The sequence below is a fragment of the Pocillopora damicornis genome, chromosome 10 (assembly GCF_964200805.1).
Source record: "Pocillopora damicornis chromosome 10, jaPocDami1.2, whole genome shotgun sequence".
Lineage (NCBI taxonomy): Eukaryota > Metazoa > Cnidaria > Anthozoa > Scleractinia > Pocilloporidae > Pocillopora > Pocillopora damicornis.
The window spans coordinates 14,206,377-14,491,633 of NC_142679.1; the positions used below are offsets into that span (position 1 = coordinate 14,206,377).

A 285,257-nucleotide genomic window follows, 5' to 3' on the forward strand; every position below is an offset into this window, starting at 1 on the left:
GCCTGGTCTGCGAAGGCAAACGACAAGGGACAATGGATTCAAGTAAATCTTGGAAAAATTACCACGGTGACCAAGATAGGGATCCAGGGTCGTCAAGATCACGCTCAGTGGGTCACAAACTACAAGGTGTCGTACAGCCAGGACGGTCAACACTTTGCAATTCAGAATCAGGTAAATTGTTCTTTCATAGAAATTAAACATCATTCCCTTACACTCGACATCAAATAAGTACCAAACTATGTTACCGGAAATGTAAAGGTATTTGTGAAAAAGGTAGTCATCTACAAGAATGACTGAAGTGAAAACATTTTATTTTGAGTAGCTTTTGCCTACCACTGTTGGGAACCTGATCAGGTCACTTTTAGTGGCATTCTTTGCCAAAAAGTTACGCTCAGGGCGCTCCTTCACATCCGACAGTACACACCGGGAGGGTAGCAAATCTTCAGGAAAAAGATTTCAGACGCGTTAAGTGCCCTTAACAAACAGAGATCCTTACTGACAGGAGAAGAGACGCTTTCACTCTCTACTTGCCAAAGAAAATAGTGCTCAAGGAAGCAGCCAATCAACCCACCATTAACAGGTCGTATCAATATAATTTCGTTTCGTTTAATTGCAATTTTAGGAATACGTTGCGAGTAAAGATCAGAATACCCTCGTTATCAACGACTTGATAAAATCAATCAAGGCACAGTACGTCCGCATCCTTCCACAGGGATGGCATGGACACATCTCCATGAGAATAGAGCTCTACGGTTGTGTCTCAAGTAAGATAAAACCCTTTAACCTAAGCAGCGGATCAAAACTTATTTTAAGGCTGGCATGAACTCAAAAGACATTTTGCTTTACAAAGGAACAGTTTATGGCGGATACTAGCTCTTTTGAGTTCTAGGCGGTTTGTTTATTCTTGCTTTGAGTTCTTCTCGCTTAGGAACAGTTTGGTAAATGCAGTAAGTCATATGCTAGCGCACAACGTGTCGAGCACTAAGGCGAAGAAAAGAGGATACCGCGAGAAGAACTCAAAGAAAAAAGAAACAAACCGCTTAGAGTTCAAAGGGGCTAGATGAACCAAACTAAAGCGAACTAAAGGATTGCTTTCGAACCCCAACCCTCAAGTCCTCTTATTGATTATGCTATTATAACCACAGTAATTGATGGTGGTTTTACTGAATGGAGTGAGTGGAGCGCTTGCTCGGCAAAATGCGGTTATGGAATACAAGAACGAGTGCGTACATGCACCAGCCCCCCTCCGTCAAATGGTGGAAAAGACTGTGAAGGAGCAAACAAGCAGCTTCAGACATGCACCAGCGGTGAATACTCCGAATCTAGTAAGTGATGATTGATTTCGTTGTCATATGAAGAAAGCTTTCATTAGCGAGCTCGAGAAAAAAACAAAAAGTGAAAAAATTGTATTTCTCTTCCTGTCGGAATTCTCTTTCTGATTGCCGAGTGTTATTTACATTAGTTTATCTGTTCAAGTTTTTTTGTACAATTTGATTTTCAGGAAATCCGTGGCAGAAATGAGTTGAACAACCATGAAGAGTACTAAACATCGACAAATGGACTGATATTACTTGTAGAACAAAAATGATGATTATCAAGAGTAAAGGGATTAGAAAATTTTAGGTTATATCAAAATTGACAAAGCTGAATAAAAAAATCTTCATGCTGCAAATTGAGACTTACGGTTTATCAGATTTTATTGTATTTTATGGCTGGATATTTTAGGCAGAGGGGACGTGTTTTCATGCAGAGAAGACGTGTTTTAAACGTGTTTTCCGTTGTAAGGTGTACGTATTGAAAATAATACAAAGAGAATTCCTATTAACGTACCGAGAGGACGATTTTGACGGGGAGGGGAAGACTTCAATAGAAACGCATTTTTAACGCACATAGAGCCATGATGAACCAGTTAAAAACCTCGTAGGAGCCAACATATAAATAAACTGGATTTGCGTAAGATATGATCCTGGTAGATCCTGGTAGAACCATCTATTTTAAGCGGTGTAGGCACTAAACGAAGCGGAATAATGGTATTGTCTGCTGAAGGTCATACCAAAAAAAAATTAGACAAAAAGTTTTGCTTTGCAACGTTCTTTAATATACCTATTAAGTGCACTAAACCCTGTTCCCATGGCCAAGACCCACACATAGGCGCTAGACTACTGTTTCATTCTTCCATTATATGTGTCGTCCGTTCCTGAATTTGATTTCCTCTGTCTGCAAAAGATGAAAATTGATGATTAATTTAAAGCATTCTCATCAGCACTTGTCAATTGAATTCAGTTGCCCAGTTCTGTAAAGTGACCCAAAGACAGCATATCAGACTGACTTGCATAGTGGAAGGTTCTTACGCAATGCTAGTCTAAAACAGGTCATCCTTAGTTTTATTTACAATTTTTTTCAATTATTTAGGCCTATCTAGGCCTGTTTAGGCCATCAGCAGGAGACCCCTACGGCAACCGCAACCACAAACGAAACCTGATCCGAAGATGCACCAATCTCAGCCGTAAAATTTTATTCAATCTAAGCTGAGCACTTCAGCATATAGGTAATGCGTACTCAGTCGACCTCATCGCCTGAAGTAGACCAGCAGTATGCAGTCAAAATGTCGCGATCCACATTTAAATTGACCACATCGTGAGACGAACGATTAAATTTCTCTTTTGAAAGTGTTATGTACACGATCACCAACCGAAACCTATTTTACGATATATAGGCCTAGTTGGAGGGTTGCCTGAGATGCAAATGTCCCTAATAAAGTTACGCAAATGCCTCGTCTTGATTTTGGCCCAAGATTGACTTTTCTGATGAAAAATACCACCGAAAATGCTTAAAAGAGCATTTCTGAGCCTCCAGATTTCAAAATTCTCTGGGGAGGCATGCCTCCAGACCCACCTAGCGGCTCGCGCCTTCGGCGCTCAAAACTTGCCTCGTCTTGTTCCGAAGTCTGGCCACGGCCCTGAGAATAGAATGATTCTCAAGAAGTCGAGATCAGAAACGCGAACCACATGACCCTGAGACCAAACTGCCAGCCATTTTCTTATCTCTTTCACGAGAACTAATTTATTTATCGTTAAATATGACAGTACAACCTACCTTAACAATTATTACTCAAAACGGTAAACAAACATGTCACCGTCAATTTCACTGCCGGATCCTTTGCGGCATTCTGAGGATTCCCCGTAAACGTCGTACTTGTTTTTGCCACTCTTATCTGCCCAGCAATTCTTGTCGTCAACACCAAATACCTTGTAGCCAGAATTCTCAGCCTTCTTTGTGCACGCTTCAAGGATGTTTTCTTTTCCTTGATAGTTTTCAACAGTGTCATCGAATGAGTCTGGTAAAGCTAGTATAGGTCCTTTGTTGATGTAACAGCCCTTTTTGTTCCATTCGCCTTTGTGAAAGATAAGGAGACGAATTAGCCGATCTACGTTACAAAATACTTTAGTACATCAACAATATACTCATCCTTTTAAATGAATAAAGGATAAAGGAATAAAGTTTTTAAAGAAACCATGATGCTGCGTCGGTGGGAGGGTACTTTAGTATTATTATTTGACAATGAGTTGATAACGTAAATTGGCCACCATAAACAGTTTCAAAGTTGATATCCCGAGCGTTAACCCTTCGCCATTCGCTCTGACGAAGGGCTAACGCTCGGGACACCAGCTTTGAAACTCTTTACGGTGGTCAATTTACGTTATTAACTCAGTTAATAATACTAAATTAATTATCCTTAAGTCTTTTGTAAGTAACCGTTTCAAACGTTTTACGATTTCGAGGCTATGACGTTATCGCATTAATAACTCACTATAAATCTATCACAGGAACAAGAAGGAAAAAAATAAATATTTTTAATGAGTATAAAATGCGCAATGAAAATATCGCACCAACACATATTAAAAATATCTCGAAAAAATAGTTCATGAATAAATGTCAAAAGCTTGATTTTGTTGCTGTAACGCCGTATACAGGAAAAATAAGTCATTCAAAATGGTAACAGAATGGATTGTCAACCATTACTTCATACTTAAAGTGGTCAATACTAAGTTCACTTGCCATTCAGTATTAAATATAGTGATTCGCACACTCGAGGCCAGAAAGATTGCAAAGCGCACTTGTTATGACGGACTGAGAAGAGATTTTAATTTACTTCATTTCCAGCTTTGCTTTTGGTAATCACGGAAATGATTCCTCATGGAAGCCATTGTACTTTTAATTTGAAAACGTGTTCTATACCTGATATAATCTTTCACTTTTACAAGTTAGTCTCCCGAAAAAAGAAAAGATGAATTGTTATTATATGATTGGAGAAAGAAAAAAGAATTTCTCACCGCTGGCGTCTTTCTCGTAGACAAACATTGTTCCCGACTCTGACAGACCACCACTTAATGGTACCTTCCTTGCGTCTAGGCATTGGTCTGAGGTTCCATATTTGGTAAATGTGCTTTCTGCCTTTTCACCAGTCCAGCATCTCCTGTCGTCCATACCGAACAAGGTCACACCTTCATTGTCAGCCGCTGACGTGCATGCTGCATAGCGGGCGCTTATTGATGACTTGCTCCCGACTCTTTCAAGGATCTGTCCGAGGGCGCGAACGGTATTCATGAAGCAGCCAACCGGCCTCCATTCAGCTTTTGAAGGAATGAAAAAAAATTATCTTGTGACATAAAATGACCCTAAATTAATACTACTTTCCTTGCAAAGAGTTGTGGTCCAATGCAGGTTACCTTTGGCAAACTTCTTTAAGAAAGAGTCAGCGGTTTACACCCTCAGGATGAAGGTAAAAATAGTTGGGGTTAAATATAACAACAATATAGCGTGGACTGCTTAATAATGACTACTAAGTCCACAGCGGTTTCCTAGAAAAAAAAATGATGTTGACATTTAATAGTTATTTTGGTGCGTTTATGCAGATTTACAAATAAAGCTGTGCTTAAGATCAGCATAATTTTCAAAAGCGTATTTTCTGTCATTTCGACCGCTGTGCTTACTCAAGCTTAACTTTGAGCCGGGTTGGCGGTTTCCGTCGTTATACTCATAAAAGAAGATGGAGTTATAGTGACTAGAGATGAGTTCGCTGAATTCGTTTCTTTCTCAAGCCTCATGACCCACATTGTCAGTGTGTATCTCGGCTTCCGAAACGCGCAGCTTATCTGATCGGGAGAATTGCGACTCCCTGTGTTTCAGGAGCTAGTTGTTAGACGCAGGGTACCCGGATACCCTGCTGGAGTTTTTCAGGTTCCCTTGACAGTTTGCATCATCTTTTAATACTCCTGACTAGAATGGCAATGAACATTATGCAAACTAGTGTGAGAAGAAAACGAGAAGTGGATAAATGTACGTCTTGACGGGCAGAAAAATAGTTTTGCACGTGCGTTTTAAAACTTTGTATGTTTTCGCACAGTTCTCTCGTAAACAATTACCTTAAATTACCAAATGCTTTGTTGTCTGTGAACGAATACTTCGACAGGAAATTTTGTGTCTTTTCATGACATTAATGGCTCCATTTCAATTTTCGCCGAAAAGGAGATTCGATGCGCCGTTTTGGACGGTAAAAAACAATATGCCACGTGGAAAACTCTTCCGCCGAATGCATGGACATTTTTGAGACGAAGTTTCCATGGCGTCGCCGTCGTGATTGCTGATGGTACTTTGTACACAGTGAATTTGCGAAAGCCACTGCGTCCCCAACACTGATAATAAAAGGACAAGGTTAAAAATCTCCCATTACTTACGTTCACACTTATTGGTGTTGCATTCTCTGGTCTCTTGTTGGTCTCCTTCACACTTTTTCCCATCACCTTCAGGCTTGGGATTGTTACAGTATCGTTTTCTGATCTGTTCTCCTCCTCCACATGTAACCGGGCACTTACTCCACTCACCAAATTCTCCCCATCCGCCGTCCACTGAGGAAAATGAGAATCGCAACATATTACGTATTAGAACTGATGGAGCGAAAATAATTGACGGTTAATACCATGAAGGGACCAGGCTAGAGAACTGAATACATCATACATATATAAGCTGTTAGGACCGTCACGATTGCTCCTTACTAATGATCTCAGGATCTTTTAGACTTATTCTGTCGGGTCTTTAGTTTAACATCGTACTATGTTGTTGATTTCCAGCTGGTGGAAAATGAATAATTGTTGATTTTAGAATGTAAAAGATGCTTGCCCTTCGTCGGGGCTAACGCTCGAAACGGTAGCTTTGAATCTCTTTGCATTATTTTATTGAATCGAATATTCTAAAAAAATTTCTGTGTAATGGCAGCATAATTTGAATTTGCCCAAATTAGGAGGGACGTGATATTTGCTGAAATTATAATTAATATCAAAACGCAGTTAACAATAATGGAAATGATAATGATGATTCCATAAACATATGTGAAAAAAATCTACAATTAGCATTTTTTGGCCGCACGCGAATAATTGTCATAAAAATTTATCTACTCTTAGACCCTTAGCTCAGTGTTCCCCCTCTCCCCTGCCCCTTGTAGACTTGCAAAATAAGTTTAAACATTTCCATCTCTTACTTGGCCTATTTACGTTATCAACTCAGTTGATTATACTAAATTACTCAAAAAGTACTCTGTTGTACTCTCCCACCGACGCAGTACCACAGTTTCTTACCAGCTTCATTCGTTTGTCTCTGACAGATAGATGGCCTGTCTTCGTTTTATAAACTCTTTGAAGATAATTCTTTATGTATGCATACCTGGACATTTCTTTAATAGTGGTACACACGGCTTTGTCTCGCTATCTGGTCCAAGACCTGAACAGTCCTTTCCGCCATTTTCTGGTGCTGGGTTATCGCACAACTTGACGCGTGTCCTTATGCCCCTCTCTTTTCCACAAGTTATGGAGCATTCGCCCCAAGACTCCCATGGTCCGTACCCTCCATTCACTGGAAATATTCAATGCAATAATTAAGAAACATCATAATTTTTTCTTTAGATCATTGCTAAACTCTTTCACCACGTTGTAATTTGATTACGGTTTTCATTACCCTGTGAGCCAAAGGCTCTCTTGGCGTTAGGGCCTTAAGAAATCCAATATTATCGTCTATATAGGTTAGGAGTATTCCTTGGTCCACAGCGTTTACATGAGCTAATTAACAACACGCTAGTAATATAAAGTACGTAACGTATAAGTGCGTGTAGGAAACGGATCCTTTCTTTCAGTAGCAATCATGGGAGTGAATTAGACTGCATGGAACGAAAATTTAAGTTGAAGATTAAAAATAATAAATAGCCATTTGAATTAAAGTAAACTGTGTCAACCTGCACATCCATCCTTATTACAATCCTCTTCCTGTGTCTTCGGTCCCAGATCTGAACAATCTTTCCCACCGTATTGTGGTGTTGGATTTGTGCATTCCCGGCTACGACTGCGTGTTCCTCCTCCACATTTGGCAGAACACTCGCTCCACTTACTCCAAGTCGTGTAACCTCCGTTGACTTAAAGAAACAACGAAATAATATGGATTAAGTGACTTACAGTGCTTATATATGTACATATGATTGGTGTATAAATGATAAATAGTTTGAAAAAGGTTAAAAATTACACGATTTTTCATTCTTTGGTGTGTATGAGCATTTATTTTGTTGAATAATGTTTTAATATAGAATTCAATCAGTAGGAACAGAAGTATTTCACCTCTATACACTTCTGACACAAATGAAAACACTTCTCAGTCCTTAAAACGTTTTTAAATATTTTTTAGAAGCTTTTAAAACCCTTTTCGATAAGGCTAACATCAAATATAATTTAATCTTTCATAATTCTGTTCATCATTTAAATATTACCGTTGGTTATTATGTTTCAATTTAACAAAAACTCACCAGGGCAGTCCTGATTATTACATTCTCTACTTGTTGTACTCGGTCCAAGTCCGTCACAATCCTTTCCTCCTGCACTTGGAGGTGGATTGGTGCACGTTCGCTCTCGATATTGCTTTCCACCTCCACACGTTTTTGTACATTCACCATATGGTCCCCATGCAGAATAACCGCCATTCGCTACAAAAAAATTACAGCTATAATAGTGCGCTTTAACCTGTCATTGAAAATTACAAGTTGGCATGTAGTACGTTCATGCAGAAGCCACTTCTCAGAAGGTTCCACATTCAATATTTTACACAGAGCTATTCCGGAGAAAAAAATAAAGTAATGAAACGGATCTCTCTCTACTGATTATAACGAAAGCAAACCAAACACGTAAAGACCCGTATTAAATGGCTGATCAGGCAATGTTTCATAAATTGTAATAAAATGAGAAAATAACGCGCGTCTGATCGGCTGAAATGTGTGCATTGTTCATGTAGTACGAGTGCAAATTACAAATAGCGCGCGCGCTGCCAAAATCTCGTTCGTCTTGACTTACTGTAGTGTCTTTTTCATGTAAATTATTTATAATAACCAACAAGATTTCTCGTGAAATTTGGTATAAATAAGCCTTTTTAAATTTTTTAAAGACTACAAATTGCAGTTGCCCAACGGGCTCGCGTAGTTTTGCTCTCTTTGTAAAATTTACTCTTGCTTATTAACACCAAATTTGCACTCAAAATCCTGTTGTTATCAATACTAATATTATAAAAGTAGTAATGATAATAATGATATATCAAGTATAAGTGAGAAACACCAACTGGGGCATTCTTCCTCATTGCAATCCTCTGTTTCCAGTGAGAGTCCGACGCAATTCTTTCCTTGGTACTGTGGAACAGGGTTATCACATTTCCTGCTGCGCGCTCTGCTGCCTCCACCACAGGTGGCGGAACAATCGCTCCATTCGAGCCAATTACCAAAACCGCCATCAACTGGGAATGAAATAAGAGGAAGTGTAATGTTATTGAACCACACACAATTCGAATGCAACATATGAATTTCTAATGCCGAAAGAAGCCTTAATTCAGAAGAAAAGAAATTTGGTCAACCTGTAAGTGCTAGTCATAGTTAAAAAAAAATGTCCTAAAAATTCTTGGCAGTGTTAAGTTAAAACCGAGGCCAGTTAGCCTCTATCCGTAGCTCTTGAAAGTAAAAGCGCTCACTTGGACAGTTTTGAGTGTTGCATTCTCTGGTTGAAAAGTCTGGTCCCAGACCGGCGCAATTTTTGCCACCGTGTGCCGGTGGTGGGTTGGTACAAGTGCGCCTTCGAGTTTGTTCTCCTCCGCCACATTGTTTACTGCATTCACCGTACAGTCCCCAAGCGGAGTATCCGCCATCTACAGGTTCTTCGCCAAAAAAAAAACAAAAAAAAAACCACAGTTAGTTCGCAGTCACCTCAAACTAAGCTGTGATTTGTACTTCGCTAAAAGTGTTTATTTTCTCTATCTTACTTGAAACACAGCCATACAATTCCACTCTCATCGAAGCAACCTGAAACCATTCTTGTGGAAGGATTCGGACATACTGTGCCTTGATTGACTGGATTAAATCGTTGATGACGAGGGTATTCTGGTCTTTATTCCCAAAGTATTCCTGGAATCGTAGTTTAACTCAAGGTAGTTATGATAGTTTGGTATAGGACTGTTGTGAATTAAGCAAATCTAAAGAGGGAATGCTACCGATTTGTCGGCCAGGTTAATGAAACACTTTCATGTAGTCGTTAAAGCTCTTTACAACTTGTCAAGATACTCGCGTTAATTCAATAATAACTCTTTGTATAATGTCGCCTAAATTATGGGTAATTGGATCTTGGAAGGGATTGACGTTTCACCTGATTCTGAGATGTGAAGTGATGACCGTCCGTGCTGTAAGACACCTTGTATCTAGTGACCCACTGAGCGGCTTCTTGACGACCTTGGCTCCCTATTTTGGTCACCTCCACAATTTTACCAAGATTGATTTGAATCCATGGTTCTTTGTCGCTTCTCCGCGCTGACCACGCCCCTTTTCTTGAACCTCCAGCCATGTGGTAGATTCTCGCATTGTTCGCTCCATGGTTGATGTCCCACTTGTGAAAAGATAAATTTGAATTAGACAGGAATGAAGAAATTCATGTTTATCTTCAATTTCTTTTTAAATCAAATTCTAGCTTGACAAAGCCACGATAGCTAACTGTGGACTGGATAGCGTGTAGAAAAGTAAAAAAAAAAAAAAAAAAAAACGGGATAAGGCGGACACTAGATAACCTGTGTATCATCACTTAATGAAATCTTCCTAATATTTTATTCATTCAATGAAGAAACAAGACGAGATAAACAAACATGGCTGAGGGGAAACATTTATTTTCAACGAGGCAAAACGTAGATACGTAACAGGCAGGCTGAGGCTTAGGTTAAGCCTGTAGCTTTGGACTGATCTACCTCTGATGATGCTGTTATAGCTGAGTCTAGTATGCTTTTGTCCTCCATTCCCAGTGGTGAAGAACATCCTACCGAGATATAAATATCATGGTTCCTTCACCTCAATTCGTGGAATCGGTTAAATGCGAACGCTTAGTAATCGTTTACAGCATTCTCATGAGTCTGACTAAATTTGACGTCTTTTGAGACCCAAACTTTCAGTGTTTGTTGCTAACGAAGCCATCTCAGTGGTTTCTATTCAGAGTCGTAAAGGCTTTTTCAACTTGAATGATCATAGAAAAGATAGAGCCTGACACATACAGCATACCTGAGGAGATTTCACAACCATACAGCTCCATTCTCATGGAAATATGCCCACTCCAACTCTCAGGATAGAGGCGAACGAAACGTGCTTTGATTGGTTGAATCAACTTATTGACGATAACGGTGTTCCTGTCTGCATTGCCATCATAAACCTGAATCGTGAGGCAATTTTTATTAGAGTAATTCCTGAAGCGTTTAAATTTTTTTTCAGTGAAACTAAAGCACTGCAAACGCTCTATCTTTGACCTCAATGAATTATAAAATGGGCACTTGTCTAAAAAGACTCGGCAAAAGTAATGAGACGCCACAGAACTCGGGCCGAGAGCAGTTCCATTCGTCCCTTTGGTAATACAAAATTTTACACGTATAAAGTCCTTTAAAGAGATAAAATCAACACAAGATATTTAAATCCCAATATGGGCCAAACTCCTTGGTTAATCCGTCTGTGTCAGAGCACCCAGAAGGTCATGAATTTTGTCATCTTGGACGTTCCATGAAGTTTTTTCTTCATTTTAGCTATTACAAAATGGCATACTCATATCATTTAACTAGGTAACAGATACCCTCATACAAAAAGGTCTGAGAAAGAATTATACTTAAAGAAACAGATAGATCCGTTCCAGGCCTTTACCGAGATCAGAATGATTGAGAACTCTTGAGGTCGTCTATTTGATTATGTCAGTATTTACCTTGTCTTGAAATTCAAAATGACTTCCATACTTGCTGTAAGCCACTTTAAAGCTCTTTACCCACTGATCATAGTCGTACCGTCCCTGAGTTGCCACCATAGTGACAGTGGTCGTCTCGCCTAGATCTGCTTCTAACCACTGCCTTTTATTGCTAACTTGGGCAGACCAGCCCCCATTCCTCCTATCAGTTGATACATAGTAGAGTCTTCCAGTACTGGCCCCACGGTTTCCATTCCACTGACAACATAAAAGGGAATAAGCGTAAGAGCCTCTCATATGCATCACACTTCCTACATATTTCTCATCTCTGCATGACAAAGACGAGAAAATTACCAATGTAGCGTGGCATGGGACACCGGTCGCAACTAGTCGATCACAACTCTTTCTCTCTTTCTCTATCTAAACTCACTCTGACAGCTGTAAACGTCTAAATATGAATTACAGACTGAATGAATTACAGCTACTGTGATAAAGTATGAAAAGACAGAGGAACTCTTTCTGGGCCCCTATCTGTTCCCATCACGTTGTGGGTAACAGATACGCGACGGAGAATTTTCCTGCTATTGAAGTTATCATTTGAAAATCATAAATCATAAAGCAAAATTATAGAAAAGACATGCTCAACTTATGCTCCCAAGGTTAATGATGTACGGAAAAAAGGAACTCTCTGTCAAATTCCTTTTGGATATATCAGAGAGAAATATAACTTAAAATTGGCGCGTTGATAATGAGGATTTTTTGCAAGGGAGTGGAATAGTGTAGGCTATACTTACCTCGGAAGAGGCTGTTATTGCCGAGTTGGGTAATTTCTTACTGGTCAGTCCGAGTGGCGTCACACATTCTGCAGACATGAAGATCAATACGTCATGTTTTCAACACTAGTTGTTTGATAAACAAATCAAAGGGGGATTTCATAAATGTATGATGACTGAAAAAATGAAATTTCACCTTCAGAGACGTCGCATCCATATACTTCAAACCTCATCGAACAGTGGTTACTCCATTCCTCAGGTTTTATCCTAACGAAACGAGCCTCGATGGGTTTCACGAGAGAATTGACAACGACGCTGTTCTGGTCACTGTTAGCTTGGTAAACCTATAAGGATCCAAATCAATTGTACCGGCGGACTTGCAAAAATTCTGATGTGGGAAAGGCAAAACTTCGCCCATCGACAGGAAGATGTTACTGTAACTTAGTGATGAGAGTCATTTCAGGTTATAATGTTCATATGGTGTTCTAAATTATCAAAAAATGATCGCGTTAAGTTTGTTGGGCATACTTTTTGGGTATGAATTTCAATGAAAACACCAACAAATTGCAAATCTGTGATCTACGATAAATTGGTGTTTCAAAATAACGGACCCATTTTGAACAACTTTGAAGAAAGGAGTCTTTTGGAAATAATGGTATATGTTTTTTTCTCTCCCATCGCAGATATTTTTATAAATGTTGATCGATGTCCAAAAGATTGACGGCATTTTAATATCTTGAAATAAAACAAAACAAAAAAAAATGGGTTGTATTCGAGTTTTCTTCTGCATTAAGGGGTGGTTAGAATTAAAACTAAGAGATCATCAAGCCTAGAATAATACAGCACAAGGAACTAAAGTAGCATGTATTTTTAAAACCCTATCAAAATGCAAAATATATGTATGTTATCTAAGCGTAGCTTACGCGATCTTGAAGCGTAAACGTTTTTCCAAATGTACTGTACGAGACCCTGTATTTGGTCACCCACTGGGCGTAGTCTGAGCGGCCTTGACTGGCAATTTTCGTCACTCTCTTGATCTTCCCAAAGTCCACCTGAACCCATGGTGATTTGTCATCTGATCTTGCAGACCATGCACCAGTCGTTCCGTGACCCGCTTTGATAAGGTGCAGCCTGGCATTTGAGGCTCTATACGCCGAACCAAACTAAAGAAAAATAGCCAAGATAAGTTAAGCACTCGAAAGTGCGCGATAAATGTTACCCAACCAGTAGTACCGCCAGTCTTTCCATTAGCAGCCATATTTTTTGCATCCCACAATGAATTATTTCATACATGAAATGCAATTGGTGGTAAATAGGCTACAGTCAGGCTATAGTGTTGACGACAACGGCTCTTTCAACAAACCGTTCATAAAATGTTGAGGCAAATGTGTATCTATTGCCACTAGCATGATTCTAAGAAAAAGCTAAATGATCTCCCTTTCAGCACTCGTTAAGCACAGCCATAAGGTACGTCCTATTCTTGAAATTATGATTTCTTCCCAGCACTGCAATATAAATATCGTTTGCCAAAGGAAATGGAGAGTCCTCTATCTGTAAAAGCAGTTTTTTCTCCGTAGCTCTTACCTCAGTTGAAGCTGTTATGGCATAGTCAGGGATGACCTTTTTTTCCATACCCAAAGGTGTTGCGCACTCTGAAGGAAAAGTTATCATTTTCTCTTTTTCAAAACTTTTGGTCCAAGATATATATAAGAGCACCGTAAAATCCAAACCATGTACCCCCTTCTCACCCTCTATGATAATCTTCGGGTAAATAATTTTCAACTTATTTCATAACATGAGCACCAAGTGAGCTTTCGTGATACATAATACCAAACTCCGTTAACCCCTTAAATCTCAAGATCTAATTGTCGATTCTCCCCTCTAGCTGCTACAAAATTTCTTGTAAATAAGTGATGAGAATTTGGTGTTAGATCAGGAGAACAACTGTAACCTGATAAGTTTGAGTATTCTCATAACTTGTTTACTGGATGTGGTATAGATATTATAGGGAGAGATTACATGTGAATCACTTCTGGGATTTAAAGGGTTAAAAGGGACTCTCCCTGCTGATAATCATAGGCCTCCTTGACCTCTGAGCAAATTTCATAACGGTGAGAAAAAGTAAGAAGTCACACTCTCCCTGTCCGTATCTGTACCCTAAAGCCAAAGACAATGAAGACGCTACGAAGATTACAGAAAAAATTAAGAGCGAGAATAAATATTATGATAATCACCTGATGGTAAACCTGGTTTTAAACTACAGCCATAGAGCTCCATTCTCAAGGAGATGTGTACATGCCAGGCGTATGGGTAAAGACGGACGAAGCGAGCCTCGATCGGTGTTATGAAAGTGTTTACCACAACACCGTTTTGGTCGTTGTTGCCGTAATATATCTAAAGGGAGACCAAAATATATTGAAGTATGATCATGAGCGATTTTCTTAGCCTGGATAATGGGCAGTCAAGTAGTTTTTTATCAACTGAATATTTGATTGTATTACTTTTTGTCTTATTGTCTAAGTATAAATGATTCATACAAGTGAAAGTTAGGTCATAACTATTTGAATAGTTGTAGTATTTAGTGCACTTCAAACGGAAGAATAGACGTGTGTATGTACAGTAATCAATTTCTTTCGACGATGACTGTATCGTTATTGGCAGGTGCGTTTGTGCGCCATATCGACAGCATCGTTTATGATAGCTGCGTAGTTGTACTAATTGCTCAAGCAAAATTAATTTGAACAAATACGTTTTATCCTTTTTTATCTGCACAGTTATATACCATGGTCAATCAGGTATACGCTTATTTAAGCAATAGACAATAATTTCTTTCGGTAAACGATAAAAAGTGTAATCTATTGCTTTAGTGAATTATCAAGGGGTTACCTATGTAATAAACGATAGGCTTTGGACCAATAAAGGCGCTCGTATTATTTCGTTAATTTCTAAAAAGCGTTAAGGCAAGTAATTGATTCGTTAAAGCCATCTATTTAGCAGTCACACTCTGCCTTATCCACAGAGCAAGTCCTTATCATTTCTTTTCTTATCTCATTCAAATACCTTTTCTAGAAATTGAAAGTCTTTTCCATCCAGACTGTAAGATATTTTAAATGCAGTAACCCACTGGAGTCGGTCTTGTCTTCCTTGGATTGCCACCTTAGTCACACGAGTTAGTTGACGAAAGTCCACCTGGATCCACTGTCCCTTTTCGTTTTTTCTGGCAGACCAGGCTCCAGTCTTACCTCCACCAGCTGGACGATTGAGCCTTGCATTGCTGGGCCCATGGTTTGCAGCCCACTGCAGACAAGTATGACATTTAAATTATTGTTAGTTATATAGTCAAACAGCGTTTAGATACATGACAAGCCTGATTTTTCGTTGTAAATCATTTAATTATTAACAGTGTTGCAAACTGATAAAATATGTCAATTGGTTAGTTCTGAATAATTATTTTTTTTCATAAAAAAGGAAAAAATGTTTTAAGCATTTTGCCGTGAAAATTTGGAAACATTTTGAATTAAAAAATGAGGAGTGGAAGCACAGACCTTGTTTGGAAATAATGTGTAGGAGTCAAGTAATGAAACTTCTCGTGGCTAAACGCCTGTGGTTGGACCAGTAAATATCTTTTTCCGTGTGTCTCTAAGCTGAAGGAAAAATACCCTCTCCGAAAAATTGAATGCCTCAAGTTTGGTTAAGTTCTTTACCTCTGAGGAGGCGGTAATGTCTGAGTCGGGTATATCCCCACTTTGAAGACCAAGTGGTGATTCACATTCTGCAATTTGAAAAAAAGTTTTGATAGGATTGCTGACAAATGATTGGCGTCTTAATTTGTCAAACTACCTCAAATTTACAAGGCATGATCGCAATGAGTATATTCTGATAAATGTTTGTTCCATTGTTTTTCTCTTAGTTGAATAAAAGGATCGAGTCCTCTTCCATTATTTTGCGTCTAAGTGTTCTCAAGTACCCTCCGTTTTTTTCAAAAAGCAGTCCACACTCTAGCAATAAAAATTATCCTGGTATTTTCTTTGACTTTAAACGGTTGTTAAATATTGTATGACATACCTCCATGCGTATATCCTGTGATAAATATAATAAAAGAAGAATGTTAACTCATTATGTGATACGACGGTTTACCATTGTAATTTATCTCTGAACTATTTTAGGGCTTGATTTAAGTAATTTTTAAATTTCTCTAACTGATCGTGATCGCTACAAAGAGCAGAAAAAAGAACAAATTCCATTCCTATTTACGAGTTATATAGGCATGTAGTGTGAATACAAGTGGTCAGATTAATATTCTCTTTTATTGGAACCAATTGATGGGAGTTTTATTTAGCACTTAACTCAGAAAAATTTACTGCTGAAAGGAAATATTTTGATTTAGTTTCCACCTTGAAGTAAGATCAGTGTGTTGGTTTTGTCTTACTTCGTGATTTGATTGTTCAAGAAAACTTGCACCACTTTCTAAACCAATTATTTCTAAAAGCGAAATCAATTGAGACCGTTAGCTGCGATATTTTCTGGCTAATCAATGTGAATTTTGAGTGCTGTTTTACAGATCATGAGTAATTTGCAAAGCCGGCTCCATGTACCTCCCGCCAGAAGTTTCTCTTAAAACATTCTTTTAGCAGATCACTTGGTTCCTAGCAACGCTCAAGCTACCTGCATCTTGCTAGTTTTAACATCCTCTAAAATAGCTTCTTATTACGAGAACCCTCCAGCGCTTTATTCAACAATGACCTGCGGCAACAGGTGATGATACGTTAAGGCATTTACCTGATGAATTTCAACATGATTTTTACACCTTTGAGTAAAATCAAACCCTCCCATTTCCCATTTTTAACTTGTCATTGTTCTGTTTATTCCCACAATAAAGTAATGTTACTGTGACATTTTTGAAAAGAGGATAATTCAGACAACTCAAAGTACCGTGACTAAAATAGGGTTTCCAAAGTCAGCGCTGGACTAAGCAAGGCCGGTCTGTTCCGAGTTGACTTAATAAATAATCCCTATTGGTTTCAATGGGTCACATATATCTTGCTTAGTTCATTTTTTATTAGTGGGAGTGTAAGTGTGACAAAACTGATAGAATCAAAATGAAACCGTAACTAATGAAGATGATTCGTCTGAGTAACGGAACCAGCCGATAACATAATTTAAAGTTAAGAAAATGAGTCAGACACTCCCGAAAGATGATATTTTCCGTGAAAACCAAGAACACTCATGCATCACACTGACTTTAGACAGCTCGAGAGAGAGGAGGACCAGAATTTAACGAGAAACGAATACGAACGAGGCATTTTTATGGTGACGACCACGAAGGCGTAAGTCGTTTGATACACCTCAAGTTAATATCGAACGGACATTTGATGATTTTGTTATGGGCTAAACAGCACTTAGCACATAGGCTTATATGACCGGCACTCAGCAATCAGATTCTGACCCCTTTGACCGTCAAAATGGTATGATTGTTTTTTGACAACCCTTTGGCCTCTCCTTTGCTGGTGAAGAGAGAAAAAAAACCCTAATACACTTTCGTTGTTGTTGGATTGACTCAATCTGGTACTTACCAAATAGAAGAATAGCCTCTAAAAGAGCGATGAGGTTGGCGCTCAAGGCCATTGTGACAACTCTGAAGAAAGACCCGATGATAATGTGAGGTGTGAGGCTGTAGTTCATGTTATAACATAAATTTTTTAAACCCTGCATTACTAATTAAATAGCAATTAAAAATGTTTTAATTTGTTATATAAACCACGAGAATGCTGCGGCAAAAATCGTTTCATTTATCACTTTAAAAAGAGGTCCAGGACTTTTCTTGTAAAAATGAAGAGAAAAAATGTTGAGTGGTATGTTGTTTCTTGTCACGAAAAAACGTTTTTTTCCGATGAAAAATATATTCAGAAATTTAATAAAAAAAAAACTTGCTTGGTGATTTGCTATGTCGTTAAATATCCTTTGTTTGATTTAAGAACACACAATACTCACAGTTAAAATGATAATGAATCGTCAGCCTTTTCACGCGCTGTTTATTTGTAAGTTATATTGTAGGATTAAAAAACAAATGGAAATATTTGCCACAGTGTCAAACTTAAATTTCATTAGGAGGGTCTGTAATTGCACTTTCCTTTGTGATAAACCGCCGACTACACTGCACAATTTGCTTTAACTTTGACTCATTAGCAAACCACGCTAATTTTAAAACCCCAAAAGAAAGTATCTGTCAACATTCTCTTGAGTATTGGCGTTAAAAAAAAGTACCAATCAGGTATCCTTATGCCCAGAGTTAGTAATATAGCAAGCTTCTTCAAAGCTCTGCACGTGAGTTCTCCTTTATAGATATGTTTCAAAATAAATCTTATTTGATCTGGTAATTTAATTTTTTTTTATTGCGGTTTTTCTCCGTGGGGTCCCGCTCGAAACATCCCTATAACACGTGGAACACCATGGTAATTAGAGGTGATAAGCAAACTTCTTTACTCTCTGGATGGATAAGGTTGGACAAATTTCAACGCTACAGGAAGGGGTCACTTTTGTGTGATAATTTTTTTCAGGTTTTTTTTTTTGCTAGAAAAAGGAAGGGCCAGTATGTGCCCCCTTAAAGACCCCCCATAGAAAACAAATTAAATGGGTCATAGACCCTATTGAAATTTGCTCTGTATTTGACATGGGTGAGTAAGTAAGGAAATTGGTGATTTGGGCAAATTGGATATAGAAATATTCGAGGAAAAGCCTTTCAAAATGTTTACCAAGTACTCTGGTCATATGCGGGAAAAGCGAGATTAGTCTAAAAATCTGTGATTGCTTTCTTCAGATGCCTAAATTTAAATATTCAAAGAAAAAAAGTGGCCTTGATCGAATTAAAACTCCACAGAAATTACTTGGTTATTGTACCGGATACAGAGTATAATTACGAAGTTCAATATTTAATTTTAGTATCCATTAAAACAGTAAATAACGTTGAAGGCGCGCTTTGATTGGCTACCCAATCACCGATTATCCTTCACTATTCACCTCCGAGCAAAGCGCGCGGTATTTGCGCATGAGAATATTGTAATCGTTGCAGGAATAAATGAGTCGAAATAATATTTTTTGCTTTCTTACCTCACTGATTTACTATCTATCAAAATAGCCGTTCACCTCAGTGTCGGTGATTAGCGGTGGATAGAGAGCACGCCGCCTCGTGGCCGGTCGTTAATTATCCACCACTGGGCATTTGTACCTCCACTTCGTTAAATATTTGTTAGTAATTATTTCTTAGAATTCAAAGGAAAAGAAGAAAGAATCCGAATTTATGATGCGTATTTAAAGATAATATCTCGTAAAAGTTCTGTAAAACAGAGGGAATAGAGTAAAACTACAATTGAGTAGCACAGTTTGTGAATTAACGACAAAAGAGATTTTGCCTTTGGGTTTTATTTAGGGGTTCTAGAGGATCTTTTCAGGTATCTTAACCTGGGATGGGCTTGAAAACTTGACTGTTTATGTACGGCATTTATAACGTAAACTTTAGAACATGCCGACCGCCTTATCGAAGGCTAACTCTTGTGTAGAGGAGGGAGGGGGGGGGGGTAGAGGAAGGGAGGTGGAGGGGGGAGAAGTCATCAGTAACATGTTAATTTCGTTGCCTGTTTAAAAAGTTGAATGATGACGAATGATGGGCACTCTCATGAGAAGTTTTGTTCGTTCCACTCTAGTTTGTGGATATTTTTTTTGCTGTGACAAATTGAGTTCCGGATGATAAACGGTATGATAATGGCATGGAAAGAAAAATAATGCAATCAATATTTTTTCATTGCTTTTTTATTAACCCATTAAGCGCGCTAAACTTTTTCCCCAATATCCTTACAATTTATAAACCAGAGAGTAGCTAGACTACTGTTTTGTGTTATGATATTTCCCTTTTGTTTCCGCGTACATTCCAGTTCTGTGGTTAATCCACTTTTGAGTTGCATAACTCTGGCCTTTGATCTGTGAAAGATAATATATATGCGACTTGAGTTTCGCATTTTGAAAAGTTGTAAACTGCCTACATTGTACTTGAAGTCTTGAACAAACGTGAATAGCTACTTTTGGTCATGCAGGGTAATTTCGTTTATAAACTGAGTTGACGACGTAAATTGTCTACCGTAAGGAGTTTTTAAGCTGACGTTGCGAGCGTTAGCCCTTCGTCAGAAATTGATGACGAAGGGCTAACGCTCCCTCACCGACGCGGCACCACAGTCTCTTTAGAAACTTACCCCCTTTATTATAATTTTGCTCTTGATTTGGTTAACTGGCTGATGGCTTGTATTACCCACTAACTCAATTTCTCTAACTTCTAAGGTGTCGTTTTCTTTTATTTTGGTTTTAGCTTCAAATGAAAATGGATTGCGAGACTTGAATTCGGCTAAGGGTCCGAAATGTCAAGGTTTTCTACTCGATACCCAAGAGGTGAACTCAGCAGAATATCGTTCGTGTTCCCCGAAAAAAGTTTACAAGCTCAACTTGACTATCATGGGGTGATCATACGCAGGTAATAAACCACACAAGTTAAATCCGCCAGCTGCATAGCTGAGGTGGGAAAGTTTTAGCAATTTGAAAACAAACTCCGAACTTACCTGAATCACTATTCATACTTATAGACAAACATGTCACCATTAATTTCCTTGCCGGACCCGTTGCCACTTTTGCTGACAGAACATGTTGAGGATTTCCCGTACCTATCGTACTTGTTCTCCCCATCGTTATCCGCCCAGCAGATCTTGTCGTCAACTCCGAATAGCTCGTGGCCTAAAGACTCAGCCTTCTCCTTGCAGTACAAGAAGACATTGTCATTACCTTGTATTTTATCGACACCGTCGTCCAAAGAGTCTGGTAAAGCCAATTTCGATGCCTTGTTGACGTAGCATCCTTTTTGTGCCCAGTCCCCTTTGTGAAAAATAGTAAGAAGAATTAGGAATCAGATCTCTCTAAACGCCCTTTGTGTACCTCCATGATTTCAAGAAAAATATGCGTTATATTCAGTCTCTTTCCAAATTTCTAACGGTCTATGTCTAACAGTTACACTGGTGGTTATCATTCTCGCTTTTCATGTAATTCCGTGGTCAGAACGTTCGTCCCACCTCAAGGCTCTCTTATTTTCTATGTGGGTGCTTTACAGCGGGGGAATTATCAGTTATGACTTCATATTTCCCAGAGTTCAAACAATAATTGCGTTCTCTCACCCTTTTTTTTTTTTTTTTCGGCAATTCTAGTGGTTACACGACTGGCTTTTAGCTTTAAGTTTACAACTGATAAATTGTTAAGTCACGCCTATTTTGTATTTTGTATCTCATTCTCTAATTTAGATTTCATTGTTGTTATCATTATTACTGTTAGCACTATTTAATTTTGCATCGATAATTATTGATGATTATGGTATCGATAATTATTCCTCGTTTTGATTTTATCATCATACTCGTTACGAAAATGATGAACATGCACTTATGGAGATCACGTTTTACTTACTGCAATTACATGAACAACGTGAACAAACGATATAAAGGCTCCAGTAAATAGATAAAATACTTAATCAATCATACAGATTTCCCAATACGTATAAGCAATAGATTAGAAATAAGACTTCGGTCATTATCTGTTTTAAACACAATGAAGCATTTTTCCTATAATTATGATCATTTTTATTGTTTTATTGCTCTCATCAGTACATCATTACCCAGTTTCCTTTTCACCAGAAAACAGAATGGGGTACAAAAAAAAGTTTTCTTACCATCTGCGTCTTTCTCGTAGACAAACATTGTTTCCGACTCTGACAGACCACTACCTAATCCATTCTTTGTCTTGCACTGCCCTGAGGTTCCATATTTGCTGAATGTGCTTTCTGCATTTTCACCGGTCCAGCATCTCCTGTCGTCCATACCAAACAAGGCCACATCTGCACTGTTAGCCGCTGACGTGCACGCGGCATAGCGGGCGCTTATTGATTTCTTGCTTCCCACTCTCTCAAGAACCACGTCGAGAGCGCGATCGCTATTCTTGAAGCAACCCACTGGCTTCCATTCAGCTTTTGAGAAAACGAAGAAAAAATATTGTGAGTATTCCTCCAGTGAGCGGGAAACTTGCGCATTGCAGGAGACCCTTCCCACACCCTCTCCGGTCATTTGTCCAACTACTTCCCATCAGTGTAATCGTTTAGAGGCTTGGAAAATTTACCTTGGATCAAATTATACAGCTTTTAAAAAAAATCATAAATCTCGTAAAAGAAAGTTGCAGTTGTTCAACATTGTTAATGATGCATAAGAATAACTGTATGCAGTTTAAACGTCGTGATTCACATAGGAAGCGATTAATGCTTTATTACTAAATACGGTGGCCAATCGAAGGCTTGACCTCGGAGTCCACGATCGGGAGTCCAGCGTGACAAACATAGTTTCCATCTGTAGTACACATTTTACGGCATGTAAAGAAAGGAGAATGCAAACGTCCATTACTTACGTCCACACACTTGAGGGTTACACTCTTTCGTCTCTGCCTCGTCTCCTTCACAATCCTTACCATCAGCTGCAGGCTTAGGATTGTTACACTTTCTTTCTCTGATCAGTTCTCCTCCTCCACATGTAACTGAACACTTACTCCAATCGCTCCAGTCTCCCCATCCGCCGTCCACTGGGAGTAAAAATGATGCGCTTAATGACATGTTCGTAATCAAAAGAAGAATCATAAACTATGCATAACAGGAGACGATCAAGCTGAGGGTCTCAACATGTTTTATGAGACCTCTTCAAAGATAATCCGACTTGAGTAATTTCTAAATTCTTGCATCTAGTCGTCTGGGAATAATCTTGTGCGCCTAGTGAGTGGCTTAAAAATCTCGAGGTAGAGGAGTGGAAACCACTCAGTGTTTCCACACGAGCAGAGGTTGGATCACGGTATTGATAAATAAAACATCCTCCAGGGATTATGGGAAAACGATAGTAATACAGAAATTGAAATCGGTGAGCAAGCTCAACTGAACTTGATTTTTTCGTGGTTATTATTATCGGTAAACTTACCGGGACATTTCTTTATTGGTGGTGTGCACGACTTTGTCTCGCTATCCTTTCCAAGACCTGAACAGTCCTTCCCACCATCCTTTGGTTCTGGGTTATTACACAAGCGATCACGTGTATGTTTGCCCTTTTGCTTGCCACAAGTAATAGAGCAGTCGCCCCAGGAACCCCAAGGTCCATAACCTCCATCAACTAAAAATATTGATTTGACTCAGATCAAAAATTTGGTCGTAAAAACTAGGATTCTTTCACCTCAAAATTACTGGCAGTGGTTTATCTGACTATTGATCTTATGAACTAAGCATACGGATAAAAATTAGTAAAGAAGGTCAGAAGCAGAAGAAAATGTCGTAAATGAAGAGAAGTTAGTGGGGCTCAACGGCAAGAAGTTTAAGCCAAATTAATTAATGGCGAGAGATGTTAAAAAATCTCAACATGAAATGATCTGGTTAATGTCAGTGTGAGCAGCTGCGCACCAACCCCTCCCCTAATGTGAAAGTACGCTGGGTAAGGGGTAGCTGCGCGGTTGCTGAGATACTGACATCGATCCAAATTATACACAGAATATGTGAACCTGGACATCCAGCTGTATTACAAACTTCTGTCTGACGGATGGGCCCCAGTTCCGAACAATCTTTTCCACCATGTTGCGGTTTGGGATTGGTGCACTGCCGATCACGTTGGCGTGTTCCTCCTCCACAGCTAGCAGAACATTTGCTCCACCCGTTCCAGTTAGTGTAACCTCCGTCAACTGCGTAAACGTGACAATAATGGATTCGTACATAATAAAGACCGTTTACGTTTCGGTATGCAAAGGTAACAATTAAGGAACTAGAGTTGAAGTTGGGGATTGTTATGTTATTCAATGTCGTCCAAACAGTTACACGTAAAACATAAAAAACTTTTTACTGTGCATCCCGAACCGATATTGGCAACTTTAGAGATTACTTTTAATTGGATGTAACCAGCTTTCTTAAAGAGAGTAATAAACCTTCTAGAGAAGAATTTGCCTCGCTCCCAACATTGCGCTTTGTTGCTCAGTTGATAGAAAAGTCCAACTTATAGAATAAGGTTGGTACGAATTCGAATCCCGTTAAAGCTCAAATTTTTCAGGCTTCCTTTTCCTAAATCTTTTGAATGCAGATCACTTGCGAGGATCATATCTTCCATTGCGTTTCTTTCCGCAGGTCGAAATGGTACTTTCTTTCTTTTGATTCAGACCTAAGCGTTGTAGTTGGCACCTGATGCCTTTTTTATTTTCCTCTGTGCACTGGGAAAATAAAGCTTTCTGTATGGTACACTTCAGTCTTTAAATAAACACATACTCACTGGGGCAATTTTGATTGCTGCATTCTCTGCTTGATTTACTCGGTCCAAGTCCCGAGCAATCCTTTCCTCCGGCACTTGGAGGTGGATTTGTGCACGTTCGCTCTCGATATTGCTTTCCACCTCCACACGTTTTAGTGCATTTGCCATATGGCCCCCAAGCAGAGTACCCACCATTCCCTACAAATAAATGAGGTTTTATGAGTTTCTTTATCATGACATCAACAATTGAAAGTTATTTCTTTACTTCTTGATACACAGCGGGTAAAAAACAAATGTATCACTGGCCCCCAGGTGATATAGATGTGAAAGGTACGACCCTGACCTTTGGATTTGATTCCTAACGGAATCAATCAATGAACTAATACAGTTTTGGAGGTTTTCAATAAATGTGATGATAAATCCCTAGGCTAATAGATTGAAAATTCACTTTACACAAATAATCCTACCTACATATAGTTTGACGAACCGTGCACCGTTAAACCTTCTTTGGGAGAGTATAGAATGTTTCGCTATTATAGCTTTAGAAACACTAGAATTTTCAATTCGAACTGCAATTTCCATGGGGTTTGATTTTTTTCAATTGCCTTTAAAATTCAAAATAAATGAACATGTAGCGCGCTCACTCGGGCATTCTTCGTTATTGCACTGCTCTGTTTCCAATGAGGGTCCGACGCAGTTCTTTCCATCATGCTGTGGAACAGGGTTGTCACATTTCCTGCTGCGCGCTCTTCTTCCTCCACCACATGAAGCAGAACAAGCACTCCATTCGAGCCAATTGCTATAACCACCATCAACTGGAAAGAAAGAAGAAGTCAACTGTTGCCTTGTGTAGTGCTAAACGGTTCATAAGCCAAGTGACCTGCACCTTTAGGGCTTTCCAAAGCGACCAGGGATGTGGCTACTTCCTCTGGAGGAAATACCTATCTATTCCACTCCCTGGAATTTCATAAACTTTTGCTAACAGTTTGTTTGTCACTATTAATACTTCAGAATATCTAGAAGAGGACACTGAGTGCAAATTGTGTCTTGGCCAAGAAAATAACTACATAACCTTGGCCAAGAATAGAATTCGAACCGATCCAAATCTAGCATGTCATGTCCGTCACCAATATTCATTATTAACCAATATTCACTATGGTATAATTAACGTTGAAAAAAAGCCTTAAATAAATTGTCTATTTAATTATGAATATTCTGAAATTCCCACAAAAATGCAAAATCAATACAAAACATTGATCATCATGGTTATCACAGTCATCATCCTTTTACCACCAGCGAAATAAACTCAAAGCTACCACGTTCCGTTACTGGATCCAAGTAATGCACAAGGTGACATGAAATAAACCAGGTATGCTTCTCCTTCAAAACAATCGCTATTTTAATTGATATTCAAGGGGAAGAATACATATTTGCCTTATCTAAAGTTCGTTAAAGTAAGTTAACAGTTTCTCACTTGGACAGTTGCGTGTGTTACATTCTCTGGTTGAAATGTCTGGTCCCAGACTATCGCAGTCTTTGCCTCCGTTCGCAGGTGGTGGATTGGTACAAGTGCGCTTGCGTGTTTCTACTCCGCCACCACACGTCTTGGTACATTTGCCGTATTGTGACCAAGCAGAGTATCCGCCATTCACTTCAAAACGAAAATAAAAATTATTGTCAGCATAATCATGCTAGTGTCCTCTAGAAATTCCTGCTCCATTTAAGGGCGATAATCTTTGACAGAAAATTTGATTGTTTGATAGACAGCTTGGAGCCGAGCACAATTTTTCACTTTGATGTTCTCATCCTTAATAAATGTTACTTTTTTCCAATGAATCTCTCAAGATAAGAAGTGGGATTTTGACTGAAAAATTTTTTTGCGTTTACCTGGGCAGCTTCCATCATTACAATCTTCATATTGTGTTTCAGGTCCCAGGTCAGAGCAGTCCTTTCCACCAGGGCTTGGAGGGGGATTGGTGCATGATCGACGGCGACTCCGACGCCCATCTCCACACGTTTTGGAACACTGAGACCAAGAGCCCCACTCTGAAAACCCTCCATCATCTACGGTGGAAAGTCAAAGATGATGAAGTGTTTGCCATTTTTTTTTTTAGCAGGTGATATCTATTATCTAAAAATACATAAAAAATATTTTTTCCCTGCATATATGACGTAACACAGTGTCTACAAAAGGGTCTTTATGTGGTAAATGGTCTTTATGTGGTAATGGCTTTTACGGCGAACATTTAAAATTTTGGCAATTTAACAGTTAACATTCAACCCAAAATTACTCAAAATTACATGTTATAGAAAAGAAAATTATAACGGTTGACTTCTCTTACGCCTAACGGCTAAATTTTTGACTGTTTTACCCCATAGCGATCCTTATGAAAGTACTTTAAGGTAACTAACAGTTGTTAACAACAAAATCAGAAAAAAGCCAACATAAAACTATTGATACACGCAAGATATTTAATCTCACTTGTCTTGCATCCGTAGAATTCAGCCCTCAGGGCGATGTAGCTGTACCATTCCTCTGGAACAATCCTCAAATAGCGCGTGCGAATAGGTTTGGGTAAATCGTGGCTTACGACTGTGTACCGGTCACTGTTTGCCAAAAATGTCTTTAAAAAAAAAAAAACAATAAAAATAATGATAACAATGATGATGATGATAAAATACTCCATGGTAAATTGAGGGACTTTTTACTCACCAAGGTGTAACCAAATGGTTGATACTGGTTCCAGTAAGATTTATCGAGACTGTATCTCAACGTGTATTTTGTGACATACTGATTTGCATTCTGGCGACCTTGGGTAGCAATTCGTGTGACTTGGGTCTCAACTCCAAAGTCAACCTGGAACCACTGGTTATGGTTCTGAACGCTTGGAATCCAGGCTCCTTGGCGGCCTCCGACGGGATGAAAGTGAAGTCTCGCATTTTCAGGACCATAATTAGCATTCAATTTCGATGAGGCTGACAATGCAGAATTTGGTATCTTGCCATTTTGCATCCCAAGTTGAATCTGGCATGGAGGAACACTGGGAATGGGAAAACCTAGGAAGCAAAAAAAAATCGGTGGCTCAACAAGAAATTATTATTATGGTTTTACATTAGATGAGTTCATGAGATCTACAGGAAACGGGGTTTTGATTTACCTTGCTTGTTACTTCTTATCTCAGAATGAATATCAGACTGCAAGGCTAAGTTTTCCGGCGACCTATTTAATTGACTCTCACATGGCAAACTACTGTATGCATTGTGCCCAATATCAAAATATGCTGTGATAAACATACATTTTATTATTCTTCCCTGGAATTGCTTCTTTTTGCCTTCATAATTGTGATCAATTTTTTTGTAATTTAGTAAAATAGGATTTTTTCGTGGTTTAACAACTGCTGAAGTCCGAATTCACCGGTAAGTTTCCCATAAGATGTAGAAAAAGAGAAGCTCTTTCATTTTTTTTCCCGCAAGGGTTCTTTTCTCAACCTAAAATTCTCGTTTTCAACTGCAGGGAGAATTTTCATGTAAAAACTTTTCTCGAACAAAATTGTACAGATAATATTGAAATGAAGGAAAATAGAAAGGTTGGAGAGTTATTGTATTCTGACACGATTTTGAGTGGCTTTGTGGCAATAGGCCTATGTAGGCTATTGATTAAACCGATTTACTAACCGCTTGTGCATCCGTAAAGCTCGAAACGTAGTGCTATGTAACCTTGCCACTCTTTTGCGTGGATTCTAATATATTGTGATATTATAGGCGGATTGAGAATGTTCCCAACTATTGTATTCTGGTCCGTATTGCCTGGAAGAACCTATAAAACATGAGAGGTGATGGTGAGTTTATTGTTTCTGTCACTTAAGGACTAAAACGTAACAAGGGTGTTTCATGTTTGTCAGAAAAAGGAACACTTCCAAGAGATGAGACTAACGTAGATTGCATCGTTTAAAGATAAGTGACATGTGGAGAGAACCACACTGCACGTAAATAAACAAAGATATCGATGAGGGCTTCCTGATATTTTTGTCTTGCTCTTATCGGAATCAAGAACGCACAGGTTCAAATTGTTCCCCTCGGAGCCAAAACACGGCTGAGCTGCGCGGACACAATTGTCAGTTGACTCACACCATATAAAAAGATCATTTTAGGGGCACAGGTCTCCTATCTGCAGAATTAATACGAACATATATAGTGGCTAGAGGAATGAAACTTAGTTTTGTTACTCAAGGAGGCTTGATAAAAAACGAAACGTCACGTCCACCCTATACCTGGTTGTCATTGTAAGGCAAGAATGGTCCACCTTCAACACTGTAGGTAAGAGAGAAGCTTTTAACCCAGTGACCCGCCTCTTGCCTCCCTCTGGTGGCTATACGCGTTATTTTTGCAATTTTTCCCAAATTAACTTGTATCCATTGACCAAGGTCCTGCGCATTAGGAATCCACGCTCCAGCAAAACTCCCTGACTTCACTGTATTCAGTCTGGCGCGCTCTGGACCATAATACTGATTTAGGCTGGTAGTAGCAGTGATAGCGCTGTTGGGTATTTTCCCGTTGCTCATTCCAAGTTCTGCTTGGCATTCCAGTTTTGGGGGCTCAAATCCTGATAATTTAAGACCAAAGATAGTTAAAGCCAGGAAACTGCGAAGCACCAATTGAAACGAAGGGAGGAAAGGGTGATTCTTATTATGAGCGAATTACACACTCTTCACTATCACCCCTTCAGAAGAGCCGTATCCGTCGATCTTCGTTTTACAAAGCAAAAGCAGCATGTTTCGCTACTTTTTTAACAATTATTTACGGTGCTGGAGGAAAATATTGTTGGATATTTACCAAGCTGCAAAGTGGTGTGGTAAATGTCCACCACTTTCACCGACAATGAGGTGAATAATTGTTTAAATGTAATTAATTCTATCAATGTACCAAAAAGTGGTTGGGACTTTAAATAGCTACTCGCGATTTTACCTGTTCTACTGCTCGCAGGTGAATAGTATTTGCAAATCACTTACGAACGAGCTAATTAGCGCACACAAAAAGTACTATTCATTTGTATGGTATAAAATAAATATTTTTGTCCCACAAATTATTTACAGAACATCATAATCTTACTAGAAAACTTGCTAGTTTATACCACATAAATGGCCTCATATTACGTCGGTAATCACGCGGGAATATTTATTGCTTTCCCTTACCATCTTTGCAACCATAAAACTCTGCTCTCATAGATATGTGACCATACCATTCCACTGGATGAATTCGTATATATCGAGTGATGATGGGATTTTTTAGATCATGATATGCTGGGGTATATCGATCAACACTACCAGTAAAGACCTAAAAGAGAAAGAAGTCAATTACCGTACTTGAGCCTCCACGTTTTCTATTAAATCGTTCCGCAGAGTAAACAAATCTTCTACGTTTCAATACTTCATCTGGATATTACACGTACAAGGCACTAAAAAAAACTGATAGCATTTACGAAAGAGAAGAAAAGTATTCTGGATTTGAACCAAACCCGGCCTTAATTTTGTGTTTTACCCCTTCACAGGATAAAATAAGAAACATTTAATCCAAGGGCATTTATGTCTGTTCAAAAGCTGAGGATTGCTAGAACGCAAGAAGATTATATATCCTTTTCAAATGAAAGGAAAGCTTAAGGTGATTCCTCAGCATTGAACTACGCATACTGAACTGTGCCTAAAAACCACGTAATCAGGCGAAAAAGCGAGCGCATTCCGAGAACAGGGTATTGTTTTTCAGTAATAGACCCAGTAAAGAGGTGCGATTGTCTTTAGCTCTTTAACAAGCACAGTGACCTACATTTTTACTGTCATGATTTTTTTAAACAGACATTGGCAAGGAATATTTATGGAAAGTTTAAGATATATTGTTCTATAACTTTTTTGTTCTAAGGAATCACCTTAAGCCACTCATCTGAACAAAAATTCTCATATTTTTATTAATTCTCCTCCTCTACACCTTTAGCTCATCCTAACCACAAATCTGATGCCATACCCATGCTATGCACATTTTTACTCCAGATCCCTGAGTAAGTGCTTTGACTTCACAAACAGACTATTACAATTCCACTATTACATCATTTTACCAAATTAGGGCAACAGAACGCACAAAATATGCTACGGCACTATACCGTAAAACAAAGAAAAAATACGAAAGGAAAGAAGTGCAACAAATTGTCACCTTAAGGAAAAGAACTTTGCGCTCGATTTTGGTGCTGCTACATAGTTATCTTTCATGGAAAGTATTGTTAAAGTATATCATGAAAAAATTACTCATAAGTATAGAAAGCGACGCTAGGTACCTCTGCACCGTCTTCTAAATAAGCTTTGAAGAACACTGCATCGTAGCCATATGAAAGTTTAAACCTCTTCACCCACTGCTCCGCGTCTGATCTCCCTTGAATGGCAACTCGGGTGATCTTTGTCCAGTCTCCAAAATTTGCTTGTAAAAACTGGAACCTATCATTTTTTTGTGCTATCCAGGCTCCATGTCGGCCTGACCTGTAAAGGAAATGTAATCTGCCGTTGATGGCAGTCCCTGTTGAAGCACTTAAAGCAGAGTCTGGAATTCTTTCATTCTGCATTCCAAGAGCTTCCAAGCACACCAAGGCCTTCGGTTTTTCGAATCCTATAGATATAACAAGGGAGAAAATGAAAGGAAACGCAAGCATTCTGCAGCGGAGAGAATGTACCAAGAAGAAGTTTTGCAATATAAGTGACTTTACAACGATTCTTACTGAGAAAATTATGGAGGGGTTAAGTAAAATTCAGCAAAGTTTTCATTAACATACTCGTCGATTCTTTTTTTTCGTAGTATGTTACGTTAAAAACTTTCTAATTGGCATGTTGACTCTTTCCTTCTTTTCCACCGTAGACCATTGACATTATCTACCGACTGGGTTCCCGTTCTCATCGAAACCTTGTAGGTAACTCCAGAATATATGATAAAAAATTTTTATACGACACTCTGAATTCGTTTTTGAATTGAAACCCATACTGAAGTACCTAAAAATTTTCCTATGGAGATTACCTTCGGTACACCCATAAAATTCGGCTCGCAAGGCTGGATGTCCTTTAGATGTTACCACACGAATCTTAATGAACCGGGCGACTATTGGTGGATCGATGACGCTACCAGCGGGTTCATTTTTATCCTGAGTGTTCCCTGTAAATACCTGATAGGAAGATTTCGAGGTTTGGTTAAAGTCCTCAGTAGGTGTATGAATGAGTGAGAGATGAATAAATCAACGAATGAATGAGTAAGAGTATGAAAGAATAAGTTTGTATACATGCATGAGTGTAAGAATGAATTTAATGATGAAAGATTAATGTGTGGTTAGATTAATAAATGAACGAGTCAATAATAGAATGAGTGAATGAATGTTGAGACTATTCCACAACAGGTCGTTAAGACCATTACGGAGTTCTACACTCTTCTATAGATACGTAAGACCATGATGCCTCAGTAGCTTGTTCTTTTCATTTTCATTTTTTTTTCAATCGCACGCGGTGAAGCTAATTTGCTCTGATATTGTGATTTGTCTTTTGTTTCCCTCCTTTCATCATATGGTAAGTTTAGATAAAGGCTGTTGTGCTAACGATTTGTGACGTCCTCCGCCCGATCAATAAAGAAGTTGCGTTTGGAAGGCTGTTCGTGTTATAAAGCCACGCCCTGAACCGCCTCATATGTCCAGCCCGGGCAATGAATGAATGAATGAAGGAATGTGTTACTATTCTTGAGTCAGAAAAAGTTTTTTCGATAGAGAACTGGAAAAAAAGCTCCCAAAAAAAAGCGCAAATATAGTTTTAGCCTGTGAATAAGTTCATGCATAAAAAATGAAAGAATTTATGAATGAAAAGTAAATTAAAGAATTAATCAGTATTAATGTTCAAAAGACAGAAGGAGTTTCCAAACTCATACTTGTCCATCACCGGCACCGTATGTCGTGAAAGAGACGCCATCAAGACTGTAGGCCAAGATGTAGCTGCTGACCATCCAATTAGCGTCGGAACGCCCTTGAGTTGCCACACCAGTAACCTTGACAAACTTACCAAAGTCGTACTGTATAAACTGGTGAACGTTATTATACTGAGCAGCCCAGCCGCCGTAATAGCTTCCCTCTTTTACGGCGCGAAGCCTGCCACGTTCCGGTCCAAAATACTGGTTGTACATTGAAGAGGCCACTATGGCGCTGCTTGGAATTTTTCCACTTTCGATACCCAGGGGATCTTTGCATTTAGGTTTTGGAGGCGTAAAACCTTTTGAAAAAAAGTTAGAATTGAAATTATTTCTATATTTCTTATTTTATTTTTTACTCAGCTGTAGAAATCTTCAAAAGAGTGCATGTTCAGAGTCTCTCTTTGTTTTCCTGTTTTTTTTTTTTTTTTTGATTGAAAAACCTCCATCAATGTTATTTGGTGAGTTAAATAAGGCCTCACAAACTAATATAGGAGGCAAACGGGAATTGTAGTAATTATAATAATTGTCTGTCGGAAACATAGCTCCCATTACCCGAAACGGTTTAGGTGACCTTGAGCAAATGTCACTAGAAGTCCATCACTGATCTAAAAGAAGCCCATACGTTCTTTAAACTCCTTGTGAGGAACATTAATTTTTATTAGTATTTTACCTTCCCTGCAGCCATAAAACTCTGCTCTAAGCGATATATAGCCTTGCCATGTCTTTGGTTTGATTCGAAGGTAACGAGTGATGATTGGATTCTTTAAAGTATGCTTTACCACCGAGTACTTATCACTGTTTCCAGTAAAAACCTTAAACAAAATGACCAAAAATGTAAGGTTCAATACTTTGTAATGTTACTTAACCAAGAGAAAAATGTTCAGCATAAATAGCTTCGCATGGAGGTGAACCTTACGATATTTAGCGTTTCTGTTTACCAGATTGATTCAGTACTAAACTATGTGTGGGAGGGATGCTTCTGTCTTGTCCAAATATCGACGCAAGTAAAATTGATACCTTACGGAGGTGGGATGGAATTTACCTCATGCTTCACGTGCGCCCCGCGTATTAAAAAAATTCTTTTCTTTCGATGTAAATAGGGTACCTTCACTTCATTGTTTTCTTGATAATCCCTAAAGAACACACCATCGTCACTGCTGGCAAGGATGTAGCTTTTAACCCACCAGGCTCCATCTTGTCTGCCTTGAGTGGCTACTTGAGTTACTTGGGTCCAATCGCCAAAACTGACCTCAAAGTACTGGAATTCGTTATTTGTTGAAGTGGCCCATGCTCCGTACTGTCCTGACTTCGCTTGGAAATGCAATCTTCCATTCCTTGGACCCATAGAGTTTACATTGTAAGACGTGGACGCCCTCAAAGCAGAATCTGGTATCTGGTTATTTTGCATACCAAGAGGTGTTACGCAGGTTGGTGGTTTTGGTGGAGTGAAACCTTTAATCAAGAAGGAAGGAAAAGTAAACTCTAAGAACCGAAGATGTAGAGCAATAATCAAAAGTCACCTAAGAGAATATTTCATTATCACTATAAAAATTTCCGGAGCTATGCTTTTTACAGTTAAAGGTCAGCTTCTGTAATCGTAACCAGAGATAGATACTTTAAATATTGTCGCTATTTTTGATAGAAAGATGAGATCATATAAATAAAACCCTTCCATTTATCCACCTTCTCGTTGCCAAATATGTATTGATCCGTTCATTCATTCATTCATATTTCCACCCATTATTCATTTATTTTTACAGTAACACAGTCTGTCAGTCGCATGATTAGTCACTTTGTCAGTCAGTCACTTCGTCAGTCAGTCAGTCACTTAATGAACCCGCCAGTAAACCAGTCACCAAAAAAGATATTTTCTGGTTCATTTATCCATTTACTTTATCATTTTTAGCACACATACTCGTATCCATATTTGATATCAAAATCACCTTCTCTGCATCCATATAGTTCCACTCGTAAAGAAATGAATCCCTGCCAAGTTTTGGGGTGAATCTTGATGAAGCGTGCAATTATTGGTGGATTAATCATGCTGCCTGCTGGCGTATTTCTGTCTCGACTTCCAAGAAATACCTTGAATGTATTGAATTACATCAGTCGTATAGAGTGAGACCAGATCAAATCATATGGCTAACAATGGTGGCTCTAAATACAGGAGCATGCTCGCATACTGGCTTCAAAACGTGTTTTAAAGATTAAAATCGTTCCTCGCCAACGTAACATACTTTTTGAAGGGTAACCCATTTTTTTTTCACCCAGTGTGGCAATATTTTCACGGTTTCGCTGCCGTTTCGCATTTGACTCGTAAATATCTATAGGCCAACTTAAAAAAAAAATTACCCTTAACTTTTTTTGATGAATTTAGCTGGCTCAGAACTTCTTCCACAAGTCATATTTCTTATTTACTTCTAATAGTTGCTACGTCGAAAAATTTACGTGCGGGGATAGCGTTAGGAAGATGGGATTCACTATAATAGTACCTGGCCATTGTTGTACGACTCAAAGCTTCCTCCATCAAGCTTAGAGGACATGGTAAAACTAGTTGTCCACCAATCCGCGTTGTCGCGACCCTGGATAGCAATCCTGGTCACTTTTGTATTCTCACCAAGGTCAAATTGTACCCATTCCCCTGTGTTGGATGCCTTTGGAGACCATCCCCCGATAAAGCTTCCTGCTGTAACCTTACGCAGCCTTGCTCTTTCCGGTCCATAGTATGCATTGTATTGGGAGGAGGCCACAATAGCAGCGTTTGGAATCTGACCGTTTTCTAATCCAAGCGCTGACACGCAGACAATCTCAGGATCTTTAAAACCTGACCGAGAAAAGCAAATTTGGCTTACATTATAAAAGTATACAGGATACAGTGACTTTATTGATCAGCGATTGCACTATGCCAAAGAGGGTAAGGTAGTGTTCAAACCCTTGTCAAAGCATTTACTTTGTACCAAAGAGCTTGACACCATAATTTCAAAGTGACGTAAATAAAATGAATCAAAAAGAAGCGGAAAAAACTTCTGCTTTGCTTTGTATTTCTCATAATGAAACTTTCACTTTCAAAAAACCCCATTGACTGCTAACTTAAGGTAGGGCACGGTTTGGTATTGTTTGGTGTATTGCAGTATTTGAGACACTACATAATATTTGAATAAAGGGGTAAGTTTCTAAGGAAACTGTGGTGCTGCGTCGGTGGGAGAGTATAGCAGGTAATTTAGTGTTAACAACTAAGTTGAAAAAGTAAATTGGCCACCGTAAAGGGTAAAAAGAACTGACGTTTCGAGCGTTAGCTTTTTTACCCTTTACGGTGGCTAATTTACGTTTTCAACTCAGTTGTTAACACTAAATTACCTGCTAGATAATACTAAGATTGTCAGGTTGATACGCAGTGGTGTATTCATCGATCTCTATATCAGCTAACGGGAGTGACGGAAACAAACGGATTTGAATACACAGACGGAAATGGAAAAGAATAATTAAAGGCTGCCGGAACTAGAGTCAGCTCTTACTAATGGGCCCGGAGACTAAAATTAAGATCACCAACTATTGTATTTGACGTGATTGTTTTAACAAACAAAGTATAGTAACTGTTTAGTAGACTTGAGAATGGCTAAAGATATACTCGATGTCAGCTGTTATGTCTTGTACCTAACTGGTTAAAATTCATCTGTTAACTCATCAAATTGTATGACAAACGTTGTTTGTTTAGTCGTTACCTTCTCTACAGCCATAGAATTCTGCTCGCAGGGAAATGTACCCTTGCCATGTGATTGGGTTTATGCGAACGCACTTTGAAATGTGGGGGATCTTAAGGTCGTGGCTAACGACCGTGAAACGATCAGTGTTCCCATCAAAAACCTGGAAATTGAATATAGATGTCGAAGTTCATTCACCTATTCGATTAATTTTGAAAGCACAACGTAATATGACGAAGCGCATTTTTCCATTTGACATATAAGTAACTTCACACTGAACCCGATAAGTTACGCGGTTCCTTGAATGTACATACAAGTTTGTTTCACAGTTGACAAGTTGACATTGTCCTCAGGAACAGATACACACTAAGTTAACGTTCCTTTGATTTATACTTTGGAAACTTTCAGTCACTGTGTAATCATCTTTCAAAAATTTGGTGTGGGGTTTTTCTATGGGGTCAGGTGAAAACTGTGCTTTCTATTTATAATATCGTTTCTGGCCCTTCTTATGAGCGTATCCTTTTGCAGGTGGCCGCCATTTAAGGTTTTTTTTCCGTAAGCTTCACACCAGGCGTCATTTTTTTAATGTGTTACATTTCACCGATTTTCACGGCTTGTGGACCGTCCATAATTTTTTTCACGCTTTGCAAGTATAGGTGATAATTTCGTCACAACACTCAAAGATCAATGAGAGTAGTTTCTTCTGACAGGTGTTTCTCTGCAAATTTCTTGATATCCTCGATGCTAAAACTTAAATGGGATTCTTATTTATAACTTTGTTAGGTCTCACCTTTTTGGCGTCAGCCTCTTTGTAGTCTTCAAAGAAAACACAATCATTACTGAAGGATAAACTGTACGTCTTCACCCACCAGGAGCCATCTTGTCTCCCTTGAGTTGCCACACCTGTAACCTTTGCGTAGTTACCAAAATCAACTTGAAAATATTGAAATGGATCATTCTTTTTCACGGCCCAGGCACCATACTGGCCACTCTTTGCTTGGAAATGCAACCGTCCGTTTCTCGCACCCATGGAGTTAACATTGTACGATGTGGAGGCACGCAGAGCTGAATCCGGAATTTGGTAGTTCTGCAATCCTAAAATTTTCTTACACTCTTCAGTAGGGCCTTGTTCAAAACCTGTCAGGCGAGTAGAAAATATAGTGAACAGGAGGATAAATTAGTTATTAATCGCATTTTACTCTGCTATTTGCTTCACGGTAAAGTAAATCTAGTTCCTGCTTTTACTCAGCAAAAGGGATTGTTTTCAAATCGAGGGACAATTTCTCTTCTCAGTAATGAAATGTATTGCATTTACGATGTTTAGACAGGCTGGCCCAGTTCAGCTCAAAGAGGTTTTAAATGTGGGCACGTTCCCTACTCTACGTGCGAGAAGTGCATGGGTTCGTAAACGTCCCCTGCTAACCAGTACAGTGAGGGTGCAGACGACGGTACCAGAGAAGACTAGAATGTCCAACCAATTGCGGATGCCCTAGCAAAGAGACTTAAGCCCTTGACCTCTTGTACGGTAGTCCGGCGCTTTATAACGTGAACTAACCAAGCAGGCATGATCGTGGTTAAAAAGCTCTCCGCGGAAAGACACCTAATCTATATGTCCTGTTGGCTTACCACTGAGTTTTAAGTTGCTCTGCTGTCATAGCATCCGGCCTGAATCTGTAGTTTCCTTAGGCTAAAATATTCATTTTTTTTCCTAAGTACACAAGATCACTGAATAATAAGAAAAGGGATCACATCGAAAACAAAATGGTACTTCTGTCGAATTCGTTACGAATTGATGACTCTGCCATATGCCTAGTGTGAATGATATCGTGATGACTAGCATACCTTCCCTGCAGCCAAATAATTCCACTCTCATGCAGATGCGTCCATTCCAGGTCATAGGATGGATTCGCACGTACCGTGCTATTATTGGCTCATCAAGAATTCGACCTTCCGCTGTATTCCTGTCGCTATTTCCAATGATCACCTTTAAATACGACACCTTCATATAAGATTCCTCCATTTTGATTAAACGAAAAACTATCATAAATTTGACCAGCGCAGATTATTGAAGTTTTTTTTTTGTCATGGTATTTTTTCTATTCATTTGTAAATATTTTTTCTGTTTGTCATGTTTTTTTGTTTTGTTTTGTTTGGTTGTTTATATCGCAGGCATCAGAACACGTTTTAGTATGAGAACTTGTGAAGTCGAAGATGCAGCCGGGGGTTGCAGCAAAGGAAGTTAGGATTGGTGCGACTCCACCGTATTTTTCAAGAGGAATATGAGTTGAAATAAAATCAAATGCCTTTGCACTTCTCGGAATAGGTGTAAACAAAATAAACATAACGCTTCATGCCAAACTAATTATCACTCAGAAAAGATATTCAGCATACCTCGCCATTTTTGTAAGACTTATATTTCCCTCCGTCGCTGTAGGTCAGTGTATATTTCGTAACCCACCAGTTAGCATCATATCTTCCCTGGGTCGCGATTCGGGTGACTTTTGTGATTTTTCCTAAGTCTATCTCAAGCCATTGACCAACATCCACGTGCTTTGAGGCCCAACCACCGTAATAGCTTCCCTCTTGCTTCAAGTGTAACCTGCTTCTTTCAGGTCCAAAGTATTGGTTGTAGTCGGACGAAGACTTCAAGGCAGAGTTAGGAATAATTTTGCTTTCCATTCCGAGAGGTTTTGCACAAGCTATTTTTGGAGGATCGAATCCTGTTGGAGAAATGTAAGGGAACAAACATTTCTTTTCCAAGAAAGTAAGCTCCTATTGTTCAAAGGGTCGATCAATTCAATCCCGCCCCCCCCCCCCCCCCCCCGCCCGGGAAAACCCCGAGCATTTGAACTTTTGAAGACTGGTTTGTTCCGTCCGTTTTTTTTTGTTAATTGTAAAATCAGCGACCGTGGCTTCTACACATCATTGAACAAGCTGTAAAGCCTAAACCTTGTAAACCTTATCTTCTGAGCCATTCGCTTGCGAAGGTAAACTTTTTACCTTAACCACCTCCATATTTAAAGATATAACACCGGAAAGACTCGAAACTTCCGATTCAATTTCCCAATCCCAGCCGGACAAGGTTTAAATGCTCCACCTCCCGGGCACGAAAGACGGTCAAATGCCTGTGGGTTGCCGGGGGGGGGATGTTGCGGCTTTGATTGGCGTATAACGTGATGCAACGGATAAATTGCTATGTAGTGGGTGAGTGTCAATAAAGCACACTGACAATAGGACAAAAGAAAGACAGACAATCACACCAATCCTTATAGGATCCCGTTGGATCATTTACCTTTACTGCAGCCATAAAACTCTGTTCTCATTGAGATGTGTCCATTCCATTCTTCAGGATGAATTCGAATATATCGGGTTATAACTGGTTTGTACAAGGTGTTTCTTACCACTGTGTATCGATCAAAGTTCCCTTTAAAAATCTGTGCAAGAAAAATTTTTATGACGAATGTCAAAGTGTTGCTAACCTATTAACGAACGAACGAAAACAAACGTTCATACACCTTTTCAATGAACACCTCCACGTCAATAGATTACAGTGTAGACGGTTAAGAATATATGAAGGTCATATATTTGAACTGCGGATAAAGACATGAATGAAAGTGATCTTCGCAGTGATGTGCACTACTTAGGCAGTAGTGAAAATAAGGCCTGAAAAAAATTCAGGCCTGTACAGTGTGTAATAAAATGCCCGTGATACTGACTAGACAAAAGTGTAAGTACTTCTTTTTGCATTAGCACCTTATCGGACATATAAGCTGGTTTGCTTCCATTTGACTAAAAGATTAGATGCCCCTCAAACTCGCAAAGCTATGCCCTGGTTCGATTACTCGATAGATATAAATATAGTTCGGTGCAGCTCCACGGGTATATCAACAATGTAACAGTACTATCCAGTTTCTCTATGCAAAAAAAAAAAACTAGAAAGAAGCTTCAACAGATGCCGGAGAGGGCATGCTATGTTGCCCTTACGAGGACGTGCGCATGGCTCTACTAACAACATACCTGTTTTGAAGCATGCTCGTTGTTTACAACTTCCCAAAACACAGAATCATAGCTGAAAGAAAGGCTGTACAGTTTAAACCACTGATTAGAGTCCTGTCTTCCCTGTGTAGCAACAGCCGTAATTTTTCTCCAGTCTCCAAAATCAACCTGTAACCATTGCAACAGATTGTTGGTTCCGGCCGCCCAGCTGCCATATTTTCCACTGCCAGACATAAGAAAATGAAGGCGACCAACGGAAGGAGCATGACTGTTAACGTTGGCTGAGGATGATGCAGAGATAGCAGAGTCGGGTATCTCACCGCTTTCCATACCCAAGGCCTCCATGCATTGTGGCGCTTTTGGGACTGAATCACCTGCACGAGCCAAACGTAAAAACTGTGCGTGTTTGATATTTCAATGGAGAGGGGAACAAGTCAAGTTAATACCTATCAGTGGTTATTCATCTAGTAACCGCCTTAAAAAAGGCAGTAAGAACTGATGTAATAAAAGTCTGTTTTACAGCGTCTTTGGAAATTTTAAGTGTTTGAACTAATAGTATTAGTTGTCAAAAGTCAAATAAGAAATCACCCTAGCGGTGGAAAGCGGATTTGATGATTTTTTAACCCTTTAACTCCCAAGATCTCATTATCAATTCTCCTTACTGTCTGCCATACAGTTCTTGTGATGTTAGTTTGGAGAATTTGGTATTGGATCAACTAATTATCCCCTAATTAAGATTTTTCTTTATTCTCATCACTTGTCTGCTTGATATTGTATTGATATTGTAAGGAGAAATTCTCTCTTGGTCATTCATGGGAGTTAAGAGGTTAAGGATAATAAGAATCATTTTTTCCTGTGTTATCCATGCTCAAAGTGACGTTTTCCTAGCTTCTTTCTCTCATTAAAAAAAGTGCCTGAATCGGCAACCTTACATTTCCTCAACAGTAGCTTGAAAAGTGAGTATGTCAGCTCAGTCAGGTCTCAGCCCCTCAATCCCCCAATCCCCTCGCCCACAAATGCCATCTTTCTCGGTCTAACAGGAGAGCTTTCGCATAACTCTCTTTTATTTTTCGTAGCAAGGTTCATTTGGCCTTGTGTGGCGTTGGCGTACCTTACTTTTCTATAATTTGAAGTTCCTCTGAAAAGGCATTTTTTTCTAATATTTTAAACACGAAAGAACATTTACGCTCCATATTGTATGAATCTAGATGAACTTAATGGTGCGTTGGTGACAGAAATTAAGACAATGGTAAGTAGAACGGAAGCCATCACATTACCATCGACAGAGCACCCATATAACTCCACCCTCAGCGAGGGATATCCTTGATATGTTTTGACGTTGATTTTGATGTAGCGAGCCACGATGGGTGGGTCAATAATCCGGCCAACGGCAGTTTTGTAGTCGTAATTGCCTTGGAAAACCTTAAAAACAATGACACGTGAAATTGGAAGTTATATCATGTACATCGAAGCAATAAAACCTTACGTCAAATAATTGCTATCATAACCCACCCATTAATTACAGCTCGATTTTATTGGCTACTTTACGTCATGTGGTGCAAAATCACCGGACAGTTTACAGCAATAATCCCTGTCTGCGTCGATATTTATCCTGCAAATGCTTGCGTCCAAAAGAAAAAAAAATGGTAGAAGGAAAGCAGCCCAAAAGTTTCATCTTTTTTACTCTATTATTTTACATGAAAACTACAAAAACTCGTTTTGTAGAGTCTAGTGATAGTGATATTAAAATATGCATCCGCCACTAGATCAACAGTGAAGAGTTTGCTTCTCGGCCAAATATTAATAATAAGTACGTGGAGATGAAGACGGCATATTTTACAAACGTGGCTCCGATCGTAACGAGGACGAAAGAAGTTTATTCAAACGGTGGATAAATGGCAGGATAAAATGGCAGGACAGTAATCCAGCAGTGAACTGTTGTCGTACGAAATCCAGTTAGCATGGCGAAAAAACCACATGATAGATAAATAGCCAATCAGGAAGTTGCTGTGATGCTAAGCTACTAGCTTTTAAATTACAGTTTGCATCAACATGAGCGGCAGCAAAGAATAATAACGCACCTCATTCCCACTAATGTATGGTACAAAAGCTTCCCCATGAACACTGTATTCCAAGGTATAGGTCTTTGACCACCAGCCTGCGTCATAGCGCCCTTGTGTAGCAATCCCGGTCACGTTGGTCACTTTTTGCAGGTCAATCTGCAGGAACTGCTTATCGTCCTGGTATTGGGAAGTCCAGCCTCCATTAAAGCTACCTAATTAGCGATATCAATGACTTGTGTTAATCGGTACAGCTGCCTTATACTCGTCTACGTGATAAGTGTTCATGTTCCTCCGTTGTCATCATGCAGCCGGGTTGCCACAAGAATTCATTTGCTGGGAAGCCAGCTATCTTTTTTCCTCTACACTGTACTTTCTGTGTGTGTGTTTTTTTTCTCTTTTGAGTGGGTTTTTCGGTCTATGTTATTTAAGTTTTTAAAGGCTACTAGTGACATAAGGAAACTATAGATCTACAAAAAATTTCTTACCTTCTTTCTTCTCGTTCAGTCTTCCGCGTTCAGGTCCCCACCATTGGTTGTAACGCGATGATGCTACGATGGCCGAATCTGGAATCGCGCCGTTTTCCATTCCCAGAGCCGAAAAACATTCTATCTTAGGAGCTTCGACGCCTGTTTTGAATTTAAAGAGAAAAGGTAGTCATTCTTCTATATGCTGTGTGAAATCTTTAAACTGATTAGTAGATGTTAGAATGTTCCTCAGACGCCTCAGATACCCTTAGACACCTCATGAAGCCATGTTATCTTCAGCTTTTCAGAAATTCAGAGATGATGACGGTAGGTCGTTTTTGATGATAATTGATAGCTACAAACATCCATTATGTAAGTGCGTTACATCCATCTGCATTACATGACATAATATTGCTATTGTAAGGTTTTTCCACTGATTGAGTTCATCATGCAGCCAGTGATTAGTTTCCAACCTCATTACGTACTTTTAAGCAATTATGAAGCAGTCTAAAATTATTTTAAAGCGGCAGAAATACAGAAACGAGATATTGCACTCCTAATCCAAAGTTAGAGTTAAGAATCAGCTTCTTTATCAGAGAATGCATTACTCGTTAGTTGTAAAGGAATGAGATAAGCTCTGCATTTCATGCGAAATGTAATTTATGCAAGCTGGATATATATTTTCCGTGACTGGAAGAACCCTAGCATCAGTGATCTAATCCAATTTGCTTTTCCATAAGTAGATAAAAAAGTAGATTCTGGAACGCTGACGATGTTGTCTTCTCAAACGTTCATTTAAATTGCATTTTTCATCTTTCTGACCCTAGTTGGATTAAATCACGTTTATTTTTCTATACCCTCTCAATTTAGATAAGAAGAACAACCTGCTACCTTCAATGCAACCGTAAAATTCCGTTCTCATGGACACATGTCCATACCACTCTTCAGGATGAATCTGGATGTACCGGGTTACAACTGGTCGTTCCAGCAAGTTCCTCACAACCGTGTATCGGTCGGAGTTGCCATTGAAGACCTGTGGAAATAACAACAAGCCTTTCAAGCGTTTCACAGCAGGGATTTTACGTATACATCATGGATGCACTTGTCAAGCAGTCAATAGCTGTAAGCTCTGATTCAAGTTCGTCTATGGAGATTACTGAGGTCTGAGCTACGTAATTTTTAGATCAACGTCAGTATCTGAGAACTGTGCACGTACCCCTTATCCCCCCCACCCTCAACCCGACAACAGTCAACTGATTACAACTTAGAGTTAATATTGGGTTATGAGAGGTGTAGGAACGCAAATGCTAAGATATGGACATTTATCCTAATTGTTTTTAAGGGAAGTATGATGGCTTACATCAGAAACTTGCTTCAATTTCAAATTACATGTAAGTGTTGTGACAAATGACCGATGGATAATAAGTGAGAAAATCTGAACCACAAATGAAAAATTCCATGAAAGGAACTGCAGAAAGTAAAGCCTTAAATTCGGGCTGGACAGGGGCTAACATCGTATCACCCAAAAATCTTTCTGCGTAAGTTTAATTCTACCGCATTTATTTTATGTCACTGATTTTAACATTTCGAACGGAACAGAACAAATCAACCAAAGTGTAGTCGCCTAATTCTTCATCTAAGATTAACTAACCATTTTAATACCTGTTTTGAGCCTTGTTCGTTTTTAACCGTTGCCCAAAACACTTCATTATAGCTGTACGAAAGGCTGTACTTTTTAACCCATTGATTGGAGTCCTGTCTCCCTTGTGTGGCGACAGCTGTAACTTTTGTCCAACGGCCAAAATCAACCCGAAACCATTGCATTAAATTGTTTGCTCCGGCAGCCCAGCTGCCATATTTTCCACTGCCAGACATAAGAAAATGAAGTCGGCCAACGGAAGGGGCATAGCTGTTAGCGTTAGATGAGCTAAATGCAGAGATAGCGGAGTCAGGTATATTACCGTTTTCCATGCCCAAGGCATTCATGCACTGTGGCGGTTTTGGTACGGAGAAACCTAAATACCAGTGTGTAAAAACACATGTGAGAAAATAGGTGTGTTTTTTATGTGCAAAACTTTGGTCACTTTGGTTAGTTGGTGTGACAAGAAAAAAAATGGCACGGCTACGCCAAACTAAGAAAAATATTACGTAAGATATGTCATCAACGTGCGTCCTCGATTAGGCCTAAAAACATAGCCAGGTGTTCAAGCAACTGAGTAGGAGAGAAACCGTCTGCGAACCGGGACTGGTCTTAAAATATTGGGCCATCGAGAACTGTTAAAACAGATTGCGAGTGTGTCTGTCAAGCTAAAATTCTCTTAAGAAATTTCAAACAATAAGTGCCCTACACTTTTGTGTATGAGAAAGCCAATAAAGCTGTTAAACAGCCAAAAACCAAAATGTAAATTCGAAAGCTAATTAGCAAAAGAAGGCATGTTTCAACCAACGAACATTTTTGAAAACTGAAAACTCGTCTGACATTTAAACCATGATTTATGAGCACGTTGGAAGGGTGGATCACAAAACGGCTTGTAAAAGATAAAAAAATATTGAGAATTTGTCTCTGGTGCGTTCGGAAGCATGCTACCTCGTCACCTTTCCCCTGTACTTCCATGAAAATTCATTTATGATACTACACATACCTTTGGTGCATCCAAATAATTCCACTCTCAATGATGGATATCCAACGAATTCTTTGACGTTGATTTTGATGAAACGAGCTACAATGGGTGGGTTGAGGTTATGGCCAACAGCAGAAGTATAGTCAATATTTCCTTGTAGAACCTTTGGAAGATCAAAGCATTTATTCAAACAATTAAAAACCTACTTTTGTTTAAACCTTGTTTGAATTCATCATGGTAATAGGACCGAATGAAATCCAATTCGCCCTTGAAAAAAACAGCTCGACGATGAGGCAGAAGTCCGACTTTTTGATTAGGATTCTGATAACAGATAGAATTAGACAACGCAAATTCCTGTTGCCCGTAAATCAAAATGACTGTGACAGTAATTGACAAACAAAATATGAACCAGTTAAACGTATACACAAAGAAAAAAAACCACAGCAGTGGACTATTTTCCACAAGTCTTTGTAACAGCGCGAGCAAATAGAGCGCATTGTTTAATCACGTGATGAATTAACTCTCCAATTCAGTTGTCCAGTAACTGAGGAACTAGCGCTTAAATCGTGATGTTGTTACCCCCGCCACGATTGTAAAAGTTGGTATGGTTTAATTGATAGGCTATGTGATGGAGATATAAATTACCTGGCCATCATTATACGATAAAAATTCTCCTCCGTGTACACTGTATTCCAGGGTATAGGCCTTTGTCCACCAGCCGGCGTCATAACGCCCTTGAGTTGCAATCCTGGTCACCCTGGTAACATTCTGTAAGTCAATCTGTAGGAACTGTTTATCATCTTTGTATTGGGAAACCCAGCCTCCTTGGAAACTCCCTAATAGAAATAGAGATTATTCCATGGAAATAGTGCACTTACGATTTTCATTCATGAGTTGCGATGCATCAAAAAAATGAACGAATGAGCGCAGTGAACAAGTGAGGTTTTTTCTTTACGCATCCAAACGCATTTTGATGCATCGCAATATTGCAACGAGAGAATGAAAATCGTTCAAGCAATTTCAATAGTATGATGTATTTATTTCATAAATACTGAGATTTTTTCACATTCCAACTTGAAGATTGGAAGCGAACGACGAACGAATTTGAATGAATCAGATAAATGAGTAAAATGTAAAAGAAAAATCTAGTGATGCGCAAATAAAGGAATGAATTAATTAATCAGTCAATTAAATCAATTTCCAATTCAACGTAAGTAATCTGAGAGAGAGTGCATTCCTTTTTCTTCGCCCTGTGATAGTTCCAGAAACCTCGCACCACTTTCTCAAACAATCAGGTGCCAAACTAAAACAAATCACGACTTCTTTTTTACTGCACTTTAGGTTGTTTGGTTGCTTTTTCACTTTGAGTTCTCATTGGCTCTTAAATATATTTTTCTCTCTTCCGATTGGGCGCTATGGTTACTTTGGTTTTAGTTTTGCGACATTAAATCGTAAAGCGCTCTAATCAATCAATCAATACATACATACATAGATTAAACAATATCTAAACCAGTAACTAAGCCTGCTATCATTTAAAGGAGGGACCACGATACCATCAACTGCCTCGTTGAATCTTCCACGCTCAGGCCCCCACCACTGGTTATAGCGCGACGACGCTACAATGGCTGAATCTTCTATGTCACCGCTTTCCATCCCTAGAGGCGACGCACACTCTATTTTGGGGATATCAAATCCTGGTTGCGAAAAAAAAAAAAAAAAAGGACAGGAAAATTGTATTATTTTAAAAACACCATCATCTTTACTACCTGGAATTATTTGAATTGCTACCTAAAAAGTAAAAACATTTTCCTATTTCTTCATTTATAATAATACCGTAACGATATGATTGCTTGATCAACCAGGTACTCATCGGTAATGTGGCACGATAAGCGAATTTCTTTAATGCCGCAATCCCCTTCGTGAATTTCAGGTACCCTTTTTAAAGAAAATGATTCGACATTGAATAAAAGGATCTCATGTGTTGAGAGAAAAACGTACCAGATTCACAGCCATAAAAACCAGCTCTCAAGGCAATATGCTTATGCCATGACCGAGGAATAATTCGCACATATCGCGCTATCACTTGTCCCCGCTCCAGCAAATGGCAAACTGGCATAAATTGGTCTGTGTTTCCCTTGAATGTCTGACAAGATACAACAAACGTTTAAAGATTAAATTAGCTAGATTTTTATAGTTTTACATCAAAATAATTTAAAACAAAATAATTTAAAACAACTATTCACATCTGTGTCGGTGTCACTGCTTGCCACCGAGACTGAGGTGAACAGTTTTTTTAGTTCATACTAGAACAGTGAGATAAAAGAGCACAAAAGAGATGATTTAAACTCATTTACCCCTGTAAAGATTATAAATCCCGTTCGAATTGCTTAGAGGTGAACAGCAAAGGGTATTCGAAGTTTGACTAGCCACTCAGAGCGCGCCTTTAATACCATCCACGAAGATATACGATCTTAAGTCAGCGAGAGTTTATACATAAATCCATGTTTACTTCCGTAGTGCTTACCGCTAAATATTTGGTGAAAAGGCCGCTATTAGTAATTTTTTTCTTCTGTTTGATTTTACATTTTGCCTCTGGATAACATTAAGAATTACAGACTTTCATTCCTTAGATTGTAAGAGCTGCATCGACTCGAAAATCATTTTATAATATAAAACCACTTGTTTTCTAACTATAAGAACATTTCTTCTTGAGGATACGGAATTTTCATTTCGGCAGCCAGTATTAAGAAAAGTCTATTCATCGCTAAAATAAGTCGTTCATTACCCCTTGGAGCGTTCTGTAAAAGACTCCATCATAACTGAACGCCAGTGAGTAGCTAGTCAGCCACTGTGCCGCATCCAGCCTTCCTTGGGTGCAGAATCTCATCACTTGTCTCCATCCGCCTAAGTTCACTTGAAGCCATTGGTTCTGGTCGTTTGTTTTGGCCAGCCAGCTTCCAGAACCTCCCTGATACTGTTGGTAAAGACGACCTTGGCTCGGCCGGTAGTTGTTGTTATAATAGGAAGAAGCAGTTATGGCTGAATCAGGGATTTCGTTGGGATCTTCCATTCCAAGTCCATCCATGCACGTAGGAAAAACTGGAGGTTGGAAGCCTTGAAAAGCAAAAAATAAAAAGACAGGAGAACAGGGCATAAGTAGTTATATTCTCACATGCAAGCGTGAATACTCGGTAAATGCTAAGAAACAAATCAGCGTATTAGTGTTAATAGGGTGTGCAGTTACCTGATTCACAACCAACAAACTCAAGCCTCATTGAAATATATGCATGCCATTCCACCGGGTGAACACGAAAAATACGGGCGATGATTGGTTCGTCCAGCTTGGTTTCCGCGACAGTCTGATAGTCTCTATTGGCATAGTATTCCTAGAAAGAAAAAAAAACATTCAGTATACTTACAAACGTTTTTTGCTTATTTAACAGATATTGTTGGGTTGTTGTTAGACCCATAGCGGTATCTTTACTCTTTTTTTTTTTTTTTACAAAAAAGATCATTCCATCCAAAACTATACGTGACATTTATTTTTGGATGTACATAAAGTTCGCGATAAGAAAGAAAAGTTAGTTACATAGGTTTCTTGCTTTAAATCTACACGTGGAATCTATATTTAGACTCAGTTTGTGATTTTAGGCAACGCTCAGTGATTGGTCTAGAAAGCTCCCGTCAAACCAATAAGATACAAAGTTTACTACAAACAACGACTTTTACTCCAGTTTGCCTCAGTGATTTCTTTGGTTTTGGTTTATTACAGGAAGCACTCAGTGTTCTCTGCAATGAGGGAAGGCTCCCAGCTCGTAAATAGCTCAAAATTATCTCTATTGGTGGAATTTTAAAGCTCAAATTGTTCAGAGCAGAAAAATAATTTCACTTCATGTATTTTTCTATGAAAACTATTATATATTTTTACCCGTGGAACATTGTAAGGATGGTGAAGTTGAAACGAGAAATATCCTCCATCAAGGCTGTAAGACACTATAAACTTGGTCACCCATTGTGCGGCGTTATGGCGTCCTTGGGTCAAAATCCTCGTTATTTTGACAATCTTTCCAAAATCCACTTGGAACCACTGGCCCTTGTCGTTGCGCTTCGCAATATAAGTGGTCTGGTGGTTGAGCCTTCCTTTATTTGCTGCATAGGATGCGCTATACTGCAAATATAAAAAACGTCAAGTACTGACTTAGTTCTGCGATGTAGCCTCTAGGACAAGCTTGTTTTCAAAGTTCCACCTTGCCGAATGAATTTTCAAAAGTGCAGTATCGAAACTTTCTAAGGGGTGAATAAGCACCCTTCACTTAGATTCCTCTTGAGAAAAACAGTTCATGGTCATGAAACTCAATTTTGCAGCAGAAATTACCTTGATCAAGTTACGAGATACAGTGTGTATTGAGGTGCGACCTTCAGATAGGAAAACCGTGACGCGACATGCCGTGACACGTCGCGTCACCGTGACCGTGACATGCTGGTATTGCGTGACGCGCAATACCAGCATGTTAATAAGAAAGAAGGGTCTGCTCTTAAAGCTGTGGATTAATCGAAATAAGCGAGTTCGGAAATTAATAGGCAAGCCCATTGATCTATTCTCCAGTTTTGATCGTGAAACAACCTCTATAAATAACCAATATATATTGAAAAAAAATAGGAAACGGTCGAACGGTAGAACGGTGGAATGGCTGAACCGAGGAATATCCTTAAACGCGGAATGCTTTGTTGTATGAGACAAAAATCGTGCAAAAATGTATTTGCAATAAAGTAATAATATTAATTATAACTAGGAAGCAAAAGTACTTTCATAAATACCTCACTAGCAGACGATAATGCGGAGTTTGGAATTTTTCCATCTTCCAATCCCATCTTATCCATGCAATCTTATTGAATAAAAAGACAGGAAAGGGATGAATAACGTTGACGCAAAGTATAATCAGAGATTAAGGGCAGTTTATTTTAATGAATTCAAAGATATTTGTTGAATGTTTCTACCAATTGTAAACTTGTACCTGAAAATCATTGTAACAGACATCACAGTGCAGTTCTTCAATTGTTTGAACAAGTATTACTAGTAAATAAAGTTGATCTGGAGCTTCGGTCTGTGTCTGACTTATAGGTTTCTAGTTCTTGATGACCGCAAAATGATAAGAAAAAAGATCGAGTTAAACCAGACAGTTTCAATATGCTCATTCTTTTTTATTTCTCTACTTACACTTTGAATTAGGCTTATATCAAGTAAATAAAACTCACAGCTCACTAATTTTTCCCCTTCACTTCTCTGTAAGTCTATTGGGAAAACTGGTGTTGTATAAGATACTGCATTCATACCCATGCAATTTTTTTTATTTGAGAGACACAATTGAATATACTTTACTCTCCGAACATACCTCCAGCAGCAAAACCTGAAAAATAATTCGAAATTATAGTAAATCGACTGATATTCATTACAAATACTGCATAAAAATTTTGGCCTGACTGAATCAAAATCGTCTCTTAGAATAAAAGATATTAAAGTCTAATTCACGTTGTTTGCAAGATGCAATGTCATCTTTAGGAAAAGTTTGAGGAATTCCGGAACGATATTCTGGATATTCAGGGGAGGCGTGCATGAGTAATTAAGATGAGACCCGCTGAAAGTCACTTTGTAATAACTAGTTAATGATAGTAATAGAAATAAAAATGGAAATAATATTTAAGAATTTAAGTATGGACATTCTACTAGGTGGCTCTTCTTTTCCTGTTTCCAGATCGAATTGGAATGTGAGATTTTGGAGTTAGTGGAAAACCGGAGGATCCAGAGGAAGAACCTCGAAGCAAGGACAAGAACCAACAATAAACTCAACCCACACATGTGACACCAAGTCCGGGAGTGATTGAACCCAGGCCACAGTGGTGGGAGGCGAGCGCTCTCACCGCTGTGCCACTCCCCACTCCCCAGCATAAGTGTGATAAACAGCTACTTTAATTGAACCTGCGCACAGCATGAGTACAAAACAAATAATTTTTGGTTCAATTTAAGCATTTATAACGACTTTGTTGAAACTCATTGCTTATTTCGATATGAATTTTAAAAAGGGGCAGATTCATAAAATAAAACTTATTTGAAGAACTGAGACAGAAAATATCTGACTTATCTGCCAGCCTAGACCAATCAATCAGCTAGTCATCTGAGGTATTTATATGTCTCGCTCTAGAACAAGTGGGGAATTACAGAATTCTAAACTAACCAAAAATTGAAAGTCAAAATGATCGTAACTACTTCAAAATGATAAGCTTTTGCGTCAAAAATAGACGATTCGCCATATCAGAATAACAAGTGTTATTCTGTGTTCTGTTCTGAAACTAGTGTTCTGAAACTAGACGGGAAGAGTGCCAAATGAACTTAAAAATATTTCAGCTTTCGGTCCTTGAAAAAAAACTTAAAAGCTTTATTTTAAAAAGATTTAAAGCTGGACATTGTGAATAGATCAGCGCGCAGTAACACTGGTTTTCGATTTGAATTAGGGGTAGCTCTCATAAAGGTAGCTCCAAACCAAACAGTGGCTCTGATACTGAAATGGCCACGATAAAACCTCGACGAAACACGTGAAAGGCGAGGCGACGAGACTACTCAAATCAGGCTATCTCCTGACGTTTTCTTTTAATTACTGTTAAAGATAGAAAGAGAGACTATGTACCCGACGGAACGTAACCATAATCAGTTTATCCCATAGATTAATAGCTTACCAGTAATTTTATCTGTCACTCCCAGGAGTCAGGGAAGCTGCCTCCCACCAAATAGGAATAAAAAAACATGACTTACCTACTTCAAGAAATAGTCTGAGCAAGATTACAAATTTCACTCCAGCGCCCATTTTGAGTTTACAACGAAATGTTACAACAGTGGTCGCCTCAAGGAAAACTCTATGGTATCTCAGACTTAACGTAAACTTGTAATGACTTAAACGTGTAATGGAACAAAATGGGACTCTAACTTGATGAGAACCAAAGAAAATTCACGGAATACATCAAGACGTGTCACTTTCGGTTAAACGAGCCAATCAGAGTCTACATAGAAAAAAGTCGAATGGTAGTCATTTACGACTGAAAATGTTTTAAGTGACCATCTATGTGGCCATGGTATCAGGGTTGTTGATTAAACTAGGAAACAATTGCTTCTTTCTTCTTTAAAATTTGTTTACACAATTCCGCTGTGTTTGAATTGGTTATTCCTTTGAACATTGAAAAAGAGTAATATTCCTTGCACTGTAACAAATTAAATGAAGAAAAAAAGGTGTTACTAAAATATGTTTATCATAAGTGTAATTCAGAACTTAAAATTTTACACATTATCTTCAAACAGTGAATTCAATTTTACAGCAATATTCTCAAGTAATATTGTAATAGTAAACACGTCTCTTACATCTAGACGCTCAAATATTTGTGTCTTTTTTAAGTGGTACATAACTATTTGTTTTTTCTGAACAACCGTTCGCATGAAAGTTGAAAATGGTCGGAGTATCTTAACTAGTAAACAGAAACATCAATTAATTAGTATCATTACCCTTAAAATACCTATGTTTCCTTTTTTTTTTTAACATTTTGAACGATTTTAGGTTGTTTACGCTTGATTCAAAGAAAATTAAAAGACCCCCACACTCAAACTGTGAAAAGATCCCTCAATAGGAAAATGACATTTACAACATAAATATAAGCACGTTCTCTTGCAGTTCTGATCGCAATTAATTGTGCTTATTTACTTTGATTTGAAAGACAATGGAAAACGTATCGGAGGTTAGCTTTAGGTTAGGAGGTTAGCTTTGCCCCCCAGATTATGATAATGTCGAACTTTGAACATTGCACTTTTTAAATGAAAGCGCTGTATTTCTGATACGTTCATTTCCGTGAAGTTGAAACTAAGTCTTCGTCCCTTTGTCATTTTGTTACTTTTAAATTGCCAAAATTGAAGGACCATTGAAGAAGTTTTGTTTCGCACTTTGCCGCATGTACTATTGTAAACATAGCATAATCACCATATGCAAATAACAATTTTATTTGTATATCTTGGAACTGCTATATGCAATGCCAGTAAGATAATCTTTATCTATCTTAAACATATCTTGTATCAATAAAATTTACAACATAAATGTAAGCACATTTTCCTGCGGCCCTGATAACATTTAGTAATGTTTTATTACCTTGTTTTAAAGAATAATGAAAAAGGTATGGGAGTATAGCTCAGCCCCCTAGATTATGATAATGAATAACTTCGAACAGGTTACTTTTTAAATGAAAGCGCGTATACTATTGTCTTATACGAAGTCTTCATCCCTTTGCCATTTTGTTACTGTTAAACTGTCAAAATTGAAGGGCCATTGAGAAATGTTTTGTTTCAAGTTTTTTTTCAATGTTTTTTGCAGCCACACACTATTGTCAACACAGTATAATTACTTCATGCAATGACAATTCTATTTGTCTATCTTTGAACTGCTATATTTCTCTAACACCAGGTGATACTTAGAACCCGTGCAAAACGTTTTTCATGTACGAGCTGTTTGTCTAAACACACAAGGTACCAAATATTGGTGGGTTTGTAACCACTCAAAGCGTTAGAAGTACAGAAATTCGAAGGTGATCTTCCGTCCTCATCAAATTTAGTTTTGCAAGACTCATGCAAGTGATATTTTAAGTTGTCCTTTAATGGTATGTTGGGTAATTGATTAAATTGACGATTCGATTGAGGCCCCGCACTACTGTATTTCTTTTTCTGTAACAAGCTTTCGCCGATCTACGACATCGTCATTCGTCGTCATTCCCTGACGACGCCGTAGATCGGCGAAAGCTTGGAACAGTAAACGAAATACAGTAGTGCAAGGCCTCAATCGAATCGTCAATTCAATCAATTACTCATACAGTTGAAATGAGCTAAATGTGCCGAATGTGCTTTCCCTTCCCATTTTGCTTGGCGGCGCATCAAAGCGGCCGTCCACGTCAAGAATTCACAAAACCACAAGATTTGGCGGTCAGATCACAGTCAGATACAGAAAACTTGGCAACAGAAAAAATTCTAGTGAGTTAGGCCATATACTCGGTTTACATGTGAAAATTGTCCTTATAATGTTAGATAAACGTCTTCCAAAGCTCTCGGTGTGGAGCGAAATTCTTATATCTGTTACGGAGCGTAAATTATATATTTATCATATAGCTTAGGTTTGTGGCCGATATAACGCGCGCTCTGATTTGCTGAGTGAGATCAACGCAGGGTATTAAGCTCCCGTAAAATTATGGGCTGATTACGGATTTTGCGAAAAGGTAAGAACATAGAATTTCTTTCAAGGATTGCGACTTTTTCTTAGAGGAAAACCGTCAGTGTCAACAACGTAATTTTTCGTCGATTGATATGGGAAGATGTTAACCTTGGGAACTACAGCAAAGGTTTTAATGATATCCACAGAAAATAGGCTTAATGATGACAAAACCTAACAGGCAAACTTGTTTCCAACGATGAGGTTCAAATGGTGAATCCTTCTTCAAAAATTCCTTTAACGACTTTTTCTTTAAAAATTTAATATTTTTCGTTAAGTAAAAATGCTGACGCCAACTCGCAAAAACAAGTGTGACGTTTGAAAAAATATTCAGGGACTGTATTCCGTAGCGTTTACATTTTCATTCACCAAGAGACCTTACATACTTGGGCCAGTGGTTTGAGGGAGACTTCTGTCTTTTCTATATGCACTGACGGAGTTTTGCCCTGAGAATCGGACAAAATTTCCCTTAATAAGTTGTGACACCGCTACACTGAAATAAATTTACGCTTTCGAGAGCAATTTTTTTCTCGAAAATGCATTTGTCTCCTTGACGGAATGCTGAATAGTGCACCGACTTCATTTGCGTTGATGGACCGTGGATTTAAATCGATGAATGAAAAAGTAAGCGCGCGCATCGCCGGATGTAAGGTAACGACTTCTGATTGCATGTATTTCCCTTTTCTTCGGAAAATGTTGTAAACCAACACTTAGGAAGACGTTCATTCAATTCATATTTTTAGGTTGTACTTCGCGAATGGCTGAATGTGAATACCGTCCCCTACAGCATCAAAACTTCAGCATAACGTATGTTCCAGGTGGAACTTCACTATTTTGCCGTGAGGGTTTTCGTTCTCGGACCACGCAAATTGTTTGGATTTTAAGTTGCTCATTTGCAGGGACGACCACGAAATGTACACAGTTTTAAAACGCACGTGCTAAGCTATTGTTCAGGGCCCAGTTATACAAAGAGCGGATTACACTATCCAACGGATAAATCGCTATCTAGCGGATAAGTAATAACAAAACTTATAGCGTTATCCGCCGGATAAAGATTTATCCTGTGGATAGCGTTATCCGATCTTCTTTTGTTTTGCTGCGTCCTCGTTGCCGTCGCCGTCTCGTTTTGCTAAAGTTCCCTCTGACTTGCTGCTATTTTATGACCATTAGTGGTCAGAGAAATAAAGAAAAATAATTTTAAACTCGATTATATTTCTTATTATTTTGGTAACTAGCGCTTCTAAGAAGAACCTCTCATCCCTCTTTGGGACCATGGCGTGGATCCTTAGGATACTTAAGTAAACGATCATCAACTCAACTCCTTTCGCATGAACGCATGAAAGCCTTGGAAATCAATTAGCCACTGGTGGGGGGGAGGGGGGGGGAAGCCAATAAGGTGGTACATCTTGCTTTTTTTTTTAATCGTCATGATAACGCAAAAGAAGTGGAAAATCTACCACAAATCTATGATAATCCGATGATGATGGCGCAGCGTAACTACGCCAAACGCTTCTCCTGTCAAATGACAATGCAGTGTAGAGGTTTATAGCGATAGAAATAAGAGTGGTATAACCAAGGACTGAGTAAAAGATTATCATTTCAAATACTTATGATCTTTACGTGGTAAGGAAAATTTGAAAAAAACAATTTTAAACTTCATTATGTTTCAAATTGGTTGGTTAAATAGTGCACTCTAGAAGAACTTTTAATCTCTCTTTAGGATTGCAGTGGGGATCATTGGGATACTTATGAAAACGATCATCAACTCATGCAAATTCTTGTGATTAAAGATTGGTAAGAGAAATATGAGCAAAGAATCTTAAAATTGGTATAATCGCAAATCCACTTAGTAACCAACGAGGTACGGTGCGAAAGGTACTTAGCTCTCTCTTAAAGGTTGTGGCACGTACAGCTGGATACCTAAGAAGGCAAAGTGTTATCACTGAAGACTGAAATTCCCAAGATTATATCGTGCTGAGAGAAATAAGAGGGGAGAGTTTTAAATTTTATTACAACTCTAATTAATAATCAGCGCAGCATGAATGAAACCGCCTTGAAGTATTAGGACATTTCTTCACGATCAAGTCTGGATAACAAGTATAAATGTATAAAGGGTTTTTATTATAAAAACTTGAGATTATAGGACGGTAAATAAAGCAAGAGAGAGGAATTTTACACCTTAAATATCTAGTTGATGAATAGTGGTAATGTAAGTTGAAAAAAAAGAAAAACCGTCCACTGAGAGGCATTAGTATTCCTCTGTAGAATGGTGACCGAGGTGTCCAGTATAACGAAACGATTTGATTACAAATGCTTACGGATATACCGTGGTAAGTGAGATAAGAGAAAACATTTTTAACTCAGTTGATAATTGATATTGGCAGTGCAGCTTTCAAAAGATCGTCTACGAGGTACAATTGTGTGTATTAGAATTCCTCTCTATTTTCGTGGCATAGGTAATTAGGATAACCAAGTCAAAGATTATCATAACAAATTCCTATAAGATTATACAGTGGTAGGAGAAATGAGAAAAAACAATTTAAAATTTAATTACATGTCTATTTGTTTTTGATCACCAGTGCAACTTTAAACCCCCCCCAAAGGTCTCGGCATCCATATCATCCCTGGCTGCTAGGATAACTGGAATAACTAATTAAAGTGACAGGTACTATTTCAAATACTTATGATTTTGGCGAGGTAAACGAAACCATAAATCATAACTTTGACCAGGGATGGACCATGTTAAAGGTTGGAGACGTTACTATAATCGTGGAGAAAAAGCTAGAAAAGGCGCGTGGTGGACGGCTGACGCCAAACAGGTTTTAATGTAAACAATACTGTCGAGCAAGGAATTCTTTCGTAAGTACCGAAAAACTAAACTCATTAGTACTGAACGGAAGATACTCTTTAGCATGCATTAAGAAAGCTAATAACACCATGGGTTGAAGCTGTTATAGTGCAATAGAGTTTCTACAGAGAGATAAAATGTATTGTTATGTTTGGAGTATTTAAAGTTCTCATGTCTTTATCTAGCTATTTATATAACTGATAAAAGTTATTTGTATGAGTTTTTATCTCTTTTGCACCAAAAAAATGTGCTAATTAGCCTATGCTTCTCGAGACTGACGGAAGTACGGCTTGAGAGAGAAGCAGGCTCAAAATAAACGCCTTCTCTGTTTGCAAGAAGGAACCTTTTTTTCTCAGTACAATAGGCTCTAAATTTATCCGACTGACAAGCAGCGCTACAAATCTAGTGCCACCTGGCAATTGAGGATAGAAAATGGAGAGACGAGAAGGAACAATGTTAAAAAGCAAATCTTGGGGTATTACAACGAGGAAAGTTTTACATTTTTTGACTCCTTTGTAAGGTCAAAGTAATTCATCTTAAATCATAACAAGTGGAAAGCCTAGATACCAAGGTTAATTAGATAGAGTTATGCAAAGTTTAATTTTGGCTGTTTCGGTCTATTTATGGCCGTGAATTGTCTAGTTTTAGCTTCCTTTCTTTATTTTCTACCTCAAACCTGAAAAATATTTGCAGGTGATAATTTGGCGAGGCCGTTATTAAAAGTGGACTGAAAGCTTTAGGTCGTGAAATATTGCACGAAACAAAACTGCCCCTCTCAACTTTCACGGTATGTAGAACGTTGAAAAGAACTTGTACATCAGAGCGAGCTTGCAGCGTATTTTAATCTTGAGTCAATAACTTGTATGTTTTAGTCTTTCGAAAAGTTTTTGTATCTGCTCTGCTAGGCGAGTGTGTTTTGATAACAAGGTATTTTTTCTCCGCAGATAAGACAACCGCAATCTTCATAAAAAGCTGTCGTGCTTTCTGTCACCTGGTAGTAGAAAGTGAGAAAGGATAATGTGAAAGTTATTTCATTGCGAGGCAAAGGTTACAAAGGATTTCCTGTTGAAACGCTTTTTCATTTACATTCCAAAGAAGGTTAATATATGATTAACTCATACAAACAAAGGCAGAAAAAAAAGCTAAATCTCATTAAAGCTTTCTCTTAGAGTGTGAGCCTCTTCTGAAGAAAGTGTCGTTCATGATCACAGCTTTGGGTAATTGTGGCTTTCGAGGAATATTTTCCCATACTTAATTTTCCTGTATAATCTCTCAACAGGAATTTGTGCCCTTGGAATTGGGATGGTTGCCAATCTAAAACGGAAAAGCTTACAATAGGTACGTACGTAATCATGTGTTTAAATAAATCCGATTTCTAGCAATAAAATTCGTGTTTTGCGCTGTCGTTGATCTGAACTCATTAACAAATCATGGAAGTGCTAACCCTCGTAGCCGCTCTGCTTGCTTTGAGCATCACCCCTTACGGTGAGTGGAAATTGCAGTGTTAGTTTACCAAAAAGCTCCTTCACATATTTTCGGCAAAACCTGATCTTAATCAGGGTTTAAGACATACTGGAAATTTTCGAACAAAGCTGGCTAGCACCCTTTTGTGGATAAAACTCTTTAGAGAAATAATGAAAACCTCACATTTCCGGAACAAAATAAAAAGAAGTGCATTTTTCATTGGAATAACAAAGTATGTCCCGTCGTTAACGGCCAAGTGAAGCTATCGTTTCGGTACGGAAAACCATCATTAAAGAGACAACCTGGCTACATTTTTGATACATGTAACTTCGTTTTCTGAGTACACCTTTCTTCGGTATGTAATTAAGAGCTATACTATAAGGTGGAGACCTCGAACAGCGATGCTCCAAGGTAATTCTCTAATTTTTCTCGTGGATTGGTTTTGGATGCGTTTCTTTCTTTTGAATTAATTCTTTTTTTACTCCAAACTTTTTTCCTAATTCTCCCAAACAGCCCACTCCGTGAAGCTCTTGTACGCCAACCGACATGACATAAGGATTATTTCAACAAATCAAAGTGACCAAAAGGAAACTACGATCGTAGACACCCTTGAGGATGCTATTGCGTTGGACTTTGACTATACGGAAGGATTGGTATTTTGGGCCGACGTTGGTCAGCAGAAAATCGAACGCGTTCGTATTTCACAAGAGAAGAGTGGGGAAATCGAAGATGTCATTTCGTTTGGGTTAAAGAAGCCTGAGGGTTTAGCCGTAGATTGGGTAGGAAAAAAGTTGTATTGGACCGATTGTAGCGATTCTGACTGGGAAACGAACAGAATCGAAGTTGCAAATTTCAATGGATCAGATCGCAAAGTTCTTTTTTGGAAAGACTTGGATTTCCCCAGGGCTATTGCCGTGGATCCATTAAAAGGGTACGTAAAACCTGGTTTCCTCATTAAAATGCCGTTCTAACAATTAATTTTCCAACAAATAACTCAATGAAACTAAATTTGAAACACAACGAACGAACTACATTAGTCGGAACAAACACTATTGGACACAAACTTTCAAGAATCTTTCTCTTTGAAGAAGTCTATCGATCAAGATTTATCTCAGTTTATCCTTATTGGCAAACTGATGTCATCTGAAAGAGACTATAACAACGTCAAAGGCATTTTACGGTTTTGATAAATGTCCAAAATTGGCAAAAGCACGATGAACTATATAAATCTTGCCAACTCAAAAATAGTTTTGGCGAATAATTTCCTAAATCAATCCTCAACCCTCTTAACATGGGTGGATCGTCACGCGTCGATTGGAGACACACAAGCAACAAGCCAATTAAACTTCAGGATCATGTGGATATCATGCATATATCTGGCAATGATAATGCACAATGATAACATAATCTAAGTTTGATTTTTGTATCCCTTTGATTTTTTGCTTTTATACTGAGAAAACAAGCACTCATATCATCACGTGTGGAGCATTTGGTTGACAAAAACGCATTCTAAACCATATTCAATTCCGCTGAACGTTGTATCCAAACGTTGGGTTTTGTGAACAAAGTCACGAAAGCTTGTAGCTAACTTTCTCTGGAAAGGTATCTATTCAGTTGTCATAACTGCGGTCTAAGTTAGAATCCATTTAAAGAGGAATAGGCTTAGGGTGTTAGTAACATGGGTAGAACTTGTCAACAATAGTCCTAAACTGGTTTCGTGGAGAAATCTTTATCCATTTTCCGTGCCATTGGCAAACTCCAGCCACGCACAAAAAAAAAGGGGCACGACATCTAGAAAGAACTGGGATAATCTGCTGTAAAACGTGACCTACGGAAAATATCCCAATTTCCATTGCCCTAAAATCTGACATGAAATTTTCCTAATTATCTTGTTTTTTTAAATTCGTCGATCACGTAAGGAGTAGAAATACATGTACGTGCTATAGAATTGTGAGCAACTTATGCGCCCAAACTTTTTTTGCTCTTAGCGAGACTTTTCTCGCAAACATTTCTCCACATTTAAGTGAAATGCTTTTCATGCAGCCACAAAATCTTAACGTTATTTTAAATACTTTTCATTAATTATGAGTTTGGAAGGAATTTCCTGAATTTCATGCTCATGTAGTCTATCGATGAGTCAATTTTAATTTTAAAGTAGCCCAAAAAAAAAATACAGTGCTGGCAACAGTCAAGATATGTTTGATTGTAAAAGCTTTCAGCTAACCCTCTTAGCACTCATCCTATTATTTTAGAGTTCTTCTGGCTTTCTGGTAAGCTGTTAAAACAGATTGGCCACCCCACTTGACCTGTTGAGATTTGAAATAGCAATTGCCAGCGATTACAAGTGTCAGTAACTTGGATGCAAAACAGAACCTACATGGTCGCCGGGGATGATTTGGCAATTGTGAGATCTGTATCGAAAAAAGGGTGTGTAACTCAAAAACCACAATATCCGAAGTTTACAAAGGTGGTAAATCAAATTCCATCAAGATACGAAAAGACAATTTATCGAAAACTTGAAATTATTATGCGACTACGTTTGTTGACCTATTAAGTCCTTGGAATCATCGGAAAGACCTACTGGAAGATAATTAGCATAGGTTTATTAGACATTCTTTCATACCTCAGCATGCCAGGCGTCTACCAGAGGCTTTATTTTTTTGCTGTTGTTTTAGTCACACATTTCTTTACGCGTGTTTTTTCTTTTTTGCATGGTTTCTCTTCATCATTTTTTACATTGTCTACTTTTTTATGTTTCTTTCCTAGCCCTTGCGCCATTTTTTGTCTTTTTGGGTTTTGAACAAACTTTCAGTTTGATAAATAGTAACTATTTTAAATGAACGGCATTATTATTATTAATTTTTTTTTACGGCTAGGTATATGTTTTGGACAGACTGGGGAGAGAACCCCAAAATAGAGCGAGCTGAAATGGACGGCTCCAATCGTCGAGTCATCATTGAAAAAGACGTTCATTGGCCAAATGGGTTAGCAATAGACTACAAAGCTGAGAAAATATACTGGGTGGATGCAAAGTTGTTTCACATAGCGGCTGCCAACTATGATGGTACAAAACGTAAGAACATGTTCAAGTCTTCAACCCAATGCACACTGGCTCATCCATTTGCTATGACACTGTACGAGAACAAAATTTTCTGGACAGATTGGACAACTAAAGGGATACACTGTACGAACAAGAGCTCTCTCGAATGTCGAGAAATCTGGACCACTAGCTATTCGCCCATGGATATTCGTACATACGAGCCACAAAGACAGAGGCAAAAGCCAGGTAACGCACCTATCTGCATCAATCTTCCTCACCCTAAGCAATCAACATTCAATCTTTGTTCATCATTATCTCTTTAATAAATATCTATCTTCGAAGTTGTTATTTTGTGTTTCTCCCCAATGTGATAAAAATTTTTTCGGCTCCTAAAAGAAGAAGAGGGAGATCGCGAGTTATAACCCATCAAAAATTTTTGCTTGCGTGCGATTGTCCTAAATCCATTACATGACTCAATATTCCAAAGATAAAACATCGGAAGATTCGGTGATATTCCCCAAGTGATATTCCCCAATTAAGAACCTTGACGATGGCCCTATGAAAAGCTTATGATGCTGAATTCAAAATTAAATATCATCTTGACGCATTCGAGAGTCCGCATCCTTAGCATTCTTTTGATTCATACTTTAGGTCAAAATCATTGCAACTCCCCCACCAATGGAGGATGCAGTCATTTGTGTTTGTTGAATGCTCGAGGTCATTCCTGCGCATGCCCAACTGGAGTGAAACTGTTGCCAAATGGTAAAACTTGTGCGAAAGGTGAGTTGGATGTAACATGAGAAACTACCTTGTACTGATGATGCTGATAGCTCTTTCCGCTTAACAGGTTTCGAGACAAATTTTAGATAACTCAAAATTGCTGTGAAGGCTCTGATTGCCGTCATACTTAATTACAGAACTCTTTTTGAAAAAGCTGAGGATTTTTCTGAACCGCCAAGAAATGGCGAGCTTTAATATATCGTTGAGGAAAGAAGGATGATTAGATTTGTTCAAATCCGGACACGAGTTTTATTTTCACAGGAAGTGCTAAGTTTTTACCCAAATCTTTCTGTCTTTGCTCCTGTTTGGTAACGTAGAGTGAACGCGTTACAGCACATGAAAATTAAATTGCGAATTCGTTAGGTTTGTACGTCAGAAGAGATCTTCTTACTTTCCTTGAGTAGTGTAAACTGAAAAAGTGGACCAAATCCTGGCACGCAACCAAACAGAGCCAGCTTGTGACATGGACGAAAGATGTGATCCACAACCTGTTCCTCTAAACTGGTAGAATCGACGTCAGTGTGCTTTCCACGGTATTAGGGAGTTTAAGATTTTTGACATGTGGGAAAACGTTGCCGAAAAAACGAACGTTTTTCTTTAATATAAAATCTCGTCAGTAGCCAGATGCGTCTACCGTTTCTGACGATGCGACATTTTCCCTTCGGCAGAACATGCGAATGTAGTGTTGATTTCGATCGAAAACATGACTAAATTGCTGCCGAGGTTACCTCTCTAAGCGGAAGTAGAAGTTGGTGATTTTACGATTCTGTTCTGTACGGAAATGCTATGAAATTTATTAAGTTTAAAACGCACGTGCTGCTCTTGAGATATTTTGTTTGGCTACGTCCTTGTTGCCGCCCGTTGTGATTTCCTTTAAGTCCCTATTTGTCGTTAATCACTTTTGTAAAAATCTTCAAACCGTGGGCGACATTAAGCCAAACCTTACAAATCCGTCAACCCTGTAATTACAAGGACTGATAAATACGTAAAGGAGTTCTGAGAACTGAGAAGCTTATCAGCTTGAGAGTGTTGTTCTCTTAATATTACAACAAATACTTCAGTCAAATTTACAAGGAAATGAATGACAGCCAGAAGGAAGGGTTACTGATCGGATATTGGGGGTTATAGGGTTTACTTATTCAAACCCGCATTATTCTTGCAGGGTTGTGCCAAAAGTGTAATCAAATCCTCCCAAACATGCAATATGGATGCTCTTTTTCCTGACCGTGATATAATTATCAATTGGATTATGATCTCCAGATTTCTATCGCGTGATAGTTGATGAAGGTGAAGCAAAGCTCTCATGAACTTGCGCATAAAGAAATCGAGAGCGAATGATCTAATTGTTTTATCATAAATTTACTAGCTAGTCGTTTGGTACTCAGCTCCACAACGATGAAGGTTCGTGCTATTGTTCTCCTGTTTACAACAGCGTACCATTTTGCCACCAACTCTGTTCTCGCTATTCTCAGCTACCATCAAGACATAATTTACGTTGCCACTCAGATGGCAGCACTTATGATAGCACGGTAGTACTTTCGCGTTAATCTCTAATGTCACAAGATAAATGTCTCGTTGTCATGCGACGACAAACTATGCAAAATATTTGCTTATGCGAACCAATGAAGCTGTCATTTTCACGATAGGTCCTGCTAATTTCCTATTGGTGGCAAGAAAAGTGGACTTGCGCCGTATATCACTCGACACGCATGATCTACATGATGTACTTTTGCCAGTTTCCGGTGTGAGACAAGCTGCGGCCATTGATTTCGATCCAGTGGACAAATTTGTTTATTGGAGTGATAATGAAGCGCTTGAAATAAAGAGATGCAGAATGGATGGGAAAGGTACGTAATTCTCATTGATTATTCTTCGTGTGTTACAGAAACCTTCATGTAATTCTGAGTTATCTCGACAACACAGAGAGCTGCCCTAAGGTTAAAGTAACAATAATACATTGATATAGTTTATTCCTAATTTTATATTAACTTTGGAAGAGAGCATCAAAACTAAACACAGGGAAAATGAGAGCCCGTAAGCGTGTTAAACCACCTTGAAAGATTCTATCACTACACTCTAGGTGTAGACGTTGTTCATAAATTCAACCTATGTTTTGAAAGCACTTAGCGAGCAGGTTGTGCTCTTTTAAAATATTTGTTGCTTTTGAAGGTCCCGTAATTAATTTACATTGTTTTTCTTGGATTAGATGTTGAAGTAATAGTATCAAGTAAACTTGAATATCCCCAAGATGTTGCAGTCGACTGGGTGGCGCGGAATTTGTACTGGTCAGACACAGGAAATGATAGAATTGAAGTTAGCAGACTGAATGGGTCAGCTAGGAAAGTTCTCATCGATGACAATCTTGACGAGCCAAGAGCATTAGCATTGGATCCAGCTCATGGGTACTTTTTTAATAAATACTGGACGAGGTTTAGCAAAATATCGAATTTTCCGGTAGCGACCCGGTGAATTAGTTCCAAATCACGGAATTCTCTGAAAAACCAACTCAATGATTTTTTTGTTATTCGATTGCCGTGTTTCTTTATCATAATTATTTTCGATAATCGCCCTCTGACAGCTTAGCTGCTCAGTCTCCCAGTGGTTTCAATGAAAACAGGTTACCGGCGGTCTACCGCTGTCTGTTGAGCCTGTTGAGGCTCTCGTGTTTGTGTTTCGCCTGATGTCCCCCGTTATGGGCACAGCCCCCTATCACGCTATAGGCCGCTGCGAATTGAAAAAAATTATTGTAACTCCTGGTGATCTGCTATTTTCGCCAAAGATTGCGAGAACAACTACGCATGAGTAGGAACATGGTTTAAAGGCATTGCGCATGACCATACCATCATTAACTTCGGCAGCAATATTTGCAGGTCTCTCGTTGGGCTCTTGGCTAATGGGGAGGAAAGGAATTTTTAAAGATATTAATGATTTAGATGATTAGTACAGTATAAAGTAACCGGCTATGAGTACACATGACTTCCAAAATAAATATAGATTTCATTTTGGAAAAGTCCAAGATGCAAGTTGATACAAATAGAAACTTTTAACATCGTGTAATGTTCCTCAAATTTTCTTAATTCTACCAGATACATCTTCTGGACAGACTGGGGAAAGAAGCCAAAGATTGAACGCGCAGGACTGGATGGGAATCATCGCATTACTTTGGTGAACTCATCTATAGGTTGGCCCAATGGTATCACCATTGATTACCGTGGGGGTAAAATCTACTGGGCAGACGCTAAGTTAGACAAGATAGAGGTCATGAACTTAAATGGGAAAAACCGTAAAGTTATCGTGGATACAGATGTACCACACGTTTTTGGTCTGACAATTCTCCATAATCGTCTTTACTGGACAGATTGGCAAAAAAGATCAATTGAAAGTGTGAATAAACGAAACGGCAGAGGCAGAAGAGTTATCAGAAAAGGTGTAACCAGTCTAATGGGACTCAAGGCAGTCGACCTTCACTTCCGTTATGGTAAAGGTGTTCTTTGTTGTTACTGTTGTTGTTGTTTGTTCCTTCTATCCAAATGTGAATCATTCAATTAGATTGAAGTTAAGACATACGTCTACGTTCACGCTCAATATCTAACTTTCACCTGGCGAAGGAAGTTATATCTCTCCCTACTTCACCAATCTCTTTGGACGATCTCCCCCCCCCCCTTTTTTTTTAATTTCCTCTTCAGGGCTGTCTTTCATTGACCTGCGTTTTTTGGGGTGCGGTAATGCACAAGATCGCTTGGACTTCGTCCGTACCCTCAGATTCACTGAGCAGCAAATTCTTAGGAATACGATGCCCGGTGGGATACCCCCGCACTAAATTTAGGCTCGAAGCCCACGGCAACCAGGTGTGCTGCACCCAAACAACATCGGTGGAAATGAGTCCACATGACTATAAAAACACCTTGCATGGTTCTATGCCCAGCATGACGCTGGTAATAGAACCCTACAGGAAATCGCTCTTATGCATTTAGGAACTCTTGATTAAAGAATGTTCTCAACTTTTTATTAGGTGTTAATCCTTGCCAGAGAAATAATGGGGGCTGTAGTGATTTATGTTTGTTCGGACCGTCAGGAGTTAAATGTGAATGTCCAACGGGAATGAAACTACTTGTTGACAAAAAGAATTGTATTTGTAAGTATTTTATATCTTCATTATTGTTTAGACTCTCTAGTTGTCTTTATTTTTCATTTCATATTTTCGTTATGAATTCCAAAGTGATAATACAGTCGACTCCCGTTATTGCGGACACCCTCGGGGGGAGACTTAGTGTCGGTAACAGCGCGAGTCCGCAATAGCAGGTTGCGAGATGAAATATATAGGTCTTTTTATGATATGTAACTACGCAAGCAAAGTTTCTGACGTGGCCTCACGAACCTGAAAAAGACTCGGTCGCAAGCAAGAAATTCTCATGTTCACACCCAATTGAATAATGGTCTCTTAATTCTCCTTTATCGTAATGTCACCCTATATGATGTGAGTCTGGATTTTGGACGATGTATTTTAAGTGTCCGCTATAGCAAGAGAAAAAACAAGTGAAATGTCGCGCTGGGGGCATGAAAGTGTCCGCAATTCCGTAATGGCGAGAGTTCGTAACAAAAGTTTATTTCAATAGTTTCTTTATGCATTTCGCTTTATGTTCTTGGGTATAAAAATTTTTTGGGCCATTCCAGATCCCATTTTAACCCTCACCTTATGGCTTAAATGAGGGAGAGTGGTACCGAGTATTGTAGTAGAGGTTACCAAACTAGGCGCGGTAGCGAAGTGTGATTTCTTCGAACCGGTTTCTCATAGCGGTTCTTCCGTAGTAACGTCGTTTCCGCGAACATTAACCCTGTATTTTTTTATTTATACTATGGGAAATTAAGTGACATTTCATCTTACGCAAATTTTTAAAATTGCAGGAGTTAATTGACTGCTTGACAATGATGTTGGAGAACAAACGATAAAAGATAAGAAGACGAAAGAACCATTTAAAATATATACTGCCAGATAAATGTAGAACTAATTCGTATAGTCTCACCCATAAAAACTAGGTTACACATTCAAATGAGATTGAAATATTAGAGGTACGTAATTTAGCGGATATGCATATGTAATACCAAAGCATTAATATCTGAGTGATACTTGGTCGTGTTAAGAGGCTTTCACAACTTTTAAACACCTTATCGCAGTTATTATATTTTTTTTCCGTTGACAATTTTCACTTATTCCTTAAACTCCCATAAGGGACCATGACAGAATTTCTCCTTACAATATCAGTGCAACATCGAGCAGACAAGTGATGAGAATAAAGAAAAATATGAGTTGGTGGATTATTAGTTTAATCTATGCCAAATTCTCCAAACTAACATTATGAGAATTGTATGGCAGACAGTAAGGAGAATTTCAGTTGAGATCTTGGGAATGAAAGGGTTAAGAATTTTCTTTTGGGATAGTCAATGGATAAGTTTAGGTACTTATTCCCTAAAACAACTCTTTTGAATAATGACGTTTTGACGAGTAAAGAAGAGAAATTGTCAATAAGTAAAATTGCTTAACTAAATTGTAAGTGACGATATATTTTATATGGCGCAATTTACACGATGTGCCAGAAAGCAGTCAGAAATAAAAAAAGAAAGAGATAGTTTAAACTTTAGTTTTAAGCAAATGTTATATGCTTGAATGCTGCTGGCAGAATGGATATGCCAAACAGTTTTTTAACTTCCCGTGAGAGGCGATGATGCAACCTTCTTTAAAAAAAAATACCCATATATTTGATTCTGTAGATTTTCTGATATTCCATCCAAACTAGTGTTATACTACTCCTGAGCCGGTTAATAGTTAGATTCCTTGCTCCTTCTGAATCTTTTTTCTCACCCCACTCCTTCTCCTTCCACGCGCCTCCTAGCCTCTAAAAGCGTAAGGTTACCACCTCTGGCCCATCGTAAAATCGGCTCGTTGATTCCTAACAAATTTCAGGAGGGGGCCTGTTTTGAGGGTCTTACATTCCTAGCTAAGAGTCTTATCCTCGTTATTAGTTCCAGACCCCCAGCAAATCTCTTCCCGACTCGTCTCATATCTTCTCGCAGGCGGAGAAACAGGCCTCCTACAGCGCAAATGATAAGGGTCTGATCGCAGGTTACATCTGAGATCTGAGAAGAAAGGTTTGGCTTTGCCAACGCACATGGTTTATGATTTGTCTTTAAGCTGTTTAGATCCTCAAAATAAATTTAGCACAAAATCTTGTTAACCGCATAACAATCGTATGCACGCTTCTTCCCGATCGCTAATTCCATCACGCTTATGAATACAAATTGTATTCACTATGGCACATTTGTTCTTATAATCGTAAAACAATGTATCACTCTCCATAATTCACTTTCGTTATCGTTAACGGATAAAAAAGAAACTTTTACAATCGCATTCTTGGAGTAATATCCCTCAGGTAAAGAGAGAGGCTTGTTGGTATGAGGGCTGACCCAAATGTTTACTTTGCTGAAAGGCGGCGATTCTTACGCAAAATGAACCGAAGTGTCGGCACGTGCTGTAAAATTCTGCCATCCGTTAACTATTTGCAAAGATGCTGGCACAAACGTCACTCTTAAAGGGAATTCCTTGAGAGTGTCTTTTCCCAAATCCTGACAGGACTGTTTGTCTGTCAGTCTCGCACATCTGCTAGGGAAGAACGATGAAGTTATTGCTTCGCTTACTGATCGCTATTCTATCACTCTGTATTCCTCTTTCTGGTGAGTTACTAGCGATATATCTTACATGCTTGGTGAAAAAAACTGCAGAAGTACTGACGAAGTGACGTCAATCGGGTATTACACATAAAATATTTCGTGACTGCGGAAAACACTGAGCGAATTCGAAGTGCAAATCAGCTGAGTACTTTTTTAGTCGTTAACTAAGCGTGTCCTTTCATCTTAGTCCAGAGATGAAAGGCTCTTGATCGCTCCGTTCTTTGGAATCCATGAGCAGAGCCATACGAGGAATTAAAAAGGTATCCTCTTTCATGACTGACCTACTCAGCAGTTATTTGAAGTATTCTTTACTTTTCACAGTTACTTCTCCGAAGATATTATATGTAAACCGGAAAGACATCAGAATAATATGACCGAATCAAAAGAGACAAAATGAGACTATTGTAGTTATTGGTCTTTTGGATGCTATTGCTGTGAATTTTAGGCTACCAAGATGGATACATATTTTGGAACGATGTCAGTGTTTATGAAATCAAACTGGATCACACATTAAGGACACGAGAATAAAGGAATGATTACCAACTAAAGAAGCTATCGATTGTTAAACAAATTCTCCAAGTCAGCACTAAAGTGAATGCATAGAGAACAGGATGGAGAATAGGCATAATGATGTGAGGGTGAAGAGTTAAGACCGAGGACATAATAATTGCCATACATGACGTACCTAAAGACCAAGAATTACCGCTGACCAGCTCTTTTCCCACGTGCAGACCTGAAAACGTTTGGGTCGATTGACATAGTCCCAGTAAAATACAGAGAGGCCGTCATTGAATTTCAGCGCAAGCCTAGGATGTATACCTTAAGTCTTGCTGATTCGAAGTCCTTGATCCAGTTAAACCAGAATGATTTTAAACATGCAGTTTCATTTCCATGTTTGGACCTTACGTCTTCACTCGACAGGACCCAGAATAGGACTTTCTGTAAAGTTGACGTCACTTTATCCCACGCGCATGCCCAGAAGGGCTGTCAAACATTTCTGCTGCCGTTGATTGCTTTGTCTTCAAATTATCCAGCGTATTTTCGACGGAAAACATTTCATCCGTTACCCAAAGCAGGCGAAAAATCCTTCTGGCTTTTTTAAAGGGAAAACTTTCTCTTAAAGTTTACACACCGTATCATATATTTGGCCCGAGGGTCTCGATTGTTTTAAAACGCCACTGTTGTGCTAAAACATTAGTGCAACAGGGCTGCACGCAACAAAGAAATAAACGGCGATTCCCCCCCTCTCTCGACCCTGCGGAGGAACATGCGAAGGGAAAGTACACAGCCATACACCGCCATGTATACAAACATCTTTATTAAAAATATATTAATCTAGGAAAATTTAAAAGTCACCAGCAAAACTGCCTGACAATAGATACTCTAGGTTAAATGTAAAGCACCATTTACAAATTATGTACAGTATTTACAATAAATAATTTTGACACCGTTTGAAACTGTTAAAAGCCGTGTTAATGTTTCTACTTGATAGCGCAGAATGGCGCAAATGACCTTATTAATGATCGATGGTACTCTTAATTTCCAGGACCTAACAGGCGCCAAATCGACGCAGCAGGGTCTACGCGACAAACCACATTATGGGCACTGCTTCCGAACCAAGTCGCTGCAACCCATGTCATCACCTTACAAGTTCATACGAGTATGAATTTAGACGACTTGCTCCGGGAGCAGAATTTTGTCGCACGGGCAAAGGTTTTTCAAAAAATCAATCCTGTCATACGAAGAAAAATGTCTCAGTAGTGTGTACCCACTCTTAAAAACGATAAATGATTCAATGACCAGTGATGGTCAACCATTGGCCATTGGAGGTTCACCATTGGCCATTAGTTGTCCACCAAAGGCCATTGGTGACTTGCCAATGAAAATAATGGTCTCTAGTGTTCTAGAAATAATTTGTCGATGCTCGCCAATAATGCTTACTGGTCCGCCATCTATAATTTTTCAATTAAGATGAATGATTCACCAATGACCATCAATTCACAAGGAACTATTCGTGATTCGCCGACTTACTCGGAAAGACGACCCTCCGAGGAAAATTTTCTACTAATTCTGAACTTCAAGTTGGCACAAAATATGGAAACGAAATATGGGAACTTAGCAAAGACCAAAGCAAAAATTCAAAGGAGTACAAAACATTCGTAGACTTTAAACCTCGAGATATTTGAAAATGAACTGCCATTTTCCAGAAATCGCCTTGTGCATTGCAGTGTACAATGGGTCGCCAGTATATACCTGCTTTCACATTTCTTCTGAACCACCAGAAAAAGTCATTTTATTTCCTTTCCACGGAAATTAAGATGTCATTAGGGTCATGTGGATAATCTTGACGAAAATGTGAATTTTTCTTCATTGCGTTAAAATCGCGCATGGTAATCGTGTCTATAGTAACGACCACGGTCACCCAAGACGATAGAATAGCGTCCGGTTTCTTGATCTAAGAAGTGATATCTGTCCAGTACCACATTTGAAACCCTGACGATTGCGTGACAGGGGAACACGCGAAAGAACCCTTTCCTCAACAACTGCGTTACAAAATCACTGACGGCGCATCAGTCACTGGAGAGGGTGGAGGAGGATACGGATGCGCAAAAAAGTGTCTTTCAGTTAAAGCAGGAGAAGGAGGTGGACCCTCCTGATCCGAAAAATGTGTCGCTTCTGAAAGATAGTTCGTGTTTGGCGTCGGAGGCGGTGCGAATAAATCCGAATCATACGCTGCCTCCGTGCAGGACGACGCCGCGTAACGTTTGTGCCTACAACGGTGAACTCTGCGACATTGATGCCGACTCCCAACCGACTCCGCGTCAGTGGAGACAGGCGTCGGGGGTGGAGGCATTCTCGGCCGATGACATCTGTGTGACGTGCATGAAGACGGCGGTAACAGGGACTCACAATATGGACGTGATCGCGAGGTGTAATGAGAACGTTCCGTAACCGGCGACGGCGGCGGGTTCAGGGGCTCATGGAAGTATGCTGTGACAACTGTTGACGCGGTTGACGAGCACGAAGCTCCAGTTAAATTGTTCCGGTCGTAGGCTGTCTGTGAGGCGCTTGAACGGTTGCTTAAGCTCGGCGCCGTTCCGTTTGATTTCGAGCGCTTATGCGATGAGCCCGCTGATCCGGGACCTTTTCGTAAAGGTGCTGTCACAAACATGTCATGCCGAGATGACGTCGACGATGATGACGATGCTGACGAGGAAGGCCTAGGATGGAGAACTGGAGTCACGACTAATCCAATATCGTGAGTTACGTCACAGTCTGGGCCGTGCTTAAGCCTGCGACAGATGAGTACAGCGACGGTGAGGAAAATGACACCCACGATGATTGACGCCACAATGACTGCCACCATTTTACCACTGAGATTTGAATGGTGCAGAGGATTAGGTACCTTGTCTGTGCCATTCACTAGATTAAAAGCAGAAAAAAAAAATGATCCATCATCATCTATGAATACGAAGCACTAAAAACACAATAAAAGCAGAACGCGCAGTTAAATAAATGGTTAGCACGCTTGTCCGACTCAGCTTAGATCGTCGCTTGAAAACAGTAAAAAGGACGTGTCTCAAAGATTCAGACTAGGAAAGAAGTTTTTCGTGAGCTTTACCACTACACCATATAATAAGTATAAATCGCAATATTTACCTGGAGTAACATCGCAATCCATTTCATCTCTATTATTAGGACAGTCTACTGTTCCATCGCATTCCCAGTCCGAAGCGATACACGAACAGTCGTCATCATGGCATCCAAACTCAAGCTTTGAGCATTTCCGTGCTAAAAAGGAAATAAAAGAAAAGGTTCAAGCTCAGAATCACCCAATTCAAAGTCACTACATGTGACTTGTTAATAAAAGCCGGCAAAACTTAAACGTTGCAGACGAAGGAGATGTGGTTTATTTTCGGTGCTCCCTGATCTATAATAGGCTTTAGGGCCGTTTATAGGTGGAAAATAATCCGCGCATCAAAAAAGACGTAATCTCATCCTATAAACGGTACATTACCTCCTCTGCAATCCACGGCGTATGCTAAATTAAAACTGTTTACGACTTTCAATCGAAAAGCGCCTTTTCGCAACAAATAAGAAGTGAGCACTATCTGACGCTTTGCATGACCTACTTCTACAATTTAGTCAGTTTTGCACAAGTTCCTAAGTTTCTATTCCTCCTCTGTGGTTTGTCTGCATCGGTGCAAACCGTGATGAACGCTTTCGGAAGACCGCTATGCGACAACCAAAGGACGGTTATGAAAGACAATAATGGAGGCGACAAATCGTGTTCACTTACAGCAATCAAACTCGTCCGAGTCGTCACGGCAATCCCCCACACCGTCATTCGCCTTCTTCCTATCGATACACTGACCTCCAGTGCGGCAGGCGAATTGGTCATCGCCGCAAGGAGCTACGGATCAGACAAGGAGATTGTGAAGTTGCTTTTGAAAGATCTAAGATTTTTTGAGAATGAAGGTGCAAAACAATAAAGCAAAACAAAATCAACCCAGACAAATGAAACAACTACTTCTACTACGGCAAAACGTTTAACCTTCAGCTCCCAAGTTGCAGCTAGTAATTCTCCCATCTGATAGTCATATATTTCCTTGTTAATTAGAAATACTCATTCAGTGTTCCATGAAGGTAACACTCTGTAGCTCGTGAGTTTGTCTATTCTCATCACCTATCTACAGGATTTTGTATTGAAATCGCGAGGTAAAGTAACACACTAGCCAAACCTGGGAGCTGATTGGTTACAATAAATCCATGAGTTTATGCAAAGGCTCTAAGAGCCTTCACTGGTTTAAAACCTATAAACTCTCAACATAGTAAAATTACAAACACAACTTACGACAATTCTTTTCATCGGCACCATCAGGCTCACAGTCTTGATTACCATCACAAACCCAACTTTCTAATAAGCAAGGTCCGCTTGGACAGGAAAACGCGTTTGGCGGGCATTCCCTTGGAGCTGGTGAAAAACAAACGAACAAAGTTAATACATAATCACTATAAAACTTATAAGTTCCCCTTACTCTGGTCTCTGAGAATTTGTCTTTTCGATGAAACATTTAAATTACGATTACAAGGCGCTCTTTACACAAAAAGTGGCGTTGATCCTAAGTAAAATGGTCATTCTTTCATACTTTCGCTATTCTCCAACATCTATTATACCTCAACCCCTCAATATCAATTTACATATTCTCCGCACTGTTTTCTGTACATTTCCTAAGGTTCCGACTGGGAGAAATTGTTTAACAGTCAAGAGTTTCTTTAGTGGGTGATCATTTCTTTAAATCTCGTGACCTTAATGCGTGATTTACGGGTATTATTGTGAGGAGAAATTAGATGCTGTCACTCTTAAGGATCAAGGGTTTAACGATATGTTTGAATCACACTTACGTCCGCAAGTTGAATTGTCCTCAGTTAGGATCATGTCCATAGGGCAGGAACACTGAGCTTTGTTGTGATCACCGACCAAACAGATGTGTGAACAATGGTTTCTAGTACAAGGATGGTGAGCTAAAAAGACGAAATTTAAAAAAAAATTAACGCGCGCTTCCACTCAATTAATAGTGAAATTTTCCATTAAGGTCGGAAGTAATCCGTGTTTGTTTTGTTTTTGCTTTACCTCGGTCTGTGATTGGTCCAAAGAACTCGCACCATGCTCTCCACCAATCAGATGCAAAACTAAAACCAATCACGAATTGCGCTCTAAGCAGTTTGGTCAGTTTTGCATAAAGTTCTCACTGGCTCTTATGATTGGCTGTTATGATAACTTTAATTTTGGTTCTACGATGCTCAATACAAAAAGGCTCTACTGGTAATAAGCAAGGATTAGTTAAGTGCGTTTGATCTAGCTAAGGAATCGACGTTCGCCGAAGCGAGCCAACCCTAGGGATTCTGCTTAGCCGGCGGGATTTAGAGCTCACGCATAAATCAAGGCGAAAGGTTAGCTAGTCTATGACGGCGCCGAAAACCTCGGTGGAGACTCATACGGAAAAGTGGAATCCCTGCACGACTACAATATCATAATTTTTACAAAGTATGAATCCACTTTGATTGATTGGGAGAAAAAAAACTCTCCTTACTTATACACATTAAAGAAAAGAAATGGTAAAAAGGAAGTTTGGTAACCACGTCCGTACCTGTCGACTTCCTCATATCAACCACAATCATATCTGTCAAACCATCGATAGAGGCTTGCACCGTGCTGCCAAAGTCTTCTTCCATTTCACCGATCTTTTCAATTTTCTTGAGCCAGCGCGACTCCTGGTCGATCCAGTAAACATGATTCCCATAAACTGCCAGGCCAACGGGATCCAAGACATGTCTCTCCACCAGCGTGGCTCTGTTGGTCCCTGTGAGACAACAGACATAACTATAGCTTTGAGAACACAATGGTTTAACGCCTTTACATGTGCAAACATTGTAACCGCTACAAAACATGCTTAAAAATACTATCTCTTTCAAAGAGTATTTTCACATACTTATCAGAAAGGTCGAGAAGCCACACATGAAAAAAAAAAACGCTCGCGCCTTAAGCAGCAGAAGCGGCGTACTTTTTACGTTTTCCAGACGAACGGAGACAAGCGCAAAAAACACGCCCGTTCTATAAGCTACTCTCGCCTGCACTTTGTGACTGAACCGACCCCGAATTGTAATCTCAGACTTCTTGCAGAGCACCCGAGTAAAAACAAACTGAGAAATCTGTCCGGTCCATAACCTTGACAATCACTTTTATGCTTACAATCCGAATGAAACTACACTCGACCACATAACTATTACTGCTGCGGCTTTCAATAGATCGTCTAATAAATTGAGAAGTCCACACCATCACTTTCTTAAACGTTTTGTTCAAAGTTACTGCCAACAATCAGCCAACTTGCAGGCCGCTTATGTTCGTTTTATACCTAGCTGGACAAAAGAATTGGCGCGAGACTGGCAATTACGCTATGACATATCCTTGCACAAAGCAAAATATACCGCGCTGTCACACTTTTCTTTTGGATGCTCGCCCATATCGGTCTAAACAACGTCAGCTCATTTTGGCACTGCAGTTTAAGAATGCTCCTCAGTGACTTACCTTCCAGGTCGCCATATTCAATCTTCTTCAGTTCCGTGTCAGTCCAGTAAAGTTTCTTGCCTTCCTTATCCACTGCTAAGTCTCCCGGAGAGTCAGCACTGAACAGAAGCAGATTGTCAACAGAAAGTTGTACCTTGTCTGCCCCAGCCATTGGCACCTTCATGATACCCTTGGTCTTTGGATTGACATTGGTGAAGTACATAAGCCTGAAAAAGCGACAAAACAGTATCGTTTCATTAAATAATATATAGATTTAGCCAAGCCTAAAAGCGGAGCTCGCATTTTTTTTCCCGCACGTCTCAAGGGCACAACGCCTTGCCCCGGCCAGGACTAGAACCCGGGTCGTCCGACTCGGAACCCAGTGCACTGATCACTGGACTACTGGACAAAGCCGTGGCGTTGGCGTGCCCGCGGTACAGTTGACTACGCATGTTAAAAGTAGCACCTTGTACGGTCGTACATCCAAATTATTTCGGCTTGATGGGTTACTACTAATTTGTATAATTATGGGGCTACGCTCTGCGATCTCCGCTATGACGTAGATTAACTTTTCGCCTTTCAAGTGTCGCGTCAATTCGTAGAATAACTGACCTTGAAAACGTTTTTGGCGCCCGGGTGCCGAAGGAGACTAAATTTTGCGTTTAGAGAGAATAGAGGAAATGATCGCCAAACTAAGAAGTTTAGACTGCTTACTGAATTCCCTCACCAGTAACGAAATAAATGCATAGAGAACAGCGTGGAGAATGTGGATACGGACTTTAGGGGTGTGAATGGTTAAGAGCTGGCTCACATTTCTGAGAGAAGAGCTTTCAAACACCAAGTGACTTTCCTACGAGCACATCTTTGATTATCAAAGAACTACAAGCACTAAAATGAATGGAATAAAATATAAAAGATGCCGTTTGAGGAATAAAGACTCACCCTTTCTCAGGATAGAGCACAATTGACCGAGGAGAAACACCGTCTTTCTTAAACACTTCTCCCAGGTTAGTATTGTTTCTTAAACTGTACACATTGATACTGTTAGTAACAGAGTCCGTCCAAAACAATTGCTTTGCATACGGGTCAATGGCCAAGTCATATGGAGACGCCTCTGGATAAAGGTTTATGACCTTGTCCCCACTGGAGCCGTTTTGATATGCAAATTTAATGCGGGAGTCTTCGATCCAGAAGAGACGATGGCTGTTAATATCAAAATCAACGGCCTGAACATTTGACAGACCACGGACAGGTAAAACTACATCAAGGTTATCGGATGAATCGAACAGGATTCGTCGAATGTCTGTTTTGGTGCTGTACAGCATGAAAACACGGGGGGCTGTAAACAGAAACAAAAAATAATTAACAACCGGCTTAAAAACATTTCGATTGATTAGGGTTCCTAACGATAACTACGTGACATTTGCTAATTTGAGCAACAATCGTTACATCTCTCTTAGACTCTTAACAGAGATCTGAAATCAACTCTCCTTACAATTTTAATGCAATTAAGGAGATACAGGTAATAAGGAATATGAAAATTATCGGCTGGTGAATAGTATTGTTCCAAAACACTACATTCTAGGAAGAAACAAGTAAAGGAATAATTTGCCTTCAATAAAGAAAATTCAAGGCAGGGCTAGTTCGCAAAGAACAAAACTGTAAATTCTCCTGAAAAGCTAATGTATGTTTTAAGCTACAATCAATTCCAAGCTCGAACCTCCCCCTTCCACCTGGGAAAACCCACGGGCATTTGACCGTCGTTCGTACTCGTTGGTTGAGGAATTTGAGCCGGAAGTGTCGATTCTTTCCAGCGGAATACGCGAGCGAATGGATCAGAAGAAAAGGTTTACAAATTCTAGGTTTTAAAGCTTAGTGATGTGTAGAATGTCGCGGTCGCTGATTTTGCCATTTAAAAAAATTGGTTGGCATTGACTTGAAGTTTGTCTAAACTAAATCCAGTCAAATGTAACACCTATTTGTTATCAACAAACCTAAGCAAGTTTTATTGTCAATCATGGATAAGGTATAGTGTGTAGGACAGGAACACTCCTTTCTCTTCCCAGGTTTAGCCAGACACAGGTGACTACATCCTCCATTCCTGAAGGCACAGAGATTGGAACCTAAGAAAATATGCAGATAGGAATAAAGGGTTATTCTTATTTTAGAAAGAAAAAGCTCTCACCCTCTGTAACTGCCATTTGCCGTCACAAGTTCAAATCCCACATACGACGTGGAAGCTCTCGAACCTCACTCTAAAAGGTTGACCCTTTATACCCTTAGATTGAAAAGCGTCTAATTTCTCCTTACAGTAACAATGCTGAAACATTTACTATGATCACGAGAAAAAAGGAAATAATCATCAACCTAAGGAGCGTTAACGGTAAAAAAAATTCTCCTTATCGGCACCAAAGGAAATGTATAGAAAAATGTATGGAGAATTTGGATGCCAATGTTTGGGTGTAAAGGATTTCTATACAGGACAATCAACATGTACTTCATCTGGGTTTAAACCTTCTCTCTCTGGCATGGGGTTGAAGAGACATGGCGGGGCAGGGTAGAAACTCGTGCCCCTGAAACAATCAAATCAATCTTTTAGAAAATTCAAGGAAAAAGTTGCAAGCTTTATATGTTTATCCGAAGCGATCCCAAGTGTTAGTAATTCCGGTCAAAATTTATGGGTGGTACCTTACTTTTTCACGTTGCATGCAATCAGAATTTTTGTGAAGCATCAGCCAGATGACTATTGCTGCACTAACCTTCCTGTCTGCTGCCATGAAAAACCAAGATATCCATGATAGTAAATTCTATGTTGCGCTTGATCTGAGTCCTCTCCATTCCATTCGTTTTGTTGGCGCGGTAGATTGAGCTGAGTCTCTGATCTGTCCAATAGATGTAATCCTTGTACTGGGTCAAAGCAAATGGTTTGGGAAGCTCTGATGCAATCACCTGTCTGTTTGAACCATTTAAATTTGCACACTCAATCACCTTGTTCTCGGTATCAACCCAAAATATCATTTCCGCAGAAAAATCAATTGTCAACCCAGTTGGACGAGTGACATTTGGGACGATAGTCTGTCTGTTAGAACCATCCAGGTCTGCTCTCTCTATCTTTGGGTACCATCCACCGTTTGCCCAGTACATATGCCTATGATAAAGATTTCAAAGATATTTAATTTTCAACCCTTAAAAACCAAAAAGTGACAAGCATCTAATTTCTCTCAACAGGAATACTACTGAATCATTCATTAAGATAACAAGATTAAAGGAAATGATCGCAAACCTAAGAAGCTTTGATTGTTAAACAATTCTCCTTGTCAGCACCAAAGGAAATGTGTAGAGAGGAGTAAGGAGAATGTGGATACAAATATTAAGGTGTTAAGGGTTAACTTTTGTAGCATGTCTGTAAAGTAGCTAATCAGCTAAAAACATTTGACCACGTTAACTAAAGGTTATTATTGTATTGTTGTATAACTAAAATGAAGTCAAAATACTGACTTGTCCAGTTCTGCTTCAAAAGCTACATAGAAAACTTAACCCATAATCACAGTGGAGATGAACCTGCAAGACTTTGAAACTCTAGAGCCAGCAGGAGGGAATATTTTTTTCATAATAGCAAACTATTTTCGAGCAAAAAAGGTAATGAGAAGTGAGAAAAATATCAACTAGGGATCATGTTCCATTTAACACTTCATTCTCAATTAAAATTAAGAAATGTATTGCAGACTGTGTAAACAATTGGCATTTGCATGTAGATCTTGGGAGAGAAAGAGAGCTGTTAGCATTTCTGAATGGGATGCAATGTCCATTTTAGATTATAATCCCTTTTCCATCCTCTCTCTCTCTCTCTCCTCCCCCCCCCACCCCCCCTTCAATTCTTCCAGCATTTCTTCAGCTTTCCCTCAAATCTTCCTAAGACCTACACAACTTCCTGGTGTAGGGCTGTAAGATAGAATACTCTAGAGTAAATTTCCTGGCCCAGGAAAATGCCACAGTCACATTTCAAGCAGAGACCTTCAAAACCATGCACACAATACTTTTCACATTATTGTACCTTGCAAAAATACTATAAATATCAGTTGAGTGTGATGAATGGAAAGTTTTGTCACTGTGATTTGACTGTTTAAATATGGTGTTATTTTGGGAAACCTTCCTTGTTTTACTACTCTTGGATAAAGGGTAGGGCTTTTCCAAGCATGCTAAGAGCATTCAAACAACACATCGCCAACTGAAACAGAGCAAGTTGCCCATGACAACACAATGATTTTGGTTTCCATTGTGGCTCACTTAACCGAAAAAGTGTAGTATGTTCACTTACCCAGACACAGGATCAAGAGTCAGTTCTCGTGGTTCCCACAAATCCTTCCAAATCAGCATTTTCCTATGCCGGCCATCCAGTCGTGACAGCTCTATTCTCTGGAGCTTTGAATCTGTCCAGTAAAGATTCTTGGCAATCCAGTCCACAGCCAAGCCATCAGGGTAGGACAGGTCTACAGCAATCAAGTGCTGTACATTGCTACCATTCAGAAATGCTCGACTAATAGTCTTAAGGGTCAAATCTGACCAATAAATCTGCATGTCATGAACACTGAAATCAAGAGCGTTTGCTTCCTTAATGCCAACCAATGGAATGACAACACCATTATTGGTTTCCAAAGAAATTCTCCTGATATCATCAGCATTTGAAAACAAAAGAAAAGCTTCTGGTACTGCAATAGAAGAAAAAAGAAATACATATTTTTTTGGTTATTGCTATAGTTAAAGCAATTGTTAAGTTTAATACCAATCATAAGTCAAGAATTCTCCATCAAGCTGCCTGCATATAGATGCATAAATGTATATTGCCAAATAACTATGAAAAGATGAAAGGATAAAACTACTATAGATTTCACAGTGGTGTATTTTATGTGACTAGTCACTACATCAAGCCTGATTCTTACCCTTTAATGTCACTTAGGATGTAAAAGTATACCATGAAATTACACACTCCCCTGTTAACACTTTAACTCCCATAAGTGATCAAGACAGAATTTCTCCTTATGCTATCAATACAATATCAAGCAGAAAAGTGATAAGAAAAAAGAAAAATATCAGTTGGAGGATTATTAGTTGATCCAATACCAAATTCTCAAAACTAGCATCACAAGAACTGTATGGTGGATCGTACTGAGAATTACTAATGAGACCTTGGGATTTAAAGGGTTAAAACACTGTCACCGAACAAGCAGGATCCATATACGATGATAGCCGATGGCTGCAGGGGAAATATTATCTTGATCTAACCAATTCTTGCAATTAATTTATTAGGAAATGTGTGGCATGTAGACAGGTACATCTTGGGAGTTAAAGGGCCAACAGCATATGACATTTATGTTGATTTCCATATTTTTGATGGAAAGAAATGGCTGACTGGCTGATTTTAGCTCTCTAGGTGTAACCAGGCGAGCTCAGTAAATTAGCCTAAGTCATCTCTTCCAAATACTTACATATACAAGTCTTCTCGTCAGAAAGAAGCTCCATTCCTGTTGGGCATTCACATTTGGGTCCTGATGGCTTGTATAAACACAAATGACTACAGCCTCCATTTTTTCGCTGACAGGCATTGGAACCTAGAGGCCAAAAAGGTGTTTTAAGTGTAATAAGAAGGAAACATGGAATAGTCAAAACTAATTTAAGTATCAAATAAATAAGGCTTCCTACCATAGGATAGATTAAGGTTTACAGCTTTTAGTCCCATAAGATCAGGTAGGCTGTCAATGATTACTCTTCTGTCTTCACCAGTTCTTTTGTTCACACTCTCTATCGACCTCTTCTGCCAGTCCGTCCAATAAAGATTATCCCCAAGCACAGTAAAACCAAACACATGAGGCAATTTTTTATCTAAAATAACACGGCGGGCACTCCCATCGAAGTTCATGACTTCTATCTTGTCATTCCTTGCATCAGCCCAGTAAATCTTTTGCTTCAGATAATCAATGGCAAGGCCATTTGGCCACGCAACCGAGGAATTCACTAAGATGACTCTATGACTCCCATCAAGCTGTGCTCTCTCAATCTTTGGGTGTCTTCCCCAATCAGTCCAGTACATGTACCTAAGTGAGATCATGTTAGAACATTTCAAACTTATAACAGCCTTTCTAACTGACACATTTGATAACAAAAATTAATTTAGATTTCTTTGCATGCCTTTGCCAACTTTCAGTATGGAAATAAATAAAAATTATATTAAAATCTATTTTCATCTTTTTTTTTTCTTGCATCTCAACAAGGCTCAGTCATGGGCTCCTAACCCATCCTGTCTTTCACAATACCAAACAGAGTTCAGAATTTTTTCCCTGTCATTCCAAAAAAGCAAAATCAGCAGAAAAAAATCAGTTATCCACAGCCTCAGTCAGTTCTTATGGGGAAAACCTGTGCTCTCCATCTTGAGTACAGCCTTCCTTCTTGGCTTCTGGTTGTACTCAATACTTTGTAGATAACAAAATTAAACTCATATATTTACCCTCTTGTAGGATCCAATGCTATTGCTCTTGGTTCATCAAGATTTTCATCAATAAGAACTCTTCTAGCAGAGCCGTTTAGTCTGCTGACTTCAATTTTATTAGTGCCTGTGTCTGTCCAGTACAAGTTCCGTGCTACCCAGTCAACAGCAATACCATCAGGATGTTTCAGCTCACTCCTTACTACTACCTGAACATCTGAAATACAAAGAAAAAGACAGAAAACAGTTCAGAATAAAGATTAACATCCAGACTGGCCCTCATGTTGGTTAGTACTCAATAGAACTGTTTTGGATCCCATGCCAAGCAGGATAATTTCTGGTGACTGAAGTGCAGTTTACTCTTTCCATTCAGCAATATAGATGGTACCAGAAAACAGTTGAAGAAACTTGACAGAACTTTTGTTAAGTTACTATAAATTCGCCAAAATCAGTTATCGTAATTAGTGTATTCAAGTTCAAGGTTGGCTAACCTTCTCCATTCAACCGGCATCTTTTAATCTCAAGTTTTTTATCATCACTCCAGTAAACATATCTATCCACTGGATCAAAATCAATTGCAACTGCATGACTGATTCCCAACACTGGTAAAACAACATCTGTGAGATCAGGTGTATCAAGTGATATACGCCGCAGGTCCCCTTTTCTTGCCAGCAATAGAAAATGGAAAGGACCTAAGATAAAAAAGCCAAACATTATGAATGAGCTTATTACTGGATATTACTACAACCAAATACAGTTGTTGGAGTATATCTCATTTCACAGGTCAACCTTGAAATCAACTACTGGTTCTTAATTCCAATGGCTATACATTTTCACATAAGATACTAATGAGAACAACAGTACTGTAATCACATCAAGAAAGTATGCCTGAACTGATTTTGCCATGTACCTACCCATCTATTAAATAGTGTACATTCAGTGATAGAGGAATCTTTGCAAACATGATTCTGCTCATTAGCACAAGCTTTTTGTTTCCTTACCAGACTACAAAAAGGTGGGTATTGAATAATCAAAATGTAGCACATATCTATCCTTCTCCCACATTTTTAGCTTGATACATTTAAGATTCTCCCAGGCACACATTGTTAAAAATTAAAAATTTTACAGAGAATGTATAGGCACATTTAGCACCCAGAGAGTTTGTGTTGCTCTAAGGCAAGTCACAAACACAATTTGCCTCAAGTGACATGGAGAATTTGTCACTGCCATCAGTTGCACAGATTCAAACCAGTCTGAATTCACACACAGAACTCAGTGACATAATTCAGTAGCAGCAGCAGCAGCAGCAGCAGCAGCAGAGATTTTCAATTGTTTTAACAAGTTGTGTCTCTCCCTTAAAATACCCCACAAATAATATTCTAATTATGCACATCCAGCATACAGAATGTTTTAAATGTATTTCAAACAAAGCCCAAATACAATCAGTACACACACTATTAGCAGTTATTCATAACATTGCACACTCAATCATACCTTTTTCACATGTTCTTCCATCAGACAAAAGCTTCACACCAGTTGGGCACGCACAAGAGCGACCATGCGTATTCAACAGACAAAGATGGGTGCACCCTCCATTGAGAGTAGAATTGCAAGGATTTTGACCTGTTAAAAGATAAGTCAACAACTTGTCAAAAATAAGCCAGGGTCACAATTTAGCATTTCTTTTTATCATTGCACAAGAGGTTTAAAGAAAAACAATGACAAGAGCTATCAATAAAAGCCAATGGCTCACCGAAACACCCCCCCCCCCCCCAACTCAGCTACATGTATCTTTTGGGTTATTAAGTGTTATCAACTGATCAACTGAGTTGATAACACTTGGTCAGCCTGTTACACCCTCCCACCAATGCAGCACCACAGTTTCTTTAGAAACTTACCCCATTTAGAAATGTATCTTTAGCCAGCCACTTTCACTTCATTTTTCTAATAACTCGTTATAAATATATCAACCAATTATTGAAATAAAATCAAAGAAATTTGTACACCTTGCTTGAAGATTTATGCACAGCTCATGGAATGCCTATCTAACCTTTTAACTTTCAAGAGTGACCAAGACTGAATTTCTCTGTGTAATATTGACACAATATCAAGCAGATAAATGATAAGAACAAGGAAAAATATAAATAAGGGGATTATTAGTTACTCCAATAACAAAACATAAAATGATAAAGATTACATGGTGGACAGTAAGGGAAACTACAAATCAGATCTGAGAGTGGAAAATACAATTTCAAAGTGTGAAAAATTTCCAGGCTTGTTCAAAACTGATGACCCAGTCAGGAAGAGTGTTTTCAATAAAAGCAGTTTTAGAAGTTCCACAATGAATCACTGTAGCAGCAATCATCAAATTGACCATCAGGGCATTCCCTTCATGTGATGAAGCCTAAGCAGTCTAACTAATCAACAAATGGAGATCAACACACAGCAGTCAACACATCACACTTGTTATCATGTGACTGACTAACTTGTATGCAGTGTTCTCCTTATTAAGGCGGTAACCGATAAAATTTACTGCCTGTAGCACTACCTTGTATTACTGCCTAAAATCCTGTAGCATTCTTAAAGAATTCAAAGGTTAAAAGGATTCCTCTACCAGCTTGAAAATTTATCTTATCTGTCGTGTTTAAAATAGGGAAGAACACTGCAAGACAATCGATAACCATTTATTAATTCCACTTACCTGGCCTTGGCAACTGTTTTTTTGGTTCATATGCATGTATATCCATGGGTACAGAAGTAGTTGACCAGACCATTTGACACCGCATCCCACTGTTTTTATTTGCAGAATGTATCCCTCTAGAAGTCCAATCTGTCCAATAAATTTTGTTTTCATATAATGTCAAAGCAAATGGATGAGCTTGATTTGCCAAAATACACTGACTTGGAGTTTTAAATATTCTCTCCCGGTTTGAACCATCAAAATTAGCTTTAGCTATATAAAACAATTTTGCATCTGTCCAGTAAATTTTCTCTGCACTGTAGTCTATTGTGAGCCCATTGGGCCAATGAATGTCTTGTCTGACAATTACAGAACGATTAGAGCCATCCATTTCAGCTCTCTCTATCTTGGGTTCTTCACCCCAATCTGTCCAAAACATGAACCTGGAATTATGATTTGAGAGAAAACAATTTGTTAGAAACTTTTAACATCATTGTAATTCTAACAAGCGTCATCTACTGAGATTACACTTCAGGCGAGGTAAAAAAATCAGCGAGTCCTTCAATTTGAAATCATTTATTTTCTTTATAGAGATCTGTTTTTGTTACTCTCAATTTGGTATTAAATCCCTTAAGTACACTTTCTTCTTTAATAGCAAAGAATGAGAGGGCTGTGCACCATGTTGGATTCAGCCCCCAAATGAAGTTCTTTGAAATTATTTGACCTTTCAGCAGCCATAATTGTCTAGTAGTGTACTAGACAATTATATTGCTGGCTCTCAGAAATCCGCCCCCATAGAGATCTTTTCAGTTAAATTCCCAAGGCAATGTTAGGGTCAAAGTTAAGTTGATTCAAGGAGTAAGATTCAAAATCCATAATTTAACCTGAGTGATTTATCATTAGCCAAAATTTTTATCACTAGTTTTGTTACTTCTAATCTTTAAGTCCAGCAATTTATTTAATGCCTGGATTGCGTCAGCACATCCATAAGTTTACCTTAAAAAAAACATGATTGTTTTAATAGATGAAGGACAAAAACACCTTCACAAGTACTGTATAGTGCACTGATTACTCTTCACTTGAAGTAAACAGCTTTCCAGTTTGTTTGATTTAAGTGACACCTGGATGAAACTGCATGGTTTGATTTAAGTGACACATAAATGAAACTTTTTCATTGCATTGTTAACTGCAAGATACTGCATAATTAAAGCATGCTAACAAAAATTACATCACTAACAAAATAACCATGTTTCTTTTCTTCTAGCCCAATCAAATACAGCAATGGCCCATATTTTTTAGAAATGGTCAATAATTTAAAAAAGCCATTGGCCATAAACTCAAAAGCCTATTCTCTGTAACAGTGTTCATTTGTTTGAGAATTTATTTGGCATACATCTGAGTCAACATCTTTCAATAACCATAAGTAACTCAAACTTAACTGAAACAACCATCTCTTTTAAAGTGACCAGCATTTTGTTTTTATTACAATAAACAACATTACTATTCTTATGGTAAAGGAGAAAAAGTAAACTCACAAAATAGGATATAACAAAGATCTTTAGCTTTAAATGCACACTTAAAAAAAGATACTCTTACATAACATTAATGCTGAGTACAATAAATGGTTTCTTCTCATGTGTAAGGGAACCTAATTTTACAGGAAAAATGTTAGCAATAATCAATCAAGAACCAGTATAGCTTAAATTTTTCATAGTTCAGGAACCAATAATTTTATTTCCATGAGGGGAAGTACAGTCTCTAATTGAAAGAAGACTACAATTATTTTGAAACATTTTGCAAATGAGAAAGGAATGTAGAGCTTCGTAAAACACCTACACTTGCTGAAATATAGACTGTCACAAGGAAAAAAAAAAAATTGCAAATCATCACACTATGAAGAAATTGGAAATCATCTTGATGTGAAACAGGATAAGTATAACACATTGGTCTGGAAGGTTAAACTCAAGGCCACACAAACAAGGCAGAGCTTAGCATTTCCTTCTTCCTTCCTCAAGTAGAGAAAATCTACCAGACCGTCAATTTTCCTTTAGGGGATTAAGAGAAAAGAATTGTAACATCCCCCAGGAAAAACAAAATTTAAAAACTTACCCTGACTTAAAATCTCTTAATCAGATAACAGCCTAATCAAGCTTTGCTCTCGATTAAGCTATTTGCTCTGATCAGAGTTCATGCAACCTTTTTCAATACCTAAAATATGTCCTCCACTTCTCACATAATTTATTTATTCTCAAAAGTTGACAGATCTTTTAAAAGAAGGTATCCCAAGTTAAATGCTGTGATTGAATTTTTAACAAATATTTTTAAAGGAATGTAATCCTCTCTGTGATACTGGCAACAAGATATTACATGGAACTTTAAAACACCACTAAAATGAGGCACACCAAGACAAAAAAAGTAACACAAATAGCCATTCACAACAGCCTAAGATTTTGTGAAGAAGATATAAACATTAAACCAACAAGCCTTAACAAACTGCAAGGATAGAAAGTGAAGAAAGGGTTATAATTTAACTCAACGATAACTTATCAATTTAAATTTCCTCACAAGAAATCTTGAAAAACAAGAGTTAAACTTCCTTTGAATTTAACTTAAACTGCTGAAGACTACTATTCATCAAAAGACATGTAGAACAGCAATAAAATTTCCTCAACTCTGTACTAATTCACAAGACCAAATTTACACTATGTTATTACAGAGTGTTAAAAAATCCCATAAAACAATGGATAATTAGTAAAACATTCATTGGGCCACAATTAAAGAAAAAGTCAAATGAAACATTAGGCTGAACTATTGTCCAAGGCCATTAACAAAGCCTTCTTCAAAGCTCTCTTTATATGAGACCATAGATTATTCAAGAATAGATATTGCACATCGACAGATTTTCAACAAAAACCCAAGCCCTTCACTCATGCTCAGGATTTTTACAGAAGACCAGCCCCTCATTAACAACACAGAGAAAAATAAAACTTGCTTCAGAGGACAATGAACACTAAAGTACTAATTAAGTCCACAATTTCAAAATGTTAACTCATTCCACAACTACTGTATTTTTGACAAACAAGAGAATCTTTCAGCTAGGAAAAAAAATCACAAATAAAATATCTTCTCTGAGTGGATCTCTCAGATTGATTCTTTCTCTAAAAAATGACATTCTCCGGCTTTACTCAGTGAATTTCAACAGGGGGCTACAATAACAAAGAAAGCTTAGATTCCAGTAAGATTCACAAGCTTTCTTTGAAAATGGTATTGAGTTCAAATACTGGATGCATGCAACAAATTCTTTGTGGCATATTCATCACTTAAGAGATTGCTTCGAGAGATATTCAAGGTTCGCTAAAAGCAGGCTAACGAAAAAAAATGATAGATAACTGTTTGGCCGCCGAAGTTCAACGCTTAATGTATTTTTAATTGAGCATAGTTCATTAGTCTTTCCTCGTCAAACTTAAAAAGAAGCACTAACTCTAAAAAAGCAAGCTATTTATAAAATATCAAAATCCAAAATAACAAGTTCTCCCAAAGCCAAGCAAAACTTTCGTTGTAGACAAATTGCTGACGATTTTTCTCAAACTCAGCACAAAATAAACTGCAGCTATTGAGTGCAACAAAAAACACAAAGTCTTCAACTTACCCCTTGAGTGGATCCACTGCAATCGCCCTTGGAAGACCCAAGTCTTTCCAGAAAAGAACTTTGCGATAGGATCCATCAAAATTTGCAACTTCGATTCTGTTTGTTTCCCAGTCAGAATCTCCACAATTAGTCCAATACAACTTTTTTCCTACCCAATCTACGGCTAATCCTTCAGGCTTTTTCAAACCCAAAGATATAACATCTTCAACTTTTCTTGAGTTAGAACTTTCCGTCATACGAATTCGTTTGATTTTCTCATCGTTGACATCCGTCCAAAATATGTATCCATCTTCGTAGCTGAAATCTACAGCGATAGCATTCAAAAGACCAACAACTACGATAGTTTCATTTTGGTTCTTTTGATTTGGTCGTACTATTCTGATGTCTCTCCGGTTTGCGTATAAAATCCTTGGAGAAGTCGCTGTGGAAAATAAAGAATTGGATTAGAAGAGTTGCTGGCACGAAACTAGAACTAAAGAGTAAAATACCTGATTCGTCACAAGCAATTTCTTAAAGATCAGTCGAGGATAATCGAGTTAATAACTCCGTTTAGCGAAAGGAAATGTCCGGGAATATTTTATTTTCAACGTAACGGCTAAAGGGTTTACACCTGAAGAAATGTAAGTTAAACATATCGCTTTCAACGGGCGTCATTACTCTGTAGTAATTCATCTCCGATGTTCTCCGAGGATTTGCTAAATGTTCTGTAAATAAACATGATAATAAAAGACTACAACTTTTCATGCAAGACGCACGTAGCCAGAAGCTAGCTTCGGGTTATTAAATCAAATGTGTAACATCGCGTACTTTATTCTTGATCTTCTCTGATTAAAGAGTATATCAATCCTTTGAATCAGTTCGAATTGTAGTGCAAGGGTTAAGGTAAAGATGAATTTAAACTTTGCCTAAAATGCTGCATACCAAACCAAACTCAGAGCGATCGGATCTCGCGTGGGGAGAACAGGTATTCTGCCAACACTTGAAACATAAATCTACGAGTTTAATTCCCTCACGCTAGGAAAATTATACTCAACGATGTCTCATACAGAGCTTTTACTCTCGTCTTGCAGCATTCTTTCATCCTAAGCAGGTATCCTGAACATACAACGACCAAAAATATATTAAGATACCACGTGCAAATGAATTTATGAGAGCAATGTTGTTGTTATTATTAAGTTACTCGGAGAATTTCGATTCGCCCTTTGCGGCTTCTTCAGTTTTCCCATGCATACAAATTGGTGCTTAGATCTTTAAACTATCAATTCGGGGAGGACAAGAAATGAAATCGCCATCTAAAAGCAGCTGTGGGTGAAGCCATCTAACAATCCCCGCTCTTACTTCAATGTCTAATCATAATGGCTCAAAATGGACGACAACTACGGGTGTAAATTACAAGTTTTTAAGCACTAAAGATCTCTAAAAAAGAATCCAAATTCAACTGGTAATGGTCTACGAGTGTTTCTTTGTTTAAATGAATATTTTTTGTTACATGAAAAGCGAATCGACACAAGTAAGATAGAAATTTTGTCCGCCAAGCGAATCAATATCATCAGGCAGAAAGAACACATTCGCATAGATACGCATCGAACGCACTTACCTAAACATATCCTATAGTATAGGCAAACCAAGCAAATTAATGCTTTGAATTTCATCCTACGCTATCGGTCCGGTAGCTTCACCATTAGAGACAGTGGTTGAGTGCTCCAAGGGGTAAATCAAACCACATACATCCATGAATCGATTTTCGAAGCAAACGCAAATCAGATTTTCACAAATAACCTTCTACTCGTTGTTGGCTTACGAAATGCTTCCGACCAATTGCGACGCTCGTTTCGGCTCGGGTCATGTGAGCCGATCATTTGCTGCCATTGGCTCGTAGTTTGACATCGGGCTGGAAACAGGGGGGTGTCATGCGCACCTGATTACCGGCACTGTGCCAAACGTTTAAACCGGAGAATTGACAAGATTGAGGAAAGAGGCTTTCTATAAGGCGTTTAATGATCCTGAGCGCTTAAAGAACACAACCTCCTTGCAGCCAAAGGAAATAACTTTTTGATGTATTTCAATAGGGCATCGACTTAGTCACGTTCGCAAACTCTCTGGTCACGGCTAATAGTTGGCGCCATTGTGCTTACTTGCAAGTATCCTCTTGGGACAACAAAAAAACAATAATGAATTGTGGTAGAACTCAAAAATTAACATTTCCAACCGAGAAACTAGCATTAATTTGGCCCGCGAAATCTTAGCAAGATTAGCCAAACCGCAACTTGTCCAAGCGCAGATCAAATAATTATTGAACAAGAATTTCGAGAAAATCTGCAGTTTTAGAAGTTTAGCGCCTCTCTTTGGAATATGTAATTACGCGCCAAAAATCGGGTCATCAAAAAAAGCAAATTGGATCTGTCAAACTATCGATTAAAACCGTGGCAATATGTAGCATGCCTTTGGCCCGAATCATAAGGTCGGATATTATGGTTAAGAAGCAAAAGCCTATTGCGTTTGGAAAGTTAACATTACCGCATGTGCAGGCTTAACTTGTAAGCACAATGGGCGGGGAAACAGAAGTGTTTATACAAGAGTTTTAAAACCGCCCCCTAATTGTTCGCTAATATCTTTGGCGTTTTGAATAGAATCAGCAATTTATGACGCTGCTATAAGCTATAACTGTAAACTATGCTAAAGAAAATGAGAAGAACAAATGTGTCAGATAATCAGAGAGTAGGGTATTAGGAGAAGTGTGAAAACAATATTCGCCGAGGCGGCTGTTACGAAATCAATAATGATATTTTACTAAAATCAAATATTTCGACCATCAGTTTTTAAGTGAACACCAACCACGTTTAACTTTTTATAAGTAAGACGTTCCAGTTATATATGTTGTCTGGAAGGTCGATAAAAATGGAATTTTACAAAGTGAAGGAAATTATAAGTGGTGAAGCAATATTGAATCCATAGACTACACCCTACAAAAAAAAAACATAACGACGCGGGTTGAACGCAAGCCTTTGAGAACACCAATTAGAGTTATATTTCTTTGTATGACATGGATGTCATTGTCCTAGTTTTTTTTACAAGGATTATGATAAGCGATATTGTCGTCTCCATGCATTTTACGTGTTACATTTGATGAAGATCGCTATCACTTTTACAGCTCTAAAGATAGACAAGATCACGCGCACCATCATGGATTATATCCCGCAAATTGTAAATGAAACGATCGTGGAAACTCTAATGGGTTTATGGAACCAAATTTACAATATATTGAATGAGTATTTGAGGTAAAGTGTACTCGAAATTTTCCAATCACGGTATCCTAGAAGTGGTAAAGGTATAGAGGATTTCATCGCAGCCAAGTGAGTTACTTGTGTGATTCCTTTTCATAGACTGGAATGTATAACTTTCATTCGTTTGATCAAGGGGCCTTCAATGGCCTTTCGCAGACAAATACATTTTTAAGTTTTGAATTTGTTATTTGATTTCTTTGAGGTGTTACGAATGGAAAAAAAATCGTCTCAGACTTACTATACTTAAGGTACCTAACTATCAGTTCCCGCATCGAAAGATCTGTGTTGTCTCTCAAGAATAGTTCTCTATTTTATTGCTAAGACAACCATAAGCTCTACCCGTAGCTAAGCTTTTGGCAACACTTGGACCTACATCAAATCAAAGCAACGGTCTTGCAGTTTTAGCTAAGTATAGTATCATTCAGCCATTAATGTGTTTGAGTCGCAACAACCTCATACCAATCCGAAATATTTTTGGGGGTGTTTCAATTTAAAACTATATCGAATTAAGCTCCTTACGATTATCGAGAGGGCGGAGCTTGCTGTAAATGCACAATTGAATAAATCCTCGACTGAAATTCCTGTGAGCATAAAACCTTCAGCACCAGCATAATTTTTTATCTTTCAGGCTGGCGATTTCGATTTTTGCACAACCCATCTTAACATAAATTTGTATCCGTGTTGCTCAAAGTTAAAACGAACGGCCTAAAATTGGTTCAAATGATGTTTTACGCTAAAATGCAAAGATGTCTTCTCAATGTCACAAGACGCCAAATAAATGATCGTGCATCATACAGTTTTATCATTTGCGGTGAGATTCTGTAGTAATATCGCTATTTGGGTTTAATATCAAAGAAAATATCCAACCTTTATCGTATAAAATCTAGCGAACTATTAAGATGAAATGTTCAATTTTTCTGTTTTCTGCCGCTTACATATCTCTAAATATAAAATGCCGTGCCGATGGGTCTGGATTTATATTCTAATCCGGTTAAATAAAAGATTAGTCGGCCCTTAAATGGCACTCAGGTCCTACTTGCTTCCAGCTTTGATACAGTGATTATAAATCACATGAAAAGATTGTGAAATTCAAAGAATACTGATGACACAAAAATTCCGGTAGTACAAGTCCGTGGGCTAAGATTGTTAAAGTAAGTTAAGTGTTTTACGTACATCCTAACGCTTAAAACAGGAATAGGGAATTTTTTTTTTGTTTCGCGAATGAGAAAGCATAATAGCTGTTAAGTAAGATAATTAAAAAAACCACGACGGCGACGGCAACGAGAAAATAGCGGAAAAAAGAACATGTCATGAACAGAACGATAGTGCTGCCGTAGGTTTTAAAACTTTGTACGTTTCCTTGCTGTTCAACCTAAAATTAAACAACAGCGTAAACAACGTGAAATCAAATTGCGGGTCCGAGAAAGGCGAGATCCCCGACAGCAAATTATTTATGTTTCTACTTCGAAGTCCACGTTGCATTTTCATGTTTTATGTGTTGAAGCAGATATCTTGCGTCGCTAGAAAAGGTCCACACATCGAGCTACTCGCAAAGTTCCTAAAAGAAACGAAAATAAATTTTTAAACCGCCGTCGGCGTCGGTTCGTGGGCACCGCAGTCGTGAAATCTGAATTTTAAAAACTCGTGTCAAACTTGCAAATATAGAGAAGTGCTATAAGCATCAAGCATTGATCAGTCATAACAGCACCCTTCTCGAAAAGAGTTATTTGTACTTTTCGTGACGGTTTTTCTAGAGGGGTGTGAGGACGAAGAAGGCGAATGAGGACGTGGATGGTGGTTGGGCGTGGCGCTGAGGCACTTAGAGCGGAAGTCCACCGCAGAGATGATAATCTCGACCCAGACGAAAAATAATGAGCAAAAATAAAAAAAATACACTTTGAGTGTTCATATATTTGGCCTCATTGTTGATAAGCATCATGAGCTGAGTAAGAGCTTATTCAATGACATTTTCACAACAGAAATAAATTGCCAAGTTAATGCATCCGAGATTGAGTTATTTGATCACCATTGACAACCACGCGCAATGATAGTCTTCAACGGCCCAATTTATAACACAGACATTTTTAAGAACTCCTTCATCATTAGCATATAAGTTACAATATTAAGATAGTTTTTAACATAAATATATACTTCTGAACCTCTTTGTACCTTTATAATATCATGTTTTGTGCTTTTTTATGAATCTTAGCTCACTTGGGTCAGTCACATAGACCCCCAGAAATTGATTTTGAATAAACGAGTTCAACTTCTATCTCTCCTTTCATCATCATTTCTTGTTGTAAGCCAAATTCTTGAATTCCTGTTGATATTATTTTCAGCGACGAAGTAAAGGTCATTAAAAGCATGCGATAATCCAAAAAAAGCAAGTAAACTTTTAATTATATTTGAGGAGTAAAATAAATCAATGTATGGAATGTAACCATTGTGCGTGGATTTCATTGCACATTTTTGAATAATCCTCGAATAAAATCTATAGAAAATATGATAAAAAGCCTATATTGCGTCGTGGGTTATACTCTGATTATTTCAGCTTTAATACACAGGCTACTAAAAGTGCGCAGCATGAAGTTCAATCTTTTCCCGTTTTCCGTGAAAGTTCTGCTTCTGGTATATTAAAGAGCCCTTACTGATGTAATTTTAGAGGAAACCGAAACATTGCCCTCCGCATGTCCTTTAACAAACGCTACACATACTGACATACATACCGCATTAATTCGACTGAGTGCCCTGGGCGCTAATTGAATGTTTGGACCTTGATAGTGGCCGCTTATTCGAGTTGGGCGCCTCTCAAATTTTCATTATTTTCCGCAAGTAGTAAGTTTATTTGGCAAAAATATAATAGATAGTAACAAAACGTTATCTTGTACTATAAACAACGAATTTAGAGATTTGGAAGAAGTAATTATTCAATACCCGTCTTGTGCACTTTTTTATGGGGGGGGGGGAACTGGGTGGATGGGTGCTTTTTCGTTTATGGGGAGGGGGAACTGGGGGGATGGGCGCTTTTTTCGAGACTGGGCGCTCATTAACTTTTCCAACCTACAGGGTGGGCGCTTACAAGAGGTTGGGCACTTAATCAAATAAATGCGGTATGAAAAACTGTACTATTGATAATCATCTCAATCTTCTCAAACAGTAATGTTAATTTGTCGTCTTTTCAATTTTTACTTTTCGAAATCACGCAGTAATCTAATTAACTTAAACAACCGACAAAAGAATATACTCAGTTATTATACACAGGAAACCTAGAGAGATAAAAATAAGTAAAACAATAAAAGCGAGGCCTCAAAGAGAACGGCAGGTTGAGTCATATCACCCTGGGCTCCTCTCTCTCTCCCTCTCTCTCTCTCTCTCTCTCTCTCTCTCTCTCTCTCTCTCTCTCTCTCTCTCTCTCTCTGTCTTCCTTGAGTATGTGTCACTATCAGCCGAAGGTGCTTTTGCTTTTTCAACGGTCATCGTCAACATAAAGGCTTGCGTGCTCCCTCAGAAGAAGATCTAAAGAGTTCCAAGAGAGAGTTTCCTTAATCTGTGACCTTTTTTTTTACTTCAGCTCACCGATTTTGCTATTTCATTCACTCATCTTTGAAGCTCTTCTCCACCAAAGCGCTGTCCAAAAATGTTAGTTTCCACTGTGGAAAATTGTTTAAAGATCTCTCTCTCTCTCTGGAGAGGTGGATGGGAAGTTTTATAATCTTTTCATAATAAGTATCCCTTTTTTTCTGATTATTAGAATTGATGAGATAATGTATAGAGCGAAAATTAACGATACAATAACTCTGCGTCACTGCTAATCTGGTCACCAATTTTGAGGTGTTGATATATTGTTTCAAGACACTGAACACCCAAGGTGTAAAGAGCGGAGAGTTCTTTTCAGATTTTATTTGCTTCTATTTTCAAACAACCGTGAAAAAATATACATGAACTCCAGTATAGAAATAAAAAAAATGCCTAAATTGAAGCCATAAAGGCGTGGCGTCTTCCTCACTCAGTAATTTTGAAGAAAAAAAAGGAAAAAAACTCAAATTACGGAGTGAAGAATGCACCCGGCTAAGATCGAGCAAGTAATTAAGGCAATATTACAGATGAGGTCGTGTCGTCTAGGTGGGAGGGCGGGAAGTGTACAGGTATGTGCCGCTATGAAGTGTATGATATTTGAGCTGTTTAATTTTGGAAATGGATATAGATTTTGACCCATTAGGTCTAAACTTGTGCTAGGTTATCAAGAGAACGTGTAAAACGTATCGGCATCTCCATAATGAATAATAAAGAAAAAGAAGTAGCCAGGGTTATCACTCGGGCTAAAACTTGGAGAATTCTATGAATTCTTGATCTCGGCACCGGTTGTAAAGGTCTAAAGACAAGTATCCATTTAAGAGGTCAAACGGGGTGGATATGGCATGTTCTGATCTGAAATAGGATTAGCATTTAGAGAACTCGCCCGGCACATTCCCAGGCTGTGTTGTCAGTATATAGGTTCTGTATCATGTGTGAGCGACCTCTGATTTTCAACGGGCCCGTCTGTTCTTAGGTTGATTTTGGCTCGCGCTCTCGAAAATACCTTTGTGCCTTCCGGCTGTCGGTAAAAGATATCAATCGAAGGCCTTTCCCAATTCTTTAGAAAGCATATAACCTTAATTTGCGAACAAAAACAAAACAAAACAAAATCTAGTTGATGTTATTTACATGAACTCTTCACATTGTCTGCTTTGATATTAGACACTTAGAGTTCTAATACATCTTCTATATTTTCAAAATGTACTTTCTGTTTGCTTTCTATTGTTATTGATGCGATTTTGGTCAATCTTGGTTTAAGATAAGCTAAGACGGCTTCTCGTCTGGTCTCTCTCTTTTGTGTCGACAAGGAGATTACTAAGAAAGAAAAAGAGGATTGACATTTCTTGCCTTCGAATTACTAGTTACGGGCTTTTCTTTAAAGAACGCTAATTTTTGAAGGAAGACATACGATGATTTTTTTCAAAAACTTCAAAGATTTCTACGGAAAAAAAATTCAGAGTTCATGCAACAGAAGGCTGTCCCAAGATCACTATAAAAAGCCGATTAACCTGAAACGTTTTCCGTGAAAACATTTCCCTGGAAAACTTCAGCTTGATGGTAAAGATGCAAAATATGACAAGAACTTCTGATCCTAATGTTGCCTAAAACTGAAATGCCAGCTTACGTACGGACGCTTTCCAGGAACGACCTTTACTAGTGACGGAGACCTGCCATTTGGATAATTAATTGTCCACGGAAAGACAAGGGAAAAATTTTACTGCAACAAGTTGAAAAAAAGTGGTAAACAAGTTTTCTCTCTCAATGGTGAACATCACTAACTTTTTTTTTTTTTTTTCTGGGGGGTGCAATTCCTAAGCGTCGAAGACCACAGTAGAGTTCCGCTGACTCGAACTCCCAAGGGATATAAAGAGTGGTTCGAGTTTGCGGGGGTTTGAGTATTGACTGAAAAAAAAAAAAATAAGGACAAGGGGAAGCAGATCTTCTCTGGGTTCACGGGGAGTTCGATTTAGTCGAGTTCGATTTAGCGGGTTTCTATTGTAATAAATGACCCCTTGGCGCGAGAATCGCTGCGGCATCCGCTAAGTTAGTCCACTGCCACTTTACGCGATGAAAAAAGAAATGAACCTACTGATGTGGGTTTAGGGTAATAGTCAAGTTTATGTATTTGTTACAGAATCAAAGGAAGTTTTCACTTAAAAATATAGTATTTATGATTGCATTCAGTATTTCTGAGAGACAATTGTTCAAGTACCACTTTTCTTCTCTTTAATCTTCATTCATTTTTGCCACAGTGTATGTTTTATTGTTACATTATGATTTTAGCCGTTAAACAGAAGTGTTCGTATCTAGTCAACGCTTACTCATATAAACTAAAGCATCGCATCGTCAAAGCAATTTCGGAATCAACGTGAGTATTTAAGCAACAGCGCACCTACCCCTCTCCTAACTCAACAATAGTCAACTGATAACAACTTAGGGTTAATGTTGGGTTAGGGGAGGGGTAGGTGCGCAGTCGTTCAGATACTGACAATAGTCCACGGTCGTTTCTCAGAAGGGCGATTCTTAATGCTTCTGTTGGAAATCGAAAACAAATTTTTACTTTTAACTTTTTTTGTGTGCAGTTTATCGCCCAATCAAAGGGGGCGGGGAAAATCTATGTTACGGACGGAAAATTTCACACGCTACTGAATCTTTTTAGTAATCATCTTGAGCTACTTCAAAGTATTCCATTAGCAACGGGATTGGCTTCTCATTCTATTTTGGCCAGTTCCTCGATGTAGGCGGCCAAAACCTTGGTCTGTTGACAAACACAACGAGGATGAATTCAATATTCCATAATACTGTCACAATGGAAGGTAACGTTAAGTTACTTTCGCTTAGCTTCACCTCGAAGATTTTCAAATTCACAAATATTCTTCAAAGGTGTCCAACTAAAAACACTTCTTGTGCACAAAAAACTGTACCAACTTGAAATAGAAATAGGCTCGGTTACATTTCTCAGAGCCCGATCTTCCTTTCGCGCAGAGGAAAACCAGACCAGAGTGAGCGGAAGAAATCGAGCCAAAGGGAATTATATCAATTGTTAAAAACATGATGAAAGGCGATTGTGGGCGATATCTAGCAGGATATTTAGTGGGAGGTGGAGGGTGTTATGCTACCCCTAAACTCCCATGATCATAATTAGGACTTCTTCTCTCTTATTAGTGTACCTTTCCACAGAGATTAGTTATAAGAATTGAAGCTATATCAGAATTTACCAATGTAAAGGAAAAGCACACTAGGCAAGAAGTATTAACAATTTGATAATGTTCACCGAGGGATAGGCACAATGGTCTGCTATGAATGCATGTATCCTGTAAATCAGTCTGTAAATCAGATTGACATCGTCTCTTGGCTGCGTAAAAACGCTTAACATATACGTGAAACTGACGTGCATACATGCCGGAACTGAACCCAATTCGTAAGGCGAAAAGCTCCTGGGATTATTGCAACTCGTCTTCGATGGACTCCTAGTCCATTGTGGAAATCTGGACCTACTTCTTCCTATCATTTCGATGGCGAATTCAATGGAAAAGCTACAATACTTACTCCTTCAATGTAGTTCTTTCGATCCATCTTTTCATTCTAAAAGTGCAGTAATAAGGAAAAAAAAGAAGTTTAGAGTACTTCTGTGAGATATTGACGAAATAAATCTGCATACAGAGCTGACTCTCCTCACAGCCAGAGCTTTTCCCGGGTTCTATGGCATGTAGCCACTAAAAGCATTTCTTCTTCTCTAAGGAAATGTGTGGCATGTAGACGGGAACATTAACAAAAAGATCTTGGGAGTTAAAGGGCCAACAGTATATGACATTTATGTTGATTTCCGTATTTTTGAAGGAAAGAAATGGCTGACTGGCTGATTTTAGCTCTATGGGTCTTACCAGGCAAGCTCAGTATATTATTGCAATTCATCTTTTCCCAATACTTACATATACAAGTCTTCTTTTCAGAAAGAAGCTCCATTCCTGTTGGGCATTCACATTTGGGTCCTGATGGCCTGTATAAACACAAATGACTACAGCCTCCATTTTTGCGCTGACAGGCATTGGAACCTAGAGGCCAAAAAAAAGGTGTTTTAAGTGTAATAAGAAGGAAACATGGAATAGTCAAAACTTATTTAAGTATCAAATAAATAATGCTTCTTACCATAGGAGAGATTAAGGTTTACAGCTTTTAGTCCCATAAGATGGGGTAGGCTGTCAATCAGTACTCTTCTGTCTTCACCAGTTCTTTTGTTCGCACTCTCTATTGACCTCTTCTTCCAGTCCGTCCAATAAAGATTATCCCCAAGCACAGTAAAGCCAAACACATGAGGCAATTTTTTTATCTAAAATAATACGGCGGGCACTCCCATCGAAGTTCATGACTTCTATCTTGTCATACCTTGCATCAGCCCAGTAAATCTTTTGCTTCAGATAATCAATGGTGAGGCCATTTGGCCACGCGACCAAGGAATTCACTAAGATGACTCTATGACTCCCATCAAGCTCTGCTCTCTCAATCTTTGGGTGTTTTCCCCAATCAGTCCAGTACATGTACCTAAGTGAGACCATGTTAGAACATTTCAAATTTATAACAGCCTTTCTCATTGACACATACGTATATACGGGGATAAAACTGTGCCCTCAACATGAGTACGGCCTTCCTTCTTGGCCTCTGGCTGTACTCAAGACCTTGGGTACAGATTTCCCACCCAATAAATATCATAATTATACCCAGATATTTACCCCTTAGTTGGATCCAATGCTATTGATCTTGGTTCATCAAGATTTTCATCAATAAGAACTCTTCTAGCAGAGCCGTTTAGTCTGCTGACTTCAATTATATTAGTGCCTGTGTCTGTCCAGTACAAGTTCCGCGCCACCCAGTCAACAGCAATACCATCAGGATGTTTCAGCTCACTCCTTACTACTACCTGAACATCTGAAATACAAAGAAAAAGACAGAAAACAGTTTAGAAGAAAGATTAACATCCAGACTGGCTCTCATGTTGTTTAGTACTCAATAGAACTTTTTTGAATGCCATGCCAAGCAGGATAAGTTCTGGTGACTGACGTGCAGTTTACTCTTTCCATTCAGCAATATAGATGGTACCAGAAAAACTGTTGAAGAAACTTGACAGAACTTTTGTTAAGTTACCATAAATTTGCCCAAATCAGTTAACGTAATTAGTGTATTCAAGTTCAAGGTTGGCTAACCTTCTCCATTCAACCGGCATCTTTTAATCTCAAGTTTTTTATCATCACTCCAGTAAACATATCTATCCACTGGATCAAAATCAATTGTCACTGCATGACTGATTCCAGACACTGGTAAAACGACATCTGTGAGATCAGGTGTATCGAGTGATATACGCCGCAGGTCCCCTTTTCTTGCCAGCAATAGAAAATGGAAAGGGCCTAAGATAAAAAACAAAACAATACAAACATTATGAGTGAGCTTATTACTGGATATTGATACAACCAATAACAGTTGTTATAGTATATCTGATTTCACCGTTCAGCCTTTAAATTAACTAGTTAGTTCTTTCTTTCCAACTGCTATACATTTCCTAATGAGATATTGGTGAGAACAACAGCACTGTAATCACATCAAGAAAGTATGCCTTCATTGATTTTTGCCATGTAGCTACCTATCTATCAAATAGTGTACATTAAGTGATAGGGGAAGCTTTGCAAACATTATTCTGCGCGTTAGCCCAAGCTTTTCGTTTTCTTACCAAGCTACAAAAAGATAGGTATTAAATATCAAAATATAGGACATACCGATCCTTCTCCTTCATTTTTAGCCCGATACATTTAAAATTGTCTCAGGCAAACATTGTTAAAAATTAAAAATTTTACAGAGAATGTATAGGCACATTTAGCATCAGAGAGTTTGTGTTGCTCTAAGGCAAGTCCCATGAACACAATTTACCTCAAGTGACATGGAGAATTTTCATGAAAATCTTTGTCACTGCCATCAATTGCACAATTTCAACGAGAGAGACATAATTCAAGAGCAGCAGCAGAGATTTTCACGTGTTGTAACAAGTTGTGACTCCCCCTTAAAATACCCCACAAAATAATGTAATGTTTTAAATGTATTTCATAACTGGAGCCATATTACAAACAAAGCCCAAATACAAACAATACACACACTATTTGCAGCTATTCATGACATTGAACACTCAATCATACCTTTTTTACATGTTCTTCCATCAGGCAAAAGCTTCACACCAGTTGGGCAAGCACAAGAGCGGCCATGGGTATTCAACAGACAAAGATGGGTGCACCCTCCATTGAGAGTAGAATTACAAGGATTTTGACCTGTTACAAGATAAGTCGATAACTTTTAAAAAATAAACCAAGGTCATAAAAGCCAATGGCTCACCAAACCCCCCCTATCCCCAACAAACTGCACATTCAAATAGTTCAAAACTCAGTAGGGCATTCCCTTCATCTGATGATGTCAACCAGTCAAACTAATCAACATATGGAGATCAACACACAGCAGTCAACACATCACACTTGTTATCATGTGACTAACTAACTTGTATGCAGTGTTCTACTTTTTAAGGCGGTAAGCCATAAAATTTACTGCCTGTAGCCCTACCTTGTATTACTGCCTAAAATCCTGTAGCATTCTTAAAGAATTCAAAGGTTAAAAGGGTTCCTTTACCAGCTTGAACACTGCAAGACAATCAATAACCATTTATTAATTCCACTTACCTGGCCTTGGCAACTGTTTTTTTGGTTCATATGCATGTATATCCATGGGTACAGAAGTAGTTGACCAGACCATTTGACACCGCATCCCACTGTTTTTATTTGCAGAATGTATCCCTCTAGAAGTCCAATCTGTCCAATAAATTTTGTTTTCATATAATGTCAAAGCAAATGGATGAGCTTGATTTGCCAAAATACATTGACTTGGAGTTTTAAATATTCTCTCCCGGTTTGAACCATCAAAATTAGCTTTAGCTATATAAAACAATTTTGCATCTGTCCAGTAAATTTTCTCTGCACTGTAGTCTATTGTGAGCCCATTGGGCCAATGAATGTTTTGTCTGACAATTACGGAACGTTTAGAGCCATCCATTTCAGCTCTCTCTATCTTGGGTTCTTCACCCCAATCTGTCCAAAACATGAACCTGAAATTATAATTTGAGAGACAACAATTTTTTAGAAACTTTTAACACCATTGTTATTCTAACAAGGACTCGGGACTCGGGACTCGGGGACTTGGGACTCGTGGACTTGGGACTCGCGGACTTGGGACTCGCGGACTTGGGACTCGCGGACTTGGGACTCGCGGACTTGGGATTCGGGGACTTGGGATTCGGGGATTCGGGGATTCGGGGATTCGGGACTCGGGACTCGGGGACTCGGGGCTCAGGGACTTGGGACTCGGAGACTTGGGACTCGGGGACTTGGGATTCGGGGACTTGGGATTCGGGGACTTGGGATTCGGGGACTTGGGATTCGGGGACTTGGGATTCGGGGACTTGGGATTCGGGGACTTGGGATTCGGGGACTTGGGATTCGGGGATTTGGGATTCGGGGACTTGGGACTCGGGGACCTGGGACTTGGAGACGTGGGACTCGGGGACATGGGACTCGGGGACGTGGGACTGGAGGATGCAAGGGACTCGGGGACGTGGGACTGGAGGATGCAAGGGACTCGGGGACGTGATAACCAAACAACACCTGACATTTGCGCTGATTTTGTAGAGTAAAACTTTCGTTGGTCTTGAAAATGCTATTATGTGCTGGAGAGCTTGTTAGCCGGTAGTAGCCGATGGTTTTCAGCGTCCATGGTTCGGCCGGAGATGTTTGCTTGCCTATTTGACCGTGAGAACTCTGGGTACAGAACAGTTTCAATGCAGGGGTCTTAAAACTGTTAAAAACATCATGGGCAGCCATGGTGGCCTTTCCTAGTTAGTAACTGTTTTCTTCTCGATCCATGCCTTATCCTTGCAAAAAAAGAATAAGAAAGAAAACACAGTTACTTACCAGGAAAGTCCTCTAAGGCTGCCCTCGATGTTTAAAACCCCTTGCGTTGAAACTATTTTGAACCCAGAGTTCTCACCGTCAAAGAGGCAAACGAGTTCTCACGTACTCGAGTCCCCACGTCCCACGTCACCGAGTCCCACTGAGAAGTCGGGACTGGGACTCAGGGACGTCCCCACGTCCTAGACCCCACGTACCAGTCCCACTTTTAGTCACAGCCTCGTTGAATTTAATAAGAAGCACCAACTCTAAAAAAGCAAGCTATTTACAAAATATCGAAATCCCAATGCCAAGCAAAACCTTCGTTGTAGACAAATTGCTGACGATTTTTCTCAAACTCAGCACAAAATAAACTGCAGCTATTGAGTGCAACAAAATAACACAAAGTCTTCAATTTACCCCTTGAGTGGATCCACTGCAATCGCCCTTGGAAGACCCAAGTCTTTCCAGAAAAGAACTTTGCGATAGGATCCATCAAAATTTGCAACTTCGATTCTGTTTGTTTCCCAGTCAGAATCTCCACAATTAGTCCAATACAACTTTTTTCCTACCCAATCTACGGCTAATCCTTCAGGCTTTTTCAAACCCAAAGATATAACATCTTCAACTTTTCTTGAGTTAGAACTTTCCGTCATACGAATTCGTTTGATTTTCTCATCGTTGACATCCGTCCAAAATATGTATCCATCTTCGTAGCTGAAATCTACAGCGATAGCATTCAAAAGACCAACAACTACGATAGTTTCATTTTGGTTCTTTTGATTTGGTCGTACTATTCTGATGTCTCTCCGGTTTACGTATAAAATCCTTGGAGAAGTCGCTGTGGAAAATAAAGAATCGGATAAGAAGAGTTGCTGGCACGAAACTAGAAGTAAAAAGTAAAATACCTGATTCGTCACAAGCAATTTCATAAAGACCAATCGAAGATAATTGAGTTAGCTCCGTTCAGCGAAAGGAAACGTCTGGAAATATTTTGTTTTTATCGTAACGGCCAAAGGGTTTACACCTGAAGAAATATAAGTTAAACATATCGCTTTCAACGGGCGTCATTACTCTGTATTAATTCATCTCCGATGTTCTCCGAGGATTTGCTAAATGTTCTGTAAATAAACATGACAATAAAAGACTACAACTGTTCATGCAAGACGCACGTAGCCAGAAGCTAGCTTCGAGTTATTAAATCAAATGTGTAACATCGCGTACTTTATTCTTTATCTTCTTTGAGTAAAGAGTATATCAGTCCTTTGAATCAGTTCGAATTGTAGTGCGAGGGTTAAGGTAAAGACGAACGTAAACTTTGCCTAAAATGCTGCGTACCAAACCAAACTCGGAGCGATCGGATCTCGCGTGGGGAGAACAGGTATTCTGCCAACACTTGAAACAGAAATCTACAAGTTTAATTCCCTCACGCTAGGAAAATTATACTCAACGATGTCTCATACAGAGCTTTTACTCTCGTCCTGCAGCATTCTTTCATCCTAGGCAGGTATTCTGAACATACAACGACCAAAAATATATTAAGATACCACGTGCAAATGAATTCATGAGAGCGATGTTGTTGTTATTATCTTGTTACTCGGAGAATTTCAATTCGCCCTTTGCGGCTTCTTCAGTTTTCCCATGCATACACATTGGTGTTTAGATCTTTAAACTACCAATTCGGGGAGGACAAGAAATGAAACCGCCATCTGAAAGCAGCTGTAGGTGAGGCCACCTAAGAATCTCTGCACTTACTTTAAAGTCCAATCAATAATGGCTCAAAATGGACGACAACTACGAGTGTAAATTACAAGTTTTTAAGCACTAAAGATCTCTAAAAAAGAATCCAAATTCAACTAGTAACGGTCTACGAGTGTTTTTTTGTTTAAAGGAATATTTTTTGTCACATGAAAAGCGAATCGACACAAGCAAGATAGAAATTTTGTCCGCCAAGCGAATCAATATCATCAGGCAGAAAAGAACACATTCGCATAGATACGCATCGAACGCACTTACCTAAACATATCTTATAGTATAGGCAAACCAAGCAAATTAATGCTTTGAATTTCATCCAACGCTATCGGTCCGGTAGCTTCACCATTAGAGACAGTGGTTAAGTGCTCCAAATTCATAGTCATGTCGCCCGAAATCCTAAGTCATGTCGCCCGAAATTTTATCGAGTATTTAAACTTGAAGAAAAGTAACATCTTAAGTAAATCGCAAGGAATAAACTTGTAAAATGTTGACTCGTGAGACTCGGGTTGTTCGTTTCGCTGTCGTTTGATATCAAGGAGATAGTAATCCTAAATCGATGCCGCTAGAGAACATGCAATGCACAACCAATCTATTCTTCCTCTAATTACTGCCAAACGGTAGGTGGCTTGGTCGATACCAGTCCCGCAGATACGATGCTGCCAAAAGCCGCAATCGTCGCACTGAAGGGCTTGCTGGCGTGGTCGAACTTCATTTCTGCACTCGATACAGGGATGAAGGCTCACTGTATAATTCTTTTGCGTACGCGTAACGATCTCGTGTTTCAGCTAGCTGATTATCTCGGAATGAGGTGGCTGTTATTAATTTCCACTCTATATATATGGTTAACCGGATCAAAATTTACATGCAACCGGCCGAGGAAACAAGAATCAACTGAACAAGTCGCGGTAATTTATGCTGCGCCTGATCCTACGGGGTATGATGCTAACACGCTTTGTTCGCGTGGTTAACAATAAACAAAAAAAAACCGCTGTAAAAGTTTCAGGTTGTTTTTTATACGATAAATCAAACTAAGAGAACTGTATTTTCTGATATGTGTGAAAAATTCTGATAACTGAAAGTGTTCCGCTTATAATTACTAGAATCTGTACTGTAGAATGAGCAGTTTAGTTCGTAGCAATGAACAACGCTGAAATGAACAGCAATATTTGAGTCTTTGTTTTACTTCATATTCGCATGGGTTAGCGGACGAAAACATTTTACATACGAGTCAACATTTTACGAGTTTGTTCCTTGCGATTGTTACTTTTCTTCAAGATTAAACACTCGATCAAATTTCGGGTGACATGACTTAGGATTTCGGGCGACATGATATGAATTTCGGGCGACATGACTCTGGTTATGGGCGACATGACTTCGGGCAAGATGACTTTCGGGCGACTTGACCGGTTACCCCTCACAGCCAGAGCTTATCCCGGGTTCTATGGCATGAAGCCACTAAAAGCATTTCTTCTTCTCTAAGGAAATGTGTGGCATGTAGACGGGAACATTAACAAAAAGATCTTGGGAGTTAAAGGGCCAACAGTGTATGACATTTACGTTGATTTCCGTATTTTTGAAGGAAAGAAATGGCTGACTGGCTGATTTTAGCTCTATGGGTCTTACCAGGCAAGCTCAGTATATTATTGCAATTCATCTTTTCCGAATACTTACATCTACAAGTCTTCATGTCAGAAAGAAGCTCCATTCCTGTTGGGCATTCACATTTGGGTCCTGATGGCCTGTATAAACACAAATGACTACAGCCTCCATTTTTGCGCTGACAGGCATTGGAACCTAGAGGCCAAAAAAAGGTGTTTCAAGTGTAATAAGAAGGAAACATGGAATAGTCAAAACTAATTTAAGTATCAAATAAATAATGCTTCTTACCATAGGAGTGATTAAGGGTTACAGCTTTTAGTCCCATAAGATCAGGTAGGCTGTCAATCAGTACTCTTCTGTCTTTACCAGTTCTTTTGTTCACACTTTGTATTGACCTCTTCTGCCAGTCCGTCCAATAAAGATTATCTCCAAGTACAGTAAAGCCAAACACATGAGGCAATTTTTTATCTAAAATAATACGGCGGGCACTCCCATCGAAGTTCATGACTTCTATCTTGTCATACCTTGCATCAGCCCAGTAAATCTTTTGCTTCAGATAATCAATGGTGAGGCCATTTGGCCATGCGACCAAGGAATTCACTAAGATGACTCTATGACTCCCATCAAGCTCTGCTCTCTCAATCTTTGGGTGTTTTCCCCAATCAGTCCAGTACATGTACCTAAGTGAGACCATGTTAGAACATTTCAAACTTATAACAGCCTTTCTCACTGACACATTTGATAACAAAAATTAATTTAAAATTCTTTGCATGCCTTTGCCAACTTTCAGTATGAAAATAAATAAAAATATTAAAATCCATTTTTTTGCTGTTTTTTTTTTTTTTTTTTTTTCACATCTCAGCAAGGCTTAGTCATGGGCTCCTAACCCATCCACTCTTTCCCAATACCAAACGAGGTTCAGAATTTTTTACCTGCCATTCTGAAAAAGCAAAATCAGCAGAAAAAAATATCAGTTATTCACAGCCTCAGTCAGTCCTATTGGGGAAAAACTGTGCCTTCCAACATGAGTATGGCTTTCCTTCTTGGCCTCTGGCTGTACTCAAGACTTTTGGCACAGATTTCCTACCAAGTAAATAACAATTTTACCCAGATATTTACCCTTTAGTTGGATCCAATGCTATTGCTCTTGGTTCATCAAGATTTTCATCAATAAGAACTCTTCTAGCAGAGCCGTTTAGTCTGCTGACTTCAATTCTATTAGTGCCTGTGTCTGTCCAGTACAAGTTCCGCGCCACCCAGTCAACAGCAATACCATCAGGATGTTTCAGCTCACTCCTTACTACTACCTGAACATCTGAAATACAAAGAAAAAGACAGAAAACAGTTTAGAAGAAAGATTAATTTCCAGACCGGCCCTCATGTTGGTTAATACTCCATATAAATATTTTGGATGCCATAGCAAGCAGGACAAGTTCTGGTGACTGAAGCTGTAGTTTACTCTTTCCATTCAGCAATATAAATGGTGCCAGAAAAACTGTCTGAGAGACTTAACAGAACTTTTGTAAAGTTACCATAAATTTGCGCAAAAGAATTAACATAATTAGTGTATTCAAGTTCAAGGTTGGCTAACCGTCTCCATCCAACCGGCATCTTTTAATTTCAAGTTTTTCATCATCACTCCAGTAAACATATCTATCCACTGGATCAAAATCAATTGAGACTGCATGGCTGATTCCAGACACTGGTAAAACGACATCTGTGAGATCAGGTGTATCAAGTGATATACGCCGCAGGTCCCCTTTTCTTACCAGCAATAGAAAATGGAAAGGGCCTAAGATAAAAAAAACAAAACAAAACAAAACAAACATTATAAATGAGCTTATTAATAGATAGAGATAGAACCAAATACAGTTGTTAGAGTATATCTAATTTCGCAGGTCAGCCTTTAAATTAACTAGTTAGTTCTTTCTTTCCAACTGCTACACATTTCTAAATGAGATACTGGTGAGAACAATAGCACTGTAATCACATCAAGAAAGTATGCCTTCATTGATTTTTTCCATGTAGCTACCTATCTATCAAATAGTGTACATTATTCTGCTCGTTAGCCCAAGCTTTTCGTTTTCTTACCAGGCTACAAAAAGATGGGTATTAAATAATCAAAATAAAGGACATACCGATCCTTCTCCCTCATTTTTAGCCCGATACATTTAAAATTCTCTCAGGCACACATTGTTAAAAATTAAAAATTTTACAGAGAATGTATAGGCACATTTAGCATCCAGAGATTTTTTGTTGCTCTAAGCCAAGTCACAAACACAATTTACCTCGAGTGACATGGAGAATTTTCATGAAAATCTTTGTCACTGCCATCAGTTGCACAAATTCAAACCAATATGAATTCACACACCTGAACTCAGAGACATAATTCAATAGCAGCAGCAGGGACTTTCAAGTGTTGTAACAAGTTGTGACTCCCCCTTAAAATACCCCACAAAATAATATAATTCTAATTATGTACATCCAGTATTATAATACAGAATGTTTTAAATGTATTCATAACTGGAGCCACATTTCAAACAAAGCCCAAATACAATCAGTACACACACTATTTGCAGCTATTCATGACATTGAACACTCAATCATACCTTTTTCACATGTTCTTCCATCAGGCAAAAGCTTCACACCAGTTGGGCAAGCACAAGAGCGGCCATGGGTATTCAACAGACAAAGATGGGTGCACCCTCCATTGAGAGTAGAATTACAAGGATTTTGACCTGTTACAAGATAAGTCGATAACTTGTCAAAAATAAACCAAGGTCACAACTTGGCATTTCTTTTTACCATTGCATGAGAGTTTTAAAGAAAAACCATGCCAAGAGCTATCAATAAAAGCCGATGGCTCACCAAAACCCCCTCCCCCCCCCACCCACTCAGCTACATGTATCATTAGGGTAATTAAGTGTTATCAACTGAGTTGATAACACTTAGTTAGCCTGTTATACCCTTCTACTGATGCAGCACCAGTTTCTTTAGAAAATTACCCCATTTAGACAAGTATCTTTAGCCAGCCACTTTCACTTCATTTTTCTAGTAACTCGTTATGAAATTTCAACCAATTATTGAAATAAAATCAAAGAAATTTGTACACCTTGCTTGAAGATTTATGCACAGCTCATGGAATGCCTATCTAACCTTTTAACTTTTAAGAGTGACCAAGACAGAATTTCTCTTTGTAATATTGACACAATATCAAGCAGATAAATGATAAGAACAAAGAAAAATATAAATAAGGGGATTATTAGTTATTCCAATACCAAAACATAAAATGATAAAGATTACATGGTGGACAGTAAGGGAAACTACAAATCAGATCTGAGAGTGGAAAATACAATTTCAAAGTGTAGAAAATTTCCAGGCTTGTTCAAAACTGATTACCCAGTCAGGAAGAGTATTTTCAATAAATGCAGTGTTAGGAGTTCTACAATGAATCACTGTAGCAGCAATCATCAAATTGATCCTCAAAATACACATTCAAATAGTTCAAAACTCAGTAGGGCATTCCCTTCGTGTGATGATGTCTAACCAGTCAAACTAATCAACATATGGAGATCAACACACGGCAGTCAACACATTACACTTGTTATCATGTGACTAACTAACTTGTATGCAGTGTTCTCCTTTTTAAGGTGGTAAGGCATAAAATTTACTGCCTGTATAGTACTGCCTCAAATTACTGCCTAAAATCATGTAGAATTCTTAAAGAATTCAACGGTTTAAAAGATTCCCCCCTAGCTTGAAAATTTATCTAACCTGTAGTGCTTAAAATAGGGGAGAACACTGCAAGACAATCAATGACCATTTATTAATTATGCTTACCTGGCCTTGGTACCAGCTGTTTTTTTGGTTCATATGCATGTATATCCATGGGTTTATAAGTAGTTGACCAGACCATTTGACACCGCATCCCACTGTTTTTATTAGCAGAATGTATCCCTCTAGAAGTCCAATCTGTCCAATAAATTTTGTTTTCATATAACGTCAAAGCAAATGGATGAGCTTGATTTGCCAAAATACATTGACTTGGAGTTTTAAATATTCTCTCCCGGTTTGAACCATCAAAATTAGCTTTAGCTATATAAAACAATTTTGCATCTGTCCAGTAAATTTTCTCTGCACTGTAGTCTATTGTGAGCCCATTGGGCCGACGAATGTTTTGTCTGACAATTATGGAACGATTAGAGCCATCCATTTCAGCTCTCTCTATCTTGGGTTCTTTACCCCAATCTGTCCAAAACATGAACCTGAAATTATAATTTGAGAGACAACAATTTTTCAGAAACTTTTAACACCATTGTTATTCTAACAAGCATCAACTACTGTAATTACACTTAAACTGCAATGAAAAATCGACAAGTCCTTTATTTCAAATCATTTATTTTCTTTACAGAGAACTGTTCTTGTTGCTCTCAATTTGGTATTAAATGCCTTAAGTACATTTTCTTATTCAACAGCAGAGATTGAGAGTGCTGTGTGCCATGTAGGATTCAACCCCCAAATGAAGTTCTTTGAAATTCTTTGACATTTCAGCAGCCACAATTGTCTATTACTGTACGTAGGCCCTTGGAAAAAACGGCCATAAAGAGATCTTTCAAGTTACATTACCAAGGCAATTTCAGGGTCAAAGTTAAGCTGATTCAAGGAGTAAGATTCAAAATCCATAATTTTACCGCAGTGATTTATCAGTGACCAAAAATTTTAACACCAGTTTTGTGACTTCTAATCTTAAAGTCCAGCAATTTGTTTAAAACCTGGATTGAGTCAGCACAGCCATAAGTTTACGGTTAAAAAACATGGTTGTTTTAACAGATGAAGGACAAAAACACCTTCATATTAGTACTGTATAGTGCACTGATTACTCTTCACGTGAAGTAAACAGCTTTTCAGTTTGTTTGAGTTAAGTGACAACTGGGTGAAACTTTTTCACTACGTTGTTTGATTTTAGTGACACATAAATGAAACTTTTTAATTGCATTGTTACCTGCAAGATACTGCATTATTGAGGCACACAATAAAAAGTTATATCACTAACAAAATACCGATATTTCTTTACTTCTAACCCAATCAAATACAACAATGGCCCATAGTTTTTAGAAATGGCCAATAATTTTAAAAAGCCATTGGCCATAAACTCAAATGCCTATTCTCTGTAACAGTGTTCATTTGTTTGAGAATTTACTTGGCATACATCTGAGTAACATCTTTCAATATCCATACGTAACTCAAGCTCTCTTTTAAAGTGATCAGCATTTTGTTGTATAAATTACAACAAACAACATTACTATTCTTATGGTAAAGGAGAAAAAGTAAACTTGCAAAATAGGAAATAACGAAGATCTTCAGATAGGCTGAACTATTGTCCAAGGCCATTAACAAAGCTTTCTTCAAAGCTCTCTTTATATGAGAACATAGATTATTCAAGAATAGATATTGTATATCAACAGATTTTCAACAAAAACCCAAGCCCTTCAGTTATGCTCCGGGATTTATAGAAGACCAGCCCCTCATTAACAACACAGAGAAAAATAAAACTAGCTTCAGAGGACAATGAACACTAAAGAACTAATTAAGTCCATAATTTCAAAATGTTAACTCATTCCACAACTACTGTATTTTGGGCAAACAAGAGAATCTTTCAGCTAGAGTGAAATTCACAAATAAAATATCTTCTCTGAGTGGATCTCTCAGATTGATTCTTTGACATGACACTCTCTGGCTTCACTCGGTGAATTTCAACAGGGGGCTACAATAACAAAGAAAGCTTAGATTCCAGCAAGATTCACAAGCTTTCTTTGAAAAGGGTATTGAGTTCAAATACTGGATGCATGCAACAAATTCTTTAGGGCATATTCATCACTCAAGAGATTGCTCGGAGAGACATTCATGGCAACACTAGTGACCTTCAAGGTTCGCTAGAAGCAGGCTAACAAAAAACAATGATAAATAACTGTTTGCCCGCCGAAGTTCAACGCTTAATGTATTTTTAATTGAGCACAGTTCATTAGTCTTTCCTCGTCGAACGGCTGTGACTAAAAGTTGGATAGCGACGTGGGGACTGGGACTTGGGACTCGAGGACGTGAGACTCAGGGACGTGAGACTCGGAGACGTGAGACTCGGAGACGTGAGACTCAGGGACGTGGGACTCGGGGACGTGGACTTGGAGACGTGGGACTCGGGAAGGTGAGACTTGGAGACGTGGGACTCGAGGACGTGGGACTCGAGGACGTGGACGCGGGAACTCGGGGACGCACGGGACTCGGGGACGTGATAAACAAACAACACCTGACATTTGCGCTGATTTTGTAGAGTATAATTTTCGGTGGTCTCGATAAAGCTACTATATGCTGGAGAGCTTGTTAGCAGTAGCCGATGGTTTTCAGCGTCCATGGTTCGGCCGGAGATGTTTGATTGCCTATTTGACCGTGAGAACTCTGGGTACAGAATACTTTCAACGCAGGGGTCTTGAAACTGTTAAAAACATCGTCAGTAGCTATGGAGGACTTTCCTTGTAAGTGACTGTGTTTTCTTTTCGATCCATGCCTTATCCTTGTTAAAAAGGAATAAGAAAGAAAACACAGTTACTTACCAGGAAAGTCCTCCATGGTTGCCCTCGATGTTTAAAACCCCTTGCGTTGAAATTATTCTATACCCAGAGTTGTCACGGTCAAAGAGGCAAGCAAACATATCCAGCCGAACCATGGACGCTGGAAATCATCGGCTACTACTGACAAGCTCTCCAGCATATTACACCTTTCTCGAGACCACCGAAAATTATACTTTACAATTTCAGCGCAAAAATCAGGTTTGTTTATCACGTCCCCGAGTCTCCACGCGTTCCCGAGTCCCCGCGTCCTGCGTCCCACGTTCTCGAGTCCCACGTCTCCCAGTCTCGCGTCCACGAGTCCTCGCGTCCACGAGTCCCCGCGTCCCACATCTTCGAGTCCCACGTCCTCGAGTCCCACGTCCCAGTCCCACGTCCCAGTCCCTACGTCCCAGTCCCACTTTTAGTCATAACCTCGTCGAATTTAATAAGAAGCACCAACTCTAAAAAAGCAAGCTATTTACAAAATATCGAAATCCAAAATAACAAGTTCTCCCGAAGCCAAGCAAAACCTTCGTTGTAGAAAAATTACTGACGATTTTTCTCAAACTCAGCACAAAATAAGCTGCAGCTATTGAGTGCAACAAAATAACACAAAGTCTTCAACTTACCCCTTGAGTGGATCCACCGCAATCGCCCTTGGAAGACCCAAGTCTTTCCACAAGAGAACTTTGCGATAGGATCCATCAAAATTTGCAACTTCGATTCTGTTCGTTTCCCCGTCAGGATCTCTACGATCAGTCCAATACAACTTTTTTCCTACCCAATCTACGGCTAATCCTTCAGGCTTTTTCAAACCCAAAGATATAACATCTTCAACTTTTCTTGAGTTAGAACTTCCCGTCATACGAATTCGTCTGATTTTCTTAGCCCTGACATCCGTCCAAAATATGTATCCATCTTCGTAGCTGAAATCCACCGCGATAGCATTCAAAAGACCAACAGCTACGATAGTTTCATTTTGGTTCTTTTGATTTGGTCGTACTATTCTGATGTCTTTCCGGTTTGCGTATAAAATCCTTTGAGAAGTCGCTGTAAAAATAAAGAATTGGATTAGAAGAGTTGCTGGCACGAAACTAGAACTAAAGAGTAAAATACCTGATTCATCACAAGCAATTTCTTAAAGACCAATCGAAGATAATTAAGTTAATAACTCCGTTTAGCGAAAAGAAACGTCTGGAAATATTTTGTTTTCATCGTAACGGCCAAAGGGTTTACACCTGAAGAAATATAAGTTAAACATATCGCTTTCAACGGGCGTCATTACTCTGTAGTAATTCATCTCCGATGTTCTCCGAGGATTTGCTAAATGTTTTGTAAATAAACATGACAATAAAAGACTACTACTTTTCATGCAAGACGCACGTAGCCAGAAGCTAGCTTCGGGTTATTAAATCAAATGTGTAACATCGCGTACTTTATTCTTTATCTTCTCTGATTAAAGAGTATATCAGTCCTTTGAATCAGTTCGAATTGTAGTGCGAGGGTTAAGGTAAAGACGAATGTAAACTTTTCCTAAAATGCTCAGTGCATACCAAACCAAACTCAGAGCGATCGGATCTCGCGTGGGGAGAACAGGTATTCTGCCAACACTTGAAACATAAATCTACGAGTTTAATTCCCTCACGCTAGGAAAATTATACTCAACGATGTCTCATACAGAGCTTTTACTCTCGTCTTGCAGCATTCGTTCATCCTAAGCAGGTATTCTGAACATACAACGACCAAAAATATATCAAGATACCACGTGCAAATGAATCAGTCATGAGAGCAATGTTGTTGTTGTTATCTTGTTACTCGGAGAATTTCGATTCGCTCTTTGTGGCTTCTTCAGTTTTCCCATGCATACAAATTGGTGTTTAGATCTTTAAACTACCAATTCGGGGAGGAGAAGAGATCAAATCACCATCTGAAAGCATCTGTGAATAGAGCCATCTAACAATCTATGCACTTACTTCAATGTCCAATCAATAATGGCTCAAAATGGACGACAACTACGGGTGTAAATTACAAGTTTTTAAGCACTAAAGATCTCTAAAAAAGAATCCAAATTCAACTGGTAATGGTCTACGAGTATTTCTTTGTTTAAAGGAATATTTTTTGTCACATGAAAAGCGAATCGACACAAGCAAGATTGAAATTTTGTCCGCCAAGCGAATCAATATCATCAGGCAGAAAATGACACATTCGCATAGGTATCGATCGCACTTACCTAAAGATATCCTATAATATAGGCAAACCAAGCAGATTAATGCTTTGAATTTCATCCTACGCTATCGGTGCGGTAGCTTTACCAGTAGAGACAGTCGTTAAGTGTTCCAAGGGGCAAATCAAACCACATACATCCACGAATCGACTTTCGAAGCAAACGGAAATCAGATCTTCATAAATAGCCTTATACTCGGCATTGTGCCAAACGTTTAAAGCGGAGAATTACCAACATTAATGAAAGAGGCTTTTTTAATAAGGCGTTTAATGATCCTGAGCGCTTAATGAACACAATCTCCTTGCAGCCAAAGGAAAGAACTTTTTGATGTATTTCAATAGAGCATCATAGGACAACGTAAACAACGTGAAATCAAACTGCAGGGTCCGAGAAAGGCGAGATCCCCGACAGCAAATTATTTGTTTCTACTCGAAGTCCACGTTGTATTTTCATGTTTTATGTGCTAAAGCAGATATCTTGCGTCGCCAGAAAAGGTCCACACATCGAGCTACTCGCAAAGTTCCTAAAAGAAACGAAAATAAATTTTTAAAACCGCCGTCGGTTCGTGGGCGTCGCAGTCGTGAAATATTAATTTTAAAAACTCCCGGCAAACTTGCAAATATAGAGAAGTGCTATAACCATCAAGCATTGATCAGTCATGACAGCACCCTTCCTGAAAAAGAGTTATTTGTGCTTTTCGTGAAGGTTTTTTTAGAGGGGTGTGAGGATGAAGAAGGTGAATGTGGATGTGGATGGTGGTTGGGCGTGGCGCTGAGGCACTTAGAGCGGAAGTCCGCCGCAGAGATGATAATCTCGACCCAGACGAAAAATAATGAACAAAAATAGAAAAAATACACTTTGAGTGTTCATATATTTGGCCTCATTGTTGATAAGCATCATGAGCTGAGTAAGAGCTTATTCAATGACATTTTCACAACAGAAATAAATTGCCAAGTTAATGCATCCGAGATTGAGTTACTTGATCACCGTTGACAACCACGCGCAATGATAGTCTTCAACGGCCCAATTAATAACACTGACAGTCTTAAGAACTCCTTCATCATTAGCCATAGTATAGGTTACAGTATTTAGATAGTTTTTAACATAAATATATACTTCTGAACCTCTTTGTACCTTTATAATATCATGTTTTATGCTTTTTTATGAATCTTAGCTCACTTGGGTCAGTCACATAGACCCCCAGAAATTGATTTTGAATAAACGAGTTCTTCTTCTATCTCTCCTTTCATCATCATATCTTGTTGTAAGCCAAATTCTTGAATTCCTGTTGATATTATTTTCAGCGACGATGTAAAGGTCATTGAAAGCATGCGACAATCCACAAGAAGCAAGTAAACTTTTAATTATATTTGAGGAGTAAAATAAATCAATGTATGGAATGTAACCATTGTGCTTAGATTTCATTACTCATTTTTTAATAATCCTCGAATAAAATCTGTAGAAAATATGATAAAAAGCCTATATCGCGTCGTGGGTTATACTCTGATTATTTCAGCTTTAATAAACAAGCTGCTAAAAGGGCGCAGCATGAAGTTCAATTTTTTTCCGTTTTCCGTGAAAGTTCTGCTTCTGAGATATTAAAGAGCCTTTACTGATGTAATTTTAGAGGAAACCGGTTTTATAACCGAAACATTGCCCTCCGCATGTCCTTTAACAAACGGTATACATACACACCGCATTAATTCGACTGAGTGCCCTTGGCGCTAATTGAATGTCTGGACCTCGATAGTGGCCGCTTATTTGTGTTGGGCGCTTCTCAAATTTTCATTATTTTCCGCAAGAAGTAAGTTTATTTCGCAGAAAAATGATAGATAGTAACAAAACGTTATGTTGTACTATAAACAACGAATTTAGAGATTTGGAAGAAGTAATTATTCAATACCCGTCTTGTGCACTTTTTTAACGGGGGGGGGGGGGGGGAGAGTGGTGAACATCACCAACTTTTTTTTTTTGGGTAGGTGCAATTCAAAGCATAAAAGACCACAGTCGAGTTCCGCTGACTCGAACTCCCAAGGGATACAAAGAGTAGTTCGAGTTTGCGGGGGGTTTGAGTATTGACTGAAAAAAAAAAATAAGGACAAGGGGAATCAGATCTTCTCTGGGTTCACGGGGAATTCGATTTAGCGGGTTTCTATTGTAATAAATGTTCCCTTGGTGCGAGAATCGCTGCGGCATCCGCTAAGTTAGTCCACTGCCACTTTACGCGATGAAAAAAGAAATGAACCTACTGATGCGGGTTTAGGGTAATAGTCAAGTTTACGTATTTGTTAAAGAATCAAAGGAAGTTTACACTTAAAAATATAGTATTTATGATTGCATTCAGTATTTCTGAGAGACAATTGTTCAAGCACCACTTTTCTTCTCTTTAATCTTCATTCATTTTTGCCACAGTGTATGTTTTATTGTTACATTATGATTTTAGCGCGTTAAACAGAAGTGTTCGTATCTATTCAATGCTTACTCATATAAATTAAAGCCAAGCTATGCGTCAGCACAACGCATCGTCAAGGCAATTTCGGTATCAACGTCAGTATTTAAGCAACAGCGCACCTACCCTCTCCTAACCTCAACAATAGTCAACTGATAACAAGTTAGGGTTAATGTTGGGTTAGGGGAGGGGTAGGTGCGCAGTTGTTCAGATACTGATAGATATGGTCCACGGGTCGTTTCTCAGAAGAGCGATTCTTTACGTTACTGTTGGAAATTTAAAAAAATTTTTACTTTTAGCTTTTTTTTGGTGCAGTTTATCGCCCAATCAAAGGGGGAAGGGGGAAAATCTATGTTACGGACGGAAAATTTCACACGCTTCTGAATCTTTTTAGCAATCATCTTGAGCTACCTCAAAGTATTCCATTAGCAACGGGATTGGTATCTCATTCTATTTTTGCCACTTCCTCCATGTAGGCGGCCAAAACCTTGGTCTGTTGACAAACACAATGAGGATGAATTCAATATTCCATAATACTGTCACTATGGAAGGTAACGTTAAGTTACTTTCGCTTAGTTTCACCTCGAAGATTTTCAAATTCACAAATATTCTTCAAAGGTGTCCAATTAAAAACACTTCTTGTACACAAAAAACTGTACCAACTTGAAATAGAAATAGGCTCGGTTACATTTCTCAGAGCCCAATCTTCCTTTCGCGCAGAGGAAAACCAGACCAGAGTGAGCGGAAGAAATTGAGCCAAAGGGAATAAAAAAACATGTTAAAAACATGATGAAAGGCGATTGTGGGCGATATCTAGCAGGATATCTAGTGGGAGGTGGAGGGTGTTATGCTACCCCTAAACTCCCATGATCCTCTCTAATATATAGATTTAGCCAAGCCTAAAAGCGGAGCTCGCGTTTTTTTTTCCCGCACGTCCCAAGGGCACAACGCCTTGCCCCGGCCAGGACTAGAACCCGGGTCGTCCGACTCGGAGCCCAGTGCACTGACCACTGGACTACTGGACAAAGCCGTGGCGTTGGCGTGCCCGCAGTACAGTTGACCACACATGTTAAAAGTAGCACTTTGTACGGTCGTACGGTCGTAAGTCCAAATTTTTTCGGCTTGATGGGTTACTACTACCATTTTGTATAATTATGGGGCTACGCTCTGCGAGCTCCGCTATTAGTGTACCTTTCCATACAGATTAGTTATAAGAATTGAAGCTATATCAGAATTTACCAATGTAAAGGAAAAGCATACTAGGCAAGAAGTATTAACAATTTGATAATGTTCACCGAGGGATAGGCCCAATGGTCTGCCATGAATGCATGTATCTGGTAAATCAGTCTGTAAAGCTGACTGACATTGTCTCTTGGCTGCGTAAAAACGCTTAACATACACGTGAAACTGACGTGCATACATGCCGGAACTGAACCCAATTCGTAAGGCGAAAAGCTCCTGGGATTATTGCAACTCATCTTTGATGGACTCCTAGTCCATTGTGGGAATCCGGGCCTACTTCTTCTTATCATTTCGATGGCAAATTTAATGAAAAAGCTAAAATACTTACTCCTTCAATGTAGTTCTTTCGATCCATCTTTTCATTCTGTGAGTGCGCGCCATCATCACACGCTCCAAGTGGCAGCAGCATCACATTCTTTCCAGTGGCTTCCTGCAGGGTTAGGGTCACCGGGATGCTTCCACCTTCACGGGTCATGTCGGGCTCAGAACCAAATACTTTAAAGAAGAAATAAACACGGTACTGACTTGTAATCAAGATGACTGATTGTGTGACTTCCGTTTTCTTCGCCGAGCTCAAAAAATTCGTGGCAGTTTTCTCCGTCGTGCAATGGTCACGTTTAAACGTGACTCCAGTTATTACTGTCATGCATCTATCACGTGACAGAGCAATCAAAACATAGCATTGCCTTACACTAAAAATTGTTGATTGTGTACCTGTCATAAGAGCCTTCTTTGCCGCCTGGTAGTTCCCGTGGTTGAAGTCACTCACCCATGGCCGCCCTCCGTGTCCCATGCTCACACTGGAAGAGCAATAACAAGAAAAAAAAAGAAGTTTAGATTGCATCTGTGAGATCTTGACGAAATAAATCTGCATACAGAGCTGACTCTCCTCACAGCCGGAGTTTATCCCTGTTTCTATAGCATGAAGCCACTAAAAGCATTTCTTCTTCTCTTGGACGGACGCTGGGCCATCAAAAGTTAACCCCCCCCCCCCTTCCCTCCCCATCCCTCCCCTTCTCCCCAATTCATTCAGTTACCCTGTTAGTTCTTTGGCACCCATTTATACGATTGCGGGGAGAGAGGCTCTGTAGGAGTGAGGTGGTATGAGCAATGCTGCTTAAGTTACACAATACCATGATAAAGATTTCTCGTCAAGATTATTTTTGTTACTATATAAGCCATTGCACGTGTAAGAATGGTAAAGAAGAAGTGACGAAGAAGCCCATAACAAAACACAAGGTTCGTACTAACAAGAACTAAATCTCAAATAGTAACAAACGCATTACCAAAGCAAATTATCTAGTTTTATTTTTCAATTCTTTTTCATTTACATAAAAATAAAGTTTTAAAATTATAAGCATTTGTGAGAGTAATATATGGCCAACATGATATGTAGTCGACGCTAAATAATATGGAACATAAAAATAGACCAACCAGACAGAATGAGTGATGAAATATTAGTGATGAAATGAGATAAGCGTCAGAGGATCTCATTAAACGCAAACGCAGTTATGATCGCGTGTTATACGTGATCAACTTTCGTTATGCGTGATGAGCTCGTGAAGCAAGATAAAATCCCGTCAACCCTTTCATTCCCAAGATCTCATTAATAATTGTCCTTACCGCTTACATTCAGATGATGCTAGTGCGCACAATCTGGTATTTGATCAACTAACAGTCCTTTAATTGATATTTTCCTTCATTCTTATCACTTATCTTCTCGATGTTGTGTTGATATTGTCTGAACAAAATTCTGTCTTGATCACTTACGGGAGTTGTTAAAGTATCAAAGATCGCTGTAAAGTAATTTAGTATCAAAGTGTTGAAAAATCACTGTACAACATATATTCGACACTGTACAACATATATTCGCCTTGATATCACTCTTTAACATGACCAAGTTCTTCCAAATACGCGGCTAGGGCTTTAGTCTGTAAAAGAAAATAGTAAAACAACAATAATGTTAATAACTTTAGAACTCGACATCAGCTGTCAAACTCCTCTTTAATTAATGGTAGGTTAGGGTTTATTTCAAACCTCGTTATTGTCCAAGCTATGACGCACATCCTCAAGAAAAATATTCATTAGGGGCGAGTAAAGTGTAAAAGGGTTGGGGGGGGAGGGTGGTGAGACGTAGCAACTGGAACTCTGGTAGATAAAAAACACATGACCCACCCCCAAGGGTCGCTGAAAATTGAACGACCCAACCTTCTCAAAAACTATCGCTCTGACGAAGGGCTAACGCTCGGAACGTCAGCTTTAAAACTCTTTACGGTGGCCAATTTACGTTATCATCTCAGTTGATAACACTTAATTACACTGATATACTCTCCCACCGACGCAGCACCACAGTTTCTTTAGAGACTTACCCCACTCTCAAAACCTGATGATCAACTCTCTCTCAGCTCCAGCCCACACTAACCCCATACTTTCCCAACAGTCGCTTACGATATTTTATAACAAGGAATAATTTTATCCCTACTCTCTCTCTTGTCACTTGGTAAGGCCAAAGGTATGTATTTAACAAATAACATAACACCCATAAAATAAAGACTATATAATTGCTTTTGATTTTAACGGTCGCGCACAATCGATTAATAACCCGGCTTAAAATATACACATCCTTGTAGGCCATTTCCGAGAAGACTAAAATCTCTCTTTTCAATCGGGGTTTAGTGCGGAGTCGTGGATACGCGAGCGATGTTTTATACTGGTCCACTCAGCCTTAATTTGAGAGTTAAAGCTTTTCAGAACCAAAAAATGGCCTATAGTCTTGTTTTTAACAACAACAGAAGGTTAAAAAAATCAGGAGGAAAAGCAGGTACTTACTCCTTGGATGTAGTTGGCGATGTTTATTTTCTCGTTCTGGGAGTGCGCGCCATCATCACATGCGCCTATCGGTAGAAGTACGATGTTCTTTTGCAAGGCTTCCTGTAGAGCCAAGGTCACAGGAATACTACACCCGTCACGAGTCAAATCCGGATCAACACCATGAACTATTAAAAAAAAAAACCCAAAGAAAGACTGAGTCCTTTCTTAAGAAATTTCGATCTTAAGATGAGAGATCAATTTTTGGCCCTCAGTAATTATAATTCACGTTTCTGAAAGAGGTAAGTAGTGACGTTTCTTAGTTACTTTATGCACCGTTCAAAACCACACTGTAAAAACACATAGTGGTAATATAACCTTGTAACCAGGGCCCTCTCTCTTTTTCCCTCGAGAAAGCACTTTCTCTGTGGAGGAAGAGAGAGGGCCCTGGAAATGAGGTTGAGAGGAAGAAGAAAATATCGTGACACCAAACGAATCACAGCGCCATACCACAAAAAGAAAAACATCACAGAGGGCCAGTTAGGACTCAGAGTAACAACAAACAAACTGCCCTAGGCGCGGAAAAACACGAGGCAGTAACCGAATAGCGATTGGTTTTAAATTTACATTTGATTGGTTGAGGAAGTGGCACGATTTTTCGGGACAAATCACTGAGTGAAATAAAGCTAAACGAGAGCAATCCCAGATTACTTTCGACAGCACATAGAAATCTGCTCAAACAAGCAGCAAGGATGCCAAGAAGCAAAATGAATGGTTTCAGATAGAGACGATTTAAAAAAAAAATTGAAAACTTAACATGCAGGAGACGTGATTTCGTCCTTAAGAACGGAGCCCAATCTCTTAACGTTAAGAAAATCTCATAAGAAAATCAAAAGTGTTTTTTTCTTTGCTTAGAGAATATGGAAAAAAATTCCAGATCGTAACTTACCAGTTTTCAACGCTCTTCTAGCCGCTTGATAATTGACATGATTGATGTCACTAACCCATGGTGGACCACAATGATGAACGCTGACCCTGAAAGTGTGTCACGCGGACGTCTTTACAACTCTGTCAACCCGAGCAACGATAAAACGACAAACAGCAGAAGGTCCGTTTGGGCTCCGAAGCAATTTTCAATTATTCTCTAACAACTATCGGTTCACAGGCGCAGAAAAATGAAACTGCTGACGCAAGTTAATGAAAAGAAAGTTGCCTTCTACTTTCGATCTTTTTCTCTATTCCAATCGCCGAATTAAAGCTTAAGAGTGTCCAATTTGATACCCTGTGAAGAAGTATAAATACAGTATTCGGGGAGATGTTTACAGAACAGGTGACTTTGAAAGCCATAGTGCAACGGATTTATTACTTAAAACCTCTTACGAAGTTATCATATTTTTGCATTGTCTCTTTGGAATAAATCTCACTTATCACTTGGAAAAAACGCGTGATTTATGATATGGCTTCTAGAAGTACCGAGAGAGCGTGCGCCTCGAGGAATGGTTAGGTAAAAAGAGAGGGGACTGGGTGGGATTCCACTGCAAGGCTGGCTTGGATACTTGTAAAGATTGGAGTCTTTTTCGTATTAAAGATATTTCCCTTTCGATAAAATAATAGGGCTAAAACTGAAACTAAAGTTACGGTAGGATTTCTCCTTTAGGACTCTTTCATTAAGGGACAAATATTGGTCCCAACTAAGATAATGCTCTTGTAACCTTTACATCAGCTACATTTTAATAGAAAATAAACGTCTATCGAGGGAACAACTAATTAATAAGGGAATTTAGGAGTGGACATTCCACACGGTGGCTCTTCTCGTCCACTGTTTCCAGATCGAATTGAAATTGAGAATGTTGATTTTTTGCGGAGGGAGGAAAACCGAAGGACCAGGAGAAAAACCCGAGGACCCGGAGAAAAACCCGTGTTGCAAGGACGAGAGCAAACAACAAACCCAACCTAATTGTCACGCCAGGTCCGGGAATCGAACCCGGGCAACAGCGGTGGAAGACTAGTGCCCCAACTTAAAGCTCAGAGTGTGTTCTCCAAATAGAGATTCCATTGTACCCACTACCTTAAAGCAAGGAACACTTCTACTCCGGGGACCCTTTCCCTGCTTCCGAGGTTGTCCCCTAAATAAAGCGTGCAGTCTCCGAGAAATATAACTTTCCTTAAGACAATTGAACAGTGTAGCTAACTTACGACAGTGGGTTTGGACTTCCTCTTTGCTCATGAAGTTTCTTGATGTAGTTGCACACAGTCTCGCCCACCTCTTCTGGCGTCATATCAGGCACCAAACGGATGGAGAACTTGCCAATCACCTGAAAAGCAAAACCAATCACATCGAAAACAAAAAGACACCTTAGCCATATCACAAATGATAGGTAAAGCGCGTCAGGATCCCCGACTTGTTGTCAATCATTGCACAAAAGGCAATGGTAATGAGTCTTCCCATCACCCTCAGCGAGTACTACGGCTTTCCTCTTCAAAAAATCAGAGGAGGAGGGAGGAGTTCAAATTTAAATTGACGTTCTTTCCCAGTGATAATTGTGGTTCTTCATCTTTTGATAAGTAAAGCTTCAAATTTACATACCTTTCTGGGAATAACTGTCTTTGAGCCAGGCTCGTAAAAGGCTCCTTCGATGCCTGAAATTCCAGGGAGATAAAAGTTTGAAAACGCAAAGTTACCTGGAGGGCAACTTCAAACCACTCCTACGAAGCTGGTACGAACTAACTCAACTTTGAGGCTTATTCAATTTAAACAAGCTAAAAATATTAAGATACATTTACACTAGCAAAGCGTGTCAAGGTAGCAACTTGTCTACGAAAACTTCCTCATAAGAATATAGTAGGAATTTCGGTCAATTTGTCAAGTATTCAATTATCTACTGCAGATCGTATGGTGTATTTCATAACCCTCGCAATACTCCCTCCCCCAAAATTAAGATTTGCGAGCGCATAGGAATAGTTTAGAATACGGTCGAATGTCGGCATGCTCGATCAAATATTTTAACAGAACAGAATTGAATAGGATTGAATTTAGACGTACTTGGGAACCTTTAGTGTGTTTCATTCAGAACCATACTAGACAAATTCGACCAGACAATTTTAATATGTGACAGGCTCCTTGATTAGAAACTAGCCCATCGGTTTAACTTCGACTAGAAGCAAGTGGATGTCATGACGAGCCGCGCAGGGTTCCAGACAACGTTCTCTCTTGGGACAATTTTGTTTTATCAACTGAGTTGAAATCGGTAAATTGGCCACTGTGAAGAGTTTCTAAAGCTGAAGTTTCGAACGTCAGCCCTTCGTCAGCTTTGGAGACTCTTTACGGTGGCCAGTTTTTTACCCCTTTTCTTGAATGTTCTACTATCTGAAACAACTAGTTGATGTAAAATAAGCAACTCGATCAATACCGTGAATAGACAGGGAAGGGTAACGCCAACGACGCATCAACACTTCCTCCTTAGAGTTATGAATAAGTTTTTTATGACCAAGGTCCTGACGATACTCCTCCTAAGGAAAAGAAAACAGACCAGGAAGCAAAGTAATTTTAGCGTCATTGAAAACCCATAAAATAAGACTATAGGCGAAAAGAAACCTAGAAATGCTATGCTTCGCTCTACCAAGCACAAGAATTGATTTACAAAACTGGCCCCTCTCTCTCAACCGTGCATATACCAAATTAACTGCGAATCGGTCACCCGGCTTTCCCACGCCTAGACCAGTTACGTTCATTCGCTTTGACTTGTGATTGGCTCCGTCTGATAGTTACATCATACGCTACGATAAGGCCCCAAAGAGCTTTATACGGTACATTGGGGAAATACGGGCTTCTGATTGGTGTATCTGTACCCCGTGGTACAAAATACCGCTCTCTGATTGATTGCACGGTATATGAACGTGCATCATAACTTCTCGCGGGTGAAGAAACGTTCGTGCTGATGCGCTAATAATAATTAGACCCAGCACGCAGACTAGAGAAGAAAAAAAATACGTAAGCTTTGCTGTTGACTGACCTTGTCAAAGTCAATATCTGTATAAGTTGCTCTTTCATCGTCAGTTAAGGGCAAGACTTTGTCGTTGATCCCAGGAATCAAGATGTTCCCCTTAAGGTCCACCAAGTTGTTCAGGAGATAAATCAGATCCGTCATTGCCTCGTGTCTGTGTTAGAGAGAATGGTGTTCATGGGGCAATTTCCAAATGAGTGCCAAAAGGATATTGCTTTGACAGGATAATTTGGTGTTATCAACAGAGTTGATAATGTCAATTGGTCACCGTAAAGAGTTTCTAAGCTGACGTCCTGAGCGTTGGCCCTTCGTCATTCGCCCTCACGAAGGGCTAACGCTCGAAACGTCAGCTAAGAAACTCTTTACTGCGGCTAATTTTACATAATCAACCCATTTGATAGGAAAAAAAATTATCTTCTTACACTCCCCCAACGACACAGTACCACAGTTTCTTAAGAAACTTACGCCCTAATACTGCTTTGGTTTTGCGTTTTTTGAATCTATGAATGGTCCAAAAAACTTGCGCCATCCTCTCAAACGATTCCATTCAAAACTAAAATCAATTACGACTTGATCACTCGCTTTTTCTCGCGCTTCAGCGGGTAAATTGTTTTTACTCTGCGTTCTTATTGGCTCCTTGAGGTACTTTCCTGTATTCTGATTGGATGATGTCATTGCTTTAGTTTTGGTTTGATAGCGCTCACTCGGAACGCTCTCTATTGGGTTAGCGTAAGAGTTGGAATTTGGTGACAGTAAAAGTGGATTAAACACGACTAAACATTCTACTCCTTTCGGGGTTTATTTCTAATACTTTTAATTAGCTGGGGTCAAATTAGCGGCAGAAATTTGCAGGTAGGACACTTGTTAGCAGTTTACGGTGATTTCCATCAGCCAGGAGTCATTCACTGTCCTACTTATCCGAGGTCCTTGCGTTTAAAGATCATTTACGAGTGAACGGACAAGCCAGACCAGACTATCAATTAATGAAAAACCATCCAACTAGATCAGTCAATTCCTAAATTATATTCATTTGGAAATGAGATATTCTGATGTTTTTTTTATACACTTAGGGAGCTCTCAAAATAAGATTACAAGCATTCAAGAGTAAACGTTTGGAAGCAAGCTAATGAAAAAAAGGCCTTCTACTCACACTGTTCCACCAAAGACTCCGGAATGCAGATCTTTTGATGCACAGCTGACCTCCACAAAAAAGTAACAGATGCCTCTGTGAAAGAAAAAAAGGAAAGCAAAACTGTGAGGAAAAAAGTACACTTTAAACTTGGATTTAACTGTTTCATTGTCTGTCCTGGGGCTTCCTCAGGGTGGTTTTATTCTTTGATGACCATTTTGCATGAATTTGTGTACTTACTGAGGTAAAATAAATATATGCCTATAGACATCCAAAATGTACCAGTGGAATGGAAAATGAAATTAGCAATTGAGCCTTAAAAGCAATCCGGAATTGCTACAACATGACAAAACTTTTTTTGCTGCACTTCAATCTGCAATTGTTGTAAAAAACTTTCATTGCACACCTAGCCAATCAGATACAACAATAAAACAAATTGCAACTTGGTCACTTGCATTTTCTCAACTTGAGAATGTTAATACATTGTTTTCTTTATCCAACATCAACAAAACTGTTTTAAAAATTTAATTTAACAATTGGTCATGCATCAAAGTTGCATTCAGCGAAACACTGAGCACATGGGAAGTTTAAAGAGCACTAAAGAAGCTTAAGTTATGCAAGAAACTCTTATGCATCTTTCATGCTCTCTGAACTTACTGCATGGTCCATTTCTCAATGAGTAAAAGATGAGCCAAGTGTTAAATCATATTTTTCACTTTACCTCAATCCATAAGTGATACATGGCTTCCTTTTTCCCAACCAGTAGTTGTCAGAGATACAAACATAATCAACAGGCTGCAAATGTATGTTAACATTTTATTAGGGAGTTTAAAAAAAACATGACAACAACAGCAATGGGAACATCACTGAACAAAAGGTCTAATGAGTAGAACAATGGCTGTGCACATGCATTATAAATCTTAAAATTTCTTTGTGTCCTCTGCAAAACAACGACATGAAATGACCAAACTTTGTGTTGTCTGGAGAACATGAATGACGACAGCTTATCTTTTAAATTTCTATTTCCAATTTAATGCTGTGTTCCATTTTCAGTTTTGAGATAGTTTGACAATGAGAAACAAACTAAATGATTTACAAGAATCTCGAGATTCATAGGTAAAACATAAGTTCATTTTTTAACCAATGTTGTCCATGGCATTGCCTTCATTGTTTCTTTAACTCCCTATAAATTACTAATTAATCCCAAATCAATAACTTGTGTAAAACTGTTGATCATTTCAGACGGTTATTTGGGTTTGGGTAGTTCTGCAAGGTCTAATGTCAGGAACAATGACTAATTCATGGACAGCCACTAGAGCCTAAGTACACCATCCACAAAGTATTCAACTATATCTACAGGTGAAAAATCGGCTAATGGTATCAATAACATACTGAACAAAAACTACATCCACTTAGGTTGAAATTTAAACAGCTTCCATGTAAGAACTGAGTATATTGTAAAGACTCTGGCTCAATTTTTTTCTGGTCTTTCAAGGGAGAAAGGTATTGGGAAACTCAGAACGTACATAAAACACTAACATTCAGTACATCTACTAAGAAAAAAGTTCACATCAGAAACAGTATCACAGTAATCATTTTAGACTTACAATTTTAAATATCCCATGGGTTCAAAAATTCTTATCGAGGCTTTTGTTGGGCTAAACCTTTCAGTAGCTGCATTTCCTAAATGTGCAGTATAACGATCATGTTAATCAAACCTTGAAGAAGGTGTCCTTCTTGTCATTGATCAGCTTATCCAGACCTTCACTGCCTGATTCTTCCATTCCTTCAAACACAAACTAGTAGAAAAAATAAAATATAGGTAGTTAACATGTTTCTGTTGAACAATTTGCAGGGTTATCATAATCATAATTATCAATTATCATACCCCGCCGATAATTGATTTTCCTAATTTCTGAGAAATAGGCAACAATTTGGCTTCTCATAAATGTAAAATTTTGTTGGTCTCCAGCTCTTTTTAAACTTTTGTATACTTTGTATACTCAGTCACTGTTATTACTCACATTACTTCTAAACGAACAATATGTTGACTTTCAAGCTATTCTTTGAACAGTCTTTCCAAAAAATGAGGCTTACCCTTAAATTGATTGGCAACTCATTACCAGTCTTCTGGTATGCTTCAATAGCATTCAGCCATGCAAGCACTGGACCCTAAATAAGCGGTAAAAAAGAGATGTGAATGGCTGGATGATTTCTAGCAGACCTGCCTTAATTAGTATTTACCATCAGCAGGCTGGCTCATATTACTTTCTTCCACATGATCACATGTTACCATTCCATGAAAAGTATTCAAGATTTCCTTGTCTTACAAAAATTTCTTCGCCTTTTTAGACTATTTTTAATAAAAAATTATGTTTTATGTTTTCTGAATCTTTTAAACCCCCCTTCAGCCCCCCCCCGCCCTCCTTCCATGCCCCCTCCCTTATTGATTCCTGTATCTGCCCCTGTATCTGCCCTCATATCTGTATCTTTCTCCTTCTTCTACCTTATCATCAGTGGATCCACGACCATAAAGCTTCCCATCAATTTCTGTCAGGGTAAAAGGATCTGTGTCCCATCCATCTTCCTAGAAAAATGTAATTCATAATGGATACTATTTATTTTCTAACAGATATAAGTAATGTGGAGATATCACTGGTTAGTTGTTGGCTGCCAGTTCTACGTGGCTTCTTGTACATAAATTTCCTCCCTAAATGCTTAACCCCTTACACCCTGACATCAGTATGCATATTCTCCTTACTGTTCTTTATACATTTCCTTAAGCACTGACATGGAGGATCTGTTTATAAAGCAAGAACTCCTTTATAAGGTGATAATTTCTCTGACTTTGATGTTTCAGTAAGGGTGATATTGTAAGCAGAAATTAGATACTTATAACTGTCAGGGGTCAAAGGCTGTGCAGCTCAAAAGCCAGTAAGTACAATTCAAGATATCTGCCAGTTGTCATTTTCCTACAGCACTTAATAAGCTCTCTTGCATGTCAACATATGCCAAAGTGGGGGGTGGGGAGAGGGGGGCTGGGGAAGAGGGTGGTTGGAGCCTAGGAGAACAGGGTCAGGAGAGGCCAGGAAAGGGCGGGAAGCAGGATCTACAAGAGGAAAGCCAAGGCAGAAATTGAAAAACTTTAAAGCAATCATTTGTTGCATATTTACTGCTTATCATTCAGCCAAAAACCTGTATCCAGCAAAGTTCTATTACTTCCATTTAACATCCACTGAGGCTAAGCGAAAATTTTATACATGAGAAAACATAAATTTATACTCAGCCAGTGTAATTTGATACCTCATGAAGTCAGTTGCATTATAGGTCATGAATAAGATAACATGAAATATGCACAGAGTGTCAGCAGTTGTAGGAGTTGAAATTCCCCGGGAAACAAAGTAAGTCAGGTCAAATGTCATAAGACTAAATTGATCAGCTTCAATATTTTTCAGTATGGCAACAAAAAAATCAGTTCATAGAAGACCTTGTTTCCGCAAATGCCTTTTGTTAAAATCAGACAACCACATACATGTCATTGAATTATACTGCTGGTGTATATTAATAACTCAGATAGCGTATGTACAACTTTTAAACCTTTCTGCAGAGGTTTAGAGAAGATTTCAACTTCTCAAAGAAATCTGAATAGAAGTATGAGAGATGGTAAGTTTTGAGCTCGGTAAAGAAATAAAGAAAGACATTTTTTGTCTTGTCACCAGTATGGGACAAAGAAAATTTAAAATGTGATAACCAGCCAAACAATCATGTGCTGTATTGTTCCGTTAGTGCTTAACCTGAATACTCAAAAATGAAAATGGTTGGTTCATGGGTAGTGATATGAATCATTCCTTGAAGCCAGCTTTTATACAGTTCCCCACTATAGCTACATGCGACAAAAACCAAAAATCAAACACAATGGGTATACAGTTAATTAAATAAATGGAAGCAAAGCCAAATTAGACAGGAGTGCTGAATTGTAAATGGTACAATTGGCTCTTAAATTTCATCTCTTAATAGTATGATCCTGGTAATTTCTGGACTCCTGCATGTATGCAAATACATATTTGAAACTGCAATTATAGCTATCATTGCACAATGGACTGAGACATCCCAGTCACTATAGTGAGATGTTAGATGTGATAGTCAAACTGCAATAACCAGCTCAATGAAAACTTAGTGTTTTGTGGCCTGTAATAATGTTCATCTTGAGAAAATTACAGGGTGTACCTACCCTACCCACCAAAAGATTTGCAAGGCCAGAGAAAGTTCAAGAAGGCAGGAGTAATACAGTGAAGGGTGGGAGTTGGAAGGCAAAGGTTTGCAAAAGTACGGGAGGTGGGAGAACATGGTATGGGAAGTGCAGGGCTGTGAGCCCCCTGTCTCTGCCCCTCCCTCCCCCCCCCCTCCTCCCCCTTCACCAACTGGCTAAGGAAACTTTCAGAGGTTACAGTTCAGTACCATAATCACTTTTCTCCTTTTTGTGAGCTCCACTAAGGCCAACAGCCGAAAGAAAAACACAGACCCCATCAATCTTATCTTAAGGACTTAGTATACCTTTATGGTGTTCTTTGCACAAAAAATTGTTACCATGCTTTTTAAAGTGCAACCATCATAAACTAAATATAAGTGGACACATTTAAAAATGCACAAGCCAGAAAAAAATGGCCAAGAACACAACACAATTACCCCAGACAGGTCTGACCAGTCTTCTTTTTTCAGAATTCAATTCAATAAAGCCACCCCATCTTGTGCTCATGTCAGGTAACTGACTTTGAATAACATTCAATTTACTCAAATCCACCAACCCAAAAAATTTACATAGTACTCACCAATTTTGCTGGTTGAACATCAAGATGCCCATAAACACAGAGCTGCAAGAGGCAAATGCCACTAATTATAAAAAAAATGTACCACCATTTCATTCCTTTAAGTGCTTCACTGTGAAATGGAAACCTTTATAAAACAGAGATACAAAGCATGCACTAAGTGGTTTAAAACCCATATATTTTTAATTGGTTTACTTATAATAATAGTGCCTAGTTTAACAGAAACAATTGACTACACTTTCTTTTAATTTTTAAAAATCCTACATGGGTTAAAAGGCCAATGAAGTAATATACAGAGTGCAGTCTATCATGGATAAATGAACTGAATTAAAATTAAAAACTGGAGGTAAAAAACTACAGGAGCAGTAATTAAATCTTTATCCAGGTAAAACTCTCCGATAGAAAAATACCAAATCTAAACTTCCAAGTTTAAATTGACAGTTCAACAATGAAGACTAATGAGATAGTGACTCACTGTTTTCTTGGCAGGATCCTTTCCAAGTATTCCCAATAGTACTGGTGGCAATGGAATGTTGGCACCATGCTGCATACCGAGGTCCGCTAACTCAACCTCACCTCCAAGACTTATCAGTTCCTGTTGAAGAAATTGTGCAGCATCACTCTTGTTGGAAAAAAAAAATTGTGTGACCGCCATGCTGAAAAGTGAACTTTGACTTATGGCACAAAGTGATGTAAGTGATAAGGTGTAATTAAGTGAACTGCAAAATGTCCCAGTTGATCAGAAGAGATCTAAGTTATTATCAGTTGAAAATATAGAATGATTTGAGTTTTTGTGTGGTTGATTTTAACAGAAAGAAGCAAAAATCACCCGTGTTAGTTGTGATCCAAAGATTCCTGACACCCTGAAGACTGGCATGAAATTATTCTTAGACTTTTTCTTAATCAGTATATGCTTTTACTTCTCAAAGGACCTAGAACAAAATGTATCATCCTGTCCTGACCAATATAACTCAGTCAATAAACATTTTATCACATGATTTTAACATATGATGCCTATACTTTCTTTATCTTGCTTATTTTGTTTGCCTTAGATCTTACAGGGTCAGACGGCTTTTTTGTTTTTTCAGCCCAGCACAATTAACATGCCTCAATATGTTTTTAAACAAAGGCCTGCATAGGGCTGGTCACATGATATAACAGGAAACTATGCTTTGCACATACATCTTTCACTTGGTTGATCATCCTGACAATATTATCTCTGTATGGAGGATATGTCCATCCTGAGACACTTTGAATTGCAACAGCATCACTGAGCCTTTGCACATAAAGATCCTATAGATAAAGTTATTATACATTAGACTTACATGGAGAAGTCTGATTGGTTGAGAGCAGTCAATCAATTCACAATAACTAAAATAACTTGTGAAGTTGACATGTTCAAGTTTCCAAGCCCCTCATCTGTGCAGTGCTCCCAAACTTTTGCAAACTCACAGAAAAGTGCCCAATATTGATTGTCATGCAACTTCTCTACGCAATATCTTCCTCTTATTTAAAAAAACAGCAGGCGATAAAAAAAAATAATAAAAAAACCAAGGGTGTTGAAATATTTTGATGTCACACCAAGTTCTCCTTAAAAATCGATTAAAAAATGTATAGTAGCTTAGAGTATGATTGCCTAAGGGTAAAAGTACCCTGATACTGGACATAGGGTCTTTATTCCAGCCCGTTGCAGAACTTATATTTTCTCGCTTCCACCCTCACAAATAATCAGTGGCCTTCCATCAGTTAGAGTTACTGCGATACATGTTAAAATATCAAAAAACCATTGATGATTTAAGAGACCTGATTACCAGTAACCACCGTTCTTATAATTTTAGACAACTGGCGCTGTCATGAAGGCAAGTTTTTGGAACGAGTGGCTTAAAGTACCTAAAAGAAAAGCGAGATCACTTACCTGATGCTCGTCCACGTAACTACGGTATTTGCAAGAAATTAAAGCAACATTCGATCAATATAAAAGGAAACAAATATGCGATTTACGTTTGAATAAAATTACCGTCATCCTAAAGTGTATTACTAACATAAAATCATCCAAACTTACTTGAAAATTGCCTTAAGGTTTGGAGAACGCCCCGCCATCTCGTATTATCCAAGGAGAAAGTTAAAGTAAAAGTCTGAGGTCAATCAAGCCAAAACAGGAAAACGTGGGTAGCACGAAATTCTTGCCTAGGGAGAAGAGTGTGAAATACTACTTTTTGCTCAGGAGAATATTTTTCAGTATTTGCATACTTTAGATCTATGCAACACAGAAGAACAGTATATTTAACTTTTTCTTTTCTATACTAATTAACCAACAATGAAGTTTTGTCTTTAGACCTCAGAGATGTCAAGATAAAGATCAAGAAGACCCTTTTTACCCCCTCCCCCTCATAAATCGCAATGATTAGCCTCGTTTTTAGACCTTTTAACCACATTTGCACGCCGCAATGTTGTAAGCTCCCCACCCCGGTCAAATTTTATTGTCACCTAAGGGCAATGGGCCGCCATTTTGGAAGCATGGAGTGGAGCGAAGACTGAGCGAGCAAGCTTCTCAGCATCCCGCCTTCTAATAACCGACTTTTCAAGTTTCGACGGAAGGCTACGAAATTCCAAAGCAGATTTGGTGGTTTTCAAGGGTTATTTCAGTTGTCTACGTCTGTCCATTGAATAGGTGAATTGTTGTCGATTTCGCTTCCTAAGACAGTTGCTCTCTTTATATTTTCATGTTTTATGAATAAGGGATCAATCGGGGGTTAAAATTTCAAATTAAATAGGTTGTAGTAAGCATATTATGGGGAGTGCCAAAAAGTGACCGAGTTCAGTCTTAGTGTGTGCGAATATTGTGAATCTTTACCTAACTTTTAGGGAGCGATCGATCAGAGGTTCTTGATATACAGCTATACTTTAACATGAACGCGGTCAGTTCGTCGCTGCTTTTCGTTCGTGCCTTTTTGCTTTATTGTGTACCGCCTTAGTGCAGATGTTGTAACTTTGTCCGTGGAGTACCATGTTGATGTAGAATTTCAACTTACGACCCGAGACAAGACTTAACGATCGCAAGTGATATGGGGTAAGTCAGGTCACTTCGTCACCAAGAACCCATTTGCGTAAATCTGTATTTTGGAGATGATTTCTTCAATTACGTGAATAATTGTAAGATCCGACGTGTTTGGTGTGAGATCTTTGCGACTTGACCCATGATTGATACTGGGTCACATAGGCCATCAAAGGGTGAATTACTAATAATCACATGGACACTAGTTTAGGGTGATATGTACTCTTATCGACAATGATATCCCTTGCCACAGCTTATGTTTGCTGGATTTTGTGTGTAATGTTACCAGGTCTAGTTTGTGGTGTGATTGTTGTTGTTTTTGTTGTTGTTGTTGTTGTTGGGTTTGTCTGCTACTTGAATGAAATCCAGGTGTAGCAGTGACATGGCGTATTTTGTATGATGTAACAATCTATTGTCAAGTTGGATTTACCCTTTTTATGTGAGAAGTTAGCTTTAAAATAGTTAAATGAGAAATTTGTTTGCTGTAACATTTCTCACTCATCCAACAGTTCCATGAATAACAAAATTCCAGGATCTAACATGTTCAGTTATAACTTGGGCCTGAAAGAATTAATTTTGAGTAGTACTTGGGAAATGCATCATTATCTTCAGTTAGTAAATTGTTAGATCAGTGGATTATGGATCATAACCACGGCAAAAATGTAGACAACACCATTACAGTCAACAGACTGAGGGAATCCACTCTTTAGAACTCACAGTCTGTTAGAAAATAATGTTATGATCATCTAAGCACATGCTGTCAGGAAATAGGGATGTGCTTGTTACCAATTCTTTTGTATGTGTTTTTAAGCTTTGGGGAATTATGAAGATATTAAGCATTGTAATCTATCAAATATTTTTGCTCAAAGACATGCTAGATTGGCCTTAATGCATTACTTGATGTGATTTGCTCCTGTTAAAACCGGGAATATCTGGTGGTGACCCTCATGCTATATTCCCAAATTTTCAAATTTTACTTTTGATACTATAGATGCCTTTGTTTAAAATGTAGTTCAAGATGGGATGGGCAGTAATACCTAATTACTTAAAGTTGCATGCCTTGAAAGTTATGTTATATCTATATAAAGCCCTACTTAAAAACAGAAAAAGGAGACAGGACAGAAACTTTAACTGACATTAAATTTACTAACCACAGGTACATGATAAAATTAAAAAACATAATCACCATATTATGAAGGGTATTTAGCAAACCTAATAGCAAAGTATTGTATTTTTGTTTTAAATAGAAAGCATGAAATGTAAAACAAGTTATTTTAGCTATGAAATGATTTAGTCACTCAACACATTTTGTTGTATTGAAATGGATGTTGAAGGACTGTATTGAAACAAAATTAATGTTTTGATTGATATTGTTTTGATTGGAGGGGTGGGGGGGGAGGGGGTTGGGAGTTGCTGTATTTCCAAGTTATTTTTACTTTAAAAAAAAAAATAGGAAAAAAAAGAATTATCATCTACTCCTTGTGAGAGGGAAGGAAGGCTTTTATAGATCAATTTTGTTGGACTTGTAATGAAAGAGAGTTTTACACTATAATCTGAAAGTGTGGACCTGTCTCCAACTGAAGTTCTTCTGGGAGTCAGAGCTACTTCAAGGGACAATTGATGAGAGGAATGTGTTCCCATCGCCTTATGTTTTGTTAGCCAGGGGTTTGTGAAAGACTTGTGACTAAACGGAAGAAGCTCAGAGGATTGACACCCTTAGGACATTCCAAGATCTGTTTATTCTTCAACAATGTGGTTTTGAGAAGTCAGCTTTACTGTAACAAAGGATCATCCCTGTGACATTATTTGGAAGTCATCATTGGAGTTCTTGTCATGTCTAATTGGCTTGTAACGTATCAAATGTGAAATGTTCAGTCTCTGACCACTGTTGTTGAAAAGAAGTTAAATAGTCATTGTCCTAGCTGCATTAGATTGGAGTGTTCACTGCTAGTAACTTTTGTCATTGCATTTGGATTCTTCAGTCTTCACAGGAGGCTAAGACAGGCTGGTAAGAATGATTTTTTTTATCACATTCTGCACTGTTCATCAGTTAAGTTATAGATTTAGCTGAAATTCATACTGCACATGCATGTTCCCAATCCAGTTACCTAACAGTAGCAAATAAACTAAGGAAGTAGATGGTTTCAAAGCAATGGTAGCCCTATTCAAAAACAATTGAAAACAGCTAGTTGTAGATAGACAGTGTATCTATCATCACTTTATCTCTCAGTTGCTATGGGCACTATAACCGGTCAATTTCACCCTTTGGCTCGCCAAATCAAAAAGTTTGTTTAAATTGAAAATTTCTCCCTCTATTTGAACCCAAAGATAAAATAAATACCTCACACTAACCAAATTTGAGGTCCATTCTAGAAGTTACGAAACCTTGTTTTCTCTGCTTGGATTTTTGGCCTTATTACATATGTGCAGGCCATAACCTCCAGTATGAACCTCAAACTTGGTTATTAAGGGGTATTTATTTCAGAAGTTGTAATGTTGAAATGTAAACTGTGCAGCCCTGACTAGGAAGGACACCAACTGCAAGTATGTTGAGAAATCTGGATGGTGGGTCATTAGTTATGAGTTTGCTTATCAAGCTTGTTTGTGGTGTGTTTGTTCTCAAGTTCTAGAACAGACAGCTGACAATCTTCAAGTTTACAACTGGTTAACCAAACAACAACATGACCTCTAAAGTTGCTTAAGTTGTCACTGTATTCAGCCAGCTGCTTTTGAATTTTTTTTCTTTAACAATAAATAAAGGTGATATGTCCAACTGCATTTTTCTTACTTTCTAGAAGCAAGTGACCTTCAGTGATGACCTCACAAGGGGATGACTGTTATTTCTATTACTACTCAACATGTGCAAAGGTTTGTAGAATCAGTGAACAAAAAGTAATTTAAGTCTTACACCCTCCTGTCCTGAATAATGATTGTGCTTTGATTTTTAATGCCCTGGATTAAATGCAGCATTTTCAAGAATGAAAGGGAGGGTAATGGTAAAGTTCTGGAGTTATGTGAATTGTAAAGCAGTCAAATACTGAATTCATGGTGAATGTGCATGTAGGTACATGTATCTTGGCTAGTTTTCAGGTATGCAACTCAGATAACCATGAAAGGATTTGATACCTTTGCAGGCAGGAAGCAAATCAATCAGCTATTGATGCAAGTAGGTGATGAGTTGAACTCAGGGCTGCATATGTAGAAGCAATTTCAGCCAGCCTCACTTACTCCAGGGGTGGATAACAATATCCATTAGAAAGATCTCTAATAAAAATATATTGGGATTAAGCACCATGAAACACCAACTTCTCTTAAGTGCTTTAATAGAGTATGATATCTTTCCAGGGAGAGGAATGTCCTTTCCGACATCAACCAGCAGCACTAGGATGTGAAGTAATTTGTGAAGAATGGGAAAAAAATGGAAGATGTTTGAGACCAGTTTGTCATTTCAGGCATATGTTGATTGAGGTACACATGGGATACTATTGCAAGAATTTTTTGTTATTTGAACTTTTACATATACATGAAATTTGATTTATTTACATGAAGTGAGTAGCAGTTTGTTATTTGTGACAGCTTACTGATGCCACTACAGCTATTTATAAAATAATTCAAATAATACGCACGCTCTGATTGGCCATAAAACCATTTTACATGAGCGTATGTAAACACGGTTTTTGTTCCTCTTTCATTAGTTATTTTATAAAAGAAATGTAAAATGGTTTCTGTGTTTACATAGCCTGATGTAAACACTTGGGAGGTTGGGAGAACATGAGATAAGCTGGAAACCACTCCACTTCGCGTCGTGGTTTCTTATGCTTATCTCGTGTTCTCCCAACCTCCCGTGTGTTTACATCAGGCTATGTAAACATGGAAACCATTTTACATTTCTTCAGTGTAAATCTGTACTATACTTAGTGGTGCAATACTTCTCGTTTTGTGTTTGTTTTGTAGCATAGTGAAACCTCTATTAAGTGGACACCCTTGCGACCTTCCTAAATGTCCACTTAATAGAGGTTTGTGAAAATTGCACAATAATTGCTAAAGATTAACATTCAACAGTTACTTTGTACTGTAATAAAGTTCCATGTTGCTAACAAAGCTATCCAGATTTCAAGTTCATTACCTTTCATTACCAACATTAATTTTGGGTAATAATACAGAAACAAAAAAGCAAAGCGGCAACAATGATATGCATGGTACATTGACTCTGTTTATGTAAAAATTATGTACAGTAGTCTAGTGTCCACTTAATAGAGATTTTTAGCAATAGAAATAAGCCAAAAGCAATTTATTTTAGTGTCTGTTGAACTGGGGTTTGTTATAAAGGGAATATAGGATGTTAATTTCAGGTGCTGGCTTAGTGTCTGCTTATAAGAGGGTGTCCACTTAATTGGGGGTCAGCCTAATGGAGTTTTCACTGTATTAAGCTGGATAGCAGTGTGGTAGGAGGAATAAATTAGTGTTAAGTAAGACTAAATTTTGTGAAGGCAAGTAGTATTCAGTGTTTTACCTGTTGAATTTTCAAGAATTCCAAGCAATTTTAAACAGTAATAAGAGGTACTACAGGCGGTAAATGTTACCGGTTACTGCATGAAAAGGAGAACACTGAGTATTTATCTTTAAGTATCAAATTTAACAACTTACTGCTTCAGTTTGGCATCATTTTTGTGGCCCTTTAAAAACTTCTCAACTCCTAACAGTTACCATTTTGTTGTGAAATGGCCTCCTTCACCTATTTTGCCATTATCAAGTAAGTTTCTTTCCATCAACAGGAGCGCAGGTCTCGCACTCAATGTTACTGGGAGTCGCAACCAAGTGGTTGCTTGAAGCCATTCTGTCCATTTCTTCACACCAAGCCAAGACCCAATGAGCAGTCAAACACAAGCACTTCAGTTCCTACTGTTTCAACGCCTGCTCAACCCCTCCCAGTTCCACCTATACCTGCACCTCCTTCCTCAGCTGGTCCACAAAATGTCAGGTCAATTCCCACCATATCAAGTACTCCAAGACCAAGACAACCTCTACACCAAAATGTTTCCATAGGAAGACAACCGGTGACACCCATCTCATACCCAACAGCACCCAACAGGCTTGTAGTGGCGCCACAATCCCCTCAGATGATAAGGACACCTCAGTATACCGGACCTCCACGCCCAGCAGGGATAGTTCAGCCTGTTCCTGTGGACAGAGGGTTTCCACCTGTACTTCCACATGTTCCAGTGCGATTTGGGAGAGGTAAAGACTTTTTTTATAGACGTTTTGTGATACAAAGAGGTTTATCCTCAGAGAAAACTTTCTAACCTTAACATTTTTGAGAGATATGTTCAGCAAGAGTTGCCAATAACACCAAGCTCAAAATTTCCCATGTTCCTTAATCTATTGATGCATAATGCTTTTGAAATTGTTAATCCTAGCAGTAGGCATGTTGTTTGTTATGAATAAGTATACAGCTCTGCTCAGCTCACCAACAAGTCCTTTGTAGTTTCATGGAAGAGCCTCCACTGAAAAATCCCAACATGGAGCATTTGAATCCTTGTAGAAGGTTGCAACTCCATACTCAGGAGAATTCAAAGGACTGAGATGTTTCTTTTTTCCATGCTCATGTGTAATTTCTTTTCTCAGGCATGCCAGCTCCACAGAGATATCCTCATCTTGTGAACATGTACATGGGAAGACCAGAAGGTATGAAAAATCTGTTTCTCTTTTCAATGATTCTTTGAAAAAAAAAAACCAGAATATCTAGTCAATTCATTATATTGTTAGTCATTGGAGACACCCTTCAGCTTCATGGTGAGGGTAACTATGGTTTAATAATTTTAATCAGTTTTTGTGATTTTGGGGGTTTTTAGGCCTTGTTTCCATTTGTTGTTGATGATAGTGCTAAATTGTTAAGGATTTCTCAGCTATGCTGAATGCCTCTTTACATCTGTGTGAGCACAAAGCCTAAATTCAATCAATGTTCCCCTTTTTAGAAAAAGAAGCCAAGGTTGTGCTTATGCAAATATTCTCTTTACTGTTCCCCATACATTCCCTAAGTTGCTGACAAGGAGAATTTGTGAAACAATCGACAGCTCCTTTTGCTGCTGATAATTTTTTTTTATTCTCATGACCTTACCTCATAATTTAGGGGAGACATTTTAAGGAGAAATTAGATGCTAGTCACTCTTAGATGTTAAAGGGATAAAGGAGTTTATGGTTGATATTTTTTAAGTGACATATTTCTTTAAATTTTTCTTTCAGGCTCAGCAACATCATTCTTGCCCAAAGGGGGTTTTCAAGAGTATAGATATGGCCGTCAAGGTATTATATCAGTGTTTTACATCTAGTAACTTGAATGAAATTGTTATGAGCTATTATTAGATGTTGGAAATGGCTTTAGAGCTTTAAAAAAGTCAGCATTCATAGTGAAAGTGTTGTAGGCTAAAGGTAAACAAACAGTGGAAGCCACCTTGAAAAAATAGCTTCGAAGAAAACTAGCAGCTGTATGTTAATCCTTTAACTCCCAAGATCTTCTTAGTAATTCTCCTTACTGTCTGCCATACAAATCTTATGATATAAGTTTGAAGAATTTGGTAGTAGATCAACTGATAATCCCCTCACTGATATTTTTCTTTATTCTTGTGATTTGTCTGTAATATTGTTTTGGTATTGTAAGGAGAAATTCTCTCTTGGTCACTTAAGGGATTTAAAGGGTAAAGGAACCTTAGGCTTTATAATGTACTCAGACATTTAGGTGAAGGTTATGAAGAGTACATTTAAATCAAAGAATTGGAAAGTAAGACTTGTGTGTGTCTTTAGATTCAGACTCCTACTCCAGTAGTGGAAGTGATGATGAAAGGAGAAAATCCCACCAGACATCCCACCGGAAAGTACGTAACAGTTCACAAAGAGAAGTGTTCTCCAGTGACAGGCGAGATACGCGCAATAACCGGAAACCAGGTCATGAGAGTAAGTTAAAAAAAAAATGTATGAAACATTTTGCCCTCCTCACAGAGGTCAGAGGCCAAGTGTAGTCATAGGTTAGGTAGACCTGTTTCATGACAAAGCAGCATTTTAGCGCGCTTTTTATGAGCACTATATATTTGTCATTGTCATTTTCTCCTCTCTGTTCAGGCTTACTGGCAAAGCCTCGTAGAAAGACAGGATTGTAATACGTTTGCTTATTCTCTATGATTGGTTAAAAATTGCATGCCATCTTCTCTGCCAATCAGAAGAAAAGCCATTTACCAGTTGCGTTTTAGTCCCTGTCAGTGTCCTACTCTTGACAGGGTATTTTAGTATTATCAACTGAGTTGATAACGTAAATTGGCCATTGTAAAGAGTTTCAAAGCTGACATTTCGAGCATTGGCCCTTCGTCAGAGCAAACGATGAGGGGCAAACGTTCAAAGCGTCAGCTTTGAAACTCTTTACAGTGGCCAATTTCCATTAACAACTCAGTTGATAATGCTAAATTATCTTGTTATACTCCCGCACCAATGCAGCACCACTGTTTCTATAGAAACTTACCCCCTTTATTCATTTCTCCTACTCTTGAGTTCGTTTACGTTATCCACTTTGAGTTCTTTACGCTTATTTGCCCTTACTGACTTTACGCCTTGGTTTTGAATGCATGTTGTGATTGGTTTGGTCTAGGCTTTCAAACAGTTTATCAATGAGTGCTTTGATAGCCGTTAATGCTTTTTTTTCTTGTATAGGGTACAGGACTGGAGATCGCAGAAGAACAGATGGATCAAAAGACAAAAATAAAGATTCTACAGGTATTAGCCCTTTACACCCTTATATCAGTATGCATATTCTCCATACCGTTTTCTCAACATTGCCTGGGATGCTGACAAGGAGAATTTGTTTGAATCAAAAGCTTCATTAGGTGGTGATCACATCCTTATTCTCTTGACCTTGATGTTTGATTCTGGAATGATATTGTAAAGAGAAATTAGATGCTGGTCACTCTTAGGGTTTAAAGGGTTAACCCTTTCACTCCCAAGATCTAATTAGTAATTCTCCTTTCTATCTGCCATACAATTCTTATGATGTTAGTTCAGAGAATTTGTTATTGGATCAACTAATAATCCCATGATTGATATTCTTCTCTATTCTCATCACCTACCTGCTTGATATTGTATTGACATTGTAAGGAGAAATTCTGTTTTGGTCACTTCTGGGAGTTAAAGGGTGAAGAATGTCATGAGGCTCTCTCATATAAGTCCTTCTAACATTTTTAAAACGCTTACCCGTAATTTTTAAAACGCTCTATTTTTTTATAGTGGTGAAATAGTATCATGTAGTAGTATTGAACATAAACAAAGGAGCTAAATTTTAATGAATGTATTAAACCAAATAAAACTTCATCTACAAAAATAATATTCAGTGCTGTACATGTAATATTTGTTGTGTTGTTACCTCTTTGTTTTGATATATTTATGTATTGTTGAATTTTGTGTGTGCAGATGCGGAACGGGAGAGGTCCAGGGACAGGAGGAGACCATCACGAAGATCTGATAAAGAATCGGAGGAAAAGGAGAGAAAGGACAGTATAGAAAGACAAAAGAGAAAGAAGAGCCCATCGCAGGATGAAAAAAATGAAGAAAAAGAAGAGAAGGAGGACATGGCAAAGGATGAGAACAGTCCAGGCATCAAGGTAAAAACCTTGGAGGAGATACTTCGCGAGAAAGCACTAAAGAAACTTGAAGAGAGAAGAGCACAGGCAAAAAGTGAAGAGCAAAAAGAAGCTGAAGATGGTAAAGAAGATGAAGAAAGTATGGGCAAAGGTGAAGGTGCCAACAACGAAGAAGAAGAAGAGTGTGCTGTTATAGAGTCTGAAAGCAATGCTAAACATTTATTAGTTGAGAAGGACAATAACAGTGTAGAATCATCATCTGAGAAACCTACTGTTGCGAGAAAGGTATCTTTAAATGACAGAAAGAGATCCCCTGTCAAAAAACTTATCGGTTTGAAAAATAATTCTATCAACAGCAAAAGAAGTAGTAATGCAGATTCATCCTCTGAAGAGGTAACTCTGACCAAAAGAGTTTCTGCAAATTCTGAAGAGAACGAAAATGTGAACGAGAAAGTAACCACAAATGAACTTCCATCGCCCTTTCAACAAGTGAGAGTGAAATCGTTTGAGGAAATAATGCAAGAAAAACGGAAAAGGAAAGCTGAACAAGAAGGCCCTGGAGATTCTGTGCAAGATTTGAGTGGAGAATCGAGCGGACAGGTAAACAGCAGCACTGCAACTGCAACGTCGATTCCACCCAAGAGATTAAAAATATTGGTTCGGAAATCTTCTGACGATAGCGACAAAGATACTAAGGTTGTGTCATCTTCTGCTGCAGAGACTGATAGTAAAGTCGAAATTAGGAAGAAAAGAACAGTGTATGTCATGGACAAGCCAAGTTCAAGTAAAGACAGCAAAGAAAATGGTATGATTTGAGTACTATACGGGGCACTATGGGACAAAGCTAATCAGATTCAAGGGTTATGTACCACGTGGTACAAATAGGCTAATTACGAGGCCGGATTTGCCGCAGAGATGATTGATCTGTTTGTACCACGTGGGACATAACTTTTAAATCTGACTAGCCATGTCCCACAATACCCACGTACAAGACTGTTTTGGATTATTTGAACTTTGAGACAAAACATGAGTGAGGAATATTTCATGAAAATGCTTATATACTCGAACTTTAGACCATAAAAGCTAGGTTATAGAGTCGTTACAACTTGCAAGTCAACCACAAGTCGCTTCAAAATAAGGCACCAAAATGTTTCTCTAGTCGCCATAGTGAGCGAAACGGCCGCGGCTTGGAGCACTGACATATTTGAAAGTGTTACCAAAAATCAAGTTAAAGTATGTAATAAAATGTTGATGTAAAGTTTTGCAAGGCAAAATATTATAACATATGTTAGTTCTCCGTTCTTTTTCCTTTTACAGATGTTACATCCACTGCGTCTAATGGAGAGAATAAGCCACAGAAGGCTAGTGTGAAAAAGGTAACCTTCTTTGCTCGACAGCCCTGAATCGACGACCAGGGTTTTAGAAAGTTTAGCAAGTTCACGGATTGTGTTGTTGATCTCAGTTGTAAAGTTTTGCGAGAGTATGAAAATTGCTACCCAGTCAAGGGGGTAAACTGGATGAGTCAAATAGCTCTACAATTGTTCACACATGGGTGGTAAGTTTGGGCACTAAAAAGAACAACAAAAAAGTAAACTCAAAAGTAACACATAGAAAATTAAAGGCTTCAGCCAACGGGACACAAGGTAACCTGCGAGCAGGCTCCGCTTGAGCAACGCGAGCCGGCGAGAGTTTTGCTCCTTACCAGACTCCCGGCAAACCTCTCCCCGATTCGCCTCAAATCTTCCCGTGCGCGCAACAAAGCGCGTACTGCAGCACTACTGAATAATCAGAGCCTGTTCGCAGGCTTGGAATAGGGAAAATTTGTAGCATTGAACTCAGTTATATCACGTCTCTGTTCACTTGTTAAAGGGGTTGATCTAAATTTTTTAGGACAAGTGTAGAATGAATAGTTACTCGGCAATTTCTCAACAGCCTGCAGTGGCCGAACGTCTTGGACAACAGAAGGTCAGAGTGAAAAGCCTTGATGAAATAATGGCTGAGAAAAGGCAGCGTGCATCTCAGGAAAGTGTTGAAGCTCCAAAGGACAAAGAAGTCGCGAAAGAAGAAGAGAGAGGACTAAAGAACTCTCCGCAGAGGAACCAACAGAGGAAGCCTTTAAACAGAGTTTCAGGTGAGCTAAGAAAAAAAATTGCAGATGTTTTTAGGATTGCATGTGAGGTCAGGCACTTACTTGTGGTCAGAGACTGTTTGATGGTTCATTCTATTAAACGTACTTTTTCTTACAACGTGGATTTATCTCTGAAATAGCTTAAGACCAGTAAAGTGTGAAACGAAACTTGCCAAAATATAGCGTGTTGTGCACAAATGTAATTAATTGGGTTACTTACGAGAAAGCAAAACCGTGACCAAATTTCAATTTGAATTTCAGTTCCTGTCATAAAACCAAGAAGAATCAAGGTCTGGGCTCAGGGAACGAGTAAACTTAAACCCATAGAAGGTGAGTTGCCTTTTTATTTTATAAATCACAGCCGTAGATAATTGTTCCTTCAAATGAATTTGGTTTGTGAAGTTTTTGCTCTTTACGACTGAAGTGTTATTTAACAACCTCAAACTCAGTATGCATATTCTCCGTACTGTTCTCTATACATTTCCTAATGTGCTGGCAAGGAGAATTTGTCTGACAATCAAGAGGTTCTTCAGTTGATTATCATTTCCTTTATTCTCATGACCTCGATGTTTGATATTGAAAGGAGAAATTACATGTTGGTCACCTTCAGGGATTAAAGGGTTAATGTTGTACTTTAAGGAAGTTGTCTTTGGAAAAAAAAGTATAGAAATATACGGCTGACATGATCAAAACGTAAATTTGAATAAAGAAAAGATCAGTTATAAGAGTAATTTTAGATCGTGTGTCGAAAGTAATCTGCGATTGATTTGATTTTTCTTTGCATCGCTATGTGATTGGGTGATTGGTTCAGAAAGCTGGCGCCAGTTTATCAACCAATCAGGTTCAAAACTAAAACCGATCGCTACTTGGTCATTCGAGTTTTCCCGCGCTTTTAATTTAAGTTCCCATTGGCTCCTTGTGGTGTTTTCCTTTGTTTTGTTGGTTAGTGTGATTAGAGTAGTTTTCTTGTTTTGTTTTATGACACCCGATCGAAAGACGCTCCAAACTGCTTGTACTTACTGTAATTAATCAAACATGCCAACTGTTTATTTTATTCTATGTAGATTCTGTCAGCAGCAGTACAGTTGATGAAACCCAGAAAGATCACGAATCACGGGAACAAGCTCTACAAAGTGACATGGAATCATCAAAGCTACCTGCATTTCAGTCGGAGCCTGCCTTAGCTGAATCACAGCTAAGACCAGCGGATGCATCAGTTGAGGATCAAACACCTGCTCCTGATCAGAGAATTCTTATTAAAGAAAATTGCGCCAAAACTACTGCTTGTGATGTGGGAGCGGGTACTGCACTTAACGAATTCGGTCATGGTACAATCACGGTAGAAGCGGATGAATCTGGTCCAAAGATAACCAAAATAGCTCAGGTAATTCTGGTGTTAACGCTCAATTCTTTGTTCCCTTCTCTAGCTAGACACCTTGACAACCCTTCGACTTCCATAAGCGACAGATTTTATTCTTACAATATCGAGCAGACAAGTGATGAGAATAAAGAAAAATATCAATTCTGGGTTTAATAATCGATGCAATACCAAATTCTCAGAACGAACTTCGCAAGAATTGTATGTCAGACTGTAAGGAGAATTAAGAATGAGTTTTAGGGAAAGAAAGGGTTACCTTAAGTTTTGGTTTGACGCTCAAATGAAGCTAATTATTAGCACTTACGTTTTTTCAGGAACCCGAAGAGGCACAAGACAGTCCAGAGAAACTTCAACATTCACCCCCAGGTAAAGAGCTTCATGCGGTAGTTACCAGTAGGTGTTTTGGTCTCTTTTAAGAAAATTAATGAGATATTTCAGGGCTATGGACAGTTTTTATGTGGATTTGATCTCGATAACGTTTTTGGTTCCGTTTTTCCCTTTGTCCATGTCATATTTCTCTTAACAGGGCTCTAAATAAGTTTCCCATAAGCAGCTGTCGGTGGTTTAATAGGTGGCTGTGCCTGAAAAAGGAGCCTTAAGGCAAAACCGAACAGTAGAGCCTGCTCGCAGGCTCAACAGACGGCGGTTAGAGGTCTTATAAGCAGCAGTAGACCGCTGACAAAACGGCTTTTATAGAAAACCCTGCCTCTGTTATATATTACCTTGCCAAATACGTAAGAAAATAAGCTATCAAGGATGGATAAAATTGAACCATAACACACTCGTTGAGTCAACTCTGTTTGATCTTCGTGCGCTTGAGTACTACTTATGTGAAAGATGGTTCATCTCTCCTTCAGAACAAAATGATATGGAAGATACAGAGTCATCCTTGGAATACCAACCGGGTGAACCAAAGGCTTCAAAGGAACCGCCATCTCATGAGGAGATAAAGCGGGCAATGTAAGCGAATTTAAAATGTTTGTACCCCTTATGTTGTCAATTTGTTGATGTACATCGAACATTTTAAGTCTCACGAGGTAAATACTATTACCGTTTCTGCGAGTGGTTCTTTTGGAATGCAGCCCTTGAGGGGTCGGGGAACGCGGTAGCTTAACCCTCTGCGCCCCAGCATCAGTATGTATATTCTCCATACTGTCCTCTAGATAGTTTCTAAGGGGCTGGCAAGGAGAATTTGTGTAACAATCAAAAGCTTCGTGTTGATGTTGGTGTGTAAGGGGGTTCAACCACTGTGTTTTCCTGAACCTCTGATCTACCACGCTTCAGCTACCTTAGTCCCTGAAACTATTATCTTTATTCCTAATTGTTGCGCTTTCTCTTCTTCAGAGCAAACGAAATGGCCAAAGCCAAGAAGGATGACTTTTTCGACGAGTTCGGCGCGGATATCGATTTCGGAGAAGACGATGATGTGGCGGGGGATAGCTTTGAGTTGAACGAAGACGACTTACTTATGGAACTGGATGAAATGATAAATCAGTAGACCTAAAGAATCCATTTTAAGGAAGCTAAAAAACAATAAGAATTACGGAGAAATGGGGCACAGGACTGGAAAAAAGAGCGAGTCTGTTTGGAATCTCGAACAGTAACGATGAGTTACCGGCACGTGTGAAAATGAATCGTGGAGCAAATGAATGCAATGGAAAAGTTATAAAATAGAAAAGCAATCGAAATGTACGCATAAGCATAAGAGACCCGCAGAGATAGATATAAGAGATTTTCATGAAGACAGCTGCCATGCTTCGTATTGAACTATCACATTCAAAATGCAGCATTTTCCAGTTCTTCACATACGCTCATCAAAAGTCAAGTTTCTTCGAGCAGATCCCAATGGTAGTTGTTTCAAGGACGGTTTTTCATTGAGAAAATGTCAGCAGAGAGCCACAACTAACTGAGCAGCTTTACAGTATTTTCTCCCACCACTATAAATAGGGTCTTCCGCATTCTCTGGCCTGCTCCAGAATTATGCCGAAAACTTTCCGAGTTATTTCAAAGGCCTCCTAAATACAACAGAGTTTGGTGGAAAAAGATGAGTTTGGTTGATACAAGAAAAAGCTGGCTTACAAGTACTGCGAAGATTAAAGCGTACCATAAATTAATTTCCTACGTGCGGCTCTGATAATGCAGACCTGTTGTCCTCTTTTACATCTTTTGCTACACTACGTACGCTCGGTTAATAAACAGGTCAGTGTTTACATCTCGCCCTCTGCCTCATCCTGACTGAATGTTCTTGTTAACTTCTATTTGATGGCAGATACTGTCTTACACCGATTGAAAACTCAAGTTAGTATCTTGTGTCTATAGCGGAGGATAGCAGTGAGTGGCCTTCAACTCAGACGGACTTTGTTAATAAGGATCAATCCAATTTCCAACAGCACTTTGTCAGAATCTTTGGCATTCTCAACAGTAGTCCATCCACTTCTCAACAAATGTAGTACGCTACTTTTGACACGATTGTTTAGCAGGAAATTTCCATAAAGATTTGCATTTAAAATTGCCGTTGCATGGTAATTGCAAGTGTCATACCACATTGAGACTGGTATCTAAAACTGTGTTAAGAGAAGAAGACCTTGCGGAAGGAATATTACTTGGAAAGTCTCCGACAGTCCGGCGGTCAGAACGTTGTCTGCACACTCATCAAATGGATGGCTTTCTGTCTCAAAAGCCGAGTCCGTTCTGGTATTCAGTGTTTGGCTCGCGTCGATTGTGTCCGCTAGTTACATTCTCAGATGTTAGTCTGGCCCGAATGTGATGTAGATTTACACCGCCTTTGGCTATTCCCATTGTACCATGGGACTTCATCATTCTACCAATCAGCGCCGTCAGCGGCATCAACGCTTTTTAAGGGAAGACATATGCGACTGTTAAATACGATAGTTGTGATGAAAAATTATAGCTTTTAATGTGAAAGGATTGAGAGAAATCCTGGCTAGTTGTCACCAGTGCGAACATCATACGAACAAGGGTACAGGTCCAAGTCTGAAATGATATAATCGTGTGTCAACATTTTCATTTTGAAAGCCTGGCAAAAGTGGACATTTTACTAATGAGAATATCGTCTTCGTGGTTATGCGCAGTTATGGTTTAAAGACAGTTCTCTGAAACCTAAACTGCTAACATTTCAGTGAGAGAGACATTTGAATTCTCTAAACAAAACGGAGCTTTTGATATGGCCTTATGATCATGGTTTTTCCTTGAAGACTGTTGGCGGACTTGTCACATTTGTCGCAGGTTCTTGTAGTTAGATAATTTAAATGCTGCAAAATTGAAATCCAGCAGGAAAGTCGTTTGTTGCGCTAACGCAGTAGATTGTCACGCGCAAAGAGTAAGCAAGAAAAGGTGAATTTCTTAAACTGGCTTAATGAGTCTGATTAACATGATTAATATGCATATCTTCAATGCGCGTGAAAATCGTTAAAAATTAGTCAAGAGGAAAGGATTGGGTTTTTTTCCCGTAGGAGACTGTATACAGGTCGTTCCCACATTGTGACAAGAGTTTAGATTTTTTAAGACTGAAACGGAGTCAGTAATCTTAAGACAAGAGTACGTGTACTTAGTTAAGCATGCAAGACATAGGCGTTGTGCTCTGTAAAGAAAGTTATTGCGTCTAGTCTTCCTGTTTCACCAACACTATATAGCCAAAATACTTTTGTTGTGAAATGGAAGAAGGAAATGACAACCTATTTGGGAGGTTTTGTAAAAGCTATGGGTATTGCATCTGTTTATCGCAATTTTGCACACTCTCGACTTTTCACTAAAGGACTTTGGAAGTAGTGATCGCCTTACGTTTTTCTTTTTTTGATTGTGTGGATGACTGTTTGCCTACATAATTCACTTTCTCATGAATCAATGGTTTGCTTGTCAAATGCAATAAAACTAGAAACCTTGGAACATGTCTGTTTTTTTGGTTACTATTCAATGTAACACTACAGTAAACCTCGTGTACATACCGTGCACAATGTTCTTAGAATATATAGAAATTTTTCTCAAAGCCAATGATCCTGCGATTCCAAGAAACAGAATTGAAACATAATCCCCACGAAAGTCTCTAATAAGATGCGTGCTCTCCCCAGACTCCTGAGACCGTGCAACGTCACGTAATTTGCGTATCGAATCCCAACATTAAAACCACGTAACATTGCTTCAAACTACGTGAGCTCCCGATATTCCTGCGTAAGGGTTTGGACATCAGGGCTCACATGGTTTGTTACCACGTACTTTCCTTCCTATGCTTTGCGTATCCGCGGGTAAAAAAATTGGGCATTGAAATCGGCAAAGAAAGAGAGGTCCTACGGGGAACTCTATCAGATCAGAGATCATGTAGATAAGGGATGATAGTAGGGTGGAACCTCGCCTTACAGCCACCTCAGTAGTACAATCACCTCGTTAATACAGCCCTCTTTTATCGGTGCGGCAACATACCCAGAAAGTTTATTTTTAAAAACCGTGGCTAATACGCTCACCTGTTCATACGGCGAACGGCCATATTTTCAAATCCCAAAAAGAGGATACCTTAATGATTTCACTCCGTTAAAACGGCCACTCAAATTAGTTTTCTGTTCATGAAGTCGTTGCAGGGAACACCTAGAAGAAAACATCCCACGCTGTATACAGTAGGGCTGTTCGTAAACATTTTTTCACTTCCTTTGCAAAATATTTGAAGGATAATAAACACAATAGCCTCTACTTTACGCGAAAATATGCTTGTATATTTTTCCTTAGACATGATCTGTTTCTCGAAACTGTACGCATCTTGAAACAGATAGGGGCTGCGGACAAATATCCGTGCATATTTTCGCGCCAAATAGAGGCCATTTTTTACATATTTCAACGATACGTGACATTCACTACAATCAGTTTGAAAGATAGGAGAATTAACGTGATAATCTCCTAATGGTCATGGGGATTATATAGGTCAGTTCTTTGGACAAAAAGGTCAAATGAAAGCTCACAAATCAACAGAAATTAAAAGTTAAGAGTATCAAAATAGGAAATTTTGTCCAAGAATTCTTGTCTCAAGACAAGTTTATAATTTGTTCGTTATTTGCTTACCGCACAAACCTGATGCAAACTCATATCGTGCTCTAATAATTACAGTTTTATTAATCTCTTACACCCTTGAATTAGTTTTCATATTCTCTACACTGTTCTCTTCACATTTTCTGCGGAACTGATCTGGAGAATTTTTTTTACAATCAAGGTCTTCTTCAATCAGCAGAAGATCATTTCCTTTTTAGTGATATTGTAAGGAGAAATGATCTGCAAGTCGCCCTCAAGGGTTCAAGTGTTAAACTTAATTGTCACCATGACAAAAGGTGAATTTATCATTTTTTTTCATTTCAAGTGTTAAGCTCATACAATAGTAAAATATGCACCACAATGACTCACACTGGAAAATAAAACCATTTTTCTTTTGTGGTCATCAGAAAAGTACTCACAAAGTCAGGTGGATTGTTAGATAAAGAATTGGTCAATGATATGCTCAAATGACAAATATATCATTTTTTTTAGTAAAATCAAAACCAGAACTTCCCAAAAGTTTGGTAAAGACTGTAAAATCAAATTTTGGCAAGGGGAGGGGACATATTAAATCCACATATTACAGCAAATTGTTGGAAATGAGAAGATTATCAAATCACAAGCTAGCAGGATTGAAACTTAACTCCAAGCAAACCAGAGCAGTTTGTTGGTTAGTGTTATGCATTTGAAGAGAGTGGTACACTTTTCTCCCCCCATACTGCTGGTGACACACCCTAGAGTATCACACCTTACTCCTGTTTAAGATCTGCCATCTCTGACAAATTCTGCTATCCTACTTTCCTTATCATGTCAGTGTATTTAGAAGGGAAAATACATATCAGAGGTGTAACCCAGTTTTTCTAAGTTAGGGATACAAGCGAAGTTGATCATAGGAGGAGGTCCACACATCAGTATCTGAGTGTCTGGTCCAGGTGGCGGCATGTGTTCCTTGAGCATTGTGTCATTGATGAATCCAGAACTGTATGGCCATCCTTTAAATTGAACATCAATAAAGGAATATTTTAGTGCATTCCTTCATTGGAGTTTCAAATATCAAATGTGCAAATATACATATATCCAATGGAACTTTCATTAAAAAGCTCAGACAATTTGATCAATACCGTCAGGTGGCTTGTCAAGTGTATACCAAAGCTTGAAATTCTCACATTCCTGATCCAGCTCTTCTAACTCGGGTCGTACAAGGATATCTCTTTCAGTCTGAAACCCAAAATAAGGTCATGTTAATAAAAACTTCATGATCACCAACTTTACATGCTTTTGATTGTTAAACAAATTCTTTTTGTTTGTACCAAAAGAAATCAGTGGAGAACAGTGTGAAGAATATGCATAATAGTGTTCACATAGAAAGTGTTAGATGGTTTACCAGAACTTTTTGGATAATTAGGCCAAAAGTGATCCACAAAAGCAAATTAAAACTTTTATACCTTATCACTGACAAGTGCAGTAATGCAACATTGAAATTCAAGCCTATCCAACAGATTGTTGAGAAGTAGCTGCCCTTTTCATGAACAAAAGTCACATCCACAAGAAAACTAATATGTAAACTATGATAGCTTGGGTAGGTTAGAAAAGCAAATCAATTACTTAGCTCAACGTGGAAAAGAATTGATGTAACCTGAAAGGAATAAATACTTATATACCCAGACTTAAGAAGGAAGGAGGAAAGTAGACTTGAAGTTCATGGGAGGTTAGACCACAAAGATGTCTTGAATACTTTCCTGATGCAGATGCACATACTTGGTTAGCAAACAGGAGAGTAATGTTGGTTTTATCTTCACTGTCTTTAATCACTGCACTTATGATCTGTAACATGGGAGTTATGCCTACAGTACAGAACATAAAGAAACTTACAAAATAAACAGAATCACACAACAGAGTACATTTATTTATTACATGAACCCACACAAAACTTATCTTCAAGGAGATCTTGGTAAATGATATGATGATATGATGATATGAAATGATAACCAGCACCAAAAACTAATATATAACTTCACTAAATTCTACAACATTCATTGATCACACAAAGAATTGTGCAACATTGGGTGGGGCATTTGAACACAGTTTTGGCCGAAAGGCAGTGGGAAGGGGGAAATAGAACAAGCCAATCTTTCAAGTCAAGTTTATTTACCTAGAGAACCCACGTTGAATTTAACCCTTTAACTCCCAAAAGTGATTGACATGGAACTTCTCCCAACTATACCAATACATTATCCAGCTAACAGGTGATGAGAATACTCACTCCAGGTAGAAGTTGCTATCTTGATCTAACACCAAGTTCACCTATCTAATTTACAAGGAAAAGTGTAGCAGCTAGAGGAGAGAATTGACAATCAGATTGTAGGAGTCTGAACTAAAAAGTCAATCTCACATACCAGTTCCCCCTGCAATCAAACCAACATTCTTAGCTGTTCTAAACTTGGGTTCCTTTGCATTCTCCTTTATAGCAAATTTTCCTGTATTTAAAGGCAAAATTTATAACATCAGTCAGTAACTAAAATGATCCTAAATGTTATCATTTCTTTTCCTCCAGATCCAATTAAGAGGTCAAGGGTAATGTCTTTAATTATCTAGTGAATAGTCACTCACCCAGGGGGTGGGGAATGTGAACCTTATCTGGGTGGAGTGGCGCATTTGAACTGGAAATGTAAGTCTTTCCACTTGTAGTACACATGTTTCATTGGAGGAATTTGGAGGTTGTGTCCACTTTTGTAAGCAAATGCCTTAAAAGGCAATTTTTTGCATCATAGAATGATGCTTACAAGCCAAAAACCCAACAACAGCACCAAAAACTAATATATAACTTCACTAAATTCTACAACATTCATTGATCACACAAAGAATTGGGTGGGGCATTTAAACACAATTTTAGCCCAAAGGCAGTGGGAAGGGGGAAATAGAGCAAGCCAATCTTTTAAATGTTCAAAAACCCAGGAGTATGCTGAAGGGGGGGGGGGGGGGGGGGGGAGAGGGGGTAACAGGAGGAATGTTGAAACTTCAAATTGATCAATGCATCAAGGGCAACAAAGCAAATCTGAAAACTAAACAACTCACCCCTCCCTACATAAGTTAATTTTCCTGATGGTCCCCTGATGTCAACTGTGTCACCTATCTCTAGGGAATCTAGATACTGTGACATTTTGCCACCATCCGGGTACTTAGGATGTACATTCTTGAAATAAACCTTAAACAGAAATGAATTGAAAACAAATGAAAGGCAGATCATTTCTCAGATATGCTAAATTTTTTCATGAAATAATTCTTTACGCACATTTCAACTGCAAAGTTAAGCTTTACAAAAATTGCCATAGTTGCTCTAAAGCTAGTCAAACATTGCATATATTTTGAGCCAAAAGTGTCCCCATTTTCAGTTTGATTCAATGCATAAAATATTTAGACCATTCATGTGGTCATCCATTTTCAAGGAGGCATCTTTTGACCTCTTTTTGAGCCAATCTACCCAGGTAAAGTTATATAATTAATCCTAATCACGCTCTAAAAAGACTAATACTTGTATACTTGAAGATCTGTTATAATTATAACCAAGAGAAAAACTTAAGACATGCACATATGAAGAGAGTGAAGATCAAAGATCTGAATGGTTTACCTTGATCACCAGCTCAAAATATCCCACTTCATCATCAGAGGTCACTGGTGTGTATGGCCTGATAACAAGACTTCCATCTATTTTAGCACTGAGATACATGTGATTACCTGAAGCACAGAGAGCAAATTTTCAAAATTTTAATGAACAACTGTTCCAGAATAAAGAATCAACATTTCATACACTGCAAAAACATGGAATAACAATTTGGTAATTACTACCCCTCAGGTACTTACTGTAAAAGCTGACACAGTATACTAGTGGGATTTTTAAAAATTAACAAAAAATCTTACTTGAATAAAAAGCAAAAATTAAACCTACCAACAGGAAGTCCAAGTATGTGTTCGGGAGACTGGAGCTCAAATCGAAACCTTCTTGTATCATGACTAACAATCTGTAATGAACATAGAATCGCAAAGTTCACTTTTTCTCCCACTGCCAGTCATGTTTGAGCAAAAATTAATGGTATCAGCAGGTTTTTATCATGTGAAATACTCTGCATATCAAGAGCTCTTCCATAGAGCCTTGAAAAAATCCTCTTTGAATTTTAGGAAAAGACAGGTAAGGTGGGGAGGGGAGGACTGAACGAAGTGTGGTAAAGGGGGAGAGGGGACTGAACAAAGTGTGGTAAAGGGGGAGAGGGGACTGAACAAAGTGTGGTAAAGGGGGGGACTGAACAAAGTGTGGTAAAGGGGGAGAGGGGATTGAACAAAGTGTGGTAAAGGGGGAGAGGGGATTGAACAAAGTGTGGTAAAGGGGGAGAGGGGATTGAACAAAGTGTGGTAAAGGGGGAGAGGGGATTGAACAAAGTGTGGTAGAGGGGGAGAGGGGACTGAACAAAGTGTGGTAAAGGGGGAGAGGGGACCAAGCAAAGTGTGGTAAAGGGGGAGAGGGGACTGAACAAAGTATGGAAAAGGGGGAGAGGGGATTGAACAAAGTGTGGCAAAGGAACACTTTACCCGTGTCCAAACCCATGCTTTTTACCCTTCATTTAACTCTCCCCTCCCCCTTCCCACCAAGAGCTCTGGCTTAAAATGAAAACTTTTCAAAATTGCCACTGAGGTTATATTAGTAAACCTATAACAAATTTCAACTTCATAAACAGAAAATTGCCTGCTTTGCTTGCTGATGCAGGGCAACTATTCCACCTGCCCTTTATTTACTACTGTTGTCTAATAAAAGGTATCCTCCTGATAACTCATAATAAGACATTCCATCAATTGAACATTTCATGATAACATATAGGGAAAGAAAAGAAGTATTCTATACAGAAACCATACTGCCTTCTCTCTCCCATACCCTTTTTACTCAAACTTCAATGGGCGGGGCCCTTTAACTAAATGATAAAATGGCAGTTTTTTCATACCCTTTCCAACTCATATCAAAGCCTTGTCAGAGAAATCCCTAGCCTGTTGCATATCTTTGGCTGGGAAAAGGTATCCTCTATGTGAAAGGAATTCCAGTGGATCAACAGAGAGCAAACACTACATAGATTGAAATTGAAACCGAAACCATGTAATGGTTCATAACCACATTCATGTATTTTAAACCAAGTAAGTGACAGGCTTCCTCCTGTCTCGGCAGATACCTCTCCCTGGCAGAGAATCCCCAGGAAATAATAAAAAAAAGTGAGTTCTGATGCCTCTCTCGGGTAACTTGTACGCACTTACCTTCTTGTCAACGAGTTTAAATGGAATCTTTTTCTGCGGATCTAACGCAACAGGTCTGTTCTTCTTTCCATTTCCTTGTTTTCTAAGAAAGAAAGTTACCACTCCAAACGCCATAGTGACTATGACGACACCAGCAGCGACAAAGACAGGTTTCTGGAAAGCAATAAGACAATATTATAAAGTAGCAACCAAAAGCTGGAAGGCTGAGGCAGACCTGTATGTTAGGTAACTCCAGACAGTTGCAAATCAAATTGATGCCTCAAGGAAAAGGAATACGGCTTGGAAAAGGAAAAAAATACTAAACAAAAAAGCCTTTGGATTCCTTATTAGGTAGTGCTTACCATTAATCGATCGTCCATGATTTAAAACTCACGCCGAGCTGATCCAGACCCGCAAAGACAACACTCCCAAGAACTAGCATGTTGTAAGATCCCGTGATCTGTCCCTTGAGTTGTCGAAGAGACTTATGGGTATTTCCTCTTAGGCACGAGAACTGCCGGGAGAGAGACATTTGAAGAGATCTCGATCTAGGAATATATATTTTTTTACTTTTGCACCTCCGACATGGGCGAGCAACTTGTATGGGCCTGCAAGAATGGCGATCTTGATCAAGTGAAAGATATCATGGAGAAACCGGTGAGAAAAACTGAGCAAGTGAACAATAATAATTCGTTGTCTATGCTTGTGGGTGTGATGTCCGATTCCAAATGGTCCCAATTTCTTGCTTTGGCTGGTGTGCAAAACGTCAAAGCTTTCTAGAAAATGCTACGCATTGGAAACAGTATTGATCTGAAAATAAGTATCTTCCGGTGAATCTCACCCTCTACATCTGGGCAATTTGTGAAGTTTTTGTAGAAAATTGTAATGTGCAAGGTTTGCTAGGCTTTCGGATTATTGCAGATTATTGCCGTCTTGTTTTGCTTCTCGAATTTCGCAAGGTTTCTTGATCTCTATAGTTACGTATTCGATTCCTTTAAAACACTACAACTGGTTCTAAGGGAACTTGCTTCAATTGTAGGGACGTAGTTTCAGTTTTGTATACGTTCTGGAGCTTTTGTTAGAAATTTAGACATCAATCTTGTCTGGATACAGTACCATTAAACATGTATGCAAATGTCTTTTGGTAACGAAACTAACATGTGCATCGCTTGTACTTGAACCACGTAAAGTATTTATTGAAGCAAAGTTATCTTTTATTAGAATGTGCCATTAGTTACAAATATCTTAACACCTTAAGCAATGCGATTCGAAGACAAGGAGTTCAGACTGCTTTCGGAATTTTTTACTTTCAGTATTATTACATTGAAGTTTATTGGTGTATGTAATGTGACTTCAAAGCCACGTCGCATATTGTTTAATTATTTACAATCTTCTATGAGCTGGAGTGTTTTTCAAACATAACTTTCTGAAGGATAGACAAATTGTTTGGATGTGAAGGTAACATTTTTTGTTTATGTTGAGAAATGTCCTAGGCAGAAATTGTACACAAGCTCTGATGAGATAAATGAATACAATACAACAATTTATGAACTATGAACCCTATTTGCATAGACTGTTGTGACTGAAGTTTAATTTTCATAAATAGAAAAATTAAATGATTTGAAAATGAAAATTTTCAAAACAGAAACAAATCTACACAGTTTCCAGATTATAGGGAGTTTGGATAAAATGGCTTTTGTACATAAGCCACAGCCTGAGAGATGAAAAATGTGCATCTAGGTACATCAGTGACACTGCTTACAATGGAAATTGCAATTGTTTGGGTGTAAAGGGTTTACTAAGCCTGCATTGTAGTACAAATGAAATAGCTAATGCAAAAGAAGTATCAAAAGTCATGAAAACCCTTGACTATAATTTGCTTTGTACAACTGTGTCAAATTCTCCCAAAACCCATATGTAGAGACAAAGCTTTGAGAACACTAAAATTTCCACATCACTTTCAAGAAACACAAACATTTTTCCTAATATAGACAACTCTCCAATACAGACACATGCTAATGTAATATAGACAGTTTCCTCCATGTCAACTAAATTCTTAGATTTTTTTCTCTAAAAGAAGGCCTCCATATTACTCCCCTTGCTGCTTCACAGTTTGCTCAGGTGCTCCCGAACAAAACCGCCAGCTATGCTTACTAGTTATTACAACCTTGCATGAAAAACTGCCTATTTATTCCACAAAAAATCCGCAAGGATGGTTGAGTAAATTCTTTAGTAGTGTCTATTTAATTATAAAACAGGTATGGGGTTTAAATATTCATAATACTTTTATTTTTAAGGGTTTTGATGTGAATGCAGAAATACTGAATGGAAGAAGTGGGATACATTTTGCTGCAGATTATGGACAAAGTAATGTAATTGAGTATCTTCTTTCGAAAGGAGCAGACATAAATGTGAGTTTTCCTATCAATTTTGTTACTCTCAGTCTTACAAAAGCCTGTTTAAGTAAAGGGTCAGTTCTGAATTTAAAAAATTTACCCTTTACACCCTAACATCTTTATGCAAGTTTTCTATACTGTTCTTCTGTATACATTTTATATGGTGCTTGCAAGGAGAAGTTGTCTAACAATCAAGAGCTTCTTGAGTTTCTGATCATTTCCTTTATTCTCATGAACTTAATGTTTGGTTTAGGGGTGATACTGTGGGGAGAAATTAGATGCTTATCACTCTGAGGAGTTAGAGGGTTAAACAGTTGTGAAGTATTGGATATTATCCAATGGCAGTGTATTAAAAAAGCATCTGTTGGTTACTCATCAACTCTGCACTGATCATGTTGTACTCATTTCTTATTCTGTAATATCACTTTTAGTTCCCTTTCAACCTGAGAACCTGCCTTTGTCATAATTCACCCACCCTCTCCACCCATGAGCTGCATTAGGGGAGAAATGGCCTTTATTTTACCTTCCCCTTGATGTAGCTTTGCTTGCTCTGGCAAACTATAAGGATGATTTTGTATGCATTTGTATGATTGCTGTTATTTAGTACTTAGGGTTATGTTGAAGAGTTGGTAGAGTTCAATTTGGGTCTCTTATCATACATTCAAGTGAAAAGATCCTGGATTACTTATCCTGAACAACAGTGTATTTTAGGTAGCTTTTTCCATATGAGTCATATGAACTAATGGTATTAATTATCTATATCAAAGCGTGCAGACAAATATGGAATCACTCCTCTGTTAGCAAGTATATATGAAAGTAACACAGACTGCGTCAAGTTACTACTTGAAAAGGTAAGAGAACTCTGCAAGGGCAAGAGTTTCCTCTTGTAATCAATGCATCCAAAAACCAAGATTGATGAGGGCCATTAATCATATTTACACAACCCACTGACAAAATATTCTAATCAACAATAAAAAGAGGGTTGGCCTCAAAAATTTGTATTTAGAGCAATTTTTAATTAAATATTGAAATTATTCCAGAATTGCTCTGGTTTTACTTAACTTCGCTTCATGATTGATCCAGAAAACTTGTACCACTCTTTCAACCAATCAGATGATTATTAAACAAAAAGCAATCACACCTTAGTCTGTTCACATTTTCCAATGCATCAAGTAGTTTGCTTGTTTTTGTGGCCACATTTGGATGCAATATCACCTTAGAGTGCTGACAGCATCTCAAGAGATAATCACAAAATTTTCTTTCACCTTGCCCAATATTATGAGCTTCATTACAATTCAATTCTACAGTTATGACCCACTGTGCATTTTTCAATCCAGGGTGCTGATAAGACTTTGAAGGCTCCAGATGGTAGCTCTTATATTGAATGTGCAGAGACAGATGAGATTAAAAGTCTTCTCAAGTAGATTGCCAATAAAAAAGGTATGTCTCTCTCCTTTTTTTTTTCCCCCTTTCTAGTGACCTCCAGTTGGCCCCTTAGACTCTGCTTCAAGAGATTTGGTTGCATGACCCTGGTGGCTCAATGTTCTGTGTTCTTAGGAAAAACATGTCACTAATACAATGCTTCACTCCACCTCAGGAGTAGAAGTACATACTGATGAATTGTTTGGAGAATATGATGAAATGCCAGGAGTAACCCTGCAACCTTGCAGTGCACTAGCATCTCATTCAGTGGTATTTCCTCTCTCTTAGTAACATCTGTTTCTTTTCCTTCTCCAACAGAGGCAATGGCTGCCAGAAGAATCAATAGTAATGATAGTAATTTCTTTCCGTGAAGCTAGAGGAAGAAGCCTACAAGTTTCCATTGGTCATTGATAACAGAATGAAGCATTTTTGTACAAAGATAAAACTAAACATGGACAAAAACCTAGTTAATAGCTTTTAGAATTTGACTTTCAAGTGTTTTATTATTACTGAGTTGTCACAATGAAATTTGTTGGATTGTATTAAAGGCTATAAGCAATCTGTTTAATTTCTGACCTTGCCTGTTGTGTTGTAATCCAGGTTGTCGCTACACAAGTCTAGAGTCACAAATTTGCTGGTCCTCTCTCAAGATCAAATTACTTAAGTAGATATGGGGTATAGATATATTGATGTTCCCTCTCAATGGGGTATGTGTTCCCCATCTCTACCTCCTCGTGCTAGTGCTTGATCTTTGAAATTTACTGTTTCCTTTTGTATAAAATTTATCACACTGTGGTAATGCTGTCTTGTAGGCCAATAAATACTGCAAGTTTTGATAAGATTGTCTTCCTAATCAAGTTTTTTCAAACATGTTCAAAGGGGTATCTGGAAGTGCCTACAATTAGGCACTGTGCTTTGCAAAACTTCATTATGTTGGTTACATAATTCCTCACAGTGAATCAAAACTCAGACTGAAGTCCAGGGGACTCAGTGTTCAGCGAGCCCACTGGGCCTGAATGGCCAGCAGTTCTGACCAGCCTTGGTTATCACTGTGTTTGTGTCATAGAATATCCCAATTGCCAGTTGAAGTGATGTTATGATAACTATTGCCAATCTGATCTCACTGGTTGACCTTTGAAAGGCCACTACACTATTAAAGTGATCTTGAATTAAATTCAGTTAACTGTTTAAACTGACGACTTAGCAAGTTAGAGGTTCATAATTAGTCAAAAGGTAGCTTCAGGATAAGCTCAATTTTTTTAAGACTTTAGCCTTTCCCTGATGAGCTCAAGATGTTAGTCACGCCCAAGTGCAAGAGCGGGAAATATATGTCTTTTCTGTGAAAGTACTGCAGTAAACGACAGCAATAGTAAAGTTTTTGTACCACCATGGAGTGAATTAATTTTTGTCCACAGAGTGAGGCAGACAGTTTCTTGTTTACAAAAGTACGTTGGACTTGAAACCGGTCAACGGCTCTATGAAGTCCCCCCCCCCCCTCCCCAAAACTGAAAGATTGAAAGATCGCCTGCTGTAGTACCTCTGATTGAGCGGCGAGAACTTCATGTACAAGACAGAAAGTATTGATAAAAATAAGTTATAACTAAAAAATATGTTACATTGATATTCTCTCCTACCCCTTTTTAAAGTGGAATTAAATGCAGGTAAACCCAATAGCGAGATACTGGTACTGACTAAAAGTTCGAATCATTCCAGTGCTTACAATGGTCTTAGTCTCTACACTTCTCCCATCCCCACCCAGGAGGGGGAAATTAACCCAGGAGGTTACTTTGGGTTGGTAACCTTTTTATCTCACTAGATAACCCGGTCCTTGTTGTTTTTTAAATAAAAAACAACTCGACAAATGAGAAGAGTGTCTGTCTGCCAAAGCAATTGACTGGAGCGATCTGCGTCTTTTTGTATTTGAAATTTGAGATAAATTTTCTTGGCAGGGTAACGGGATTCTGTTCTTGTTTGTTTGTGTATTTGTTTTTCTTTGACAGTAAGTATTTACCTTTACATTTAAGTGGCGATGTCTAACACTGGAAGCCAGATATTTGTCGAAAATTTGCGTTCGTTGACACATTTTGAAATTAAAAGTTATGATAAAGCATAACTCGTAGAAAAAAGGGAAATCGGAATTAAAACCGCCACATCTTCAAAAATTCTATCAGAATGACCAATCTGACATCATTAACTGCATTTCGCTCACGCCCATGTGATATGCGTTTTTTAATGAAGACCCACCAGGTAAAATATTTCAAAAACATTGTACCTTTTTAGGCCTGTCTGACTGATCTCTGTTATGTTTTGAACATGATCTCAAGCGAGTATCATAGCCTTTCAAGGAAATGTTGCCAACTGCAACCAGTCATGACGTCACAAAAGAAACACTTCGAAAACGACGCGAGATAAGCCACCTGGGACCCATTGTGACTGTTGATAACGAAATTTTTAATGAACTCTATTGGGTTTTTTCTCTTGTTAAAACGAACGTATTTTCCCTCCACAGAACACACTATAAGCTCATCGTAACAAGATCTACAACTTTTTATCGAGATGCGTTTTAAATCTGTTTGTTTGTTTGCGCCTACGGTAACAGAACCCAATAAACCCCCCATCGGCGCTTTGAGTAAAACAGACAAAGTTTTTAACAAAGTCTCTTATCTTGATAATTAATCAAAATTGAACGGATCAGTGCGTTTGCCAACACGCATGACCCGAGCCTAAGAATTTGATAATTAACATTGTTAAGAATTCAGCCAAAGAGTCTGTACGTGAATACATCTGTTAGTTTGTTCGCTGATATCCATAAGTGTCCTGTAGCTACTTTGAAGCCAGTTGACAGTCTGCTTGAACCATGAGCGCCAGCGAACAGTTTATCCAGGCCATTCAGACTGGGGATTTAATTTATGTCGAGAAACATCTAAGAAGGCCGGTGAGTTCTCCAGAGCCAGATTGAAGCCGTGAAGTCGTTAAGTACTATGCAGGCTTCGCTTCTGTTGGCTATTTGTTAGTATAAAAGTAAAACTAGTGCTTTGAAACTAAAACCAGTGTCGATGTCTTGGGTAAAGAATCACAACAGTATGTTGCATGCTCTTGGGAGCGATGCCTGGCAATAGAAAAATCGTCACAGCGTAGGAAAGTCGGGCGATAGCTTGGAAGAAGCGAAACTGTACTAGTAGTCTGCTAGAATATTTCACAAATGAGAGCTTTTAGGCGTGTTGGGAGAAATTTAACATCAGGACGCTGAACAGCTTTGCACAGAAGGCAAGGGGGTATCTTTTTTAAGTGGTGAGTATTGTTGACCGAGGTCAAATGATATGGCCCGTCCCTCCCCTCTCTCGAACTCTCTCTTCTTCTATCTTACCCAGTCCTCGTCCCTGGAGCGGTGACGATCTCACGAAGTATTCTTTCGCAGGGAACTGAAATCAACGCTGAGGTGAGACATGGGCGAAATGCTCTCCATTACGCCGCTGATGCAGGAAAAGTTCCGATCGTTAGATTTCTGTTAGACAACATGGCCATCATTGATGTAAGAACATATTTTATAAATACAGTCATATGGTGGTTTTGGAACCATGATTATATCTTTGCCTAATCATGACATTTACAGCCGACTCCTTTGTCAAGTCTTGACGGAAGAAATTCGCCATCGCCCTCTGGATTTATCTTTTCCTCTTTTAGAGATTTTATAATTTATCCTGCCAGCAAATAACTAATTCTCCTGTTTCACCTTGCTAAATATAGTTTAGGACGGCGCCAGATATCAGACATTATTACATCCATTTTGATAGCACTGGTGATCCTTGTAATCTGATTGGCTCTCATTGGTGCGATTTATTCACGAATCGCACCAATTTTTTGCTTTAAATCGCATCTTTTTATCAGCCAATGAGGAAGATTTTAAAATACAACAACCAATTGCTTGTTTAAAGAAACCAATCCAATTGAAACACAACTTTTGCAACTTTCTACAAATCAGTTCACCACTGGATCAACACGCATTTGTAAAGACCAAAAATCCTTTATCCGAGCAACTGAATTTTGCGATTTCAAAATAGATGTAATAAAGTGGTAACTGAACTTCGTGTCGTGCAATTTTTGTCTGAAATCAAACTTTCAAATCAATTTTGAAATCACGCATATTATTTCAGACCAAATTACACACCACTCAGTTCAATTACTATTATAAATATCATAGTATAGACCCGACAGCTGAACGGAAAAGGCTTGTTATGACTGTTATGCGCTATCCTGCTTGTACCAAGCCCGCCGGCTCGCGTGCTTTAGATCCTATTTCCAAACAGACCCCCTTGAAAGACACATTTAACAGTACTTTATTATTACTTGGTGTGTAAGTTGACCCGAGCAGCTGTTATCGCGGAAAATCATGCCTTAATTTAATCTGAAAACACATAGTCTTCGGAGGATGTCCAGTAACATGTTTCCTAATGTCAAATACTTGCACGTTTTGAGGTTATCAATATTCATTCCACGCTTTCCGCTTTTGTTCGTAACGGTTGGTTTGGAGTTCATTTTTCAACACCTTCATGGTGATCTAAAAACACCACGTGTATTACAAGGACATGGTAATGAAAGACGACCTATCTCAAACAAAAGGGCAAAGGTACCCTCACTAGTTTTAAATAAACAATATTAGTTACCATGGTACGCAGTTGTATTTTTAGAAGGGAGTACAGTCATCCATCTTCTCAACTTAAAAAGCCTAATGTTCATTCTCGTCAATAGTTCATGATACAGGCGTGATTTTTATTTCTGTTTCTCTTTAAAAACCTGTTTCCTCTCCCTCCAGTTCCAAGACCTGGATGGTATGACTCCACTGATGGCCGCAGTTGATAAAGATCATCTTCCCACGGCAGCTTTTCTTTTGAAAGAGGTAGGTGTGTTATCTTGCTGAACCGACAGATGTAAATGTTGCAGGGTAATTTGTGTTTTCCATGCGGAAATGTGCTCGAAATTAATTCTTAAACTCCCATGATCTCAATAGTAATTCTCTTTACTGTCTGACATACAATTCTTATGATATAAATTTGGAGAATTTGTTATTTGATCAACTAATAATCCCCTAATTGATGTTTTACTTTATTCTCATCACTTATGTGCTTGATATTGTATTGATATTGTACGGAGAAATTTCCTTCTGGTCATTAATGAGAGGTAAAGGGTTAAACAGAGTCATTTCGAAGACTGACCAGGCAACTATCCAATTTTTTTCCATATCCTTCAAACTGTAGAAGGTACAATCTTAGACACGTGTTCAAAGCGCATATTTTTAGATGGGAGGGGGGGGCAGGTAGATGGTGCATGATTTTTATGCATTGCGTTGAACGGTCCGCTTAAACAATAGGATTAACCAGGCGTTCAGTTACTAAACAGGGCTAGGTGGAGGGGCGTGGTGCTAACGCAAAAAGAAATAGAGGAGTGAGGTTTGGGACGGGTTACGATCTACTCGGCTGAACCTTTCTTTGCTTTTCATTCGGGCTGCCATCACATCCCGATTACACACTAAACACCTTGAGCAAGCCACAAGAGGACATCAAGCAATTTTCGCCGAGTGGCCATTTTTAAATAATACCACTAATAACAGAGAAAAAGGAAGCTAAATAATTTTGGTCATTAAGACCATGACCTTAGAGCATTTCCGGTTGAGGTTGCGCAGTAAAGGTCTGTGACGTTTTTAAAGGTGTTATCTTCGGATGAGGCTCGAACTCTCCCTCAGAAGAAACTTCTTTTGAGAGTAACATTACGTTCCGATCGACAACCCAAGGAACGGCTTCAAAGTAGACCTCACATTGACATTCTTATTTTCCCTCAAAACTCCTTCGCTGAGAAGAGATACATACAAAGACCCAGTATACGTACTCAGCGTGCCAGATATCCACTGCATAACATTTTCACTCTCTCTCTAACCAGGGAGCAGATCCAACTATAGAAGATGAAACAGGAAAAACAGCTTATGATATCGCGAAGGACAAGAATTTTACAAAGATCCTGGCTCTTTTAGAAGAATACAAAAAGTAATTACGCTCATTTTTTAGAAAGATTCCTCAAATGAAGTTCCCTCAACTTTAACTTGTTGTCGATGTTCTTGTTTTCTTGTGTTGTGTGAGTGATTTCGTTTGTGAAGAGTAATTTACAAATAGCTCCCATGTTGCCGTGGGTCTGCTCAGTGATAGATCACAGATCAGACGTCAAAATGTGGCAAGAACAAAGAAGTGGTGCATAAGGAGCAACCGAGTGTGTCGCTGACGTTTTTATCATATTTGGATGTCTTCTGTGATCTATTACTGAACAGACCCACGTCAAAATGCAGTCTATTTGTTTTATGTAATAAAAAAGCAAATATTTGTTATTGGTGACGTCATCTATGCGTCTGTCCTACAATAGATTAGTAGAGAGAACAAATCAAAAGGCGTGTAGGATTCAGCTTATCGTCGCTTCCAGCCTCCTGGGGGCGACGAACTATCTGTTATGTTCAGATGTTCGCTACTCAGTCAAACAGTAATGCACGGCAATTGATGCTTAAGTCTGGAAAAAAATACACATAAAATAAGTCATCTTTAAAAATCGAGCTGTTAACGGTTCATCATTGTGCAACTCATTGAGACTTTTTTTCTGAACGGTGAATTAAAATTATAAAAAACACTTTTGATGATTTTACTTTGTAATAAGAAACAACCAAAACGACAAAACATTTCCAGTTAGTGTGAGCAACCTGTCTGATCGTCCAGTGTAGGGTTTACAGAGTTAAGGAAGACGATTTTAGGGGAGGAAACGGCGTGATTAGGGGTATGTAAGTCCGCCGATCCAGGCTATTATTCTGCCCGACCCGTTGAACGGAAGTTATTTTCTTTCAAATCCCGATCCGCGTCAATATAAAAGTTTTCGAGGAATAATTTGCCCTTTTTTGCTTTTAATTGTCCTGGAAAGTTTTAAGGTTTTACACGAAGTTTTCTGCCTTAGTGTTTGAGAAAGTAACGTTATAACATCACAGAGGAATTGCTCATTAGTCAGGGTCTATCGGTCAGGAGAGGTCTTTTTGCTTTCTCTCATCGTCGAAGTCTGACGGCACGTGAAACATAAGGCAAAGGCCTTATGGCAAATAAGGCAAACACTGAGCATGCGATCCACAATCCATAATCGGTAATCCGTTCATATGTTGAGGCAAACCCGCAGATCCCTCAATCTATCCATCAAAACCTCTTCCCCTCCCCTCCCTTTATAAGGCCAAGAGTTGGACAGATTGTGCGATATTCCGATGTCTTGAACTGCCAATAATAACATTGGGGTAGACTGAACAACCAAAGAAAAAGATAAACTAGTGAAATAAAAATAACTATGTCAATGTAATGCCTTTAAGAAATAATTTATTTCCATCTCTTTGTCAAGCAACGTCGGAAGACACCGGTGAATTCCCCCCACCGACATTGTGTGACAGTGACGGCTGTAGCTTGACCCCTCAATATCTTTCTCTGCTCGCATATGCGAGGCATGATTTTGTTATGGCCAGACTCTTCCAGAGAAGTCGGGACAGAGGGTATCGTTCGTACGCGTTAGATCATTAAAGCAGCTCTTTTCATTCAGTTTAAATATTTTTGTTCGTAAAATCACGTTCCAGGCTTGCTCCCAGGCCACGTCGTCCAGCCTGAGGATCCCTTTTCTGTGGCAGAAACATGGGCAATAAAGCGCCCCGCTTTGGAGTCCATAACATTCCGTACAACTTTCTTTCTGTAGTCTAACCAAGCCTCGGCGGCCAGATAATCTCGATAAAGCTCCTCGTCCGATAGGCATCTACGTGGAAAATAACGAAATACTCAGGCTAAAATTATGGATTTATCAATGAAACTTCATTCGCACACTTGACTACGAAGCTAAAATTTCCATACCTTAGCTTTAAAAGACTCTCAGCTTTGAAGGCTAAAAGTGCGCTAAAACTCAATGATACAAGGATGTCTGGGTTAAGTTTTGGATGACGTAGTTTTAGCTGTATGCGCTCGCGCGGGGTAGTCACATTTTAAGAGAAACCGAAAGGCCCTTCTTTGTTTAAAGAAATTGCTTTTTCTCTTTCGAAACGTGATATCTTTAAAGGTAGCCTTTATTTCATTCTTTCCAGCCAAGATGGGAGTAAATATCATCATCAGTGGAGGAACCATGTATATAAATAAATGAATCACCCTGACTGCAGCGTTTAGAATTAGAATTGTTGCTGGGTTTATTGTTACTAACCTGTGTTTGGGGTTAAAATTTTCTTCAAATGTCTCCATGTGTCCTCTAGGACTTAACTCGATAACTCTCCTCTTGGGAACTTTTAAAACTCGAACTCCAGCACTGACTAGAATATTCCCCGGGCCAGCCTCTTGGTCAGCAGTTCCCATGGTCGTTAGATCCTGGAGCAGAAGAATAACTGATGAATAGGCTTGCTAATCACAGCTAATGAGCATCGGATATGCACAACACGGAGGGCAAATGTCGAGCATGCGCAAGCAGTCCAATTTTGGTTAACCACAAGGTAATTTCCCGCGTAAAAATTTTACAGGGAAACATATGTAATTTCCAGCGACGCACGAGAATTACTAAACAAATTTAAAACGTTCTCATGTTATGTGAAGGAAACGAAAGTACAGGAAAGGTTGATGTAAGAAGAATTGTTCGTACCGAAGTCTATTTCATTACGGGTGCTCTGTTGATTTGACATTTATTTTTTTCTGTCAAGCTTAAAAAAACGTTACACGATTTAAAAAATTGTTTGTTACTTGATAGTGTGGTTGTGTGACAGCTAGGTTCTGACAGCTCGAAAGGACAATATGGAGTCACTATTATAGCTGTATCCTAACCACACATACGCAAACTTTATATCTCTTTTTTGGCCTCTTAACGTCATTGTAAGGACACCTCTTTTTAGGGAAGTTTCTTGAATTGGTGTTAAAGATAATCGTCCATCTTTATCTCACCTTTAATGCCAAAGCATTAAAATCCAACTCTTTTCGCGCAGTCATACATTTACGATGGGACCCCAAAACCAACTCTTTGCTTATTCATTTACATGAAGTACCTACCCACGAATCCCCTGGTTGTAATGAGCCCACGTTGATGTAGCACGTATTGGACCCCTTCTTGCGAGGAAGTGATGCTATTGGACGAGGAAGAGGTCGATGCTTGTATAAGTCGATTGTGACGTCAGATTTCAGAACAGCTTGCAAGTCGACACGACGCAACATCTCTATTTTTCCCTACCAAAACAAAGCAACAGATAAAAAAAGGAAATGAAACGTAAAGGAATTCGTGTCTCGCGATCGGGTATCTACCTGTTCTTTCTGAAGAGGGTGCTGGTTCATAGACAGCGTTCCGTCAGGTTCCCCTGACAGTTCTCTACTACTCACCTGTACTCGGAAATAGGGGATGGGGGGTGAGGGGTGAGGGAAGGGAACCGTGAGAGTGAAGTGCCTTACCCAAGTTCACTTCACAGTCCCAAACTCCCTTTGGCCTAGTCTCGAATCCAGACCTCTCCACCCAGAGTTAGCTACTAAGCCACCGCGCCTCCCGCAAAACAAAAACAAACCTAATACTCGAGTACAAACAAGTAATTAATTTTAAAACAAACTTTTCCCTTATCGTTTGGCCTTTCTTATTAAAAACATGATTTCCGAGTTAAAGTGGTGAACTGCTATTTCTCAATTTCATGACAAAGCCATATGGTATCTCTTTAATGTAAGGATGACTGGTTTAAATACAACAAATAAACATTCGAGCAAAAGTAAACATTGAGTTCCCTCAGATCGACTGCTTACCTTTATCATAAAGTAAATCGATTCTGAAGTTGTCGAATCCTCGTCGATCAGCTTCCCGTAAGAGAACTGTAACGAACAAAGGAGAGTTAGAAAAGGAATGGCACCTTTTCTTTGACATTTACGCATTCTACTGATAAAAGCGGAAGGAAGATCAACCAAAATTGAGTGTTCCTTTTCTTGTTTACCTCTCTGATATGTGATCGAAAACTCAATGATCGTAAAAGGTCCTCTCCCCAGCCGTCAAACAAGGAATGACTCCTGAAAATAAAAGACACATCAAATGTCAATTAGAGAAGAAAGGAAAAGATTGGGGGATAGTCTTCTTTGAAATATCATTCGGTTCAACCTCATTTCGAGGATCTCTCTCTTTCCTTCTTCCTGGAGGAGGAGAGAGATGTATTAAAAAGAGGTACCCTGGGAATGAATTTGCAGTCGGGTTTGGTGCAGTACTATAATTTTCTTATTACGGTCTGTTCCTCGCAACTTAATTCAATATGTGCTGGACCTAGTTAAGGCTGGCGTCAAGAGAGAACTGAATCGTCTTCGTGTATTTGGCAACATACTTTAACGAACGAGCATCAGATTGAGACCGAACACCCTTTGAAATTAAGGTAATTCCTGTCAAGTTAGTAATGTTAGGTCTGGTAAACTGGTATTGATGTTGCATCCAACCGCTGATCGAGGTCTCAGTCAAGACCAAATAGACGCGGCATGTTTCAGTTACGTATGCAGATCCCTCTGATCCCTCCGTTATCCTCAGACCCCTCTGGGGATAGCTGGGGATAACTGATAATAAGGGGATTATAGGTTGACCCAAAACCAACTTCTCCAAACTAACATCACAAGAACTGTATGGCAGACAGTAAGAACAATTACTAATAAAATCTTAGGAGTTACAGGGTTAAGGTTAGGTTTCCACCCAAAAGAGCAAAAGTTTGCAATGATATACAACATCGAACAAGGCCCATAGTGTGACAACAGATTCGAACCAAGGAGAAAATAAGGGAAAAAAGGACGGAAGAAGTCAATAATTGTTGATTAAGAGCTTTTACGAGGACGATACAGTTGGAGTGTTGATTCCGCAACTGAGGGTATTTAAAAACTAAGGATCTTGAAAGGTGAAAAGAGTAAGCTGAGGTTACCTCATAACTTGCAGTTTTTCTTCGTATTCTCTTTGAAACACGTCTGGACAGTATTCCAAGATGGTCTCCCTGTTTACCACAAGTACCTCGACTCTTTCCCGACATATGATTGTTGCCGTTCGCCTTGCTTCCTCTGAAATGAGCGCTATCTCCTGAAGAAAGAAAAATTTAAAGACTTGTTTTATTTGCCGTCCCGAAATCGTGGATGGGATACATCGTAGTCAAATACTCGGCACCCTGTTTTGTATGAGATCCATCTTTGAGATTTCCTGGCCTCAGACGGAGACAGAGGGGCAATATACCATTTGCACTTGAGAAAAGATTCAGCAAAGTGACTCATCAACTGTATGGGCCCTGTTCCTCAGGGGGCCCGTTTCGAGTTACATCTAAATCAATTAGGAGATCCTGGGGACATTTTGAGATAAGGAACCTTTAAAGGAAAGACATCAGTGCTCTTCGATTTGTAAGTAAAGGAAAAAGAGAAAAATCTTGGTCAACCTAAAGGGGTCAAACACCAGATCTTCGGTTTTCGCTCTCCACTGCTTTAAGTCTAACCTACAGAGACGTCGATGGTGAGGTGGGTTATTAATGTTCTAAAAGAGACAAGCGTTCTTCCTGCCGATAGGATAAAAAATGACGAAAGCTTCGTGTGATTAAATGGAACATTGATCACGTTTTATAATATATTCAAGCAACACTCGAGGTACACGTAACATTCCTCAGGAAATCAGATCCCTTGAGTTTAGAATTAATCAATTGGGTCTTTCTCTTAGTTTGATTTTCTCTTATTGTACAGGAAAGTAATCTCGCGGAATTAGTGAAACCTTCCTTTTTTTAGACAGCTATAAACCTATAAACACTACTGATCAATGTGGGATTCAGGAAGAGAACATTCTATAACAGCTACATAAGGAACTTTACCCCAAAGGCTTCGTTCTTCTCTAGTACATCCACGGTGTTTGTTACGTAGACCCCCGTCTTATAGTCCAACCGAGTTATGGTGACGGAGACTGAGCCCGAGACTATGAAGTAGAAACAATATCCCGGGTGTCCTTGTCGAACGATAAGCCTTCTGCGATCATAGCTATGAACAGATACATACCAGGTAAGTTGGATTTATCAAAATAGTAATTGAAGAGAATTACAAGAAATTCTGTCTTTATTAAGGTAGAACTGAAACGTGTTCTTAAACTATGCTAAATAGTCACCTCTCTAACTAAGCGCAAAATGATGAGTTTTCAGGCTATTATTTCATGTGAGAGCCTAAGGTATAGAAAATATACTTCAAGCTCAGCGTCAGAATTAACTTGTGACTACACAGGTTTTGTTCTACTCTGCTCTGCTCTGCTCTGCTCATAGTGTGACGAAATCTAGCGCTACCCTCCAGATCTATCTGATATACAACTTAACCAAACGCGATTTGGTCATTCGCGTTTTCCTGCGCATAAGGCCGTCAGTTCTCAATTTGATTAATTTCATTGACACCCAGAGATATTTTGTTTTGTTCTAAGTGGTCGTCATGTGTTATTACGCCATTTTCATTTCACGAGAAGCGAAAAGCGCTCCAACGCACTAAAATAAAAATCTTACCAGGCATAGGTCATTGTTTGACACAAGTTTCGCTGTGATTCACGGGAAAACTTTCCAAAGCTCTTCATGCCACGCAGCAGTGTTACAAGCTTGTTCATTTCAGCCTCGCTTCTATGTTCTGGCTTCTTCGCACAAATCAAACGAGCCCATAATGGAAAATGAAGCTGCAGAAAAATATTAAGATAATAAATGTTTGGGAAAAAATTTTCTACCTAGCCACGTAACCCCTCAAGCTGATATCGAACGAATCACAGGCTGCTAATCGTACGCTCCATCAACTACATGAGCTGCAGAGAACTCGAGAGTGAATTGGTTCATGCTCATGTCCTGATTAGTACGAGGATCAGCACCAATGAAAGTGTCATTAGGGCAGGAAGATTAGGAGAGAAGGTAAATTGTAAATTTGGTTGAGGAAGATTTCAAGATGATCAAAGATTTTGATCGTTGTAATTGATATAATCGTTTGCCTCCTGTTGTAATCGTTTCTGATGTGGATTGCATTGTTTCGACTGCAAATTGTGAGTCTTCTGCAGGTGGTTCATAAAATGACGCGTACCCAGTCGAACTTTTCGCCGGAAGATATTCTGCGAGCACGTCCATATTAATAACGCCGCAGGAAGCCCGTTTCTCCGGCCGCGGGAATAGGCACTTTAGCAAACCACGACGACGACGGCAACGAGAACGTGGCAAAACAAAAGATCTAATGAGCAGAACAATAGCTCAGCACGTGCGTTTTAAAACTGGGTACATTTCTTAGCTGTCCTCTGCAAAATAACAACGTGAAATCATCAGAATTTGCGTGGTACCAGAAGGGAAATCCCGACAGCAGATTATTTAAGTTTCCATTTGGAACTCAACGCCGCTCTCATACCTTATGCTGAGAGGTTAACTTGCGGCGCCATAGCAGATGGTAAGCACATCCCGTCATTCGCGAAATTCCAACTAAAAATATGTATATATTTTTAAATCGACGTCTTCATTGGCGTTGCCGTCATAACTGCTAAAGGTCCCTAATATTTGAGGCGGAAGGGCAGAGGTTTGCCGAGGGTCTGGCACTAATTATCGTTACTGATTACTAGAGGTGATGCGTACCCAGTCGACTTTAGCCTTTCACTCCTTACGAGAAGAGTTTATAAGGAAATACAGAAAAAAAGGGAAACCATCTTGAAAGTAGATGACTTGCCCATTTTTATGATGTTTGAGAAGCATAACAAAACGTACAGAAATGTTGAAGTTCGGACGGATGCTTGCGTTGCGTAACTGAAAATATAGATGCCGCGCCGTTTTACGGACTTTAGGGTGCGAATTTCCAACTTTTTTGACCTATTCTCAACACCCAAGTTCAACTTCCACAACCACAAAGATTTCTGGAGGAACGAAGCAGTTGTCAAGAACCTAGAATGACTTGAAAATTCACGTATTGACCCGTCATGTTTATCTCTGGTGTCGGCCATGTCCTTTTAATTTTTTAGCACGATCAAGATCCAGGCTGGTTCAGCTAAAAGGAACAAACATCTGAAACCAGATTGAGATACCAATCCGAATGATCGAAGTTCGGAGGTAGATCGCTCAGACTGCAATCTTAGATTGGTTTGGTCCTCAATGGAACGGAAAATTGAATTTTGGATCGGAAAATCGGGATTTAGATTGCCCAAAAGGATTGCAACCCTTATTGCTTGAAGACAGCCTGCGAGAAAGGCCTTAGTATTAGCGCTGCAGGGTGTGCGTTTCTCCACCCGCGGGAAGATTTGAGACAAGTCGGGGAGAAGTCCCTAAGCCCCTTACAGATCTCTTAATGGCTTGCGTTGCTCGAGGCCTAATCCTTCCCGCGGGCGAAGAAACACTCGTGCCGAGGTGCTTCAGTTAAAAAAACGGCCTGCTCGCAGACTACCTAAGTTGTTGGCATGTAGTATGCAATCGAAACATTGCGATCTACATCGGAAACGACTACATGGTGAGACACACAAATATACCTCATTATAGAAGTGTGTAATCACCACGATGACTATTAACCGCAAGCTTTTCATACAACATAATTGTAACAAGGGGGACAATTTTGCCATACAAGGATTGTTTTACCGTGTTATCCCTAGAGAAAAGGTTTTTGTTGAAAGTTATGGGGGCTTCCTTCACTGTAGTTCCTCCGTCATCGTCTCCCATTAAAATGTCTCTAATGTAGTAAAAATCATACTGTCGAGATTTGTCTTGGTCAGCATATCGTCTGATGCTAAGACATAAGGAACTGAAAATGCGAATCAGATATACAGCACGGCGAAACCTTGAAAGAGCCTGAAAAGATGAAAAAAAAAGATTTACCTACCACTTTATAAAACTGATGTTGAGAATCCAAAGTAATTCATAATTACTTTGATTTCACCTATATTAAGCTCTCTGATTGGTCTAGAAACGTTCACCACTTTTTTCGGCAGATTACAAGTACTCCCTCTTTTTCGAGGAAGTCCGTCACGTGAGTCAGAAAAGATCAGAGAGTAAAGAAATGACGTTAGCGCGCAGCGCGGAATTCTGAAAGGGCACCAAAAGAATTCAGTGTGGCGCGCTAACATCAATTATTTTCCAGGAGCCCATTACTTGGGCTCTTGCTATTTTCCCATTATTTTACTTTTTTTTTTACTTGCGAGATGGACCCCGGCGAAAAGGAGGGACTGATCGCAAGTTAGATGCAAAACTAAAACCAATTAATTCACGGTTGCTTTTTCCTTGCCTTGAGTGCAAGGCAGTTTGCTAGTATTTGCTCTGATTTCTCGATGTAGTTATTTTGTATAAATTTGCCTTTCACGTGACTACTTGGAGACGGTCATACGAAATCCAGTCTACAATAGGGTAACTCTATATTGAGTGCCGAAAGTATTTCAGGATTGCTTCGGTTTTACTTTATTTTAATCGGCAATTGCTCGAGAAAACTCGCTTCATTTTCTCAACGAATCGAACTCGACTAGGTCATTCGCGCTTTCCCGCGCTTAAAGCCGTTTGCCAGCGCTTGCTTTTGGTTTCAGCCTTAATTGGCTTCTCGTTATATTTTCCATTATTCTGATTGGCGATTGTGATTTCTCTGTTTTGGTGGATTTACCACACTCTATCAAACAGCAACGACTCTGATACACATCCTGCTTGTAACAAAAAGTCAAACATCGCATTTGCACATCAGAAGCCTGGTATCCTGCCTAGTAGGATTTCATTCCAGAACAGGAACGAAGTAGCACTCCAGTGACCAACAAAGCGTCTGTGATTGATTGTTATTTTGTACTGAAAAAAATAATTTTGAAAATAGCGACCGCGCGTTTTCTTGTTCTTTGTTAAGATGAAATGATAGAAAATGCATTTGCTGTGATAATCACAAAATGCATTAACTACCACGCAGAACGAGCAATGGAATTTGCCATGCGATGCAGAGATTCCTTAAAATCAAATCTCTCCAAGTACAAAATGATTTACTCTTGTACGCTTTTGGAACATTTTCTGTCGTATTTCAGGTTTCTGTTTACTCACTATGTTTTGTCTTTTGTTGGTTACACAAACTTCGCAGGCAATTAAAAAGTAATTAAAGGCCAGTGTAGCCTATTAACTGGTGCCTCCGTTTGTTGAATCAAATGTCAATAAAAACTCCGACATAGGCTTATTTGTGCTGAAACAAATGTCAACTAAGATGCTCATCTAACCATAAAGGTATTGGAAAGCTGTCAAAAAATGTAATTTGTGATAATCGGTATTGACATAAATTAATATTTTGCCGACACGGAACAGAGAACTGGGTGCGAGCGTAGTACGCGGAGGCTCATGGGTAGTATGTTTGTAAGAAGAGATCGTTGAGAAACTTGTGGCATTCTACGGTCAGCCTTGCCACTAGCACTTTCCCATAAGGTTTGTTTCTTGTCTTCATCACTTTTCCTTGCCTAGTTATGGACGAAGCAGGCGTCAGATGTCAGAGATTAAAAGGTTGAAACGCGATTCCGTTCCTCACTTCAACAAAAAGAGCAACGAGGAGCAGTACAAATCTAACAAAGCTATTAAAGATGCTGTTGAAGACGCCCAGATTGCCTTCGAAAGGAACGACGTCGAGAAGATCAAACAAGCCTTGGATAAAGGTATGGAGCTGCTTCAAGAGCGTCAAAAATTAATTTTACTGGCTGATAAATCACAGTTCGGGTGGAAGACGGTCCTCGAATACAAGCACCATGATCTCGCAGACGACGAAGAAGATGAGAAAAAGATATACAGGGCCGAGTCCAGAGCAGCTAGGTCCACGAAGCGTTTCACATCTCGCTCGACCCGGCAATGAAGTAATGTTACATCGACTTCAACAACTCCGCAGTTTTCCGCCTCACAGCTACCCAATTTGTTTTCGTGTGTAAACCCGCAGCTTTCGTCCCAGAGTTCGTCTTCTGGTTTGTGCTTTGCTTGTGGCAAACCCGGGCATTGGAGGGTTTTCTGCCCTAATTTGCGGTTTGATGTTCTTTCTAATACCGGTCAGAATCCCAAATGACTCACTTCGGACGTCGATTTGGAACAAGGCCTTGTTCTTGAGGATAGCGATGAATTAATTTTTCTTCGTGTCAATGGAAATTCTTTCGAGGTTAAATCCGGCGATGATTACTCGTCCGTTAAAGGACGGCTACGTGGAATCCTCGCATTCTGGAACGACATTCACGCCCCTCAATTTATCCTGGATGTTATTGATTATGGCTATAAATTACCGCTTCTCCAAATTCCTCCGCCCTTCACAGCTAAAAATAACAGTTCGGCTTTGGAGCAGGCACCTTTTGTCGAAAGTGCCATTAACGATCTCTTTATCAACGGTTGCGTCACTGAAGTGTTTGAAGCTCCTGTTATCATCAATCCTTTGTCCGTATCTGTTCAAAAATCAGGCGAAAAGCGTCTAATTTTAGACCTTCGCCACGTTAATCAGTTCCTTTACAAATGCCGATTCAGGTGTGAGGATTTGTCTATTGAAACCAAATGCGTTTGGGAGCCCACTCAGGTTATTACTTGGCTCGGAGCCGTTCTCAATACTTCCACTTCTGAAGTTTCTGCCACTGCTAAGCGAATTACCAGTTTACAAGAAGATTTAGCGACTCTTTTGGCCATTCCCTCGTCTTGTGATCCAGTTCGGAAGCTTGCCTCTGTTTGCGGAAAAATAATATCTCTTGGCCCCTGCGTTGGTAATGTCTCTAGGCTTATGTCTAGAAATTTGTTCGCAGTCATCAATACCACGCAAACCTGGAACTCTTACGCTCGTCTTTCGTCTGAAGCTCTGGCTGAGCTGGTTTTCTGGAAGTCTAATGCGGCAAGTCTTAACGGCATACCTATTTGGCCTTTCAGGCACAAGCCTTCGAAGATCGTCTATTCCGATGCTTCTGGCTCAGCTTGCGGCAGTTTCATCGAGTTCGAGGGGAAGACGTTCCATCAAAACTGGGCAGATTTTGAGAAAGCTCAAAGTTCTACATTCAGAGAGTTGTTAGCCGTGTCTTTATCAGTGAAAGCCTTCGTGGAGTCATTGAGAGCCCAAACAGTCACGTGGTTTACGGATAATCAGAACGTTGTCCGGATCGTTAATTCAGGGTCTAAGACTCCAGCATTACAAGAGCTTGCAATGGATATCCATCGTAGTTGTTTGCTTAGTGCTATTAACATCGATATGCAATGCATCCCAAGAGACCTAAATAGTGCGGCGGACGATATAAGCAATTTCATTGATTATGACGACTACACGATCAACGATACGGTCTTCAGTGTTCTTGACGACTTATGGGGTCCACATAGCTGCGATAGGTTCGCTTGTTCCTACAATGCCAAAGTCCAATGCTTTGATTCAAGGTTTTACCAGCCTGGTTCGAGTGGCGTTAATGCGTTTTCTCAGGATTGGTCTCATCATAATAACTGGCTGTGTCCCCCTGTGTATTTAACGTGTAAAGTTATTAAGCATATGGAGCTGTGCTGTGCTCAAGGAACTCTGATCGTTCCCCTTTGGAAGTCAGCCCACTTCTGGCCCATCCTGTGTTCGGATGGTTTCCATTGGAGTACATTTATCCATGACTGGGTTATCCTGCCTAACGCTCCTAAGTTGTTCATTAGAGGAAAAGCTAAGAACTCTATTTTTGGTAGCAAGCCATTGGCTTTCGTTTCGTTAGCTCTACGTCTTGTCTTTAGCATCATTCCCTGATTAGATTCCGAGTTAACTCGTAAAAGTTTTCTAGTTCCTTGTGCTTGATTCCATTCGGGCTAGAGTTGGCTGCTGTCTCCACTATGTACCGATAAGGCTTATTATATTTGCGCGAAGTACTTATTATTTGTTGATAATCATTTTCTAAGTTAAACGTGTTAGGCCTTAGAGAGGCATCCAGGAGAGGCCCTAGAGGGGCGATTTGTCATATGTATTTTCATTTTGTACCCTAGAGGGGTATTTTCTGTTGGCATTGTGCAAACGCCCTAGAGGGCTACGTCCACTAGAATAGCATGGTTTTTTCTCTTGTATCGTTTTACGCAGAAGTGTATTGCCTGATCGGCAAAGTGGTCTTCCTGAGTGATGACAGTGAGTCGAATGTAATTCAGCATTGTGTGCATTGCTGCCTGTCTCATTGATTTTTGTCCCTTTTTTCTTTTTTTTTTATCCTTAGATATCTTCACTTCCGTTTTCTGGTCTTCAGAGGCCCAAAATTCCCCGAGAGTGGATCAGCTAATGGAGAATCTCAAATCTACCGTGCTTGCTTCCAGAGCATCTGGGACATTCGCAAATTACTTGAGGGCGTTTTAACAAGTGGAGACCCTTTGCTAGTGATGTCTTGGGTACCTCGGAGTTTCCAGTCAGTCCAATCGATTGTGCCCTCTACTTGCAACACCTCTTCGGGTCGTCCAAGTCCGTCGCTTCCATCAACTGCGCCTTTTACGCGTTCAAGTGGGTACATCTTCTTGCAGGCGTAGACACTCCAACATTACACCCTACTGTTATTGCCGTAAAGGAAGGAGCTGTTCGCCTTGCCAGTCAGCCAATATTCAATAGAAAGGAGCCCCTGGACGCCCACCACCTCAAGGTCCTTGCTGCAGAGACTAATCTAGAAGACCTTTTACAATTACGAAATTTAGTTATGTTCATTCTCGCATTTTCCGGTTTTCTTAGAAGTTCCGAGTTATGCGTTATGCGTAGCAGAGATGTTCAGTTTAACGAGGGTTACATTACAATCAGCATAGAGAAAAGCAAGACGGACCAACTGAGGGAGGGCAGGTCGGTCGTTATTGCTGAGTCCTCATCTATCACGTGTGCCTGTTCTTTACTTAAGCTGTATATGCATAAGGCCCAGATTCCTGAAAATTCAGACGAGTATCTTTTTAGGGCCATTTCAGCTTCGGGCAATCACAAGCGCCTTATCTCTGTAAACAAGCCGATTTGTTATTCTACCTATAGGCAGTCCTTTTAAGAAGTCTTTCGCGAATATTGTACCATATATCTCTAAGTATAGCACTAATTCAGCTAGGTCAGGTGGAGCTACTTTAGCTGCCAGCTCTGGCATTTCGGAGAGGAATCTTCAGCGCCATGGTCGCTGGGCCTCAGTCACAGCAAGGAACATTTATGTTAAGGATTCTCTTTCCAGTAGGCTAGAAGTTTCCAAGGCTCTGTTTCTCTGAGCTCAAGCCCTACCTTTAGCTTTCTATCTTGGGCCTGGCTGACCAACGCGCCCATGCCTCAACCTTTGAGTGTGTTCGGTTGTGTAGTGAAGGCAAAATATGTAATTTGTGATAATCGGTATTGACATAAATTAATATTTTGCCGACACGGAACAGAGAACTGGGTGCGAGCGTAGTACGCGGAGGCTCATGGGTAGTATGTTTGTAAGAAGAGATCGTTGAGAAACTTGTGGCATTCTACGGTCAGCCTTGCCACTAGCACTTTCCCATAAGGTTTATTTTTATTGTGTAATTAGCCTGATATGATTTGTTTTCTTCATTCTCTTCATTGTTTATAGATCAACCTTAAAACCCCAAAGGTGGCGCCACTGCAGTTGGTCGGGGGTACACGGTCCCTATTTTCCTAACAAGAGGTTTTTGGGGTTTACGTCTCCGGCTTTGGCGCATGTAGGACGTTACTTGATGTATCTCTTATCCACTTTGTTGTAAATTCATTGTCACAATTAAAATCTATCTTGGGCCTGGCTGACCAACGCGCCCATGCCTCAACCTTTGAGTGTGTTCGGTTGTGTAGTGAAGGCAAAATGTAATGGAAACACTTAGGGAATCAGAGGCAGTGAAATTTAAGGCACTGCTATAGGTGTAAGAAAACTTCTGCATGTAAAATATATGAAGAAAGTGGGTAAGTTTCCAAAGAAACTGTCGTGCTGAGTCGGCAAGGGCCATTTACAAGATAATTCGATCTTAACAACTGATTTGATAATGTACATTGGCCACTTCGTTGCTCTAACGAAAGGTTATCGCTCGAAACGTCGTTAGCTTAAGAAACTCTTAACGGTAGTCAATTTTTATCATCAGCTCAGTTGCTAAAACCAATTTATTCCAAATGTTTAGCTTGCCTAATTTCTCAATATTTCGTATCCTATAAAAAATGTTTTTTCAAAATGACCTTGAAAACAGTTTTAGAGACACTCGGCATCTCCTTATGCGCTCAATCCAAAAGAAGAATGGGAAGATTTATTTAGGACGGGGTCACGCATTAATTCTGTGGCAACGCATAATAAAGCTTGTTATCAAAAACCAGAACTATTAATCAAGTGATTAAATTAAGGAGATACTAAAACTAACCAGTTGTCGTTTCTCCTCCATCTCCTCCTCGTTTATTACTGTGACCATTCCCTTAAAAAACCGGCCGAAATCTTCTCTGGACCCTTTCTTTTTCATTTGCTTCGCTTCTCCATGGTCAGTTGCAATTGTTCGTCGAAGGCTCTGTGAGCTAAAATAGCTCGATCTCCTCACCACAGACGGCACTGAGGTTTTTGACGACGACGAGCTTGAGCTTCTTCTTCTCGTTAATCGATCAGAGTTAGAGTCACTTGCTTTCCTGGTTTTTGAAGTTCCTGACGCCTCCATGAGACTTGATTTGGGGCGGGGAAACAGCGCGGGTGCGCCCTGCTTTTTGGTAGAGCTAGAGAGCGGCCTCACAAACAACAAACCGCTACTTGTGGACGAAATAATTGAGTCTTGTCTGTTTCGCCCCTCGCCGCCATCCTTTTGATTTTCATCCAACAAATGTTTCTGTGATGTGCATCTTCTTAATAAACGCACTCGGCCGCGTTTGGTCCTAGTAAAAACTGTCTCCGGTCCTTTTTCGCCTTGATCGAGTATTTTCTCTACTTTTGTTGAAACGTTTACCGTGTTGTCTTTGATACTACGCTCGTGCTGCATAACTACACCAAGAGTACACATTTAAATGCAGCCCACCATACGTCAATGCTTCATGTTTTTGACTGATAGCCGTGAAGTGCTTTTGTCAGTGTATTGTGATATTTCCTTGTCAACAGACCTTGGCACAACATCGAACAAAAATTTCAGTTCCTGGCGAGAATAAACAAAATCACGATACGCCACCTTCCTTCTGAAAACAAATCGAACCGCCACAATGGCAATTATTCATACCGTCATTATTCCGGCCTACACTTATGTTTGGCTTGGTGTTATGCGCTCATCCAAGTGGAACTAGCAAAGAAAACAACACATCTTCCTAATTAGTCTAATACGGTTTTAATGAAACCCAAAAATCAATCAATGTTCCTTTAAAATCAAGTTTTCTTTTACTGTCCGGTAATTAACGGTCCAGTCATTTAAACAACGTTGGTATTAACCGAAGTATTGTTTTCTCTGTGAGGTTGCGCATTGAATAGATTAGCGGACGCGCTAGAGTATGAACGAGTTTAATGTAAAAGAACAATGACGAGCAAGGCACCTACTAAGAAAATTGGAACTGACATATGTAAATTATCAGCCTACAGATTGCATAGATTTGTTGCTCTTTTACAAGGTCATTCAATTTAAAAAAACAGTTATATGTAAGCTCTGTCATGGAATTAATTTAAGATCACTTAAAGACTAATTATAACTTTTCGGATCTGGCTCTCAAAACTGATCATTGCGTCTGTTCGTTTTTGCTTGCACCTTCAGCTAAAATATTTCATCTTGACATAACTTTGAGTAAGCATAAAGGGAAGGTGTGTGAAAATTGGACTAGGTCAGGCAATAAAAAAATATGAAATGAGCCGTAGCCGTTTCCCTGACAACTACAAGCGCCATGTGCCGTTCGCTTGCTCCTTCGCCTGAGAACCTGGAACAGGTTACCACATGTTTACGCGAGCTTTTAGAATTGGATCAAATGCTACTTGAAGTCGAGGCTAAATAAAGTTCCCTGAAGACACGTAAGGCTACTTTAAGCGGCAAACTTGTCCTTTCAGGAGCCCTTTATAAGGGCTCCTGATTGGTTGATTCAGGTTTTCGTCCTCGATCGGGAGGTACTCGTTCAGCGTGACCAGCTTCGTAGTGGTATTGTGTGACAGTTGCATTACGTAAACTTCCACAGCGGATATGACGCAATAAGTGTGTTGTTTCGTATAACATTAGTTTTTCGGCAGACACAAAGCACATTTCATCTCGGTTTCTTCCGCACAGCATTGTACTTTACAGAAATGGAGGAATCGAACGAGAGAACCACTCTTCTGGAAAACGGCGATCGTCTCACTTCGTCATCAATGTCTTCAAAAACCGAAATGAGATTTAAAGTTTATAAGCGGAGGTGGTATGTGTTATTCGTTTTTACAGCAAATGCGTACGTCTATAACATGGCATGGAATACCTGGGCTCCTATCCAAGAACCGACCAAACTTGCCTTTGGCTGGACAGACTTTGATATCCTTTTGCTCTCCTCCTGGGCTGCAATTTCACTCATAGTGACTTCGGTACCACTAACGTGGTTAATGGATTCCAAAGGTTTGTGCTTTGGTTCTGGAGAACTGTAGCTAACTAGTACATACAAGGTCAAGGTACTTATTTGTCTCATTTCTACCTCGGAATTTTCTTTCTTACGATTGTATTATGGTAAGATTATTTACGCCTTGATCTGATGTCAAAAAGATTTTTGTTGCTCTGTGCGTTAAATATTTCGCAATTATTGAACACAACACGATACAACACCACCACAACACCATCACAATCTTCGTGAGATCTTTTCATAGATTTAACGCGGGTTACACGATATTCTGCAGTTACTTCCGATACTGTTCAAAATGAAAAGAATCTGGTTGATTCTGGGATGACACCCCCTTGAAGCGTTCGAAAGACATAAATATACTTTATCACTTAGGAAAAGAAGATTGAGACGGATTCCCTTTAGCCCACGACGGGTAGGGGCTTGATTGTTTAAGCTGAACTTGTGAGATGTTAGGAAGAACTCTCTACCTTTGGCTACTAATTTAATTCAAGGGATTTTGCTTTATTTATTTATTTTTTTATATTGTTCCTGTTCTGCTATTCTCATCTTGCCTATTTTGGGCCGAGCGACTTTTCCAATAATGTGATCAGGGAGAAGGGTTACCTTCTTCATCTTAAATTCGGTCCAAATGGGAAGATTAGGACTTTCTGTGGAGGTTTGTCTGGAATATTTGTCAAAAAAACACTTTTTCTGTCATATTAACCACCTTCATTTCTGTATTGTAGTATTTTTCATTTTAAAAAGCACTTGTTTAGATACTTTCAAAGTGTTGTTTTCCATCTAAAAGAGGTGTCCCTCTTATGGAGATGCCTTTACAGAGATAGTGGATGGTATAAATTAGCTGTGCAATGGCTGTGTTAAAAACCAATTTTGTGAATAACATTGGTTCTCTGTTGTTGGTAGGTCTGAGAGTGTCTGTGTTATTAACAGCCTTTTTGTCAGTGCTTGGGAAGGTCTTTCATGTTATACCATTTCATGACAAGGAAGTGAGGACAATTGTCATCAATATAGGTCAGTTCCTTATCATGGCTGGAGGGCCAGTATCCATTGGTGGACCCCCCCTGGTGTCCGCAACCTGGTTTCCTCCTGGGGAACGCACCACAGCCACTGCAATTGCTACATTAGCTGGGTATTTTGGTATTGCTCAGTCCTTTGCCATTGGACCTGCCATGGTACCAAACCAGTTTGTGCCAAGCAATGCAAGTAATTCATCTTCTTCTGATTGCCCTGAAAGACTGACAAGATTAGCAGATTATCAGTTGACAAAGTATATGTATTTTGAACTTGGGCTATGTGCGCTTGTTTTTTTCTGCGTCCTTCTCTATTTTCCAGCAAGACCACCACTTCCTCCAAGTCTCACATCTTCCACATCTCAGAGACTTAGCACTAAGTCTTCATTTCGAAACCTCACAAGAAATCGGCCTTTCTGGCTGTTAGCAACACTAACTGGATTAACGTTCGGAATCTACTTTGGATGGTTGTCAATGCTGGATGTATTCCTTGCAAAGTTTGGTGTGGATGACATTACCGCAGGATGGCTGGGATGTTCTGCTACCTTGGCAGGGGTGTTTTCTGGGATTGCACTAGCCAGGTAGTTAATTATTTACCATGTACCTAATATGGTGTTTCAAATCTCAATAGGAATGAGTGTGTATGAGTGTGGTGTCTTGGAGGCATTCGTTTGACCCCTATGGATGTCTTTTCTTAGTTTTGGTAGTGATGAAGCTGGGGGGTAGGGGTGGGGGGCAGGTTGGGGGCCTTGAACCCTTGAAAATGAATATTTATTGGATTCACATCCCCCCTTTAACCCTTGGTACAGAAATATTGTTTGCTCATGATTGGTTTGGCAAAGCATTCAGTCTATTAATTTTTTTTGGATATTATTTCATCACTGGATCATGCTTGCCACACCTCCATCACCAACATCTCCATCAACTTCCAAAAAATATAAACCTTTTCTTTTAGAAATTCCATTTGAATTGCTTTGATGTTTTCATTTTTATTCAAATATCACCATATATTGTTGTGGACATTTCATATCATCCTGAAGTCCAAGAATTTTTTTTTCTTGGCTGAAGAAGTTTGCAGTTAGCAACAAAGTTGATGTGTCCATGCAGTTTTAAGATTACAGTTACCTTTTTGTATGCCATTCTCTAATAAACAACTCACAGGCACTTGGTTTTATCTATTTTGTAGGTTTGCAGATTACATAAGACACAGAACCAAACAAATACTGGCCATGCTCTTAATTTTATCAACACTTTCCCAGCTGATTTTCAGTTTATCCTGTGCAGGAATCTTGCCATCCACAAAACCCTTTCTATACAGCTCAATCATTTTTGGTGGGTTTGTGTACAATGGCACATTGCCATTGTATTTTGAGCTTGCCATGGAGTGCATTTATCCTGTTGGAGAAGGCATTGCTGGAGGAATTATAATTACTGCTGGAAATGTAGTTTTACTCTTGTTCTATGTGGCTTTTATGACCCCACAGTCTGATGTGCGTTGGATGAATTGGGTAACAGTCTCTGGTCTTGGAGTTTGTTTTTTAGGGTTGTTGAGTTATCGAGAAAGGTACAGTCGTCTTCAGTTAGACATTCTAGATAACGCACCTTCACAAAGAAACCTATCTGAAAGTATAGGATAAAAAGAACTGCAAAATTATTATCATTTTTCTTTTAATGATTCATCAGTGTATGATATAATTACAGCACAACCAATTACCCACATTGCCCTGGTAAATTTTATTGTTTTGTTCTTTTTTTTAAGGCAAGAAATTTGTCCCTGTTTAACCCCTTAGTTAAGACTGCAATGGTCAAGATGAAAAGCAAATAATTAATACCTGTCTGAACATATGGGATGAAAAATGAAACAATTTTTAATTTATGGCCATACACATTTCATAATATGATTAGAAATAATCTTTTTTTTTTCTAAAGACACTACTCATACCAGTAAATCAATATATAGATGAATAGACTGAATTAAAGCTTCAGCATAAATAAATAAAAAGCAAGAAATTTGTAAATTCCTAATTCAAAATTAACAATTATCTTTTAAAAGTTAATATTTTCTACCTCTAAATTTAATGGCAATCAAGGAGAGACAACAGTCCCTATACTTAACATATGAGATGAAAATTAAAATTAAACAATTTTGTTATTTATTTTTATAAACTTACATTGCAATATTTAATGCAAAATAGCAAATTCCTTTCCTTTCGGAACTCCACCTTATGGCCCCTTTTTTTGGGGACAGCAAAGTGGTCTCATAATTTCACCCATTGATATGGTCAACGGCCACATTCTAAAATCAAAAACAGTAGAATATTTCATAATCCCCCCCAATTATTAAGGTCACTAGCCCTAGATTTGGAAAATCAAAGTTCCTGTGATGTGTCAATTTCATTGATCTCCGTCATTTACTAATGGAACAGCCCAGTTACTATATGAATTTGGTAAGCAAGAGTGCAACATTCCTCCTAGTTTTCATTTACAAACATGTTAAAGGAAACAAATCTTGATGCAAACTTCTGCTCTGGCAAAACAAGAAGCAAGTATGAAATTTGACCCTAGAATAATACAGACACCCTGTTAACCCTTTAACTCCCAGATCAAATTTGTAATTCTCCTTACTGTAAATCATACAATTCTTATAATGTTAGTTCAGAGAATTTAGTACTGGATCAACTAATTATCCCCAAATTGATATTTTTCCTTATTCTCATCATTTATCTGGTTGATATTGTATTGATGTTGTAAGGAGAAATTATGTCTTGGTCACTCATGGGAGGTAAAGGGTGAATACAGCCAATTTGTTCTAGCCCGTTGGTGACTTCTTTAATGGGGTTCCTGTGTACTAGTCAATAAGTAGACTAAAACATAGCCATGCACAGCATGCAAAATTTTCTTGAACAACATTCATGTCTTAATTTTTAATTTAAATGCTACTAAAAAAGAATTAATAAATTAAGACAAATCTGAAAAGATGTGACAAAAAATGAAAAACAGTATTTGTATATGTTTAAAAGAGTGATATGTTTGGCAGTTATTAGATCAAATTACAGCCAAAGCATGCCTTGCATGACCTTATCAAATGGTTTTTGTACAGTATTATAATTACCAGAGGATGAACATTTATTTCTTCTTACTTTTTTAAATAAAGATTGTTTTTAGCTTGTGTTTGGCCATATTTCTCTGGTTTGAATTATTCTTATATGTGGAGCACTTCCTGATTGAGTATCAAAAAACTCAAACCAAAGTGATCACAAGGAAATCAAGAACCAATGAGAACCCAGACTAAAAGCAAACAAACCACTTAAGGTGCTGGAAAACACAGGCGATCGGGTTGTGATTGGTTTTAGTTTTGCATCTGATTGGTTAAGAGAGGCACAACTTTTTGGGATCAATAACAGAGCAAAGTTAAGCTCTTAAGGTGTGAACCTAACAAATTTCACTCTGGTCATCCCATATGCAGGCATGTTTACATACACAAAGGAAACACTTCAGTGATGTTCATCTTTAATCTTGATTTTATTGAGATTTCATCATGTGATATTTAACAAGAAACTATCATCTCAATGCCTACAAATAACTTTTAATTTAATCAACAAATCTGGAGGGGCTCTAAATAATTTTTCTTTGAAGTCACAACCAAAAGGGGTTTCCTAAAAGTCATAATTTGTGCAAAAGCAGGCAAAATGCTTCAGAGTCAATAGGTTAATTTTGCTGCTGTATGCATGGCAGTTCCAGAGAAACAACTCTAATTTCTATGTTTTTCGTGTAGTCTTCTGTGTTGCAAGCTAGCCCAGTTTTGAATATATTTCAAATTGAAATGGTACTACTGCCAAACTCTCTCAGTACTCCAAAGCTGCCATTTCTTCTCCATTGTCTGTCTTGTACACCAGTTCAAACATTTCTTGAGCTGACTCACAAGAGCCTTTAATCTTGTGAGAGTTCCAGGAGCAAACACAACAGAATGTTTAGCCAGCCAACTCTACTTCACCCTTGTAAGTTTGCTTGGTATTTACAAGGCTTTATGTGCTATATTTCTGTCCCATAGCATGGATCATATGCTATCAGTGTGTTAGTGGAAGTTTCTGAGGCAGAGATGGATCGCTGCCGTACAATATGGATTGGTGTTTGAGAATTGGCTTCTGAGTATGAGACAGTTCTTTTACGAGGTGTTCCTCGACTTGATGTCTCCAATATGTCTTCATCCTCATAAAATACCCTGACAGCATCGCCACTGATGTTAAGTAAGCATTGTCCCTTAAAATCAATTACAACTAAGTTAAACCTTGACACCCTAACATCAGAATGCACATTCTCAATACTGATCTCCACACATTTGCTAAGGTGCTAACATGGAGAATTTGTTGGACAGTGGAGAGCTTCTTTAGTTGGTGATTTCCTTTGATCTCAAAACCTTAATGTGATATTTCCAGAGGTGATATTGTAAGGAGTTATCAGATGCTAGTAACTCTCAGGGGTCAAAGGTCATGGCAACAATAAAAGTAAAAGATTTTGTCATCAAGCAAGCTTGTCTGATGCATCATTTGCTTTCATCCTGAGAATGTGGCTCTCACTGTGATGTGATAACATTTCCTTCACTATGACAATGTGCCTTGTGTTTACAATTATAATTGGGTTAAAAATTTATTGACTCCACCTGATGTTTATGAGGATTATCCAATAAAACAATTTCATTTAACTGGTAGGACACCAGAGCATTTCCTCCAATGGCTAGGACATGTGCTCTCAGAATTGCTTGAGCCTCAGCAACAAATGCTTGCATGAATACATTTAAACCACCATTCTGAAAAGAGAAATATGAAGTTTAGAACTTACAATTGATTATAAGATCATAGCTGACTGTGAATATATGAAAATCATATAATTATGTAAACTGTGGATAAGGAAGTGAATATAAAGCAATCTTTGCAGTAATGAACAATACTTGAGCAGTGAGTTTATTTGGAACCATCATAATGACCAGTACAGGCCTGAATTTTTTTCAAGCCTTATTTTCACTTTGCTCAAATAGTGTTTATTACTCTGAAGATTACTTTTATATTCACCATAGGATCATAATATTGAAACAAAAATTGGAACATTAAAATAGCAACCAAGCTTTGTCTTTACCTCGCGTACTGTATGACTTTCTCTTATTAAGAACAAGTTGATGTTGCCAAGGTAACATTCAATTTGTGTATTTGGTAAGTAGGACATTGATGTCACCTCCACTGCAGGGCGATATGGGGCCTGCTGAAAAATATCATCAAAATTGTTTGTAATACCAAATTCTTTTTCCTTTTTTAACTCGTGAATTGCGCGCATGCGCAAGAGCGAGTTATAGATACGATGTGGGGAATGGCATTCGCTCGCTCGCTCGCTCGCTCGCTCGATTGGTCGATTCCTGTAAACTTTTTTTAGATTTTAGGCTTTTGAGTGCATTTTATAGTTTTTGGCGAGCAATAAACAGACGAAATGGCGACCTTTGTTGCTAAGAATAGTGGTGGGGTGAAAAAGAAGCCAATGATAATCTTAAAAGAGTTTTTTTTTTCGTTTTAGTTTCAACAAGCGGCGCCAGCGACTGGCAGGCATGCAAGGATTCATACTGAAATAACAGAACAACCTTCGTTTTTCATAAAATTGTAATTTACAATCCTTGAACTTGAAAACAATCCGAAGATTCATTGAAAATATCACTTACTGCGAAGTGCTCGGAGTTTACAGATGTTCAAAAGCTTTTTCTGTTATAGCGTGAGATTGAGGACAAAATTGATCATTACGTTTCGTCGCGTGTGTTTTTCCTGTGTGAAGCAACAAAAGATGCCGGCGACTGACGAAATAACAAGTTAACACGAAAATCAGATAACACCTAAACAAACAATTTTAGCTACCGATTTTCAGTGAATTTTTAAAGAACAATTTTCTTTTAAGTTTCAAGACAATTTGAAGATTCAACATAAATACAACGTACTAAAATGCGAAAGTTACACACCACAAAATTGATAAATAGGCCTGAAATGAAATTCTATCTTGTTATTGATCATACGTTGCCTAGCACGTGACCTAAATCTACCCAGGCGGAGATCCAAAATGACGGTGGCAGGCTTGGTTTAGTTATATCACTCAAAACTCGTTCCCGTTTGTCTCATTTGATAAAGAGGGAATCGTTAATGTTTTCATTAAGACAGTATTGCCTTGATTTTCTAATATTTACAACGAAAGACAGTAAATTTCACTTTTCACCCACATTTACTTCCAACCTTTTCTTTTCACCCAGAAACAAAAATGATAGACGTTTAAAACACATGACATCATCCACCTTGTCAAATGTAATAGCATGATCATTTCAAACAACAACAACAACAACAACAGCATTTATTTAAACACGATAAAAAATTCAGCAAAAGCTGATGTGGTCGTGTAAATTGTAATGCCTTCTTATCCAAACGTTACTTTGTTTCTTTGCTACATTAGCGAACACTGAACTACTGCTCGTACTCTAGATATGACAATCAACCGCAAAATTCCCTAAACCAGATAACATTAAACATAATCTAAAAAATCATGTGTCAATTCACGAGTTTGCTCACAGAGCACTTTGATTTTTTTTAAAGAACTTGAATGGAAATAATTGTCAAAATGAAAGTCACTCATTGAAATAGAAAAGTAGATCACTTATTTTCATGGTGGATGACAGCCATTAACCAACGGGTATGAATTATCTAGCTTACCTTTGTTTTTACACATAGAGGATAATCAAGCCGTCTTTTGGAAATGGGATCTGTAATGCAAAATATTTTAGCACTTATTCAAAGCTGAAAATATTGAAGCACTGTCGTTGAACATGGTCTGAAATATAAGCCAGGGCTTTAATTTTTTTATTCAAACTCATGAAGCTTGATTGTACAGGATCATATATAAAAAAGACCCTGAAGATGATTTTTAAAGATATTTTGCATGTATACAGTTCTAACAAAACATTTACTGAGTATTCTTTCCTTTACATTCATATGTATTGGGGGAACTATAATCAATTACAAACCATGACTTTTTGCTTTCTCCCATTGATATATGCCTATTTTTCATAATCTATTTTAAGAAATTTGAAATAGAGAAGTGTACGTTTTTTCACTAGGCTTGAGAAATTTGTTGTCAGGAGCATGCTACCATGAAGTAGATGTGTATGATCTTTGGGTGTGAGAGTTGGGAAGTACATAGAAGAAATTTAGTTTCTTTCACTTTAAAGCACCTGATTCTGATTTTAGTTTCTCCACTGCTGCATTGTCCACCACCTCCTCAATGGGAAAAAGTAAATCATCAGATTCCATCATATTTTCAGAGTGCAAAGAGCGGGAATGGGCTGAAAAGAGATCATGCAGCAATCAATAACTGAACTAGGACTACTCCTGGAAAAAAAAGAAATACTGTGGAGGATAAGATTGGAGGAATATTAGAACTACTGTAACAGAACTCCAGGTGTATCTGTTGTTGACCAAACTGTCTGCAGTGTCTTTCAGCAGGGCTAGCAATAGGGAACTTAGCAGTCAAGGAAGATATCAATTAATAATAATTCATATTTTTGTGTTAGTATTTTGTGAATGGCTGGATGTGTTTACCATCTCTTACAACACCACACTTCACTTTCAGCATAACCCATGTGAGCAGCAAATGGAAACTTAAATAATTTTCTGTCAGGGTTTACATTCTCAGACCACAGAAATTTTTTTGCAGAAGATTGCTGAAAAATGTACAAAGTTTGAAACACACATGCAGATGTTCTGCTCAATAAATCTTTTGTTTTGCCTCTTCCTTGTCACCTGTTGTGGTTTGTTTGAGGTCCCTTGTGACTCCAAGAACTATGTTTAGTCCTAATTTTCTCTCAAACTTTCCATATCTGAATCAGTAATGAAACTTAGATGTTACTTACATTTGTCACTTAATATGTTTCTTTTTAACTTCAAAATATGTCCTTCATCACTATCTTTTTCCCCTATAGAAACAGCCACACCTGTTACGGCCACCTGGGTAAAGAATGATATTGAATGATAGAGGCTGATGAGCAGAATTTGTTTCCCAATCAAAGGCTACTTTAGTTTGTGATCATCTCCTCTGTTCTCATGACTTCCATGTTTGATTCAGGGGTGATATTGTAAGGAGAAATTAGATGCTAGTCACTCTTAGAGGCTAAAGGGTTAAATTAAAGTTACCTGAATATTGTCATCTTCTGGTATTTCAATATCAAATTGTACATTTGAGAGACAGCATGGAGATCTGCTGCGAAGCTTGAACCAGAAACTCTGAAAAGCAAAAATCAAAAAGGTGGTCAACACGTGTATGGGAACAGGCCATTTTACAGTTGCGTACTTAGTTGCCAAGCCTTGATTTGGAGCGAGGTTGAAGGTGACCTTGTTGTGTTAGAGACCCATTTGTATCATAACAAGGTCCCCCTTAACCTCACTCCAGTTCAAAGGCTTGGCAACTAAGTACACGACTGTAAAACAGACTATTTCTATGATGGTGACAGATGACGAAGTAGAAAACAAACAAAGAATACAAGCTTCCCATGGCTGCATTTGAATTTGTGTTTTTCATAAAAAAGAAAAGTCAAAATTCTGTTTTGTACAAATGCAGCCTTGACTGACTCAAACACTTTGGGTTGCCTGCAACAGACAACCATTTCTTCCATAGAGAGAGGTGCTAAAAGAAAGAAAATGAAATAAAAACTTCATTGGCTATGAGTGATGGTCGAAAACTCCACCAGGAGATGGTGAATATTTACAAAGATGTTAAACTAATACATGGGTAGAGATAAAGTAAATTAAAGCACTGGTATAGTACCAACCTTTATTGTGTCTTCAAACAACTTGGCAAACTGCTGATTTGTTCTTATGTCCTCATCACTCAGTGCTTTTCTCTGAACTGCTGTTATCATCTAATTAGACCAATTCCAGAAATAAAGTCTATCATTGCCATACAGTAGAACAACATAATAGTCCATTTTTACGGTTGCGTGCTTAGTTGCCAAGCCTTTGAACAGGAGTGAGGCTAAGGTTGACCTTGTTATGATACAAACTTTGCTGCTTTTAAATTCAAATTACTTCGTCATCATGCAAACTAGATACTGGTCACTATCACAACAAGGTCACCTTAGGCCTCACTCCAAATCAAAGACTTGGCAACCAAGTACACAACTGTAAAATGGCCTATTGTAATTGACACACAATGGCACATTTGATAGTTCTAACTTGTACCTTTACTCCTGATTTGAGATGAACTGCACCAGGTAGTGTTTCAGTATTGCAGGAATAACACCCTGGGAAGGGGAAGGCATTAATCAAATTAAAAAGATACATTGACAATCAAAAGTGCCAGTACCTTTGTTAGTAAACCAAGACTTGATGTGAGATGTAAAGAGGTTGGAGTGGAGAATATAAACATAATTTTTGGGCATAAAGGGTTGGGACTATTGGGATGCAAAGGGGCACTGAAGCTATTACAAATTAAAGTATCTTGCTCAAGAACACAAAAATTGACCATCCAAAACTCAGTTCCCCACCTCTTGATCTCACATGCTAGCCATAAGAAAGCTGCTGCTAAGTTCATGCATGCATGTTTGTATGTTGCAGAGGATCATAAGTAAGATCAGGAATGCTGAGCATGACTTAGGCTGCTTCCACATTAATTTCAGCCTTGTCTGTGTGTGTCTTTACATTACAATTACCATCAGGAGCTGGCTCATCCAGCAAAACAGCCACCACATCTTCATCCTTCTTGTCATCAACCTAACAAGCAGATGTTATATTCTGAAAGTGTGCAGGCATGCCTCCAAAATTTTAGAATAATAAGGAAATACCAAAAATTAAAGTATTGACAAGGTTCATGGGTTATAGTGGTTGCACAATCAAGGAAACAAAGAAGCAAACTTGTATAAATTAAAGAAAATGATGATGTATGTATGATATTCAACACAAATGTTTACCTCTGCTTAACTTTAGGTCACACATACTAAAAAATAATAACATTAAAGCTTGCTATGTGAATTTGGAACATGGGTGGCCAAATTAATGACTTAACCAATGAAATCCAGAGATCTAATTGTCTATTCTATGCTATAGCTGTGAAACATTTCCTTGTAAATTAGTTAATATGAGAATTTGGCATTAGATCAAGCTAAGATAACAACAGGTAATTTAGTGTTAACAACTGGGTTGAAAACGTAAATTAGCCACCGTAAAGGGTAAAAAAGCTGACGTTTCGAGCGTTAGCCCTTCGTCAGAGCGATTAGAGGAATTGTGGGTTGTGTGTGGATTTATATGTAGGAAGTGGAGCTAAGCCATTGGTGGGAATGTGGTGACGAGAAAACAGGAATAAATTAGTTGAATGAAAAGCGCTCGTTGATTCCGTGGGGATTAAGGGTGCCGATTTGGAATATAAATTTTTGTTCTAGTGTTTTACGGCTTTCCGAACTGCCTAGATGTAAGGAAAGGCCGCAAACTGCCATATGCTGTTTAGAATGATAAGGAAGATTAAAGTGTCTAGCGACTGGTTTGGATGCGTCCTTGTCATTTCTTTCCACATCGCGAAGGTGTTCTCGGAATCGGTCACCCAATCGTCTTCCTGTTTCGCCGATGTATAACTTATTGCACTAAGTGCAAGTTATGCAGTAAATAATCGCTCTGACGAAGGGCTAACGCTCGAAACGTCAGCTTTTTTACCCTTTACGGTGGCTAATTTACGTTTTCAACCCAGTTGTTAACACTAAATTACCTGCTATACTCTCCCACCGACGCAGCACCACAGTTTCTTTAGAAACTTACCCCTTTATGCAGTAAATAACATTGGCGGAGGTACACGTAAAGTGATCAATGATCTTAATAGATCTTTTGGGTCCCGATATTTTCTCTACGTTATGAATGAAAGGACAAGTTTTGCATCTTGAGCGAGCGCATTTAAAAGTTCCAGATTAAAATCTCATCATTACTACTCCTATAACTTCATGTATTTACTTTTTACCTAAAATCCACAAACCTAACAACCCAGGTCGACCCATCGTTTCTGCCTGCAGTTGTCCCACTGAACTTATTTCCAGCTATTTAGACAAAATTATGGCACCTATCGTCAAAACTCTACCGTCTTACATTAAGGACAGCCAACACGCACTTGAAATTTTTCGTGACTTTAGTTTCCTCGACCAAAACAAACTTATTTTCACCATGGATATAACATCTCTTTACACTGTCATTCCCAATGACGAAGGTCTCCGGGCCCTCAAACATTTTTTTGATCTACGCACTGTTAAAGAACCTAGCTCTGAAACACTGCTCCGTCTGGCCGAACTAGTACTCACACTCAATTGTTTTTCATTCGGTGGTAACTACTACAAACAAACTAATGGCGTGGCCATGGGTACTAAAATGGGACCCAGCTACGCCAATCTTTTTGTAGGTTTTATCGAACACCAATTTTTTAGCCAATACCACGGCCCAAAACCTCAACTCTACGGCCGCTACATTGACGATTGCATCGGCGCTACCTCCTCTACCAAGGAGGAGCTCACTCAATTTATAACCGCCGTCAATTCTTTTCATCCGGCTCTTAAATATACCTGGCAAATTTCCGACACTTCTTTAGCTTTTCTAGACATCAAAATTTCAATTGAAGGCAACGGCTTATGTACTAGTGTTTACTACAAACCTACAGATTCACATAGTTACTTGTTGTATTCATCCTCACATCCATCACACGTCAAGAACTCCATACCTTTTTCACAGTTTCTCAGACTTCGCCGTTTATGTAGTGACGACTCTGATTTTTCCGAAAAATCAGAGGCAATGAGCCAGTTTTTCGATAAACGCGGCTATCCTGTTTCTGTCGTTCAAGCGGGCTACCACCGTGCCCAACTAATCGATCGACAGGCAGCACTACAAACGGCTGAGAAGGAGAACACTGACCGCATTCCATTTACTCTTACATTTCACCCTCACAACCACGCAGTTAAATCTATCATTCTTAAAAATTTTAAATTACTCCAAAACGATTCAGAGACTGGCACTATCTTTTCGCAACCCCCACTTATTTCATTCAAACGCGACAAAAACATAGGCAACTTTTTAGTCAGGAGTTCATTTCAAACCTGTGACCAATCTGGAACTTTTAAATGCGCTCGCTCAAGATGCAAAACTTGTCCTTTCATTCATAACGTAGAGAAAATATCGGGACCCAAAAGATCTATTAAGATCATTGATCACTTTACGTGTACCTCCGCCAATGTTATTTACTGCATAACTTGCACTTATTGCAATAAGTTATACATCGGCGAAACAGGAAGACGATTGGGTGACCGATTCCGAGAACACCTTCGCGATGTGGAAAGAAATGACAAGGACGCATCCAAACCAGTCGCTAGACACTTTAATCTTCCTTATCATTCTAAACAGCATATGGCAGTTTGCGGCCTTTCCTTACATCTAGGCAGTTCGGAAAGCCGTAAAACACTAGAACAAAAATTTATATTCCAAATCGGCACCCTTAATCCCCACGGAATCAACGAGCGCTTTTCATTCAACTAATTTATTCCTGTTTTCTCGTCACCACATTCCCACCAATGGCTTAGCTCCACTTCCTACATATAAATCCACACACAACCCACAATTCCTCTAATCGCTCTGACGAAGGGCTAACGCTCGAAACGTCAGCTTTTTTACCCTTTACGGTGGCTAATTTACGTTTTCAACCCAGTTGTTAACACTAAATTACCTGCTATACTCTCCCACCGACGCAGCACCACAGTTTCTTTAGAAACTTACCCCTTTATTCTAAGATAACAACCTCTGCCTGATGAGTTTGAGTATTCTTATTTCCTGTTTGCTGAATGTTGTACAGTTACTATGGGGAGAAGTTACATGCTAATCACTTCTGAGAGTTTAAGGGTTGAGCGATATATCTGATTGACACAATTTTTGCTGAATACAACAAACTCTGTTGCAGCTTGGAGCACTGTGAACAAAAATAAATACAACTAGGTTAACCCTGGGACTGAGAGCCCTGACATCCAGCTTACCTCTACAACATATGCATCCTTGGACCCTGTGCACAAGTCTAACTCTGCCTTAGGACCCTCATCCAGGTCTATATCAGCCACGAGAACAGACTGAGCATTCTGTGATGGACTGGGAGGTGGTGTTGCTTTAGGAGTGTGCTGCAAGTAAAATTTCCTCATATTTAATTAAAATAATAACTTACAATAATAATAATAATAATTATTAATAACTAAAAGAGATTTATACTACCCAGGTTCTATACAGTCACATATTCAAGTGTGCCTGATTACAATGTCTGATTGAAATAACACATTAAGAAAGGCTAGAAAATTACAATCTCAAAGTTTTAAAAATAGCTTCTCAAACAGTGCATGACGATGCATATTAAATTTTTTCATTATTAATGAATCTGGACTAACTGACTTAAAATGAAAAGTATTGTGGCCTTCCTTAAAAGAAAGTAGTTAAAGTTTTTTTTAAAATATATTCAAACTAAAAATAGATCATATTGAACTCAGGAGAATATTCTGAAGTCAAGGGGCAACACTAATAAATGATCTATCCACTTTTAGTATTCTTGGTTATCATCTTTGGGAATGCCAATAAGATACCATAGTCATGATTGGATTCAGTTTTCACTTGATATTGAGAATTAACACTGACAGAATTTGCTGCTATATGTTATGTTACCTTTTATCTGTTGTTTAGACAACCAACGACAAAGTTAGCCTTTGAAAAAACCAATGCATGCGAGTAATTGTGCACCTAAAAATGCTTGTCTTTAGTTGCGACACAAAGACAACAATACTACTAAGAAAAAGCTGCATACACAACTCACTCAAGTGACCTATGGAAATTACAGACCAAATGGAATAAGGTGAGGATGTTTATAAATCAGTGTAGCTAACAGACACCTACTTAATTTCCTTCTTCACACTTCAGCCACAAACCCACCAAAAACCATTGGCATAATTTAGACTCTTTCTACATACCACTCCCATATCTGAGAATCAATTTGTTAATTCTTAATCATTTTTCAAAAAAAATGATTTAGACATTTTGAGAATTATCAAGTTGATAGGTCCAATCTAACAAAGTATACATGACTACTCAGGAGTTTTCCAAGCTACAAGAAGAACTCACAAAAACTTTAACGCAATTTTGCAGCAGCAGCAGCAAGGCTCTTTATCTGGCTGTGGGTGTTTTGATGCACTTGATGTGGGGTGGATCACAGGTGCACAAAAAAAAGCAAATGGGAGGATCTGATAGTTAATTCTTCCCTATAGCTGCTACACATTTTATTGTGAATTTGTAACAAGAGTTTAGTAACAGATCAAGATAACAACTTCTATATGATAAATTTGAGTTTTCTTATTGCCTGTTTGCTGGATAATGTAGGGATATTATGGGGAAAAGTTACATGTCGATCACTTCTAGGAACTAAAGAGTTTAAAATCCTCACTAAATGCACAGTGTCTGTAAGTTTGAAAGTGGCCCTGTTCATGTTGGTTGTTTCCACAATTTGTTTCTGGATCTCAGCAATTCTTTTATCTTCTTCAGCAGATAGACGCTGTTGTAGATGACAAAACAAGATAGAGCTAAACTTAGCTTTGTCCTCTGTATAATGTATCAATGAAAAACATTTGTGCTAAAGAGGAATTCCCTTGAACTCTGGATTGAGCTGCTAAGGCCCCAAGATCCAAATTTCTCCCAACTGACTACCATACAGTTCCATGTAAGTAAGGCAGGGGAATTTGGTGTTACAAACATAATACCCTCTAAATGATTGGACTGTCTCTTCTCCTTACTTGTTTTCAGGATAACATGGCAGAATTTCAAGGAGAAGTTGCAAGTTTATCATTTTTGGGGCTAAAAGAGTTAAGTGCTCTTGGACTAGGTTCATCAACTGCCCATGGTTGTCACTGCAATACAATGACCCATGTTAAGTTGATGAGCCACCCCACCCTCAAACCTTAGGATTGGCTACACCCTTCCTTACCCTCCTAAGCATCTCCTTTCTCCCAACAGTATCACCCCTGAATTACACATTAAGGTCATGAGAATAAAGGAAATGATCACAAATGCAAGAAGTTTTTGATTTTTAGACAAATCCTCCTTATCAGCACCATTAAAAAATTTATAGAGAACAATATGGATGGCAATATAACTTGCAATCATGTATCAGGCAATAATGCTACACAATGTAAAACATTTGATGTACACCTGCATGAAATGACTGAGTAACATACCCGTCCAGTAATCTTCAGTAATGGTGGTGTAGGCAAAGCTGCCAGAAAAACTGCAGTAGAGGACTGGAGGGGAAAAAATTTAATGAAGAACCTCAGTACCAAAAGTGGTACAAATTAACATGAACACCTGTTACTAGAGGTGCAATAAAATGACCAAATATTGGGTTTTCAATAATACTCTTACCTTGAAATAAAAACTTAACTCTTAGCAAAAGTACCTTTCAAGGTTTCTTGTTATGTCAAGGATTTATTGAAATTAATTGTTCTTTAAATTCTGTTGTACTGAACAATTCACTTTGTTAAAATTCAAAGAATCCTCTAAATCTATGTCCAATATTATTGAATCAAATGAATAGTTTGGAAAAGACTACTCAAAGCTATGATAAACAGAAGGCTGAGGAGAGGAAAGTAGTAGCTGACAAGATGCTGTAAATAATGGAAGAACATTGTAGAGCAGGATGCTACACAAGTTGGAGCAGACCATAAACTGAAAGCTGTGAGATCACTTAACTTGTGTATAACCACAATTAACACAGCACTACTGGTGACAGCCACCACAATGATGACAGTAGAGATTGTTCCAAGACTAACAAGAACCTCCTAAGTGAAGGTCAAGTGTCAAGGGCATCACTTCTGCAAAGGGCTCTCATCTCTCTAAATTTCCTCTGTCAATAGTTATTTTCTATTATTAGAAAAAAACAAAGAGCTTACTGCAGTTCCAATGATCAGGCTCTCTCCTACTGATATCTGAAGATGAAGTCTAAACAATGCATTCATCCCCTTAACCTGTAAAGCCAGTAATTAAGACATAAGAACAGAAAACACCATTTGCCTATGAACCGATATGAGGAGTAAGGAAAAAGACACTCAAGGCCTTATCAGTACATTATGATTGTCCAAAGAAGTCTCAATCCAACTTGATGTTGGAAAAAAAACTTCAAACACATGGCTGAGCTTACCTTAAGTTTGTTTAACAGCTGTTGGTGAAGTTCATACTCTAGAAATGGTAAGATCTGGAAGTAGAAAGGCAATGTCATGAATACAGTAATAAAGTACAAGAAGTAAAGCAAGGAAACCAAAATACAATCTCCTTTGAAATAGTTCCCTTGACAAGATATTAACTGGTTGGAAGATATCAGGGTAATAACTATAAAATTATCTCTTGCTCTAGTTCCCTGAACAATTGTATACATAAAACAATATTTAATTGTTTAATAACCACTTACACCCTAACATCAGTATGCATATTCTCCATATTAATATCTATACATTTCCTTAGGTACTGACAAGGAGAATTTGTTTTACAATCAAGAGCCTCTTAAGTTGGAGATGATTTCCTTTATTCTCATGACCTTACTGTATGATTCAGGGGTGATGTTGTAAGGAGAAACTAGATGCTGGTCACTCTTGAGATCAAAAGGTTCAATGTGACATGCCAAATGACACTGAGTATGAAGAGACATCATGAGCCACAAGTTAAAAACGTTTTTGAACTGTTGAGCATGTGTAATGTAGTCAGTGTATTTACTTACAGTACTAACAATATCTGCATTGGCTTCACCTTTCTCTTTCTTTTTCGTTCTACAAACACTGGAATAGATCAGATAATAAACATCATCAAAGACTATAATATTAGGACCATGGGAAACAATCTTTGTGGTCTACAATTTATTCATTCAATGTGATATCAACAAGATGTCTGGGGACGTTTACATGGAATGCTGCTGTTCGTGTGAAATGTGAACTAAAGATAAGTTGTAAATATCACTGATCCCTGAAGCTGATTAAGAATCATATATAAGGGATCAGGTAAAAGTGCTAAGGAATGCCATGTGTAATAAGAACTGAGAATGTAGTAATTCAGAGGAGGGAAATTATTTTTGCATTGGGAAATCTGAATGAGCTTTTCTGATTAACTTTCGCACCAAAATAAAGACATCATGCGTGTCAAATAGTGGTAAGTGATGTGATAGTTTTCAACTTCACAACAAGCATGTGGATGATTTCTATATCTGACTATGAAAGCACTCAAGCAAATTTTTTTATGTGGTTTGCCACAAGCATCCCATATAACAACAGTCAGTGAAGGTTACCCCCTGAATCTTCCCTCTGAGAGTGATTAACTCTGTTTTACCCAAGTAACATAATGACAACTGGTTATACCCTAACATCTCAAGTCTACAAATAACAACATTGGCAGCTCACTTGCTATAAGAGATATGCTGTAACAAAACCAGAGTTTGTCTCTAAAATTGTACTATTGGACAAATATATTTTACAGTTCACATCTCCTCTTCCTACACTGAGAATCACAAAAACTCCTAAATTTTATTAATTTAATAATTAAAATCACTCATTTAAACTACTCAGTAAGTTAATTCTGTTGCACTATCTTATATAATTTGGTTTTCATCTGATAAATTTTAAAATCTGGTTAATTAAAAGAAATACAAAATGGTTACCGAGCCTGGAGTAGACAGCCTCTGCCAACAATGGGTGATTCAACTGGTGGTTCAGTTGTGGCAAATATTACATCAGGAACTTTCTTGAGTCTGTGTGAAAAAAAAAAAGATTATGTTGTTTAATAGCTACAAAAAAGTGATTGCTAAAAATAAAGTGTACCATTGAGTGTTCTTATCATACCATACAAGGGAATATTACAACTAACACTGCCAGGATTGGATACACCAGTTCATGGCAAGATACCACTAATTTCTCCACAGGTTTGGTTGAACTCCCCTGATCAATAGTAAATTAGCAATTTATACTCTTGAGTGGAGAAAGGTGAAGTGAGTCTTGCTCAAAAACACAACATAATGACAAAGACTGGGTCTGCAGGCCAGATCTTTCTAAGAGTTAAAGCACCAAACATTTGGTACCCTTTAACACCCAACAATGAAGATCAGAATATCAATTCTCTGCACTGAACTCCATACATACATTGTCATATTGGCCTCAAGAATTTGGTGTCAATCAAACAATGTTCCCAAATTTATAATTTCCTTTCTTCCCATCGTCCTTTATCTTGAATATATTTTTATTCAATATTACCAGGAGATATTTCTTTTTGATTACTCCTGGGGGTAAAATGGTTAACCTTTCAACTCCCAGAAGTGATTAACAAGTAACTTCTCCCTATAATAAATTAAGATTATCCAGCAAACAGGTCATGAGAATATTCACACTTATCAGATCAAAGTTATTATCTTGATCTGACATCAAATTCTTGTATCTTATTTACAAGGAAATGTGTAGCAGCTAGAGGGGAGAATTAATAATCAGATCTTGGGAGTTAAAGGGTTTAGCCCCCACATTTCCTACAATCTTGGCTTATTTCATGCACAGTAAGATTCTTGATGCAAAAATGAGAATATGTTAACCCTCTTTGTTAGCAATCTTATTATCTCTTAACTGAGCCTTACCTACAAACTTGACATTTTGTGAGTGATATGGGAAATGGTAAGTCTACATCAGAATAAGGGATGTGGCACATTGAACAGCCAGATCCAGGAGAAGTAGACATGGGATCATCACCAAATGTCAACCTGAGTTTATTCAATGTGAAAAAGAAAAATCATGTTCACTTTTGTTAATCTACCTTTCTTGATGACCCTAAAAACTACATATACAAAGTTTCCAACAGACTGACATAAGTTGCCACGTTAAATCATCTCTAGACCATACTAAGGGGTTTTAAAAGTTTCCTTTTGCATGTGTTAGATAATTTGAGAGGAAACACAAACAACTGTAATTGCTAGCAAACATTCATTCAGTGTTTTGATTATGCTACATTTAATTCTTTCCTATCTAGTGTTTGTCAGCCAGCATCTCTGTCATATTCCACCAGGCTGACAATTCCACTCACCCATCATGATCACCTACATCCTCTTGCAGTGGGTCTACATTTTCTGTGTGACTTGCAAAACCTGATGGTACAGCTGAGCCTTTTTCTGCAACTGGTGCTAATAAGAAATTAAACAAATGTTCAGCAATCAGAATTGAAGGCAGTGCTAGCTGCTGGTGAAGACAAAAGCTAGGATACAAGAAAATACCTTCAATGCAATTTTCCTAGCTGCCAAAACCTGTAAGCCAGAATCATTAAATATGGCTTGCTCTCTTCCCATCAAAGCTGTTTATCAGTACATTATGTGTGGTTCTGCTTGGTAAGTGGCAAAAGAAGTCAACATGTCTACTCTTGCTGGGTGGCCAACAACCCTCTACTTAGTATAATGAACAGAAATCTAACTTCCAATTCCTCTCTAGAAAGTCCCCCTCCTTATCTCTAGTAAATATTGAAATAGAGGAGAGGAGGGGATAAGTGAAAGTTATAGGAAAATTCAAAAGGTAGTAGAGTGCACTTAGGGTTTTGCTGCTCATTGTAGGCCCAGCTGCACTCTAAACTAATCATGGCTATTTTGCCAGTCAAAGATTAACTCAGTCCAGGCTTTTAAACAGCTCCTTTATTGAATCATGCTTGGAGTAGTCGCGTTCAAAATCCAGTGGTGTCTCACAGTTCTTCTGACTAGCAAGTCGTAATACAGTGAATTCCGTTTATGACGTCATCACGTTATGCGATTAGTATTAATTAATTGAAAATTGTGGCCTTAATTAGCTAGCGCAGTAGATAACATATTAAGCAATACACTCCCCCATCTGAAATGAGGTATAGTAAGTATACGATTTACAAGTAAATTTAAGAGTTCAGTCACTGTTCATCAATAGGCAGTATTAATATCAGGCGCTGTACTGGTCGCTGTACACTTATAGAGCCTTTTCCTTTATATTTAGTTACAGGCTCATTTGTTATGTTCTTGTATTCGACGTCTACTTTCCGGACTCTCCCATCCGTTCCTGGATATGTATTAGAAACTCTCCCGATCTTCCATTTTCCTCTTAACAAGCGCGAGTCCTGTATAAGAACGATATCTCCAGTTTTTAAGTTACGGTGGGATGTATGCCATTTTTGACGTATCAGCAAACTGGGAAAGTAATTTTGCGTCCACATCTTCCAGAAAGAAGATATTATCGTTTGTACGAACGAAAACCGTTTTCTATTACTCGCTCGCTCGTCAAAGATCATGCCACTTGGTATTCGTGCCGTTTCTCTTCCAAGCAAAAGATTGTTTGGGCAAAGATATGCACCGTCATCAGGTGACGCAGGGTGCCTTCCTATTGGTCTTTCATTCAGCAAGTTGGCGACCTCGTAAAGTACTGTTTGTAACTCTGAGAATGTTAAGGTACTATCGCCAATAGAAGCGTTAATAGCTCATTTTACAGATCTTATGAGAGCTTCTGTGACTCCGTTCTGCCAGGGTGCGTCTGCGGATGTAAAGATCCACTCAAATCCCTCAGTTATGCCAAAACCTTAAATAGTTTGTTCCAATCCCAAGTCTTGGTCATATTAGAAAGCTCTTTATTTGCTGCGACGAGTTGGGTACCGTTATCTGAGAATAGCTTAGATGGGTAACCATGTAGTGACACGAATCGTCTGAAGACCATTAGGAATTTGTCTGTACTATAGTCTGCTGCTATATCCAAGTAAACTCCTCTTGTCCCTAGACAGTTGAATATCACTCCATACACCTTAGATGTTGTCCTTTTCTTTACTTCATCGCGAATCTTGTAAGGTCCAAACAAATCGATGCCTGTACTGCTCCATGGAGGGGCTGGTTTCAGCCTTTCAGTTGGAAGGTTGCCCATTACTTGTTCACTGACTTTTTTATCAAGTTTTCTACAAATGACGCATTTGGACTTGATTGATTGCACAAGTTTCAACAGTTTCGGGATCCAATACCTGGTACGCACTTTGCTGGCTGTAGTTAATATCCCATGATGCCCTTTTCTGTGTATTTGCTCTGTAAATAAACGTGAGAATGGGTGATCATATGGAAGGAGTATTACTTCTCTCTTGTTGTAGCTCATCTCCATCCATAACTCGCTTCGTCCTCTAATCACATATATACCATCTTCTCGCATCTTAGGACATAATCTTTTGTAATTCCCGTTCTCGATATCCTTCCCCATGTCTTGTTGAGCTTCTCGTATCCAAAATAATTCAGCCTTTTCCAAATCATGTGGTGTGAGATCACGTGTTGCGTCTTTCAGAGATGTTTTGGAGTTTCTGTCATAGAGTTTCAGAACTCTTGCCGTCACCCTTAAGAGCTTGTTATAATTTGAGTACTTGGTGATATCAATCCTTCCTGCAAGGGTATCCTGAAATCCTTCGATTTTATAGCCAGTGCCGTCTTGACTCGTTCTGGTAGTTGTGATTCTAAATAATTGCGAGTTATTGGCCAATCATCTTCTGGTTGTCGTAGGAATTCGGGTCCTTTCTGCCATGCACTTTCGAGCCCGATATCGCTAGGCTTCTTCCCTCTCGTGAGACAATCAGCGATGTTGTGTTCGCTCTCTATCCAGTACCAATCTGTTTGGCTTGTTCCTTCTTGTATTTCTCCAATTCTTGTGGCAGCGAACGTGTTAAAACCGTACGAATTTTTCTGTATCATAGCATGTACTATTTGTGAGTCAACAACGTGATAGATTTTTTGAAATTGGGATCTGCATTCTTTCTCAATGAAGGTCTTGAGACGTTTGTTCAATACTGCACCACATAGTTCGATACGATCGATAGATATTTTTTTGATTGGAGCTAGGCGATTCTTAGAGATGATCAAGTTACTTTCAAATTGACCATTTTTCCGTTCCCAGCGTACATACGCGCATACAGCGTAGGCGTCTTGAGATGCATCACTAAATATAATAAGAATAGGTTCTCCAACTGCATCCGACGGCTTCACGCATCTCATGAATCGTACTTGATCCATGTCTTTCAAATCTTTGAAGAAGGTTATCCAGTTCTCTCTATTCTCTTCAGGAATGGGATCATCCCAGTCAAGCTTCTGTTCACTTCCCCATAAGTGCCGCATTAGAATCTTCGCTCTTACAGTGAACGGTCCAGCTAGTCCGAGAGGATCATCCTCTTCGTGAGTTGTTGAGGGGGAAAATCTGTGGTTACGTTATTTGTTTGTAAAGCATGTCTCTTTCCTTTTGGTGAGAACTTGATCTTGACTTCAAAACATAGCTGATCTTCACATGGATTCCATTTGATCCCAAGTATCTTTTCGGTCGACGTATGTGGTGTCTGTACCATGATCGTTTCTTCTTGCTTGTTAATATTTCCTGAGAATATCCACTCTTTAACTTGAAATCCTCCTTTAATAATAGCTTTCTCTATGTCTTGGCTAAGGTCACGGGCCAGTGCAATGTTATCTTTGCTTTCGATGATATCGTCCATGTAAGTGTTGGTTTGAATTATGTCTGCTGCTTCCGGATAATTCTTGCACATCATCTCTGCCGTTTTTCTCAATGCTACAGTGGCGATCATGCCGGACGGTTTATCTCCAAATGACACTCGCTGTATTATATAGGTGTCTGGTTCTCTCGTACTATCCATGTCGCGCCAAAGAAATCGGTGAGTATGTTGGTCTAACTCCGACGTTTTCACTGTGTGGTACATTTTCCTAATGTCTCCCATGAAAGCAACTCTGTTCTCTCTAAAGCGTATCAAGACTCCTAACAAGTTATTGAGCAAGTCAGGACCCTTTGCCCAATACTCGTTTAATACGTGCCCCATATAGTTCGCACTGCTGTTGAAAACTATACGGACTGGAGTAGATTTCGATTCTGGTTTGAGTACTTCGTGATGAGCAATGTAATGCGTAGGGCCTGTGTAGTTTGTTAATTCTTCCTCGAATAGCTTTCTTGCCACATTTCTTGCCACCATGTCCTTTATCTGTTCGTCATACACTTTCGCGTGATCTGCGTTCTTTCTGAGTCGTCGTTTGGTAGCAGCTAGTTTCGCCATCGCTACTTTGCGGTTGTTAGGAAGCTTATGGGGGTCTTTTATCCAGGGGTATTCAGCGGTCCATGAGTTGTCTTCACTGTTAAAACTTAAATTCCGCTCAATTAACTCCAGTTCCCTTTCTTCCTGTATGGTATAATCTTTGGCGCCCAAGGAGCATTTTCCGCACTTGCATCCCCCGCACTTCGGTTTGCACTGTACACCAAGTGCCTCGATAGTGTAAAAATCTTCGACATTGACTTTGCCTACAAAGTGTACTCTCGCGTTTCCAAGATTATGGGTCATGCACGTTTCTTTAAGCAGTAGATGAGTTCCTCCAAGGCATCTTCCAAAACGATTTTTCAGTAGTACAAGATGCCCATTATTCTGTTCCCTTTCCGGGTGGAAGGCGGCGTATTCATAACCGATCAACACATCAACTGGACCAGCGGGTCGCGCTATTTCATCCTTTGAAGCGTTTCTCAATAGGTGGGCGATGCTCTCTATGTTTACATGCTCGATATCAGAGGTGATTTTGTTGATCCCATATACTTCGAATTCCACTGCTTGACCTCGCTTGTCCAAAAGTGGTAGCTTGTATTTCATTGTTTCGATTTCCTCGTTCTGCCCTCCTATCTTCACTATTGAAAGATTCACTTTGACTCCACTGAGTTTCTCTTGTTTCGCTTTGGCGTTGGTTATGAAGCAAAGTGAGGCTGCGTTGTCCCACATTACATTAGCTGTCCCCTTCCTGGTTTTTACTCTCTGTACTTGGAGAAGACATTTATCGACGTTGGATTCGCTGCATACATTGGCGGAGGCAGAAGCTTGCTGGGGTGTACTTTCATCGTTTTCGTGAATTGATGGGTGATGTTTCCTCGTGCAGCCATTCACGCCGCAATCTCTTTTTATCCTACAAGTCCGCTGCCTGTGACCAGGCTTAAGACAAGCCCAGCATGCTTGCTTTTCTTTGAGAAAATCCCTTTTTTCGTCAACTGTCTTAGCTTGATAAAGTCGGCAATTTGACATCCAGTGCTTACCATTCTCGTGAATCAGACACTTAGGCCGGTAATTGTGAAGAAGAGCTCCCCAAAAAACCTGTCGGCCGACTGTCGGTCAACTGTCGGCCAACAGGTTACCGACAGTCTACCGACAGCTAACCAATTTCTTTTTTTCTTAACCTGTCGGTAACCTGTTGGTTAGCTGTCGGTAGACTGTCGGTAACCTGTTGGCCGACAGTTGACCGACAGTCGGCCGACAGGTTTTTTGGGGAGCTCTTCTTCACAATTACCCTTAGGCCTAGGTTCTTTGGTACTTTCGTCTTTTCCGACTGTGATACCCTCCGAGTAATGTGCTGCGCCTTTGTGATATTGGTTGCTGCTTCCTGCACGGAGTGTAGCACTTTCGTATTCAATGGCATCCCTTTGACTCTGTAGAAAGTCAAGAAGACTTGGAAATTTGTTGCTTTTATCAACAAGACTGTCACGAGAGCTTACCCGTTCGGACCATTTCCGTTTGATATCTGACGGGAGTGCTTTCTCAATTACGCTGACAGAACTTGTGGTCGTGATCTCTGTTTCCAAGCCGAGTCCTTTTAGGTTACGATAACCATCCTCTATGAGGGTTACAAATTCTATAAAGCGTTTATCTTCTCCTTCTCTGAGCATTCTAAATCGCTTTATTTCGTCAATGATGACATCGGCAACTTTGGCTGGGTCTCCATATTTGTCGTCTAAACGATGCCACATCTCGTCTATGTCGTCGTCTACGCAGTTCACCAATCTCGCTGGCTCCCCCTTAAGACAGGTGCGTAGGACGTACGCTGCGTCACCTTTTCGGATTTGAGTCATAACTTGCTTCTGGAAATCTCTTTTAAATTGCGGATACTTGCGCAGTTCTCCGTCAAAGTGAGGCAATCGTACTTTTTCTAGTTGTAGAAAGGAAGCTGAGGCGGTAGACTCCCGCTTTGTTTCTTTAGCTTCTTCCACATTAGTGTAGCTTAGCGCTATTTTCTCCTTTATTTCATGATAACAGGTTTGGATTGTAGCGATCCAATTTATTTCAGCTTCTGCTGAGTCTTGAGTTAATAATTGTAGCAGTTCTGTGTTTGATCGTTTGCATTCCAAAAATTCTTCTTCAATTTGCGTTTGTAAATCTCTCAATGCAAAATTGGGAATTTCTTTAGATTGCAGCGCGTGCGAGATACTTTTGTATGAAGCTTCGAAAACTGCGCGCGCTGTTTTCTGTCTTGTGCGTGCTTTATCAATGTATTCTTGACGCTCCACGTACGCACGTGTTGATCTTTCTTTCACAGTGATTTGTTCCACATATTTGATTTTGCGATTGGTCGCCTCATTAAACTTCTCTTGGACTTCTGTCATCCACACTTCTGCTTCTTCAGACTGATCGTCTGGCAATAGCTCGATGTAGGCTTCATGTTTGCCTTCGAGTTCATCGTACGCTTCCGCGAGTTTCGCATAGTTTGTTTCAACTATTTCTACGCCTTGGTTGTTGTCTATCGACTTGGTGAGGAAGTTCTTCTTTCTTGTGAATCTTCCTTTAGCTGTTGTACGCTTGCCTTTAGCCTTTTCGATTTCGGCTGCGTTTTCCATCTTCGCTTATCCAGTTGTCGCTTTGTAGCAGACCACCGTGGATTTTGAATATTTTGCCAGTCGAAGATTAACTCAGTCCACGGTTTTAAACAGCTCCTTTATTGAATCGTCGCAACTACTCCAAGCGATGATTCAATAAAGGAGCTGTTTAAAACCGTGGACTGAGTTAATCTTCGACTGGCAAAATAGAAGAACTGTGAGACACCACTGGATTTTGAACGCGACTACTCCAAGCATGATTCAATAAAGGAGCTGTTTAAAACCGTGGACTGAGTTAATCTTCGACTGGCAAAATATTCAAAATCCAGTGGTGTCTCACAGTTCTTCTGACTAGCAAGTCGTAATACAGTGAATTCCGTTTATGACGTCATCACATTATGCGATTAGTATTAATTAATTGAAAATTGTGGCCTTAATTAGCTAGCGCAGTAGATAACATATTAAGCAATACAATGGCATTTAAAACATTAATTTTAGCCCAAAAATACTATGCTATCAGTCTGTGAATTTCACTAACTTAAGTGTTTTTCTACTGATGTACACTTAAAGTAACCATACACATACAGAGAATGCCAAGACCAACTCCAGTAGGTTCTCCTGTAGCCAGTTGTAGGTCTATACATGCTGCTGTTCCTGATGCTGACAGCACTATCAGCTCATCACTGCAAAGTAACATCTGTATCAATAATCATGATAGTTATAGTCACAGAATGAAAGTTCAACAGATATCATAGAAAAGAGAGAAAGAAAAGTACTGAAGAAGACTATTAAACCCTTTAACCCATTAACTCCCACAAGTGATTAACATGCAACTTCTCCTTGTAACATCCACACATTATCCACCCAACATGTAAAGAGAATACTCAAACTTGTCAGGTAGAGGTTAGTAGTCTTGATCTAACACAAAATTCTCATGACTTATTTACAAGGAAATGTGAAGCAGCTAGAGGGGAGAATTAACAATCAGATCTTGAGAGTTCAAGGGTTAAACCTTAAGAGTAACCAACGTTTCACTTCTCTTTACAGTGATACTGCTGGATCATTCATTAAATCATGAGAATAACCTGAAGGAAATAATTGCCAGCCTAAGAAGCTTTGAATATTATAGGAATTCTCCTTGTCCTTGCCAAACAAAATTTATAGAGAAGAGCATGGAACATGGATACTGATGTTAGGGTGTAAAGGGTTAACCCTTTCACTCCAAAAAGGGACCAAGACAGAATTTCTCCTTACAATGTCAATACAATATCAAGCAGGCAGGTGATGAGAATAGAGAAGAATATCAATCATGGGATTATTAGTTGATCCAATACCAAATTCTCTGAACTAACATCATAAGAATTGTATGGCAGATAGTAAGGAGAATTACTAATTAGATCTTGGGAGTGAAAGGGTTAAAATAGCTCACCAAATGCTAGTAACTTCATAATATCCCACCACGGCATGACAGGCAAGAGCTCTGGCATGAGATCGAATTTCCATTCTCACTTCACTCCACCATGCATCACGAGTTTCTGGTTCATCTATAAGACAGAAAATCAAACTAATATTCCATATCAGAGCTTACACTGCAGTTCACTGTAAATTATATACTAAGATAATGCTCTATGGCTGCAGTATGATAAATTAGCTATTCAGAGGAAAGAGTGATTCAGAAGCTGAAAAAAATAGGTAGAGAAAATTTTACACTAAAGAGATTTTATTTGTTATACTCTGAATTGCAGTTTTCAAATTGTACCTGGATGATTGATTTTGTCCAGAAGTTTCACAGATCTTGCAGTTACAACTCCACCAATGTGCCTCAGGAAACCAGGAGGGAATTTTGTGATGGTGAAGAAAGGAAACTCCTGAAGTTAAAAGTATCATTTGATATTAAAAGATGAATATATTTATCGCTTTTTATTAATCACTGTAAAATAATATACCTCAGAAGTCATCATCCATATCTGGGGATTTTAACTCCAAATACCATGTTTAAATTTCCCCACTGAATTGCATAAACTCCTTTATAGGTTGTAACTTAACCCTTTAAACTCCAGTAGTGACCAGCATCTAATTTCTCCTTTCAGTAATGCTACTGAATTATTCATTAAGATCATGAGAATAAAGGAAATGATCGTCAACCTTAGAAGCTGTGATTGTCATACAAATTCTCCTTCTCAGTGTCAAAGGAAATGTATTAAGAAGAGTATGGAGAATATGGATGCTTATGTTAGGGGGATGTTAGAAGAGAATTTGATTTTAGTTCAAGATGACACCCTCTACCGTCCTGTACATGTCATGTTTTCCTATCATCTTCCAGCATTTGCTTGAAATTGTTTTAATATTCGGAAGAAAGATAATTACATAATTCCTTCTGTTAGTTTGAGGGTTACAAGATATAGTTCATTGGTTCAGTCTGTAATTCAGTCTAATATACAAACTGGCATCATCATGCATCAAACATCAGTGTTGTAAAAGTCCAGCCACTTTGTATTGTGTGCTATTCTGATGCATATAAGTGTGAAGAGCCACGAGTATCAAGTGTACACAACACATAAGTCACAAGTAGAAAAGCACAAGGCCGATGCCAATCTTGCATCATACATGACCAGAAAAAAATATCTATAGCATGCTGCATGTAAATCAGTCCTGCATGTTAAATGCAACTCACACTCTGCAAATATTTTTTCCTTGCACTCCCAATTTAAGGAGAAGAAAAAAAAACCACTAAGTGCATTTGAGAGGCTGAAAATATATCTTTAAACAATTGTATTTCTCAGCTTATTCTGACCATGTTCATTTGACAAAATAAAAAAAAACATAGCCCCCTAATAAGTCATTGAGAAGTACAAATCTAATATTTTCCAAATTTCTCTTTAATAACATTCTTAGTAGTAAAATTACCAGATCTTCCACAGTTTTCTGTTTTTGAATGACTGACTGCCAAATTCCCTTAGCTCTGGGAAAAGAAGTTCCCCCTGCACTACTACCACTACCATCAACTCCTGCACTGCTTGCCAGAAGAGTGACACGGTCTAAATATGAACAAAAAACCAGGTATGTAAAATATTGTCTTCACAGTATCATGTAACACTCAAAATAAGTTTCACAATTCTTGAAAAAAAATCCTCTCATGGCGTATTTGCCATCTGGAGCCCATATTACATTTGAATATATTATACCTTTTGGGGGAGAATCTGGTATTGGATCAGAATCAGAAGATGAAACACGGCGACGGGAGGGAGTCACAACTTTAGTAGATGGAACTGGTAAGCTTTGCTGTGTCTCTGGGAAGATAAACCTGGAAACAAATTTTTTATCAAAAACTGCATGTCACACAAACCTTAACTCTAAATTATGGGCCTCACATATTCTTTCATATATCATATAAAATCATATATGATCACGCCTTTCTAGTCTCCGATTACTGGTAACATGCTTAAAAACAACAAAATTTTTGCTCCAAAGCATTAGGCCAAGAATACTGATTTTTAAGAAAATAAAAGAATTTATGATAATGTTATCATGCCTGCCATAATGAAAGAGGTCAATTTGCATCAACATCATTATCATGATCATAGGTGGTGGAGGCTGAAATTTCAGAGAGAGAGAGAGTGAAAGATGGCCAAAAATATTTTCCATGTGGCCCACTTATTTCCATCTATAGAGATATTATAATTGTAAAACTCCAGAACAAAAATATATCATTAAAATCAGTACTCTTAATCTCCACAGTATCAACAGATGCTTATCATTCATCAATTTATTCTAACTTATGTCCTCCATGTTACCATGTTTACACCAACAGAGTGGCATCATCTTTCTATGTATAAACCACACACACAATCTACAATTCTTCTATTAGATCAAAACATCAGCTTCAGAAACTCTTTCCCTGAACCTGTTTACATTTTAACAACTCTGTCAGCTGATAAAACCAAACTGTCTTATCAGTAATACCTCCACTGATAAAGCACAACTGCAGTTTCTCTACAGTAGAAACTTACCCCCTTTATTTGTCTACCACTGATTGCTGTATCTTACTGTGCTGATTTTTCACAGATTGCAAGGTCCATGCACAGTAAGCACACAAAACTCAGAGGTAACCTTCAACTGAATTGATTGATTATGCACATAACATATCAAAAGTTTCTTCTCCTGAAAGATTGCTGGGTGCTATAGACTAAGGGACCATCACACTTCACTGAGCAACTCACCCTGAGTCTGAGACATGGCTTCCAGGACCAACTTCTCCTGACAAAGTTAATGGATGGACAGGTGTTGATGGGCGTGAATTGGCGCTCACTGCTGTAAGAACACTGGCTAGTGTCACAGCAGTCCCAATACCTCGCACTACAATTCCATATTCACCCTCCAGGTCAAAACACTGCCGATAACTGACCAAAAGAAAGTGAAAGAGCAAGATGAAAACAATGAACCCATGCCAGCTTCACTCTGGGCATTACAGTACACTAGCTGAGATATTAGAACTTATAATCAAGACAAGTCATGTGCAGATTTAACCCATTAACTCCAAAGAATGACCAGTGATGGGAATAACAAAAAATATCATGTGGGGATTATTATTTGATCCAATACCAGATTCTCCAAACGAACATTATTAAAATTGTATGAGAGTCAATAAGGGAGAATTACTGATGAGATCTTTGAAGTGAAAGGGTTAAGTTAAAGCACCATATCTTAACTCAACAAAAACTTCCTTTCTTGTAAAAAGTGAACATCTTACCCAATAACAGTATTTCCTCCAGCCTCTAAAACTTTAAGACCAATTTTCCTTTGCAGTTCTCCTATTTAGAAAAAAATTGGTGACCAAGTCTTGGTCATTTTGTAGTGAAAAAATAATACATAATTACACTTTGGAAGGTTAATTCTCTGCATTTGTATTAATTGATCATTTATGATTAGTTTGTTCAATAACCTAATAAATGTTAAGTGTAAGTTATAAGTAAGTATGAACAAAGAGTCCTTTGTGGCAAAAGTATTTACTTCTCAGGGATTTCAATAAAAGCCAGTATCTGGTAGTCTACTGGCGCTTAACACACATCTTACTACCATCTGTTTCGCCTGCAAGCAGGCTCTTGAGTTTCATTTGGCCTTACAGTTTCTTTTTCAGGCAAAGCAACCTATTATACCTCTAGCAGTTTCTTGTGGAAAAAGTTATTGACACTCCTGGCTTCAATAATTTTTGTGAGTCCAACTCCACAAAATATATGTAAGTTTAATTTTATTTTTTTCCTGTAAGAAAGTCTGTGGAAGTGTTTACAATTCACAGAAGATCAATGATTCTCATGAACCTGAAAGTTTGGTAAATAGTCTCTGCCGTGCTTCATTAGAAGATCTTGGCGTTCTGATCTTATCAATCCACTGATATTCTGGATCATCATTAACAACCAGCTCCTCAACAAAACCATGAATAGCTAGAGCTTTATGGCCAGATGGGACAGAACAAGCTGAAATATAGAGTTCAAATTTTACACTGTGCTACAAATTAATAGGCAGTATTAATATTAGGCAAAATTATAACTTAAGATCATTGTCACAGCTACTACTACAACCTTATAATGCTACAAAAACAAAAAAGACATTGGGAGACAGAGCATTTCAAGTTGTGTCTCTGGGACTGTGGAACGGTCTCCCAAATGATATTAGAAATGCTAAGACAATGGATGTTTTTAAGTCCTTAGTGAAAACTCATCTTTTTAGGAAAGCGTATGCTTGTTATTTTTAGAATTTTACATTTTGACTCTGTGTAATTGTTAGCTTATATATATTAGATATGGTTTGGATAGTTTTATTATATTAGATTTATTATTTTACTATTATTTTAATGTAACTTGTAAGGCGCATCTGAATATATTCATATAGATATTTGCACCGAATAAGTATTTAAACAATAAAGTATTTAAACAATTATTGTTATAAATAGAATAAGAGAGATGGTAAGTTTTTAATTTTTTTAACTCCATAAAGAAATAGAAAAAGTTGTTTTTTTTGTCTTGTCATGAGTGAGGGACAAAGAAAAAAATTCTGAGTCCCCATGAGGAATCAAACCTCAGACCTTCAGATTCTGCATTCCAATGCCCTAACATCTCTCTTATTCTATTTACAAACATGAGGCTATTGACATTGCTGATATAATTTTTTTTTTGTGGTATTTATTTTTTCCTCCATTCCAACAGATTAGAGTCTAATGAATAATTACAAGTAAGGTAAGAGGATGGAGAAGGGCATAATATAGCAAGCTAATTAGATACCCTTTACCTTAAATTACATTTTATACAGTAAAAAGAAGCAATACAATAAGATATAAGATACAAATATAAGTATGCAGGACTTGTGTCATATGAACTTCATAATAGACCTCTCTCACTGTAGAGTCTCTGTGGCTCAGTGGAAAAAAGCATCGGAGCACAGAATCTGAAGGTCTGAGGTTCGATTTCTCATGGGGACTCAAAAGTTTTTCTATGTCTCATGCTTGTGACAAGAAGAAAAAAATTGCAAATTGTCTGCTCATATTATATATAAAGGGATTTGTTAATCAACTTACTATTATACTAATTTCACTGTCTTTTGGCCTCTACTTCTGTACATTCTGTGGAAGTATGTAAGAGTTGTATCATTTCAGAATTCTACTTACTATAGAAGAACTGCACACCGCATGAACTCTGTCGAAACTTGTTAGAGTCAACGAAAAAATCCACTTTAACAATAACACTCACTTCCCCACGAATGCCTAAAAATTCAGAAATAAATATTAAGTTTTTCTAAAATAGTTGCACATTACTAAGATCATAATTATTTTATTTTTGGTTTCAATATTTGTATTTAAATATACTACTGACAGAAGTTGCTACTGGTTAACCTTTTATACCCTAGAATCAGTATCCATATTCTATACACTGTTCTCCTTTCATTTCCTAAGCTGCTGATACTCAAGAAGAATTTGTTCAACAGTCTAGAGTTTCTTTTAGTAGGTGATCATTTCCTTCATTCTCACAACTCATGACCTTAATGTTTGATTCTGGGGTGATATTGCAAGGAGAAATTAGATGCTTGTCACTCTTAGGGAGCAAAGGGTTGGAAGGCTGTAAATAATATGCATCACATATTTGGCAGATGTCTGCTGTAAAACAACAATTTTGTTTTATCATTCAAGTTGATAATGTAAATTGGCCACTACAAAGAGTTTCAGAGCTGACGTTTTGAGTGTAGCCCTACCTCAGAGTGAAACAAGAAGTCCACTGTAAGGACTATGATTTAAATATTTTGCAGGTATTTCAGGGAATTATTCCTTGGAAAACTAAAGAACATACCATGCATTGTGTCATAAATTGGAAACCACCCATCAATACTCCCTGGTGGATCTTGCGTTAGCAGAGGACCTAGACTTATATTTACCTTAAAAAAGAGATAACAAAGAAAAATGATGATCATGCCTATTTCCATTTGGAGTGTTATCTTGTATTAGTTACATTTCACAGCTTAGGTAAGAAAAATTACAACAAGGCACCCAACAGTACTATTTTTAAAATGGCCATTTAGGGACATGAAATAATAAAATTCTCTCTTGGAATAAGAGAGTTACCAGGGAAAAAGATGAAATTTTTTTAAGGACATCTAGTAAAGACTTAATATTAGGACAAATAAGGAGAAAAAGACAAAGTTTGGCAAAACTTCAAATACAGTAATGAAAAGAAATCCAAGAAAAGTAAAGCTTTTTGGCCAAATTGAAGCCACTTTTTTTTCTTATACACCATGGCAACCAAAAGGGTTGCAGCTTGGAGCCATGATAAAGAAAGAAACTCACCTTTCCAATAGCATCATGGGCAGTCACAGTATCATGGTCCATGATTCTGGATAACAGAAAAATTAATATAAATCACAACTTAATGTGAAATGAATTTTAAATACACCTGCATATATGGCACTACTTTTCTAGTACCTTCGGGGTTTTCAATCAAAGTTAAGAATTGAGCTATTCTTAACTGGTTGTAGATGCTGTAGGCTAATATTCAGATTGTTCAGCAAACTAAACTGCACACAAAGTCATCTTTTTTTCCAACCCTGATCAAGATTAACCCATTTTTGGATTCATTTTGGGATGTCTTTCTCTACCCATGAGATGAAATTCTAGGGAAGGGGGATGTGAGAGGTGAGAGGGGGGAGGAGAGATGGAAGGAAGGGGATTAGCATCCCATCTGGTGGTAAATTCTGTACTCAAGTCAAGTGACCCATCCAGCCACAGCCTATCCCCATGAAGCATTGCAATGAAGATTATTTATCACTCCACCTGGATCAGTCTATCAAAAGGATATCCCTCAGACTCCCTTGATGATTTACTGTTACCCATTTATAATCCTGGGTGGAAAGAGGCACTGTGGACTAAAGTTTTAAGACTAAAAACACAACACAATGACCTGGCCAGATCTTGAACCAACCTTGTTTCCAGGGTCTCTCTTCTTCCCTTCCTCTCGCTCCCTCTTCCCAAAAGGAAGGGAAGAAGAGAGACCTTAGGAGCAAGGTTGGTCTTGAACCCAAACCGCTAAACCTTGAGTCCAATGCACTAATCATATAAGACCACTGTGCCTCCCTCCCTCCACCCCATCCAAAGGGGAGCAGCATGCCCAAAAAACTAGAAATAGCCCCTGACCATTATTAGCCCAGTCAGGTCAGGTTGGTATTAAACCCTCAAGCAGTAACACTCCCAACACTTAACCCTTTAACTATCATGAGTGACCAAGACAGAATTTCTCCTTATAATATCAATACAATATCAACCAGATAAGTGATGAGAATTAAGAAAAATATCAATTTTGGGATAATCAGTTGATACAATACCTAATTCTCAGAACAAACATTATAAGAACTGTATGGTTGACAGTGAGGAGAATTACAAATTTTATCTGAGAGTTAAAGGGCTAACTTTAAGAGCTCATATAAAGGAATGTGTCTGTCTTGTAGAGGTGGTTGTTTAGGCAGAATCAACTAGCTACAGCTGTATGTTCCTCATTTACACAGCTATTCATTATACCTGATCTGCAGAGGTTCATCTTGAATCTCTTCATCATCAGCCTGGCCAAAAGATGATCAGTTATGATAAATTAAAGCTTTCCAAAAAAATTATTTTTATGATAAATCATATCCATCATTGTTAACAATGGAAGTTTATACCTCAAATCTGAACCACTCCGAGTTCCACTGAGGATTGAGTGACTTCTTACACACATCTGTCTTATACAGCACATTACCAAGACGAACCTAACACAAGAAATAGTTTTAACGCAAAATTTAGCTCTTCTGTTAGTTTATACAACTCTTTAAGGCTTCCTCGTTGAACTGATTTCATGTAAGAACATATTTAAAAATTCAAAAGGAATATTATATAAACAAAACAATCATGCATGAGTTATTGATTTTAAAATTAAATTTCTTACCTCTGCAAAGGCGTCTGCTAAGTCACTCGATCGATCCATTACAGGGAGATCTCGAGCAGCTAAAATGCGAACTTTTATTTTAGCAGGCATCCTGATATCGTTGTTCTGAATTTGTCCAGCTAAAAATGCCCAAAAGTAGCTACAGGTGAAAGTCTAATGCTTTCAATTGGCAGGAGTTTCAAACATCTCAGTTTCCGGTGCGCCATAACGCTTGTACGGCTACCAGTATTTCAAATCAGGACAATTTTTACTAGTGATCTAAAAAAGAGTGAGTAATTTTAACAATACAAGAAAGGATCGTTAAAGTGGAAGTCAACCATTGACTCGCATCTGTCAAAATTCACCAGGCGTACAAACTCCCAGAAACCCTTGAAATCTGAAAACACGTGTTTTATGCTTGTCCACGATACCTTGCCGCCATATTGTTTGAGGTGGTTGTTGAGGTATATTTTCGGCCAATAAGTCTACGTTATGGCTGGTGAAGGTGGTGTTGACATTGATTTGTATGCAACAGTAGATGAATTTGAGCCAGAAGTGACTGGACAGGTAAGATTTAGGGATCATTTTAGGTGCTGAGTTTACTAGCTTCCAAGAACTTACCGCGCGTACGTAGATATTTTGTTTGACAGACTTGCAAATAACCAACAAAAATACTAAATATTTAGCCTTTTGAGTAAGTTACTTATGAGTAAGTTACTTATGAGTAAATTCGCAAAATATATCTATTGTGGAATACGATGGGTATGTCCTTTGCAAGATAGTGTCTAAATTTTCTGAAAGAAGACAAGGTTGGTAAGTTATCAATTTGAAAAAAGTATAAGTCAGCTAATTTTTCACGTGGCTTGTCAGACTGCTTGTACTCTTGCTGTCACTTTGTTGCATTGCATATGTGCTTTTGAGTTTTCTTTTTGGTAATCCTTTACTTTAAAACAATGGAATTGGAAGTTTTCCATTTTCTTTAAAGGATCAACTTTGCAAACGCCATCTCCACTCTGAAACATCTGTGTTATAAAGGCCCACAATCTGCGAAAACTTCACTTTTTTAAAGAAAAATTCCTATTTCATCCATTGATTCTAGGACATTTAAGCTTGGGCGATGGGCAATAGTGCATTTCAAAGAAAGGATTTTTGATTGAAGAAAATGTGTCAGTTAAGATAAGGCCTTAGTGGTTGGGTAGCATCAAATGGTGGTTAGCAATGGTCCTCTTGTGCTTACTTTGTTTACTCCCAGAAGTCATAAACATATAACTTCTCCCTATAATTTCCATTCATTAACCTGCAAACAGGTAATGAGAATACTCAAACTTATCAGGCAGTTGTTATCTTGATCTAGCACCAAATTTTGTAACTTATTGACCAAGAAATTTGTAGTGACTAGTGGGAAGAATTAACAATCAGATCTTAGAAGTTAAAGGGTTAACAGGCCTTTTAGTACAATAGGGATAAAAGAAAGACATTGATCCTTTAAAATTTCTCAGTACTATTCCACTCGGTGCAGCCACTGATGATACACATTCCTGAAAGCCTTGCACATATGAAACAACTTTTTGTCATTTTTTATCAATAGCACCTTGGAAGTGAAGGCTTGGACCTGTATGATGATGTACTAACAACTGGAGGAGTTGAGGATGAAGTGTTACAAGCACATGTATGGGAAAATCTACCTAGAGTTCTATCAGACCTTATTTTATTTTTGTACACTCAAGCCAAGTATTTGCATGACATCACATAGAGCAATGATGAATTTTTGCAATGACCAATTGCTTCTGCACTTTGTATTCCTTAGCAACCTGCATACTTCCAAAAAAAAAAAAATCACCTTTGCTTATTGTTACTAGTTTAAAGTAAACTGGTGTTTCCTGTTTGAAACTCAATGTTCTTCTTACTGAATGTTGTCAGCAAGGTAAACTTTGCTACTTGGGATCTCTTTATTAGTACCTGCTACCATTTTAGATTCTTGAAAATTCATCTGCCAATACTACATATTTGTCAGTTTGGAAACTTAGTTCTTTCACTGTAAAATAAGGAAAGTACTGCAAGCACTCAATCAGAGTAGCAGTTTCTGACTAGATTGTATTCAGGAACCTTCTAATATTTTGACTCTGGTGGGAATAACAGATCAATTTTGCTACAGGATGCTCCACATGCTTATTTTTATATTTTCTGAGTGTTTTACAGAATGAGACATTTATAAAGCATGTTTTGTAAGAGGGTACCAGGATATGACATCTAGGCATCCAGCCTTGCTAAAGTAAGGGCACCTATGTAAAATATGATGAAGCAGCTGGGCAAAGTCATAGCATGTCAATTTGCCCTTTGCCTGCCCCTTAATGAAACCTCTGCATTCTGTAACTGTACTTATTGCTTAAGAGTTGTAATATCATTAATTTTATAGTATGAAGACGACGTCGTTGCAGTTGATATTGCTCCTGAACCAGCCATGCCAGTACAGCAAGGTATATAGTGCTAAATATTGAAGGAAGGTTAATAATCTAATTTATATTTCAATAAATTGTCTTTCACTTGAGAGTATAATATGTGTTTGATTTTAACTGTCTTTCTATAGGAGTTTATGAGTACAAATCATACACAACAGTCCATCCTAAATCAGCAGCAGGACGAATCTCACACACCTACTATGAAAGAAACAAAGGAAAACCCCTATATGTTGGCAACTTGACATGGGTATGTTAGATTTCTAATAAGAATATCATCAATGGCTAGTGTAGTTTATTGACAGTGAATTGTGATTGCCGACAGGCTGAGCTCAGTCCTAGAACATCTGAGGAGAGAATGCTCCACCTGGATTGCCTCTTCATTTGGAGTTGAGGGGATGATTTTTCTTTTTTCTTTGGAAAGAATTGCTGAAACCCCCAATCATGATCCATTAAGGCATCACAATTACCATGTTTGGGGGCAATCGATCACTTTTTTAATTTCCTGGAAAGGAAATTGTTTTTCCCTTTATTATTATTATCATTATTATTATTATTATTATTATTATTGTTTTAAATTTGAAAAGAACAGTTCTTGAGTTTTAGTTAAGTCTTAGGTCTTAATCCTTTAACTCCCAGAAGAGATTCACAAGTAACTTCTCCTTATAATAACCATTCAATATCCAGCAATTATATGATAGAAATACTCAAACTTATCTGATATAAGTTGTTATCCTGATCTAACATGAAATTCTGATTACTAATTTACAAGGAAATTTGTAGCAGCTACAGGGGAGAATTAGCAATCCGATCTTTGGGGTTAAAGGGCTAAGCAGTACCATTCTGGCTTCAGAGCTGTAAAGGAAAATGTCAACCAAAGTGATCATTGTAAAACAGGGCTTTTGGTCATGCAGATGGTGTTAAGATGTCTGAAAATCATTTCATGTTGTTTTAATGTGCAAATATCAGGTTTGCAGGTAATTTATTGTTCCTAGCATTGGAAAATTAAATCTTGAATAGATTATTGTGTTTTTTCCTTGTTTAGTGGACAAATGATCAAGAATTAACAGAATATTTGCAAGAGTGTGGTGTAACAGATCTGCTGAACATTAAGTTCTTTGAAAACAGAACAAATGGTCAATCCAAAGGGTGAGTAGGTGACAGTGAAGATTTAACTTCTCTACCACTTTTGGTTTAGTCGTTAAGTCCAGTGACTCATTGTTTTTCAATAAATTTTATAAACTGAATGTTATTTGTAGTAAAGTCAGGGTTTGTGTGTGTGCGCAAGGTATTCATGTGATCTCAAATATTTCATCATCCATTGCAATGTTCTAATTTTTTTCACCTTTTAGTTTATGTGGGGTTATGTACTATCAGTTAAGGAGATAATAAAACTGTGGATGGTTTCTAATTGATTCAATATAAACCCTTTACTGAGCCATTAAGAATGGTTTTTTTTAATTGATCTGCCCATCAAACATTCCTGGTGATGTCTCAACAACACATTTTCAGTATTGTACATTTTTTATTTACATTTTCCTATCACTAATTTTATGTGAAAGATCAAGTCGGACATAATAACCATTTAAGAAGCTGTCACCAACTTAACATTTCAATAAGTCAAGGTTTAAATAAGGTGGAAACAAAGTGAGGCTGTCAATGTTTCAGTTGTTACAAACCACTTAAACTGAGAAACTACTAAATAGCGAATGGTTTGGCTCTGAGTCGGTACAATAATTACTTCATGCACAGCAATCAGTTATAATGGCAGACATGAGGCAGTGATGTGTGCAGGATAAACACAGGGGTAAAATTTTATTTTACAGGGTGATCTCTTCTGGGGGAAGTCCTGAGAGAACTGTTTAAGGTGAAAGTGAGCTATGTTTTGACAACTGTAGGGGAAGTTATGATCAGGGTGAAGTAATTATTCTGATAATAAGCTTTCACTGTAGTTACCAAAACAGCAGCCATTATCACCAACAACAGGTAGACTCAGGAGCATTCTGGGTCTCTTAAATCTTTTTCGAAGTCAGAGTCAAAGACTTAAGATACCCAGCTTAACTCCTTGAAGATCGGGGTGGATGGTGCTGTCAAACATAAACTCTAGAGGCAACCTAAGGAAGCACTCACTTGCAATCATGTACTGACTCTGTGTTACCTACTCACAGCTCTTTCTGCTATTGAGTGACATTGGATAGCAGTGGGTTCTGGGAACGGGATGGAAGGAAGAATTCACCTAACTTACATCAAAGAAAACTCATTAGCCAACGAGAATAATTGTTACCAAAAAATCTCACTTGTATTTGATTGACTTTTGTCAAAAAAATTTGGAAAACAATTTGTACAGAGGGAAAATACTCCAATATTTTTTGTAAAACAAAAAAAAGAGAGAGAGAGAGAGAGATAATGCAATTAACACTGTACCATAGAAGAAACAACAAATGAGAAACATACAAGTAAATATTCTTTATGGCTCTTTATTTAAACAAGAACTTAAATGTCTAATTTGTAAATATATTTAAATTAAACTTGACTGTATTTTTCTATATGTACAGTAGGATTTGTATATGCTCAATTACAACATTGCAAGTTGTGTATAGCTTAAATACAAATTTAATGTAAAATGACTTTGAAACTGTACAGGTGTATTTCCAATGTAAGTAGAAAGTTTTGTCTCCAGAAAACTACATGCAGATTGAATTGTCTAAGGGCAAAATTTTGTTCGATATGTCTTTTATTCCAATCTGTGATAAACCTGCAATTTTAAATAAACTGGAAGGGTTGAAACTGGTTTTGAGTTCACTTTGTTACATTTTACAAGACGCTGACACCTTTTTACAATATTATATAACTTCCAACCCAATTACCACAGACAACCAATCAACACAGAATACTGTACATATCAGTGGCAATCTACTATAATTGCAACAGCACACTCCTAACTGCTCTGCTTAAGACAAATGTGTGTCAATATGATGGTCTTATAATGGGTGGCAATGTTTTTTCAAGTAGAATACTGATTCTTCTGTTCAACATGCACAAAATGAGTTCCATCACTGTTTCAATCAATTCAGGCATGAAGTTGCAACAAAATTGTTGCCAAACATGCATTTCAGGTACGCTGATAAATCTACTTGCAACTTATGCTTTGTCCAAATTGGAAGCAAACTTCCAAAGAAATACTCCTTTCTTGGCTCTTAGTGTTTCTCTTATTCTCATCTTGGCGCATTTGATACTGTCTGGAAAACAACACAGTTTCCCGTGCCAACAGACAGTGTTCCATGCTCACTTAAACTGAAAGTTTTTCTTTTTTAATATTTTGAAACAGTTTTGTTTTGATATCCTAAAGATAAAAACATATTTTGGGATGGAAAACCTAAAACAAAGCTTCCTTTCAAATATTCAACCCCCTCTTTCTTGAGAAAATTTATTGAAGACCCCTTGGCCAGGTGCAAAGTTGAGAATTTGTGGTACCTAAAACATGATAAAATGTTGTATGCGAGAGTTGTAGTTCCATTAAAGGGCATTCTAAAGTGGTGAAATTTTTCTAAGTTGGCTTTGTGAATCTGCTTGTTCTTCTGGTTGCTTTCCACACTGAAACAATCCACTCTGCTTAAGATGTGATCATGGCCTTAACACTTCAACCTGTTACAATCTGAAATCAGTATGCATATTCTCCAAACTGTTTTCTATACATTTCGTCAGGTGCTTACAAGGAGAATTTGTCTAATGATCAAGAGTTTCTTTCGTTGATGATCATTTTCTTTATTTTCCTGACTTAACGGTGTGATTCTGGGGTGATGCTGTAAGGAGAGATTAGACGCTAGCCTCTTGTAGGGTGGATGCTTCATGCTCCCCAGCTGGAGCAAAGATGCCTTTATCTCTCAATCTAATCTCTCACTTATGGAAGTCAAAAGGTTAACCATTGGCAAATTCCTACCTTTTAAATCCTCAAAAAATGTTTGACACATGGCAGATTTCAACCTTCCAGTTAATTTTTCTTGCAGTTTTAACATGCATCTCATAAGCAATAATGCAATGAGTTTCTTGCAAACAATTCCAGCTGCCTGGGTAGTTTTACCATTTAATACTAATGTAACGGGTATTTGTACACTTGTTAATATGCTGTGCTGGCATGGCACACAGTATGTTACCTTTTTGATAGTCTTGATTTATTCCAACTATGAATTTGTTAATTGTATCCAAAGTTGTTCAGTGTGAGGTGTTGGATTGCCTTCCACTCAAGCTATAAAGTTGTTGTGTTTGTAAATACTAGTGCACATGATTGTATGTGTATAGGGCTTTGTGCAAATAAATTTCCAACTTTTTGAAATTCTCTACCAATTTGATAGCATTGGATTTCACCAAAATTTTGAATTCCTATGAACTGAAATTTCTTATTGATAAATTGAATTATTGATGATTGAATTTTTGCAATTCATTATTATTTTTTTGTGCTTCACTTGCTGGATTGCATCTTGCATTATTACTATGGCTGTAAAATTTTTCTCAGTAACCTTGGCTCCTCATCATCACAGAATTTTTTCATTGTGTGTCTGTAGATCCTTTTCTTAGTGCTTGGTGCCTCAAAATAGTTACTTTTCAAAATCTCTTTTCTTTTATTTTTGGATTCTTTCTATAGATAGGGTATCAGTCTGGTCAAAAAATCTTAAGTGCTGTTGACAATAACAATTTTTATCATAACGACAAGATAAAAACACTTGCCAAATATCACCTTAAGAAGGAAGAATGAGTTGTTGATAAACATGGTGACAAATTACTTGACACAGAAATAGATTTTTTATGTTACAAAAGGTAGCTCTGTTCTCTTTTTAAAAAAAAAAAATGTTTCAGAGAATCTAGACTATCCTCTCTTGATATCCTCAAAACAAGACTTGCACAGATGAAACACTTTTTGTTGAACTTTTCTATTTTGCCCAAATTCTTCAACAACAGCAGATGAAAAAAAAAAATCATTGTTATGCATGTAATTGTTCTCACATTGAACAAAAGCAGGCATTTGCCAGGGTTGTTGGTGCTATGTACAAGTGAGTATCTGTAAAAGTTGTGTTGAATACAGTCAGTGATTGGTTTAAAAAGTGAAATTAATTTATTTCTTATGATTTCAGTGCACTTGAATTTTTTGCATTTTATCTTTATCTTTATGATTTTAAAGCTGATCTGTTTCATCATCATTAAATTATGTTAAACTCTCACGGATGATTAAATTGCATTTGCTCATTGATTTGATACTTTCGCAACCAGAGAGGAGTTACTTCTTTAGACAACATCAAATTCTCCTTGATGGTTTTAAAGGAAATTAATGGTAGATGCTGAGAGTGAAGGGTTAAAGTTTGGCAAAAATTAGAAGTATTTACCAGTAATTTCATTCTCCCCAACTTTCAGCTTTGCAATGATTGAGCTTGGCTCAGAGACATCAGCCTTACTTGTTACAGAAAAATTGCCCAAAATGTAAGTATATGTTAAATATAATCTCACAAATAATTTTAAGCAACACATGACAGTCTGCAGTCTTTCCTTACATCTAAGCAGGTCTGAAAGTCAAATTGGCACTCTTAACCCTTTCACTCCCACAAGTGACCAAGAAAGAATTTCTCCTTACAATATCAATACCATATATAGCAGGCAGGTGATGAGAATAGAGAAGAATGTCAACCATGGGGTTATTAGTTGATCTAATACCAAATTCTCTGAACTAACATCATAAGAATTGTATGGAAGTTAGTAAGGAGAACTACTAATTAGATCTTGGGAGTGAAAGGGTTAATCCCCTCAGTATCTTGAAATGCTTTTCATTCCACTAATTTATTCTGACTTGTGTTTTACACAATATCATGTTTCATCAATTGTGTTGCTTCATCTTTCAGTATAAAAACCAAGACCCATAAAATCAAGACCCACAATTCCTTTATTCACTCTGACCAAGGACTAACATTGAAAAATCAGCTTAAGGAATATTTTAAAGTGGCCAATTTACTCTATCATCTCAGTTGATTAAACCAAATTAATTCCTCTGATGTAGAATTTGGCAGTTTACAACGCTTTGCGTGTAAGGTTTCAGAACTGTACCCCATTCCTACAAAGTATTATGTTAGAGCAGTGGGTAGGAATTATATTCTGTTCTTGTTTTCTTTTTGATCAGGGAGATTCATGGACAATATCCAGTTGTCACGCCAGCTACTAAACAGTTTTTGCAACAGTTTGAAGCTCAATCTAGGAAAAGTAAGAGGCAGCATATTAAAGTTATTTTTAACCTCTCTCTGTCTGACAAGGCTCCACTATGATTCCCCAGTGTCCTCACTCTTAATCAAGTTAGTACAATTCGTGTGTCTGATGGAGAATTGGTGCAATTAACTGTCAAAAATTCCTTATTGGACTCTGCTATGATATCCACTTATTCTTTGGAGACATTTGTCACTGTGAATGGCTTCAGTTCTTTCCTGGAAATCCTCACCTAGATAACTTGGGAGATGTGTTGCCCTATGATTAGTGGGCTGGTCTCAAGGGGGAGATGTCCAAGTTTGACACCTGGCCAGGTCATTGTGTTGTTGTTTTTTTTTTTGGCTCAACACTTCTCCTACAGTGCTTCTTTCCACCCAGGAGTATAAATAGGTCATGGAAAATTGTCAGAGAATCCTGATGAAATGCTGAGGGTAACTTTGTGATGGACTAGTATCCCATCCAGCAGAGAGTAGTGATACTCCTTGTCACTTTATGTTAAGGAAACCAGGATAATATCCACCTAGATGGGTCACTTGGCATTAGTATAGACTTAATCTACTTACTCACTCCACCCAGCAGGCCACACTAACCAATCGGCAATACTGGAAAGTTTACCAAGTACATTTCTCTTTTAATTTCACAGATAACCCTGGAAGTGGGGGAGGTAGCCACAGTGAACAGGAAAACCAAGGATATCAACAAGGTGGTAGAGGGTTTGGTTACAACCGCGGAGGTTTCAGAGGGCGGGGTGGATTCCCTGTGCGTCCAGGGATGGGAAGAGGGTTTGAGCATGGACCTCCACCAGGGGATATGGGCCGTGGAGCACCTTGGATGGGTAAGAAGAGTGTTTATTTGTGTTTTATTCCTTTGTTGTCCCATTTATCAAAAATAAAAGGTTCTGTTATCACTTGAAGAATAAAAATCTGGGTGTCTTGTCAATTACAGCTGAGCACTAAGGTGAGTCACAGGCTCTGGTCTTTGAAATCAAAGGTGCCAGTTGTCTGTGTGTATTTTTTTCTATTTTAATGAAAACCTTAGCAATCACAACACCCAGTAAGAGGGAAGAAAATTTTCCATGGTGCCACCAAGAATGTAAAGGGAAAAACAAGTGAACAAACTTTTCTTAATTCCAAGTTGAAGCATGTCCCTGTCATTGTGTTACAGGACCAGGTCATATGGCAATGCCAAGACATCCCACTCCTGGAATGCCACCTTTTTATGGAGAGCACCCACCTGCTTACAATCCAATGATGCAACCTCCCCAAGTGGAAAAACCTCTTGGTCCAATGCCACCTCAAATGCATGTTCCACAGGTAAGGTTTGAAGATTTTTTTTTTTGCGAGACTTGGAAAATCTCTAATCATAACAGAACATTTGTCTAATCTTCAGTGAGCATAATAAATGCCTCTTCCCCCCTCTCCTCCCCCACTTGAATTAGTCCTCTCTGATGACCAAGATTTGTGACATATTCCCCATATTCATTCCCTCCGTGATTATTTTATCCTAAATAAAATTGTGTATATTCTATCATTTTTTAAAATATGTAATTTAGGGGTAGCATCCTCTATGCTAATATTACTGTCCTGTTTCGTAGCAACCCCCTCCACCCGGAGCTGGACCAATGGTGGATCATCGAGCTGCAGGTATGTAAATATTTCCCTCCCCTCCCCTCCCTCCTTTCATCCTTTCCTCCTTTTTGTAGTCCTTCATTTTTAAGTGTTCTGAACTGAGCAGTTAGTTCTGAAACCATTTCAAGCTTCTTAAATAACTGAGGAAGTCAAAGAATCAGTTCTTCAACTGTTGTGTGGAATATTATTTGCATTTTCTTTACAATTGTCTCTAAACATTTCCAAAGGTATTGACACAGAGATACTTTTTAACAATCAAGAGCTCTCTCAGTTGTTGATCATTTCCTTTATTCTCATGACCTTGATGTGTGATTCAGGGATGATGTTGTAAGGAGAAATTAGAAACAGCAGTGCTTTCAATAAGACATGGCACCCGCCAGAGGTCCGGCAGGTATTCTGTCGTGAATTGCCAGGTATACTTTGGAAGCTTTCAAGCAAACACATGAAGTGAAACCTAAAACACCTTGAGATCTTCTACAGTTCTGTCAGTCAAGTTTTACCTTTGTAAATGAGTTTTTATTAAAATGACTGATACTGTCTTATCATATGTTCCAGCATACATTTCCAGCGAAAAAAGAGATTTTAAGCTTCCAAGATCAAATTGGCTCGAATTTCAGTAACCAGTAACTATATGTCCTTTCAGAGAAATTTTTTAAGTGAGACTTAGGAAGCAGGCTTGTATGTCAGCAAATAGAAGAATTTGTTCAGACATAAATTGATCAGTTAAACAATTGTTATAAAGGAGACGAATATTTGATGATCATCTACGGAAGTTTAACACCAAAAACTCTGTTTGAAACTAGTTTATTCTGAACTGAAGTAATAGGATTACAAGAGGGAAATTGTTTTAAATATCATTCTCAGGCAGGTGCTTTACCGAGGTAGCTACCTTCTTTAAGTCTTATTGAAAGCACTGGAAGAGAGTCTTCCTAAGGGGTGTAGGGTTAATCCTTTTTGTTGAATTACAGGTATGGTTCCAGGATTCCCCAAAGCACCCGTTGCACCACATGTGAACCCAGCATTCTTTCCTGAGGGGCCACCGGTAAGGTTCATTTCATCAGACACAAGTAAAATATTTGTGATATTGTACAGCTTTACACATGTGATGTGTGCTGAGTGATACATGTTCCCTTGTATCTGGCTGTAACCTACTTTCATTTTTGTTTGTCTTTTTTTCTAGCCAGAGACATTCTTGGCAGCTGGAACTACAGGTGTCGGTGCAACACAATTTTTGCCAAGGCCAGGTAAGCAGTGTTAACTCTCTTGAAAGGACAAACTACTCATCTGTAGGTAAACGTGTACTACACTCAACATGATTTTAATGTGATCTTATATGTTTTGGTGTCTTTAATTTTTTGCAGGTGATGAGTTTAGTGAGTCCATGAAAAGAAATCAAATGCTAGCAAGCACCGCTATCAAACGAGCTATGTCCGATGCTAATGCTGGTAAGATGCGTTATATAAGTAAATAAGTTATCATCGTTGTTTTTCTTCATAAATTTTGCACTTAAAAAAATACTGAAAAACGTGAAACTTATTTGCAAATAAGAAGATCAGACTCATCATGTCAATTTAAGATAAAACAACAGTATACCAACCAACACATAATCTGAATGAACATCATTTTTCTGAGCCTTTGATTTGGAGTAAGGCTGAAGGTGACTCTGTTGTGATAGAGACCAGTATCTAGTTAGCACGATAACAAAGTAATTTACATTCGAAAAGTAGCAAGGTTTGTATCATAACAAGGTCACCCTTAGCCTCACTCCTGTTAAAAGGTTTGGCAATCAAGCACGCAACTGTAAAATGGACTATTGTACAGGTCTCAAGGGTCTATGGAATTTTTTTGACGAGTATCTCATAGAGAGAACCGCCCTCAGTTTCCTTGTTCAAAACGTTTGTTATTTGCGATGTATATTGCAGACAATTTTATCACGTTTGGTGCAGTTTTCAGGAATACTTGCCAGTTTAATTGGAGCTCTGATATTCTATTTACGAGTCAACGCATTTTTGGCTAAAGCTACTGTTTTTTTTTTCTTCATCGAATAGGCGACTACGAGAGTGGAATTGAAACACTAGTGGGAGCCATATCACTTATTAAACAATCCCCAACGGCTGCAGAAGAGAGATGCCAGGTAAATCTTACAGTTTGCTAACGACTTCTTCGGAGCAGTAACATAATCAACAAACCGAATAGAACGACTTAACTCGAATCAAAACTGATTAATCTTATCAAACTTTCGCTCTGTGATTCTTACAGCCAATAATATCACGACGAAACTGGTCGATCAGTTTTCACAAATCAACTAACTCATTTATTCTTTTGTCACGGAACTCTTCTCTAAACGTCTCGTAACAGGAGTTAGTTGGCGTAATGTATAAACTAGCCGGCAGAACAGACGCAATTTTTTGGCGTTTTTCAGACGAACGGAGGTAAACGCGAGGCGAGCGCAAAGAGCGAATCACGCGGCAGGTGAGGAGCACTTCGCACTTCGCGCTCGTCTCGTGCTTGCCTCCGTTCGACAGAAAGAAGTTTTTAAAAAAGTTGCGTTTGTTCTATAGGCTATGTACAAACCGTTCCTTGAGTTCTTTTGTCAAGCTCGTCCGCTCCTAACTTACCTAGGCACAAACTAACATGACAGAATAAACAGTAAATTGATGACTACTGTGGTTTTGTGATAGGTCCTAGTACAGTCGTTACAAGATTGTTTGCAAGGACTGGAAATGCAGCTACTAGAAAGGAGGTAAATATCTGCCCAAGTCTAGTTTGTTTGTTATTTTTTGGCAAGACCTCTGTGAGTTTAGCCATTCTTGAATAGTTATTCGCTCTTTTGGTTGACAATTACTCCAATGTACTTCAGGTCGACTGGCAGTAAACACCATTACAGCGACAAAGATGATTACGAGGGCGAAACAAGAGAAAAACGCCACAGACGCAGACGGTCACGGTCAAGATCGCGTGATAGGGACCGAAGGTCAAGATCGCGTGACAAACGTTCGAGATCGCGTGACAGAGACCGCCGTCGCCATAGATGAGAAAACAAGCGCGAAAGATACTTCACATACTTCTGATTTCGTTTGTTCTTTTAGTTTCTTTTGGCGGTTTTAACTGCAATTGTAAATATGCATTTAGGGAGTGACTTTGTTTCCGGCTATCGTGCGATGTTTTTTCCATCCTCATTTTGTCGAGACAGTCTCAGGGTTTTTTTCCGCCGGAAAGATTGCTATGTTTACGCCCTTTAGAGAGCTTTGGGAGCTTGTATCGAAGAGTTGTAAGTAGATATCAAATAAAATCACGAGGAAGTCTTATTCTGGACTGGGTTGTTGTTTGTTTCAGCATAATGGGAAAACTTTGATTGAAGGTATTTTCTTCCACTCTGATTGGATGTTGAAATTTACTTTTGCTTTGATTTTACGACACTCAATCTAAAAGCACTGTAGTGTATGCGTACTGTCTCCACCTGTCCTCTATCAATAATTCAGGATCTGTTAAAACTCGCTCTTTTAGCCCTTTGCTTAAATGTGGATCTCGTTTCTCTTTTGAGGGTACGAGTGATGGTAAGTAACAACAGAATGCGGAACTTCACCTGATTTTGACCTGTTGTTAGTTGTTTTTTATTTCGGGTATCTTCGTAGTTAGACATTCTCATTAGAGATTATTGGGCGCAGGATGGTGCGTGATTTAAAACAAAGCTTTTCCTTGCTGAAATATCTTAACAGGTGTGATCAGCGCATCATGAAAACTTGGACGAAAATTTTTGTCTTTGAAGAAGGAGCATTTTACCCTTTGAATCAGCAAATTACTCCCAGTAGATCCGTTGATACAATTTTCTAGTTCTTAACGTGACACAACAAAAGAAAATGAACATCTCAAAATAATTCCATAGCGGTGTCTCCGGTGCGTAAAACTTTCTTTATTTGAAGAGGGAGCATTTTATCATTTGTATTAGCAATTAATGCAAAAAAGAGCTACTAAATTTGGGAAGCGAGCAAGGTCCGAAGTTTAACAGGTGACCTTATTCGACGGAATGATGGGACAGTGGAATGGCAGAATGACGGAATATCTTAGAACGCGGAATGTCTTATTGTATAAAACAAAAGTCTCACTGCAATGAATTAAAGTAAGTGTCAATTAACAGGCAAAAGTAGAAGAAGACTAGTTTAATCATTATTGGAGTATCATTAGTAGTACTATTATTATTATTATTATTATAAATATTTGGTTAACAATATATGAAAGTCATATATTTGAACTGCGGATAAAGACGTGAATGAAAGTGATCCTCGCAGTAATGTGCACTACTTAAGCAGTAGTGAAAATAAGGCCTGAAAAAAATTCAGGCCTGTACGGGATTTGAACCCATCACTTTCATTCACGTCTTTATCCGCAGTTCAAATATATGACTTTCATATATTGTTAACCATTTATTCATCACTTCACGGGTTTATTTAGAACCAACTTCATGACCAGCTCCCAGTTGGCTTGTTAGCTCAGTTGGTAGAGCGCTGCACCGGTATCGCAGAGGTCATGGGTTCAAATCCCGTACAGGCCTGAATTTTTTTCAGGCCTTATTTTCACTACTGCTACTGCGTAGTGCACATTACTGCGAGGATCACTTTCATTCAAATATTATTATTATTACGAATATTATTAATATCATATGTTACGATTTAATTCTTGGTTGAATTCCAATTAATCACTTAACTAGTCTATTCTTGTATCGTCTTTCTCTTGTGGAACAGGGTACTCATAAATATGTAAGATGCGGCAGGTTTTCTTTTTGCATGTGAATGCACATCTCCGCAACACTACCTTCTGGCGTAATTACACAACTTCTAGTTTCTTTCAATGGTACAAAAATTGTGCTACATTAGTAGCTACGTGCAGTCTTAGACTGCTTATTTTTTCCCTTGACCTACAAGATGTGAACTCTGGAACTCTGATAAAAAAAAGCCCAATTTCGCAGCAATCTTGTTCCCAGGAGCATCTCGGTTTTCAAATTTCTCTTGCACCGCCATTTTGAAAACCCAAAGGCCCTTGGGGAAGGGGTTGGCTTAGTTTGGTTGTAGTTTTAGTTTCACCTGTCCTTCTGACACAAACACAGACGCGTTTGACAGACAGCTGAAACAGATAAACAAAAGCACAGAGCCAATATGTACAATAAAAGCCTTCTGACACTTCAATATTCAATAAAAAAGATTCAGTTGGCGCAAACTAAAAGAGTAATGGCCAAAGATAATATAAAATTTCTTGCGCTGAAGTCGGGATTTTTTTCGATTTCTTGCACAATACTGACAAGATGATTTTAATTTCAGTCTCTGAAGGAGGCACATATTGGCATCACAGCAAACGAATACTCAAATAAATGCAAATGACTTTTAATGTTCTCTCGTTACTTGTCATATTCAATTTTGAGCGAAGCTGTTGTATGGAAACATATGGCCGTAGGTGGCAAAATCGATATTCAATAGCTAGAGAGTTCGTTCGTCTGTAAAATAAGCAACTATAAGTGTGACATACTAACAAGGTGTTAAATTTAGTGAGGAAATCTGTTGAGGAGATGATTTGTGGGGATTTGATCAAGATATTTACGTAAGCCGCCAAGAGGAACTCACAAAAATGTCATAATTTATTGATATCCGCAGAGTTCTTATCTTTCTTTTATGTGGAATATTTAACGAGCTGCGTTATTAAATTCTGCCGGTTGCTACCGTGTTGCTAGGCTAACAAGACTGCTTCAAAGTCAAAACACAAAACGAGTCTGGTTTCACTTTTTGAAACGGATTCTGGAAAGGCAAAACTTTTAACGCGGTTGCGAAAAAAAGTCGTTTATTAAGAGAACTCTGTGAAAATGGCCCAGTCTTCGATAATTGCCGGAGTCATCGTGGAAGACATAGCAAGACATCTAAACTGTCGACTTTGCAGGAGATTAATTCGAACACCGAAACTTTTGCCTTGCCTACACTCGTTTTGCCAAGTTTGTATCAAAGGCTTTGCAGAGAAACTCGCTCCGGGCGAATTTCTGGCTTGTCCGCTGTGCGAAACGGATGCTAAAGTTTCAAAGGAAGAATTGGAAGATCTACCGACAAATTTCTTTCTCGATAATATGTTGGATATTGCTTTGATAAACTCGAGCGACAGAGAACCGGTTCCTTGCTCAAATTGCGACTCGCTGAACTCTCCGGCAACCTCTCGATGTGTGGACTGCGGCGAGTTTCTTTGCCTGAATTGCTACAACGTTCACAAAAGGATTCGCCAGACGAAAGAACACAGGATTTTGACAATTTCCGAACTTCTTGCCAGTAAAACTGGCGAGGATTTACACCGTCCTGCTTTCTGTAGGATACATCACAGCGAGCCCTTGAAATATTATTGTGAGACCTGCAATGAAGCTGTGTGCCGAGATTGCGTGTTGATTGAACATCGACAACACAAGTACGACTACATTAAAGACTCCAAAAAGATACAAAAACAAAAGGCTGTCATGGAGAATTTGTTTGAAGAGTGCTCAGGGAACATTCCGTTTTTGGAAAAGTCTATTAAGGAAATCCAAAGTATTTCTGACACGTTGCGAGGAAGGCTTGCGGCAGTTAAAGCTGAAATTCGGGAGGCCACTTTACATCAGATCAAAGTTCTAAAGGAAAAAGAGAGACAATTACTGATGGAGGCCGACAAAATTTACAACGCAAAGTCGCCTATTCTAAAACGCCAAAAAGACCAGCTCCAAGATGAATTCACGAAATTTAAGACAGGTTGTGATTTTTCAGAGCAGGTTTTAAAATACGCGAACGAAGTGGAACTGCTGTCGTTAAAAACTCCCATAACAGAAAGGTTGACGGAACTGAATAATACAAAACTTGATTGTAAACCACACGAAAACTCCGAGCTCAAATACGAAGTAAACAGTAAGGAAGCAGAGCCTGTGGTTGCTCACTCTTTGGGAACTCTTAAAACCAGCGGGCCGCATTTAGTACTGGAAGACATGGAGGTGGCGCCAACAATGAATGGAAGAACGAACGGGTACAGCGAAGATACCGTTACAAGGGAGGTACCCCTCTCTGTGGAGTTAAGAGACCCCAATGGGGTTCTATTGCCACCCGAGACAATTCATCAAGGTAAGTTGTTGTTTACCTGTGCAGATCTAGATCGTCCACTGCGCTCGATCTGTTTGATCTTCCCCATCCGTAGCCAACCGTGGTTTTTGTTGCCTCTTTGATATTTTCCTATCTTGCCCAGATGATATTTTTCAGTCCCCTAAGATTAGTTTCAATCGTCACAAAACTTCACTCACAACACTATTTGCATGATAGCCCCATTAAAAGAAAATTATTGCACTCAAGTTTGAGGCGAGTTACGTCCTTATGTTTCATCCTAACTGGATGTCCTTTCTTATGTCAAAAACGATGGTTTGAAATTTTAAATTTTTACGAGTGATAAAATTTGTGAAACTTAGTTCTTTTATTTCACCGATTTTAAATTCTTCATTAAGTTCAGTTTTTAAATGACTGAGAAAATTGAGGATCTATGAACAGTATTTCTATGCGAGTATTTTGTCACTGGGTTACTGTGAGTTTGATACCCGTAGTTGAATTTATTTTTCTCAGCACGACCCAATTTTCCGCTGTTATTGAAAGTTAATTTTCGCCTAGAGAACAGTTAAAAAATATGTTTAATAACCCGAAGAGAGAAAATCGTGTCATTCAGTCCCTTGATTTAACAGCGATGGTTGTAATTTAGTGCTTTCTTTCAATGGAATATATTTTTTGTCGTTCGTATGGCTTCGGCAAGCTTTGTGCTAAGGCGATAAATCTGAGCGGAAAAAATTCTGTCCGCAACTTACAATGCGAACCTCGAACTCAGTTAGTTAAAAATTATTCCGTGAGTAAATGTCGGATATTGGATGGTAAATAGCTAACGAGGTGCGTAGCGTCGCGTTGGCAATAATAAATCTCGTATCCAACAGACGCGAATAAAATAATTGTTTTATTAAATAAAATGATCCACATTGCACGGGAGAAGTGATTGTTACCAGCCAAAAGTAAATCCAGCTTGGCAACAGTATTGGGTAAATTATTTTCCATACAAGGTAACTCGGTATATATATATATATATATATATATATATATATATATATATATATATATATATATATAACTAACTGCAGACAGTACTGTTTCGGCCTTCTGGGCCTCATCAGTGCAGTGCTGATGCTAAGATGGAGGTAAGACCATATAGCCACCCCAAGTGATCTCACATATGTGGGATCATCTAAGCCATGCCAGAGTGCTCAAACTAGAAAAACTAGTGAGCATGCATATATATATATATATATATATATATATATATATATATATATAACAGTAATATATATATATATATATATATATATATATAACAGTAGAAATGCAATAATCGGAGTTTTAAATTTAGTAATAAGAGGTATATATTTCATGTCGTAAAATAGGTTGTGGTTATTCATCGTGCTAAATAACACTTCAAAAGAGAAATATAATCGTTGTCTCACAATGTGGTCACTTCGTATGTGGATCGTATATAATTTATGTAAGGAAAACTTAATGTCGTCATTTTTTTCTTGTTCTGTTTCTTTCTCAGCTGATGGTCAGTCATTCTCTGCATATCATCCTTTCTTTAATGGAAATTTCTCGTTTTCTGTGTTTATTCGCGGACAAGTCGTGGAAGGCTTTCCGCTGGACATAAATATTGGTGATATAAGGCCTCGTGTTCGAAGCGCCAAGAGAGCAATCGCAGGGAGTGGGTCTAAGTTTGGAAGGTTAGGAGATCCCCAGGGGGTGGCAGTGAGTGAAGATGGCAATGTTATCGTCAGTGACTCGCGGAATCATCGTCTACAGGTAAGTAAAGCACATTGATGACCACAAAGAGCAAATATGACTGAATCTTCAGGTGTTAAAATACTTGTGTTTTAAATCGCGAAGGATTCTGTACTGTCCAGTGTTTGGTTATATAGTTTCCTCACTCAGGCCGTGAAATCATTAACACACCCTCGAATTTGACCTGAAAAATCCTAAAATCCTGACTTTGGAACATGTATGCTCCATGTTTGGATATCGAGTCGGCTTTTTCTACTAGGGTGAGTGATGTTATTACCTAAAAACTTTACATCCTAACGCAAGTGTGCGTTTTTTTTCCATACTGTTCTCTATATATCTCCTCTTGTTATGACAAGAAAATTTTGTTTCACTGTCAATTAAGAGCTCATTTAGTTCACGATCATTGCTGTTACTCTCGAAACCTTAATGTTTTATTCAGGAGGGATACTGTAAGCTGCAAGTCGCACTTAGGGGTAAAAGGTTTGAATAATAAGGCTTCAATACTAATTTTTGACAAGCTCGATGTTCAGCGCGTGAAGAATTGAAGAATTTTGATTTGACAGGTTTTTAAGTTTTCCATAATCATTTTGAAAGGCTTTTAATTATGGTAATTAGAGAATCGTCAAAATATAGCCGTCTTAAGCTCGCACTCGCTCAACAACGCTTGATTATTTTTGTGGATTTATTCTGGTATGTCTTTTCCCTGTGTTTGTGTGGTAGGTTTTTGACATGGATGGAAACTTCCAGTTCCTCTTCGGCGCACCCGGAAGTCGAGAAGGTCATTTCCAGTTTCCCAGCGGTGTAGCCGTGACCAGTGAGGGGGACATTGTTGTAGCAGATACCATGAACAATAGAATCCAGGTAAATCGTATTGCAAGGCACTTTTCATGTCCTCAAGAAAACAATTGGCCTAACTGACCGAGTTTGACGCCCAATTGAAAATTACTCAATTTCTCTGTAGATTTTTACGAAAGACGGAAAGTTCATTAAGAAGTTTGGTAAAGAAACGATGGAAGGAGAGCGCCTCTATCAGCCATACGGAGTAGCTGTCGACAACCAAGGTCGTATCTTCGTCGTAGACCGCGGCAAAGCTCGAGTGGTAGTTTTCAACGAGAAAGGTCAAGTTCTATTCACGTTTGGTAGCCTTGGCGATGGAAGAGGACAATTCAACTGCCCTTCAGCTGTGGCAGTAAACAGTAAAGGCCACGTGATCATCACTGACTTCGGAAACGACCGGGTGCAGGTTTTCGGCTCGAAAGGCCAGTTTCTATTCAAGTTCGGAAAGAGCGGGAAAGCCGACGGCGAACTTAACTGGCCAACTGGAGTAGTTACGGATGCCGACGATCACATCATCGTAAGCGACTCGTATAATCATCGTATTCAAATTTTCAACGAGGACGGTTCGTTTATGACCCGATTCGGAAGCGAAGGGAGTAAGAGAGGGCAGTTCAAGAGACCAGAAGGAGTGGCTGTTACGAAACAGGGAAACATCGTTGTTGCTGATTGGGGTAATGACAGAATACAGGTGTTTTGAAGCTTTGTCCACAGTAATGCTGTATTTCGTAGTTTTGAATCGAACTTTGACATAAGGTAAATTGACCGTCTGAAAAATAAGCATATTTGTTACCTCGGCATGCAAACGAACTCATCAGGCGCTGGAAAACGCAAGTGAAATTTGCAAGTAGTTGTTCTTTTGTTTCTGGTTGTTTTAGAGGATGAAACGAGTTTTTTGTTATCAATAAAAGAGCGTAGCTAGGCAAAACCAATTCAATATCAACCTAACAAGTGGTATAAATAACGAAGGACAGTTTGTTTTTCTTTCTTGTAAGTGTAACTCGTCATCACTTCTTGCATCGATGCGAACAACTGGAAACAGAGCAAAAAGTAACGATTACTTTGAAAACCTTTCGTGGTTTGAGTGAAGTGGATATTGTAGAGTCTTTTGTGAGAGCCATACTAGATAATTTTTGAGCGATAGATCATTATGACTACACAGCGAAAACAAATGAACACCTTTTTTAACAGCCGGAACCATCTTATCGGTAGTGAAACAATAAAATTGAGACAAGCCTGCCATATGAATTAAGCGCACTTCTTTTTCAAGTGTTTTCAATCGAACAAATTATTCCCAACACATAGTGCAATTTATCCACAGCGTAAAAGCTAATCCCTATACTTGAAGAATAACCACGCCCATAAGCTAAAGCCTCCGTATACTTTATACCCAGCAACCCATTCCTGCATATCCTTACACAGGTATCGGTGGGAACCGTACTTTCACGCTGATGATTTATACGACATTTTTCAGAAAAAAATTGATAAAAGTACTCAACAATTCAGTGTGGCTCAGGTAAGGAAATTCGAAAAACTGCTTCGTTTCCAGGTCCTCTCTCTTTATGTGAGAGGATCCCGATAACAAGGTTGGGAAAAAGAGGGCCGGCTTGGTGCCGTATGACGGTAGGACCCCGCCCTGTTTCTGCCCCCTTACCCTACTCTCAGATCCGATCCGCCCGAGGGCGCACGGCGCAGCCAGAATTAAAAGGCGAAACAAACCTAACCTTTTCATCTTCCTTAGTTGACTAAATTTTGCACTAAGCGCCAACCGTAAGAATTTTATGGATTATGAAGGCTCACGCTTGACAGCGATAACGGGGCTTGGTTCTCGATTATTATTGAAACCGAAAGAAAATATTCTACCCGCTGGGTCCATTTTTGAAATTAATAAAACAGCCCATGTGGTTGTAATTACAGAGGAAATCATGCGAGGACATTGAGTGTGTTTGGAGCGGAGCACGCAATGTTTTGTCTTTGACTTGAATCGAAAGCTAACAACAGCTGGTGAGGTAACGACAACCTTGAACACCGGAAAGAGCGAAACGCAAGCCGTTAAAATGCTAAGGATTCAAACACAAACATGTTAATGGATTCTGCGGCTTTTTGGCAGAACGCAATAAGCTTAAGAAGACATAATACTTGAAAATTGGGAAATGCAAATGTTTTAGTTCATTACATTAGCTATTCATTTTTCAGTTTTCTTTTTTTTGCGCTCTGTCATCTTTATCTCGTTAATCCTCGTATTTTCCTACGTTGTATGTTTCCTGCGTTCGAGTGGAATTTTTTCCTATCTTTTCTATCTCTGGCCAAAACAAAGCGCCAAAGGCAAGCTCTTTTCTTTATCTACGTAGATTTGTGTCCGTTTATAGATTTTCTATTACGTAATAAATTTTTGACTGACAGCAAAATTGCGGCGACTAAAATAACCTACTTCTTTGTGTTTCAAATTTATCCATAAGTGTCGGTGGAGCAACTTGAATCTTTCTTCCGTTTAATCAGATTACTTTGAAAAAGGAGATATTCAGAACATTTGGCAACATTTTCTGCGCATGGAAAAAATAGATCAGAAACACTGAATATCTTGCATGAGAAAAATCTCATTGACATGTTAAGTAGACTTTCATGGACAAACTCCACACTTTTTTTAAAAAAAATTAATTTCGTGTCTGTTTATGCTAATAACTGCAGCTAAAACAGTGGAACCGAAACACGACAGGTAGAATAAATTGGGCTTAAAATCAAAATGCCGACGTTTAAAAAAAAAAGATGCCATTAGCAAGTACTGATAAACTGCTACTGACTTAACTTGACGTTTTGTCAATAAAATCAAATCCAGAGGCAAAAATGAAATACAAAAAGCCAAAACGTCCTATTTGAAAAAAGAAATTGCGACATTTTAAGAATACGTCAACATCATTAGTGCTTTCAGGTCCGCAGACAACTGTTTTACTCTATTTAATTTGCCACCAAGAGCTTTCCTTCTCCTGCTGATTTTTTTGGGCTATTTTGTTTCTTCTGCCACAAAATATTCATGACATTAAAAAAGCTATTGTTTTGATTACGTCTCCCAATGTACTTTAATTTTGTCTAAGGCAGGAGTGTCGAAAAACTGTGAAACGATTTAATGCTTAGTCCATGTTTCGCTGGTCAAAGATTTGTCACAAGTTAATTATTCATGATGACCCTTACGTCATAAACATGAATAATTAACAAGGATTAGGGGAACAACATGGCGGATGACGGCCATTCATTCTGTTTACATGGCGTGAGCTGTCGTGGGAAGAATACAATCGTTGCCTTATCTTATTTCAGAGGTGTGTACGTTACATCAAAACTATTGTTTCATAACGCAACGAGGTCTTGAGTTTGAATCAAGGACAGGAAGACAGAAAAATGGCCTCGGATGTCGAGCAAAATTTGTGTGGAGCGAATAACAACATCCGTTCAGTTCCGCGCGGTGGAACGGCATCCTTCGCGATCACGGAGGGCGAAGTTTTGATTGAAAGCGAATTTTTGGAGCTGAACAGCCAGCATCACTATTCTAAGACGGTTCATATTTTATTGACGGATGAGTTTGTTTTTGTCAAAGAGATGAGAGATCTCAGGGAATCAGACACTCATGTGCTTCAGTACGAGTCAGCCAAAACAGTTACGAAATTTCTGCGTTCAGACGTGAGCATGACGGTTTGTCAGGGAAGTCCGTTTACTTTCAAAGCTAAATGGAGCAAAGAAGCTTCATCGTGGAAAAGGTACGAACTCTGCGGCAAGGAAGAGGTCTGGCCGAAGTGGCTTCGGAGTTTTAGTGTGGAAGAACCCCGAGGGCATCATATGATCCCGTCCAGTAGTATCTGTGAAATGGAAGGCGACTCCGACTCTGATGATTGCAGCGAGGAAGATGATGGTGAAGAAATTCAAATGCCGGGATATGCTTTGACTCTTTCTGTCGAACGTACGATTTCCATGTGGTCTATGTCGATGTTGAACCCAAGCAGAGTACGTAGACAAGTTATTGGTCAACGACGCTCTCTTCCTCAGCTTGAGGGCGATTTGGAAAAAATCCATGTGGACGATCTTTCCGATAGTTTCACTGCAGAATCGTTGTATAGATCGAACTCGCATCCTAGATTATCTCTCTCCAAATCTTTTCGATTCCCTTCGTTACCAGACGGTAGTGACTTGGAGAATGTTTGTGTAGATTCAGATTTGAAAAATTATGCTTGCAGGAGTAGAAATCAAAGTAGTACAGACTGTTCAAGTCTAGTGTTGAACTCTTCTACGTTACAACAATGTGAGGGGCACAGTAAATATGCAACCCTCACCAAATTACAGCAGAAAGTCGAAAATCTGCGTTCTCATCCTTCTAATCTTAATTTTGTGAGAAGGAGTAAACATGAAGATGTACTATTGTGGGATACCCTAACCCCGCTTAAGCACCGTCGCAAACACTCCCTTAATGTTGCCATGAATAATGAGGCCAACAGGATCTCTATGCCGTCAGACTCTGGAACAAAAAGGAGTTGCCACAGCCCTACTTTTGGCAAGCAGGAGTCAATTGAGGAAGACATATCAGTAAAGGATACCCATGAAACCAGAACAACAGATGCTTCAGTGAGCCCAAAAGAGACAGATTCATCTGGTAGTGTTAAAATGATTGAAAAGAGATCAGAATCTTTGCCCTCTTGTAAGAGACCTGATTTGTCACATGTTTCTCATTCAGCTTCGGAGAGGAGAAGAAAGGTTGGGGTAGTGAGGCAGTTAGACTTCAAAGATGATATGGCAGTGGACTTGATTGACAGCAGTCAACCACCTCGCAAAGAAAAAATTAAAAGGTTTTGGACTATCTTATCTAAGAAGAGACCAAAGTTAAAGACACAATTAACAGGAGATGACGATTCCTCGAAAAACCTTGATAGTATCAATCATGATGATGACAATTTGTCAAGTGTTTTAGAATTTGAGTCATCACCAAATGGCTTTGCTGGAGTTGCTCGCCGTGGTGGGCTAAGCAGCATTTTCTCAGCTATACCAAAAGACAAAGCAACTGGAGCAATATCAACCAATGAGGAGCGAAGGACAGTAACATCACCAGTTCAAAGCAAGCAAGGTTAGTATCAGAAAGTGTTAAGTATAGATTGACCAAGTTTTGAATATCTCTTAACTTTCTACAAAAATTTCCAAAAATACTTAAAATGCAGAGAATTCAGGACTTGGCTCATCCCAAGTAGAATGTATTCAGGCCTTAAAAATGTACCATTAGTCTATACAAACAAAACACACTGTAAATGTTTTTAATACTGCTGGTCTCATAGATTTTGAGAAAAATACCAAAACAAATTAACTTTCTAGTTTGTTCAATTTTAACAAATTGGTGTAAATGCCCTAGTGCCATGGAAACTGAAACAACTAATTAGTTCATGATTTCTAAGAAAGTATAAAACTTGATATCACCTTTAAATTTCCTCTCAAATGAATTTGTTTGTTGAGAGAAACCTAACACACCAAAAATATGAGTCATGTGGATATCAATCTCTTTTACTTTCCACAACAGCAACTCTGTAAAACTGAAAATTTCATTCTTGGTTAATTAAGGAAGTAAATATAAGATCTCATCTTGACAAAGCTTGGAGAGTTTTAAATTCAGGAAGAGTAAACTGTAAGTGAATTTTTTTGGGGATTTAGAGTTTGCAGGCACTTTCCACTTGGCTGTTGGCTGTGTTTTCCCTTATTTTAAGCACAATGGTTAAAAAAGATAAATTTAAAGAGAGAGTAAGAGCAATCCTTTTACCTGTTGAATATCAAGAGTCCTGAGCAATTTAGGCAGTAGTAAAGGTACTACAGGGGGTAAATTTTACCGTTCACTGCCTAAAAAGGATAACACTGCTTTGCATGCACTGTTAATTGTTCATTCATTAATTTATGGTGTGCTTTAAAATGTCTCTCTTGTGTTTGAAATAATTTCAAGAGTATCCTTTGGTTTACAGGATGTACTTTTATTATTTTTTTCAAGAGTCATTAATTAAACTTCTCATAAAAGCAATTTACACTTGAGCTTCTATCATCTTGCTCTAATTGATTACATTGAATTTTTATTAGCCTAAGAGGTTGATATGAAGATGTTTTTTATTTGCCCTAATGTGTCAGAATAAGTAATGCATGTAGATGAAAGATTTTGGGTCGGAAAATAATGAAAATTTGGCACCAGAGGAAATTGTAGATTTATACAGATGTATATTGATACAAAACAGAACAAGATTCCAGAATGCAAGTACCGGTATATAAAATATATATATACATGTATTAAATAGATTATTATTTAGATCCCTTTACACTGTTTCTTTGTCACGGTTTGAGGGGAAATTTGTCAGAGGAATTTGAGTTGATGACTGGTCTTAGCAAAGCAAGTTACTCTCTTGTTTTCAGCTTGTAATAACTGTCCATGAGAATTTTATTTTTACAAGGATATTGAAACCTCCTTATGATATTTTCCAACACCTTAAAGCTGATATTGCTAACTTATTCAATTTATTATTTGGTTTTCCCGCAAATTTGTTGTTACCGGTAAATCTTGACAAGATACATCAGTTCATCATTTTCTTAGTTTTTCAAACCTGTCTGTTCGATTGTGGGTGAAAACTATTTGTAAGAAGAATTTGAGTATTGATCATTCTCAGAGGTGCCCAAACCTATTTTGAAAATTTTGGTCATGATTTGATGTTTTGAAGCATTCTCCGACAATGATTTTTTTTATATTGTTACCTAAGAGTTTGTCTTATGGCTTTGGTTCTGTCTCAAAAATGTGAAAAAGTGTCTACAGTAGATAGAATGCACAACATAAGTGATGAAAGGTTCCAAAATATCACATTGTACAGAAATCAGTTTTGATGCTGGTCTGAGTTCTCAGTTCCACCAGTTCTCTCTGGAGCTGAGAGCATCCATTCTACATGTAATAAACTTAGAGACAGCGATAGGTGTTTAGCTCTATGTTATTTTGATATATATTGTCCTTGCTTGCACAACTTGAGTCAATGATCTGATATATTAAATGTAACCACAGACAACTGAGATCACTAAGTATCAAATTTGGCATTAATTGATATATTGTCTTCTCTCCTGCCGCTTGGACCTATGTCTATATTTATGCTTTTTCTAAAGAGCTATTTGCTATTTTTTGTGGCACTGATTTGAGACCATTACTAGGCCAGGCTCTGCAATTTTTTTCAGAAGATGTTATATAATTCTATATTATGAGGTCTCATATACTATGGATTAAATAATTGATTGATGTTATTTGAGAACAAATGTTGAAATCCAAATTGTTAGAAACTTGATGTTTGCAATATCGTGATAGATTTTTTTCTTGCTTTTTTGTAGTCATCCTCTAGGTTAGTTTTGTGACAAACTAGATGTGAGGAAGCAGTGTTTAAAAATATCATGTGTGGCCAATACATTGAAAGTTATCCAATTCAATTTTTTATTAACTTACCAATAATTGATGTTATTTCCTGTTACTAAGAAAAGTTATATGTAGGTTTAGTCATTTGGTGAAAATCTTACTGTGTGGTCTTGTATTTCAATGTGGTACCAGTATTGTGTATTATTTTGTCAACCAAAGCATTTCTAAGTTTGATATTGGATAGGAAATCTTAGGGTGCAATCCTCTTGTACTCTCAAAGCTTTGAAAAGGATACTGTTTGATTATTTTTGTTTTTATTATCCACTGGTTTAGTTCAGAAACTGAAATTTCTGACCTTTTATTATCTTTCAACTTGGCAGATGCCAAAGTGGAAGAGGTAGATTATCAACAGTTCCTCTTTCTGAGCATAATCTGTTGTGCATGTCAATAGAAATATGCCAAGATAAAGAAATCCCAGTTTTTCTTTCCCCTCCCTCCAGAGTTTGTGTAGGCTAGAATAATTTTCATGCTGCTGCATATTGACCTGTGCAATGGATTATGCTGGGACAAGGGGACTGCTCCATACTCTCGAGAGTGACCAAGACAGAATTTCTCCCTATAATATCCATACAATACCAAGCAGGCAAGTGACGAGAATAAAGAAAAATCTCAATAAGGGGATTATCAGTTGATCCAATACCAAATTCTCCAAACTAACATCATAAGAATGGTATGACAGACAGTAAGGAGAATTACTAATGAGATCTTGGGAGTAATAAGGATTAAGGAGGAAATTGTCAATAGTTTAAACTGAAGCTGTTAACATTTAACAAATGTTTCGTGAGCATTGCTTGTTAGAACCTGTATATCATCTCTGGTACATTAAATTGGTTTACTCATCAATAAGAGAGATTGTGGGATATGGGTCATACATTCATGATCAGATGAATGTTGTTCTTTTATGAAAGGGAATTCGAAACCTCTCAAGAATTGTGGGAAGCTTGAGGGAGGTCTAAATTGTCGGTATGCTTGTTATGATATTGTATCTTGTTTAGTTGTTGAGGTTTGTTCATCCTTCCTGAATCAGTTGAGAAGGAAGGCAAAAGGTGGTTTTCTGGTCTTTTTCAGGAAAATATTTTGATTGATTTTGACAACTGAGAAAAGACAAAGACAAATTGAAGCATTTCTCAAGACAAATATGATCATTGTTCCTAAATATTAAGACATCAGCTGCATTAAAAGATTTTTTTTCAGTTGAACCTAAGTTAAATCTGAACCCTCTTCAATAAAGACATGCAAACGTGATGGAGGAATGTCATATGTCAGAGTGACATGAAATAAAAGCTAAATGCATTAGAGGGATTGAATACCACCTTGATTAGATCATTGCATGATGTTTTGAAATAGGAACAGCCGGCAGTTTCAGATATCACACATGACGGAGGACACTGATGCTCTTCTATCAGGATGTTGTTAAAAAATAACCTTTCAGTTTTGCTCCGCAACCATACATTGCTGATCGTCAATGGTTTCTTTCTTGAATCCTGACCATTTGTATCATTTCATTGTCAAAATCAAAACTGTGGGATCTTTGGATGTGACTAAAATGTGGTCTGGTTCAAGGAAGACTTACATACTCAATCATTCTTGTATGGAGTTTTCTCCTGAGAATGAATTGCTAGAAAATCCATTCTGTTTTTCAATACCTCTGTGTTATTTCAACTTTCTGGATGATGTTACAGGTGAGATTTTTGATACATTTTCTCTTGGGTAAAAATATTTTTCTCGTGTGACTTCTTTTTGGCGAGTTGTGACAAAGCACTCTATAGGAATGTGTAGGTTCAAATCGCTATGCAGCCAAGCTTTAATGAAGCCTTGCCACGTTTTTTTTTTAATATTAATATTTAAAATTGATAAGAAAATCTTTAATTCAAAGAAAATCAGCCCACATGGGTCCAGAACTGTGTGAAAATATCTGACTTAGAGCAATTTCCTGTTGTGAGAGACGTCACAGAAATCTGCTGTCTAATTCCCTTGCTTCAGTTGTGACTAAGATCAGGATAGGCAAGAATGGCCCTGAAGTCTTCAAATATAAATTTTGGATATAATTTAATGTGGCCTATACATTTGCTTTTCTTGCAAATTCCGGATCATATACTAGTAGATGTAGATAAGAGTTTATTGTTTATTGATATTTAGGTTTTTTCCTTAAGGAATGAATGAAATATTGAGGCCTCATTCCTTCTTAAAAGCTGGTAGCAAGATATTGATTCAGTTGCTGCTGGCTTCTTGTTCTTATGTGTTAAATATATCTCAATTGTTTGGTTACACAAGACATCACAGAAATCTGCTGTCTAATCCCAGCTTTGCTCTAGTTGTGACTTATAATTATGTGATCACATTGTGATAGGCGATGAAATTGAAAGGGAGCCTTTAGGTTTTTTAATTTGGTTGTAGAATGGATAGTGCTGAAACTTTCAAATATCAATTGTGGCAATAATTTAGTATGATTCTTTCATATGTTTTTCTTGCAAATTCCAGACCATTTACTCGAAGATGTAGATATACAGTGTACTGTTTATCAATGATAAGTTTTTTCAAAGTTGTAATAATGCCTCATTTCTTCTTAAAATCTCATTTTGCAATATTGTCTTTGCTGCTGTCAGTCTCTTGTTTTGATTAAGTTCATATGTGTTGAATATTTCTCACCTGAGTGTGAGGGATTAAAACACAAAACTGTAGCACTAAATTAGCTCTTCTTTCTTAAAGGTAGAGATCTGAAAAAGTGTTTATTCTCTAAATAATTGTCCAAAGGATTTTTGTTTGTCCATAAAATTATTCAGAAATGATGTAGGGCTGTAGTATGTGTTGTTCACATGCATGTAGGTACTGTATATTTGCAGTTTACTCAGTGAAATAGTCAGTGATATTACCTATTTGTAAGTTCTAGCTGCTTTCAATTTATAAATACTGTAACATGATATCTCCCAGCTGTTGTGCAATGTTGAAAGATTCTGGTTATCTTTACATTCACATTTGACCTTTAATGAGATATTCCAAAATATTTCACCACAGAACATGTTTCTTTTGTGCACTGTAAATAATATAAAAGAAATGAAAACATAAGGAAGAACTTCATGTGAGTCCTTTATTGTCTTGTTGCCAAGGGGAAGCCTTCATAATTTATTACAATTGTATACAGGTCAGAACGTGTAGGGGTTTTTTTTGTCCATGGGGTTTTCCTGCTCTTATAGCCCAACAAGTTGTCATTTGTCAAATCTTTCAGTTTCTTAAAGCTGTAGCACTGAAGCATGTAAATAAATGACATAGCATTAGAGGTTTTGTTTACATTTTAGTAATTCTTCCTATCAAATATTCACTGATTTTTCAAAACTTCATTTTGGGAGTTTATTGTATTTAGTGAAACACATAATTTGACAGGAAAGGTTTTCGTCACTGTTTGCTTTTTGTTAAGGAAGACCATCTTTGAGATAAAGTGCTCTCTTCCATAGAGCATAAATTTTTTTGAAGAGGTGTATTCCTAATTTCAGTCAACAGGAGTTTGCTTATAGTATCATATTAGAGCTATAACACTACTGTGTCTGAAAAGGAAATTGGACACAATGCATGGGTATTTTTTTCTGCTGACCCTTTGAAACACAAAAGAAGGTAAAAATTGCTTTCAGCCCCCAATATGGCTTATATACAACTGAATTTGTCGGGATTTTTACTCTTATGTCAACATTTTTTATTGCTGCATGGCTGGTAAGGGGATCTGCAAAGTATTTTTACTTTTTACATTACGCAAGTATCAAACTGCCACATGAGATTAGCAGATGTTTTTTACACACGTGTCAACTTCCTGTGAAACATTTGGTAAACAGAAGGGCTGGATTTTAAAAGAAAATATGATTACTGTTTTGCAACTAATGCAGGATTTTTGTGGGGTAAATTTGTAAGAGTTTGTCCTGTGTTTTCTGTCCTTTGCAATAATGGGGAAAGATATTGTGTATCACATGTAAAGTAATTGTCTGAGTGATGTTGAATTTGGTTGTCAATCTAACCGATTTTTCGATTTTTGTAACATTCAGTATTAGGAATAGCATTGAATATTATATGTAGCTGTAAACTATAAAAAAATTCCTACAAATATATTCATAGTCCTTGATGCAAACATTTCAAATATTTCAAAATCTAGAGTGAATAAAAACGAACTACGTATTTGAAATATTCCAGGCTTATGGGTTGTCAGGTCTTTTACGAAATTGAGAAGTAATGTAGGAATTTTTATTTCTTGATTTTTGTATATTTTTTTTTCACTGTATTTTGGTTATGTAAATATTATACGTTGCATTGAAGCTTTTTTCTTTCTCTCTCCTCAGACCCATCTATGGAAACGACTCCTATAGGAAAACCCAGTTTCTCGTATAGTGGTAAGTTACCTTCATTATTTTTAAAAAATCTATCGAAAAAAAAAAGAAAGAAATTAGCGCGTAAATTTTCCTAAAACACTCTTTGGGAATGTTGAGTATTCGATGTTATCTTAACTGACGGCAATAATTTTTTTACAATACGTTTCCAAAGAGTTTATTTTATGCCCAATTAGTTTCTGGCAAGTTCTCTTTCTTGTATGCAATTCCTTTAGTTGTTTTGTGTTTTCGGTTTTGTTTTTTGGTGTTCTTGTCTTCGTGTCACTTTACCTTGTTCGGTGTCTTCAACCATTACAAATTAACAATTTTCCTTGGGCTTTATCGTGGCTTTTAATCCTCCAACAATATTTTGTCAAATAAATGTCAATTGAATTGAGAATTAAATGGCCTGTTGAGAAAATCGAGGCTATTTTACACTGTGTTAAACACCGTTGGCCCTGAAAACAGCACTTTGTTTTCAAATGCTTTCAAGGTCATTTGTCATGCTCGAAGTTTACGCTTAATTCAATTAAATTCAACCAATTCGAATTTATGCATGAGTGATAGTCGTTTCTCTAACCAAACCAGCGTTTCTGGAACTTTCTTAAGCAAGGCCAGTGTCACTCGAAAGAATATTTGGGCGTAAGTTATGTATCTAGCTTGTAGAAAAAAAATTGCGAGTTCAGGTTTTTCTTTTTTGTCAAACTGTGGAGAGTACCTTTCTTGACGTAATCATCGTATTTGCGTTACCTAGTCATTGTTGTGATTGATGTCTGGTGACAACGTCGATCTTACGTTCTCTCACGTACTTTCTCAAACTAAGTTGTTTCTCCACTCGTAAACCAGCTTGAAAACGCAAATCAGATTAAAAAGCCATTGTTCACCGGCCTCTAGCAGTGGCGTTAATTAAGTAAACATGATCTAAAATAAGTTTCGTGACTGACGAAATTTCACGATAATTCTGGGTGGATTAAAAGTGCTTAGCGGAAAATCGACAGACAATACAATTTACAACCCACTGTTCTGTGCTAATGCAGCATTTGCCGCCAAACAAAATAACAGAAATGTTGTAAGTTGTCGCGGGAGCAACTGCTTTTTCCAAAATGTTTAGTTTCATGGTGCCAGCGGCGCAATACGTTAATTTACAACGTAGAAGTAGAAGTAAGTACATTCGGAGATGTGTTTGTTGCTAACGTAGACTTATTAAAATCTCTCTTAAGCGATGATATCAGATCGCATGCTACAGTATTTACCATCGGCTTCTTTGTAATTTTGTTCGGTGTCAGTGTTCGAAATTTTTGAGCTTCTGAAGTGTGCGGTTTTAATATATGTCGATAGTGGTTTCATTATTTTCACGAATTTGACCGTCGAATGACATACTCGAGAAAAACTTTTGAATATGTGACAAATGAGAATTAACAATTTGATTTATTCCAGTCAATGGGATGATAAAGAAATTCATTGTCTTCTTGTAACATAAAATTAATTTTAAAAAACTACTCTGACCTTTGATTAAATGCGACACGATCGCTCGTAGAAACCTGTAGAAACAAATATCTCATATACAAATAAGACAATGGATACTAGTATCTAGAATTTTCGTTTGATAAATCCTCACGTACAAGAGAAGAAATGGTTTGTGGAGATCTGGTTAATGTGTTAACAAACATGTTGCGAATTTTTTTTGCCCGCGGGAACTTTTGAAAAGAATTACGCGAAATCTCATTTAGCATACTTTTGTCATGCGGCAAACTTCGTGTTGTTTGAACACTGACACGCTATGGACTTGAAGCTGTCACGCCCATAACGTGATCTAGCGGACGTGACGAAACGGTCAGGTTCAGCACATTTTGCGCGTGACGCTTGCGTGATGTTAGGGGTGTTCTAATGAAGTTCAGACAAGTTTTGTACCAAAGCTTTATTTGGGTAAAACTCTTAGATAGCACAACTGACCCGAATGAACCTTAAGATATCACGCGACGTCTGGATCAAAGGAAAATTGTTTAAAATATCCTTTTATTTGACGCAGTGAAGTAGGTTTGACCCAAAACTCAATATGAATGCGGTTGTTTTTAATATTATTCCAGGTATGTTAAAAAGCATCGACTGTTTTTCTCATTTCATTGTGTTCCTCCAGAAAATGTTCAATCGCGAATTACGGAGGGCATATTACATTGTATTTTAATTTGTTGACACGTAGTTACAGATACATTAACTTCGAGCATTTTTGGAGGAAATCGGAAAGAACGAGGAGGTTTTTATTTTTAATTTGTTTATTCATTTTTTTTGTGGTTCACCGCCGCGCGGATCAAAACAGGTGTTTATCGGGGAACCCGCCAGTCATTTTTTGTCTGTGAAATATGACTCTAAGGAAGAAACGTAGCTAAAAGGATGTACATGTCATTTTGTAGGATTCTCTTAGCCTAAGTCCTTAGCGTTGGCGATTGGTTGCGACGTAACGCTTAAAAATTCGGGAAAGAAGTTTTTCTTAAAGTTCCTTTTTAATTCCTTTCAAAATCCTCACAAATGGTGTCTTTTGACACAAGGAAACTTTTTTCATTGGCTTGACCTTTTCAACTTCTAGGATATAATTTAAAATATCTTTAAGAGGAATAATAGGTATGAATCAGTTTTCAACTTGTGCAATTCGATTTTCCAGCCTTGATATTTTAACTCAAAGGGAAGATTGTTTCAAGGAAGCGTCCAGACAAATCCAGCACGCAAAATCAAACCGCGTGTTTTTTTTTTAAACAGGAGGACAAAGGTGGCACAGAATGTGGGCTTTGTTTTAGCCGCATACATCACAATCTGTTCTTTTGTTTGGAAAGTGAAGTGGAATTGCAATTTTTTTTCTTGTTGGAAGAATTTTCGAGAGCGACTTTTAAGCCGTAAGTAATCACAACGGCCTGTCATTTTCAAAATTATATGATGTGTATGTCGCGAGGACCTTGTGAGAACTCACGGTAAACAGAAGCAAACCATCTCGGAAGCGCGGGAAATGCGTGTGACTTTAACGCCATCGGCTGTAGTTTTGCGTCCAATTGATCAAGAGAGTGGGTCGAGGGTTGTTGACCAATCACAATGCAAGGTTAAGCAATTAAAGTGAAATCAAGGACGACTTTGGATACTCTGATGAAAATTTCTTTATCTCGTGATCAGGAGCCACATACATGTAATCTGAAAAAAAAAACTGGAACTTTAAGAAGTACACGTATTCCGCTGTGACACTTGCGTCACTCAGTGAAGTCTAACCGTAGATCAATGAATGGTAATGTCTGTAATTTTCCACAATCCGACAAAATAAATTGACTTTACATGAGTCCTCACATGAAGGTTACGGCTCATTTTGTAGGGGCCAATCCCCTTTCAATATTTTTGTTTTTTTATGTAGAAGGATTGAGAAAAGATTAATTTTCGAACCACGGATTCATAAAAAATTAAACAAGTAATTACTTCGGCGACAAGATTGCAATTAAATCAATTTCGACTTAACTGGAAGCAAGGGGATTGGATTCTGTTACCACTGAGATACCGACGGATTTTTGGCTTACGTACGATTATCGTCAGCCTCCGAAGGATTTCGGTTCCTTTCGGTTATGTACTTTGCCTACGAGTGCGTTAATAAGAGCCTCTAAGGTTTTTGCTTGAATACTTTTAAGTTTTCGCCAATTTGTGATCTAACGTTGATCTTCTTGGTCTGTTTTATAGGAAGCATGAGAAAGAAGAAGCTTGTCAAGAGAATTTTGTCCCCTATCTTCAAAGCCACTTCTCAAGAAGAAGAAACAAGTAACCAGGTCAACAGTCCAACAGGCGAGGTTCCTCAGAGCCCCGACTCAGTCGACAGTTCTGCCCCAGATCTCTCTCAGCGACTCGTTGATATAGACGCTTCGCTGTTTGCGCGGGAAATCACACTTATTGACAAAGAACTGTTTGTGAGAATTCCTTGGCCTGAGTTGGCCAATTGTGGCTGGATGACTAAAGATAAGGTAAAGAAATAGGTCTCGTCAGTGTTCAGTTTTTTTCAACGCGATATCCTGGCGCGTGTTGAAATGTAAACTTAGAGCGGAGGTAGCCTTAGAATCGCGCACAGCTTGTTTTAAGCATGTGTGGTAGGCTGTTGCCTTTTCAAGGCACAGAATAAACGCTTATATCTAAAAGGAACATTCAAAACAAAATTACTAGTTGTGAGCTTTTTTGTCGAAAAGTTTTTCAGCATCGTGTGACAACAACATATCTTTTTTCAATCTTTGAAGACGGAATCTCTATGAATAAATCTAGTTTATTTCCACTCTTAAATTCTGTAGGGTGGGTTGATGAACCAACGAACAAGCCAGCAAGTAAATGAGAGACAAGCTAAATAATGAACAATAACAGACAGCGAGTGTACGAACGAGTACGAGGCGAAAACTATCGATCGATTGACGATCGATCGATCGATCGATCGATCGATTAACGATCGATTAGGCAGGCGAACGTTGGGACGAGCCGAATGAGTGGACTTATTTGTGTTATTCACTGTCAAGTTATTTCCTTGTTTATTACAGTATGTGACTTCCCCAAATGTGATGGCAATGGTGGAGTTTTTCAACCGCATCGCACTCTTAGCTGCGTCTGAAATTCTGTCTCAGGAAACAACTCTAGGACGGGCAAGAGCAATCTCCAAAGTCATCCAGGTATCTACCATTTCACAGTTAGTGTTAGTTCTCAGCCATTATCGTGTTTCGTTTTTTATCTTTTTTTTCATGTTTTCTTTAATTCGTTTCTTTTCCCAGATCGCCGAAAAGTGCCATCTCTTGGGAAACTTTAATTCTCTCAAGGCTCTTTTGGCTGGTCTCCAGTCCACACCAGTCTATAGACTGAAAGAGACCTGGAAAGAGGTGCCTTCGAAGAGGAAGAAGTAAGACTCTTATCTATTGGAACAAATGATATGGGATGGGGAATAGATTTTGATAAAGGTTTTGTTTAGTGGAGCGGAGTAAGTCGTGGTTAGTGACGTCACAGAACCCATAATTTCTTTTCTTGTTTGTTTTTTCGGTTTGGTTACCAATTTCGTTAATTTTTGTATCTTCCTCCTCCTCAGGAAGTTTCGAGACCTGTCTATCCTGATGGGAGAAAGTGAGAATTTCAGGCTGTATCGTGAAGAGCTCTCCGCCAGTTTGGAAAACGGCCCTTGTGTACCGTTCCTTGGGAACTTTTTGACCGAAATTGCCCAGACTCACACATACTTGGCTTACAAAAGAAAAAATGGTGTTAAAGGAAGTAAACAATCTTCGCTGTTGGCCCAAAACGGTAAATTTGATAGGGCAGATGGAGCCAATATCAACGGTGAAACTCCAAAATGCAATGGCATTACTAGTCTCAGTGTAAACAACGTGAACGTGACGTCTGATGGACAGAGTTCACCGCGTGACAAAGAAAGTGTCACGGTGGATTCTAGTTATAAGCGGACCGCTAAAGTGAAGCGGACGCCGTCACGCAGCAAGCTATGGCGGTTTCACAACCGACAGAGTATAAATGATAGTGGTGTCATGTTGAATCGTAGCCGGAACAACAGTGCCGAGGTTTTAGACATTCCCAATGGAGATATGCATAAAGTCATGACTTCGAGTTCAGATTCGGTGATCAACAGCTCGTGTTCGCTGAATGAAAGCCCTCGGAGCGCAAGGAACGGTAGCGCGCGCACGTCTAACAAACCATCTTTGTTGAGAAGACTGTCTGAAACTTCTTCGAATCATAATGGGGCGTCTTTTTCGAATAAGCCAAAGAGGCGTTTATCGGAAACCAAATCGAGTGAGAGTCGCCGTGCGTTTCTAAAGGGACTGGTTCGGAGAACGCCGAGCAGTCAGTCAGTGAAGGAAGGAAGGGTTTCACGTGGAACTTCTAATGAAAAACTCACCGTCAGTCTGAGCACATTGTCAGTCGCGGAGAACTCGAACAATCTAAGATTCAAAGAATTGGCTAAATCTCAAAGCAGTCCGTCGGTGGAGGAAGGTGGCAGGCTCTCACCGGAAGTCAAGCCGGACCCCCTCGACAGATCCCTTCAGATCTCCTCGAGTCACAACTCAGTAGTAAGTTATTCGCTGCCGACCAGCAGTCATGACATACATTCAGGTGAGTTGACAAAGTGTCTATGAACAAATGGTGTTTTTAATGAGAAGGAGCTCAGCTCCATTGTTGTACGTCCATCTAGTAGCCGTTGACCTATGAGCTGTAGCTTTGTGTGTTTCTATGACTTTTTATGTGGGGTAGCCCGCAGCATTGTGCGCCCTGCGCGTACCCATCGGGCCTTTACGTTTTTGTGTTCTTGGGAAACACTCTTTTACTCCTCTCCTCCTAGGAACAAAACTCTTAGGGAAACCTGATGACCTGCTGATCTGCCAAGGGAGGGGGGGAGGGGTGGAGGGGGAGGGAGGGCTCTTTGCGATGGACCTTACGAAGTTACGTAGGGAGATTTTTTATGATTAAGTACTGAGGTAACTGATATCTTTTTCTTATTCATTGTCGTTTTGTTGCCACTCAGGTACAGAGAAACAATTGTGGGCTTACCAGATCGCTTCGATTCAGTACGACTTCGTTAGCCGTCCGTTTGTTCGACACTTTCTCCTGAACGCTTCTTTTAACTCTGAGGAAGACAATTACAGGCTGTCACTTAAACGGGAAACCCCGGCCAAGAAAACTGGAAGCTGATTCATAGGGACTTCGGAAGGGCGCTTTCACGTGCGCTACCACCGTGGAAACTGGGGCTTGTACTCGCCCCGTCTCATTTTCAAGTTCTTGACCTGTCGTTTCAACGCTCTCGTTCGTTTTGAATACCGAGTTGGATTGGGTACAACAACATAAGAACTACTCGTTTCCTTTCTCAACGAAGCGTTTTTCAAATTAACATTATTGACTGCTTCAAACAAGTATCACTTCTTTTTGACTATTTCAAAGTAGAATCATTCTCTATCAAAATTTATACGCAAAAAATTTCTTTCACGCTTCTTCAAACCAAAAGATTTTAAGTATATTTTTATTGCAATTGGATGATAAATGATGTTATTTTTATCTATCTCAATTTACTCGATGGTTTTCAGTTAAATTTATCGAGACCACACCTTCGATTTTCTCGTAAACGTTTCAAATCTTCCTACATCACTTCGTTGTATGATTAGAAATTGTAAATATTTTAATGAAAAGATTATCAAGATTATCAAAGTATAGTTGAACAGACCAAGAAATAAAGACGAAATAAATAAATGAAAATGAGTTGAGTGTTTACAACGCCAATATTTGACGAGAATTATACAGCACGGTTCATCATGCCCACGGGAGGAAAAAAACTCACAAAGGAGTAATATCATGATATTCGCCTTTTTTTTCTGCGCAGAACAACTTGATCGCTAAACTTAAGGAAACTTCAGAAACTAGACACAGGTGGGTGGAGAAAAAATAGAGAAATGATTGCCTGTAGGAAGCCAAATTTTAGCGGTCGTCCACCGTTGGGTAAGACGGTTTAACCTTTTGACCCCTACACATATTAAGGTCATGAGAATAAAGGAAATGATCACCAACTAAAGAAGCTCTTGATCACTTAACAAATTCTCCCTATCAGTGACTTAGGAAATGTATAGAATGGCAAAGCCGCGGGAGAAGAGCTCGTCTGCTTATTTTCGCAGTATTGCCACTATTTTTATTCATCAAGATCAAGAGCTTTGAGTCGATTGAGTAAAAAATGTTATTTGGTACCAATGCCTCTCTGCCTCAGAAGACCTCGGCATCATGTTACGCCCACCGCTTGATTAGTAATTGCTTCGATTCTTCGATTATCACTTGGTCAGGAAGTTTTTCGTCATGGATGTTCAGCAGTTGTTTAAAAACCTAAAGAAGGAAGCGGAGTGTCCGCTATGTTCAGAAACTGTCAAAGAACCCAAAACACTTCCATGTTTGCATTCGTTCTGTTTAAACTGCCTCGACAAACATGCTGGGCATGCCAGAAGACGGCGAAAAGAGAAACTAAAATGTCCGGTTTGCCCGACTGAATTCAACGTTCCAAAAGGTGATACCTTTTCTGATTTTCCCACATCCTTTCATCTCAATCGATTGGTGGATGTCCTTGCTATTAATGATAGCGATGCAGACATGCAGACATGCAATAGCTGCGACGATAGCAGCGCTGTTACTTCGTATTGTTTTGTTTGTCAAAGCTTTTTATGTGCAGCTTGTTTTGACGCACATCAACGCCTGAGGGCTACGAGAGGTCACCGAAGTATTTTGTTCGAGAAATTGCAGGCACAAGATGTCGAAGAATTGATGCATCGACCTGCGATGTGTACCCAGAAATATCACCAAAACGAAGCGCTCGAGTATTACTGTCAAGGTTGTAAGGTCTGTGTCTGTGTGAAGTGTGGATTGGTAAATCACAACGGCCATGCTTTGGTGGATATCGAAGGAGCCGCGGGTGAATGTAGGAACCAAATTACCGAGGTCGTGGGGAAAGCAAAGGCACAAGTCTCCGTCCTCGAAAGGCGAGTGAGTAGACAAACTGAATTTATGAATAAGAGCATAGCTCAAATGTACGACGCTCAAGCTAAAGTGTCAGAAGCTGTGGATGAACTTGTGAGAATTTTGAGGGAACATGAAGAGGCCATGAAGACAAAGTTGAGACAACTTGTTGAGACACAACAAAGAAATCACGAGGGACAACTAGAAGTCTTCCAGTCAGCCATTTCCCAACTGAAAAACTGTATTGAACAAGGAGAGGGCATCGTACATAGAAACTTTCCTGTTGAAATTTTGCAAACGGAGCAGTCAATCATCGATCGCGCTAAAGAACTTTTGAATGTATCAGAAGTAAAGATTTACCAACTCAGTGTTGTTAAATTTGTTCCAAATACAGAAACTTTAAATACCATTAAGTTAAATGGCTCCGGTCAAATTTATGCAAGTCGTACTGACGCCTCCCTATCGACGGTAAACTATAGTAACGACTCAAGGTTAATTTTCAATACAGGCAGTAAAATCCGCTTTCAAGCAACTACAAGAGATTTACTTGGAGATCAGACTTACAACAAAGATGATCGAGTGCTCGCAGAAATCGTCAAATCATTAGGATGCCGCGAAAAGGCGATAATTAAAGATCTTGGAAACGGAAACTATGAAGTTTGTTGCACACTGAAACAACCTGGGCATAATAAGGTTGCGATCTACATTAATGAAATGCTAGTGGCTGATAGCTCCTGGAAAGTGGCTCCATCGCATGTTGCCTACAGCATCGCTCAGTGTAGAAAAACTGGGAACATTGCGGTGGCTGACTATGACAATAAGAAAGTGCTTCTGTATGATTCGATGTTAAATTACCTGAGAACTGTAGTGGATTTTGGACCAGACCGAAGGCCAAGATGTCTGGCATTCACAAACTTCTTTTTTGCTTCCAATGTTATCGTCATTCATGAAGACACTTTGCCGCAAAGTAAATTTCCAGTTTTTAGCCACTTGAGTAAAATTTCAGTTTTTACCCCACATGGCTACTTCGTCATGGGCATTGGTGCGGAATTTTTGACTAACCCTTGCAGTGTATCCGTCAAGAATGATGGTCAAATAATTGTGTGTGACTCGGGTGACAGATCAGTCAAGCTCCTCTCTCCTGACGGGACAAAATTGTTGAAATCCTTCAAAGCAAAGGACGCTGACACATCTCCGTGGTTTGCTGTTCACGATCAGAAAAAATTTTTCGTGTCGTACCGCATTGGTCAAAGTGTGAAGGTTTTCAACGAAGATGGAGTTTATTTACACGATATCGGTAAATTCGGTGCTCCAGCCGGCCTAGCTATCGACAAATTTAGTAACCTAATTGCGTGTGATTCCGATGCCAAATCTGTTAAAGTCTTTACCTTCAATGGAGAGTTTGTTACCTCGCTTCCAGCTGGGAAATACCTAGAATGCCCCTGCTCTGTTGTTGTTTCCAACAACGGCGACGTCCTACTTACGGATTTGACAACTGGCCTAATTTTCACATTTCATCGCGAGTCTAATTATAAATACCAACTCCTCGAGAAAAAGTACTTGATTTCGTGAGAAAGAGACAATTAAGGACCGATGTAGAAAATCTCTGTCGTTTTTAATTCCAAGTACCAATTTTTCTCTGCCTCTCCCCGCTTCGTATTCTTTTGGTATTCAACGCGCGGCGCGCGTGATTTCACAAATTAGCCAATCACGTCAAAGAACTCTAACCTTGACTTTGGAGAACTGACGTGGACACTTTTCGCGTGCTTTCAGTTTTGTTTTCGTGGAGTATTAATTTTGTTGTTTTTGAGCTTTCGTTCGCGTAAATTTGTTACACCTTTGATAGAATTTTTATGAAGTTTCGGAGTTTTTATTTTAGCCAAATGTTTTGGTTCATTTAACAAGTTTAATACATATTTTCTTCGGAGTTTGGTCTGTAGCCTCTTTTTTTCGTAACTAGATTTTTTACAACCGAGTGAACTCGTTTCCATGTATCTACACTAGTGGCGTGAGCAAACTGATAATTCGACTAGTACAGTATTTTTGTTGCGTGATTTTTAAGGTTTATATGTAATAAATTCTTTTGAATTCATTCAGTGCCACCGGTGCTAGGCCATTGCTTCGATTGCCCTCATTAATTTGTTTTTTTTTTAAGCTTTGCCAGAACAGCAAGATATGTAGACACATTGTCTAGAATATGTAAATTTTTTCTTTGGCACCTTTTGACTTAAAATGCTTGTTCAATTTTACGATAGTTGTATTTAGTTGTTTATAATTTATTTTCTCTCCTGTTGTTCATGTTTTGTTTTTAAAACCATTCTGCTCAAATACAGAAACATCGTCGAGGAGTGTCTTAATATTGCCCTCAAATTTTTGTCTCTTACGCCTCCTAACCTGGAGAGAGCCCTGGAAACGACAGGAGAAAAGAAAGGGTAGATCAACCTCTTTCCGAAAGGTTGTTGGTGTCGATTTTAAAGTGAACAATTGTCTTTATACTGTCACCAAAAGGAAAAAAAAGCTCTGCCTTTGTTCTTGATGAGTTAAGTCCCAGGCGAGTGCGAATCGTAGTACAGTAGAACCCCTTGATGCGAAATGCTAAAGGAAACCAAATCAGATCGGGATGAGCTTCAAATTCGTGTAAGTGCAAGTATTTTTTTTACGCAAATAAAATTATAGTTACTCCTCTCCGCTAATCTCGACCAAGTGTAAAATAAGCCAGAGCTATTCATCTTATTTCGTTTAACAAATGAACGATTATTTTGATGATTTTCGGTCGGACTTTGATAGTCGGAAAACTCATTTGAATTACAAAGAACTCCTAAAATTAGTATTCATGTTTGCAAGTCAGCCTTGCACGTGGAAAGAGCTCGCAAACTTCAAGAGATTTCAGCATCCTTTACGGCTATTCTGGAGGCAGGAAATACGCCTCAACCTCATAACCTCAGGAGGACATCGTCCGTTTTGACTTTGCCGGCGTGTGTATCTTCAAGATTGATGAAACGAGTGATTGACGTTTGATGACGAGAACTGATGGATGCCATTTCGTCTCGAGCTTTCACAAGGTAAATAATTCTTAAAGCAGAGCATTTTTGATAGAATTGAAGTGTCGATGGTTACTTTCGTTCATCGTGTAAATCTCATTGTAGAGTTAAGTGACCAAAAAAATAAGGAATAACATGTTACACTTTTTTCAGTTGAAGACAAATCCTGTCTAGCATCCGCCATGATAGTTCTTGTACAACCACGTGACTTACTGTGATAGAATCTGTATGAATTCGTCGCAACAGCAACAAATTTTTATTTATATAATTGTTCTTGCCTTGATTGCCTAATTACCCCTTCATTTCTTTTCATTTCTGAACTTTTTTTGATAAAGCTAAATGTGCCTGCAGTTTTTCAGCTCTAAGTATGTTTTAATCCTTTCACCTTTAAGAGTGTCTGGCTTCAAGTTTCTCCTTACAGTATCACCCTTGTATCAAATGTAAAGGTCATGGGATTCAGCAAATGATCACCAATTTAACAAGCTCTTGATTGTCCAATAAAAAGTCCTTGTCAGTATAATGGAAAATGAACAGGGTACAGTGTGGAAAATATGTAAATGCTAATATGAAAGTGCACTTTTAGGATTCTTTTTCATTTGATTATTACGATTGTATCTCGCGCACTTTTAGGATTCTTTTTCATTTGATTATTACGTTTGTATCTTGCGCACTTTTTAGGATTCTCTTTGAGCTAATTATTACGTAAGTATCTCGCGCAGTTTTAGGATTTCTGTCATTTGATTATTACGTTTGTATCCCGTGCACGTTTAGGATTCTCTGTCATTTGATTATTATGTTAGTATCTTGCGCCCTTTTAGGATTCTCTTTCAGTTGAGTATTACGTTTGTATCTCGTGCACTTTTAGGATTCTCTTTCATTTGATTATTACGTTTGTATCTCGTGCACTTTTAGGATTCTTTTTCAGTTGATTATTACGTTTGTATCTCGTGCACTTTTAGGATTCTCTTTCATTTGATTATTACGTTTTTTATCTCGCGCACTTTTAGGATTCTCTGTTAAATGATTATTACGTTTGTATCTCGCGCACTTTTAGGATCATTTTAATTTATTATTACGTTTGTATCTCGCGCACTTTTAGGATCCTCTTTCATTTGATTATTACGTTTGTATTTCGCGCAATTTTAGGATTATTTTTTATTTATTATTACGTTTGTATCTCCCGTACTTTTAGGATTCTCTTTCATTTGATTATTACGTTTGTATCTCGCGCACTTTTAGGATTCTCTGTCTTGTGATTATTTTGTTTGTATCTCGCGCACTTTTAGGATTTTCTGTCATTTGATTATTACGTTTGTATCTTGCGCATTTTTAGGATTCTTTTTCAGTTGATTATTACGTTTGTATCTCGCACACTTTTAAAATTCTCTCTAGTTTGATTAATATGTTTGTATCTTGCGCACTTTTAAGATTCTTTTCATTTGATTATTTCGTTTGTGTCTTGCGCACTTTTAGGATTCTGTCATTTGATTATCACGTTTGTATCTCGCGCTTTTAGGATTCTTTGTCATTCGATTATTACGTTTGTATCTCGCGCACTTTTAGGATTGTCTGTCATTTGATTATTACGTTTGTATCTTGCGCACTTTTAGGATTGTCTGTCATTCGATTATTACGTTTGTATCTCGTACACCTTTAGGCTTCTCTGTCACGTGATTATTACGTTTGTATCTCGCGCACTTTTAGGATTTGCTGTCATTTGATTATTACGTTTGTATCTTGCGCACTTTTAGGGTTGTCTGTCATTCGATTATTACCTTTGTATCTCGTGCACCTTAAGGCTTCTCTGTCATGTGATTATTACGTTGCATCTCGCGCACTTTTAGGATTCTCTTTCATTTCATTATTATGTTTGTATCTCGTGCACTTTTAGGATTCTCTGTCATTTGATTATTACGTTGGTATCTCGTGCACTTTTAGGATTCTGTCATTTGATTAGTACGTTTGTATTTCACGCACTTTTAGGATTCTTTTTCAGTTGATTATTACGGTTGTATGTTGCGCACTGTTAGGATTCTCTGTCATTTGATCATTATGTTTGTATCTCGCGCATTTTTAGGATTTTCTGTCATTTGATTATTACGTCTGCATTTTGCGCACTTTTAGGATTCTCTGTCATTTGATTATTACGTTTGTATCTCGCGCACTTTTAGAATTCTCTTTCATATGATTATTATGTTTGTACCTCGCATACTTTTAGGATTCTGTCATTTGATTATTACGTTTGTACCGCGCGCCCTTTAGGATTCTTTTTAAGAGAGAATTTTTCTGGAGACCGCGTGAAATAAAAAAAATGTGGCACATGCCTAGAAAAAGCCCTACCTTCATACTTCGCTCAAAGATACCTTAGGGTAAGTCTATAAACGTGGTATAATTTTTTTGTTCAGAACTGTTTTTATTTTCTAGAAAATCACCAAACACTGTATCGAGCCCCAACCGCCATAACAGTGGCCGAAATGAAGCCGACGAGTAGGGCAACAAAAACAGTATTCTTCAAAAGCGCAAAAGAAAGCAAATCTTTCCGAATATTATCTATTTGTATACGAGGTATTAACAAATGATTTGAACCTAATAACGGGATTATTGATATAACTATGAATTATTGGCGAATATTTGAAAATCGCCAAAATTTGATTGATTAAAAATTTCATTTTGGAGCAGTTTTTCAATAAAAATTTTTCCTACTCGGTATAACTCGGAATCACTTGAGATGAGCATTTCTGAAAATTGGAAACGATGTTCTTTTCAAGGATATAAAAATTAATTTGGGGCTCTTAATTACTGCGAAGAAATAGCCCGATCTATTTCGTGCAAATCGCAACGCCGCCGTGTAAACAACCGCAGATAATCCAATTATTCTTTTATTATCGAAGCCATAATTTCTGCAAAATCTTACCGCTTTGAGCTGTGCTTTATCAGAAACTCAATATGTTACCCTTACCTTCTGAAACCAGTGATTAAGGAATGATGTTTCCATTATTTTTGTTTCAAATCGCCATGTTCACTTGAAAAGTATTTACAACGTCCGGCTTGACCATTTACAATACTCGAAGCTGTTCATAAATCATCGCAGACCATCGCACCTCTTGACTTATTTCTGCTTCCATACAACTCCAGTATATACAAAAATCTTTTTTGCACGATAAACCAAGATGCTTTCATTGCTTACAGTTTCAGTTAAGAAACGTTTGGCTCCCCAAATTGCACAACGATGTTCACCAACGAAGTCGTGTGTCATCACTCATTTTTGTCACGCAATCACGCTAAACGTGCACAGGACACCCAGACAGGCATTCGTCTGCAGACATCGTGTACCGAGTTCAGGGCCAACTAATATTTATTTCTTAGTCAGTGTTATGTTTTAAACAAAAACCTGCGCGAATTCACTTAAAAAACGCTGTAGATCTCTTTTGAGTGTTTTGAATCAGTGCCATTCTGAAAAACTACTTTTTGACGTTTTCGTAAATTTAGTCATCCCCTGGTACTGACTATAAATGCGTTGTTATCGACTCTATTTCCACGACTTCGCGCTTGCAAAGATTATATTTATCAATAGGCACTTTAAGTATGACGTTTAACGGCAAATGGCAAACGCAAGCTTGCCTTTCATTTGGTTACCTATCTATGGAATTCTTAAAAAAAATCCTGCACAAAAAATAAAATAAAATAAAATAAAATAACACATTCACGACAAACACAAACCTACTTAATTCCGTGTACACACGCCTAAAGACAGACGACAGAAATTGAATTTTTGACGTTCGCGGGAAAAACAAACGTCATACGTAACCTCTCAAATGACGAACTTCCCAGTTAACTAAAACAACTGGAAGTTAATTGTCTAGTGCTCCGTGATTATATACATCACCTACGTGTCCCTAGTGGATCGATATGGTCTACCATGACCTTCAGTGGCAGGCAGACAGGTTCCACGGTGAGGCGTTCTTTTCTAATGACACTGGAAAAATTCTACCGACCATGTAAACAGAACAACAGACTAACAATTTCGTGCTTTATCTAAGCACTTTGAACGTTAAACTTCACTAAAAACGTAAATCTTCGAGTCACAAAGTCGGCCGCTTGTATCAGGCCGCGAGACAGTACGTGTTATTTGATATCGCCTGACTGTAGGTCATTACAATTACATTTTTTAAAGCTTTGGACTTACACAATCTCTGTTTTTTGTTTTTGTTGTTGTTGTTTTTTTTTTAAATTTTCCTTACGATAGCGTGCTCATCAATTTAAACCTTTCGATTTTGTACCTTGATTGCTTGATTGCTCATATACTTTAGGTGTTTTCCTGGTCAATGAAACCAATATTCAAGCTACATGTAGTTCGTCACTGCTGACAGGTACAGCTAAAACAAAGGGCTTCGATCTTGCTCACGTAAGGCTGCTTACGATGAACGGAGATATCGCTGATATCAATGCTAAAAAATAAGCAAATATCCTTCAGCAATGAAATGGAAAAGCTCTTTAACTTGGACTTTGCTGCCATTTCACAAAGATTGTACGCATTATATGTGATAGGGCGTCTAAGCGCCAGTTCCTTTAAAGCCGCATTCGACAGCTCTTGGATTCTTGCTTCACTTGCAGCGGCCTCCAAGTCGTCATCAGACTGTTCCTCGTCATCCTGGAGGGTCTTTTTCGCAGCCAGTCGGGAAAAGAAGGCAGCTATTTGATTTGCTGTAAGGAAATCGTCGCTTGTAAACAGGCGGTTACCACTCGCATCTTTGGCGCTTACCATCGCACGGGTCTGCTTTCTGTCCTGATTGTTCCCCCAGTTTAAATTTGACAGTAAGATAGGCCTTCTGGCTGGAAGTAAATCTCTTTCGTGGAGCACCAGCCCTTAGTGCCCAGCCCATTGGTACTTTTCTGCACGAATCTGGTATGATGTCAGGTCTACTGTTTGCAATAACCTCTGGTACTGAAGGGGTCTCTCCCTCCAGTTTCTCTCCATACACCTTAACAGCTCTGTCTGTTAAGGTCTCGCGCTCTAGAGCTCGCTCGTGTTTACCACAATCTAAGTGTCGCTGCATTGAAGAATACCTTAGGAATGTCCGTGTGTGGTATCGCGCTTAAAAAATGCAAACAACGGTAATTTTAAATTCTGGATTTAAAACTTTTTCCCGGAAATAAAAAATAGGGGATAAGAAGGAAAGAAAATAAGAGCGTATTGGTAACCGAGCCTCCTTTCGAGTGACATGTTATTGCGTGACACCATCGCAAAAAACGAACGTCAATGATTCACTTCATCTGTCAGGATGCTCTGGCTCGTTCTATAAAAAACAAACTTCCGTTCTTATTGTGAAAGGAAGACTTGTAAAATGTGAGTGTTCCAAGCTGAAATATGGTTTTAACTGTCCAGCAATGCGACGTTTCCGGCAGGAACCTTCGTGAGATGTTTTCATTGTAATTTGGTATACACCGCCTGTAGTGCTGTACTATCGAAGCTGTTGTCAAGTCTCTTTACAACAAGATTGAGGCAAGGAACCAATCTTAGAAAGGTGTTTTTCGCCAGGTGAGCTTAAGAAATCCAGTTTACAATCTAGTATAGGTCAAAGCGATAAGATTTTGTTGGAATTATGGCCTCGATAATAAAAAGCCTAATTGGATTATCTGCGGTTGTTTACATGGCGGCATTGCGATTTGCACGAAATAGACCGGGCTACTTCTTCGCAGTAATTGAGAGCCCCAAATTAATTTTTATATCCATGGAAAGAACATTCTTTCCACTTTGTAAAAATGCTCATCTCAAGTGATTCCGAGTTATACCAGGTAGGAAAAATTTTTATTGAAAAACTGCTCCAAAATGTAATTTTTAATCAATCAAATTTTGGCAATTTTCAAATATTCGCCAATAATTCATAGTTATGTCAACAAGCCCGTTATTAGATTCAAATCATTTTTTAATACCTCGTATACAAATAGGTAAAATTCAGAAAGACTTGCTTTCTTTTGCGCTTTTGAGGAATAATGGTTTTGTTGCCCTACTCGTCGACTTCATTTCGGCCATTTTATGACGGTTGGGGCTCGATACAGTGTTTGGTGATTTTCTAGAAAATAAAAACAGCTCTGAACAAAAAAATTATACCACGTTTATAGACTTACCCTAAGGTATCTCTGAGCGAAACATGAGGATAGTGATTTTTCCGATCATGTGCCACCTCCCACGCGGTGATAAAAAAAATTCGCTCTTAAGTTTATTATCACGTTTGTATCGCACGCACTTTTAGGAATCTTTTTCAGTTGATTATTACGTTAGTATCTCGCGCACTTTTAGGAAACTTTTTCAGTTGATTATTACGTTAGTATCTCGCGCACTTTTAGGATTCTTTTTCAGTTGATTATAACGTTTGTATCTTGCGCACTTTTAGGATTCTTTTTTAGTTGATTATTACGTTTGTATCTCGCGCACTGTTATGATTGTCTGTCATTTGATTATTACGTTTGTATCTCGCACACTTTTAGGATTCTTTTTCAGTTGATTATTACGTTTGTATCTTGTGCACTTTTAGGATTCTCTATTATTCGATTATTACGTTTGTATCTCGCGCGCTTTTAGGATTCTCTGTCATTTGACTATAACGTTGGTATCTCGTGCACTTTTAGGATTCTCTGTCATTTGATTATTACGTTTGCATCTTGTGCACTTTTAGGATTCTCTATCAGTTGATTATTACGTTTGTATCTCGCGCACTTTTAGAATTCTCTTTCATTTGACTTTTGTGTTTGTATCTCGTGCACTTTTAGGATTCTCTCATTTGATTGTTACGTTTGTATTTCGCGCACTTTTAGAATTCTCTTTCATTTGATTATGTTTGTATCGCATGCACTTTTAGGATTCTGTCATTTGATTATTATGTTTGTATCTCGTGCACTTTTAGGATTCTCTGTCATTTGATTATTACGTTTGTATCTCGCGCACGTTTGGGATTCTTTCTCAGTTGATTATTACGTTTGTATCTCGCGCACTTTTAGGATTCTTTTTCAGTTGATTATTACGTTTCTATCTTGCGCACTTTTAGGATTCTCTTTCAGTTGAGTATTACGTTAGTATCTCGCGCACTTTTAGGATTCTTTTTCAGTTGATTATTACGTTTGTATCTTGCGCACTTTTAGGATTCTCTGTTATTCGATTATTACGTTTGTATCTCGCGCACTTTTAGGATTATTATTCAGTTGATTATTACGTTTGTATCTTGCGCACGTTTGGGATTCTTTCTCAGTTGATTATTACGTTTGTATCTCGTGCACTTTTAGGATTCTCTGTCATTTGATTATTACGTTTGTATCTCGCGCACGTTTGGGATTCTTTCTCAGTTGATTATTACGTTTGTATCTCGCGCACTTTTAGGATTCTTTTTCAGTTGATTATTACGTTTCTATCTTGCGCACTTTTAGGATTCTCTTTCAGTTGAGTATTACGTTAGTATCTCGCGCACTTTTAGGATTCTTTTTCAGTTGATTATTACGTTTGTATCTTGCGCACTTTTAGGATTCTCTGTTATTCGATTATTACGTTTGTATCTCGCGCACTTTTAGAATTCTCTTTCATTTGATTATTATGTTTGTATCTTGCGCACGTTTGGGATTCTTTCTCAGTTGATTATTACGTTTGTATCTCGCGCACTTTTAGGATCCTCTGTCATTCGATTATTACGTTTGTATCTCGCGCACTTTTAGGATTCTCTGTCATTTGATTATTACGTTTGTATCTCGCGCACTTTTAGGATTCTCTTTCATTTGATTATTACGTTTGTATCTCGCGCACTTTTAGGATTCTCTGTCATTCGATTATTACGTTTGTATCTCGCGCACTTTTATGATTCTCTTTCATTTGATTATTATGTTAGTATCTTGCGCAGTTTTAGGATTTTCTTTCATTTGATTACTACGTTTGTATCCCGCGCACTTTTAGGATCGTCTGTCATTCGATCATTACGTTTGTTTCTCGTGCACCTTTAGGCTTCTCTGTCGTGTGATTATTACCTTTGTATCTTGCGCACTTTTAGGATTCTCTTTCATTTGATTATTATGTTTGTATCCCGTGCACTTTTAGGATTCTCTTTCAGTTGAGTATTACGTTAGTACCTTGCGCAGTTTTAGGATTTTCTTTCATTTGATTACTACGTTTGTATCCCGCGCACTTTTAGGATTCTTTTTCATTTTATTATTACGTTTGTATCTCGCACACTTTTAGGATTCTCTCTCATTTAATTATTATGTTTGTACCTCGCGCACTTCAGGAATAACTTCCACTAAATTGTTACGTTAGCATCTCGCCCACACTAAGGATGCTCTTTAAATGGAACTTTCTGTTAGGATCTCGTGAACTTTTAGGGTTCTCTTTACGTTTACGTCTGTATCACACGCATTTAAAGATTCTTTTTCATTGAATCGCTACGTTAGTATCTCGTGCAGATTTAGGATCCTCTTTCGATGGATTGTTACGTATGTATGTCGTACACTTTAAGAATTTACTTTCATTTTAATGTTAAGTTAGTATCTTGCGCACTCTAAGGATTCTCTTGCATTGGATTGTTACGTTAGGATCTCGCACACTTAAGATTTCTTTCAATGGATTATTTAATTAGTATCTCGTGCATTTTAAATGTCACGTCTGTATCTCGCGCACTTTTAGGATTCTCTTTCATGAAATTGTTCCGCAATTATAGGATTCTCTTTTATCGGATTGTTATGTGTGTATGTCGTGCACTTCAAAGATTCTAATTTTTTTTAATGTTATGCCAGTAGCTTGCGCACTTTTATAATTTCCCTCATTAGATTATCACGTTACTATTCTGCAGACGATTATTCACCAGACGTGAGGTCCGTATTGGGAAAAACCGTGCCCGAGGTCTTGGATACCGCCCGAGGCCATACACAAGACAGCGGGCACAGTACACAAGACATAGGTACACAAGAAAGAGGGCACAGTTTTTCCCAATACGGACCGACCTTGGCTGGTAAATAACATTTTAATTTTTTTTCTAAAACCTAACAAATGGTTGCGAAAAGAACCTGACCCGCTGTGAGCGGGGCGGATGGGGAGAATACTGCCCGCTCTCGGAACTAATCAGATTGCAGGATTTGTAGAATACCGCCCGCTCACGAACTGAGAAAAATTAATTCGCACTTGTGGTATTCTCTTTTACTGGATTGATACATAGGTATGTCGTGTACTTCAAGGATTCCCATTCATTTGATTGTTACGTTAGTATCTCATGCACTATAGGATTTTCTTTCAGTTGATTGTTTCGTTAGCATCTTGCGCACTTTTATAATTTTCTCTCATTTATTCTGTAATTTAGGATTATCTCCCATTGGATTGCTATGTATGTGTGTCGTGTACTTTTAAGATTCTCTTTCACTGGATTATTACCTCAGCATCTCGCGCAGTTTAGAATTCTCTTTCAATGGATTATTGCTGTGGGATATCACGCACTTTTAGGTTTCTCTTTCAATGGATTGTTGCGTTAGTACATCGCGCGGTTTAGTATTCTCTTTCAGTGGATTATTACGATAGCACATCCGGCACTTTTAGGACTCTCTTTCAACGGATTGTTGCGTTATTATCTGCGTTCATACGATTGGAACGTTACTCTTCCGGTTAATTGTAGGATTTTAAACACAGATCATTGAATAAGATGTCATTAACTCGAGGGATCATCAATATGCAAGAAAAAAAACTCCTAATGAGTTATACGATAGGTATAAGGACATGGTCTAAACGTGATGTCAGTCGTGATATCGTCGAACGGCAGGAATGGTGCGGTTCCTCGACGGTTGACGGTTGAAGGTTGAAGATTGAAGACTTTGATATAGGTCAGAGATTACGGCTTTTTATTTCTTGAAAGTTTTCGCGTTAAATTAAAGTGTCGTTAAAGTGTTCCTCTCAATTTTGACGAACCACTATTTATTGTAATTCTATGGTTGAAGAAAAGAAACAATTAAGATACTTTGAAGTTGATGTTGTTTTTTTTTTGTCACAAATTCAAACGGTAGCACTTTATTTCATTGTTTTGGGAAAGCGATACTAATATTGTTCAAACTTACAGCAGAAGATATAGCCATAAACAAAATAAAATAATTTGAGTCCCGTCTTGATCTCAAGAGGAATTGCTGTCGTGCACTAAGTTTATTCATTCGTTGTTGTTTAAAAGCAAAATTGCAATCTTCTGTATAAAATTTGAACAGCCTAACACCTGAAGGTAAGTAAGAGGAAAGCTAAAGTGCAACAAATTCTTATCCACTGACAACTTGTTGTGATATTCATCAGCATGTGTATTCAATTCATAGGTAGATCAAGAATATTGGGCGACTCAGCACTTCAAAGATTTAAAAACTGATTTACATTCGTATGAAATGGCAATATCTATTGCATTTGTTGATTTATTGTTAATTTTCTTTTTCTTGCAGACTGGCCGTTAATTATCACTGGTGCTTCAAGCGCTTATCAAATGAGAAAGGATGATCCCGGTGTGAAACAAGATTTTTTAGAGGTATAGCGAGTTCTTCAACCAAAAAAGAAGCCAATCGTGAGAAAAGATTACTTTGCGATTTTATTTTATTTATTCTGTAAGCAAACCCCGTTCAAATGCGGTGAATTTTCCCGCCAAAAGACTTAGGAAAAAAATACGGTGCTCAAAAATACGCATGCGCCGTTTTTTTTTTTTTTTAAAAAAAAAAATTTGTCAACAAACTGTAATTCATATGTATCTTCAAAGAAACGAATCAATAAAGCAATCGTTTGTTTTGTGTATATCTTTATTATCTTTCAATACATACTCAATAAACCACATCTGTTTCACATAGTAAGTGCTCTTTTAATTAGTTAATAACGTAGGTATGGTTTTACTTTTTTTCTGGAGAAAAGTTTTGTGAATATACTAAGACTTTTGGCGGGAAAATTTGGAACAAGTTGCACAGAGTTTCCCCTGAAAACTTTTTCCGCAAAAATTTTTACAAGGTTCCTCTTATTATTCCCACCAAAAACCATTTAAACGGCATCTCGTGCAAAAAAAAAAAAAAAAAAAATAGGGAAACGCCAATTTATCTTAAAAAAATTGAAAAAATTGGAATAAAGGAAGAATCTTGTTTAGGAACGACTGTGTATCTCTCAGTCGAGGTTTTCGCACTTCAGATTTTTTTTTTGCACGAGATGTCTACATGTAGCAGGTCTAAAAGGCAAGCAGTAGGGTTGTCCAATTGGAAATGCAAAATTTATCGTCCAAATTTTTTTTATCAAATGTCGGTAAAAATTACTTTTAATTTTAATGTTTCGCTATAAGTAAAATATTTTTTCAACATGTGAGATCTTGAATGCAGTCACTTTTAAAATGCAACACAGGAAACAAGATGGAAAAGCAAAGAAAAAAAATTTGACAAGAAAATGTTTTAACCAAATTCCCAAGGCTATTTTTGCAGTGAAATAACTTCGTGGTAGAAACCGTCCTGGATGAAGAAAAACCTTTCATTTTGAACTGAAAGGTTATTTAAGATGTAAATGGTGAAACAGAGAATTAACTCTGAAGTGTAAATTAAAGTGCTATTTAAACCCATGAATAACCCATTGGGCGTTAGCCCTAATAAAGGGAAACAGGGAACCACACGAGGCAAAGAAAAAATCTTTTGACCTCGGTGGGAATCGAACCCACGACCTCCGGATTAGATCTACCGTTACTCTGCCGACTGAGCTACGAGGTCGCACAGAGAAAGTCGGGGACGATTTAGGATGGTGAATCGCGGCGAAGAGAAAGTAAGGGTACATATGAATGTTGTGCCGCGTAGCACTGGGAACACAAATGGTGAAACAGAGAATTAACTCTGAAGTGTAAATTAAAGTGCTATTTAAACCCATGAATAACCCATTGGGCGTTAGCCCTAATAAAGGGAAACAGGGAACCACACGAGGCAAAGAAAAAATCTTTTGACCTCGGTGGGAATCGAACCCACGACCTCCGGATTAGATCTACCGTTACTCTGCCGACTGAGCTACGAGGTCGCACAGAGAAAGTCGGCGACGAAAAACGACATTCATATTTAAGATGTAAACTGGTGAATTTGGGACGAAATTTTGGAAATAAACTTGTTTGAATTATTCGAGTATTCTCTTTGAATTTTGTTTTAGCAGCGGGATTTAAACAAACAATAGGGCTCCAAATACTTTACACCACATCCTCGTGGAAAATTAGGGAAAATTTTTAAAGAGATTTAGAGAATGGACGAGGTTAGCTAAGACCAGATTTGTTTTTGTTTACTGTAACTTTAGACTGAGGAAATTTGAATACCAAACCGAGAAATTGTATTATTTTTCTACTGTATTCCTGGGTTACACCGATCGAATGAAAGCACAAAAGATCTTCTTGCCACTTAAGTTAAAAGTAAATTAACTACAATATCATGTCAAAACCAAATGCCTGGTCCCTAAAGCAACAAAGGATTCGTTTCTCGAGTGTTACTTGTTCTATGAGTTTTGGGAAACAATTTTTTATGGAGCAACAAAAAGACAACCATTCCGATATCAAGAATAAAAACCCAAGGATTCCATAAACTTTGGCCATAAAAAATCTATCATTCCATTTACACCGGCAAAATTTTTTTTTTCAGTTAAACCAGGTTTCACTTAATGAAAATCAGAAACAGAATTGAAAAACTGAATTTTCAAATGTGCTAAATTTTAGGTCGACAAACAACGGTTGAACCCTGTCACTCATATGAGCGACCAAGACAGAATTTCTCCTTACAATATCAACACAGAATCAAGCAGACAAGCGAGGACAATTAAGAAGAAAACTAAATCAGGGGACTACAATTTGATCCACTACCAAATTCTCCAAATTGAAATCATAATTATTTCATAGCAGATAGTAGGGAGAATTATTAATGAGATCTTGGAAGTTAAAGGTCAAGCAGCTGCTAGGAAGAAAACAATATTCAACCGTGTTTAACAAAACAGCTTTAAGACATGTTAAGCTTTGGTGTGAACGGGGTATGTGATTTAATTTTCTCTCCTTGTTTCAACTGCTGTTCTTCCAATTCGATATTTATTGTTCAACAATATGTGGAAAACGTTCAATATTCATTAATACCGTCTAATAAAGTACGATGGAGAGATGCAAATCTAATTTTTCGGCAATAACTCCAATCAATTTAATCAGACGAAATATTTCTTTGACCTCTCGAAATATTTAGTAATTTTTCTTTAGAAGAATTTATAGCAAACTGAACTTAAGACAATCCTGCTCTTTCTTGCCTATAAATATATATATATATATATATATAACTAACTGCAGACAGTACTGTTTCGGCCTTCTGGGTCTCATCATATATATATGTATATATATTTCATCATTTTTATCTTGACCAAGTTTTCTGGCCATTTTTCAAACAAAACATCCTTAATCCTTTACATCCTAAAATCACTATGCATATTCTCCATACTGTTCTCTATACATTTCTTAAGGGTCTGAAAAAAGAATTTGTTTTAAAATTTGAGAGTTTTTAAGCTGCTGATCATTTCCTTTATTCTCATGACCTTAATGTTTGATTCAGGGCTGATATTTTAGGGAGAAACTCGGTGCCAGTTCCTCTTAGGGGTCAAAGGGCTAACGGTGAAAATCTGTCTCTTCCTAACCGACTGGTTGATATTTAATGACAAGTCAAATTAATGGACTAAAAAAAAAAGTTTGTGATCAGGCATTTGTGTTTGAACATAGAGCCTCCAAACGGGAGCTAAACATAGCTGATGGCAAGAAGATGAGATTTTGAGGATGTCACTGAACTGATTACTTTGATTCCTATGAAACAAACAAATTAGCATCTTTGTTGATAAAAATTTTTCGTACGTTTTTTTTTTTTTTTGTTTATGTCGAGGACAACTTTAAATAACATCAATCTGGTTTTAATTGACCAACTATTTGGATAGTTTTTAGTTTCTTTCTTTGTCGCATGTGCAGTTTCATTGACAGTCAAGGTCAAAGTCATCTTGAAAAGGGCCGTTGTCCAATGCATGTCAAAGTTTGACGTTTCAAAAATCACAAAATCAATAGGGTCAAGTCAGGAATTTTGTGAATAAATATAAAATTTGAAGTTTTGTTCGTAATTGAGCAGCAAGTTTTGCTGCTATGTTACTGGACGAGAAACTTCAGCAGTGTCCTTCGATATTATTCTGTCTTTCCATTTTATCTGTTGGTTTTGTCAATCAAATGTCATGAAGTCATTTGTAAGGTTCTGGCAGGTGTTGTCATCTCGCCCTCGAGAGAGGAACCTGGAACCTGGAACCTGCCTTACGTCAGTCAGTCAATTCTTCAATAACGGTTAATGAAAATAGTGGCAACTGTTGTTTAAGCATTGAGCAAGCACTCGTCAAGTGTACACGTGTTTTGTTTTGTCCTTTTCTTTGGTCGATGGTGCTCATAAATGCAATTTGTAGGAAATTTTACAATAGGTCAGTTTAGTTCATTTATCGCATGATTTGATTTTGGAATTTCATTTGGTTTCTTAAAGTGTTGTTTCAGTGCCACCTTAGCAAATATCACATTTTTGTCACATCAGCTATGATACAACTCTGATACGGATTGTTAGGAAAAAAAAAATGAATCTTGGTCACCACGACTGAAGGGTTTCTAAAGCATACGTTTTGAGCATGAGCCCTTCGTCAGAGCGATCAACTGACGAAACAAGTTTTATTTTCAGCTTTAACCATGTTCATGCTGATGTTAAATTCATAGCTGTTTTGTTCAATGCAATGCAATAAATTCCTTCGAGAAAAGTTGCTCTTAATTATAGTTATCAGTGAAAATAACCATATGATCGCTAAAAGTCTGCATAACAATCCGTATCGCAACAAATATTTTAGGATTGGTGGCTCGTTTCAAACTACTCACTTACCAAATAATTAAGTCCATCATTTCAGAGTCCAAGAATACTCCAACCTAAAAATTGGCGAAAAAATGGAGACTTCTCGCAAAAAAGGTTATTAAGAGAGCCACCATTTTTGCGATGTTATTTAACAATTTAAAAGTTCTGATCTCTGCAGTATCCTCTTTATATTCAGCATTCCAGTTTCTCCTCAGGAGCAGATTTTCCATCCTTCCATTTTTCTCGCAATAATAAGAAATTAATATGGATGTGATCAGTGACCGCTTACTGATTTAAATAGTACAAAAATTAGAATACTGCTTACGACGACATACACTCTAGGGAGCTTTGAGGTAAATAAGTTTGTCATAATCTTTGTGGTGTAGGATTCTGAGGGGAAATTATTTAGTAAACAAGTATTGAAACTTCACGTGGCTGCTTTTAATCCTAAGTCCCTTAAGAGTGACTAGCATCTAATTTCTCAATACAATCATTGATCAGCTCTGAATCAAACATTAAGGTCGCGAGAATAAAGGAAATGATCACCGACTGAGAAAGCTCTTTAATGTTAACAAGTTCTCCTTACCAGCACCTTAGGACATTTATGGAAAATATTATGGAGAATATGCATACTGATGTTAGGGTGTAAAGAGTTGACGACAGAATGACATTCGCCAGTGAATCTAACATTACCTACGTCTTTATTTCAGCGTTCGACCGAAAGATAGCGATGAATTTCTGACACAGTTGGTTACAACCTTCGTTTCTCTAAATGCTGAGGCCGACACCCTTTATTAAATAAACTTTCTAATGGAAAAGCCGCTCAAACTAAGCACTAAACACGTGTTCATTCATTTGAATAAGATGTTGCGCTCAGCTCTCTCCACAATATTTTCTCAAAAGACTGTTCACCTTCTGTTTTAGTAGGGTAAAACCGCTTTCCTTTGCTCTTCTTTGCAGCAAACGTCTTCTTTAATCCACTAAATTTATCTTCAGCAGCTAGAACGACACTTCTTGACTTTCCGGTAGGCAACGTCGTTTGATGAAAATTACTCAAATCTTATGAATATGGATTAACAACTCTAGCCAATTAACGGCTGGTATGTCACGCAGTTTTGTTTGCACGCTTAGCCAGTTAATCAAGAATTAAGAAGATCGATAAGCATTGTGTTCTACGAATTTGCACAGGGAGAGGAGAACAAAATTAACATTATTACATTGCAAAAACAATTTGTTTGAAGTTCAACATTTGAAAATGGGAAAGGATTTGAAAAAAAAAATTCATTTTCAAAGGAGGGGCGGAAGAAGGAAAAAAAATGCAAACATGAAGTTTATTTTACTGTTTGCTTCACTTGAATAAAAATTTTACGAAATGAACGCTTTGTGTACTCCGCTTAGGCGATAAAATGACAGGGTTGAAAAACGCAAAAGGAACCGAATAATTTGCGGTTAATTCGCTATCAAGGGGGCATAGAAATAACAGATAACGCGTTGTTATTCCCTGAAGGCAGGTCACACGGGGAAACTGATCCTCACGCCAGGAAGGCGAGATAAAGATTGAACTAAACAATAAAAAAAATACATATATATATTTTTATATATCCCCGATATCTTGGTTGGAAAAGACAAACTTTCGCCAGGGTCTAAAAGAAAACCTGTTCATCTTCATTTTTACAAAAACTGTCAATGAACATAAATGTTAAATTAGGAAAGATATTCAATCTGTTGAAGTGAACAACGAGAAGTGCAATGAAGATATTGTGTTTGCGAGTTAATTTCAATGTTTTTCCTTCTCTAAAAGGGACCTGGAAACGGGCTCTTTGAGGTCACGCAAGTTTGAAATCACGCGATGTTGTTCTCGTTTTTCACATGTGATCTGAATTTGTTTATGATCAGCTTACAATATCAACACACAGTTCCGAACCGAACTTTTACCGCTCGTAGATGGGTCTATGTGCTTCTGGTGAACCAAAAAACTACGAAACGATAAATCCCTACGATGGAGACACCTTTCTTTGCTTTCGGCATGGCGAAGGAACGTATCATTACAGCAATGGTGACACGTACAAGGGACAATGGCGATGGAATACCTTACACGGACATGGCTTTTACACACATGCAAATGGAGAAGTGTGAGTAAGGTTACATATGCTGTTTTTTTAGTAATGAATCTAGACTTTGATTAAACATTTGATGGGCGATAATGTTGGGGCAGATGTTTCATTCTTTCATTTCATGGCGCCTAGACGATTTTTAATCTCAATTAACGTTAGTTTTGTATGTGTAAGATTTAATGGCACAGCAAAGAAGAGTGAAACGGATCATTTCAATTTCGAGCTATCTTTCTGTTGTATTTATAGAATTCCATTTCATTATCAAACGGGTAGACTGCCCGTTGTCTTCATGCAGAACCTCTTGTTAACTGTAGCGTGCCCGTGATTAATCCATTTCGCTTAGTTAATGATTTTGCTACCCCAGTCTACGCATCCTAGTTTCGCTAACAAGAAGCGTGTACGAAAGTGACCGAGCTAGCACAAAATGACTTCATGCATATGGCTATTGCTGGATATTCATTTATTTGCTTGGCAATAAAACCTCAGTTACCTCCAGTTTTAGTGGGTAGACCGATGCACTTTCGTTTTTCCCCTTTTGCCTGGTAACCAGGCCTTCCTTTCTTAAAAATTTTGTTCCTCTTATCAACAAAATTTTTTCAATTTAATTCAAATTTTTGCTCAGAGAGAACGAGAATATGTGGATGTGAAACCTCTCAAAAACAGCTCGTCAAAGCAAATTTTAATCTATAAACAAATTGGAGTTTGCTTTTCTTTTACTTGTTGTGAAAAGCAAAATCAGCGAACGTGACTTCCCACACATTGACCAAGCTTTAAATCCCAAAACTTGTAGACCTTTTCTTCTGAACCATTCGCTCGCGAACGCAAATTATTTACCTTAAACTCCTCCGTATTTAAGGATACAACACTTGTATTCTGCTGGAAAGCCGACTTGACTCTTACGGTTCTAAAACGCCACCCCAGTCAGGCTCAGTTGAAAATTCCTAACCCGCCGGGCACGGATGACGGTCAAATGCCTGTGGGTTCCCAGGGGAGAGATGTTGAAGCTTCGAATTGATCGGCGCATGAGTTGAAGACCTGGTGATCTTTTTGCTGTAATTTCCTCCGAGAAATAAAAATAGGTTTACAATTTCAAAACTATTGAAACCCAAAGGTAAGAAGATCACACACGCCACCTTGTAACTCTTTCTTTTCTATTGCTTTTTCTCGGCGTAAATTTTCTATTTAACAGCAAAAAGAAGCGGTAAAAATTTTTTAGAACGACGTGACAACCGTTCTACGGTCATTATCAAGTTTCAAATGTTGAAAAAATAGGAACATAAACTTATAAGCGCAATTCTTTGTAGCCTTTTGCTTTGTGCTTTTAATCCATTAAAGAACTGTTTAGTAGTCTGTAACGGTTTATTCTTTAAAAAAACAATGAGCAACCCAGTGTACATCGTGAAGAACTCGTGATTGCATCGTGATTATTTAAAACCCCTATTTAGAAGGTGGATGCTATATAACTGACGCGTAGGTCACGCAATCATCGCAAGTAGAAGATTTGCTACATTGACAAGTATTTGCTTGATCGAAAGCACATTTGAACCAACAGACAAAATCGACGATTTCAAAATGGGGCTATGTATTTCAGTGAAACGAAAAGATTATGAAGACATTGTACGCTACGATGGTGGGACTTTGCTTTGTTTCAAACACGGAGAAGGAACAAATCTTTACGAAAATGGCGATATATACAAAGGGCAATGGAAATGGAATCAAATGCACGGTCATGGAGTTTATACACACGCTAACGGAGGAGTGTGAGTAGAGTAGCTTAAATTGATTATCTCCAAAACCAGTGATAGTTTATTGATATAACCGAACATGTTTACTCAAACAAGGTAGCAATCAAGATGCCACAAGTCACGTAAACAATGCCATGCAATTATCTGTTACAAAAACCTCACACGCTTCTTGACAGCTCCCAATCCGATTTGAATTTTCCAAGGCCAAAGTTTGCAATATAGATATTGAGACGCTTCGAAATCACCTACACTTAGCCTTCTTTAAAACACGTCGAAGCTGAAACACTCTAAATTGCGTAATCTTCCTGTTTTTTCTCAGGCATTTTCTTCTCTTATGAGGGAAGGTGCCTCCTACCTTAAACGCTCTCACCTGGACGCGTTGCTACCCAGGGTATGGTTTTGCACCCTTCTGTCGTGGAACAAGTTTTCAGTTCACATAGCATGAAATAGGGTCAATGCTCCGAGTCACCTCCGAAAACGTAAAAATATTGGACACCACTGAGGAAACTGCGTAAAAGATGGTTCAAATATTGTTTTTTTTAATTTATTTATTTTATTTCTTCATTTAAAAAGACAATCGCAAGCGTGATCTGTGATGACACTTCAGATCTGTGATCTGTGATGACACCTCATCAAGACAATAATAATAATAATCTTTAATTGTCACTTCCACTCTGCCCAACAGTGCATCAAAACTTTGGAGAGAATTTTTACAATGATCATTCATGTACGTCGATTTATTAACACTTCTCCGACACATCGGTTGATGATCTTCCAGGAAAGTAATTTCTATCAATTACCAAAAAAGTGGCCAACAGATCTTTTTTCATGAAAATGTTACCACAAAAGCGGCGTAATGTATAAAAAGTACCCTTGATATTAGCGCGTGAAGAACTGATAATTCAGATGTTTTTGTACTGTCCTCTTTGATCAAGGTCATCATATAAATTCTTACGTTTACCTCTTCGTATTATTTTGATGTCATAGAAAACAAGGATATTTTTATCAAAATGAGTACATCGGAAGAGATCCTGGAAATTTATTTGCTGCTACAACATGTTGCACTGGGTCATGTTTTGGGGGTGCTCAATCAGAACCTATTGCAAGTGATGAGGAGATAAGGTAAAATTTTCATTCTGAAGAAAAAAAAAAGAAAGCTTACACATTCGTTTAGTCTGAATGATTGCGTGAATGCCTAAGGAGAGACACCCAAAAGGACGTTCCTTAGACTTCTTCCCATCACAGGGAAGGTCTACGAATAGGGTCCGTTTTGAGGCCAATTGTGACAGATTCATAAACCCTTGTAAACCCTTTTACTTCCAAGAACTTAAGGTAATTCTCCTAGCTAATGATGAAACATTATTCCTTTGTGAGCATAATAATATATGAGCATAATAATAATCTTTAATTGTCACTTCCACTCTGCCCAAAAGTGCATCAAAACTTTTAAGAGAACTTTTACAGTGATCGTTATTGGGAAAAAAAAGCACCCCTTGGCCTC

The 285,257-nt window shown here is 38.4% G+C and overlaps 19 protein-coding genes, 1 long non-coding RNA gene and 1 pseudogene across 30 annotated transcripts in view; 13 read left to right on the top strand and 8 right to left on the bottom strand.

Annotated features, from left to right (window-relative positions):
* Positions 1–1,672, top strand: part of LOC113664791 (uncharacterized) — a 24,776-nt gene extending 23,104 nt beyond the window's left edge. Inside the window, exons 38-41 of the mRNA XM_089184134.1 lie at positions 1–171; positions 623–764; positions 1,146–1,325; positions 1,502–1,672. The exon at positions 1–171 is cut by the window's left edge and continues 66 nt beyond it. Coding sequence (XP_089040260.1) covers positions 1–171; positions 623–764; positions 1,146–1,325; positions 1,502–1,521 — 513 coding nt within the window. The 3' untranslated portion in view covers positions 1,522–1,672. The remainder of the gene's footprint in view (positions 172–622; positions 765–1,145; positions 1,326–1,501) is intronic.
* A 403-nt stretch (positions 1,673–2,075) lies between these two features.
* Positions 2,076–17,825, bottom strand: LOC149039041 (uncharacterized). Its single transcript, XM_089184135.1, has 23 exons — positions 17,626–17,825; positions 16,118–16,132; positions 15,757–15,824; positions 15,113–15,349; positions 14,287–14,446; positions 13,637–13,704; positions 12,976–13,215; positions 12,249–12,396; positions 12,074–12,141; positions 11,301–11,537; positions 10,616–10,763; positions 10,309–10,376; positions 9,720–9,956; positions 9,340–9,481; positions 9,052–9,234; positions 8,650–8,820; positions 7,847–8,023; positions 7,286–7,462; positions 6,721–6,909; positions 5,739–5,909; positions 4,335–4,634; positions 3,097–3,394; positions 2,076–2,217 (listed from the first exon to the last, which is right to left on the bottom strand). The coding sequence occupies exons 1-22, from the start codon at positions 17,762–17,764 to the stop codon at positions 3,108–3,110; spliced, it is 3,630 nt and encodes a 1,209-aa protein (XP_089040261.1). The 5' UTR covers positions 17,765–17,825; the 3' UTR covers positions 2,076–2,217; positions 3,097–3,107.
* Positions 17,826–19,951: 2,126 nt separating this feature from the next.
* On the bottom strand, positions 19,952–52,165 carry LOC113664795 (uncharacterized). The gene is made up of 43 exons (XM_089184132.1): positions 52,027–52,165; positions 50,612–50,626; positions 50,037–50,104; positions 49,147–49,386; positions 48,463–48,604; positions 48,004–48,332; positions 47,217–47,361; positions 46,772–46,912; positions 45,864–46,054; positions 45,240–45,381; positions 44,260–44,612; positions 43,489–43,630; positions 42,619–42,759; positions 42,152–42,345; positions 41,348–41,492; positions 40,092–40,444; positions 39,367–39,508; positions 38,466–38,794; positions 37,917–38,058; positions 36,865–37,211; positions 36,096–36,237; positions 34,866–35,197; positions 34,317–34,458; positions 33,479–33,825; positions 33,044–33,185; positions 32,335–32,672; positions 31,444–31,588; positions 30,716–31,041; positions 29,586–29,727; positions 28,665–28,996; positions 28,069–28,210; positions 27,107–27,450; positions 26,876–27,017; positions 26,281–26,457; positions 25,868–26,044; positions 25,038–25,208; positions 24,415–24,591; positions 23,660–23,836; positions 23,089–23,277; positions 22,532–22,702; positions 21,807–22,100; positions 20,656–20,965; positions 19,952–20,026 (listed from the first exon to the last, which is right to left on the bottom strand). The coding sequence occupies exons 1-42, from the start codon at positions 52,076–52,078 to the stop codon at positions 20,664–20,666; spliced, it is 8,604 nt and encodes a 2,867-aa protein (XP_089040258.1). The 5' UTR covers positions 52,079–52,165; the 3' UTR covers positions 19,952–20,026; positions 20,656–20,663.
* Positions 52,166–58,713: 6,548 nt separating this feature from the next.
* LOC113664784 (low-density lipoprotein receptor-related protein 6) lies at positions 58,714–68,274 on the top strand. 2 transcript variants are annotated; one of them, XM_027180410.2, is made up of 9 exons: positions 58,714–58,841; positions 59,334–59,751; positions 61,697–62,106; positions 62,512–62,640; positions 64,287–64,487; positions 64,847–65,042; positions 65,727–66,118; positions 66,653–66,775; positions 67,546–68,274. In XM_027180410.2, coding segments are annotated over exons 1-9 (1,926 nt in total). In that variant the 5' UTR covers positions 58,714–58,786; the 3' UTR covers positions 67,548–68,274. The 2 variants fall into 2 exon arrangements, with proteins under 2 accessions (XP_027036211.2, XP_089040267.1); XM_089184141.1 differs by having other exon boundaries at positions 58,770–59,231.
* Positions 68,275–70,669: 2,395 nt separating this feature from the next.
* LOC113664769 (low-density lipoprotein receptor-related protein 6) lies at positions 70,670–116,584 on the bottom strand. Of its 4 annotated transcripts, none has more exons than XM_089184128.1 (33): positions 116,268–116,584; positions 114,667–115,087; positions 111,273–111,697; positions 110,042–110,170; positions 109,024–109,224; positions 108,552–108,747; positions 107,721–108,112; positions 107,505–107,627; positions 104,499–104,919; positions 102,819–103,240; positions 102,288–102,416; positions 101,307–101,507; positions 100,836–101,031; positions 100,255–100,647; positions 100,038–100,160; positions 89,246–89,666; positions 85,618–86,039; positions 84,411–84,539; positions 83,408–83,608; positions 82,938–83,133; positions 82,136–82,527; positions 81,922–82,044; positions 80,754–81,144; positions 79,195–79,583; positions 78,430–78,558; positions 77,378–77,774; positions 76,457–76,662; positions 75,519–75,731; positions 74,773–74,892; positions 74,222–74,341; positions 73,667–73,780; positions 73,027–73,158; positions 70,670–72,789 (listed from the first exon to the last, which is right to left on the bottom strand). In XM_089184128.1, the coding sequence occupies exons 14-33, from the start codon at positions 100,289–100,291 to the stop codon at positions 71,915–71,917; spliced, it is 5,130 nt and encodes a 1,709-aa protein (XP_089040254.1). In that variant the 5' UTR covers positions 100,292–100,647; positions 100,836–101,031; positions 101,307–101,507; positions 102,288–102,416; positions 102,819–103,240; positions 104,499–104,919; positions 107,505–107,627; positions 107,721–108,112; positions 108,552–108,747; positions 109,024–109,224; positions 110,042–110,170; positions 111,273–111,697; positions 114,667–115,087; positions 116,268–116,584; the 3' UTR covers positions 70,670–71,914. The 4 variants fall into 4 exon arrangements, with proteins under 4 accessions (XP_089040254.1, XP_089040255.1, XP_089040256.1 ...); XM_089184129.1 differs by lacking the exon at positions 116,268–116,584 and adding an exon at positions 116,011–116,266; XM_089184130.1 differs by lacking the exons at positions 107,505–107,627; positions 107,721–108,112; positions 108,552–108,747; ... (3 more) ...; positions 114,667–115,087; positions 116,268–116,584 and adding an exon at positions 106,095–106,200.
* LOC149039042 (uncharacterized) lies at positions 93,553–94,534 on the top strand. The gene is made up of 2 exons (XR_016180254.1): positions 93,553–93,680; positions 94,284–94,534. It is a non-coding gene; the product is annotated as an uncharacterized LOC149039042 (long non-coding RNA).
* Positions 104,495–117,332, bottom strand: LOC149039043 (low-density lipoprotein receptor-related protein 6-like). Its single transcript, XM_089185743.1, has 10 exons — positions 117,241–117,332; positions 116,268–116,278; positions 114,667–115,087; positions 111,273–111,697; positions 110,042–110,170; positions 109,024–109,224; positions 108,552–108,747; positions 107,721–108,112; positions 107,505–107,627; positions 104,495–104,919 (listed from the first exon to the last, which is right to left on the bottom strand). The coding sequence occupies exons 1-10, from the start codon at positions 117,330–117,332 to the stop codon at positions 104,495–104,497; spliced, it is 2,415 nt and encodes an 804-aa protein (XP_089041869.1).
* A 1,292-nt stretch (positions 117,333–118,624) lies between these two features.
* Positions 118,625–134,962, bottom strand: LOC113664778 (cytosolic non-specific dipeptidase). 2 transcript variants are annotated; one of them, XR_016180252.1, is made up of 19 exons: positions 134,782–134,962; positions 134,635–134,653; positions 133,902–134,012; positions 133,195–133,314; positions 132,723–132,764; positions 130,400–130,480; positions 129,991–130,065; positions 129,612–129,692; positions 128,615–128,688; positions 127,915–127,989; positions 126,774–126,918; positions 126,171–126,270; positions 125,348–125,400; positions 124,957–125,075; positions 123,710–123,795; positions 122,782–122,948; positions 120,667–121,883; positions 120,281–120,447; positions 118,625–119,203 (listed from the first exon to the last, which is right to left on the bottom strand). XR_016180252.1 is itself a non-coding variant. In XM_089184145.1 (17 exons), the coding sequence occupies exons 1-17, from the start codon at positions 134,817–134,819 to the stop codon at positions 119,156–119,158; spliced, it is 1,434 nt and encodes a 477-aa protein (XP_089040271.1). In that variant the 5' UTR covers positions 134,820–134,962; the 3' UTR covers positions 118,625–119,155. The 2 variants fall into 2 exon arrangements, 1 of the variants encoding a protein (XP_089040271.1); XM_089184145.1 differs by lacking the exons at positions 122,782–122,948; positions 123,710–123,795 and having other exon boundaries at positions 120,667–120,752.
* Positions 134,963–135,201: 239 nt separating this feature from the next.
* On the top strand, positions 135,202–151,804 carry LOC113664780 (uncharacterized). The gene is made up of 16 exons (XM_027180407.2): positions 135,202–137,782; positions 138,570–138,642; positions 139,120–139,242; positions 140,550–141,012; positions 141,400–141,459; positions 142,018–142,077; positions 142,576–142,725; positions 143,473–143,535; positions 144,226–145,200; positions 145,713–145,771; positions 146,328–146,526; positions 146,785–146,853; positions 147,588–147,907; positions 148,216–148,267; positions 148,759–148,861; positions 149,246–151,804. Exons 2-16 carry the CDS (start codon positions 138,589–138,591, stop codon positions 149,397–149,399), a joined length of 2,904 nt encoding a protein of 967 aa, XP_027036208.2. The 5' UTR covers positions 135,202–137,782; positions 138,570–138,588; the 3' UTR covers positions 149,400–151,804.
* Positions 151,805–152,910: 1,106 nt separating this feature from the next.
* Positions 152,911–158,704, bottom strand: LOC113664781 (NADH-cytochrome b5 reductase 3). Its single transcript, XM_089184146.1, has 9 exons — positions 158,572–158,704; positions 158,231–158,383; positions 156,882–156,954; positions 156,564–156,670; positions 156,011–156,140; positions 155,332–155,412; positions 154,694–154,779; positions 154,057–154,153; positions 152,911–153,927 (listed from the first exon to the last, which is right to left on the bottom strand). Exons 1-9 carry the CDS (start codon positions 158,587–158,589, stop codon positions 153,755–153,757), a joined length of 918 nt encoding a protein of 305 aa, XP_089040272.1. The 5' UTR covers positions 158,590–158,704; the 3' UTR covers positions 152,911–153,754.
* A 21-nt stretch (positions 158,705–158,725) lies between these two features.
* Positions 158,726–162,599, top strand: LOC113664779 (myotrophin). Its single transcript, XM_027180405.2, has 5 exons — positions 158,726–158,866; positions 160,507–160,620; positions 161,373–161,456; positions 161,943–162,045; positions 162,346–162,599. Exons 1-4 carry the CDS (start codon positions 158,795–158,797, stop codon positions 162,027–162,029), a joined length of 357 nt encoding a protein of 118 aa, XP_027036206.2. The 5' UTR covers positions 158,726–158,794; the 3' UTR covers positions 162,030–162,045; positions 162,346–162,599.
* Positions 162,600–164,689: 2,090 nt separating this feature from the next.
* Positions 164,690–168,693, top strand: LOC113664797 (myotrophin homolog). Its single transcript, XM_027180423.2, has 4 exons — positions 164,690–164,962; positions 165,446–165,559; positions 166,841–166,924; positions 167,962–168,693. The coding sequence occupies exons 1-4, from the start codon at positions 164,885–164,887 to the stop codon at positions 168,067–168,069; spliced, it is 384 nt and encodes a 127-aa protein (XP_027036224.1). The 5' UTR covers positions 164,690–164,884; the 3' UTR covers positions 168,070–168,693.
* A 705-nt stretch (positions 168,694–169,398) lies between these two features.
* LOC113664796 (uncharacterized) lies at positions 169,399–184,172 on the bottom strand. The gene is made up of 10 exons (XM_027180421.2): positions 183,335–184,172; positions 176,648–176,857; positions 174,569–174,732; positions 173,900–174,062; positions 172,979–173,130; positions 172,022–172,094; positions 171,837–171,902; positions 171,105–171,278; positions 170,275–170,435; positions 169,399–169,839 (listed from the first exon to the last, which is right to left on the bottom strand). The coding sequence occupies exons 1-10, from the start codon at positions 183,953–183,955 to the stop codon at positions 169,656–169,658; spliced, it is 1,968 nt and encodes a 655-aa protein (XP_027036222.2). The 5' UTR covers positions 183,956–184,172; the 3' UTR covers positions 169,399–169,655.
* On the top strand, positions 178,506–179,069 carry LOC149039044 (uncharacterized; annotated as a pseudogene).
* Positions 184,173–184,832: 660 nt separating the features above from the next.
* Positions 184,833–189,686, top strand: LOC113664789 (solute carrier family 49 member 4 homolog). Its single transcript, XM_027180414.2, has 3 exons — positions 184,833–185,506; positions 186,411–187,098; positions 187,704–189,686. Exons 1-3 carry the CDS (start codon positions 185,206–185,208, stop codon positions 188,152–188,154), a joined length of 1,440 nt encoding a protein of 479 aa, XP_027036215.2. The 5' UTR covers positions 184,833–185,205; the 3' UTR covers positions 188,155–189,686.
* Positions 189,687–190,020: 334 nt separating this feature from the next.
* Positions 190,021–222,138, bottom strand: LOC113664790 (C2 domain-containing protein 5). Of its 4 annotated transcripts, none has more exons than XM_089184150.1 (33): positions 221,699–222,045; positions 221,436–221,522; positions 221,296–221,336; positions 220,072–220,117; positions 219,578–219,662; positions 218,902–218,997; positions 217,559–217,714; positions 216,991–217,051; positions 216,461–216,640; positions 215,426–215,544; positions 215,148–215,278; positions 214,000–214,108; positions 213,670–213,784; positions 212,826–212,923; positions 205,675–205,771; positions 205,232–205,354; positions 204,272–204,361; positions 203,342–203,399; positions 202,769–202,822; positions 202,521–202,595; positions 201,810–201,872; positions 201,023–201,130; positions 199,581–199,718; positions 196,242–196,302; positions 195,772–195,833; positions 195,363–195,452; positions 194,728–194,817; positions 194,448–194,541; positions 193,770–193,880; positions 193,252–193,301; positions 191,651–191,773; positions 191,178–191,324; positions 190,021–190,777 (listed from the first exon to the last, which is right to left on the bottom strand). In XM_089184150.1, the coding sequence occupies exons 1-33, from the start codon at positions 221,786–221,788 to the stop codon at positions 190,550–190,552; spliced, it is 3,276 nt and encodes a 1,091-aa protein (XP_089040276.1). In that variant the 5' UTR covers positions 221,789–222,045; the 3' UTR covers positions 190,021–190,549. The 4 variants fall into 4 exon arrangements, with proteins under 4 accessions (XP_089040276.1, XP_089040277.1, XP_089040279.1 ...); XM_089184151.1 differs by having other exon boundaries at positions 191,651–191,770; positions 221,699–222,044; XM_089184153.1 differs by lacking the exon at positions 221,296–221,336 and having other exon boundaries at positions 221,699–222,138.
* LOC113664788 (cleavage and polyadenylation specificity factor subunit 6) lies at positions 222,103–235,312 on the top strand. The gene is made up of 16 exons (XM_027180413.2): positions 222,103–222,244; positions 223,266–223,346; positions 224,094–224,154; positions 224,265–224,383; positions 225,179–225,282; positions 229,540–229,605; positions 230,297–230,376; positions 231,020–231,211; positions 231,541–231,689; positions 231,971–232,019; positions 232,973–233,046; positions 233,185–233,248; positions 233,366–233,449; positions 234,053–234,138; positions 234,686–234,747; positions 234,865–235,312. The coding sequence occupies exons 1-16, from the start codon at positions 222,170–222,172 to the stop codon at positions 235,037–235,039; spliced, it is 1,521 nt and encodes a 506-aa protein (XP_027036214.2). The 5' UTR covers positions 222,103–222,169; the 3' UTR covers positions 235,040–235,312.
* Positions 235,313–237,424: 2,112 nt separating this feature from the next.
* Positions 237,425–242,935, top strand: LOC113664793 (E3 ubiquitin-protein ligase TRIM45). The gene is made up of 4 exons (XM_027180419.2): positions 237,425–239,119; positions 240,618–240,874; positions 241,574–241,714; positions 241,815–242,935. The coding sequence occupies exons 1-4, from the start codon at positions 237,856–237,858 to the stop codon at positions 242,385–242,387; spliced, it is 2,235 nt and encodes a 744-aa protein (XP_027036220.2). The 5' UTR covers positions 237,425–237,855; the 3' UTR covers positions 242,388–242,935.
* A 1,954-nt stretch (positions 242,936–244,889) lies between these two features.
* LOC113664785 (uncharacterized) lies at positions 244,890–260,734 on the top strand. The gene is made up of 7 exons (XM_089184386.1): positions 244,890–246,791; positions 253,463–253,513; positions 257,198–257,475; positions 258,034–258,162; positions 258,262–258,386; positions 258,570–259,600; positions 260,010–260,734. The coding sequence occupies exons 1-7, from the start codon at positions 245,081–245,083 to the stop codon at positions 260,174–260,176; spliced, it is 3,492 nt and encodes a 1,163-aa protein (XP_089040512.1). The 5' UTR covers positions 244,890–245,080; the 3' UTR covers positions 260,177–260,734.
* Positions 260,735–261,189: 455 nt separating this feature from the next.
* Positions 261,190–264,065, top strand: LOC113664786 (E3 ubiquitin-protein ligase TRIM45). The gene has a single exon (XM_027180412.2). It carries the CDS (start codon positions 261,323–261,325, stop codon positions 263,543–263,545), a length of 2,223 nt encoding a protein of 740 aa, XP_027036213.2. The 5' UTR covers positions 261,190–261,322; the 3' UTR covers positions 263,546–264,065.
* Positions 264,066–280,864: 16,799 nt separating this feature from the next.
* LOC149039045 (uncharacterized) overlaps positions 280,865–285,257 on the top strand; it is a 5,145-nt gene continuing 752 nt past the window's right edge. Inside the window, exons 1-4 of one of the 3 annotated variants that reach the window (XM_089184392.1) lie at positions 280,865–280,922; positions 281,842–282,029; positions 283,564–283,771; positions 284,744–284,878. In XM_089184392.1, the coding sequence (XP_089040518.1) occupies positions 281,897–282,029; positions 283,564–283,771; positions 284,744–284,878 (476 nt within the window). In that variant the 5' untranslated portion in view covers positions 280,865–280,922; positions 281,842–281,896. Of the gene's footprint in view, positions 280,923–281,725; positions 282,030–283,563; positions 283,772–284,743; positions 284,879–285,257 lie in introns of those variants that run through there. The other 2 variants (XM_089184390.1, XM_089184393.1) reach the window with 2 other exon arrangements.

Coding starts and splice junctions, on each gene's coding strand:
- LOC113664788 (XM_027180413.2), top strand. CDS start 222,170: ATGGCTGGTGAAGGTGGTGTTGACATTGATTTGTATGCAACAGTAGAT. Junction 233,047..233,184: donor TCTTTCCTGAGGGGCCACCG/GTAAGGTTCATT, acceptor CTTTTTTTCTAG/CCAGAGACATTCTTGGCAGC. Junction 234,139..234,685: donor CTGCAGAAGAGAGATGCCAG/GTAAATCTTACA, acceptor GTTTTGTGATAG/GTCCTAGTACAGTCGTTACA.
- LOC113664795 (XM_089184132.1), bottom strand. CDS start 52,078: ATGGGCGCTGGAGTGAAATTTGTAATCTTGCTCAGACTATTTCTTGAA. Junction 48,333..48,462: donor GTTTGTTGGTTGTGAATCAG/GTAACTGCACAC, acceptor TTGCTTTTCAAG/GCTTCCAACCTCCAGTTTTT. Junction 22,703..23,088: donor ACCAATAAAGAAATGTCCCG/GTAAGTTTACCG, acceptor TTTTACTCCCAG/TGGACGGCGGATGGGGAGAC.
- LOC113664790 (XM_089184150.1), bottom strand. CDS start 221,788: ATGCCTGCTAAAATAAAAGTTCGCATTTTAGCTGCTCGAGATCTCCCT. Junction 193,881..194,447: donor AAACATATTAAGTGACAAAT/GTAAGTAACATC, acceptor ATCTCTTTTCAG/CCCATTCCCGCTCTTTGCAC. Junction 193,302..193,769: donor GAAACTAAAATCAGAATCAG/GTGCTTTAAAGT, acceptor TTTGCATTACAG/ATCCCATTTCCAAAAGACGG.
- LOC113664779 (XM_027180405.2), top strand. CDS start 158,795: ATGGGCGAGCAACTTGTATGGGCCTGCAAGAATGGCGATCTTGATCAA. Junction 158,867..160,506: donor AAGATATCATGGAGAAACCG/GTGAGAAAAACT, acceptor TTTATTTTTAAG/GGTTTTGATGTGAATGCAGA. Junction 161,457..161,942: donor TCAAGTTACTACTTGAAAAG/GTAAGAGAACTC, acceptor TTTTCAATCCAG/GGTGCTGATAAGACTTTGAA.
- LOC113664784 (XM_027180410.2), top strand. CDS start 58,787: ATGGAAGTGCTAACCCTCGTAGCCGCTCTGCTTGCTTTGAGCATCACC. Junction 62,107..62,511: donor AAGACAGAGGCAAAAGCCAG/GTAACGCACCTA, acceptor TTCATACTTTAG/GTCAAAATCATTGCAACTCC. Junction 64,488..64,846: donor ATGCAGAATGGATGGGAAAG/GTACGTAATTCT, acceptor TTCTTGGATTAG/ATGTTGAAGTAATAGTATCA.
- LOC149039043 (XM_089185743.1), bottom strand. CDS start 117,332: ATGGCTAATGATGAAGGAGTTCTTAAGACTGTCAGTGTTATTAATTGG. Junction 111,698..114,666: donor GCGGTGGATCCACTCAAGGG/GTAAGTTGAAGA, acceptor TTATAATTTCAG/GTTCATGTTTTGGACAGATT. Junction 110,171..111,272: donor ACAGCTGGTACCAAGGCCAG/GTAAGCATAATT, acceptor ATCTTGTAACAG/GTCAAAATCCTTGTAATTCT.
- LOC113664785 (XM_089184386.1), top strand. CDS start 245,081: ATGGCCTCGGATGTCGAGCAAAATTTGTGTGGAGCGAATAACAACATC. Junction 257,476..258,033: donor GCTGGATGACTAAAGATAAG/GTAAAGAAATAG, acceptor TGTTTATTACAG/TATGTGACTTCCCCAAATGT. Junction 259,601..260,009: donor CAGTCATGACATACATTCAG/GTGAGTTGACAA, acceptor GTTGCCACTCAG/GTACAGAGAAACAATTGTGG.
- LOC113664789 (XM_027180414.2), top strand. CDS start 185,206: ATGGAGGAATCGAACGAGAGAACCACTCTTCTGGAAAACGGCGATCGT. Junction 185,507..186,410: donor GTGGTTAATGGATTCCAAAG/GTTTGTGCTTTG, acceptor TGTTGTTGGTAG/GTCTGAGAGTGTCTGTGTTA. Junction 187,099..187,703: donor TCTGGGATTGCACTAGCCAG/GTAGTTAATTAT, acceptor TCTATTTTGTAG/GTTTGCAGATTACATAAGAC.
- LOC113664786 (XM_027180412.2), top strand. CDS start 261,323: ATGGATGTTCAGCAGTTGTTTAAAAACCTAAAGAAGGAAGCGGAGTGT.
- LOC113664797 (XM_027180423.2), top strand. CDS start 164,885: ATGAGCGCCAGCGAACAGTTTATCCAGGCCATTCAGACTGGGGATTTA. Junction 164,963..165,445: donor AGAAACATCTAAGAAGGCCG/GTGAGTTCTCCA, acceptor ATTCTTTCGCAG/GGAACTGAAATCAACGCTGA. Junction 165,560..166,840: donor ACAACATGGCCATCATTGAT/GTAAGAACATAT, acceptor CTCTCCCTCCAG/TTCCAAGACCTGGATGGTAT.
- LOC113664780 (XM_027180407.2), top strand. CDS start 138,589: ATGACCTCACAAGGGGATGACTGTTATTTCTATTACTACTCAACATGT. Junction 143,536..144,225: donor CAAAAATAAAGATTCTACAG/GTATTAGCCCTT, acceptor TTGTGTGTGCAG/ATGCGGAACGGGAGAGGTCC. Junction 147,908..148,215: donor AGATAACCAAAATAGCTCAG/GTAATTCTGGTG, acceptor ACGTTTTTTCAG/GAACCCGAAGAGGCACAAGA.
- LOC113664793 (XM_027180419.2), top strand. CDS start 237,856: ATGGCCCAGTCTTCGATAATTGCCGGAGTCATCGTGGAAGACATAGCA. Junction 239,120..240,617: donor ACCCGAGACAATTCATCAAG/GTAAGTTGTTGT, acceptor TTTCTTTCTCAG/CTGATGGTCAGTCATTCTCT. Junction 241,715..241,814: donor CCATGAACAATAGAATCCAG/GTAAATCGTATT, acceptor ATTTCTCTGTAG/ATTTTTACGAAAGACGGAAA.
- LOC149039041 (XM_089184135.1), bottom strand. CDS start 17,764: ATGCAGGGTTTAAAAAATTTATGTTATAACATGAACTACAGCCTCACA. Junction 15,350..15,756: donor ACATTACCGCCTCCTCAGAG/GTAAAGAACTTA, acceptor ACTTGTCTGCAG/TGGGCTGCAAACCATGGGCC. Junction 14,447..15,112: donor ACTTTCAATTTCTAGAAAAG/GTATTTGAATGA, acceptor GTCTCCCTTTAG/ATATATTACGGCAACAACGA.
- LOC113664796 (XM_027180421.2), bottom strand. CDS start 183,955: ATGTGTACTCTTGGTGTAGTTATGCAGCACGAGCGTAGTATCAAAGAC. Junction 171,279..171,836: donor CGATTTACTTTATGATAAAG/GTAAGCAGTCGA, acceptor TTGTTTTGGTAG/GGAAAAATAGAGATGTTGCG. Junction 170,436..171,104: donor TACAACCAGGGGATTCGTGG/GTAGGTACTTCA, acceptor CTTCTGCTCCAG/GATCTAACGACCATGGGAAC.
- LOC113664769 (XM_089184128.1), bottom strand. CDS start 100,291: ATGGGACTAAAAGCTGTAAACCTTAATCTCTCCTATG. Junction 83,134..83,407: donor ATGCCGGTTGAATGGAGAAG/GTTAGCCAACCT, acceptor TTTGTATTTCAG/ATGTTCAGGTAGTAGTAAGG. Junction 73,159..73,666: donor CTCGGACGAGTTTGATTGCT/GTAAGTGAACAC, acceptor TTTCCTTTTTAG/CACGGAAATGCTCAAAGCTT.
- LOC113664778 (XM_089184145.1), bottom strand. CDS start 134,819: ATGGCGGGGCGTTCTCCAAACCTTAAGGCAATTTTCAA. Junction 130,481..132,722: donor ATGTTCAACCAGCAAAATTG/GTGAGTACTATG, acceptor ACATTTTTCTAG/GAAGATGGATGGGACACAGA. Junction 129,693..129,990: donor AGTTGCCAATCAATTTAAGG/GTAAGCCTCATT, acceptor TTTTTCTACTAG/TTTGTGTTTGAAGGAATGGA.
- LOC113664781 (XM_089184146.1), bottom strand. Junction 156,671..156,881: donor CATACTTGGACTTCCTGTTG/GTAGGTTTAATT, acceptor TCTGTGCTTCAG/GTAATCACATGTATCTCAGT. Junction 153,928..154,056: donor ACTTGACAAGCCACCTGACG/GTATTGATCAAA, acceptor TTCAATTTAAAG/GATGGCCATACAGTTCTGGA.